The sequence below is a fragment of the Sciurus vulgaris genome, assembly GCF_902686455.1.
Source record: "Sciurus vulgaris genome assembly, chromosome: 4".
In the NCBI taxonomy this organism is placed as follows: Eukaryota; Metazoa; Chordata; class Mammalia; order Rodentia; family Sciuridae; genus Sciurus; species Sciurus vulgaris.
Window position 1 is genome coordinate 185,270,570 of NC_136464.1, and position 284,537 is coordinate 185,555,106.

General features: G+C 50.3%; 2 protein-coding genes and 1 long non-coding RNA gene across 10 annotated transcripts; 2 read left to right on the forward strand and 1 right to left on the reverse strand.

The window, feature by feature from the left end:
* The first annotated feature begins 29,037 nt into the window (after nt 1–29,037).
* On the forward strand, nt 29,038–158,199 carry ARHGEF7 (Rho guanine nucleotide exchange factor 7). 8 transcript variants are annotated; one of them, XM_079138295.1, is made up of 22 exons: nt 29,038–29,318; nt 58,417–58,503; nt 97,820–97,904; nt 100,903–101,033; nt 103,878–104,079; nt 114,781–114,869; nt 121,383–121,477; nt 121,711–121,806; nt 128,151–128,273; nt 133,068–133,206; nt 134,014–134,073; nt 135,154–135,300; nt 135,916–136,002; nt 138,069–138,147; nt 138,324–138,463; nt 140,299–140,523; nt 142,776–142,869; nt 146,260–146,349; nt 149,055–149,231; nt 155,926–156,025; nt 156,266–156,320; nt 157,196–158,199. In XM_079138295.1, exons 1-22 carry the CDS (start codon nt 29,154–29,156, stop codon nt 157,316–157,318), a joined length of 2,589 nt encoding a protein of 862 aa, XP_078994421.1. In that variant the 5' UTR covers nt 29,038–29,153; the 3' UTR covers nt 157,319–158,199. The 8 variants fall into 8 exon arrangements, with proteins under 8 accessions (XP_078994421.1, XP_078994415.1, XP_078994417.1 ...); XM_079138288.1 differs by lacking the exon at nt 149,055–149,231 and having other exon boundaries at nt 29,054–29,318; XM_079138294.1 differs by lacking the exons at nt 29,038–29,318; nt 149,055–149,231 and adding an exon at nt 58,283–58,336.
* LOC306660149 lies at nt 42,652–58,261 on the reverse strand. Its single transcript, XR_013763572.1, has 2 exons — nt 58,026–58,261; nt 42,652–43,796 (listed from the first exon to the last, which is right to left on the reverse strand). It is a non-coding gene; the product is annotated as an uncharacterized lncRNA (long non-coding RNA).
* An 8,793-nt stretch (nt 158,200–166,992) lies between the features above and the next one.
* On the forward strand, nt 166,993–188,253 carry TEX29 (testis expressed 29; the record flags this gene model as incomplete). Its single annotated transcript, XM_079136265.1, has 5 exons — nt 166,993–167,050; nt 172,627–172,764; nt 185,793–185,862; nt 186,622–186,764; nt 187,485–188,253. 5 exons carry the CDS (start codon nt 166,993–166,995, stop codon nt 187,532–187,534), a joined length of 459 nt encoding a protein of 152 aa, XP_078992391.1. The 3' UTR covers nt 187,535–188,253.
* Between the last annotated feature and the right edge of the window lie 96,284 nt (nt 188,254–284,537).

Sequence of the window (284,537 nt, forward strand, 5' to 3'; positions counted from 1 at the left end):
AATTAAGATGTAAGAACTGTAAATTGCAAGAACTAATAATATGTATTTTCCAGTGTTTTTAAAATTCTGGAGACCTATTCTTTATCAATGGATGGTGTATTAGGCACCTTTTGATCCTGTAATGAAAATTCCTGACAAGATAAGCTTAGAGGAAGAAAAGTTTATTTTGGCTTGCGGTTTCAGAGGTTTGTCTGTGGCAGGCCAACTTCATTACTCTGGGCCCAAGTGGAGCAGAACATCATGGCAGAAGGGCAAGGCAGAGGGGCACACTGTTCCACTTATGGCAGTCATGAAGGAGAGAGGTGGAGAGGGAGGAAGAGAGGGAGGGAGAGAGAAAGGTGCCTAGGTGCCTCAGGGAAGATGAACCCTTCAAGGGCACACCTCCCACCCCAGTAAGACATCTCCTTTGGCCATGCCCTACCTGCCTACAGTTCCCACCCAGTCAGTCTATTCAAAGTAGGATGTGCTGATTAGGTTTCAGCTCTCAGAATCCAATCATTTCATCTCTGAATATTCTTGCATTAACAGGAGATTTGGGGGGACACCTCCTATCCAAACAATAACTTCCACCCTTGGTTACCAAAACCTCATGCCCATCTCACAATGCAAAATCCAAGACTCTCCATATTCTAAATAATCCCAGCATTTCCCAAACGTTCAAGCCCAAAGTCTCAATGGAGACTCAATGCAAACTCTTTGTTGGGAGCCCTTGTAAAACTCAAAGTCAAGTTACATATATCTAATATACAATGCTGTAGAATAAACATTCCCATTCCAAAAGGGAAGACTAAGGGGACAGGACAAAAGAATGGGCCCAACACACTCCTAGAACTCAGCCAGGCAAATAGGCCCTATGACAAGAGGCACAGCATCAGAACACATGGTCCTGACATGTTCTCTGCAAAGGGCTTGGGCAGTCCTCTCACTTTGGCCTTGTCAGTTCTAGCAATGTATGTCCTCCTTTTTAGCCTGGTTCTCTCCACAGCTAGCAGTTTTTCTTGGTAGACAGTCCACACTGCTGGCATTTCTTCATCCATGGGGTCTCCATTCCAATTTTGGCTTCACCTTCGCAGCTTCATGCATCACCCTCTCGAGGGCAGCCCACAGGGATTCCAATCCTGCTACACTTTGCCTGGCCTCCCAGGCCTTCCTTTGAAATCTTGGTGAAGACCTCTACGACCTCTTATTGTGAACATTCTGCAATCCTGCAGAACCAGCACCATGTGGATGATGCCAAGTCTGCTGCCGGCTTGCACAGTAGTTGGGCCATCTGGGATCATGGCTGCAGCAATCTCAGTGCCTGGGTACTCTGAGTACCTGAGTCTCTGGGTCCTAAGATGCCCTGTGCAAACAGGGTGCCCGTGGGATTTTGCCTTAAAGTAATTTTCCTTTCTACATCCTTGAGCCTGCAATGGGTATGGTCTTGCAAATTGATGAGGTGCCCTCAGATCATCTTTTCTATTGTCTGTGCAAAGTACTTAGCGTCTCTTTAGTGGCTACAGTCTTTTAAACAAGCACAACTTCCCTGACCCCAATTTTAAATGTGTTTTTCTGTCCAACTGCAAGTTTTTAAAATCCTATTCTTTATTTTCACAGTAAACCTGACCAAAAGCTGCTAGCAAAATCCATGCCACTGCCTGAATGCTGTGCTGCCTGAAAGCTTCCTTCCCCAGATTAACAGTCCCTCACTTTTAAATCTAACCTCACACAAAGTTTCAGAACTAACACTTTTTGGTCAAACTGAATGTTTTTCAAACTTTCTGTTCTACTTTCTGCTCCTGATTATCACAGTAAACTTGGCAAATAGCTGCTAACAATATTCATGCCACCACCTAAATGCTGTGCTGTCTTAAAATTTCCTCTGCCAGATTAATTTGTCCATCACTTTCAAAAGCAGCCTCACACATAGTATCAGGACATGGGAAAATGTAGACAACTCTTGGCCAGAGCGTAAATGATGTCCTCTAGTCTAATTTATCATAGAGTCCTTCCTCTTTTCTAATATGTTTTGGGCCCAATCTTTACTGTTCACACTCTTATTGGGATTCTGGTCTTCTGAGCTCTGACCAGACTCAATCACTAAGCTTAGTTTACAACATTTGAAGGCTTCTCCATCCTGCACCTCCAAACTTTTTCAAACTGCTCCCACAAACCAGTTTCCAATGGATCTGGTCCATGGAACCACATGGTCAGGTTAGTCACAGCAATGACCCCACTCCTAATATCACTTTCTGTGTTAGTCAGATTTTCATTACTGTGCCCAAAATACCTGATGAGAACAACTTAGAGTAGGAATAGTTCATTTTTGGTTCACTGTTTCAGAGGCTTAGCCCATGGTTGGCCAACTCCATTGCTCTGGGCCCAAGGTGAGGCTCAGGTGAAAGGATGTGGTGGAGAAAAGTTACTGCATTAATGACAGCCAGGAATCGAGAGGGAAAGGCGATAGAGAAGATGAACCCTCCAAGGCAAGCCTGCCTCCTCCAGCCACAATCCACTTGCCTACAGTTACTGCCCAGTCTGCATTCAATCAATGTTGTACTGATTAAGTTATAATCCCATCAATTCACCTTTGAATATTCCTGCATTAACACAGGAACTTTTGGGAATGCATATCCAATCCATAACAGAAAGTGTTGTGGATACATTTCCTAATCTTTCTTCTCACACACTTTAAGCCCATGTTCATTTAAAATTGCTGCATGATTAGTATCCAGGTCCTGAGGAGCCATATCAGGGTGACGAGAGTGTAACCTCTTCAGACAGAATCTATCTTCGGCCATCCTAGGAGTCCTCTTCTCACAGCTCGGGAGATATGCCTACGGACCTAACCATCTCACTGTCTTGAAGGAGGCCTGTAAAGTAGCAACGAACATTTTCCAGTGCTGTTTAAAAATGAAATCAGGAAGCAACGAAGATGTGGGAAGGAGAGAGTGCAGAGGCCACCAGCATCTGAGGGACGGATTACATCTTTCTTCCAACCTCCCACCCCAGGTGTGGGCACAGCAGGAAAGCACAGTGACAAGGCCACATGTGCTGCTCAGGTTGCCTCATGACTACTGAAGACTCCCAGAGACTCCTAGCGAGAGCACTCTTCTTCACTGAAAACGAAGGGGGCCTTTTCTGAGCTCCAAGAGCCACATTTTCTTATACCCTCTTTTTTCTGAGAAGTCCAGATGTTCTCAAAGGAGAGGCAGGTACTTCTACCATCTCTTAGCAGGGCTGCTCCTGCCTTCACGTTTACCTCTGCACTACTCTGGAGGGTACAAGATCAGCAGCACGCTGGACACGTGAGTGAGTCCTCGGCCACAGGCTGGGTTATCGGGGATGAATGCTGCTCCTTAGATGTTCTCCTGTCCATCCCAGGTGACGGTGATGCAGTCCAGGTGCAGAGGTGATGGGCAGTTGCATTTTGCAGGGTTCCAGACTCCAGTGTGAGGGTGATTTGTGGCCATGGGACAGAGCTGCGGCCACAGAAAGCTGCCCACGAGGACCAGATTCGACCTAAATGAACTGATTAAGGATGCTTTTTGGAAACAAAATAAGGACTTTTCCTGTTTTAAGAAAGTAAATTGTAAATGAAGAACTCTATTTTGTTGCAGTAAAATATGTATAACACAAAGTTTGCCACTTATCCATTTTAGGTGCACAGTTCGGGGCATTAGGTAGATTCACACTCTTACACACCCTTCACCATTATCCATCTCCAGAGCCTTCTCACTTTCCAAATTTGAAACTCTGTTTCCATTATACACTGCCTATTCCCGTCCCCCAGGCCCTGGCACCCACCTTTCCACATTCTGTCTCTGTGGGCTTGACAGCTCTAGATCCTCCTGGAAGTGGCTTAGGTAGTATTTTTCCCTTTGTGACGAGTTCATCTCACTGAACATGTTCTCAAAGTCCGCCCATGACGCAGTACCTGCCAGCGTTCCCTTCCTTCCTGTATGGCTAAGTGACTCCACTGCGCGGACATGCAGATGCTTGCTGACCCATCCCTCTACTGAAGGATGCTTGTGTTGCTTCCACCTTTTGGCTGTTGTGAACAGTACTGCTATGAACCTGGGAGTAATAGGTTTGAGTCCTTGCTTTCAGTTTTCTTGGGCATAAACCCAGGAATGGCATTGCTGTGTCATATGGCAATTCTATGTCTAATTTTCTTTCCTTCCTTCCTTCCTTCCTTCCTTCCTTCCTTCCTTCCTTCCTTCCTTCCTTCCTTCCTTCCTTCCTTCCTTCCTTCCTTCCTTCCTTCCTTCCTTCCTCTCTTTCTCTCCCTCTTTCTTCCAGGAATTGACCCCAGGGGCACTCAACCACTGAGCAACATCCCAGCCCTTTTTATTTTTTATTTAGAGACACTCTCTGATTAAGTTGCTTAGGGCCTCGTAAGTTGCTGAGGCTGGCTTTGAACTTGTAATCCTCCTGCCTCAGCCTCCTGAGTTGCTGGGGTTACAGGTGTGTGCCCCGCTCTGTGTCTAACTTATTTTGAGGAGTCACCCCACCATTTTTCACCATGGTGAGAATTCCTGGAGTGCTACCTGGGCCTTTTGTTGACTCTGGCTTCTGTGTGTCCTCAAGTGGCTTCCAGAGACATTCAAAATGGAGGGAGGGCCAGTGGCCCGCAGGGCTGACCTCTTGCAGGTTTTCCATCTAGACATATCAGGGGCAGTAAGAGAATGTGCAAGAAGAAAGCTGCTGGCCCCTGTGACAGTCCTGCTTCCCTGTTCCAGGAGGACAGCGACTGAAGAAAGAGTGAGATGAGGTGCTGGGACCGGGACACACGGTAATGAGAGAGCCCTGCAAGGGCCTCAGAGAGTCCGCAGGGCAGGGGCAGCGAGGAACAGTGAGCATGAAGATGGACCAACCCAACTGAACCAAGACAGGAAGCCAGAGGCAGGCTCGGTGGGGACCGCCCGCCAGCCAGCTCAAGCACAGCTGGCAGCCCAGAAGGAGGAGAAAAGGGGGCACGAGAAAAGCGCAAGGGTCCATGTTCACAAGCTGAGGGTCCAGACCACAACCTGGAGACCCCCGAAGGACAAGGCCAGCACCAGTCACCATGACAGCAGTGACGGGTGCTGCTCTGCGTGCCTCCTGCACAGCACTTGCCACACTGTTGGGGAAAGAACAGAAAAAGGACGCTGCAGGGACACAGAGAGGACGACCCACTCCATGTCAGACTGGGCAGGACACGTGAAGAACAGGGACGTTGAAACTACTTAGAACACAACAGTCCCCATGACCCCAGGTTTCTTTAATTAGCAAAAATATATTTAAACATGAGAGGAGAATAAAAGACTTCAGTTTCTGCTGAAGAATAACTAACAAGATACAGATGAGTCATCCCATGAGAAAAGGAGAACAAATCTAATCCCAAAATCTAAGGAAGAGCGTCTTGAAGACACTGGGCCTCGGGTGATGAAGGACAGAGGGTGACGCAGGCAGAACCCTGAGTCTTCAGCCCAACAGCCACCATGGGTGCACGGGAGTTGGCGGCCCAGCAGGGCCAGAGAGAACAGTCCAGGGCCCACACAGGAGCTGTCCTGTCCTGCCTGCCAGAGCAGAAGTCTCACGTCACGTAAGACAGTAAGAAGAAAAGTTTTCAAGAGGAAAACGGTCACTGGAATTAATTAATGTCCCTGTGGTATCGCTTGACAAAGTTTGAGAAAAGCCCCAGAAGGACAGAACTTCTTGCTAAGCAACTTGACTACACAGAACAAAGCACAGAAATGTTGACAGGAATCTAGAAACATCCAGCACCTGAAGGGTAAAGCTCACTATGTCCACGATCCATATGAAGAGGCGGAAAAACTGGAGCCACGAAGAAAAGAAAGATCAGTCAATCAACATTGACTCAGAGGTGGCATAGACAATGATCCAGTAGACAAGGATATTGAGTAGGATGGTGCCTTCTGTTTGCTCAAGGAGCGGAAGGACAGAACAGGTGCGACAAGAGATGTGAGCTATGTAACAGAGACCAAAATCAAAGTTTCAGGAATTAACATTACCGTGATTAATGGCAAATCAGACATTGCGGTAAAACAGACCAGTAAATGGGGTATGAGGTGTCCAAATGAGATACGGGGAGGAAAAGGCTAGAATAGAAGTGAAAAGCTCATTTGTGAGCAGAGCGAGTGTCAGGCGGCTGCACACAGGGCAGCTGGAGTCCTCCTGAACACGCCCAGCTCACAGGTGCCGTTTGGTCGGAATGCGCAGGGACCCAGTGCGAGCCCACACTCCCTACCACTGCCGTGGGAATTTCCAGCACATCTGCCTCGCTGCTGCAGATGAACGGACAAAATACCCAAGGTACAGGAAATCTACATGAAGAACAAAGACGCTTGCTCCAGGTCTACCCTTAGAACTGCATACCCGGCAATTTCTGAATGGGCATCTTTTCCAAGCACATGCAGAACATTTAAAAAATTCTTCTCTAGGCCATAAAGCCAGTCCCCACACATTCCAGAGAGTAATATCACACGGATCATATTCTCACACACATGTCAAGGAAGCTGAACTCTAACATGCTAACACTACAACTAAGAACCTGAGTTAAATAATCACCATGCAAATTTAAAAACATTTGGAACTCCTTCTGTATGCATTCCTAAACAATAGTTTAACTTTGCTAAAGAACATGGTGTAATGTTATATAAATACCATCATGCATAGATCCATCTGTACCCCCCTATTTTGTTGAACATGGTAAAGATTCACTCATCCTGTTCATGTAACACCCTTGCTCAGCACAGACCCCTACCACGACCTCTTGGGGAGGACAGGGGTTGGGGCTGCAGGGGCACGCAGGGTTATTTTGGGCCAACATTCCACAGCTTTGGCAATAAAAGTGTGTTTTGCAGTTCAGTGATCTAAGTACGGCTGCCTGCGTGTATGCTAACCACATTTCATTTGGTAGATCTGTGTTGAAATCTTTGCAGGGACTACCTCCACACTGTAACAGAAAGGCAGACTCAGATAACTTCCTTTGCAACTTTCTGCATGAAGTGACAAATCAGACTGAAACATCACTCAGCTCCTGAACTAGGCAATTTGAAGATCCACAGATTGTCCAGGTTTGCTTTACCTGTTGCCATTTTAGTGGGAGCAACAAACCAAGCACAGGATGTTGGAGCTGTGAGTAGATCTGTTATCCATTCCTCAAGGGATATCCACTCTTGTGTGTGTTCGTTCTCTCTCTTTCTCTCTCCCTCTCTCTTCCTCTCTCTTTCTCTCTCTCTCAAACCTGGGTATTGAAACAATAGAATTCTGTTTCTGAAATACATTGCCATTGCCAGCCCATACCTGTTTTTTTCCCAGACAGGGTCTCACTAAATTGTCCAGATTGGCCTCAAATTTGTGATCTTCCAATCTCAACCTTCTAAGTAGATTGGATTATAGGAATGCACTACCACACCTGGTTTGACTGGCTTCCTTTTTAAACAGCTTTGTTCAGTATGATTGACATACAGAAAACCTGCATATATTCAGTCTTAAAATTTGATGAGGGGTCGGGGGGCAATAACAGAATGAATCAAAAACTGTTACCCTAGGTAAATGTATGATTACACAAATGGTATGCCTCTACTTCATGTACAGAGAAACAAGATGTATCCCATTTGTTTACAATAAAAATGAATTTAAAAAAAAAGAAAAGAAATACCCCCCCCAAAAAAATTTTTTTTGATGAGCTTGGACTGAGTGTGGTGGCACAATGTCTGTAATCCCAGAAGCTCAGGAAGCTGAGGCAGGAGGATAGCGAGTTTGAAGACAGCCTCAGTAATTCAGCGAGGTACTAAAGTAACTCCGCAAGTCCCTGCCTCTAAATAAAATATAAAAAAGGGTTGGGGATGTGGCTCAGTGGTTAAGTACCACTGGGTTCAATCCCTGGTGCCAAAAAACCCAAAAAAACACAAAACAAAACAAAACAAAAAAAACAAGAAAGAAAAGAAAAAATTGGTGAGTTTTTGAGCTTGCACTTGGACACCATGAACTGAAAGCGATCATAGATCTTGGCGGGCAGGAGGGTTCCAGTACACAGTTATATCATTTGTAGATTGAAAATTTTTTTCAGATCTTTATACCTTTCATTACTTTCCATTTCTTCTTTTGTGATTGACTCTTGGTATTGTTGAAGAGAATGGAGGACAGGGAGTATTTCGCTTGCAGGTGTTAGAGGGTGCTTTCCACTTGGCACAGATGGGCTTGATTTTGCTGCTGATAGATCCCTGCTAGGTCTGCACAAGTACTCTCTAAAACCAGGTGTTGGCACTATGATGTATTAGGGGGCGAGGCCGCTAAGGGGTGACTCGGCCTCGAGGGCGCCTCCCTGTGACAGGGCCACGGCCCTTGCTGGAGAGGTCCTTACTGCTCACCCAGGCCCTCACCAGACGCTGGCTGCCGCCCTCTTCTTGGACTTGCAGCCTCCAGAACAATGGTGAGAGAGGGATTTCCCTTCTTCGTAAGCCACCTGCTGTGCTGTCTGCAGCAGCCCTTTCTTATTGTAGGAGAGGCTTCCCACTCGCTCCTCATCTGCGGAGTTGTTTTTGACGAATGTTGACTGTTGACTGTGCTAATACACTACCATGAATTCGAGAAATCAGGCGGGGCGCTGGGGTGCGGCTCATGGCAGAGCGCTTGCCTGGCCGTGTGAGGCCCTGGGTTCGATCCTCAGCACCACATATAAATACAAGGCATGGTGTCCACATGCAACTGAAAAAAAAGAAAGAAAGAAATCAGGCTGGGTTTTAGTGTTTATCATATTTTTTATACATGACTTGATTTCCAAAGATTTTATTTAAAAGTTTTGGACTTGAGCTTGCGAGCGATGCGGCCTGTGGTTTTCCTTCCCACCTGGGTCTAGTCGGGCTCTCGTGCCACAGTGCTGCTCCGTCCGTGATGTGAGCGGTAGCATTCCTGTTTGCCCGTCAGGGAAGGTTGGACTACCCACGCCCGTGCAGAACGTCGCCTTAATTCCCCTTGAGACTCAGGACTGATGACCCTGCTCAGAACAGTGACCCCTTCTCCCCCGTTGGTTCAATGGCAGGAGAGGCCAAAGTGGCCCAGTGGCAGTGTCCCATGCAATCTGTCATCTCTATTCTTGGTACACTAAGGAAGTGTTTGTCCTTTTAGAACCACAAATCCAGCAGAGCTGCAAGTTGCAGGGACAGAAATAAACAACCATGAGTGGACCATAGAGGGTCACACGAGAGAGACCACTCTACCCTGGCCGCTGATCCCCAGACTCACATATTCTGGCTACAGGAGGAGCAACCCAGCCTCCTGCTCCTAAATTGAGTCCAAGTCTCACCACCTCCTCTAGAACTTTGCCCTAGCCCCACAAGGTTGCCATCCCTGCCACTGGGTTTCCAGTGAGCCCTATGTCACTTTAGGTGTCTCCCAAGGACAGGGTATGTGGTCAGACCAATGAGTGTCAGGGCACAGACCCACTTTCCAATGAATGTGCCCAGGAAGGGTCCTTAGTGAGTGTACGGGGTCTGGACATTCTCTTGATGTGTGCCAGTCTGAGGGACGATTCCAGGATGAAGCTGGCTTCGGGTCACATGGCCTGGGAAGTGTTTTCTCCTGTTTGTTTTCTGGAAAAACTTAGAATTGTTGGTATTTACTTCTTCACTTCTTCACTACGTGGTAGAACTCATCACTGAAACTGCCTGGGTCTGGAGTTTTCTTTGAAGGTTTCAATGGTAAATTCAATCTATTTAATATTTTGCTGAGAATGTTCTGTAATGCTGGCTTTCTTTTTGTAAATTCTTTTAGCTTTTGTTTATCATGGAAGGATTTTATTTCATCGTCAAATTTGAAGGTAAGTTTTGCTGGGTATAAGATTCTTGGTTGGCATCCATTTTCTTTCAGGGCTTGAAAAATGTTGTTCCAGGACCATCTAGCTTTTAGGGTCTGGATTGAAAAATCTGCTGATATTCTTATTGGTTTCCCCCTGAATGTAATTTGGTTCTTTTCTCTCACAGCCTTTAAAATTCTGTCTTTATTTTGTATGTTAGGTATTTTCATTATAATGTGCCTTGGTGTGGGTCTGTTGTAATTTTGTGTATTTGGAGTCCTATAAGCCTCTTGAACTTGATTTTCCATTTCATTCTTCAGATTTGGGAAATTTTCTGATATTATTTCATTGAATAAATTGTTCATTCCTTTGGCTTGTTTCTCTAGGCCTTCCTCAATCCCAATAATACTTAAATTTGGCCTTTTCATGATATTCCATAGTTCTTGTAGATTCTGTTCATGATTTCTTACCATCTTCTCTGTTTGTTCAACTTTGTTTTCAAGGTTAAATATTTTGTCTTCAATGTCTGAGGTTCTGTCTTCCAGGTGTTCTATCCTATTGGATATGCTTTCTATGGAGTTCTTAATTTGGTTTATTGTTTCCTTCATGTCAAGGATTTCTGTTTGGTTTTTTTTCAATATCTCTAACTCTTTATTGAAATGATCTTTTGCTTCCTGTATTTGCTCTTTTAACTGTTGATTGGTGCGATCATTCAATGCTTGCATTTGCTCTTTCATCTCATCGTTTGCTTCTCTGATCATTTTAATTATGTACATTCCGAACTCCTTTTCTGTCATTTCTTCTGCCATGCTGTCATTGGGTTTTATTGATGTAACATCTAGATTTGTTTGCATCATTTTCTTTCCTTGTTTTCTCATATTGTTCAGGTATCAGTGGACCGCTGAGATATTGCAGATTTCCTCTGTTGACTTACAATGTCCCTGAAGATTTCTATATATATCCCCTCTTAGCCTTCAGTAGGCTGAAGTCTTGGAGGAAGTTGATAATGCGGTGCTCCACAAGGAAGCTGCCTCTCTAGGAGTGGTGGCCTTCAGGTGGGGTATATTCCCTGCTAGTGGGCAGAGGTGCTTCCACTTGTTGACCAATGGTCATCCAAAGGGGACCTAGGCTGTGGGCTGAGGCAAGGCCTGTTTGGGCCTGAGTCTCTGGTTTTACCGTCCTTGTGGGGAAACCTCACCCGGCAGGGAAGACTCACCTGGTGGGGAGGTCTCGCTGGTCAGTTCCCTCCTAGAGGTTCCCCTCAATTTACAGCTACCGCCTGGGCTGGGCTGCCTTCCTCTGCAAAGTTCCCACGGGCCCGGCCCTACCTCCTGGGCCTGGGAGCCTCACCCTTCGCAGATGAATCTCCTTAGGCTGCCCCTCCTCAGAGAATCTGCCCACAGGCCTGGAACCTTCGCTCCGCCCTAAGCCTGTCTCTGTGCGGCTCTTCCACCCAGAAGCCTCCTAGATCCTGGGATCCTGTTCTGCACCTAATCACCTGGCTATGCGGCCCCTCCTCTGAGCAGCCACCCGGGGCCCCGTACAATCGCTCTGAGTCCCAGAGACCGGCCACACGCCTCTTCCTCCAGACAGCCGTCCAGTATTCCGGTGCGGTCACTAGGAGTCCAAGAAACTCACTGTGTGCCTCCACCTCCCACCAACCTCCCGTAGCCCTGGGCAATCAATCACTCCGAGTCGAAGTGACCCTCCCCGTTCCTCCTCCTTCTCCAGATAACCCCCCGGGTGTTCAGGAGCAGTCGCTCTGAGTGGCTCTGAATCCACGTGACCTGCTGCACGGGTCCTCTGGGCAACCGCCCAGAGCTCTGGTGCAGCCACTCGAGACCAAGCGACCCACCACGCTTCTCCTCCAGGCAGCCCCCCTGTGTTCAGGAGCGGTCGCTTTAAGTCCAAACAACTCACCACTCGCCTTCTCCTCTGAGCAGCCGCCTGGAGCGCTAATGCAGTCACTGCGAGTCCAAACGGCCCGCTGCGCTCCTCCTCCTCCTCCTCCTCCTCCTCCTCCTCCTCCTCTGGGCAGGCCCCGGGGTTCAGAAGTGGTCTGAGTCCAAACAGCTCGCCACACAGGCCCCCCTCTGGCAACCGCCTGTAGCGCTGGTGTAGTCACTCCGAATCCAAGCGGCCGCGCTCCTCTTCCTCCTCCTCGTCCTCAGGGCAGGCCCCGGTGTTCAGAAGCAGTCGTTCTGAGTCCAAACAGCTCGCCGCGGAGCTTCTCCTCTGGCAACCGCCTGTAGCTCTGGTGCAGTCACTCCGAATCCAAGCAGCCACGCTCCTCCTCCTCCTCCTCAGGGCAGGCCCCAGTGTCCTGAGTCCACACAGCTCTCCTCGCCACTCCTCCCCTGGGCAGCCGCCGGAGCCCCAGTGGTTGCTCCGAGTCCCAGCGCTGTGCTGAGTGGCCTCCTTTATGGCGCTCCCAGTTGTCCGCGTTCACTGCTCCAGCGGGGGGAGGGGTGTCTCGCCGGCAGCTCTACTTCACTCTGGCTTTTTAATACCCCCAGAAGTGAGCCCTTTGGGCCTCCGGAGCCTTCAGCACCAGCTGGGTAGCCCTCTTCCAAGGCCTGAGCCCCCAACTGGGTGGCATCCCTGAACTCCAGGGCTGCCAGCAGCCTGACAGTCCCTCCCACAGGACCAGGGCCCCAGGCCTCGAAGTTCTGCCCTTAGCTCAAGTCTGATGGCTGACCTCTCTGCCCCTGTTGGCAGCCCTGTCCTGCGAGTCACCTCTATGTGACCTCACACCCCTTTGCTTTGTGGCCCTCCAACACCCTATATTAATCAGCCAATTCCTTGGGTTAAATTCCACTGTGGCTTCTGTGTTACTGATGAGACCCTAGCTCACACAGGAACCTGAAGTGAGGACACCAGGTAAGAGGAGGTGGTTTCCATGCAACGAGCCGGCAAAAGTTACGAGGGAAATTAGAAGTCAAGAATATGTGGCAAGGGACAATCAGCTCATGGGAAAAACCACTAGGCAAAGGAAGGAGAAAGAGCAGGCAAGGAAGGGAGGAAGAAGCAGAGCTGCCCCTGAGCTGGGGCCAAGAGCCAGGGGCACTAAGAATGGTACACTACCAACTATGGACCCAGGTCAACTCTGATTCAGTGGCACACAGACCAAGAGACGCAAGCTATTTTTAAGAACAGATTATAAAAATTTCCTTCCTCCTCTCCACAGATATAATCATAAGCGTTTTCCTTTACCTTCCACAGACTTTTTCTGCACAGGCTCTGTGGTTTGAACGTCTGTCCCCTTCAAAACACACGTTGAAATCCAGTTGCCAAGGTCGTGGTGTTGGGAAACGGGAGGTTTAGGACCCTTAGGCTGGGAGGCTCCCCCATGCGGGACTAGAGCCCCTTTCCCTCTGCTCCTCACCTTCCTCAAAGCAGAAGGAAAGCCCTTGACCTTGGACTTCTGAGTCCCCAGCAGAGTGCCACCATCCGTTTCTGTTCTTTGTAAGTCATCCAGTCTCGGGGCTTGTTGCAGCAGCACGAACAGACTCGGATAGTATGCCGGTGGATGGCCTCTGTTCTAGTACTTCACTCCCAGGACAAGCTCAGGGATGACTACAGCTCATGCTTCCATCGTCCCTTGAGAAATGTGATGCAGAGGGACTGGCTGTGCTCTGGACACACGGGGTGGGGAGTGGTGCCACAGAAGAGGGGAGGGAGCCAGTGCTACCCTCCATCTGCTTCAAGGGATCCTCTTGCCCGGGGAGCTGGCCATGCTCAGACCTCCCTGAAGGAGCCCAGCGGGAGGTCCCGTGAGGCTGGGCATATTCACAGAGGAAGGTGAAGATCTGTCTCCAGCCCAGAGTTAATGGGAATCAGGAAAATACCTTTGTTAGGTTCATCTTCTCCTGGCTGGATTGTTCATTGAAATGCATGTGGTGTAGACAAAGCCATAGATGGCAGCCCTCTGGAGCTCAGCCCCCTGGACCAGGCTGGTGCTGGCAGAGCATGCCAGAGGGACAATGGCATCCCACCAATATCCATATGTCAGCCAAACCTCACAATTTCAAAGGGCTTTTGTTGTGGCCTCCGGCAGTGGTGGTGGGCTACCCCAGGGAACGTCTGAAGACAAGTGGGTGTCTGGGCAGGCGAGAGCGACTCAAGCTGCACCTTCCTCAAGTGTGAGCTACCTGCCTCAGGCTTATGCCTCTTCCCTTCTGAGTCATACTGAGGCCAGTCATGCCCAGGGACCCCACACCCTAAAATAAGGTAGCTCTGCCAGCCTCACCCCATTGCCCACCTCCAGGCTGAAGGAGGGAGCTGGGGAAAGTGGAGGAGCATCTTTCAGAGGGGCACCGTGACTGCACTTCCTGCCTTCCCTCCATAGCCAGGGGCCTGTGGTGGGCCCCCCGCCCGCCAAGAGCCCCATGCTGATTCCTGGGTCAATGTGGGCGCAGCGACAGGCACCTGGGCTACTTGGGAGCAGCTCACACCCTGAGTAGAGTGGGGCAGGAGTGCCCCTGGGCTGGACAGGACCCCATAGGGGAATCCAGACTGGAACCACCTCTGAAGTGAACATCGGGAGAGGTGTAGGACTTCGAAAGCAGAGTCAGGGCATCTCCAGTGCCTGGGGCTTTGGGAGCTTCAGGGCCACTGGGTAGGAGGTCCCTCAGGGACATCCCACAGCTATAAAAGCACTTGACTTGGAAAAAGATGCCTGCAGGTAAGAACTTTCCATCCTTACCTGTGCTCTTCTTGTCCCCGGCGGAGGAGCCAGAGGCCGCATGTGAGAGCAGATAGTGAAGAGGCCAAACACATCCCAGCCCCCCCAACTCGAGTCCGGGCCAGACAGAGCGAGGGAGAGGAGAGAACGTCAACACTGAATGTGAGGATGAAGGTTTAATATTAGCCTGGCCTGGAATTTTATACATAAAAACTGTGATATCTTGTTAACAACTGACAATGGCCAGGAAGGCCTGGCTCCTGCCCAGCTCTCCAGAGCACTTCTGGGTGCCTACGAAGGAGGACAGAAGCTCTGCTTCAAAGGGCTTTGGTGAGAAAGAATAAGGCTGCTTTCTGTTTTTATCCTCTAGAGGCCAGCTTGTTAATAAACTGGCCACTGTTCTGTAAATAGGACATTCGGATAAAATGTGGAGGTCAGCATACAGCTGGAAAGGGGAGCCCATGGAGCACGACGTCAGCTTAGACTCCAGGCGTGAGAATGCACAGGGACCCCTGCTGCTGTCAGGGCTGTGTGGCCAGCTAGGCTGCCCAGGGCAGTCACATGGATCACCTCCCATGGGGCGCTGGCAGGAAGGCTTCAGGGAGGAGTCGCCCGCCACCTGCTGGCCCAACCCAGTCCACTGGGCCACCTGACTCATACATCAGTCTCTTGCGGGTATGGTTCACTTGAGCCTACCTGTTCCTACACCACCAAGTGCCAGTTTCTAGTCCTGCACAATTTAGATTCAGACTTCAAAACAATGTTTCCACAGTAAGTTACCACTGTCAGTGGGCTAGGGCCACCATGGAGTGGCACAGAGCAAGGGACTTAAACAGTACACCTCAGTTTCAACCTCAGGGCCTCCGCTCCCTGCCAGCTGGAAACTGTCAAACTCCCTGGGGAGTGGAAGCACCTGCCCCTCTTGCTACTGCAAAGCCCAGTGGTCCCCAACCACCCCCAGCCCTCTGGGTCCTTCCACTCCAAGGGCGAGCCTGTGAGGCCTGTGCACTGCTGAGGGCAGCCATCCGTCCCTCACATGGGGGCCGCAGGATGAGAGCCCTGGGATCTTGCCAAGGTGATGGGGGGAAGATACCTGTTCCCACAGGGCAAGGTCTTCAAGCCAGGCCGCCCACACCCTGCCAGGGCTGAGGTCTTCAAGCCAGGCCGCCCACACCCTGCCTGGGCAGATCTTGTTTCCTCGTTCTTGTCATCTGGGGCCAGAGAATGGTCCCCAAACTGCTGTGTGGCCCCGGGACAGGACTGTCCAGCTGCTCTGTCGGTGATGTTTTTCCCTCTGTGAGTGGCAAGCTGGCTCTGAATGTCTACTGGATCCCAGGAGGACCCCCTCAAGGCATGGTAAACACCAGGAGTATCGCTTTAAAAGTTTTTTTATCAGCCTGGTGCGGTGGCTCAGGCCTGTATTCCCAGCAGATCAGGAGCCTGAAGCAGGAGGATCACAAGTTCAAGGCCAGCCTGGGCAACTAAGTGACTTAGTGAGACACTATCTCAAAATAAAAATAAAAAGGTGTGAGGATGTGGCTCAGTGGTTATGAGTGGTTCAGTCTTTGGTACCAAAAAAAGTGTTTTTTTGTTTGTTTGTTTGTTTTTAATCAGCATGATCACCAGGAAACCCAGTGTGCAGAAACAGAGCAAAACAGAGTTGTGAGCCAGAAATGGTAAAATAGACAGGGCACTCCAAGGACCAAAGCCACTCCAGAAGAAATCGTCAGACAGCTCTGTATTTATTAAATAGATTGAGTTTCAAGATGGCGGCCTAGAGGGTGGCTGCATTTCATGTTGCTCCAGGACTCAGGATTCAAAAGAGGAGATATTGAGACACTTGGGACCAACTCAAAGCAGCCGGGTGACTCTCACCCCCTGGGGGGGCATCCCGGATGGGACGGGGGTCCCGGAACGCAGGAAACTTTGTGAAGTAGAACTGCCGGCGAGACGCCCCTCCCCCCGCTGGAGCAGTGAACTCGGACAGCTGGGAGCGCCGTAGAGGAGGCCGCTCGGCACAGCGCTGGGACTCGGAGCAGCCACTGGGGCTCCGGCGGCTGCCCAGGGGAAGAGTGGCGAGGAGAACTGTGTGGACTCAGGACACCGGGGCCTGCCCTGAGGAGGAGGAGAGGAGCAAACGATGAGATGAAAGAGCAAATGCAAGCATTGAATGATCGCACCAATCGACAGTTAAAAGAGCAAATACAGGAAGCAAAAGATCATTTCAATAAAGAGTTAGAGATATTGAAAAAAAACCAAACAGAAATCCTTGACATGAAGGAAACAATAAACCAAATTAAGAACTCCATAGAAAGCATATCCAATAGGATAGAACACCTGGAAGACAGAACCTCAGACATTAAAGACAAAATATTTAACCTTGAAAACAAAGTTGAACAAACAGAGAAGATGGTAAGAAATCATGAACAGAATCTACAAGAACTATGGAATATCATGAAAAGGCCAAATTTAAGTATTATTGGGATTGAGGAAGGCCTAGAGAAACAAGCCAAAGGAATGAACAATTTATTCAATGAAATAATATCAGAAAATTTCCCAAATCTGAAGAATGAAATGGAAAACCAGGTACAAGAGGCTTATAGGACTCCAAATACACAAAATTACAACAGACCCACACCAAGGCACATTATAATGAAAATACCTAACATACAAAATAAAGACAGAATTTTAAAGGCTGTGAGAGAAAAGAACCAAATTACATTCAGGGGGAAACCAATACGGATATCAGCAGATTTTTCAATCCAGACCCTAAAAGCTAGAAGGGCCTGGAACAACATTTACCAAGCCCTGAAAGAAAATGGATGCCAACCAAGAATCTTATACCCAGCAAAACTTACCTTCAAATTTGACGATGAAATAAAATCCTTCCATGATAAACAAAAGCTAAAAGAATTTACATAAAGAAAGCCAGCATTACAGAACATTCTCAGCAAAATATTCCATGAGGAAGAGATGAAAAACAAAGAAGCAAATCAGCAAAGGGAGGAATTATCCTAAAGGAATTGTCAAATAAAGGAGGAAACAAGTTGTGTCAAACAAATAAATAAAAAATGAACCAAATGACCGGGAAACCAAATCATATCTCTATAATAACCCTGAATGTTAATGGCCTGAATTCATCAATCAAAAGACATAGACTGGCAGATTGGATTAAAAAGAAAGATCCAACAATATGTTGCCTGCAAGAGACTCACCTCATAGAAAAAGATACCCATAGACTAAAGGTGAAAGGATGGGGAAAAACATACCATGCACATGGACTCAGCAAAAAAGCTGGAGTATCCATCCTCATTTCAGATAATGTGGACTTCAAGCTAAAGTTAGTCAGAAGGGATAAAGAAGGACATTTCATACTGCTTAAGGGAAGCATAAATCAGCAAGATATAACACTCATAAACATCTATGCCCCAAACAGTGGCTCATCTATGTATGTCAAACAAATCCTTCTCAATTTCAGAAACCAAATAGAACATAACACAATAATACTAGGTGATTTTAACACGCCTCTCTCACCACTGGACAGATCTTCCAGACAAAAATTGAACAAAGAAACCATAGATCTCAATAACACAATCAATAATTTAGACTTAACGGACGTTTATAGAATATACCATCCAACCAAGAGCGAATACACTTTCTTCTCAGCAGCACATGGATCCTTCTCTAAAATAGACCATATATTATGCCACAAAGCTAATGTTAGCAAATACAAGAAGATAGAGACACTAGCATGTATTCTATCAGATCATAATGGATTGAAGTTAGAAATAAATGAAAGAGTAAAACACAGAAACTATTCCAACATCTGGAGATTAAACAATATGCTATTATATGATGAATGGATAACAGAAGATATTAGGAAGGAAATTAAAAAAATTCTTAGAGGTCAATGAGAACAAAGAAACATCATATCAAAATCTCTGGGACACTATGAAAGCAGTACTTAGAGGGAAATTTATTTCATGGAGCGCATTTAATAAAAGAAGTGAAACTCAACAAATAAACGACCTAACACTACAGCTAAAAGCCCTAGAAAAAGAAGAACAGAACAGCACCAAAAGTAGTAGAAGACAGGAAGTAGTTAAACTCAGAGCTGAAATCAATGAAATTGAAACAAAAGAAACAATACAAAAAATTGACAAAATAAATAGTTGGTTCTTCGAAAAAATAAACAAAATTGATAAACCTTTAGCCACACTAACAAAGAGAAGACGAGAGAAAACCCAAATCACTAAAATTCGGAATGAACAAGGAAATATCACAACAGACAGGATTGAAATACAAAACATAATTAGAAGCTATTTTGAAAATCTATACTCCAACAAAATAGAAAATTTCGAAGACATCAACAGGTTTCTAGAGACATATGAATTGCCTAAACTGAACGAGGAGGACATAAACAATTTAAACAGACCAATTTCAAGTACTGAAATAGAAGAAGTCATCAAAAGCCTACCAACAAAGAAAAGTCCAGGACCAGATGGGTTCTCAGCCGAGTTCTACAAAACCTTTAAAGAAGAGCTCATTCCAATACTTCTCAAAGTATTCCATAAAATAGAAGAGGAGGAACCCTCCCAAACTCATTCTATGAAGCCAATATCACACTGATACCTAAACCAGACAGAGACTCATCAAGGAAAGAAAATTTCAGACCAATATCCTTAATGAACATCGACGCAAAAATTCTCAACAAAATTTTAGCAAATCGCATACAAAAACATATTAAAAAGATAGTGCACCATGATCAAGTGGGTTTCATCCCAGGGATGCAAGGTTGGTTCAACATCAGGAAATCAATAAACGTAATTCACCATATTAATAGACTTAAAGTCAAGAATCACATGATTATTTCAATAGATGCAGAAAAAGCATTTGATAAAATACAGCACCCCTTCATGCTCAAAACACTAGAAAAAATAGGGATAGTGGGAACATTCCTTAACATTGTAAAGGCCATTTATGCTAAGCCCATGGCTAATATCATTCTAAATGGTGAAAAACTGAAAGCATTCCCCCTAAAAACTGGAACAAGGCAGGGATGCCCTCTTTCACCACTTCTATTCAACATGGTTCTTGAGACTCTGGCCAGAGCAATTAGACAAACCAAAGAAATTAAAGGGATACGAATTGGAAAAGAAGAACTCAAACTATCCCTGTTCGCTGATGACATGATTATATATTTAGAGGAACCTGGAAATTCCACCAGAAAACTCTTAGAACTCATAAGTGAATTTAGTAAAGTAGCAGGTTACAAGATCAATGCTCACAAATCCAATGCATTTTTATACATAAGTGATGAATCTTCAGAAAGAGTAATTAGGAAAACTACCCCATTCACAATAGCCTCGAAAAAAATAAAATACTTGGGAATCAATCTCACAAAAGAGGTGAAAGACCTCTACAATGAGAACTACAGAACACTAAAGAAAGAAATTAAAGAACACCTTAGAAGATGGAAAGATCTTCCATGTTCTTGGATAGGAAGAATTAATATTGTCAAAATGGCCATACTACCTAAAGTGCTATACAAATTCAATGCAATTCCAATTAAAATCCCAATGACGTACCTTACAGAAATAGAGCAAGCAATTATGAAATTCATCTGGAAGAATAAGAAACCCAGAATAGCTAAAGCAATCCTTAGCAGAAAGAGTGAAACAGGGGGTATTGCAATACCAGATCTTCAACTCTACTACAAAGCAATAGTAACAAAAACGGCATGGTATTGGTACCAAAATAGAAATGTAGATCAATGGTACAGAATAGAAGACACGGACACAAACCCAAATAAATACAATTTTCTCATACTAGACAAAGGTGCCAAAAATATGCAATGGAGAAAAGATAGCCTCTTCAACAAATGGTGCTGGGAGAATTGGAAATCCATATGCAACAGAGTGAAACTAAACCCATATCTCTCACCATGCATGAAACTAAACTCAAAATGGATTAAGGACCTCGGAATCAGACCAGAGACCCTGCAGATTATAGAAGAAAAAGTAGGTCCAAATCTTCACCGTGTTGGTCTAGGATCAGACTTCCTTAACAGGACTCCCATAGCACAAGAAATAAAAGCTAGAATCAACCACTGGGATAGATTCAAACTAAAAAGCTTTCTCTCAGCAAAGGAAACTATCAGCAATGTGAAGAAAGAGCCTACAGAGTGGGAGAATATCTTTGCCAATCATACTTCAGATAGAGCACTAATCTCCAGAATCTATAAAGAACTCAAAAAACTCTACTCCAAGAATTCAAATAATCCAGTCGACAAATGGGCTAAGGAAATGAATAGACACTTCACAGAAGAAGATCCACAAGCAATCAACAAACATATGGAAAAATGTTCAACATCTCTAGTAATAAGAGAAATGCAAATCAAAACCACCCTAAGATTCCATCTCACCCCAATTAGAATGGCGATTATCAAGAATACGAGCAACAACAGGTGTTGGCGAGGATGTGGGGAGAAAGGTACACTCATACATTGCTGGTGGGGCTGCAAATTAGTGCAGCCACTCTGGAAAGCAGTGTGGAGATTCCTTAGAAAACTTGGAATGGACCCTCCATTTGACCCAGCTATCCCACTCCTTGGCCTATACCCAAAGGACTTAAAATCAGCATACTACAGAGATACAGCCACATCAATGTTCATAGCTGTTCAATTCACAATAGCCAGACTGTGGAACCAACCTAGATGCCCTTCAATTGATGAGTGGATAAAGAAACTGTGGTATATATATACAATGGAATATTACTCAGCCATAAAGAATGATAAAATTATGGCATTTGCAGGCAAATGGATGAAATTGGAGAATATCATGCTAAGTGAGATAAGCCAATCTCAAAAAGACAAGGGACGAATGATATCGCTAATAAGTGGAGGATGACACATAATCGGGGGAAGGAAGGGTTAGTGTTAGGGTTAGAGTTAGGGTTAGGGAGGGGGGCAAGTATGGAGGAAGGAAGTACTGTATAGAGGGAAACCAGGGGTGGGAGGGGTGGGGGGAAGGAAAAAAAATAACAGAATGAATCAAACAACATTACTCTATGTAAATTTATGATTACACAAATGGTATGCCTTTATGCCATGTACAAACAGAGAAACAACATGTATCCCATTTGTTTACAATAAAAAATAAATAAATAAATAAATAAAAAAAGCCAGAGCGAGCAGCCCCGACAGGTGGAGAGTTGGCAGGGCCACTGGTGCATGTGGAGGAGCAACTCTCTTCTCCCCTGCTCCAGTCTCTGGCCCCACTTGTGTGCCCACTTTTGGAAGCATGTAACCAGAAGCCAGCCAGGAAGGAGGACCGAGGGCTGCAGGGGCCCCGTCCCAACAGAGTATGGAAGGCGGTGTGGGGAGCCGAGAGCCGATAGCACCAGAAGAGGCGCGAGCCCCTTTGGGGGAGTTTGGTGGTTCATGGCTGAATGTGCATGGTCAAGGCGCCGCCACCACAACTGGAAAGGCCTGGCCGCCTCCAGCACCGTTTCTCCAGGTGGCTGCACAGCAAGAGGCAAAGTTCCCCTTTGCAGCGCCCTGATGTGGCACTTCACTGTGCTGGCCATGGGCCCTTCCCGTCTTCCTGCGTGAATACTTTTGGCCTTGTTTTACACGCTCACTTCACATTCTTCCCATTTCTAATCTTACTGACTTCACAATGACTATAAAGTCACTGCTCGCGTTGGCCACGCTCTCCCCTGTGAACGTTTTCCAGTTTCCCAGGCTGGGAAGTGATGCCAGGCGAGGGCGTCGCTCCGTGGCAGAGCACTTGCCTAGCGTGTTCTCTCCCCGTGCTGCCATTGGTCTGTCGACCAGTCGAATGATGCTGCTATGAAAACACTAGGCATGTTACTTTCCTTCATTCGGAGGGCTCCTCGACCCAGGGCCTTAATTCTGCATCACTGTTAGCCTCCCAGGGCACTTGGCATCCCCAGTGAGGGCTCACTGGGACCACCTCCGCCTCCCGTCCCACGGGAGGCCACCTCTGCTCTCATCTTTCTGTCCTCCCCCTTTTCATTCTTGACCCTTATGACCAATGACTTTCCCAAGGTTACTCTACTCTTTATTTCCTTAGCTCTTCTTTGAACCACAGTCTCACTCTATCGACTTCATCTCTGCCTGGTTTCCCGCTTCCCCACCCCCCCACCAGAAGTGGCTCTGTGGGGAGAAAGATTTTCTCCCGGGTGGACTGTACTAAAATTTAGTACTTGAACAAGCACATGAAGCAGAAAGAGCCCATTTCTGAAGGGTCTCCTGTATTTGCATTAAGTTGTAGTTTCTAAAATTGGACTCCAATTAATCAAACCCATAATTAATTTGATGAGCTTTTTTTTTTTTTTGAATAAGTCAAAAGAACAGAAACTGGCACAATTAAACAAGTTTCCCACTGGAAGTGAAATTTACATTTGAGTGAATTAAGTCATCTACAAAGCAAACACTCATGTAAGGTTGACTTTGCTGTCCAATAGAAAGTACAGCAGCAACTATGTCACCCAAATATTTGTTGTTATTCAATTCTATTTCAAAAGGTACTTTTTGATAATTTTAAGTTTTCATGGAGCACAAGTTAAAAAATAGTATTTTAAAAGAAAACTCAAAGCACCACCTATTTGTAAGGCAATGTTTATCTAGGGCTTGAAAATAGATAGATGAGCCTCTTGCCCTGTCCTCGATTCCTATCTTGGGTATTTTACACCCCAGCAAGGACCCAGCATTTACAGGCACCCCCTAGGTAGAGTCTCGTCAATACAGGACACACACACAAACTGGGGAGCAATGACGTAGCCACCTACCCACCCACCCAGATGACTTATATACATTTGGAGAAAGGTAGTGAGACAAAGGTAAATTATGATGTTAAATTGCCTAAGAATGTGCAGTATGAGCCTAAATAAAGATTCCTGGGAAAGAAGGGATATGCTACAAGAGAAATTCTAACATAGTTTAAAATAACTAAACTCTTGAAAAAAATGTAGGAATTTGGGGTGAAAAAAACAGGGAAGCCAGAGCCCTGGATTGCCCTGGCCAGGCGAGGAGTAGGGACTCGTGGGCAGTAGGACAAGAGAGCCTTCTGAAGTCCGTCTTGCTGGGTGGTCGTGTGCTGCAAGAAGACAGCGTGTGGAGGGAGGTGCGGGCATCACAAGGCTCCCTGTGCAGCGGAGCGACACACAGCTGACCATGAACCAAGAGCAGAAAGATGACCACGTAATCGATGAAAAGTTACGATGTGATTGCCAAGTTTTAACAGAAGGTCAAGAAAATGGGATGAAGAGACGTCTGAACAAATCAAGAAGAACATTGGAAAGTAGAAAACAACAATGTGAAAATAATTACTTAAAATAAGAATGAAATGAAGTGTAGCAGTCAGTACACTAAATGTTAGTGGATGTATTTTGCTCTTAAAAAAAGGCACTGTTAAATGGGCATAAATTTATAGGTATATCACCTAACTTAGGGCAATGAAGAAAGGTTCAATATTAGCAGTTGGGCAAAGAGATATCAGCCAAATGCAAGTAAAAAGAAATAGAAATGAAAAAATATTATTGAATGAGCTGAAGTAAAGATAGAAGAATCAGGACCAAAGAATGCTGTGAATTGATGGAAGGCATAATGTATGAAAAAGATATAGAAGTTTTCAATTAACCTGTGCATTGACTATCATGTATGCATTTCTAAAACTATTTGGAATTTAAGGGAAACTTGATTTTTAATTACGTCCTGCGGATCAACAGACCTAACAGACAAAAACAGTGGGGATGGGAGGACTGGGCAGCTGGGCGGGTGGAGTGCACTCTAAAGCACAGGTATCTCCGGGGGCTCTGAGGTTGTGGAACATCATGAACAGAGGCCTGATTGTCAGGGTGGACGCAAGAATCTATGCCTGGGATAGAATTCACACACCCAGGCAAGGACACCTGGTGAAACCAAAACAGTGTCTTTAGCTTGGTTAGTGTCATTGCACCAACTTCAAAATACTTAATCTGAAGAAGAGCTCTGGATTTGTGGGTCATTGTAACTGAGCAGGGTGGGTGTGCAGCACAAAGAAACTGTACTTTTGAAAACATACTGTGAGTATAAAAGTATTTCAGAACAAAAAGTTTTTAAAAGAAGCACAGAAACTTGCATAGTATAAATACATATTTTCTTGAACAGAGTTATGTGCATTCTTTTAAGTATTCATGGACTATTAAAAATCTTAGCAAATTTTAGAAAGCAGGAATTTATAAGCTCAATTGCCTAATCACAAAGTTTTGATTTCATGGCAAGTAAGACACATCTTCCTATATGTAAAGATATGGTTAAAGAAAACAATCAAAAGAGAAATTATAAATCCCTTTGGAAGCGGTGAAAAAGAAAACAGAACTCTGCATTCTAATGAACCTCAAGGGCATGTTGTGCATCCTGGGAAGTGTGCGAGGCATGCACGCACTGAACAGGCCTGAGATTCTACCCTGCTTGCAAGCTGATCTGCTAGCTACAGCTTGGTGACTTATGCAGGAGACTTGAGACGCCTGGGTCAGAGACAAGGATCTCATTGCTACTGCTGTGCAGGCTGCAGCAGTTTCCCACCAGGGCCCCTGCTCCTGAGTCCCATAGAGGCCATGCAGAGGGGCCAGGTGGAGGCGCACACATGGTGTGTTTGTGCCACAGCTAAGTGACACAGAGCTTAGGAAACGCCAGTCTTTAAAGGGGCTGCAGGCAAGTCTGCTGGTCAGCAAGAAAATTGCCCTCTGTCTGGGAGGGGGACATATCTGTATCTTTCAAGGCTTTTTGCTATAAAATGTGTTGAAAGGATAGCCAAGAATGAAACACGTCAGACCTCTGTGAGATATTCGAAAACGCAAGGGACTCCTGGAGAGAGGTCTCCCAAGCACAAGGAGAGAAATAGGGGGAGGAAATAACAAAAGGCGTTAGATGTGTTCTTCAAACTCCATGAGTTCATAATGATACTTCAAAAAAATCACTGGTCTCCTTTGTAGGCTGCTGGAGCACCAACTCAGTGTGCTGGAAACTGGTGAACAACACAAAACACACAAGCTTTTATTTGCCTCTCCTGTAGGAAATACCTTCCAGCGTTCCCCACTGGGGGCCAAAGAGCAGTGCCTCTTCTAGAATCCAGCTGATGAATAATGGAGGGACTATCCAGACGTTGCGATTTCAAGTGAAATATAGAGAGTCTGGCCGGAACCATGAATGGCTGCTGAGGCAGAGATGGTGACAGCAGGGTCCACAGGGAGGAATCCAAGGACAACACCAGCCCTCAGAGGAGTCTCGAGTCAAGTGAGAGGAAGCTCTGCTTCTCTTCCTCTCTTGAGGCATTTCTGAGGCAGGGACCTGATGGTTCCTCACAGTGTCTGATGGTGTTCCCCAAAAGATATGTTCAAGTCCTGAGTCTCAGCACCCAGATGGGACTTTATTTGGAAGAAGGTCCTTGCAGATATGATCAAGTCTAGAAGAGATCATCCTGGGTTAGTGGGGTGACCCTAACCCAGAAGTTGCTGTCCTTATTAGAAGAGGGAAGACTGGACATGGACACAAAGTGGGAGGACATGTGAAGACAGAGGTGGAGGTTGGAGTGATTCATCTCCAAGCTGAAGGAGGAGCCCCAAGGACTACAGTTACCAGGATCCCCAGCCTCCCGCAGGGACAGCCCTGCAACACTGCAGATTCCTGCTCCTGAACTGTGAGAGAATACATCTCTGTTGCATGGACTCACCCAGTTTGTGTGACTGTCACAGCAGCCCCAGAAAGGAAGGCAGGGTCCAGTGGGATTGCACCCAGGTACCTACACTGTTACCAGCTGATAACTGCAGCTGCACTTTGGCTGCTCCTCTGTGCTTCTGGTGATCATCTCCCAGGTAAGCAGAGGGCACCCAGGCCCTCGCACAGCGGTTGTATCAGAAGCAGACACACAGGGAGGGACTCTGAACTCGCATCTCTTGCCAGCCAGATGGCCTGGCCACAGGATGCAGTATCCATTGCGGTTCTCCAGAGAAACAAGATCAGCAGGCTATCCAATAGGGCAGGGCCTCTCTCAGATGCTGGCCTGTCTCTGCACATCCATATGTGTCTGTATCCATATCTACTAATCCATATGAGATTTAGTATGAGTTGGCTTAGGGGAATAGGGAGGCTGGCAAGTCCTCCAGCTCCAGGCCTGAGATCCACTCTCCTTGTTTTTGGTTTTGGGGAAACCCAAAACGAGGCTTGCCCTGAATGCTGCTGCACACCCCGTTAGGAAGATCAAAGGACGGCCCCAGATGGGCGACAGTTCTCCTTAGACCTTAGTCTCAATTGTCTGTAAGCAACAAACTAGAGACCAGATTCCCTTCCAAAGCCCAGCCCGTGCCCTTTATAGCAGGAACTGGGAAAAAGTTAGGGAAAGTTTAACCAGATGCCATCCTGGACACCAGAACAACTCAGCTAGTATCTGATACATCTAGATGTTTAGACTACTACTTTATAGAATGTCTTCCAAATACATCAAATTTAAAGAAAAAACAACCAGTAACCATAAAGTATTTAAAAGTTCAGGGACCCCAGTCATGAAGCCTGGCTAATAATCCTTGGCCTGAGAGTCTCCTGGCACTTGACTCACAGACTCATCAGTGTCCTGAGGCTACTTCCTAGGACTGGTTCTGTAAGACCATTTGATTCAATCAGTTTGAATATCACTTTTTTACTCCATTGCAACAGAATTTGACACTGTAATGAATGTAATCTGAATTATCTTGAAATTCAGTAGTAATGAGAGTAAGTAAGAATCTCAGGGGCTGGGGTTGTGGATCACTGGTAGAGGGCTTGCCTAGCATGCCTGAGGCCCTAGGTTCTGTCCTCAGCACTACATAAAAATAAAATAAAGGAATTGTGTCCAACTACAACTAAAAATGATAATAAATAAAAAAAAGAATCCCAGTGGACAACTCCCCTGGGGCTGAGAACTTTCCATTGATAAACTCTTTAGATACAAAATTTGATATAGTTACAATTGCACTATGGTTTTCTGGGAAGCTGGATGGAGAACCGTTAGGATGCTGATTCTGGAGGAGGAGCCAAGATCTGCGTTCCAACTTGGCCACTTGGATGTTACCAGTAAAATGGGCACAAGGAACCACTTCATACCGCTATTCTAAGGAGGAGCAGAACCGCAGGCTGAGAGCACGTCTCAGAGACAGCAAGGGCTCCTTTGGCGACGGCAGCTGTTCTCAATGGCAGCTGTTCCCACAGAATAGCCTGCCCTCCTAATTCAGAATTCATACTGCTATTTGAATTTCGTGTTTGTATTTGGAAAGAAAATTTAACCACTTAACTGGGGGAAGCTGGAATTAAATGCAATTAACGAGTGCAATCAAAGTACACTGGGAGAAAGCAGAGGAAGAGGAGTGGGCCTCTTTAATTTTGGAACCTATAGATTTCTGGCCTTTGTCATTACATGGATTCATATAGGTGCCTGGCACGTGGTAAGGTCTCATAAGTGATTACAAATGTTATCTTAAACTACTGAGAAAGTCACTGCAAGCCAAGGGGAAAGCGCGGGGCGGGTGGCTGAAGTAAACGGAAATGCTTGTCTTTTTGAGAGGAGTCTCCATCCTTCTTTACACAAGAGTAAGGTCGCTAGTAGTGGGAAGAAGCTTGCGCGTCACGCGACAGTCGGACGCCCGAGTTCTTGGGGTCTGCGTTGACCGCCTGGCTCCAGCGGAGGACGCCGCCAAGCGCCGGCCGGGCTTCACTGCGCAGCTTTCCTTCCTCCTTCTCCGCACAGACCCACTTCGGGCTGGGCTGTTTTCTTGACCTTGCTCCAGCAGACTTTGAAACGTCACCACCAATTTAACGCGGAGTCACGCAAGGCTTCTGGCCGGTGGCCCCAGCTGGCCGAGCCACCCGCTTCCGCCAGCTGAGGTCACCGCCGCGTCCACCGCCCCCCGGCAGGGGGCCCTCGAGCCGCCCGCCGCGCCGCGCTCGGGCGCCCACGTCCCCAAGGACTCGCTGCGCCTTAGGAAAATCAATTCCTGCCCGAATTAGACCCATCTGGTTACAGATTTAATTAGCATTTGGCTCCGTCATTACTGGCTTGCGAGGTAGCGAGACACAAACGTCTGGCTTTCAGCACCGCCCCCACCCCGAAATAAGGCTGGCAGAAATAAAAAGAGCATTCTGGGAACTGCTTAATAATGCAAACCTCTCGCTCTGGAATATAAACAAAGGGCGCAGAGTCCCTGGCGGGCGCGGCTGCGGGGCGGCGCGGCCGGGCTGCGCAGGTGAGCGCGGGGCGCGCCCAGCCTGCGCCGTGCGCCCGGGCCTGGCGCGGAGCTGCGCGGGGCTGCGCGGGGCGCGCGCGGGCGGGCGGCCGCGTCTTTCTTCTCCCGGCGGTGATGTCATCGGGCGACGGCGGCCGCGGCCGGGGGGCGGCGGCGGGGGCGGCGCCGGGCGCCCGCAGGTTCCTGTGCATCTAATGAAAAGGCACTTGACAGCGGGCCAGGGCGCGCGGAGCGAGCGGAGCCGAGCCGGACCTGCTGGGCCGGCCGAGCCAATCGCCGGCGCCCGGCGCCCCATGGGCGCGGAGGCGGAGGCGGCGGGGGCGGGGGCGGCCGCGGGCCGGGCCGCCGCTCCGAGGTGAACCGCGCGCGGGCCCCCTCCCTGCGCCCTGCCGAGCCGCCGCAGCGATGAATTCCGCCGAGCAGACCGTTACGTGGCTCATCACCCTGGGGGTGCTGGAGTCGCCCAAGAAAACCATCTCCGACCCGGAGGGCTTTTTGCAGGCGTCGCTGAAAGATGGGGTGGTCCTCTGCAGGCTGCTGGAGCGCCTGCTCCCTGGGACCATCGAGAAAGTAAGTGCCCCCGGCCCGGCTGGGCCGGGCCCGGCCCGCGTCCCCGGCCCCGCGCGGCCCGCGACGCGCGCAGGAGCACCTGGCGCGCGCCGGCTCGGGGCCCCGCGCGCCCTCCTTTGTGCGCGGACCGGGCGGCGCGGCTGGCGCGGGGACGGGTGGCGGGAGCTGGGGGGGGCGCCATTGTGTGCGGGACGGGCTGGGGCGGGCGGGGGCGGGGGCCGAGGCCGGGGGAGAGGCCGCCGCCCCCGGGGACGCGCCCGGTCGGGGTCGAGGGAAAGCGAGTGCCTGCGGAGAGGGGTCTGCTCCGCCCTGACGTTGAGTTGCTCCTTGGCCCTGGGAGGCTGGCTCCGCTCGCCGGCGGCGACCGGTCAGAAAAACTGTTCCAGCGCGCAGCTTCCCGCGATGGCTTTGTTCGAACGAGCTTCGTCGGTGGCATTGCAGGGGGCTCTCGCCCTTGGTCGCTTAGCGGGCCCGCCGCCGTGCGCGTTGAAAAGCTGCCGCCAGGTCGCCGAGGGCTGGGCGGGGAGCCCCTCGCTACTTCCCCACGGCGGGATGCCGCCCGCACCAGGCCGGCGCGGCGGCGCGCGGGGTTTAGAAAGCCTGCGTTCTTCCCGGCTGGCGCGGAATCCCAGATTCATTCCCCGTCGTACCGATTCCGAGCAGACGGCCCCGCTGGTGGTTCCCCTGCGGCTGGAGCGTGACCCTTGGCCGGGTCTGCCGGCGATGAAAGTTTGTTTTCGTCTCCCAGACCTCCGAGAGCAGGGCGAGGGGGTGGGACGGCTGCCGAGGACCGCGCTCCCAAGGGTGTCAAATACTGAGGGCTCGCCTCCGATTTTTTTTGGCCAATATACAGTTTAAGAAATAAGAGCAACAATTATTTAAAGGCATTAAAATATAGAATTTTAAGCACACCATAATTAGGAAGGACTATTTAATTTTTGACGGGATGTATTGGCCCCCAGGCAGGATGACAAACAATTTGTTAAAATGTTAAGTGACTTGAAAAAGTAATTTTATTCATAAGTTTGCATGTTATAGTGCTAGATTTAAAATTAGGCCAGAAAACATTTTATTTAACATGAATTTGTGTGCATACTAGTTTTAGGTATTTTTCTTACTTGGAACACATTTATGAAAACAGAATCTGCATTTTAGAATGAATAGCTGTCTTGCATGAAATAGGAATGTTGCTTGTAAATGAAACTGGTCAATAGAATGATGATTTAAGACAGGCGAAGGAGCCCCGTGTAACTTTCAGGGTACCCAGAGCCCTGTTGTCATCTGGATATTGGTACCTCTGATAATAAAAGACAGATGCTGAAAAGCCCTGAAATGCATGCTAACTTTACCAAAATAGACTAAAAAATGTTCCATTTCTAAGAGTGAAGATTTAAGGAACTTCATGTGCTGTGTTAAAAAATGTGGCCATCAAAGCATTATGTCACTTGGCATATTTCATGCCTTAATATATTGATTGGCAGACTTTGATAATCAGTTTCTTTTTTAACTTCCTGAAAGATTTTGTAGCATTCTTTTCGTCTCTAGAACAACAAAGAGAGGAATGAATAAACTGTTTAGCTTGAAGCATCCAGATTGGAACATAGCAATATTCTGAAACTATAGTCGCATGGAAATTTCTTAGGTTGAAGCCATTGTTTTGTTCCCCTGAGCCCTGATTGGTTTGTTTTAAATTGACTCTATCACAGTGAAAGTTTAACGTAAAAGCACCAATTATGGACAGAGTTACTGACGCTCTGGTTCAAAGGTAGGTTCCACGACTAAAATATTAACCATTCTCTACCTCTAAACTCTAGGTTTCAGAGTCTCCATTTCCTAAGAAGTTGCTCTTTTGTGTGCTTACAAATGTCTGCATGCAATAATGTATGCCACAAAGCACACATGCCGAATAGCTCTTACTCGAATGTGGGAATGAGAGTCTGATGCTGTTTTCCCTTAAAAAGGAACAGTTGGCAACTTAATGTCCATGCGGAATTGGAAGGGGTGCCCCAGTTGCTGGGCACACTGTGCCAGTGGTAAGCAGCCTGCAACTTCACTTTTGCAGGCCCACAGCCTGAGGCCAGCCCTAAGCCTGGGGGTAAGCACAGGATGAAGAGGCTTTCCATGTGTCTTTTATTAAGAAAACCTAATGTTTCTTCCATTATGGTCGTTGTGCTTCAGAGCAGGAATGGAGTGGAGAGGAGAGAGGACATTCACTGGGCTCCTGTGTTCTGCTCACTTAGTGTGGTGGGTTCAGGTTCCCCTGGGTGAAGTTCCTCCACTTTTCTTTCAGGGTGGAGTGGAGCCAGAGAGAGGAGGGACTTGTAAACTTGCCCTGAGCACTCTTCCTTACTGCTAGCACATCTTTCCTGTAGGGAGGAGAGTTTCCCCAGTGCTGGCGTATGACCTTGCACTTGGGTTTCTTGGGGCCAGGTTGGGCTCCCTACACTGAGGCCAAGACGTCGCTGAGCCTGGCAGCAGTAGCGTGGTTCTCAGAGGTTCACACCTCACACATCCCTGGATGATCTAACCCAAGGAGGGGAGACCTACAGGGACTTTAGAGGATGGACGTTGCTGGGAGCTTAATAAACATGTCTTGACAGGAGATCCTAATTCTCCCTGTGGGTGCAGCAGTGACCAGTTCAGCACACACAATGCAGGGTTGTGGTTCTTTCTGTGTCCCGGGAGAAGAGAGCATAGCTCCTTGTAACCCATGCAGTGTGCTCCTCAGGAGACCCGGAGCCATCAGGTTTAGAGGATGTAGTGGGAAGTCAGGCCACCCCTTGGATGTCCTGGGTGTGCACATTTGTCTCATGGTTTGGCCCCTGGAGTCTGGGATCAAGGTGTAGGTGGGGCTGTGCTCCCCTGGAGGCAAGGAAAGGTGCTCTCCAGGCCTCACGCAGGCATCTGGGGCCCCTGGCTTGCAGCCTCGCAGTCCCAGTCCTCACCGTGCTATTTCCATATGGTTTCCACACTTATCAGCTCCCCCTCGTAGAAGGACATGGTCCTGTTGGATCAGGCACCACACCACCTAGTTCAACCCTCACTGATCACCTCTGTAGTGACCTCACTTCCCAAAAGGGTTGCTTGCTGAGGTACTGGAGTTAGACTTCAATATGTGAGTGTTGGGGACCAGCCTGACCAACAGGTTGCTGAATATATTTGAGTGCAATCAACCTGCTAAGCACTTACTTGCCTCCCAGGGTGCTGTGGGAGAAAAAAACCTAAGTAACCGGTCTAGTACAGGAGAAAACACAGCTCTAAAGGTGAGAGCACTGTGAGGCAGAAGAAGCCACTTGTTGTGACGTGGTGGATGTAATGGAGGGACTGGGAGTCGAGACCAGCATTTGTGCAGGTCAGACTGGGACTCAGGCCTGGCTTGTGCATTGGAATCGGTGTTTCCCCAGCCAGAGGAGCTCTTCTGTGGGCTTGCAGAAAACCAGCAAATCGGGTGCAGCACTTTCCCAGGGGACTCAAGACTCACTTTCTGTCCAGCTAGCGAGGCTGGGGTGGGAAGAGAAAGGGCAGAAGTTAGAAAGGCCCATGGGAGACTGTGCCTTTTCATGGGCTCCTGGACCCTCGGCAGCACATGGTCAGGGATGCATGGTGACAGTTGAGGGGTCCCACCCAGAACAGGTCAGTGGGAAGGCTGTGTCCACAGGCTATTCATAGAGTTGTGTTCATGGACTGATAAACCACTCATGGCAAAGCTGGAAAGCAGATTATCTCTGGGCCATTTTTAAGATCTTTAAAACCCTGCATTCATGATTCTTGGTTATATCAAGACTCTTCTAATCAGCCTACCCCGACTAAAGCTTCAGGGTCATTCATTTTTCAACAATATAATAATAAATATTTTCTTTTTTTTTTTTTGGTCCCAAGGATTGAATCCAGGGGCACTTTACCACTGAGCCACACTTCCAGCCCTTTTTATTTTGAAACAGGGTCTTGCTAAGTTGCTTAGGGCCTTGCTAAGTTGCTGAGACTGGGTTTGAATTTGTGATCCTCCTGCCTCAGCCTCCTGAGCCACTGGAAGTACAGGCGTGTGCCACTGCACTTGGATGATAAACGTTTGCTTTTGAAGCATGTGACTTTGAAGTCCATCTAGACCCTGAGCCAGTGTTTCTTACTTGGTTTCAGGCCTGGGGAAGAGTGGAGTTGGAACTGTCTTTTGTGGGTCTCTCAAAATGAAGCAAACAAACTCAAATTCAGCTTAAACCAGGGACATCAGAAGAGACTTCCCGAGAACCAGACTGAGAACACAGCGGTGTTCCCGTTGGCATCTCACGTGCACAGGACCACACACGTGGGTGCACACAGGTGTGTGTGCACACTCACAAAGTGCGTGTGCACACACGTCTGGGTTGGTGGGTTGGGGTGCTGCCGGTGCCTGTTGTTTCAGGAGGCGTGTCACGGGAAGCACTCAGCCCTGGGAGCCGAGTCCTGCGTGTGCTGTCCCAGGACCTGGCTCTTATTCTGTGAACAGAGCCAACCCTAGCATCTGCCTGCTTTCCTCCCTTAAGCTCAACTCACCTTTCGTACATCTCTTTTAAAGAAAAGAAAAAAAAGAAAGAAACCAACCAACCAACCAACCAACCCACCAACCCACCCACCCACCCACCCGCATCCGTCCAGAGTCTCAGGCACCTTTACAAATGCCGTTTCACAGAGGCGGGCTTCGGCGGCATGCTTGGCTGCAAGTGGCGCACTGCGCCTGGAGGCAGGAAGGTCAAGCCCAGGTCTGCGACCTATGCCCAGAGGATGGGCCTGCCGCTGCCACCTGTGCTGCTTTCCGGGGAGGCTGGGTAGTGCTCCCTCAGGAGTTGCAGCCCACACTGGAAACGCATGTGGGCACAAGCACATATGGGTGCCTTGGGCCGGCAGACTGGAGGAACGGGCTGCCTGGGAAGCGTGCCCAGCCCCTCCCTGGCAGGGACGCCCCAAAGGCACCTGGCACGGGCTCGTGTTGTTGCAGAGCCGACCTCTGCTTGTCCTGGGCCTCTGGAAACCGCACGTGGCCCGTGTGTGCTGCTGCTGTTGGAGGACGGGACACCCCATGGGGCAGCAGTCCGGCTCTGGCTCCCGGGGCTTCCCTGTTGTGGCGTGGCTCAGCTTCCCGTGTACCGAGAAGCACACACATGTGTGTATGAATGGCAACTAAAGAGCCAAGCAGACGTTCGGTGGGCTCTCCTCAGTGCGCAGAGGCGACGAGTCTTGTAAACATGGCAGACGGAGCTGGAGTGGGGTGGGCCGTTCTTGTCATGGGATGTTTTCAGCTCCTGAGACTGGAATCTCAGGTGAGGGAGATTTGCCCCTGGCATCCATCACTGCAGGCAGAGAGTGGCAAGGGCGTGCCATTCCTTTGATCACACAACTCTGCCTCATGCAGTGCCAGGGACTGGTGGTCTTTAAACCACAGGTCCCTACCTGAAGACCTTGTTTGTCTTGCAGGGTTGGATAGACCTGACTTCGCTGCTGTAGTTATTTGCTGTGTGACTTCAAGTAATCTGCCTGCCTTCTCTGAGTCTGTTTCCTCCTCCTAGGAATGAAATGAATGCTATCTGCTGGTGGGAATGGCCTGTTGGGGCAATAGGGTGTTCCCACGGTCAATGAGAAGACATACTATTCTATTATTTTATCAATTGACACTGAAAACTTTTCCACTGGGTTTGGAAAGTGCTAAGCTGTGTTTTGAGCCATTCAGATCCAGGAATGTCGCTTTATTCTCACAGCAGACTCTCGTAGCTCCCTCCCCACCGGCAGACATCCCTGGTCAGTGCCAGGTCAAGGCACAGCTGCTGGGCTTGTGGAGGCTGGAGGGGCCGGAGGGTGGAGCCTGGGCACTCAGGTTTCATTCGTATAAGGTTTCATGCAGGTCAGAGGCCAGAGTGCCAGATGGGAAGGGAGGCCCAGCCAGCCTCCTCTGCGGGCTGCCCCCAGCAGCTTGCCCCCTCCCTTAGGTGTGCAGGATTAGCTTAGGGAGTTTGCCTCTCAATGCTTGTGTGCTTTCAACTTTCTTTCTGAACTCTTGATGTTTATGAGCCAAACTGGTGCCTCCCAGCCCTCTGCAGGGTGGTGTGTGTCTGGGGTTGTCTGTAGCACAGGAAGGAGGGAATGCTTCAGACACACCTATTTTAATTGAGGGCAGTGTGCGTACCTGTCATCCCAGCTACTCAGGAGGCTTTAGGCAGGAGGATTGTAAGCTGGAGGTCCGCCTGAGCAACTTTGGGAGACCCTGACTCAAAATAAAAATTAAAATGGGCTGGGAGTGTGGCTCAGTGGCAGAGTACCCCTGGGTTCAATCCCCTGTACTGCCGGGGGTGCGCCGTGTGCAGGGAGGTAGCCACACGCCTGCCTGCGAGCTGGAGTGCCTCTCCCGCCATGAGGAAGCAGGGTCTTCAGGGTGAAGTGTGTCAGTGTGAAGGGAGGCAGAGGTCACCCAGCCCGGACTCCTGGTCCGCAGACAGGCTGGCTGAAGCAGTTGTCTGGTTGGGCGAGTCGCCCCGCAGTCTAAGTAGCATTCCCAGGACTGTGAGGGAAGTGGTCCTGGGGTAGAAGACAGCCTCCTGGGACTCAGTGGAGGAGGGAGTGGCCCAGCACGGAAGTTCTCAGCTCGCCCACCTGCCATCCCTTCCATCGCTGCTCCCATCCGAGCCTCTTGGCTTCCTTCTTGGATCCGAGCTGGTCTGACTCCAGCGGCTGAAGCAGCCTGTTCAGGCCTGGAGGCCTCGAGACTTTCCACCGTTTCTCAGACCCTGCCCCACCACGAGGAGGACACAGCACGGGCCGGAAGCTGGGCCGTGGGGCCAGGCCGAGAAGAGCTGGCTCCTGGAGAGGCCGACCTGGCCAGCCGCACCCAGCAGCCTGGACTGGCTGTGTCCCAGTAGTAGAGTGTTCCCCCTCCCAGAAAACCCTGTTTCTCCTACTTTCAAATTTTCACTGATTTCTTTTGTTTTGTCTCTACTTTGACTACTATTTTTAAATTTCTAGGTGTCCTTGTTTCTCCCTCCCTTCCTTTCCTTCTCTCTCTGAATGTTTCTGTCCCTCCCAATTCTTTTTTTAAAAATATTATTTTAGTTGTAGACGGACACAGTACCTTTATTTCATTTATGCATTTTTACGTGGTGCTGAGGGTGGAACCCAGGGCCTCGCACGAGCCAGGTGAGCGCTCTGTCCCTGCGCCAGCCCTGGCCCGTCCCTCCCAGTGCTGACAGACACCTCTTGCCTCTTTCTCTGGCCCTGAATGTGGTCTGTTTTGGAGTTTGGCTTCCAGATTGGAGACTGCTCAGATCCCTGCTGAAGGCTGAAGAGCAGGTCACCTGCCCACCAGCGGGCTGGGTGGGCCTCGTGCCCCTTCAGTCACTCTGAAGCCCCTGGCAAGGGCTGCAGTCCCTCAGGGACACCTGCTGGCCTTGGCGCTCCTCCAAGCCCTAACCCACAAGTCCTAGGCTGCCTCCTTCACTTTTCCCCAGAGACTGCGTCTCAGACTCCTGCCTGGATGGCAGCAGGGTGGCCAGGAGTGCCAGGCGGGTGGCCCAGGCCTCTGTGCTGACCTCATGTGGCAGCTGGGGTGCAGGTGGACTGGCACTGCTGAGATGCTGCCAGTGTTTCCTGGTGTTCTGGAGGGACCCCTAGAGCTTTGCTCTGCTGTGGGATGCGGACAGGGAGGCCCAGGACGAGGGGAGAGGGCATGGAGGAGAGCCAGGGCGAGGTGCGTCTCCCCGAGGCCTGGACAGAGACCATGCGTGTGCCCTGCTTGCCTTCCTCTCCCTGACCCTGCGATCCCGCGATCCTGCCGAGCGAGTCGTCTGTACCTGGCTGGTCCCTGCTGCATGGTGTGCTACTCAGCGCTTCATCAGCACACTCGGGGCAGTTTTCTTTTTAAGGGGCTGATAATATTCCTGTCTTTGCTCTGAAGAATGCTACATCAGACCCTGAAAAAATGTGAGCGATGTGAGCGCAGTGGAGGCTTCCAGTGTATATGAAAGTGCTCAGGCCTCAGGCGGGAGCCACGGTCCCAGGCCGGCTTGGAGCTTGCAGCTCTTGTCACGAAGTCTGGTTCCCACAGGATGTTCTGCTGTCTTGTTTCGTACCATGCCTCTTTAGAAGGGCCCACTTTATTTATTTATTTATTTTTGCGGTGCTGGGGATCAAACCCAGGGCCTTGTGCATGCAAGGCAAGCACTCTACCGATTGAGCTATCTCCCCAGCCCTAGAAGGGCCCACTTTAGAAGATTTGTGAGTGCTGAGGCCTGCGATGGCCTTTCTCTCTCAGTTCCAAGGGTCTCACTACTAAGTGCCTGCACCAGGGACGTTCCACCACTTTCTTGTCCTTGATGGAGTTCAAGTTCGTAAGTGACTTTTAAGTGTCCATTTATAGTTAGCAGAGTTTCAGAAGCCTTTGGTTAGAGACACAGATTTTCTGAAAAAGTCAGTTGCTTTCTGAATACATGCCAAAAGATTTATGACTTTGACACTCAATTTAAGGGAGAATGTTACAGTGATTTTGACAGAAAATTAGGAGTTTCGGAAGGTTTCTGGCTCCAGCTGCCTCTGTCATGGGTGCATCAGGAGGAACAGGAGGCTGCCTGGAGCAGCCGGCCTTCCTCCAGCAGTGATCTCTCTGGTTTTTCTGTGTGCTGAAAGAATTACCTTATTTAAGATCTGTGATTATATAATTAATCCCATGACACACTGGTGCTGGTAACTAATTTCTCCTAGTGGAAACTAATGTTATGGTTACATTTATTGCTATTTTAAATGTATTTTTGTTTATTTTGGAAACAGGCTCTATTAATAGCATTTGGTCAAATTGTTTACAGACTTGTGTCAAAGGTCAGGCTTCTAGAAAGCACCACAGAGGCCACATTTTGAAGTGGCAGGAGAAGAAGATGGAGGATCGAGTATCTTCCAGCTTTATTAATCGGTGGTAAATGGAGGAGGAGGGTTCGTCACTGCACCTCTGATAAGCACATATCTCTGTGACCCTGGGCTTTGAGTCGGGCAGCAGCAAGTGTGGGTTCAGCTCGTGGCCTGTGAGCTGTGGCGCAGTGTTCTGGGAGGGAGACTCTGCTCACCTCAGCCAGGGCCAGTCTTTAGTTGTCTGCGATGGAGCTTCCACCTCAAGAAGTGGGAAGAACAAGGGCAAATTGCACCCAGAGGAAGAAGCAAGCATAATAAGGAAAGGGAAGGAAGTCTGAAAGAACATTCCTAAGAAAAATCGATATAACCAAGAGCTGGATCTTTGGGAAGAGTCAGTAAAATTGACAAGAGTCTTGCTGGACTGATGGGGAAGGAGAGAAGGCAGATGACTGATGCACAGGTGGCTGCAGATGCTGCTGCAGCAGAGGGTAACGAGCGTGTCGTCTGTGTCCCAGTGAGTTCCACAGTGCAAACGACATGGCAAATCCCTTGGAAAACCCATACCGCCAAAGCTCACTCAAGAAGAAGTGGATACCTAGAATAGTCCTGTCTGTTATAGAAATCACATTTGTAGGTAAAAACCTCTCATAAAGAAAATTCCAGGCCAGATAGCTTCCCTGGTGAATTTTGCTGAATGTTAAGGGAAAAATAAAGGCAGTTCAACAGTCTTTTCTAAAATATTGGACCTGGGGGAATATTTCTTAACTCTTTCTATGGAGTTCACCTTATCCTGATTTAGAAAAAACAAACAAACTGGCAAAGACATTGTAAGAAAGATATTATAAACCAATAACTCCATGAACATAGGTGTAAAACTTAATCAAATTGAGCATTATATGAAAAGGGTAATACATCATAACCCAGAGGGATTGATCTCAGGACAGCAAAGTTGGTTTCTCTTTTGAAAATCAGTCAATATAAGTTATGATCTTAACAAATTAAAGGAGAAAAACTACAGGATTATTTCAGTAGATGCAGAAAAAGCACTTGATAAAACCCACCATCCATTTCTGGTGAAGCTGGCAGCACCTAGTGTGGAAGATGGAACCTTCCCCCGAGACAGGCAGCAGAACCAGGATGTTCAGCCTTGCACTGGATAACTGAGGAAAGATAAGAAGAAATCAAAGGTGTCAAGGTTGGAAAGGAAGCCACAACCCGCTCTTAATACTATGCAGAAAATCGGATGGAATCTGCAAAGTAGACACCAGAATTACTAGGTGAGGTTAGCAAGGTTGAAGTACATAAGATTAATATACAAAAATCAATTGTGAAATGTAGAAAGAAAAAAAGCAATTTTTATATATAGCAAAAAGATCAGAAAATGAAATAAAAATACCATTTACAAGAGCAAAAGGAAAAGCAAGAAAAGAGAAATGATTGAGGATAAATCTTACAACAATAAGAAAGATGTGTGCTCTAGAGGTCAAATGCTCAAGGGCGACATGGCAGAAGACCTGAGACGCAGGGAGGCAGCATTGAATCAGAAGTCTTTCTGGTGCTAAGATCCGGACCCACAGTGACCTACAACTCCAAGAGAAGCACCACCAAAACCCCAGTGTTGTGTTTTTTGGCCTTGGCAAATGATTTTCTTTTCTTTCTTTTCTCTCTCTCTTTTTTTCTTTTCTCTTTTTTTTTTTTTTTTTTTTTTAAATCAGGGATTGAACCTAGGGGTTCTTAACCACTGAACCACAACCCCAACCCTTTTTATTTTTAGACAGGGTCTCGCTAAGTTGCTTAGGGTCTAAGTTGCTTAGGGCCTTGCTGAGGCTGGCTTTGAACTTGGGATCCTTTTGCCTCAGCCTCCTGAGCCACTGGGATTACATGAGTGTGTCACTGAACCCTGCTTAACATAATTCTAAACATATATGAAGATGCAAAGGACCTGGGATAGTCACAAGAACTGAGAGAAGGAAGAAGGTTGGAGGATGTGGTTTCCAGTAATTGAGGCACTGGCCTATAAGACAAAGGAATAAATCTAAAGGACAGAATGGAGTCCAAAAGTAGACCCACAAAAGACACCCGACTTTCAGCAAAGGCGCAGAAGCAATGCCCTGTTTAAAGCACACTATCTTCAGTGACAGTACCAGAATAATCAGAAACTGTATCTTAATGAACTCCAGGCTATGTGTGCCCAGCATACAGAAGTTAATTTGAAATGAATCGTAGATCTAGATGTAAAGACTAAACCATAAACTTCCAGAAGAAAACACAGAGCAAACATTTGTAACTTTGGCCAGATAAAAAAAAAAGCTGACGAATTGGACTTAATCAAAAGGAAAAACTTCTGTTCTTTGAAAGATGCTGCTAAGAGAATGAAAAGACGGTGCATAGATTGGGAGAAAATATTTGCCGATTATATAAGTATTTAAGAACTTGTATCAGAATACATAAAGAATTCCTAGACCTCAATATGGAAACAGACAACTCAGTTTAAAAAGGAAATAAATGGTTCACACAGACACTTCACCAAAGAAGATATCAAGATGTCAAATCAGCACACAAGAAGAAGCTCGACTCCATTAGTGGTGAAGCCCCAGTGAGACAGGGCTGCACACTACACACCTGCTACCACGGCTGCTGGGAAAAGCCGTCATGCCAAGTGTGGGCAAAGGCAGGAAGGGGCTGGACTCGCTGCTGGTGGCAATGTAAAATCAGATGGCACTTCAGAATACAGATCATTGCTTTCTTAAAACACTAAACATCCATATAACAAGTTTTAGCTATTCCATTTAGGTACCTGCCCAAGAAAGTGGTGTGTGTCCGTATTGAGTCTTGCACACAAATGTTCACAGCAGTTTTATTTTTAATAGCCACAAAGTAGGAACGAGCAAATGTTTCCAGCTGGCGAATGATAAATTGTGGTATATCCTTACTGTGGACGGGAGAATAGCCCAGAGCATTGGATGAGCCCCAACATTATGCTGGATGACAGAATCTAGAGCAGAGTACACCATGTGTGATTCTGCTGAGGAAGCCTCCAGAAGATGCAAGGTATCTCAGTGATGTGGGCCAGGCCTTGCTTGGGGACCTGGGATGGAGGAGGTGATTGCAAAACCAGGGGCAGCAGATGTGGTCATTGGCCTCGTGAGGGTTTCGTTAGCACATCCATGTGGGTGCTCATCAACTGCACCCTGAAAGACCAGCAGGCCGGCCGTTGTTTGTTGGTGGGGCCTCAGTCAGTCTCTGCCCTGTCATGATTGTTTTTGTTGGTATAATGGTGTTTTAACTTGTCTTACTGGCTGTCTTCTACTTTTGAACTTAATCGTGATTCTAGAAAACATGTATAGTGCACTTAAATTTTATGGGGAAAGGGATTTATTGCCAGAGACTCATCTGTTTATCTATTCATTTATTTTCTCATCAAATCTTGATTGGGTGTTTACTGTATTCCAAGAATCGTGCTTGGCCTTGGAGATTTAATGATTTGCAAAAGTAACCTAATGGTGCATTAAAGAAACGAGATGAATGATTGTGTCCCGAATGATACGTGTCTGAAGGTGAGAAATGGATTTCCAGACGTGCAGCTAAGGGACCTGCTGACCTTGGCAGATGGGGCGGGCGTGGTTTAGGGCAGGTTCATATCAATGCAGTGGCCTCTGAGTCAAGCTCTACTGGATGGGGTCTGTAATGGAGGAGGGGTGTCCATGCACTACACAGGGCTCCTGCCAGGCCTGGCTCGGGCGTTCCTGGTGTATTGGGAGTGCCCTAGAGAGGCCTGGATTGTCTAGGACTGAACAAGGATGCCAGGAGGGATTGCAGGGCAGGCAGCAGAGGGCCTGGTGGCCAGTCGTTCATAAAGCTTTCATGCTTTCCCAGGGTTTTAAGGGGAGAATAATATGGCCAGCTTCTTGTTTAGAAAACAATGCTCCAGGCCCAGTGTAGAAAATCTGATAGGATTGTTGGCAGAAAGCTGTTGGGAGTGGATCAGGTATGTGAAGAGATGAGGATAGAATTGAGAGAGGTTCCAGGAAGGAAGGTCACAGGGCCTTTGGCAGGTTGACCCGGGAAAGGCCTCTGGAGTCACCCCCAAGTCTGGCTGCACTGCAGGAGAGGTGCAGGGTCACTCTGCAGGAACCCTGCATGTGGCCTGGGCTGGTGTGTGGGGTTGTGAATGGCTTCTGTGACTTGGAGGTGTCTTTGTGTGGAGTTGAGAGCCTGCAGGACACCTGGACTAGATCATGCCCGGGGAATCAGAAGCTGGAGGAGTGGCGAGACTCTTCATGGGCAGTTGTGATGCTACCATGTGAGGCCAGACCCAGTTAGGGAAACTTGGAAATGGATAACCTGGCAGTACCCATGGTCCCAGGAGACTTAGGAGGGTGGCCACGGGAGAGGTGCTATGCAGGAGGCAGGGAGGAAGGTGACCGGTGGGCCACTGTGGTGGTGGATGCTTTCAGGGAGGAAGACTAGCACATGTAGGTCAAGTTAACCCTGTATGACACTGCTGGAGAGAACATGCCTCTGATGTTCAGCAGTTCTGTGCACAGAGCTAAGCAGAACTTGAGCAAAGTTAAGGCAACAAAGACAGACATGACATGAAGGCAGATGCTAAACCTCTGCACCCCATTCCAGTCACCTAGGGATGTCACAGGCCCAATGAAGAGCTGGTGTTACCAGCAAAGGCAGCCTTGAGATCCCTTAAGAGTAACCTAGGCAACCATCATCATCATGAGCCAATGTCAGAGGCGTGAGCTATAGCAGAGCCAGCGGGAGACTCGTACAGTACCTCCAAAATTAGTTCTTTTTAAGTTAGTTAAGAGCAAGTGAAGCTTGAGGGCTTATCTAGGTTTTCCTTGGTAACACTTTGAGAGGCTGATGGGAGGGCGTTTCTGGGAGCCACTAAGGGATGTTGAGGGAAAGTGTGGCAGGCACATCTTGTTAGGGAGCCCTTGGGCTGAAAATGTTGGCTGGACTGGCTTTCCTGCTGCTCTGGACAGAGGCAGCATGGCATATTAAAATGTTAGCAAGCCAGGCATGGTAGTGCACACCTGTAATCCCAGTAACGCAGGAGGCTGATACAAGAGGATACCAAGTTTGAGGCCAGCTTGGGCAATTGGTGAGACCCTGTCTCAAAATGAAATTAAAAAACAGAACTGGGGATGTGGCTCAGAGATCGAGTGCTCCTGGGCTGAATGCCCAGTACCATAGCAAACAGAAAAACAAAAGTAAGTGATATTAGTGTACGTGTGTTTCACTTGTCAAGTCGTGGGGCCTTTCCATCTTGTTCACCTGGGGTAGGTGGTCTAGTGACCCTCCAGTTCATCTGCAGATTCAGAGCTGGTCTCCACACTCAGAGCTGCTCGTACAGAAGGCCTAAGCTGTTGGAGAAGCTGTCTCCTTCTGAGGTCTGAGGGACTGCTGATGCTGAAGGTCCAGGGAACCACAACTGAGAACCATAACCCAGCCTGGTGTGAGGCCCCTGGCAGGACTGTGCCCAGGCCCAGCTGTTCCCAGGGGATCTTCTACAGGTGGCTCTCACATCCATGTGTTTTCTGGCCAGGGCCTTCTCCGTTCAGGCAGCACATCACCAAGGTCTGCTTCCCTGTGGGTCTGCAGTATCTAAACATAGAGCAGAAAGACTGGAGAAAAAGTCCCACATCAGTTGGGAGAGGACTTGGAATTTATCTGAAAAGTTGGCATTCCCGTCTGCACAGAAGTTTTATTCTTAAACAGAAGAGCAACATGATCTTTGTTGTGAAACCAAGCTCAGGAGTTTTGGCCAAGGTCTGGTGAAACGAGGCTTAGCTAGAGGTGTCAAGACACCCGTGAAGCACTTGCATCAGGGTTGGGAGCAGCTGTGACTTAACCAGACGCGAATCACTACAAATTCCCTAGGAATAAAGCAGACCCTGAGCTAGGTATAGTTAGTTATCTTCAGGAAAATGTGGATTAACCCTGTGACTGGGCTATGGAGTGAGGGAGCAGCCTCAGGGAGAAACCTCAGAGAATAGCGCCTGGAGAGTAACCTTAGGGAGCAGCCCTCAGAGAGGAGTCCTAAGGAGCAGCCCCAGGGAAGAACCCTGGGGAGGAGTCCCAGGGAGCAGCCTGGGCAGCCAGTTCATACCATGCCAGCTACCATTGCTCCTTAAGGACACATTTCATTTCGTGGTGTTGAGCTGGCTGCCACTCCTGACACTGCCTCTAAGAGATGGGGAGTTTGTCCTTCCACCAGGCTACCATGGTTCCCTGAAGTCTGAAATTGCCATTGGGATCGCTGTCCTTCCATTCAACCCCAAGACTTGCAGTGGAAGTCACTCCAATTGATGCTTTCCATTCAGTTGTCAATTGAGAATCCATGTTTAAATCATATTTGGAGAAAGCATTTGATACTTTTGACAATTTCTTGCCCCAAGTCTGGTCACAGAAGAAAACACTGGATCCGGCATGGGAAGAATGGAGTGGTGGACATGGGAGCTCCAGGTGGAGGTTGTGGAGGCCCTGTGAGCAGCGTTCCCCCAGGGGTGGCGCTGGGGCTGAGCACACAGCGGGCCAAGCAGGCACCATGGGTGGCTTTGAGGGGGATGCTGATGAAAATGTAGACCCTCTCAGCAAAGAAACGACCATAAAGAAGAACCCAGTGGAAGTTACAGAACTGAAGGACAGAGTCACTGAAGTGACACTCACTGGATGGGTCAGAGACAAGAGTGGAGAGGACAGAAGACAGAATCAGCCAACTAAGGAAACAGCATGAATGTGCTCAGCACCGATGGAGAACTTAGGCCCAAGAAACACGAGGAAAGCAGCAAGTTGCTGAGCTGAGCCCTCCCCTGAAGTGACACTGGCAGGACACTTGTCAGCAATGGCATGTGTGCACTGTCAGCAGTTGCCCTTGCTCACCCCTCCCCCTCCTCCTTTTTCTGTGTCTGTTTCTCCCTCTTTCTCTTGCCTATTTCTTTCTTTGTCTGTCTCTCCCTAGCACTGTCTGAGTTTCTCCCTGTTTCTCATCTCTGAAATAGCAGCGTCACATGAGTCCTAGAGCCCCCTTGTGAAACTTAGGAAACAAATATAATGGTGCCTTATAAACAGGCAGATGTTAGGGATGGCTGCATGAAATGTGAATGACAGGAGTTGGACCAGGCTCGAGGGGGCAGGCCAGCTGGTTGAGGAGACCCAGCTGGGAGCCAGAGATTTTCCTTAGTGATAGAGATGAGAGGTAACCAGAGCTCCCCTGGGCAGCACTCGCTGGACTGGTGTTCTGATGCACACACAGAAAGCTGAGCCCTGGTCCTGTATGTGGGCAGTCCTGGGAGAGCTGGGCAGCAGGTGGGCAGCTGGCCTCAAGCAGGGTGGTATGACAGGGTGAATGTATGTCATTCTGGGTCACGGTCTAAAAGTAAATCAAGTCTTTACTTTCTCTGTTGTTTTTCTTCTAGTGATTGTATCTCCAAGTCTCAGGATAGCTGTCTCACATCTTCCGTTCTCAGAGCAGTTTAGTCACATGCTCTGCTTTTTGGTCAACAACAGACTGCACACATGACAGTGGTCCCGTAGGTGATGTCACCCTGCAGCATGGTGGTTGTCTCAGTTGGTGCAGCACTCTGATGTGCAGTGACAGGACCACTGTGTGACACGCCTCTCAGCCATACCCCGTGACTGCACGTCACATTTTGCTTCTTCACTTTCGGTAGGTTTGATCGAATGACTTACAGTACTTAAGAGTGCCTAGGCACATGTCCTGGATTCACTGACCCACTGAACAGACACCTGTCAGGTGCCAGATGTGCCATCAAGAGATGCGTGTTCAGAGCAGTCCTGCCTGGAGCACAGCTCTGGCGTGGGGAGGAATCTGTACACACAGCACTTGTGCATACTGTACAGCATCTTCTCCAGAGGCAAGTGCTGTGGAGGCAAGCACCATGGGTAGGGGCATGTAGCCACTAGGGCGGCATTGCAGCTGTGGGTCAGGTCATTGGGCCGGGGTGCCTGAGATGTGTCATTTAAACAGAGACTTGATGATGATCATAGCAAGGGGAGGAGGGTGCTTCAGCAGAGGGGATCGCTAGTGCAAAGGTCCTGAGATAGGAGTCACTAGCAAGTCCAGGAACAGCAGAACCACTGTGAGTGGCAGTAGCTGGTATAGTCAGGGAGGTGGCAAGGGAGTGGGCCACTGTGAGGGCTTTTGATTATTAATATTAGACTTTTAAAAAGTCCTACTTTTGGTTTCTAGAAGTGTTGAGCAGAAAGAGTTCCATATTCCCTCCCTCTGTCCACCAGCTCTCCTAATGGTTAACATCTGGTGTGAGTGATACACCTGTTAGAACTGGTGAATAAAACTCATTATTAGCATCTAGTTTTCTGCTACAACAGTGCCATGGACTGGTGAGATGACAAACGTTGAAATTTATTTGGCTCAGGGTGGGGGAGGCTTGGAAGTCCAAGATCAAGGGGCCACATTCAGTAAGGGCCTTCATGCTGTACCATAACATGGCAGGACAAATAAGCACTCGAGAGAGAGGACAAATCAGGCCGAAGTGACTGGATCCCAGTCCTGCGATGATGACACGAACCCTTGCTGAAGGCAGAGCATGGCCACACACCTGCCTGACGGTCCTGCCTCAACACTGCAGTGGCAGTGGAGTCTCAGCATGCGTGTCCGAGTGGGCCTTCAGGCGACAGTGATGACCCACAGTCCCTCCTCCTACTGTGGTTCGCTCAGTCTTGTACATTCTTTGGATGCTGACAATACAGTGATACAGGCCACTTTATAGTATTGCATAGCAGCACAGTGTCAGTGCCCTAAATCCTCTTCCCCATCCATCACCCTCCCTCCTTTCAGCCCTGGGCAACTACTGATCTGTCTTTTCCAGCATGTTCTATAGTTGGGATCATACAGCATATCATTTTTTCCCACGAGTTTCTTTCCCTATGCATTTAAACTTCCTCTGTCTTCTCATGGTTTGATGGTACATTTCTTTTTTATCACTGAATAACCTTTGTTTGACATACCATTATTTGTTTATCCATTCGCATTCTGGTGAATTCCAAGTATTAGAGATTATGAATAAGGCTGTAAAGACATCTACTTACAGATTTTTGTGTGGACATAAATTTGTTTTTTCTTTTTAAACTCATTTGGGTAAATACCAAGGTGCATACTTGCAGGCTTGTGTGATAGACTATGTTCAGCTTATACGAAATGACCACATTGCCTTTCAAAGTGAATGTACCATTTTGTATTTATACTTGTGAATTCCTGTCGTTCCACATCCTCACCAGTATCTGGTGTTGTCCGCATTCTAGATTTTGTTCATTTAAATAGGTGCACAGTGATACTTGCTTTAGTTTGCATTTCCCTGATGATGTATAATGTGGAGCATCTTTTCATATGTTTACTTGCGTTGTGGTTTGGTCAAGTGTCCCTCAAAGGCCCATGTGTTGAAGGGTTGGTCCCCAGCCTGTGGTGCTGCTGAGCGGTGGTAGAAGCTTTAAGAGGTGGGGGACCTTAGTAGGAGGAAGTCAAGTCACTGGGGGCATGTCCTTGAAGCGGGTACTGGGACCCTGGCCCCTTCTGCCACATGGTTCTGTCTTGTCACAGGCCCCAAAGTAATAAGAGTCAAATGACCATGAACTGAAACCTCTCAACCATGAACCAAAACGAACCCTTCCTCTTGATAAACTGATTTATTTCTGGCATTTGTTCAGTAGCGAATGCTAACACACTGGCATCTATGAATCCTCTTTGTTGTCTCTTAAGGTCTTTTTTTTTTTTTTTGGTGGTACTGGGGATTGAACCCAGGACTGCTGTACCACAGAACCATAATCCAAATCTTTTCATTTTTTGAGACAGGGTCTTGCTACCTGCTGAGGCTGGCCTTGAACTTATGATCCTCCTGATTCAGCCTCCCAAGTTGCTGGCATTACAAGTGTGCACTGCTATGCCTGGCTTCTTTTGCCTATTAAATTTTTTTCCCTATAGTTCAGTTTAAGAATCCTTTGTATATTTAGGATGCGAGTCTTTGGCTGTGTGTTTTGCAGATGCCCTCTCCCAGTCTGTGTTTCTCTTCTCATTCTCTCAGGCTTGACTTTTTCTCTGCATGCAAATGTGTGGCGCTTTTAAGGGTTTGGGGAGAGGAGTGATGTGACAGGCAAACTGTAAATAAGCAGTGCGATACCTCAGTTGTACTAACACGAACAGATTTCTTCGTGTATACTGGCAGCCTTATCTTCAGCTAACGACTGTCAGTTTGTCTAAGTGGTTTTTAAAACTTGATTTCCCCAAGTATGACTGCTGCACATCTTCTTGACAACCATGCTCTAGTTACTCAGAGCACATTCTGCTGATAGAGTTTTGGGTGGCAATTAAGTTTCCCATCAGCTTTTGGCCACTTCTTGATAATATGAAAGTCCCATTGGCTCTAAATTCTTTCCTGCAGGTTTTTTTTTTAACTGCCTGCAAGTGTCCTAGGCTAGTGCTGCTTCTCACCCTCCTCCTGGCTCCTGGCTCTCCTCACTGTGGCAGGGCTCACCTGCTGTTTATAGAGATGTGCTCAGTCCTGAATGTCCTCTGCTGTCCCTTAGTCAAGTTTCTTCCAGGTGAAGGGCTCCCCCTTTTGCTTCGCTGGCTCCTCTCCTCAATGTGCTGTGCTCTCTGCATTCCTTCAGTGATCTCTCAAACACACACAGACCAAAATGGGACTCTTCCCAGGTGGTCATGTCCAGTCTTCTCTAATATAGCTCTGAGGCTTCTCCTTGCCAGAAGTGCAGCTTCTTGGGCAGTTTAAAAAGCAGAGACAGATTCTTCAGCTGGAAGGGACTGGAACAAAGGCTGTGCACAGCCTGGAATGTCCAGCAACAGCTGGTGTTGCTGTGTGTGGAGGAGTGTTGGGGAGGGTCCTCAGAAGTGAATCTGAGTAGCCGAGGCAAACCAAATAGGAAATGGTGGGGCAGCCATCAGCAGCCTTCAGACATCTGAGAACAAAATGTAAATGTGGATCGCCATCAGGGACTGCTGGAGGAGGGATGTTCCCATGTCCCATGATGTGTCCCAGTCCAAGGTGGGATGCTGGGTTGTTGGTGAGCAGATGGCAGATATGTGAGTTGTGCCTGGTCAGCCTGGGTGCGTGTGTTCATGGTGGGCCTTCCTGCACCTCTCCGGGAGGGTCCTCACACTGTTGCCACCAGCACACACAGCAAGGACCTACTCTTCCATCAGAGGCCATAGGCCATTTCCACAGTATCCTTCAAAAGTGGGTCTTTAGAAGTGCAGCAGATGGGATCAGCAGGAGACAAAAATCAATGTTAAGGGATGAGAAGCAAAGTAGAGTGGAGCATGGGCAGCAAGGAATCCGTGGCTCAGATTCACAAAATGCCCTGCTGTAATGCTTGGGCCGTTTTCAGTAAGTCACAAGCATGAGGATGGATGCAGAAGGGTGATGTGCATAATGAACAGATAAAACTTTGAAGACAAGATTTATTTGAGTTCTTATGAATTTGTACTGTTCTCAGTGTTCCTGAACCAGGATCTTCCACTGAGGGAACACGACCAACTTCTGCCAGGCTTTCCAGCTGTGCTACTGCCCGGTGTCTGCATCACCAAGGGGCTGACCTCCAGCCATGGCAGCACCTCTACCCTTTCCAGGTTGCTTTCACTTGACTGCTAACGTGTAGCTGCCCGAGTTTATCTAGCATTATTGGGAGAACAAAATACAGCATGTGGAGAGATTTATTTGAGGTTATGTGAGGGATGCTTTATCCTTAAACATTTCTTATTCATTTTTGGCACTGGCATGAATTTGGGACAGTTGCCATCAACCCTGAAGGACTTCACATGCTTTTGGAATCTGTGGGAACCAGGCCTCAGGGGACACGTGAGTTAATTTAAGCAAAGCAGCCCTGGTTGTCTCCTCCATGTGTCATGTCTCTGGTGTATCTGAATTTAGGCTGGGAAGTAGAGACTGTACATTTGTATGTTACCCTTCGTAAATTTGACCAGTTTCAAACTAGTGGAAAACTTTGTTTCTCTTTATGTGACTAGCCTTCCATCTAGGAGCTGGGGTTGGGGGTATGTTGAAGAAAGCAAGCAAAAGAAAATATACATTATTAAAAGTTTTAAGTGTCGTTCAGTAAACTACTGGTTTAGTAGGCTATATGCTTTTGAGAAGTAGTTCACTTATCTGATATTTAGCAACCAGATCTTTGAACTTTCTGCTTGTTGCTTCATTTCTTTTCCAATGGATTTGGAGACCATCCAGTGGATGGATGGCCACATGAGCTCCTTTCACCTATGTCCCTTCACGCCACACCATGGCCTGTGGCATAGTGTGCACCGAGCACTGTGAAGAAAAGGAGACTGTGGGAGCCTAACTAGGAGAGAGCAGCGGCTACCCTGTGGTTAAATATTAGACGAGCCATTAAATGCTAAGCAGACTTCTAAAGGTGGATTTAGGATTTAAAGTCCAGCACTGCCTTTTGGCCTAGAGTGGTGCTCTGCCCTGCAGGAGCTCTGGTGCGCTCATGTGGGCCCTTGGAGGACTGTTTTGTACCAAGGCTTTTTGACTGGAGGGAAAGAATGCTAGATGGGGAGTTGTCATTGCCATCTTTCCTCAACACTTGCATGTGGCACGATTCCATCCCTCTGGGGGTCGCCTCTGTTGACAGCGTCTGGCATATGCTTGCAGGTAACAGAACACTACATACGTTCTAAACAAAAGATACTGTGCACACTGGTGCCTGCGTTCCTTTCCCCCACTTAATGTAACCTGGCGATTGTACAGTCATTGGTTCATTTTGTGGAAGTGCTATAGTCCATTTAATCTGCTTTCTAAATTGTTTCCCATCTTTGGAATTACATGCTGCTCTATTTTCAGCTGCCACCAGGAAGCTCTTCAGGTTAGAGTCTCAGGAGAAAACAGATGGCCCACAAACCAGGCTGGAGAGAGTTTAATGAGACCATGTATGAAGTGAGGGCAGGGACAAGCAGAGCCGCTAAGAGAGGTGGTAGCACCCTGGAGGCCACCACGCCCCTAAGCGTACAGGGGTCCTGGTGGGGAAAAGCAGACTAGTGGAGCTAGGGAAAGCTGTAGCCGCAGGAGCAGCTCCCTAGTGGGAGCTGTGATTAGTAGAGACACATGGCTGGCTCTCTGGGGTGGAGGTCCTGATGTGCAGTGTTTGCTGATTTCAAGCTGCAAGGTGATGTTATTGAATGCAGAGTTGGGGTGAGACACAGCCAGCTCTGTGGAGGTACATCAGCAAACCATGGCCAGTGCCACTCAGCAGGAGGTGCCTCACTTCCTAGCCATGGCCTCCTAATGGCTGAACTCTGTGATAAGTGACTTTGGTGATCCATGTTAGTTAGGTTATTTGGTTGAGTATTTAATATGAGATGCCTGTGGGTTGCCACTAGGGAGCAGAGGTCTAATGGGGAGCTAAGCTGTGCACAAATAGGTCTTGCCATGCGATGAGTGCCACAGCCAGGAAGCAGGTGCTCAAAAGCAGTGATCCTCTCCAGCTGGTTGATGAGGCTGTTGATGACAAAGACCTGGGGACCTTTGTTCTGTGGTCAGAAAGTTGTTACTCTCCTAGTGGGAGAAACACTGCTTTCTTACTTTAAGTCTACACGTACCACTAGTTCTCTAAGTCTGGTCTTGGTGTCATTGGCACCTCCCATGAACTTGGTAGAAGTTCAAATTCTTGGGTTCCACCTAGAGCTGTTACTCCAGTTGATTCTGATGTTATTCCACACCAGTGGTTCTTGAATCCCACTGGAGACTGGAAGCAGGCAGGGAATTTCATACATAAGACTGTGCAGTGACAGCCACTGGGAACCAGAGCTGGTGGAGAGTTAGATGGAGCTCTGGCAGTTTCATCCTCTTCATTTTGGTTGCTAAGGCAGCACCGGGTCTGCTTACTCATTTACCTTGCTGATGCTTCCTGTCCTCCTGTCTCAAGCAATTTGTCCTCAAACTCTTTGCCTGGTACTGGTGATTGAGTCCAGGGATGCTTCCCACTGAGCCACATACCTAGCCCTTTTTGAGATACTGTCTTACTAAGTTGCTTAGGGCCTTACTAAGTTGCTGAGACCTTGAACTTGTGGTCCTCCTGTCTTAGCCTCCTGAGATGCTGGGATTAGAGGTATATGCCATTGTGCTTGGCTTTCACTCTTTAAACGCTTTCCAAGTCAGACTGGATGAAGGCAGCTGCCTTAATTGGCACTCAGCAATGGCTGCTGGTGGAGTTGACCATCCCTGGTCTGGTGCAGCTGTTGAATACAGGAGGCAGCTGCGGGAGATTCTAGAATTTGATCCTAGCATTACTTTGAGATTATCTCGTGGCCAATTTTCACATCAGACACACCCTTCCTCAAATATTAAGCAAAACATTGTATTTCTAGGGGAAACTGCAGTTGTTTGGAAACCTGCCTTGGCCTGATTAGTTTTTAATGGAAAAACCTGGAGTTTATTATCATGGAGAATTTGGGACAGAACTTCTGGGAAGCAAATTGGATGGAGTTGATGGTCACTTGAGTCCTAGAGGGTACATGGAGGACAGCCCTCCCTTTCAGTTGTGAAGACTTTGTTGATTGTGTGAATGCTCTTAGGTGGCATTTTGTGGATGCGTTTCCATCATTTTTGAGTAAATAATTGCTGGAACTTAGGGTTTAACTTGGCAAGAAACTGCCAGTTCTTCAGGTATAACATTTATGCTTTCTCTCAAGTTGCTTTTCAGTCTTGCCAACATTTGCTATTGTCTACATTTTCTACATGCCCCATTCTGGTGGGTGTACAGTGTTGGCTGCGATTTTAATTTGCACTTCTGGGATGACTAATTATGTAGAATACTTCCTCATGTGCTCACTGATCTGATTCTTTAGTGAAGGAGAGGTTTTTACCTGTCTTGTTCATAATACTCCACTGTTTTTCAATGTAGTTTCACTCCTGATTTCAGGTGCCCTTGAAAACACCATGGACTTGTCACACGTTTCATTTTTTTTTGGATAGCTATGTTGCCCAGGCTAGTCTTCAACTCATTAGCTCAAGTGATCTAACCTAGCTTCCTCAGTAGCTGAGATCAAGATGCACACCACTGTGCCCAGCTTAAAACTGTCACATTTGAGTATGCAGTTTCACTTGCTTCTTTACCCACCAGGTCTGAGGTCACCTTTTGTGCTGGTTAGGCCTCTGGCCCCACCCGTCAATGGTGTTTCCGTGGTTCCAAGTGTGCATGTATTCTTGCCTTACTGAGTCCAGAGACCTTGTGTCACTGCTTTGCATTCGTAGTGCTTATAACATGATCTGCCGTGGAGTCAATAAACTGCTAAGGCTCAATAAACATTGCTGATCGTTTGGTAATCCATCTGATTTTCCCAACAACTCCATGAGAAAGGCTGTTAGCCTTATTTCTTAAGATGGAAAATAGGTATTATAAAACTCTAGATTATACTTAGATTTCTTTGGGTATTTTTTTAAGAGCATGGACCCAGAGGAGTCAAATGACTCGTCCTGGGTGACATGTTATAGAGCCAGGCACTACTTACTTGCTGTGTTCTGACTCTTTGAGACTAGTTTTCCAGACACATCTCTTCTTTGAAGTAGTAAGTTGTGTGCACCGAGGTTTGCATATAGGAAGACTCCAACAGCTTCTGGGTACTAGTTTCCAGGGAGTCCACTTCCGGACTGCTGGCCTGCATGCGCACACACGCAGCTGGCTGTCCTGCCTCCTCTTCATGACAGCCCTTCCCTCACTCCCCACAGAAAGGCCCACCTTTCACCCACTGACTGTCCTCTTATGGTGTGCTGCTACAAGATGGAGACCTCAAGGTCATGTAACAAAGGGACAGCTAGACATACCCAGGGTTGTGAGGTGTCAGGAACAGTTTTTCAATTCTGGGGTTTACACTAAGTTTTCACAGAAACTGAAGGAGACTAGTGAAGTTATTAACTGATGATTCAAAACATTTATGATAGGTCACATCTGAACTCTGGCTATGCGATTCAGAAAGCTTCAGCTTTATTTTTAGGTGTTGGGGAATGAACTCACATTCTAAGAAGCATGTGCTCTGTGGGGGTGGTGTGCTCGCCAATGAGCTACACCCCAGCTCCTAATTCAGAAAGCTTTAATGAATTAAGTTACATCACAAAACTACTTTCACATCTATGTGCTTATCTTTGTGAACAAAATTTCTCATGTGTATTAAAAAACCCTCAGGAAAGCACTGATGGATCACATCTCATTCTAGCAGAAAATAATTGTCCATAGGCAAATGAGTTCGTTAAAAGAGGAAGCCCCATATTTTTCATTAAGATATACATTTCCAAATTAAGTTTTGCTTTTTTATATTTAATAATTATCAAAAACTATAGTATACTATTATCATTTGTGTACTCACGATAGTTAAGTCAGAAGAAAAATCTTAACAGTGAGGTCCTTATGGCTTAAAAATCTTAAGCGTAGAATAAATTCTTGTTATTTTTGGTAGATCTGTTCCATAAACTATCTCAATTACTGAATTTTCCATGGCTGAGACAGTGTTTCTAGGGGAGATACAGGATTAGGTTCCTGCTAGAGTCTGGTGACAATACTTTGTCAATCAATTAATACATGACCGTGTTTTATATGTTTTGTTTAAAGATGACTAATATATATTACAAATAGCTGAATAGAGAATCTCTTTATAATAAAACACGATTTCAATTATGGCATATATAATATGCTGTGCCATGACTGCACTGGTTGAACTCTTTCACTGAGTCATACATACACACAGTACACATACAGAATACTCATAAAGACAGTAAACGCAGTACTGTGAACACATACTTTATAATATAGGAATGCAAATAAAGTTCTGAAAAAAGCATCAAGCAAAAGTGAGGCATTTGAAATCGTATAAAAATGTTAACACCTTACTGTAGGTGGTACTGCAGGATGTGTGGCTTAACCTGAAGACCTGGACTTGCCTGTGAAGACCAAATGGTAGACTGGTGGAACTTACTCTGAAGAAAGGAAGTGTCGGTGAGGTGGCATGTTGTGGTCCAGTTCTGTCTTTTGCAGCTTTCCCTCAGATTGGCTAGAAAAACTGCTTCAGCTTTGTCTGCCTGGCTTTTCTCCTCAGATCTTTAAGTGTTTCCGAATAAGGGACGAATGCAGTGGAGGTGAGGCGCTTAAACGTGAGGCTGCGTTCAAGCACAGGGTCACACTCTTCCATGTCACTGAAAAGTCTTTCCAGGGCAGAATTCCATTCTGATATTTTGGCTGCTGAAAGAGGAATGATTCTTGGAGTCACAGGATGACTGTCATCACTGTCTTGACTTTCATTGCTGACTCTGATGCCATTTTTTGCCATCTCATCCAGATCTTTGTTGGTGGGTTCTACTGCCTTCTCTGCCAAAATTTCCTCCACATCTTCTTCCCTCATGTCACTGAAACCTTCTCCACTTATTTGTTGTGCAGTATGCATTATGGTTTTGACAGTATTCTTTATATTTTCTGTAACACCTTCGAAGCCTTCAAAAGTTTTCACAGAGTCTGGCCAAACATTTTCCCAGCAGTTATTGATAATAGCCTGTTTGATGTTATCCCAAGCTATGCCAACATAATCAATAACATTGCGGATAGTCACTGATTTCCAGTAATCTATCATGGTAGCTTCTTCATTGGCAGCAAGAGTTTCACAAGCTTTACTGTACAGCTCTCTCATATAGTGCGCCTTGAAAGCTTTTATTATGCCTTGACTGAGGGGCTGGATGAGAGATGTAGTATTTGGGGGCAGGAAAAGAACTTCCACATTGGGGTGAGCATTTTCTAGTTCTTCATGGCAGTGAACTGGGGCATTATCCAAAATTAATAAAACCCTAAAGGCAAGGTTTTTGCTCTGGAGATAGCGTTCAACTTCTGGGACGAAGCAATTGTGGAACCAATCCCAGAATATTTCAGATGCCATCCATGCTTTTCTGTTCCATCTCCAGTGGACTGGCATACAGTTCAAGTTCTTCCCTTTAAGTGCACGTGGGCTTTGGACTTTGTACACCATTAGGGGCTTGCACTTAAAGTCACCCTTAGCATTGGTGCATAGCAGCAAGGTTGCATGATTTCTGAGTATTTTAGAACCAGGACCCTGGGAAGCTGTTTGCATCACATAAGTTCGTTTGCCAACATTCTTGTAAAACAAGCCAGTCTCATCAGCATTGAAAACTTGCTCTTCAACGTAACCCTTTTCATGTATAATACTTGACAGATATTTTTTAAATTCTTCTGCAGCTTCCTGGTGTGCAGAACCACTCTTGACTGCAAGTTTAAAGTTTTTCATGCTGTATCGTCTTTTGAAACGTGCAAGCCAGCCTGCACTAGCTGAGAACGGTTTAACATGTTCTTGACCCTGGGTTACATGACTATAGATTTCTTTGGCTTTCAGCCTCACAACAATGCTGTCCACTATACTTTTTTTGTTGGTCATCATCTCATGAATCCACAAATTTAGTTGCCTTTCCATCTTCTCCATGGCTGCATCACGCACTACAGATGTTACTTTAGCACTTTCTGGTGCAGCCTCACGCACAGACCTGCGAATCTCTTCTTCCTTTTTCTGGATGTACCGTATTGTTGACTCATTAACATTGAACTCCCGGCCAACAGCACTATAACTCAGGCCTGAACGAAGCTTATCTAGCACACGTATTTTTTCTGTAAGACACATCACAACCTTCTTACGCTTAGGAATGCTAGACAGCACTTTAGCACTACGCTTGGAGGCCATTTAAAACAGCAAAATCACCAACTAAAAGTACAAAAATCGAAAAACATCGTTCCTAGATTGTGTAAAGGACATCATTTAAAGTTTGAGAACTAACAAGAAAGTGGATCATGGCCTTCTTCAGGTCCTACTGGGAATGTACACACAAAGTAATTAGTTTCTCACTGCTCTGTACTTGTCAATAAATGTGAATGTGCCATGAGTATTTATTTTGGAGTTACATATGTATGGTCTCTTGCAAAAAAAGATGCTGTGATCAGTAAGGCTTAAGCATAAAAATAGATTAGCATACAATTCTGTGGGATGAATAGATTGGGAATGACTTACAGGAGAAAATAATGTTTGCCTTTTAAAGGAGAGTTTTCTCAGACATTTCTTAAGATGGAGAATGGGAATCATATCTCTATTGTACTTAGATTCCATTGGGTATTTTTGTTTTTTAAAGATGTAACAATTTTAAAATGGCATTGTCAGAGTCAGAAATTACATCCTTTCCAAATATTTAGAATGACAAGAAAATTCAGATATCAATTACATATGTGTATAATCTTGGAAAATGCTTCCAGGGTGGAGAGGGGCACAATGGATGAGGCAGCGGCTTTGGTTTTGCTGTTCTACTCTTCTGAAAAAAATAACTCTGTTCAGCGTGGAGGGAAACACGTTAGCCCTTTCTCCTGAGGACTTTCCAAGCCTCACTTGATCTCTTATGGCATCCTATGAATACCCCGGTCATAACCTGATTTTAAGCGACCCAGACACTCTGCAATGCATCCACAGTACTCCTGAGACCAGCCCGATGGACGCTGAGCCCTCCCCATAGGACGGAAGGCCCAAACGCCTTCAGTGCCCTCGATGATGTGCGAGTGTAAACGGCAAGGCTCGATTCGGACGCGGTTCAGGACGGAAAGGTTCTCATTTACAAATGATCCTTAGTTTAAAAGCGACAGGCTGCTGTGGCGTCTCGGGCTCCCCTGGCCGTTCCTGGTTTGCGGGCTTTCGGCGGGGTCGGCGCCGGCTGCTCGGGCTAATCGTCCGTGAAGCACGCGGCCTGTATTCGGGAAAAGAAAACACTGCACTTTAACCCCACACGCGTCATTTACCTTGCTGGTCATTTCAGATCATGCAGAATAGAAACCGCACTCTCCTGAGCCAGGCGAGGACGCACGGGGTCGGGGACGCTCGGGCCGCCGCGGCCGTCCTCCCGGCCCTCCGCGCGGGCGGCGTCCGCTGGTCGACGCGCCGGGGCCGGCCGGGCGCGGGGCGTGCTGGCCGGGGAGCCGGCGAGGGGCGCGGCGGGGCGAGCGGGGACCCGCGCCGGCCGGGGCGCGGTCTGACGGCGTCACTTCCGGCGCTGCCCACTTCCGGGCGAGGCCGGGACCGAGATTGGTGCCGCCCGCAGGAAGGAAAGAGGGTGAGCGCAGCGGCGGCCGGGAGGCTCGGGGCCGCGCGGCCCGCCGCCGCCGCGCTCAGCGCCCGCGCTGTGTGTTGCAGGTCTACCCGGAGCCGCGGAGCGAGAGCGAGTGCCTGAGCAACATCCGCGAGTTCCTGCGCGCCTGCGCGGCCTCCCTGCGCCTGGAGGTGAGCGCGGCGGGGCGGCGGGGCGGCGGGCGGGGCGCGCCCGGGGAGGCGGGGTCCTGAGGGTCCCGGGGCCGGGGGGGGGGGCGGGGGCGGGGTCCGGGGGCGAGGGGGCTCGAGGGCTGGAGGTGGGGGTCGTGAGGGTCGGGAGTATGGGGGGCCGCGAGGATCGGGATGGCGTCGCGAGGGCCCCAGGTGGGCGCGGGGCGATCGGCGATGGGTCCGTCAGGGTGCGGGTGGGCGCGGGAGGTCGAGGTTGGGTCGCGGGGTCGGGGCCGGGCCTGAGGGGCGGGTGGGGGATCGTGCAGTCGTACACCTGGACGGAAGCCAGAGGTCAGGGTCCGGCGACGGGGTTGGGGGGTCGAGGGTCTGCGATGGGGTCGTGAGGGTAGGGACCCAGGGGTGCGCCCGAGGGCCGCGGGGCGCGGCGCGGGCCGGCGACGGGTGCAGGAGGCTCGGTTCGCCGCCGCCTCTGGCCTGCGGAGCTGGGCGAAGTGGCCCGGGATGCTGCCAGTAGCGGCCAGCTTTGCCCTCCGTCCTGCGGGCGACGCGTTTGTCGCCCTGTTCTGCGTTTAGGGTTCTCTGGACCCACATCCGCGTGTGGCTTGGTCCTCAGCAGGCGACCTGGCAAGACGGGGCTGAAATGAAGTGGGCCAAAAACCCTCCTGGCTCGCTCCTTCTGCCTTTTCTCCCTCAGGCCAGAAATTCAGTGGTTTTACTGGATTCCTGACATTTTATATTTAAATTAGACAACTCTCACAAACCTGAGTTTGGGTTTCAAGACGTGCATGAAGTTCTGTCACTGCATTAAACCTGGTCTTTTCCGTTTTTGAGTAGCAGCTCTCTGGGAATCCTTTCATCTTGGTTTACCATTTGTCTTATTTCTTATTCTGAGGATAGTGCGTAAGATTCAGAAATCTAGCTTTGTTTTCCTGGGAGCATCAGGTTGATACAATTGTTGTCAGTTTTGCTACTTCTCATGCTTAGAACTGAGGCAGGTTAACCCAAGCTCCTAGATATCAGCACATGTACAAAAACATCTGATGACTCAGTAGATGTTTTTCTGTCCTGAAAGTCTCTAATAGTAGGTTTCTTGGGGGAAAATGTAGAAGCCATCACATTTATGAGGGAAGATTATGTGGAAGGCTTATTTGAAATTAGACACATAGGAATTTATGGAGATTAAAGTACTACTGTTTTTATTAATGTTGTAAAAAATGTATTTTACCTTTGATATGGGCGAGGAAATATTACAAATAAGTGAAAGGTCTTAGGGGAGATCTCAAAAATCCCTATGACTCTTTAAAAGGGAGAGAGACTGTTTGAATAGATCTTCCCATTGTATCTTCCTTGTCATTTTATGGTTAAATTTCCTTATTGGGTTATGATAGCATGCTTTGTAAGTAGCAGTTTTTACTTTAGTTTGACCTTTGCTGTAGCGTTTCATTATCCTCTTCAAACTACTATTTTGTGTGTGTTACCATATTTTAAAACTCACGTTGCTTGTTGAGATTAGGATAACTGCAGTGTGAGACTTAAAAGGAAGTTGAATGTTAAACTCACATTTCCAAAGTTTGCTGTTGATATTTTATGTGGCACCTATTTTTTATGTTACAAATGTATATAAAGGGGCTGTAGAAGAGTGTGTTCACTGACATGTCTCAGTCACCTAGGGCAGTGTTTGGCACAGAATATGCTTTTGATAGGTATTTGATATTGATCAAATAAGCTTGAAGTTGATAGCAAGTAGGCTTCTTTTTAAGTGAGAAAATGAATTGATTTGTTTTGTCTCTTTCAATTTAAAATTCAGCAGAGGCAATACTAGCATTATTTCAAACTCAATACATCACACTTAAAACTCCTAATTACCTACAAGATAATAAAAACAAAAATAGTAAAAAGCACATGAAAAATTGTTTAGTCGCTGTGATGTTTAGGAAGTTCCCAAGGAAGGAACTTATGGTCTAGCTCCAACTTGGACTTCCCACCTCTGCGTAGATAGACCTGTGCCTGGGAGGTCCTGCCTCCCAAAAAGAGCGGTACTAGCCAGGAGGGATGGGCTCTGCATCGTGACATGTGTTCTAGCATTTACAAGTTACATTTCCACCAAATTTTGAAAGGTGAGAGACAGAAAACATACACAAAATAAAATATTTTTTTTGTCCTAATTAATCCTAGGTCTTTGTTCAGGAATTGTTTCCATCTGAATTGTATTTGTAATGGACATTTTTTGTATATATATTTTCTAGTTTATTGCAAACTTAAACTCTCCTAGAAATTTCTTGAAAAGAGGAACTGAAAGTGGTGGTTGCCAGATCAGTTTCTTTAATGTGTAGACATCTTAGCTGGAAAATATTAGAGGTCCTCCAAAAAATTGTTCTGCTTATGAAAGGAATTTTATGATTTAATTTCAGAGGAATATTGTGCAGTTTGCATTTATTGTTAAACTTTGAGAAGTAGTGTATATTTTAAGCTGGAAAATTTTTGCATTTGGATTTTTTTTTTTAAATTTTAAAATTGAGCAGTTCTGCGCTGGAAAGCAGTGTGTACAACTTAGTTGACCTCATCATTTTCTTATAACTTTTCCTTTGCTACTTTGCTTGTTTTTTTTTTTGAAACTTTTTTTTTAGTCTTAGGACAGAAAAACTGGGCGTAGCAATGCCAGTTTCATTCCATTTGTATTTAAAAAAACAACCAAAATGAGGATGATGAGTTTAGAGTTTATGAAGTGGCTTAGGCCAGCCAAAACAAATCATAGATCATTTTTTCATGTCCAAAGAAGTGTGGAGTAGAATCAGTTTTCTAAGGTTTTGCTGCATTACTTCCTGGACTCTGACCCGTGTTGCAGCTGTGAGGCCGCGTGAGCACTCAAATGATCGCACATTACTGTTGCCATCCGCAGCAACATTTGTTTTCGAGGGAAAGCAAAGCTGTTCATTCCCAGTCCGCCTCCGAGAATCAGCATGGCGGGTAAACTGAGGAACCTCGCAGGAGTCTCTGGCCAGAGCGGTTTAAGGGCGAGGGATGGTAGGAAGAAGGGTCGGTCAAAGACCCGAATGACTAAGGTCACAAAAGACACGACAGTGAAGGAAACCACTGCACGATCATATGTTCAAACTCTAGCAGAAATAAGCCCAGGGTTCATAGAGGAAAGGCTGCTCAAGGTACCACAATGGGAAAGAGAACAAAGTGAGGAATAATTGAGTGGTAGTGACTTAGAGCCTCTCTGAAAGCGGAGCCTCTCTTCCTCTATAAACTAGCGAACAAGCAAGCAAGCAAAAAAGCAGCCCAGAAAAAGATAATAGAAGTAGTTCATTCCCAGTCCACCTCCGATAAATTCCCGCAGGATTGTTGCTGCCGGCGGCAACACATTACCTGCTACAATTATCTCATTTCATTGTTCCATAGTTAAGCATCTGAAAACTATTGAGGCAGGTGAACTGTCAGAAGCAGAGGCTGCCTTCCCAGGGAAAGCTGAGTTTGGTTAAAACATCTTAAGTGTAGCATGTTTGCCTGCTTTTCATTTCAAGACCCAAAGTTAAGAATATAAGATTCCATTTGATTATATGGTGCATTAAGATATTCCCAAAATAATAGCATAATTTCAGGGACATTATCAGCAAAGTATTATGTAATATAATATAGCTATGAATTTTGGTTGTTGAAGAAAAATGTCTACTTTTCTATTTAGTTATATTCACACATTTAGTGATAGTATGATAGTTTTTTAGTTTTAATTTTCAAAAGTTGAAAGGAAAGATGGATGTTAGCATTGTTTTAAATGTAGGTATTTAATTAAGTTTATTGAATATTCAAGCTGCTCTGAAGTCCAAATTGTAGTTCTAAAGTGAGAGCTGAACTTGACTTGTGCTGTCACCCCACCCCTCCAGTTTTCCTGGCTCTATTCTCTGCCCAGCTGGGATCAGCCATCCTTGAAGGCAAGAGGTGTTTGGTTGACTCAACAAGGGGCCTCTTGGCAGAGAATGCTTTTCTGCTAAAGAACTGATTATGGATTAACATACAATGTTGCCATCATTGCTTTGGAAAGGAAAGTACTCAGGTAAAATTTAGGGTTGTCAAGAAGAAATACAGGGAATCTGTCCAATGCAAGCAAGCAGAACTCTCCTTTTTTGAGGGATTTTTCTGCTAGTTTTAGGATTTTTTTTTTTTTTTAATCTATTTAACTGATCTTACAGAAAACTGGAAGTAATTCAGTCACAGGGGGTTAGAAGAAATCTGTTCTTTTCTCACCCTTACTCTTGGGAAATTTTTGTTTTAGTTTTTTTGATCTCAGATCAGTAGGAAATGTAAACCAGCTGTTCATGTAAAGTTTGCTTCACAATCTAGTTTCTTACTGTTAAAAAATGCAAATACTTTATTTTTTAATGTTGTATATGGTTAAATGTATTTATGAGTATAATGTGGTGTTATACATGAATACATGTGGAATAATTAAATAAAACTAATCATATATTCATTGTCTTATATATCTCTTTGTGGTGAGAAGGTTTAAAGTTTCTTTTAGCAATTCTGACATATAGTAGTACAACTTTATTAACTGTAGTCACCATACTGTGTAGTTGTAGGTCACTAGAACTTATTCCTCCTAACTGAAACTTTGTACCCTTTGACCAGCATCTTCCCTTTCCCTTCCAGCCTCTACCAGCCCTTGGTAACTACCATTCTTCTCCATTCTTCTCCTTTGAGTTCAACTTTTTTGTATATTCCCTTTTTTTTTAAGTTGTTGATGGACCCTTATTTTATTTATTTATATGTGGTGCTAAGAATTGAACCCAGTGCTTTACATATGCTAGGCAAGTGCTCCACCACTGAGCTATAACCCCAGCCCTTAGATTTCACATGCAAGTGAGATCATGCTTTGTCTTTCTGTGCCTGGCTTATTTGCTTAGTATGATGTCCTCTGGGTTTATCTGTGTAGTTGCCAATGCCAGAATTTCCTCCTTTTTGAGACTGGATGGTATTGTATTGTGTATGTGTACCATATTTTCTCCTTCATCCATTGATGCACATTTAGGTTATTTCTCTGTCTTTTGTAAATTGATGTAGCAGCGTACGTGTGAGTGCAGGTGTCTCCTCAACATATTGATTTCATTTCCTTTGAATACATACCCAGTAGTAGGATTGCTGGATCATATGGTGATTTTATTTTTAGGCTTTTGAGGAATTCATGCTGATTTTCGTAATGGTTGTTCTAGTTTGTATTCCCATCAACTGAGCGAAAATATTCCCTTTTTTTCACATCTTCACATCCTCACAGCATTTATCTTTTGTCTTTTTGACAATAGACATTCTAACAAACAGGTAAGAGGTTTTACTTTGCATTTCCCTGATGATCAATGATATTGAACACTTTTTCATATATTTGTTTGCCATTTGTATATATTTTTAGAAACGTCTATTTGGGTGTTTCACTCATTTTTGGTTGGGTTTTCTGGTTATTGAATTGTTTCAATGTTTAGTTACTTACATTTTGGATCTTAGCCCTTTGCAAATACTATTTTCTACCCTCGTGGTTGTCTCTTCACTCTGTTGATTGTTTCCTTTATTGTAGAGAAGCTTTTTTTTAAAAAACCTGCCTCCAGGTTTGTTCTTTTTGCTCAAGATTGCTTTAGCTGTTCGAGTTCTTGTATGGTTTTTATGTATTTTAGGATTTTTTTCTATTTCTGTGAGGAATGCCATTGGGATTTCGATAGGGGTCTCACTGGATCTTGAGGTGCTTTGGGCAGCGTGGACATTTTGATATTTCTCTACCACACGACATAGTGTGTCTGTTCACTTACTTATGTGTTTTCAGTTTTATCACTTTAGTTTTCAGTATACAGACTTCTCACCGTGGTCACGTTTACTGATGATTTTTTTGATGTTATAGTAAATGAGACTGTTAATTTGTTTTTCAGATAGTTTGTTATTACTATGTAGATGTTGATTTTGTATTCTGTGATTTTACTTTATTCTTTTTGGTGGGGTCCTTAGGATTTCCTGTGTGTGAGAGCTTGCCATCAGCAAACAGGTGTTCTTTCTTTCCTACTTCTTGGATGCTTCCCCCCCACCTTGGCTAATTGCTCTTCTGTATGTACTGTATGTACATTGTCCCCAGTATGATGTTGAATAGAAATGGTGTGGGTGGGCATCCTCGTCTTGTTCCTGATTGTAGAGGGAAAACTTCCTCTTTTATTTCCCTAAATAGTATGGAGTTTGATGAGAAATTAGGGTTCCCCCCGCATTTCCAGTGATATAAGGTAATCTCTTATGTGAGGTGGCCCTGTTTAGAATTATGTGTATGTTGATAATTAAAGTTGGTATTTTTTCCTGTAGAGTTAAATTTACTGATACACATAGGCAGGCTCTGTGATTCTGACTGCTCTTCAGCATGTTCTGTTTAGAAGCCCTTGTTTGCCTCCTGTAACGAGGAGAACTCGTCCCAGACTGTTCTGCAGCGTTAGGTGAGTGAGAGATGCCGTGTGGAGCCAGCCCTTTCTTGTAACAGCTAGCTGTCCAGGTTCCCTTTGGGCCATGGTTAGGTTAGCAGTGAACGCCTTTGTGTTTTAACTGTGACACTTCTAAGGCTCTTTCTCACACTCCTCCTGCAGTACTGTGAGCCACCACACCCTGTTCTGTGGGCGAGGAAGCAGAGCTGACACATTGGTCCTGAGTATTAACTGCTCCTGTGAACCACTGCTGGGCTGATGCTGGAACCCCTCTCCCGAGGCGGAGAGCTGTTTGGTAGCACTTGAATTCAGGTTTTTCCCTCTCCTACAGGGGTGGACTCCTTCATGTCGTAGATCTAAATCTTTGCCAACTCTGATGTTTTGCTTATTTTTACCAAGTTTGCATCTTTTAGCTAGAAATCATTACCTCCTTAAACCTCTTCACCTTTGTCACCATCTACAGCATTTGGCAGCTTCTCAGTAATTTTTTGTAGGAAACTAAAATTGGTCGCTTCACAAGAATTGTGAGGCAGGCTCGTGGTGCTGCGGCTCCTGAATGGTAGCTCAGCGCCCTCGAAGCTGGTGTTGGGTCTTCAGCAAACTCCAGGGACTTTCAGGGTCATTGTGTGCCTTTAGTAGTTGCCCATGAATACCAGGGTCAGTCTCGACAGGGGCAGGCAGTGTAGTGCAGTGCCCCTGAGCTCCTTCACAGGTTGCTCCTCTGCCCTGCCACTCACTACCTGTGCCACCTGCGAAATGAGGAAATAATACCTGCCCTTTGTGTTTGCTGTAAGGATAAGTAAACTAATATAAAGCTCCTTGAACAGCGCTTTTCAGGTTTGAGATGCTAAATAGAAATTAGCTATTATTGTAACCACTGTCATTCTTTTTTGTTTGAACCACATTGTGTATTTTGTTTTTAAGTTTTTACCTAGTAATTCATAATATAGAAAGTACAGAAAGTAGAGAAATGTAAGGAAAAAATGAAAAATTATGTAATGCTACCCTCAGGGGATAATCAATATTAAAATTAGTAGTTATTGTTTAGTCTTCTTTCCCATTGCACATATGTAAATGTACTTTTAAAATACTGATGACATCATAGTATACGTAATGTTTTGTAACGTTTTAACCTGATAGTGTGGCTGTTTTGGCATGTTGAATATTTTTCTCTTAATTTTAATGCTGCCTCTTGGTTAATAATCTCTAATTTTGAATGTTGAGGTAGTTTTTTCACTGTTGTGAACAGTGAGGTATGATGGACATTTCTGTACCAAAACCTTTGTCTTTGATTATCTTTTTAGGGTAGATTTCTTGATAGGACACCTCAGGGTCAAAGGTGGAAATTCTTATTGGCTTTGGACACCTGCTACCATAGTGTCTGGAGAAATTTTGTTTCACTTTGCTTTGCCACTAGCAATATATGAGAATGTTCTTTCTGAGGTTGCCATTTGCCTGCCTATCCCTGTCTCTCAGTAGTGGAACCTCTTGCTTTGCTTTGTATGCCCATTTCTGGGTACGTGGTAACCCGAAGTTGTTGTGTTCTCTGCATTGGGTGTAGTGGAGGAGGATGTGAAAGAAAAGCTGTTAGAATAGGAATTAAGAGTTGAAATTTGCAGTGCTTCCTTCCAGCTTGTCACAAGTTCCTGGGTGAGGGACTGGCAGGATGGCTCTGGACTGCCCTGCACAAGTGGAGCCTTGGCTGGAAGTGCAGCTTGGGGCTGTTTGCCCAGTGAGAGGGCTGGTTTTCCTTTGTGCTGGTGATGATTTTTTTCATTTCTGCCTTTATAGCTGAAGAGTTGGGAAGGAGTACAGGTGGCTGACCAGCTGTGTGATGAGCTGGAGGGATTGAGTGAGACTGAGGTTTTGCATAAGGAATGACGCTGCACTGAAACTTAGTCAAAACTTGATGCAGAATTAATTGACATACAGACAGAAGTGAGTCTGCTTTCTCTTCTAGAATTGAGATGCCCCACCCAGGTGTTATCTTCATCCCGGATTCAGTCAAGTGTGTGATTAAGTCATTGACTGCAGCTTTACTTTGAAGGTTGAGGAAGCACCTCCGGTATGTTTGAGGCCACACACCATTCTTTCTTTAAGCTGGGCTCATTCTGTGCTGTTATCTTGGTAGACTTAATTAGGAATGTATTAGCTGATTTATTGAATAAACTCTTAAGTGAGTTTGTTCACGCCCATGCCAGAACTTCAGTTAAGGAAGTTGAGTTAAATTACATGTTGAGTGTCGTCTTGAAGATTTGAGTAGCTGCTCTCTGAACACTTTGTAGGTACTAAAAAGTAAAACCAATTTCTACTTAGATACTATAATCACGTTTTAATTTTACCAGGCAGTAGCGTCCAGGGCTGCTTTCTGTGTTCTCTATTGGTATCTTGCCAAGCTTGTGCAGGGCGAGCATATATTATCAGCTCTGTATCCACTCTCTTTTGTGTAGGTGACTAGACTTTTCCCTTCATTTCAGATCTCTGGGATGTCTAATTGTCTAGATCAGTACTATTCAATAGAAATATGTGGGTCAAACACATGCTTTTATATTTTCTTGTAGCTGTGTTAAAAAGGAACTTGAAGCTGTTTTTAATACTTCATTCTGTTCTAAGCCAGTGTATCCATAAAATTTTTATTTCAGTATGTAATTATGTAAACATGATAATGAGAGATTTTGCTTTCTTTTATTATATCAAGTTGTTAAGATCTGATGTGTGTTTGTTACAGTCACAACACCTCTCCCTTTGAATTAGCCACGTTGCAGGTGCTCAACAGCCCTAGTGGTGAGAGAACCCAGTAGGAGTCTAGGTCATGTGAGAGATGGGCTGCATGAGGAGTAGGGGATGAAGCCAGCATTTGCTGAGAACAAGCTGTGTGCCTGGTCTACCTGAGGTGTCCATGCGCATTGGTTTGATACTCACAGTGCTCTGCAGGGGAGGGGCAGTTCCCCATTCTGCAGATTAGGAGATGGTGGAATTCTGTCTCTGCATCTAACAGCTGTGTTACCCCTGGGTCTTGTTTTCTCCTTTTTAACCAAACAGAAACTTGGTGAGAAATGACCAGTAGCTTCCAGAGCAGTGTTAAGGGTTGGTTGAAGTAGTCTGGATACTCAATAATTGTTGATTGTCCTTAGCTCTTTAAACTGTCTTAATGCCTATATGTGCCAGATGAGGATAGGCACTGTGGGCAGGGGAGGGGGGGTTCGGGGGCTGAGGTCGGCTGGAGTCTCTGGCAAGGTTAAATCTGGTGGAGGAGTTGAACTGCAGGATTCATGCATAGGGAATGAGAAAGCAAGTGCTTCTTGAGGGTAAGACTCAAACGCTGGTGAGCTTTAAACAGGTTGGGTCTGAGTGAGGGCTTCTTGGACATGGTGGTCCTGGAGCTGCATCCTTCAGGAAGGCAGAGGAGGACACTGTAACCACAGTGCACTTGGATGGATGAAAGCAACGGGCTTATGGGAAGGACTGGAGGGTTAGGCCAGTGCCTGTTCTGAGGGTGGTAGAACTCTAGGAATGTAGTGTGGACTGGGGGGAGCTTGCTGGTGTAGGTGCTGTGTGGTCGGATGTCCTGTTTGAAGAGAAAGTTTGAAGGAAGAACTGTGTGGGGCGGAAGGAGCATGGAGCTAGTTCTGTGCCTTCTCTATGTTAAGTGTGCGGGCTGTTGCTACTCTCTCTGGAAGAGCCAGCCACGTGTCGCGAGTGAACATCCAGTTCATTTTCAGGTCAGGCACATGCATGGCATTCATTAAACACCATGGTATTTAGGTCCTCCTTATCGTTAGGCAATCACAAGGAAGCACCGTGGAAAGATGGACTTTGTGATCATGCAGTGAGCTTAGAGGGGGCCAAAGGCACACTGCCATTAGGTCGTGCTTTGTGATGTCATCTATCCAGGAAGACACATACACACCTTGATAGATGAGTTGTATTTACAGCCTCAGGAGGAAGTGTCGTGCTCCTGCCTCTCTCCTGACCCCAAAGGCAGGCTTTCTTGGTGTTTCTCTTGGTCTCTCCATCCCTGTTTCCACATAGTATTCTTCCATTGATATTTCTTAATTTATTAATTTTAGTTATTAGCTGTCTAAATGAGAGTATAGCTCTATCAGTCTCCTTTATCCACCCCCCGTTCTTCCAGTTCAGGAAGATGTTTCAGTTCCTTTTTCCTGGAAGTGTGACATGAAACCCCTTGGTGCCATGTCAGTCAGTGCCTTACTTACAGATGACTCTGTGATGGTGAGCTAGCACAGACGTGAGAGAGACACTTAAAGCCCCACCTCCCGAAGCACTAGTGTGTGCCATTGTGCTCGTAGACGCACCTTTTTTAGAAATTGAGTTGCCCCAGCAGTACTCTTCATGTGTTGCCTTGTAGCAGGACCACACACAGGAGCCAGGATGAATGAAAGGTATTTAAGAGACAGAATGCTGGAACCACCTCATCCTTGGGAAACTTGAGGAAGTAAAAGTGAGGTGGAGCAAGTGTGACTATTCTCTGAAGCATGGATGGAGTTCTGGTTGGGTGACAAGCTGTCAGTTTTGGTAATGTGCCCCCATGGCAGAGTGATCTCTTTCTGACCTGCTGGTCTCTTGCATTGGGTGGAGGAGGGTCTGAGACTGGTCCTAGCTCCCCTGGCTCTTCTTTCCTGCAGGTGATAGGGAAACCTGCAGGGCTGAAGTGGTAGGAGAACCAAGCTGCAAGGTCCACCTTCACCTGGGCCTTCTTCCAGGCTGCTGCCCTTTCTCCTCATTGCTGTGGTGAGTGACAGCTCTTCTAGCTCCAGAACAGTGGGGTTAGGGAGTGAGGTCCCCTCCAGCCCTGCACAGCTGCCTAGTCACCTAGCACTGTTGCCATTCAAGCTCAGAGAATCCCTACATGCCATGGAATTTTTCAAGCAGTTCTTGCTGACTTCAGGATAAACATGACTTTTCTCCTTATCTTTATGTTTCCAGACTTCCAAGAGGGGAGGTGGCGCTAAAATTTCAAGAAGACTTAGACTATTATCAGGGGAGTATAAGAGGTTTCTGTGTAAAGATAGTTAAAATTGGTAAGAATAGTTTTAGGGTCAGTCTTGAAAGGGAACGATTAAAAAGGGGTACCCCTATGGATGATAGTGTTTTGAAGTTTGCGAATAGGATTTCAGTAAGTTCTCTTTTCTGTTCCCTAGTAGCATTATTGTAGCACTCCAAACTTGAGTTGAATCTTTTGAAGATTCAGAGATGAAGTTTGAAATGAAAAAGGAACTATTAAATATCCATACCAGTATAGTCACCAATAGTGGTGCCACGTTATTTGGTAGGTTCATTAATGACAGGCCCTCAATGGAAGCTGGGTGTATTTGATGGCATGGGGCCAATATTTCACATCCACATTGCTCAAGGTAGAGGACATACTTCAACCCCAGCTAGCTTCTGATTCACCTGTCCAATGGGGTCTGAGTGGAATGAAACCCATTGCAGTGCTAAACAGTAAAGTGGTGTGGGCAGGACTGACGCCTCAGCAGGGTGAGCAGGGTCAGGAACCTGCTGGGTCTTGGGGCTTTTGTCTGTATGTGTATGGCATGTGTCTGCAGAATCGGAAGGCCTTCTGAAAGTGTGTGTGTGCAGGGGTTGTGGCATCTACTTAGCATCCTCCGTTGCTGTGGATATTGCACATGTGAGCTTTGACTCTTTTGCTTTGAATTTAATTAGTTTGTGAACTTTTACAAGGTAGGCAGACCTGCCTTTCGTGTGGTGCTGCCTATCATCAACTTCCATAGTTTCTGGTTTATTTCTCCAGATGTTGAGCATTCATTGATGGTGAGATGCTTATTTCTAGTCATAAGAGTTCAGTGGAATAGCTTCCAGGTAATTGATTTAATGATTCGTCTGATTCTTGTTGCATGCTCACTGTGTGCCAGGGGCTCTGCAGACACGGCCCACTCATGTGGGGAATGTGACCACCAAGAGGATTCCTGATGATAATGGGGACTCTGAAGGACAGTGAGAGAAAGAGGGTGGTGAGAGGGTGGTGAGAGAGTGGTCAGGCGCTGTGGAAGACCCCAGGCCTGCAGGATATTTTAGCTCAGAAAGTTCCATGTGAAGCCACACGTCTAGGAAACTGAGGCAGAAGGATTGCATGTTTGAGTCTGGCCTGAACGCACATGAAAGAGAATGCAGAAAGATAAAGAAAATGTAGGCAGACCTCATGGAGCAGCAGTGTTGTATTCAGCATGGGAGGGGGACATCTTTGTGGGGAAAATGACAGCAGGCCACATGAGGGTCTGGGTTATGTAGAGCCTTAGAAGAACCAGGTCATGGGAGGAGTTAGTTACTTTTGGTGGGTCTTTTGATGGGCAGGGCCAGATCATGGGAGAAGTTTTGGTGGTGGGTTAATTTAGGGAAGAGCAGGAGGGCAGGTAGGGGAACTGTAAGGGAAGTTCCCTCCCTGGGGCCAATTGCCCATATCCTTCATGGCCTAGGCAACTTAGTGAGACCCTGTCTCAAAATAAAAAAGACTGAGGATGTAGTCAGTGGTAAAACAGCTTTGGGTTCAATCATCAGTACTGTAAAAACAAAGAAAACAGAAAAACAAGTTAAAAAAAATGAGGGTGGGGAGATCATTCAGGCACAAAAGTGGCTAGTGCAGAGGCTTGGAGGTGGGGCTGAGCACTGTGTGTGATAGGCAGCCATTTGGGAAGGACTGAAGGAGGTGAGCCTGGCTGGCTCCGTGAACTTCTGCTACTGCTGCTGCTGTAAGTGCCTCTACTGGGTGCTCCTCTCTCTAGGACTCCTCAAGTACTTGACCTGATTAGCTCACAAGAGTCCTTGCTTGCAGCCCTGTATGGAGGCATCGTCCTCCCTGTGTGGATGAGGACACTGAGGCACAGAGGCCAAATGCTCACGGACACCATGTGCTGTAGTCTGCTCCCAGAACCTCTTCCCAGGACTCTGCTCCCCTCTGGAGGAAGGAGGATGGAAGAGTGGGTTTTATTCCAATTGTGGGAAGAAACTGCATTGTGGGGGACTTTTGTTTTCTATTTTTCTGTTTCGTGCTGGAGATTGAACTCCAGGACCTTGCACATGCGAAACACTTGCTGTGTTCCTGATGCACACTCCCAGCACCCTGCTAGAGGATGACTGTTGTTGTCAAGCCGAAGAATGAACTGTGCACATCAATGTTTCTGCTGTAACCTTGCCTTTTGTTCCGAGGTCTGAGGGCATTTTTTTGTCTCTGGAGGGTTTGAGTGACGTGGGACCTCTCTGACATGTGGTCACTGGCTTCCTTGACCTGCTCGCACAGCAGGCCCCAGGATTCACGTTCAACTCCTCTCCCCAGTTTGTCCCATGCTGGCTCTCCCTTTCCTTTCTCTTTATGTTGTGCTACCACCTTGTGGGATGGCCCATATGACTGTTGGTCCAGAATCCTGCCAGGCTGCCACCTGTTACCCATGTGCCACTTCGTTGCCTAAGCACAACCCTGGGAGGGTACCATCAGGACAGGGCATGACCAGGAACTGACCATGTGGGTGGCACCCTTGTGGCCTGACCTCTCCTCCTGTTGTCCCACTCCTGCTCTCCTGGATTTTTGGTTCCAGTTGCATCACAGTATTTAAAATGTCCTGAAGTACTCATTGACTGGCTTATTTTTCGATACATGACCTATACTCTGTGCTAGTTGTTGTTGTAGCTTCATGAACATCAGCTCTTAGAATTCATTTAACTGGAGACTGAGCCCTGAGAAGTTGGGAAGTTAACCCTGGTCATCTTGGCTGGTGAGTGTGGGGCCAGGCTATGAGTCTGGCTGCAGTTGATGCCCTTCCTGTCTGTACAAGGAGTAACCTGTTTTCCTCTTGTCCCTCTGCAGAATCCTTGTCTAAACCAGCTCAGACCTCATCTTTCTTCCGCTTCTTGGTTCTTTCTGGATGGATTCTGCTCTCTGCCTCTTTCTGTCTATAGTACTGTAATGGCTGTTTCTCCCTTACCTGGTTTGTGAGCTTCTTGGGGGCATGGTGGTGTCTTTCACTGAATAGGAACTGAGTAGACATTTGTTGAACTGACAAAAACCTAACAATGCCCATCTAGGGGCCCCAGGGTACCCATGAGGTACCATGGAATGCCAACCAGGGGCCATGGGGTGCCCGTCAGGGACCATGGAGATAAATGGTAGAGGCACTGTGTGGCATCCCTTCTATATTCTCTCACAGTTTCACCTTTTCTCTTCATCCCTTCCTACCCCGTTTGCACTTTTTTGCTCTTTCTTAACCCTACTCAGTTTTCATATTTCACTCATTCTTTCTGGTCCTGGTACTGGCTTATATGTGGTGGAACGCAGTGGAAGGAACCTTGGGCCCTGGAGACTTAATACTGTAGAGTTTTAGAGTTTTAGAGGTGACCTTGGGCCTGGTTAGAAATTTGGATTTGGAAAAATTATCTCTGGCATAAGAATAACAGAGAAGATCCCCCAGAGGGCAGCAGCAGGACAGAGTGCAAGTTCTGCGTAATCTCTTGCCCTGCCCATGTGGTTCTGATGCATCAGGAAGTGGTTTGCAGCTGTGTCAGACTTGGATGGGGACAGGGCATTCCCTCAGTCCCCACTGTGGGAGTCCTTGGAGGGTCCTGGGAAGGTGGCTTATGCATAGTGAGGAAGTCCCTGCACTATGCTGTGTCAGTATCCTTTTGTCCTCCACCCTGGAAGGAGCCCACCTGAGCTCAGGTCAGGTGTTCATGGGAGGAGAGAGGCTCTGTCATTGACTGGGAGGGCTTCTGCAGGCAGTTGAGGTCTGTGCTTCAAGAAGAAGGGATGGGTCATACCTTCCGGAAGTCTGGGCTGGGTTCCCCAGAGCCATGCAGGTGATATGAGGTTCACTGTATGCTATGTGGTTGGCACCTTAGATAATGCTGCCATTGCTCTGGTGTCACCTATCTGGATTGGCCCAGCTGACCACATGTGTCTGACCTCTCCTAACTTCAGAGTGTCATTAGCCTGGAGTGGTAGTTCTTTACGTTACCCTGTTTTATCCTGAGCATGTTATTTACATAGCACTTTCCAGTTAGATATTAAGTAAGGCTGTCCATGTTGGCCAAGAGTGGGAAAACACTTTTACCCCCGGTATATATTTTTCCTATACGTCCTTATGGAAAATGAAACCATAGCAATAAATGACAAATGGGTGGGAGCAATGTGAAGCTTGAGTTTGCATGTAGGCATGGTCGCGGGAATCCTGAAACAGTGGGCCTATTGTTCCTGTGTGTGGAAGACCCTGCAGTCATTCAGGACCTGGCCTTTACACCTCCTCATTACATCCTCTTTTCCCCTACCCTGTGCTAGGGATTCCCTAACCCTAACCCTCCTGCACACTAGGTAAGTGCTCTACCACTGAGCCAACCCCCTACTCCTCCCAACCTTTTGCAAGTCCAGTAAACAAGGTGTCTTTGATTATGTTTTAGCTATCACCTTTATATTTTCATTTGAAAACAAATTGAGAAAACCCAGGTCCTGTGGTAGGAAGGGGCTGTCCTTTCCTTTCTCTTGACAGGTACTTGCTCTAAAGCACTTCAACTCTGAGTGCCTCTGTGTCCTGGGAACTGGCTAGGGGACAGGTTCCCAGTGAGCAAGTAAAATAACCCATGTCCTTCTCAGACCATATTTAGATGTGAAATCTGTACCTAGTATGTTTTTAAAAATAACTTTCTTCTCCAGAATGTGTACTTCTGTCCAAATCTGTGTTAGTCTGTATGGGGTGTGTGTCAGTTCAGAGAACCTGATTGACCCTTCAGTTCAGTTGTGATGTAGCATTAATTCCTGTGGCCATTAACATTCTCCCACTTACTCTGAGCAAGTGGCATGCTTACTGTTGTTGTGTAGAGAGGACTTACAGGTTAGAGGGGGTGGAACCCCTTGGAGTTTAGAGTGTGGGAGCTTTGAAAAAATCCTGACTCCAGGGGCCTGGAGACTTGCTGACTTGCTTTGGTGTTTAGAACTGACCAGTTGAGACCTGTAGCTAGGGCTTGCTGCCCAGCTAGGAAGGGAGCCACCTGATTTTCCCAGGTCTGTAGAAGAGATGGAAGGCCTGCAGCTGAGAGCAGGCTGAGAGGAAAATGCACTTTTCTCCAGCCCCTCCACCATATGAGGCCAGCCTTCTAGTGTGGGGTGTTTCAGGGGGATGTATGAGGCACAGCAGGGTCTCTGGGATGGGAAGTCAGCTAGTCGAAGCACTTTCCATGGGTGCTTGCTTCTGAAAGACCTGTGGATGGTCAGTGGATGCTCTTACTTGGTACTTCAAGGAGAGGCTGGAGATGGTGAGTAGACCCTAGAGAGCATCATCGTCTCTTCTTCCCATATATAGAGCTCTATATTCTTTCTCACTCTTTTTCTTTCTCTTACACACATATACGTATGTATTTATATTGAAACCTTTTGCAGAAGAACTGGAAGATCAGCCTAGGAAATACCTGGTGCCTCTCCTCAGTTGACAGTACTGACATTTCACCCTTTGTGTTCTCTCTCTCAGTTCACTCACACTCTTCATTTTGCTAATGATTTAAGCCACACCACAGACCTTGTGATACTCACCTCTGAATACTTCAGTTTGTGTATCTTAAAATAAACACATTTTCTTGTATGACCTTGGTGAGATTACCACCCCTAAGACATTTCACATTGTTTTAATAATATTTTTATATGTAATCCATGTTCCAGTTTCCATAATAGTCTCAAAATGACCTGCATAGCATTTTTTCCTTTTTTAAAAATGTAGGATCTGAGCAAGGATTGTGCATTACATTTGGCTTAACATGTCTCTCTAGTTTCTTTTATTATAGAACAGTTCTTCCATATTTATCATTTTTGATTTTGAATTTTTGAAGAACAGGTGTTATGGTTTGGATGTGATGTGCCCCATAAAAGCTCCTGCGTTAATTCAGGAATATTCAGAGGTGAAATGATTGAATTGTGAGAGTTGTAACATTATCAGTTCATCCTATTTTGGATGAACTGACTGGGTAGAAACTGTAGAGTGTGGGTGGAGGAGGTAGACCCCTGAGAGCATGCTCTGGAAGGGTGCATCTCCCCATGACCCCCTTCTCTCTGTCTCTGCTCCCTCACTGCCATGAACTGAGCAGCTTTCCTCCACCATGTTCTTCTGCCATGATGTGCTGCCTCAGGTTGGGCCCACCATGTTCTAAACCTCTGAAACCATGAGCCAAAATAAACATTTCCTTCTCTAAGCTGTTGTTGGGTATTTTGATTACAGTGATGAAAAGCCATGTAACACGTCAGGCTTGTATCTTGTGGAGTGCCCTACAGTCAGAGCCATGATTTGATTCAGGTTGAGTGTTTTCCGCAAGAATTCACATAGATGATGATCTGTGCTTCCCATTCTGTCATGGCAGAAGGCACTTAATGTCACCGCACTGGTGGTACCCAGGTGGGTCACTAGTGTTTCTGTTGTATGGGTGCCTGTTCTCTTTGTACTGAGTGAATACTCTGTACCTGTCTTGCCCCACAACCGTCAGCTGCTGCTTCTAGCTTCACTGAGGACCCTTGCCTGAGTTACATGCTACTTTGAAGGTTGTCAGTTGTACTTAAGCCTTTCAATGTGATTCTGCCCTTGGGATTCAGACTTCAAGCGTTGGTCAGTAAGGGACATTGGAGGGTGGAATTAGGCATCTGAGCTAGAAGGTGTGTGCACTGTGGGATGTGGGAGAGGAGGAAACATTCCTCTGCTTCCAGAAACTAAACATAATGTGATCATTTGTGAAGATGGCAGTCTACTTCTGAGCTCTCTGTGACTTTTTGCATGCTTTTCATTCTCAAGCAGAAGTCAGTCTCTGACTCAAACTGAAACCATCCACTGAATTTGATCCATGTGGACTTTAGGTGTGATTAGAAAAAGTTAACTGATGAGAATGGAACAAATACAGATAGGGCAATCATTTTACGCATGAGAAGAAGAGTTGGAATTCAGAAGAAGCAGGAAAGTAATAATTTTATTAATAGTACACCAGCAGTGTACTAATGCTGCTGCTGCCTCCTGAGTTGCTCCTCAGGACCAGATCTGCCACAGACCCTGGGAGGAAACGGAGGCATAGAGAGCTTGAGTGCCGAGTCCTGGGTCTCACATGTATGTGAGCTGGTCTCGGAGCCTGGGTTTGTGGGGAAATGAAAGCTTCTAAGTTTGTTTTATAGATGGCTCTCACAGAGAGACATGGCCATACAGTCGGTGGAAGATCAGGAAGGTCATAGACCCTTGGGTATTGATCTTCTCAGGGATCAACCATGTGATCAAGTTATACATTTTGAATTTTTAATAAGTCTATATAGATGACAGAACCAGCCACTACGAAACTGGAAGGAAATTTACTTAAGATTTAGGATGTGTAACTGCCAAAGCATTAGTTTTCAACATACCCTGTCATTTGGGTGTGATGTGTAACTCAGAGCCAGGAATGGTAGGTAATGTGTTTGCAGTCTGCTGTCTTGAACTGTTTGACCAAGCCTGGAGTTTGCAGTGCTTATTCTGAGTTTTAAAGTTAATGCAGTGTTCTTACTGCCTTTGTAGCTCTTAACTGCAGTCACTTTCCTTATTGTTATTTCAAGCAGGTGTGGTGCCTTGACCCGGATCCTGTGGTCATCTGTGTTCAAGTGATAGACATGTAGGGATGCATTCCTAGCACTTGAAGGGGTGTGGAGTCAAGGGACTCCGTGCAGGGCTGAGTGGGATGCCTGTACCACCCAACAGGACTCTGCCATTCCCTGGTGCTTGTGACTTAGTTCTGCTTTTGTCACCTTTGCCACTTTGTCTTTTGGAGGCTTCCTTTCCCTGTCTGTAAGAGGAAATTGTCATGCATTCTGTGAGGTCCAAGCTGTGCAGATGCCAGCCTGGCACATGGTGGTCCTTTCTTCCTCCCCTCTTTCCTGGGGATGCTGCTACTTACTAACTGCTCCTTTGTGAAGGTTGCTCCCTTGCTGATGAAGGGTGGGCGGTCTTGCTTCTCTTTCATTCTCCTGGCTTCCCCCTCTGCTCTGCCACCCCTTTCTGGAAACCACAAAAAATATTTGGTTGTTTCCTTTTTGAGTATGTGTTTGCTGTCCTAATGTTTGAGTGTTGATAACAGAGTGAAATACACAAAATTGAAGATTTGATTCTTATTTTAAGCTGAAATAAACAGGGGGCATGTTGGGTGAAAGTGCTAAAATGGATATAATCCTTCATCAACTATAATTTTATCCCTGGGGATTGGGAGTAGGTGGAATTAAGTCTAAAATTTACATAAACTAAGATTTCAGAAGTTCAGTGCTGAATTTCTGCTTTTCACATATATTCCTAGCAATATGGACCATTTGCATCAACCTTAAATAGCAGCACTTAAGATTCACTTTTACTCATTCTTGTTCCAAAATCACAAATTCCATTTAACAATGTGATAGGACAAAATTACATTTTTAAACGTCGCAAGCCATACTCCAGAACTCTGCCAAAAGTAGTGATTTCTTATGTCAAAAATAGTTTCCCCATAATTTCACTGGAGGAGGTGAGCTGATATGGATTTTAAAATGTTAAAGCTTTGGTGAACTGGGGAAGTCTTGGGCCAGTCTTCGCTTGCGGGGGTCTCCATTTGTGTTGAGATGGTAGAATGTGGGGGAGGGAGAGAGGCTTTTCTTGGGCACCTTTGCTGGTGCTTTTTTTTGGCTATGCCTGGGGGGTGCACTCAACCAGGGCGCTATTTAGGTGGGAACCATTCTGCTGGTGCTAGTGCACCCCAGGGCCTCCTGAATCTTTGCACTGTGCACTGCATGTTGGGTCTAGGCTTCCCACACACTGTGTATGTAATAGTTGGCACTTTGCTCTCCTGGCTCTGTCTCACTGGCCACGGGATCTTCTTGCTGCCTGGTGGAGGGAGCAAAGAGGTGAGGCACAGATTCTTGAGTTGGCTTCAGTAGACCTGGGACTGTTGGGAATCTTGGGGAGACCATGCCAGAAGCTGAAGCCCACACTGTGGGGCAGAGGAGAGAGGAGTGAGACATCCACATCAGGGGAGGCTTGTTCATTATGAGAGCCGGAGTCCTTTTATTTGTAGTTTAGACCAGTTCAAGTTGGAATTTCCTTGTTTGCAGGATCTTCATTGAATGATATTTGTTATTTAACACAGTCTATTTTATGATAGAAAGTTTGCTTTCATGTTTTTATCTCATGGAAGGTATTCCTGATTTTTGGTACTGTTCATGAGTTTGGAAGCCAAGGTGAGGCAAACTCACTAAGACTGGGGTGTAGGTGGGGGAGCCTTTCACATCCCATTAGGACTTTATCGTCCTCTTGCCTTGGGGAACCTCATCCATTTGTCAAGTTGTCTGCACTGCAGGGTGGCTCCTGCAGTGATACCTGCCATGTCCAGTGAGAAGCTATGACAATGCAGTTTGAAGAGGGAAGTGTAGGGCTGGGAGGCAGCGCTGCAGTGGTAGTCCTCAGGTTTTCTGATGCTCCTCCTCGTGCAGGTGGAGCTTTGCCCTCCTCTCAGGGGAGTGTGGGCCTTGCTGGCGACTCCTAGTGAATAGAATACGTGGTGGGGAGCAGTAGGTCTGAGCTGAGCTGTCGGTGCCTCCTGGGCTCAGGCACTTGCTTCCTTCCTGCCTGCACTTGCGTCATTCACTGTGTGTGCTGGAGGTGCCATCCATGCACGGAGGACACAAGGAACTGAGACTTCCTGCCAGCAGCCTTGCCTTGGACCTGCCTCGTTAGCAGATCCCAGCCCAGGGAGACTTTCAGGCTGCCAGATGACTTCAGTTCCCATTACACCTTGGTGTCTTCCCCTCAAGGGACTCTGAGCCACATTCACACAGCTGAACTGTTCAGAACACTGACACAGAAACTGTGGTGATAGGTGTTTGTTATTTAGAGTCACTTGTTTGTAGAAATGCACCACAGTGCAGGTGCCCAGAGGTTAAACAGGTGCATCTGTAGCATGTGGGAGTGGGCGAGCCCTCTGGCTGCCCTCTGTCCCTCCTCTGCCTGCCTGATGCCTCTTCTGCTGCCACACAGGTTGTTTATTGACTGAGAAGACAGTGGAGTCTCTTGTGAAGGAGAGTGTTCCTTCAGGGCCAGCTTAGACGTTCGTGTCTGTCCTTGGAATTTCTGTGAGACAGCAGTCATTAACAGTCAAGTAATTACTGTGTTTAGTATTTGGACAGGAAGGAAAAACCCATTGCACTAGGGAGTGGTAAGCGCCTGTTGAGAGCAGTCTGATTTTGAATAGCAGGCCATTCTGTAGCTGCCTCCGCTAAGAGGCATTAACTTCCACCATCTTCTGTTAAAGCGTGGTGTTCTGAATGACCTAATGCTTCACTTAATGTCTTATGTCTTCAGGTTTTTGGAGATGTGCTCTCCTTCAAGAGTTGTAAAGTTGATGTAGATTTCCTGGCTAGATAACAGTGTTAACCGACAGTTCCACATCCCTGTTCCTGACACAGAGGCTTACTACACCGGTGTGTAGCTGCAGGTGGTGCCACTTTTCTCCAAGTGTCTTCTGTGTTCTAGGATCCAGGCCCAGCAGCTCCATTGGGCTTCATCATTCTCATTTTAATCCCCCCCTGCCCCCGCAGTACTGGGGATTGAACCCAGGGCTTTGTGCTTGCGAGGCTTACTCTCTACCAACTGAGCTATATCCCCAGCCCCCATCATTCTCATTTTAAAGAAAAGGTCAGGGAGGCTGTTTCCTATGCCCACAGCTCGTCACACTTCTGCTTAGAACCGGTGTGTGTGATGGGTGTCATTTCTGTCCAGGTAGGTGTCTGTCCTTTTGCCAGTGCCTGTCGGTGGCTAGGCCTGTGTACCTGTGGCACAGAGACTTCCCCAGGGCATGCAGCTGGTGAAGAGCAGTCATTCAGTGTGTTGTAGTGAGCCAGCATGAGAGGAACGAAGGGGGTTGGAAAATGGTGTCCTGAGTGAGATTGTAGGTTGGATCAGCACAACACCTAGGACTTGTGCTGCTGAGGCCTCCTTATTTACAACAGTGTTCTTTTTTGAGGCATTTTTGGTAAGGCAAAGTCATCTGTCTGGCCGGAGGCTTTTGCATCTGGAAGCACAGGTGACTCTAAGCCCTATCCTGACGGCGTTATACTGCTGGGTTGGGAGTTCGTTTAGGAACTGGACTTGGTATTCAAGTTGGGTGTTACAGGCAATCATTAAATAAGGACATGCCAGAATAGAGTACTTTTATTTCATTTTTTACTTTTCTGTGGACGGTATTGGGGATTGAACCCAGGGACTCTACCAATGAGTTGTTACAGGTCCCAGGCCTTTTATTTTTTGAGACAGGGTCTTGCTTAGTTGCCCAGGCTGGCCTCAAACTTGTGATCCTCCTGCCTCAGCCTCCTGAGTTTCTATAATTATAGTGTATACCACCACACATGGCAAAAATAGGGAAGTTTTAGAGGAACAGCTTCAGGAAGTTAAGGCTGGGGTTTGGCTCTGGGCCAGATTGTAATCTTTGAAGACTGGTGTTAGTATGTCTGGGGATCTGTTGCTGGCAGAATTTTCTGTGAGCACGCAGGTGTCACCTTCTCTATAAAGCCTTTCTTTCTGCTGCCAGCTCATGAGCTTCTTGGGGCCAGTGGCTGAACCTCATTGCCAGTGAGTGCAGTCTGTCAGGGTGCTGAGTGCGCTTGATCTTGGCAGCCCTGGTTTCTTCCTAGGGTCTTGTGGTCTCTGTCTCTGGGGAGGGGTTCCTGAATGCTTGGCCCTGCAGGAACTCTGGTGCTCTGGCCACAGCAGGGCCAGCAGCAGTATTGCCATCAGCCTTGTGATGGGACACACCCTTCTCTGGATCTGAGTGCTGGGGATGGAATCACCATACAGAGCACTGCCCTCACATCCTTTGTTGTTTAGTTTTTAAAAATGTTTTTTCTTTTCTGCTCTGTAGTCAACTTTGACCCCACCCCCCGCCCCAGTTTGTCCACCTGGTTTTCTCTTCTGCCAGCTCTCTTCTTCCTGGCCCTCTCTTGCTTGCCAGTGGTTGTGGTTTTTCAGGCATTGCATCGTGTTGGAGGAATCCTTGGGTTTGGGGCCCAAGTGGTTTTGGAGGTTACATGGTTAGGGGATCCCGGCTTTTCTTTTCCACGAGAGGAGTGTGATGCATGCACCGTGTCCCCAAGTACCAGCTCCGCACTTGGGTGTCTCCCTCCAGGTGCTGTTCTCAGTGTGGTGGTGGATGCAGAGAGCCTTGAGTGATCAAGCCTTGGATGGCCCTGCTTTTCTACTGTCTTCCTTCTATTTTTGACTGTCCCTGACTGACTTGGTAGTCCCATTTCCCTTCAGCAGTGACCTGGGCTAGGAAGACCCTTCCATGGATGTCCTGTGACTGCCCTGTCTAGTGGGGTCTACTAAGCGGTCTTAGGTGCTGTTCTCGTATTCTTTATTTTTCTTTTAAGTTTGTCCTCCAGTGGTTGTCTTGTATAAGACGATACCCTGCACTGACTGAGATGGCCATCAGCCTGAGGCAGGTGGCCTAGAGTCCTCATCATTACCTCATCACTGGTGATAGTCATGGGTGCTCTTTTGTTTATGAAGACAATCTTTGCTCTTTGCCTGGACTAGATAATTCCAGAGGAATAACATTTTATGATGATGAGAGACCTGGAGGAAGTGGCGCCCATGCCTGGTTTGAGAGTCCCCAGCCAGTGCTTCCTTCAGTTTTATGTTCCTGCTGGTACCTTAGGACAAGTGTAGCAGTTGCTGCTCTGATCGATTCTGGAGATGATGTGCTCGTGACTCGAATCTGGAAGTTTCTCCTGATGAGCTTTGGGTGTTGCTGCATCTTCCTTTCACCTAGCATGCTGGTCTCTAGTGCCATTCATTTACCAGCAGATGCCATATTTCCCTTCTTTCTGGCCGAGTAAAATCCTTTGTGTATATGAACACATCTTCACCTGTAAATGTGCCTGCTGAGGACACTTTTTTAATCAGTCTCTTTTTCTTTCTGTTAGTTTCATTTCCTGGTTTTGGGTGAGGGGTTGTGGAGACAGGCACAGTACTTGTTGGTCCATGTGTCGCCTTGTTTTGGAGTTCACACTGGCAGGCACGGGTGCCTCAGGTTTCAGTCTGAGGGAGGTGGGGAGCCTGGTAGGTCAGTGCCTAAGACTGGTGGAGAGCTCATGGGTGGCCTGAGGCTCTGCCCTCCAGAGGCTCCCAAGTCAGAGTGCACCTCAGGCGGTTGCTAGCCGTGTTCCTCTCCCCTGGGCACCCTCCCACTGGAAGCTGCTTGTGCTTGCTTTTCGTAGTGGGTTTTTGATGGGCGCAGCCTTCATTATGCCATATTCATGTACACAGAGAATATCATGCCATCAGTCTCCTTCCCCAATACTTTCCCTTTCCCTCCCACCTCCCTCCCAAGATCCACTTGCTCAGCTGATTTCCCTTCTGTTGTTGTTGTTATTTTAATTAGTGCAGTATCATTAATATATTAGTGGAATTCATTGTGGTATATTTGTACACAGACATAGCATAATTTGGTTGATTTACCTCCTCAGTACTTTCCTATGTCCTCCCGTTGCCCCTACTCTCAGTCTTCTACTCTTTCGATCTCCCTTCTATTTTTAAGAGAGTCTCCTTTTATGTATGTATGTATGAATGAATGAATGATTTGGGGATTGAACTCGGGCACTCAGCCTCTGAGCCACATCCCCAGCCCCCCCACCTTTGTATTTTATTTGGAGACAGGGTCTCACAGAGTTGCTGAGTGCCTCACTGTTGCTGAGGCTGGCTTTGAACTCACGATCCTCCTGCCTCAGCCTCCTGAGCTCCTGGGATCTCAGGCATGCACCACCTTGCTTGGCTCATTCTCCTTTTATTTTATTCCCTTTTCCCCTTTCTCTCTAGCTTCTGCATACGATAAAACATTCAGTCCTTGACTTTCTGAGTCTGGCTTCTTTTACTCAGCATGATGTTTTCCATTTCCATCAAATGACATAATTTCATTATTTTCTCTGAGTACAAACTGCATTGTGTATATGTACCACATTTGCTTTATTCTTTCATCTCTTGATGGGCACCTAGGCTGTTTGCGAAACTTGGCTGCTATGAATTGTGCTGCTGTCAACATGATTATTCCTGTATCACTATAGTATGCTGATTTAGTTCTTTTGGATAACTGGATTGTGTGCTGATTCTGTTCCTAGTCTTTTGAGGACTCTCCACACTGCTTTCCCAAGTGGTTATACTCTTTGCAGACCCACCAACAATATATTAGGGTACCTTTTCCCCCACATCCTTGCCAGAATTTATTGTTGTTTGCATTCCATTTTGGGGGAGGTACTGGGAATTGAACTTGAGGACACTTAACCCCTGAGCCACATCCCCTGTCCCCCTTTAAAAAAATTTTTTTTTTTTTTTTTTTTAAATTCTGAGACACGGTCTTGCTCAGCTGCTCAGGGCCTTGCTGAGTTACTGAGACTGGCTTTGAACTTGCAATCCTTATACCTCTGCTGGGATTAAAGGTGTGCACCACTGCACCCAGCTTGTTATTTATATTCCTGATGATTGTCATTCTAAGTGGAGAGAGATGAAATAATCTTAGTGTAGTTTGGATTTGTGTTTCTCTGATTACTAAGGATGCTGCACATTTTTTTAAAAAAATGTATTTGTTGGCCACTTGTATTTCTTCTTTTGAGAAATATCTGTTGACTTCATTTACCCATATATTGATTATTTGTTTTTTGGTGGTAATTTGAGTTCTGATCTATTCTGGATATAAATCCTCTGTTGAAAGAGTAACTGGCAAAGATTTTCTCCCATTCTGCGGGCTTTCTCCTCATGTTTTTGTTTCCTTCTTATACAGAAGCTTTTTAATTTGAGGCTACCCCACTTATTAATTCTTGTTTTTTATTTCTTGAGCTTTAGGAGTGTCATAAACAAAGTTAGTGTCTGTGCTGGTATTATGGAGTATTTTCTTCCAGCAGTTGCATGGTTTCTGGTCTGATTGCTAGGTTTTTGGTACACTTAGAGTTAACTTTCCTGCAGGGTGAGAGATAGGATCTTAGTGTCATTCATCTACATATGGATATCCATTTTTCACAGCACTGTTTGTTAAAAAGGCTATTTTTTCTTTAGCATATGTTTTTGGTCCTTTGTCAAGGATCAGATGACAGTGTCTCTGTGGGTTGCTGTGTCTTCTATGTCATTGGTCTTCATGGTTGATGCCAATACATGCTGTTTTTATTTAATATAGCTCTGTAGTGTAATTTAAGATTGGGTATTGAGATGCCTCCAGCATGACTTTTCTTGCTCAGTATTACTTTGGTTATTTTGGGTCTTTTATTCTTCCATATGAATTTTAGGACTTTGTAGTTTTTCTAGTTTTGTGAAGAATATCAGTGATATTTTGATGGGAATTATATTGAACCAGATTACTTTTGGTAAAATGGCCATTTTGACCATATTAATTCTGCCTATCTAAGAACAGGTGAGGTCTTTCCATCTTCTAAGATCTTTAGTTTTTTTCTTCAGTGTTCTGTAATTTTCATTTGTAGAGATCTTTCTCCTCTCTAGTTAGGTTTAGTCCCAAGTGTTGTAATTTTGTTTTGGGGGCTATTGGGAATTGTTATCTGATTTCTTTTGCAGCACATTTATTACTGAAGTATAGGAAAGCTGTTGATTTTTGTTTGTTGATATTGTATCCTGCTACTTTGCTGAATTTATCACTTCTAGAAGTTTTCCGGTGGAGTTTCTGCGTCTTCTAGATATAGCTTCATGTCATCAGCAAACAGGTAAATTTAACTACTTTCCTTTTTCTGTCTCTTTAATTTTCTTCTCTTGCCTGATTGCTCTGACCAGAATTTCAAGAACTATATTGAATAGGAGTGGTGAGAGTGGACATCCTTGTTGTGTTCCTAATGTTAGAGGAAAATGTTTTCAGTTTTTCTTTGACCATATGTTACTGACTTTGGATGTGTTGTAAATAGCCATTTTGATTTTGAGGTGTTTCTTTTATCCCCAATTTCTTCAGTGTTTTTTAACACGAAGGAGTGCTGGATTTTGCCAGACTTTTTCTGCATCCATTGAAATGATTATGTAATTTTTTGCTCTTTACTCTATTTGTATGGTGAATTATATTTATCGATTTGAGTATGTTAAACCAGCCTTGCATCTGGAATGAAACCTCTTTGGTCATGGTGTACTGTATTTTTAATGCATATTTGAATGTGGGTTGTTAATATTTTGTTAAGGATTTTTGTGTCTATGTTTGTCAAGGATATTGACCTGTAGTTTTCTTTCCTTGATGTATTTTTGTCTGGTTTTGATATCAGGGTGATACTGACTTTGTAGAATGAAATTTGGAGTGTTGCCCTCCCTTTATATTGCATAGAATAATATGAAAGAGATTGGCATTTGTTCTTTAAAGGTGTTATAGAACTTGACTGAGAATATATCTGGTCTAGAACGTTTCTTTGTTGGAAGGCTTTTTATTACTGCTTAAATCTTGTTACTTGGTATTGGTCTGTTTAGTTTTTTCATATCCTCTCGGCTTAATTCAGGTAGGGCATGCGTACCTAGAAATTATTCAGTATTTCTTACATTTTCCAATTTATTGGAATAAAAGCATTCAAAATAGTCCTAATGAGTCTCTGGATTTCAGAAATGTCTGTGGTGGTACCTCCTTTTTCATTTCTAATTTTGATGATTTGGATTTGTTCTCTCTGTTTGGCTAAGGATTCATGAATCTTGTTTATCTTTTCAAAGAACCAGCTCTTTGTTACATTGATCCTTTATTGTTTTTAAAACTCTTTCATTCATTCTGGCTCTGATCGTAATTAATTCCTTTGGAATTAGTTCTGCTTTTCTAGGACCTTGAGATACAGCATTAGATTATTTATTTGGGATCTTTCTGCTTTTGTAATGTAGGCACTTAATGTTACAAACTTTCCTCTTACAGCCACCTTCATGGTGTCCCAGAGATTTTGGTACATCATATGGCTATTCCTGTTTTGATTCTAGGAATCTATTTCTCTTGTGATCCATTCCTCCTTCAAAAGATATTGTTTAATATACTTGTGTTTATGTAGTTGCCATAATACTTCTTGTCTTTGATTTTTAATTTTTGTGAGCTGATAAGATGTAAGGGATTATGTATATATATATGTGTATATATATATATATGTTTTCATATTTGCTAAAGATCATTAAATGACTGTAATATAGTTTCTGTTTAGGGGAAGGTTCCATGAGCTGCTGAGAAGAAAGGGAATTGAGCTGTCTGTAGGATGAAATATTCTATAGATGTCTCTTAGATCATTTGATTTACAGTAAGAGTGTATTTATTGATTTCATGTGTGGATGACCTGTATATTGAAATCACTCAATATTACCATATGAAGGTCTGTATAAGATCTAATGTTGAGTGTGTGTGTGTGTGTGTGTGTGTGTGTGTGTGTGTGTTTATGTAATTAGCTCCACCGGCATTTAGTGAAAAATATTTACTATTGCTATGTCTTCTTATTGGATTATTCCCTTTACAAGTATATAGTAACCTTCCTTGTCTCTTATGATTAATTTTTGCTTGAAATCTGCTTTGTCAGGTATGAGAATAGCTACTCCTGCTTCATGTTGGACTCTGTTTGCATGGACTTTTTTTCCCATCCTTTTATTTCAGTCTGTGACTGTCTTTGCCTATGAAATGAGTGTCTTGCAAACAGCATGTAGCTGAGTCTTGTTTTTTTACTCCATTGCTTATGTTATTATGGAGAGGTATTTTTCCCTGCCATTTTGACTTATGTCACGTATATAATAATCTCAATTTTCATTTGCTTAACTGCTTGTCTAGTGAACTTCAGTCATTCAGAAGTTCTGGGGTTTGTTTTTGAAGTCTTCTGTGTGTAATATTTTAAGTATTTTCTGTATTACTGGCTTAGTGGTCATGGATTCTTTGTTTATCTTTATCTTAAAAAGTTTGTATTTTTTCCTTTGATTCTGAACTGGATAAAGCAGTCTTAGTTGACAGTTGTTTTCTTTCGGAGCTTGAATTGTCTCATTTCACTCGCTTCTGGATTTTAGTTTTAGCTGAGAAGTCAGAGGCTCTCACCTTATTGGTTTACCTCTAAGTGTGACCTGCCAGTTTTTTGTTGGGCCTTTAATATTTTATCCTTATTCTCAGGTTAGGCATTTTGATTAAGATAATGTATTAGAGAGATTCTTTTTCGATATTGTCTATTCGAGGTTCTACATGCATCCTTTATGTGGATGTCCATCTCATTCCTAAGGTTTAGAAAATTTCCTGCTATTATTTCACTGAAAAGATTCTAATGCCATTAAGAATTAATGCCATTAAGAACGATAGCCTGCATTTCCATGCTGCCTTCAGTGCAGTGTTTCTTAAGCTTGGTCTCACTGTTGTCCCTGAGCTCTTACACTTCCTGTTCTTGGTTGGTTGTTTTCTTCTTCCTGACTGTTCAAGTTCATATGCCCTGTCTTAGAGACCTGGAGTTCTGTTTTCTATATAATCTAATCGGTGATACCTTCAAGTGAATTTTTGATTTGATTTATTATGACTTTCCTTTCCAGGAGTTCTTATTGATTTCTATTCAGAATCAATCTCTATTGGCAGTGTCTGTTGTCACCTGTATTTCTGCTCTTGATTTATTCCTCAGATCTTTTAGCTCACTAATCATTTGAAAAGTCAACATTTTGTAGTTTTTCTTTGGAATTTTTTCCCCTTTAATAACTGTGGGTTCTTTGTTGTGGGATTATAAAATTGGGGAATAGGAGACTTGTTTGTCTGTTTCCTCATGTTTTCGGCGGTCTTAGACATCTATTGAGGTGGATTCCTTTTCCTCTTATGAGGGGGGTGCTTTGGTGAACAGTTGTCTCTTTTGTGGTGAGTCCTGTTCTGTCTATGTAGCTCAGCATCATCACGAGTGATCCATTGTTGTTTCAGCCTTGGAGCCTCTCAGCTTGCTGCTGCAGAGCTGCTGATCTCATGCGTTTTCAGAGAGCTGCCACAGTGCTGCGGCGTCCTGAGCCTCCTGTGAGAGCCTCTTTCTCGTGCTACCTGTAGAAGCGGGGTCCATGAGTGGTACTTGAGCGCCCCCCACCTCCAGCTCCTCCTACTGGGCCCGTTTATCAGTTTTTTCCCTTCCCTGTTCTGTGTGTTAATAGATGTTGAAATTGAGCCGGGTTAGTTTGTTTGTGGAGTTATGTGCGTTGTCTCTGGGTTGGGATGTGGGTGTAGTTCGGCAGCAGAGTCTCTCTGAACTGGTAGTGTTCCAGTGTATTCCCACTACCTCTCAGAAAACGTGGAAACCAACAGCAGCGGTGAACATTTTACAGCATTAAAATAAATACCCGGTGCCTACTATGACATCTATAGCCTGTTGTACCCAAATGTCCTTTGTAGATGGTTTATCCAAATAGAGTCCAGCCCGGGACTGCTTGTGGCATGTGGTATTGTGTTCCTTAGGCCTCTCTCCATCTGTAGCAGTCTCATCTGTGGCTTGTGTGACCAAGACTTTGTGCCTGGCTCTCATCAGTGCAGAGTAGCTGCTTGTTTAGAATATATGAGAAGGAGGATGTGGATAAGCTGCTGGAGCTGTGTTCTTTTGCTTTGGGTCAGGGAAGGGATTTCCATTGTTTTTAAAATTAGTGATGGTTAGAGGTGGATCAGAAAGTGCTACTACTGGTCCCCATTGATGCCACACTCTTTGGGATCCAGAACTCGAACTCCCTGGCAGCCAGTGCCAGCTGATGTTCCTGCCCAGGCTTGTAGCCCTGTCTTTCTACACCTTGACCCGAGGGCTAGATTGTCATTCTGTGACCCTGACTGTTGCAAAAATCTGTCCTCACTGTCCCTAGTAACTTCTCTCTCAGTTCTTTCTTTTACAGCCTGTGGAGTCTTCCTCTTTATGCCAAAATGGCTTCACATATGGCTGTGTATTTCATAAAAGACGAGATGGTTTTCCTAAATGATGCCAGGTACATTTGCATTTCCAAGAAGCAGGTTCTTGAGAACAACCAGAAAACATGGAGTTGGGTGTGCTCTGCTTTTTGACTAAAGGGTTAACAAAGAAGACATAGATCTCAGTGACTGAGTATTTCAAAGAGCCATTTTATGCTTAGCCTTCATTTCCTTTTTTTAACAAAAGGGTTGGATCTGTGTGTAACGGTTGGGTTTTATTTATGTCTCTTCATTGGAACCAATTTTTTTCATTGGTGATTTTTTTTTCATTTTTTTTTTTAAAACAAGTTTCTTGAAATATTAAGTCTACATCAGTACAGTAACTGTGTGTGTAATGATCAGCTATATCTTTCTGCAATGTCTGGGCTTCTGGTCTAGCCAAACTGGCTTATTGAGAAAGCTCCTTTAAGACTGAAGTTCCCTCATATTACTCCATTAATGGATTGACATTTCTAATATCCCATCTAGAGAGGAGTTCTCATATCCGCTTGGTGTGATCGGCAGACCTATTAGATTTTCAGTGCTTCATAAACTTCTTTTTGAGGGTGACTTCTCTTTTTTTTTTTTTTTTTTTTTTTGTCTCATGGTTTCTTGTGGTGTGCCAAGGCTGTACAATTTTGATTCACAACCATAGCCTTGTTGAGAATAGGATGATGTTCCTTTGGAAGTCTGTTGGGCCTGTGAGTTTCACACTACCCTCCGGGAACATGAATGAGGACAATTAGATGCGTTAGCACCCATTTTCTTCAGTCATGTTGGTTCTTTAGTGTATAATCCCAGTGTGGCCTTTATGAACTTTCAACCCTGGATCCAGCAGCCTCTTATCATCCATTTGCATCTGTCACGAATCAACTTGATGCCTAATCCATGCTTCTCTGGGAAATGAAGTTCTCTTAGATCCCTCGGTTGCCCATTCTCATTCCTTGTCATCCTTCCTTAAGTAAGGGACATGTTTCTCCTCAACACTGTAATGCTCTATACGACAGACCCAAGGCCAACATTATTCTGAATGGGAAAAAATGAAAAGCATTTTCTCTAAAAACTGGAGCAAGGATGCCCATTTTCACCACTCTTATTCAGTGTAGTCCTTGAAATGCTTGCCAGAGCAACTAAGTAAGAGAAGAAAATTAAAGGAGTAGGAATAGGAAGAGTTCAAATTATCTGTTTGCTGACTATATGATCATATATTTAGAAGACCAAAAAACTTCATCAGAAGACTACTAGAGCTCATAAATGTATTCAGCAAAGTAGCAGGATACAAGATCAACAGTCATAAATCAATCACATTCCTATATTTTCCAATGATGAATCTACTGAAAAAGAAATTAAGAAAACTATCGTATTTAAAGTGGACTAAAAACAGAACAAAAACAAAACCTTGGTACTTAATCTAACAAGAGAGGTGAAAGATCTCTACAGTGAAAAGTATTGAACACTACAGAAAGAAATTGAAGAAAACCTTAGAAGGTGGAAAGACCTCTCGTGATTTTGGATAGGCAGAATTAATATTGTCAAAATAGCCCTACTACCCAAAGCTCTATACAGATTAAATGCAGTTCCCATCACATTCTAATGATGTTCTTAACACAACTAGAAAAAGCAGTTGTGAAATTCATTTAGAAAAATAAGAGACCCAGAATAGCCAAAGCAATCCTTAGTGAGAAAAGCAAAGCAGGAGGCATTACAATAGAGGATTCCAAATTACACTACAGAGCTTATAGTAACAAAAAGGGCATGTACTGGCACCATAAAAGGATGAAGACCAGTGGATAGAGACACAGAGACAAAGTCACATAAACACAATGATCTGATAGGAGACAAAGGGGCCAAAAACATACATTAATGAGACATGCTGGGAAAACTGGAAACCTGTATGCGGTAGAATGAAAATCAACCCCACCCCCTACCCTGCACAAAACTCAGAGTCCATCGAAGACTAGAAATTTGACTAGAAACCCTGCAACTCATAGAAGAAGATGTAGGCCCAACACTTGAACATGCCTTTTGGCTCAGGAACAGATTTCCTTAACAAGACTCCTAAAGTGTGAGAAGTAAATAAAAAAATAGGATGGGCTCAAATTAAAAACTTTCTTCCTGGGGCTGGGGGTGTAGCTCAGTGGTAGAGCGCTTGCCTAGCATGTGTGAGGCACTGCGTTCAATCCTCAGCACCTCACAAAAATAAATAAATAAATAAACAACAAAATGGGAGAACATTTTTGCCACCTGCTTCTCAGATGGGGCATTAATATCCAGGATATACAAAGAACTCAAAAGATTTAACACCAAAACAAAACAACAAAAAAAAACAACCACCAAATAACCCAATTAATAAATGGGCAAAGGAACTAAATAGACACTTCTCAAAAGAAGAAATACAGAGGTCAACAAATATATTAAAAGAATCCTTAACTTTTATAGCAGTTAAAGAAATGCAAATTAAAACCACACTGAGATTCTATCTCACTCCATTTATCAAGAATACAAATAAAAATGAACGTTGGTGAGAATGTGGGGAAAAAGGTACATTCATACATCATTGGTGGGGACTGTAAATTAGCACAGCAGCCACTCTGGAAAGCAGTGTGGAAATTCCTCAAAAAACTAAAAATGGAACCCCCCCATGACCTAGTTACCCTACTCCTCAGTATTTATCCAAAAAATTTAAAATCTGCATACTACAATGACGCCTCCACATTAATGTTTATAGCAGCACAATTCACAGTAGTCAAGCTATGGAGCCAACCAAGGTGCCCTTCAACAGGTGAATGGATAAAGAAAATGTGATACACACACACACACACACACACACACACACACACACACACACACACACACACAAAGGAGTATTAGTCAGCCATAAAGAAGAATGACTTTGTGGCATTTGCCAATTAATTGATAGAACTGGAGACTAAGTGAAATAAGGCGGTCCCCAAAACTCAAAGGTAGAATATTTCCTCTAACATGTGGAATCTAATTCAAAATAAGGAGAGCAGAGGATAAAAAAAGAATAGAAGAAAGAAGGATGGAGTAGACAAAGGGGAATGAAGGGGACAATGAATCTGACCTTTCTTGTGTATGTATGTAAATATACCATAGTGAATCTCATTATCATGTATATCCACAAGACACTGATTATAAAAAACTATAAATAAATAGGAAAGATCAGTCAAGTAGAAGGAAGGGAAAGTGGGGAGAGAGGAGGAGAGGAGAAGAGGAAGTACTGGGGACTAATTAGAACAAATAATATTCCATTGCTTTTATAATTTTGTCAAAATGAATCCTATTGCCAGCTATAGCTAAAAAGAACAAATAAAAAAGTAATATGTATATAGAATATTTTCTGTGTATTATATAAATGCTTCCAGTGAGATTTGGCATAGCACCCTGTAATCAAATTCATTTGTATAATAAAATATATTAAATATACTTAGACAAAGCTGTGTTAGTTTAGGTTAGGTTTTGCTGCCAAGTCAATTCAGGCCATGTCAAAGTCTTCCATCAAATGAGTCTTCCCATTCTACCCCAAAAATGGATTTTAAAACTTAGGAAAATTCAAATTATAAATCAGAGTGTATGGATCTGCAGTTAGTCATTCAAGATCATGTAAAGGAATAATAGTGTTAAAGCTTCTGCTGACACCGAGACTCGCCTAGAGAATTCAGCATCACCCGTGATGTGGGCCTTCACATGAGCCCGTTAGGTGAAATCCAAGTCAAGGAGAACCAAGAAAGAGGGCCTGGTCTTGGAGCAGAAGTGTGTGGAAGCAAGGGAAAGCAGAGGAAAGTGTGTCTGTCACAGAGACGCAGGAGTGGCTTCTGTGAGCCCTGGCTCTGAGCACTTCAGCACAGGTGCTTCAGCCACAGAGGGGAAGCCGGAGGTGCAGGTCCACTTCTACATCTGGCTCCACAGGAGGCAGCCTACAGTGAGCTTTCTGCATCATGGTCAGGCAATCAAAGTATTGCTTCTTTGGCTATGAAATCTCTTTAGGAAGAGAAAGCACAATTCTGCAGTCATCAGCAAGTCCCTGATGTCACGTTATTAATGGAGATTAAGGCACGAGCTCTTGCTGTCAGCTCCAAGCATTGTACCCTGGAGTACAATGCCTGCAGTCTCCACATGCAGCTCAGCATCACTTTTCTAGAAGCTCCTTAGTCAGTCCCATTGGTGCTGCTGACAAAGGACCCTGGCCAGCTCCATGGGGCTGCAGTGGTCTCCAGAGCTCTGTGCTGGGCATCTTGGACCAGGGATATTGCACCTTTTTCCTCCAAGTTGCGCCCAAGTCTTCTCATATTTTTCAAAGTAATTGTGGCAGAACCTAGTCATTGGTATGTCAGTCTGCTTGGGCTGCCCCTTTTCCCATGTGCGAGGACTTCACAGGTGGGGTGGCCCTCATGCACCTCTCCTTTGCCGCTTATTCCTGTTGGGTGAGCAGCCTGAGCCTGGAGGGGTCAGTGGCTTGTGTTGACTCAGGACACGCAGTTGGCAGAGCTGACCCTCTCGGGGGTCCCACCTCATAGATTGCTCCTCGCAGGACCTTGTCCTCCACCCACAGCCTGCTGCTTTGTGACATGTCCTCTCCTGTCCTCCAGACAAGAGAAGACAGGAACTTTCAGAAAGTTCCTGTCTTGTGTGTTCTACTTGGAGTATTCAGTTCTCTTATGCCCTGGTTTCTGGGTGGTTTGGTATTTGCTGTATTTCATTGTGCGATACTGCTTCTACTCATAATAAATGTTCAAAATAAAATACAAACAATACACTTAATCTTATGAACTTTTTGGTGGAAAATTGGTAGGATAATTTTATTTTGGGAATATTGGATTATTCTATGGCACATTTAATTCACTCAAATCTAAAGTAAGAGTGAGTTTTTATTGTACCCCCAGTGGATAGACTGTAAAAGGTACTAGGTCTTTGGAGTTCACTTTTCTATGTCCCTGTGGCCCCTGTGCTGAAGTGGGAAGAGGTGGTATGCATGTCCTGGCTTTGTGAGCCTGCCACTTGGCAGGACTCCTGATGACATTTCTTGTCTCACCAGGGAGGTGCTTCTCACCCCTGGCCATGCATCAGAGTCACTTAGAGATTGTTAACATTCTGATTTCTGGGTCCCTCCCGTCAGATTCTACTCACATTGTTCTGGGAGGTCACTCGGACATCTTGCTCTTCTGGAGTCCCCTGGGAGATCCTCATGTGCAGCTTGTAGTATGTCCACTTCCCCAGATGTCACCAAAGAAGGCTAGTGACTGTGGAATGGTACTCTTGTTTCCTTCTATGTTTATACCTTGCTTTTTCAAGAGTGAACTCTGTTGCTTTTCAGAGCCCCCAGCAGTTAGGGTGGGAGGGAGGCCTGTAGGGTCAAGACTGCACATCTATTCATCTTGTCTCAGTCTCTGAATGGCCTCAGAACAGTTCACTGTGTTCTGTGTATAGTGATCGGTGATCCTCATGAACATGCATGTTTCTCTAAAAGTTCTAGTGAGACTTTGCTCTTGTTCCCCTCCTACGTGTTTCTCTGTTTTTAGATTTTTCTGTTTCTGCTTTTTGTTGAGCAGATTCCTCTTTCAGGGAATGTTCTGTAGTCTTCTTAGTGGCTTACCAGCTTAGGATGTGCTCTCAGTGGTGCTTGTCTCATCCTATTGTCTTGGCTTCCTGTGAATGTGGAGTGTGTTTATGGAGTGCTGACGTCACACTTAAAGCCCATTGGTGGCTTCAGCCAGTCAGGTGCTTCCTGATGTCCAAGTGGGAAAGATGCATAGTCCTGCAATAACAGGAAGCTTCACATTTCTACATCCTGTTGTTCTGGGTTTGTTTCTTGCCGCCTTGCCATAATGAAGGTTAGTGGACATTTCTATGGTTTCTTCTGTTAGAGTACCACAGCTTAAATTTTCCAGGCTCGAGAATTAAGCTGTGGAGCTGAAGGGATTCACTTTACCTGCTTAGCATTTTACAGCAAGGGAACTGTTTTGTATATAAAGGAAACTGAGGCCTGTTAAGGTTAATACTTAAAAAGGTGCACCTTAACCCATATTTGCCGCTTGAACAGCCTTAGATAGAGCTCTCCCTGGTGTTGGACTGCTTCTTAATCATGGGGATCACAGCACATGGATTGACTCCCGTGTTCAAGATGGCTCGGAAGGGTCTGTTTTCAGGAGGACCCTGGCTTCATGAGACCCATATCAGAGATGGGATACGCAGTTGTGTTTACAGCTGGCTTGTTAGGGTTTGTGGGTCCATTTGATTTTTCTTCTCTTGAGCTTCAGTGCACTGTGCTTTCAGCCTCTTTCTGATTGTCTTAGTGACTTGGCTTGTCTCCCACAGCATTTTTCCATCTTCTCAGTCTTCTTTTATTTGTTTGTGTTTGAATAAACATGCCTCATAACTCTTTTTTATTCATTTCAAAAATTGTGGGCCGAAGACCATTAGCTGGAGGTGATTTTTGTGTAAGACAGCAGTTTGCAATCAGATTTGGAATTGAATTGCACTTCTTAGCATCTCTTGATTTGAACTTCATTCACAGTGACATTGAGCACCCAGTGGCTGGTGGATGGATTGGAGGACCTATCTCACTAGGTGTTAGGAGACGTGCAGTGGCTTCTATAGATTTTACACTCCAGGGTGAACTCTGACTGCAAAACTATTCCTATGACAGATGTTATGGGGGAGCCTGTTGGGGGTTCATCAAGACTGTCCAGGCAGGGCTTCTTCAGGAAGTAAGATGAGTAAGACTTAGCCAGGAAGGAGGTGGGTGGGGAGGCAGGAAGTAGGGGAGGAGAAGGGAGTTCCTGATAGGTCTCTGAGTGTCCTTGAGAGGGAGAGGCTGAACCCAGGGAAGGGCAGAGGTGCCAGGTGGACCAGTTCATTCTGGTCAGTGGGTCAGATGTTAAACATAACATTCAAAGTATGTTAATATGACTTTCATTTTGTTTTGTAAATATACCTTTGTTGTTGGCACCTCTGAAAGACTTTTTTCCCATAATTTTTCTAGGACAGAGTGGTGGATCACTTGACTAATAAAATAGTTTTTATATAAGGTTGCTTAATGATCAGAAATGACAGGTAGTCCTTAGTCAGTATTTGGAAAGAGCTGTGTGTTTTAATACATCTGTGCATGCACACATACACACACTTATTCACACTCACAAACCCCACAGACTGTACCCAGCTCTCTATATCCAGGCCATCTCTATGCTTTCTGTCTCCTAACTCTGGGTGAGTGGTGCATGGGTGCATTTGTGCGCGTGCTGCTCACTCATGTGCATGCCTGCTGTCTCCAACTGCCCCGCCCCCCCCACACACTCTCTGCAGACTCCAGCTGTCTACATGCAGGTGAGCTCATGCACTTTCTCTGGCAACTCCACGTGGGTGGTGTGAAGTGCCTGTCCATAGGATGTGACCATTTCCCTCAGGGCCCCAGGTCTCTAGACAGCTCTGGATTTGAGGAGGTGCCAGACAGTCCTGATTCTGGCCAGGTCTCTGCCTGATGAGTCTCTGCTTTGTCCCTTCTGTGTGATCTGCTCTCTTTCCTTGTACTGTCACATTCTCTGTGCTTGCTCACATCTGCATTTTCCTTTTGCTCCTGTTGGTTTTGGAATCAGCTGTCTCTTGCCATCTTTTCTGTGCTGGGAAGGAACATCTGGAATATACCTTACCCAGCAGCCTCTGTGTACTCCAGGGAGAGAGGGCTGCAAGCCACCAATGAGCCTGCCCTGGGTGGATGAGGGAGCATGGCTGGGTGCTGGTGGGTAGGCAGGCAGCTGGTCCTCATCCAAGGGTTTGGACTGCACCCCATGCAGGAATTCTAGTCCTTTCCCAGAGGCCTGCTCTTGAATGTTGTGCTTCCTCCTGAGATTTTAGGCCAAGAATCCCATGTGTGCTCTCATGTTGCTGGGAGAACTTGTTGATCCTCCATCCAACACAAGACTCAGTACTAATTCTGCTTGTTTAATTTTTCCTTTCAGACATTTGATGCAAATGATTTGTATCAGGGGCAGAATTTTAACAAGGTCCTCAGTTCCTTAGTGACTCTAAATAAAGTAACAGCAGGTAAGACTCTGTTTTATTAAATTTGAGGGGGGTGGGAATACTAAAGGGTGAAGGGCTTTCATTTTCTGTTAGTAAGGCAAAATGAGCATTATTCAACTTAAGAAATGAGTGTCTACTGCTTTGCCTGTGTGTTCCTTTTGCTGCTATAATTCTGCTGTTCTGAGCACTTGGGCTTCAGTTCCTGTACTAGGATTCCTCCTTTGAGGGACTGGCTTCTGAGCCACTTGCCAGCCCATGTTTGCTCTGAGTCCTGTCTGGAAGCCATTCTCTGTCTGAGCCTGGGTCAAAGCAAGGCTCCTGTGTGCAGTAGAGGTGAGGCTGGACTGGCACAGAGCACTGCCCCCAGAGCAGGTTGCCTTCATTGAAATGTGGCTGCATCTTCAGGGTTTTGCCTCTGAGATTGAAAGTCGAGTATCTCTTAGGGATGTTCAGATGGAAATGTCTAGGAAAACAGTCTAGGAACAGGAATCATTAAGATTGTCTCATCATTGAATAACATATTGCAAATGAGTATTTGGCCCTTTTTATTGGTTGATTTAATAGACAATGAAGCAATCCTCTGTCCCTTTGTGGTCAGAATTGTAGCTTTAATGTGAACAAACAATAAGGAAGAAAATTAGTTACATGAAGTTGATTGAGATGTAGCTCACACCAGAATTTAATACAAGAGACCCTGCCCGAGATCTTGGAAAGTGTGGCAGGTTGCTATATCCACCTACCAGCGGCTCAAACACAGTCCCTAGTCAAGTGAGATTGTTTTGGTTGGTGATGGACTGCATGTGCAACAGTGTGTGTACCGTGTGGTCTAAGGGTGCAGGAGACTGTATCCCTCGGTCCATGCCAGCATACTGTGGTGTTTACATAGTGACAGGATCTCCCTCCTGACAGTGCAGTCTTGACAGTGTAGCCCCGTCACTAAGGGACACGCAACTGTGCTTATCTGCCTCAGAGTTGTGAATGTTGATTTTATGATCATTGTAGGTCTCTGTGGCAGACAGGGATAGGGGCTGCTAAATGAAATCTACAGGTAATCATCAGTTGGAGCCCACCGACCATGTTGCCTCGGGCGTTCCGTCCGCGTTTGAGTTGGAGGTGCTGCTCAGTAATATGGAGGTTAGCAGGCAGAGTGTGGAGAGGTGCTGGGGAGCTGCAGTCCATGCTGGGTTGTCTGCTTGTCAGTGGCCCAGGTCTGAGGCATCGAGATCTTCAGAAAAACAATGGAGGTGTAAAAAAGCTGGGACACTTGCCACTGTTTCTTTTACCCCCACCACCTACAAAAGTATTTCCTGTGTATTGATGTCATTGGATCTGCATTGCATATAAAATATGTAGTGCTTTTCCTAATACAGTCATATTTGGACGTTAGGAGATAAACCTGCTGCTTTTTAGCTTTTAGTCAATGTTAGTGACTACTCAGACCACAAGAACTTGTAACTTTTCTGTTTGTTGGTTTCTTGCTCTTGTTTTTTTTGTTTTGATGTCAGTGTGATGGAATTAACTATGTCTTTTTAGTTCTCAATTTTAAACACTTGCCTGAACAGCAGGATGATTGCAGCTGCCACATTTTTGGGAAACTTCTACCATCATTTTCCTTCTGTTTTTGTCACTTAATGAAAATCATGTGTGTCCTCAAGGCATTTAGATGAATTTTTGCCTCTTAGTTGGACAGAAGAATTGGTGATGGGGAGTGAGAGGAGTCAGGATGCCTTGGTCACAGTGAGAATTCTCTTGAAGGCCAGGACAGGTTAGCACTGTGTAGTTAGACCCACAGGCAGGATCTAGGGAAATGTCCTCTGTGACTGGTTTTGTGCTTGTGGGGGGCGGGGATGGTGTTTAGGCCTTTGTCTTCTCAAGTAGAAAGTACTCCATGGAGATCACACCTGGCCCTACAAGTGTAGGGCACCTTTGAGAGGGAACTTCAGTATAGTGTCCCACACTTCTGGCTGTGGAGCCAGCAGCAGCATAAAGGTAGGATCTGGTGGGAGGGCTGACCTGGTTCCTCTGCAGTTCTGGCTGCCCTCAGCCAGCTTGTCCTTGAGAAGATGGTGGACCCTGTGTTGCTGTAACCTGAGTGTGCCAAGAGCAGCTACAGCTCTGGGCTTTTCTGTGACAGTCTTCAGACTTTTGGAAGTCAACAGCTAATTCAGAATTTTTATTAGACAACATGTAAGCCAATCCAAACAAATTTGCCTGAAAAGATGGGCTGGGGGGGATCATCAGTATAGGGTACTTTGTGGAAGGATCCCAGGTGGCTTTAGGACAGGGTGAGGCATATGCATCTTGAAAAGTGTTTTTCCTAGTAAACTTTTTGCACCATCATTTTCCTTGATTTCCAAATCAAATCACTTCTAAGAAGCTGGGCCGCTGACATTGACTTGTTGGTTGGCCTGTTGTGATGGCGATCCAGAGTGGAGAGGAGCCCATTAATTCCTGCTGGCTTTGATCCTCAACAGCCGGGCAAGGCGAGTAGAGTATGTGCAGCTTGCTCTTGAGGAGATGATAATCAGAAGGGTCTCTGGCCAGAAAACGCACAAGGATTTTCTGTTGGTCACAACGAGAAGAGTTCTTTTTGTTGCAGAATAATTCTTGTTGTTCACTGTATGGTACATAATCTTGGACAAGTGGCGGATGTGGTGTGTGTGTTCGAGAGAGAGAACTGGGTTGTTTTCAACTAGGGAGTTGAATTTGAGAAGCTTGTTTTTCAGGTGAAGGGAAAGTATTAAAAACTTGTAAAACATTTCATGAACTTTTAAAAAGTTATACTAGAGAAGAACTGATGAGGAGTCATCTTCAGATGGTTTCTGGAGAGGTAATTGGGGATGAATGCGAGTCATTTATGGGACAAAGAATCTGCTCTTTGTTTACTGTATAAATGGCCTGCTTTATTGTGGTATTCGGTGTGTCCCTCTGCTGGCCCAGTTTTAGAGCCAGCGTGTGGCAAGGGAACATGGTGTCAGGCATTCTCAGCGCTCTCTCCCTGTGTGCATGACCTTTTCAGACATTGGACTAGGGAGCGACTCTGTATGTGCTCGGCCCTCTTCGCATCGGATAAAGTCTTTTGACTCCCTGGGATCCCAGTCTTCACACAGTCGGACTTCAAAATTGTTCCAGGGCCAATACCGAAGTTTGGTAAGTTTGAGAGGTTTTGTTATTTAAATTCCAGTGCATTTGGGAATGTGAGAGTGTATGAATTTGTCTGGAAAGATACTTGTGCTCCTGCTAACAGAGTGTTAAAACAGCTGAGAGGTATTTGACCTTGTCTCCATTGCTTTTGCAGCCTGATTTTGCATTTGTCCTTCCCAGATCCTTCAGATAGTATGCTCAATGAGTGCTTTCAGAAAACTTGTTTACTGGGGTTATATTAAGATTGATAACTCTGCTTGCGTGGAGAGGTGTGTACTTTAACATATTTCCCTCACACAGTGCTTTCTCACCTGCTATGCACAGATGCACAGAAGCATGAGAAGAAGAAATGTGTGTGTGGAAGAACTTAGCTGTTCAAAGGAGAGACGGTTCTAACCCAAGAAGCTGAAGGTGGCCTTTTCCTCTTCCTGAAAGCATGCCTTTAGAACTTTCCATGGCTGCTCAGGACACAGGGAAAGGAACTTAGGTGGAGAGTCGCCTTGGGAAGGGAAGTAGAACTTGTTCATAAATGCTCTGGGCACAGGCTGTAACAGTGTCTGGAGATGTACAGGGGAAGGCAGAGCATGGGACTGGGCGAGTCGGCAGGGAGGGCGCAGGTCCTGCTGCCTCCATCAGGCCCTGCTGTCTGGGGGGCCTCCTGGGGCTGGCAGTTCATGATTTGCTAAAGAGACATAAATTTTTGTTTCTCTTTGGAAGCATAAAGTAATCTTACAATGAGAGTCATGAGAGGCCGCATCCTCAGAGATTTCATGGACCCCACTTCCTTCTGCTAACAGAAAGGAGATTGTGAGGTTTGCTAATGGTGATCCTCAAGAAGTTCATTTGGACAGAGTTGTATTTTGTAGTTGGAAGTAACTTTGAGTGTCACTCAAGGAATAGGGTTAAAAACAAAAAGATACCAGAGAAATGTTGTTTTTACATGTTCCTAAGTGTTTTGAAGTGAAACTTACTCTTGTCCCTATGTTTGCCCTTGGAGAAGGCTGTCCTGGGGTCTGCATCTGCACCTCACTGCCTGGTTTGCCTGTACCAGGCTGCTCTTCCGTTTTCTTCGTGGCCTCTCTTCTGCGGCCCTCCTAGTCCTCATGGGTCTGGGTATTCATAGGATGTGATGCTGGAGGAATTTTGTAGAGTACCCTTGTGAGCATTATGATTCCAAATTAAGGAGAAATATTTAAACTACTTGAAATATTTTAAGTTAGCTTTATAAGATATATGAGGACAATGTAAGAGAAAGCAGCATACTTTCAGTAAAAAAAAAAAAAAAAAAAAAAAAAAATGCTGTGTTACTCTTTCAACCATGGCAATTTTCATTTGGGTTTTTCCTTTTTTTATGGAGCAAAGGAGGACTGGTCAAATGTATGATATTAAGTCAAGTTAGATAAAGGTTGATAATGAATGCTATTGAGATCATAATTAGGATTAACATTCCATTAGCTGGAGAAATCGTTAGTTACACTAGGAGTGAAAGGGGTCTTTCTGTGGCTGCTGGTACACATTCTGATCGGCTGCTGGTGAGCTGGCTTCTCCTGCATCTGACATGGCAGACTTCTCTACATGCTAAGTGAGAGTGACTCTTTCTTTGCTGTCTCCTGGGCACAGTCTATCCTGGTCCTCTGCTTGCTGTCTCCTGGACATGGTCTCAGGTGTGGTCTCTCCTGGCCCTCTGCTTGCTGCCTCCTAGGTGCTGGGGCTCCCTCTCCTGTCTTTGCTGATGTGGCCACAGGACTTTTTGCCCAGTACCTGTTGACACCATGGTGCATATGGAATGGGCTTGCCCCTGGTGGTGGGGCCCAAGAGAACACTGCATGGTTTTCATTGGTGCCTTGAGGAGGTTGCATTCGGTGTCAGGGGCCTGGGAATAGTCTCCAAGGACCCCCTGGGCTGGCCCCTTAAACACTCCTGGGGCAGTGAGATTGGGCGTCTCTAGGAATTTTATTTTTTTCTGTGGATTTTCATTGATGGATTTGGATTGCCAGCCTCTCCAGAGCCTAGTCCAGGATCTATGGAGACAGGAAGAAACTCAGTAGTCTGCTTTCCTTTTCCTGCCTTCCAGAGACCTTGAAAGTATGTAGTGTCTCAGAAAAAAATGCAGTTTTTGTGTGGGGGGGGGGAAGAAATAAATGTATTTGACAATACTCAGTATTGGTGAAAATTTGACAAAAGAACTCTTCAGATATGGTTGGTGGGCATGTTGCTTGGTCTGAATGTGGAGAACCTTTTTGAAGGACAATATAGAAATTTGTATTAACGTTTAACACATATTAGTATGTGTTCTCTTACCAGAATTTATTATATGGGCCAATTTACAGTTATGTTCAGAGATGGACATTCAGGCACTTTTAATGTAGCCTTGTTTTGCAAGACAGAAATACTGTATGTAGTATATAAAAATACTAGAAATAATCTAAAGGCTCATTGTTGGATTAAAAATGGCACAGTCATGTAGTATAGAATTATGCAGTTAGGGTTCTAAGTATTGCTGGAAAAATGACTGCAGAATGCTGACTTCACCTAGGTGTTGGAGTAGTATGCACACTGATTCCTTCTAAACGTGTGTGAATGTGTATCAGTTTGTGCATGTTTAGCAGTGGCAGGATGAGACCTTCAAGCTCTGGAGAGGGTCTACTCTGGGGCTGGGACCAAATGGCGAGCAAGGTGCACTGGGAGAGATGGAATACTTGTTTCTTTAGACATTTTCCTGCTCTTTGAATGTTTTGGGCATTTATAATAGTATTTTGACTGCCTTTATAAAATAGTCTTTTTTATTTTTAATGGAGTGGACTGTATCTCATGTAATTTTCTTCCCACTCCTTCCCTCCTGTTTTTTAGGACATGACTGATAACAGCAACCATCAGCTGATAGTGAGAGCCAAGTTCAATTTCCAGCAGACCAATGAAGACGAGCTGTCCTTCACAAAGGGTGATGTCATCCACGTCACCCGAGTGGAGGAAGGAGGCTGGTGGGAGGGCACACATAACGGCAGGACTGGCTGGTTCCCCAGCAACTATGTGCGTGAGATCAAGCCAAGTGGTAAGTGGCCGAGCCTGAAGTAGTGCTAGCGCTGACTGCTGTTTTTGCGGATGAGAAAGCCGGAGTGAGCGCACTTAGCATCCGGAGTGCTGCTGTCCAGGAGAGCCTGTGAATTTCCTCTGGTTGTGGATGATGTTTTTGTTCAGTGGAATCCCTAGCATCAGGGTTCTGGGACAAAGGGCTCCCTGGTTATAACCTAGCTTTGCATTCCATCCTGACATTTTCCATATACCAAGGGTGTGTGGAAATATCTCAAATGTGTTAGGGTTCTCTCCTCCCTTTCTGCAGGCACTGGGGGTTGAACTCAGGGCATTGTACAGGTAGGTGAGTGCTCCACCCGAGTTACATCCCTAGCCCTTTTTATATTTTACTTTTGGCCAGGCCGGCCTCAAGTTTGAGCTCTTCCTACCTAAGCTAGCTGAGGAGCTGGGGTTACAGGCGTGCACCTCCATGCCCGCTTAGTTTTTTTTTTTTTTTTTTAATCTGAGGTAGCATCTCACTACCTTGCCCAAGCCTGTTCCTGAACTCCCAAGTGATTCTCCTGCCTCAGCCTTCCAGGTACAGCTGGGACTGCAGGTGTGTACCACTGTGCAGTTTCACTTTTGTGTTAGATGTACTCTCTTTTTTAGGGCTGGTGTCAGGGCTTGGAATTTGTGATATGCAGGCTTTTATCTGTGGGTACTTTGCCAGTCATCTACTTATAGATAATTTCTGCTATTTATATCAGTAATAGTATTTTAAAACGTATTGCTTTCCTTGTGTTTTCTGTATCTTTTTGATTTTTTTTTTCCCCCCGACTGTTCAAAACTGACCTCTCAGAGGCTGCTATTGTTTTGAGAGGGAGTGGTGGTCTTTGGCATAGTGTCATCGCTACTTAGCTGTGATTCACAGTGGTGGAGTTGAGTACCGTCTGAGGCTTGTGGTCTGATCCACTCACTAGGGAGTGGCTGTGAACATCGCAGTCGTTTGTGAAGCCAGTGACTGGAGTGCTCACACATCGTGTTCGGGAGGCGTAGTGGTGGTGTTTTCCTGAGACAGATGTTGCTTGGCCACACTTCAGGCCATGGGCCAGTGTGGAGGATTGAGAAGGAGCTCTGTAGAGACTTCTGGGCAGTGCTGGCCTTCAAGGAGCTTGCAGCAAACTGCCTACACATACGTAGATTTTGTTTTGTGTTGAGCTTGGTTATAGGTGCTCTTGTGAGAGGTAAAGGTTTGCAATGAGATTTCAGAAAGAGGGTCAGAAAGGGGCTGAATGTGGGAGGGTAGGGAGAGAGGGGTATGATATTTGTTCAAAGAGTCTCATTTAACGTTGTGCATTATTCCTGCTATTTGGAAAGTAGTGTACTGTGCTGCTTCTCTGATTGCCTGGGGAGAGATGATTTACTGAACTGGCTGGAGAACAGGGAGTGTGGAAGGGGCCTAGTGTGGAGCCCAGGCTGTGTGCTGGGGCGGAGGTGGGTGACTGGGTGGGGCTCAACTGCAGATGTTTCACATGGAAAGGACTAATCTGTGCTTGTCCAGGTCTCTTGGTGGGGCTGCTTTGCTGCAGCATGGGTGGGCACTCGGTGCTTGCATGGAGTGGTCATTGCTGCTATTTTATTTTTCAATGTAACAAGAAAAAATGATTTATATATGTAAAAATGAGAATTTGATATTAAAATATTTTCTCAACATTGACCTCAGAAAACTTAGTGCTTTTGTTACTGGGGCCAAGGCTAGAGGCCTGAATCTGGGATCCCATTTGACTGGATTCGGTTGTCTGTCTACATTAGGAATGAGAGCAAAACAGTATAAAAAGGAAAAGTGAATTTAATCACAGCTTTACCAGACCTGTATCACAGGTTACTGGAGAAAACATTGATGTAGAAGAGAGGCTGAGAAATACACATCTGTCTGGCTGTGGCCTGCAGTGAGCCTGCCTGGCAGTTCTGGTTTTTGTACCCTCTGGTGTCAGGGCCAGGGATTTGGGGGCATTTCCAGCTCCTGTTCTCAGCAGGAGATGGGATGATTGCCTGTGGGAAGCAGGATGGAGAAGACAGCTTGAAGATCAGTTAGCAGGAAATGACTGGGACTGAGGAAAACCTTTTTGAGGCTCATTGAAGATTCCTGATTTTAAGGGTTCCTGTTAACTCCTCAGTAAGGCAATGACCAGCTGTGAGTTGCAAAGTTCTCTGGTTTGGGGTTTACTGTTCATTCGTGTACATGTGTGTTTCTAACATGTATCTCGCCATTCTGTCCATTTCTGTGTAATTCCATAGCATTCGGCACGTTCACGTTTTTGCGTAACCGGCCTCCCCAAGTGTCTTGTCTTCCTGATCTGAGGCTCTGGCCCCAGGGAGCACTGATGCCCTGCTTCCCTCCCCAGCCCTGGCACCAGCCACTCTGCTTTGTGTCTCCAAAACTGAGCAACTCAGATAAGAGAATCATACTGTATCTTTCTTTCTTTTTTCTTTCTTTTTTTTGGTACTGAAGGATTGAATTTAGGGGTGCTTAACCATTGGAACCATATCCCCAGACCTTTTTTTTTTATATTTAATTTAGAGATAGGGTCTAGCTGAGTTGCTAAGTACCTTGCTAAGTTGCTGAATCTGGCTTTGAACTTGGGATTCTCCTGCCTCAGCCTCCCGAGCTGCTGGGATTACAGGCATGCGCGACTGTGCCAAGCTGTTTCTTTCTTTTCTGACTTGTTTCACTGAGTGTAAGGTGCTCAAGGCCATCTGTGTTGTAGCATGTGTCAGAATTCCCTTTTCCTCATGTGCATTTCCTTTGCTTGTTTGCTGATGGGTACTTGGGTACTTTGGGTACCTCTGGGTTGCGGTGGGCAGTGTTGCAGGTGTGTATAACTGGTCATGTCCTTGCTTTCACATATGTTAGGTACAGATGCTCCTTGGCTTTTGATGGGGTTGCATCTTAGGTAAACCATTGTAAGTTACAATATGGTAAGCCACCTAACCTGCTGAACCTCATGGTGTAGCCTAACCCACTTTAGACATGCTTAGGACACTTTCACCAGCCTGCAGGTAGGAGAAGAGAGGGGAGATTATAGCATACATTGTTATCCTGGGGAAAGACTGGAATTCTTGGGCACCTTCCTATTGAAAGTTATTGCTTTCACACCATCATAAAGTCAAATAATGGTATGTTGAACTTTCCTAGGGTCAGAAGCCATCAGGATGTACCAAGAAATGTAACAGCAGTGCAGGTGGAAATTGCTTGCTTCATTTTTGAGACCTGCCACGCACTTTTCCCATTCTTGTACTTTCTCTCGTTCCCAGTAGCAGTGTGTGAGTGCAGCTTCTCCACACCCTTCCAATTACCATTTTCAGTAACAGCCATCCTGTTGGTTGTGAGACGGTATCTTATTGTTGAGATTTTTATAGTAAATAATAAGCCACATTTTTCATTTTTACCATAAAATCAACTTGGCCAAGAGTTTTTGGCTGCTTCTTCTTTGGTTCCTATACAGTGTTTTTTATATGTGTCCTCAGTCCTTATCATAACCCCAGAAGACAAGTATTGTTGGGATAATAAAGTGGTTGGGAACACATAAATGGCAACCTTTAGAAGAGTTGCTGTTCATTGTGTGGAACTAACTGACACAGTAGGCCAAGGTGTTGGACATGTGGTTTGGTCTGTGACTCAGCTGGACATCCAGACCAAGCTGTGAGCCCAGCCAGCCCCAGCCTGTGAGGAGTTCCTTCTCCTGGGCCACTAGTGGGAGGGACACCAGGGTAAGGTACTCATGGAGCTGGTGTGTGGGCAAACCTTTGGGGAGGACCTGGCTCAGTGGGAAGCAGTTGTTCACTCTGTTCTTTCAGCTAGCCATGTGGCTTTCTTCAGTTTTTACATTGACTACTCTTTTTTTTTGGTTTTTTTTTTTTTTGTGGTACTGGGGATCAAACTCAGGGCCTTGTGCTTGCAAGGCAAGCACTCTACCAGCTGAGCTATCTCCCCAGCCCCATGACTACTCTTAAACATTGCTTCTTTATAATTTTGAATCCATAGTAGGCTGCAGATGAAGGAAGTGTCCAGGTATTTCTCCTGTGGCTTTTTCAGTTAATGCAGCATTAAGAAATGACACTGAGGGTGGGTTTGTGGGTCTCAGAGTCCTGGGATGTCTTGTGGGCTTGATTTTCAAATAGATTTGAATGCCCTCACTTTGTGGGTAGCTGTTTGCTCTACAGCATGTGGTAACTCATTCAGGTAGCAGGCGCATGCCCTGCACGTGTTGCTTGCAGGCCCCACCTTGGGAATGGAGCACAAGGCCTCAGGGCTAGTAGTGGCAGAGGAAGCCCTAGGTAGCGGGGACCAGTGTCCCTCGGGGCAGCTGTGACATTCTGCCCTTTCTACATTTTCACGTGAGTATCTTTCTGAGACCGTGAGTATCTTTCTGAGACTGTGTCTGGCCAGTTTAAGTCTGTGTTTGTGATGCATTGTTATTGAGGTTGCATTGTTTGTAGGGAACCACACCAAATCCATAGTTTATGTACCAGATGGAGAGGCGCCTAGGTTTGTTTTGAGATTTTTGTTTTTTAAAATACAAGAAACACTACCAGATTTGTTGTCCTTTGTTTGACAGTGAACCCAGGGGAATGAGCTCCCACCTAGTGTTCTCTAATTATCTGAGTACGTTATTAGAAGAGTCAGGCCAGTCTGATTCTAAATGTTGGCAGCTGAGGCAGAAAGGTGGGAAACCACACCTTTTATTCTCCCACCATAGCAGGAGGATAAAATTCTAGGATTGCAGTTACATTCACTGTTGCAATTTTCTTGATAGTTCATTGCCTTTCTGATGATGGAGTAGGTTTCTGTTTCCAAAGGCATGTTTAATTAAGCATTGTAATTTATAGTGTGATTGGTGCTGAATTTGTTGAAGACGAAATTGTGCTGGATTTGAAGCAGACTCCTCCAACTGCCATTCATGTTAGATCATTTCCTGGTGAAACAAAACTGACTTCCCTTCAGTTGAAGGTTTTTTTCCTGTTACCTTTTGGGTTGGTTTCCAAGTAGTCTTACTCTGTAAGCAAAATCTGAGGCCTGCTTCTAACTGATACTTTTTAGGCTGCTTATCTCTAGATAGTCTCAAGATTGTCTCGCTAATCTCTGCTTTCTGGAGGAGTGTGCATAGCCATAGATTGTGCCCTCTTGTGGTTAGTCTTGGAAATGTTCTTGTTGAGCTTCACTGTTGTGTGTGTGTGCTTTTAACCTGTGGATGGTTTCTTGTTTAAAATAGTTTCACTTTGAAGACAGATACCTTTCATGTCTGTGTAAGAATCTTTATTTGGTGTCCAAGTACTATATATTATGTGGGAGGTGTGTAATTGTTACTTAGCATTTATTTTCTGTGTGTCTTTTTTGGATGTGTAAAATCCATGTGTTTTACCATATAGATATATGTGTTTCACACATACAAGGCTCATAATATGGAATTCCCTAAATCCAGGGGAGAAGGCAAGGCCTATTCTGGGATGAAGAGATGCTAACTGCTGCTGTTACTAAAGTGGAGGTGCTCAGTAGTGTACACACTCCCCAGGTGTCTCTTAGATGGTTATTTCAAACGTGCTGACTCTAATACTTGTGTTTCTGGACAGCCCATCTGTTGTACAGGAAAGACATTTCCTCCAAATGTTAATTGAGGAATTCACACTGTGGCTTCCTGAGTTTGCCACTTTTTAATATTTCTTGATTATTTTTCACAAAGAGTGATAGAACAGGTTGCTGAGCTTCAGGAGCATTCCTCCCCTGACTGTGAAGGGGCAGAGTTTGATATAAACACAGTTTGCTCGGAGAGAGGGACAGGATGACCCAGGACCTTGCCCCTCTGCCATGGGAAAAGCTTGTGCTGTGGCCTCTTCCTTCTCTGTTGAGGGTGGGGTCCAGGTGGGGGCCTATTTGCACATAAGGATAACTTTCCCAGTGCGCCCAGAATATAGAGGAGTCCCCCAGATAAGGATGGTTTTTGGCAAGAACATATATTGGAAGATTTGAGCTTCCGAGGCACATGTGGGGAGCACAGTGCTGGGTACTGGGGTCTGGGATTAGGTGGTTTGTAATCTTTGGAATCCTGGTGCGAAGTATTCATGCAGATTAATACACCAGGGTGCACTTACCCCAGCTTAGTCACAGTGTGTTCTGTGACTCTGGCCATTTCCTGATGACAGTGACCAAGCATCCCCACTTAAAGGGAGCATCCCATAGATCAGATCAGGTATAGCAATTTGGAGTCCGGTCCTTGATCTTCCAGTATTAGAGGTGTTCTCTTTTCCCAAAGTTTTATTCTTATTTATGCTAAATCATATAAACATGTCATACAATAAGTAGGATGGAAGCAGTGTTGCCTATGCCTCTAGCCCCTGCCCAGGGGCAACCTCTGCTCAGGCTCTTCTCCCTGTGTCTGGCCCACAACCCTTCCAGGGATGTGGCGGTTTTGTCTCCTCCTTCACCTTCTCTTTCTGCCTCCAGCCCTGTTCTATAGAGTACTGTTTTGCTCTGCTCTTCCTCTGGTTTGGTGATGGACTTCAGTCCATCTCGTGTCCCATCAGCATTGTGTTCTTTTCTCTTGCTGCTGTTCTGTGACACAGTGTCTTAACATGGCCCTGTGCTCTGCCCTTCTGCTTTCTGCCTTTGGTCAGCTACATTTTCATATTGCATTGTTAAGATTGTTAGCAAGTGCATCTGGTTCTGAGACCACAAGCAACACCCATTCAGCACACATGTTAGGGTTTTGGCTTAAAACTGAAAAGATCACCCTTGCAAGGTGGATGTTAAACTATTGATGGGTAAAATGATGCCATTTCTGGAATTGACTATATTGCTTCCAGAAAAGAAAAAAGGGATAATATGTGATAAATTTGGCTAAATGTTGGTGGCTATGGAAGCTCTACTTTTATATGTAAATGTAAGTTTCTATAGTAAAGTTAGGAGAAAACAGTGACTGCACAATTACAGCACTTTCAGAAACAAATCAGAAGTAGTTGCTGTCAGCAGGTCATCCCTTCAAGAAGGAGAGATTCGTGTGAGAAGAGAGTCAGCACCTGGTGGAGTCAGGACCTGGGAACCTGAGAACCTGGGGCCATGAGAGTGGATGAGGATTGGGGAGTGGGGAGTGAGTTGGAGCCTGACTGTTCCCAGGTCACAGTGGTAAGGAGCCACAGTCTCCGAAGGGCAAAGAGGCAGATGATGACTTACAGGCAAGGGGAAGAGGAGCAGAGGGAAGGACAAGTTCTGACTGCTTCCAGGAAGACTGGGAGAAGAGGCCGGGGGCTGGGCCATGTGCAGTCTGGTGTTGGGCATCCTCTTGGCCAGGCAGAGAGGGCCCATCATGGCCCTGCTGCTGCCCTGGGGCACTTGCTTGCCCGTGGGTGCCCCACCTCAGTCCAGGATGCAGGCTTCTCAGCTCTGCAAAGTGTCTCCTTAAGCTTGCTTCTCCTCTTCCCTTGTTTTCTCTTGGAAATCTGTGAAGGCCTGGTTTTGCCCTCTGTGGCTTTTAATCTGTTTTTCTTTTTACTTCTCTGCTGCCCCTCCCCTCCCCTTTTTTGGTTCGTTTCACTGGACCAAGTTAATTTTGAATATATCCTCAAATTGGGAAATTTTGGTTCATGGATTCCCCACGTACCTGTATTGTTAATGTGTCTATTGAGATGTTCATTCTAGTGATCATATTATTTATTTCTAGAAGTTTTGCTTCATTCTTTTTCAGGCATTCTCAATCTTCGAGGTACCTTTTCCATGCATTTTGGTCCCGCTTTCTTTGTTCTTTTAAGCACACTTCTTTGGTTGTCTTGTTTCTGCCTTTCGGGCACTCGGTTCTCCTATACCTGTTGGAGCCTGGCTTCATTTCTTCTTTGAGGATGGTGGTTGTTCAGCACAGTTCCTTTGTGCCTGCCTGGCAGTGTCCTGCTGTGAGGAGCGACATCTGCTTCCTCAGCCCCCTGGCACTTCCTTGCCTTTGCTGTGGTTGGGTGATGGGGGAGCGTACACTTGGGGCATGGAGCAGGCGGGTGTGGGCTTGGGGCTCCGACTTCTTGCAGGCTGTGCCCTGCTCCTGTGCACCGCTGTGCTGCTTCGCCATGTCTGGGCGGTTGCAGAGGTCCTGTCGTGTTCACCCACGGTCGCCCTGGGTCAGGAGGAGTCTGTTGCTCCCACCACAGGTGGTGCTTGAGTGGGTGAGTGGGCTTTGACCTTTGGGGCTCTCCTCACTTTATTTTCTTTCACACATCTGTGTTTGAATTCTGCATGATTTTTTTGAATTTATTGCAGGAAAGGGAAGACCTGCCACATCAGGCAGCCCTGGGAAAGTGGCACTGAATTCTGTCCTCTTTATTTCTCCACACCTCAATAATAGCACGCTTTAATGATTTTTAGTTGTAAGATGGGCCAAATGTGTTGTTTTTGTAAGGAACTAAGAAGATTGCATGTTTGGGGACCAATTTCCTGGCTATATGCATTTTTTTCAATTGTGAATGTTCATGACTTGACACCTGTATTACATTTTTGACGTCTGCTTTTGGTAGATGCTACCAGAGGCCTCTGAGGTTGCCTGCCCTGTTCTGTTGACATGTGTTCCCTCCTGGATTGACCATTCCTGGATCCCAGACACTGGTGGCATGAGCAACAGATGAGTGCCTCCCGTGTCAGGAGGAAGGGGCGGCCTCTGGCTCTCCTGGAGCAGGTCTGCCTCGCTGTTTGTGGAGTCTGCTTCCTGCAGGGCTGGGGAAGTGTCATGGCTTCTCTGGACACTTACCACATGTCGGGGCTTGTGGCCTTTGGAGCCCTTTATTGAGAACTGACTGCAGGACATGGTGGGGAATGTGGTCAGGAGACCTGCTGCCCCCATGCTGTCCATGTAGCAGCCCCAGAGGGAGCAAAGACAGTTGGTGTGGGATTCCTCTGCTTTGTCTCAGTGTCTTCTTCCCACCTTTCCTATATTTTTATATCAGATGAGTAGCCTGAACCTTTTTCTTTTGAAAACCTTTTTCCTTAAAGTTCTTGTAGGAAATTGAGTCCAATTAGTTATTGTGTTGAGTGTGAGGTGTGTCTTAAGTTGAAGTAAAATATCAAATTCATTGCTTTTAAAATGAAGCAGATTCAAGGCCATGCTTGTGTAGTGAGCCACACAGGCATGTGTGTTGATGTGCGTGCTCTTCTCGTGGGGTTTAGGATCAAGTTGGCTCTGAGTTAGCCTTCAGCCATCTCACCTTCTTTGTCCTTTTGTGTTCTGCCCCCAAATTGCAGACTTCAGGGTGAGAAAACGTTGTTTTTCTTCTCATGTAGAAGTGTCAGTTTTCTCTTCCCCTCTTAACACAGGAGCTGAGTTGTGGAGGAGAGTGTGTGAGAGCAGGTTGTTTTCTTGTGTGTTACTTGCCTTTAGTAAATTGCTTTCCGTCCATGGACCAAGAGAATTCTTCTGACTGGGAAGAACATCTTCAGTGTTGTTCTTGACAGTGAGGTGCTCGAGAAGGTAGCAAGCGTGTCCAGGGTTAAGGGTTGTGAGTTCTCTTGGGCACTGTGGGCTTCTTGTTGTGTCTGGAAGAGATGCTGAGCAAGCAGTTGGCTTTAGGACTCGCAGCCCAGGAGTGTTGAGTTTGGGAAGTGCTGCCTCGATTCCTGTGCCTTTGAGGTTGTGGGCAGAGAAAGTATGCAGAGAGGAGTGAGGGCCACTAGGAGTATGGGCACGTGCCCTCACCTTACACCTGCAGGTTGGGGTATTGCCTGCCCAGTACCAGGATCCACACAGCAGGATTCTTTCAGGGGAGGTGAGGGATGAGGGGACTGTGAAGTAAGTCCCCTAGGAAATACTCAGGAGAATTTCTTGGCAGAGAATGTGGAAGAAACCTCTGTCCCTCTGTGATGCCCTGCCCGGAAGCCCCAGAGGACCAGTGATAGACAGGCTACAGAGCCAGTAAGACTTGTATCACTGCCCCCAGCTTCAGAGCCAGTGCTAGGCAGTGGCCCCCTGATGGGCAGGCCATGGATTGATATGGGTGGGCAGGCCGCAGAGAACCCCTGGTAGACCCCCCCCCCCCTCCGCACACCCACTGCCTGAGGAACCATCCCAGCCACGTGCACACACCTGCTTCTGCGGAGCTGACACTTCCCCACGGCTGCACTGCTCAGGGTCTGGATGCGAGCTGAGCGAGAGCAGCGTCTTCTCAGAGCACTCGTGGCCCGACTGCGTCCGTCACTGAGCTGCAGTGTGATGCTGCTTCCCTGGGTTTGCTCCACCTTTGCTTCTGCTTATCTACCACTGCCTGCTGGGGAGCCTTGTGTGTTGTGCCCACTCTGAGTCCCTAGAATTGGTCTAGAACTGTAGGTCTCAGTGTTCTAACATAGGTCTGTATCTGCCAGCATTTCCTCTTTTGTGTGCTTTGTATTTATGATGCTATGAAGCTGTTCATGTAGCCCAGCTCTTCTGTTTTTGTCTGATGCTGTGGATCATGATTTGTCAGACATTTCCAACCGACAGCTGGAGAACTGGGTGGGGGAAGTATGTGCAGGGACTGAACCACTGGCCCGGGACCTCCAGACACAGCCAGAGGGAGCCTGGTCTGTGTGCCAGATGCTTCCCTCACCTTTCTTCTCCGACTGGGTCTTTGAGCTGAGGCTGCGGGGCAAGCAGCCATGGGTGTGGGAGGGGCTGGGCCAGCACATTTTACCATCTCTGGTGTTGGCCTGTAATACTACTTTGTGTTTCTATTCTAGAGAAGCCTGTGTCTCCCAAATCAGGAGCCTTGAAGAGCCCCCCCAAAGGGTTTGACACAACTGCCATCAACAAGAGCTATTACAATGTGGTGAGTTATGGAGGACATTTTTATAAATAACTTCTCCTTGAGTACCTCTGAAACTCAGGAATGTGGGCTCTGTGGAAGGAAATAGAACTCTTTCACTGTTGGCACATAGCTGGAATCACCAGTGGGGTCGCAGAGTGGTCTCCTAGCCTGTGTGTACTTTTATTGTTGTGGATTGTACCCTGCTCTTGTCACATAACGTAGTAGCATATAGTAGATCTTCACAAAGGAGATTTTAGAAAGTGTAGAATGTGATTTAAAATTGTTATATGCATCAAGTTGCATTCTGTTTGTATTTGGAGTGAAATGTAAGTACTTTGAAGATCAATGTAGTTTCTAGTTTATTTTGTATTTTCTATGTAGTCTTTTTCTAGGGCCACTGTCTGTATCAAATGGTATGGAATTAGAGGTGTATGTCTAGTCTCCATGCATGTTAAAGACAAGTGTTTCGGGATCCTGAAATTTGCTGTATTTTGAAACAATATATCAGTTCGTGAGCTTAAAACATGTCTGTGGTATTCAACTGCATATGCTGTAGGAATAGAGTTTTTATTAGATAAAACTATTAAATTACTGGGATGTTAGCAGCAAAGTAAGCTTTCTAAACATGTATGCATTTTGAATTCTATGGAAAATGCGCATTATTTTGTTACTTTAACCTTCCTCCTCTGCACCCCTATACACACATGAGCTCGTGAGGGCTTTGTATTTTTATGGTATGGTAGCAGCTGGTTAGTGTCTCGGCAACATCCCTTTTATCGTGATTGTTTTCTTCTCTTTGCCTGTATTAGAAAGGGTGAGTGGTCCCATTTGGAATAGAGTGGGTTCTACTGCACTGACTCTGCCCCAGTCCTGTGCTGGGTCCTGCACACTCGGCTCTCTCCTCAGCACTTGTCCTCTGGCTGCTCCTGTATCTTACTACACAGCAAGTTGGCTATGGGAAAATGTACTTGGTGATTATGTGGTGCCCATGCTGCCCAAGCACCGTCAAAGGCATGAGTCCAGGGGTTATTCTAGTGCTGGGCGCACCGTTTCCTTTCCCTGTCTGCCTCTGTCTTTTGGGGCTCTTCCTAATTTTAGTCCATCCCCTCTGCTGGCTAGCAGGCTTCTCTGTGCACCTTGTGCCTTTTCTTATCAGCAGCCTTTGGCTTTTTCCTGTTTGTGGGTTAGGTCTTTCTCTCCCTACAAGCCTCTTCTTTGAGCCTCAGCCTCTGCTTCTCATTTCCTTCTTTCCAGCTGATGGATTTGGATCCTGACTTACATCTGAGTGCTGCCAGTTTTCAGAATGTCAGACTTTACTCAAAATGTTTGTGATCTGACACTGTGTGGGCTTGCCTGCCTTATGCCTTATGGCTCTGCCATGTGCCCTGGTAGTAGGCAGTTCAGCTAAGGCTGGGTGATGTGATACAGGGGAAGGAGTTCAGGTCTTAGGTCAGTTGTCCTTGCCACTTAGCAGTGGAGTGGCCTGGAGGTAGCTTTCCGCTGCCTGGGCAGGTACTGAGTTGTGAAATGAGGTAGCTATGCTGGCCCCAGCTTTGTAGCATGATGAGAATCAGTGATTGGCCTTGAGTACCCAGCAAAGTGCCTGACCCCTAGGGTTTCCACGTGCCAGAAAGAGCACTTAGAAGCACTGGGGACACGCCCTAGCTAAGTTCACTCACCAGTCCGTTTCTGGGAAGGTGTCCCAGTTGTTTCTGAGGATGACTGGAAAACCTGTTGCCAGGGTGCTCTGATCCTGTGGTTGCCTGAGCTTGATGATTCTGGTAGTGAAAGCTCATTGCTGCACCACAGTGTAGTGACCCAAGGATCAGAACGCCACACCCTCGAGAGTGTGACAGGCTATGTCACCTCCTGTGGACCACAAGAATGTCCTTATTGATGAGCAAGTTTCTTATTTAGTCTGCTGACTTGGAAGACAGGTCTGTGGCCTGTGTCCAGTATGTCATGTGTTTTGTTCAGCAGCTGTGCGTGTGGTGTGTCTGGTGTCGTGCCGAGACAGAGTGACTCTTGCCTTTGGAATGCTGCATTTGTGAAGCGTAGGCCATGGCCACTAGTTTTAATCTGCAGGTGCTATCTCTGTCAGAGGCCACTGCTTGCCTCCACTGCTGCTCCTGTGCCCCAGCAGCACGCTCTGCGTGTCTGTTTCTCCTGGGGGCTGGGAGGTTGCCTGCAGTCTCTGGATGACAGTCCAGCAGAAAAATGAGACTAATGACAGGATGTCTGGTTTAACCCATCATCACTAGTCCTGGGTTCTGGTTCAGCTTCATCTTTTACTTTCCACCTGGCTTTTCCTCTCTCTGACCTTTTAAGTTCTACTGAGACTAATTATCAGGGATGTCCAGGAAGGCCTATAGCTTGATTCCCTGTGGCTCTCTGAGAAGCAGCTCCCTCGCGCACCTCACCACATTTTCTGCTGGAACTGGGGTGCTTGCCGGCTTCCCTGACTGACTTGTCTCCCTTAGTTTTCAGGAAACTGCCTTGTTTTTAGTAAACTGAGATGGCGTGGATTGCGGTGTCTGGTGGTGGTGGGGGTGCCTGGCAAAATCAGAGCTGGGTGCTCTTAGTGCATGAAGGAACGCTTGGAGGAGGGAAAGGCTGACTTGTGAAACAGAGACCCCCCAGAGGTTCCTCAGGAGGAGGCTCTGAGCAGGGTGTCCAGCTTGGGTTGGGAGGATTGCTTCCTGCCCTAAGTCAGTGACAGATGCTCTTGGCTAACTGCTCTAGCCCAGTAAATCCCTTTTATGTAGAAGAAATAGACTGACCCGATTCCACTGACCCAGCTGCACACCTCCAGTGTTGGTGTGCATGTGTGTTTGCATGTGTCCCTGCCTCCTTGGTGGTGTGCTTCGTGGTGTTCCTACAAGCTTTGTGGTAGCTGTTGTCTGATAAACCTTTAATATGGGGAAGAAATCCATCCCAAGACCCCGTGAACTCCCAAGCTTACAAACACCTTGTAACGCAGTTCTTCTGAAGGGTACACTGACAAAGCAGAGATGCTCACGTGCTCCCTCCACACCTTTTTGAGACTTGATATTAGTAACAGGTATTAAGAATGAGTTGTTTTTAAGGATAAAGGTCAGCAAACTACATCGGTAATGGGGGGTGTTTTGTGTTTCCTTGGAACCCATAGATTACGGGGCCAATGAGCTTTAGGGATTTTGGTTCAGCACCCTGCCTTCCTCAGAACAGGTGAGGAGTTGGTGCCGTGTCCTGCCTGGTAATTCACTTTTTGAGAATTGAAATAGACTGGAAAGAAAACTGTCGCTTAAGTGACATTTTTCATTCGTTGTGGTGGCTGCAGGCAGGGGCTACTCAGAGCAGAAGAAGGTTTGGAATAGTTGTGTGTTTTTAATTTTTGTGTGTTTATAAATTACGATTATTTTATGGACATTTGGTTTTAATTTATGATAGTGGTAATCTTTTATCTGTATGAAATCTAAATAAAATTGCTCATCTCATATGTAAATCATAGACCTTTTAATAACATGCAGCGCCTGCTGAGATTCGTGATCAGAGTTGTAACTCACTTATGGCTTCCGTGGCATTGCTGATAAAGTGAGTTTCTGTGTGTCTGTGGGGTGCAGGAGCCAGGCTTTTGCACTCCAGTTTGCTTTGAGGTTTGACAGTGTGGGGGTGTCAGTGGGCTGCTGAGGCCACTGCTCTCGTGACTGGACAGTTCTCTGCCTGGCCACTTGAGGCTCATGCTCCTCTAACTCTCTCAACGCATCCAGCTTTGGGGTGGAGGGTCTTTGCAGTGGTTTTGTGCCTTCTCTTGGGCCCTTTTGTCCCTTCGTGCTGTGCTTCAGGTGTTGCAATTGAGGAAGTTTTTTAGTGGATGTTCTTCTCTTCATGTTGTGTAGGAGCATTTTTCTCTTTCTTTTTTCTTTTTAAATTTTTAGTTATAGATAGACACAGCACCTTTATTTTATTTATTTATGTGGCGCTGAGGATTGAACCCAGTGCCTCAGTGAGAAGCAGGCGCTCTACCACTGAGCCAAACCCAGCCCACGAATATTTTTCTGACTGAAGAAAATGTCCGTTTTCCAGCGTGCACAGAGCAGTGTGGCTGAGTGGTCTCCAGTGTTTGTAGCTAGGAGCTGCCTTGCCCTTGTGACCTCTGCTTTCACGCTGGGAAAGGGCTTCTCGTCATGCCCAACAGGTTTTGTTTTCATTTCTGTTCAAGGCCACCGGTACCTGGCTCTCTTCTCTGCAGTCTCTGATCAGGTCTGCTTCTGTGTCTCTGGTGTGGTGGTTGGTACACAGTATGCCCTCTACCAGGCTTTGGTGCTGGTGTTGGGTGTGTCTTTCATAGGAGAAGGATGTTGTCCTCTTAGACCCACAAAAGAGTGTGTTCCCCATGTGGGCCCTCCCCCACCAGCTGTCCCCACAAATAGACCCATTCAGGCACCAGAACAGCGTTCAGTTCAGATGGGCAGTGAAGGAGCCTCGGGCGTTGCCATCTTGGGTGGCTTGATGTGTACATTGTTCACTGAAGTCTGCATTCCTTGTGGGGACTATGCTCTCATCTCAGTCTCAGGAGCAGCAGTAGACAGAAGACATGACAGCAGGTCATGTGTGTTAAGGCTGAGGTTTGAATTTAACTACAATGACTTAAATGTATCAACCTTCATTAGGTTATCAGAAGTCTTGGGAAGAACATCGAGTACTCAATATCTCAGTCACTCCTGTACATTGTCATTTGTGTGATAGATTTCGAATGGTCTATTGGTTTTTAGAGGCACATAGCATAAAGAGAAAATGCATGTGCTTGATTTTCTGGTTAAAACAATACTGACTTTCTAGTCGAGAGGGATAAAAGGATCAGGGAAGGGACTCTGACTCCTACTCTTCCTCTCTCAGGTGCCTAGAATGGCACTGTATTGCAGATAGTGGCAGAAGGATGCAGGGTCACTGTCTGATTCTGCTGCTCACCAGCTATCTGATTTGGGACACGTTAGCCTCTTAGAAGGAAATGTGTGTTTGCAAGGATCAGAGATACCATGTGCAGAGCACCTGCTTGGTGCCAGGCCTGTGCGGAGTGTCAGTGCTTGGAGAGTCCACTCCCTGGAATCCATTAGTGGTAGCCCCTCCCCTGGAGTTTCCCAGGGAGGTGCCTTTGCTGAGGGTGAGGTCTGATAGAAATGATTTGTTCTATTTCAGCTCTTTTGCACTTCAGTTGTCAGTTTTCAGGAATTAACTAGTTTTGGCTAAATTTGCTACACACACACACTTAATTTTAAGGTTAGTTTATCATTATTTAAGGTTAAATGAATTAAGTTTAGTTAAATAGCACAAATCTTTAAAATTATGCTATTTTTTTCCTTCAGTTTTTTTAAAAATTGTAAACAAATGGGATACATGTTTCTCTGTACATGGAGTAAAGGCATACCATTTGTGTAATCATAAATTTACATAGGGTAATGTTTGATTCATTCTGTTATTTTTTCCCTTACCCCCACCCCTACCACCCCTCTTTTTGTGCTGTTGTTTAAGGTTAGTTTATTATGCTATCTTTAAACAAAGTAGTGGCTATTTAAAGATTGTTTACTTGGGTAGACCTTTACTTTTTAGTAGATGTGGTATGTAGGATGATATAAGACTTACTGTATTCTGTAATCAAAGTCTGTAGTTCACAGGAGTTGTTTTCAGTTTTTCACATCCAATCTAAAGAGTAAATGTTACCTATTTAGTTGAAATACATTTTATATCAAGTATCTCTTACCAAAATGCAAAGGCAGGGACTGTTTGAGATTTTAAGTTCTTGTGTTTTAGAATATTTGCATAGGTTTTACTAGCATTCTTAATCTGAAACCCAAATGTTCCAAAAGTCAACACTTTTTAAGATCTGAAACTTTTCAAATATCATCTCAACACTCACAAAGTTTTGGAGTATGGAGCAGTTTGGTTTTTGGATTATGCTTAACCTGTATATTAAAATGCATAGATTTTTAAAGGTATAGTTTAATGAGCTTTAACAAATGTATTTATCTGTGTAATCACTACCCAAATAAAATACAGAGCTATCACCCAGAAACTTATCATGCCCCTTCGCCCTTCCCTACCCCACCTTCTACCCCATTCTGATTTCTGTCACTGTAGGTAAGTTGTACCTGCTTGTGGACTTAGTGTAGGTGGTGATGTATAGGATGGGCCTTACCAGTGGCTTCTCCTGCATAGCTGTGCCTGTGGGTAGACATCTGTGCATTCCTCTGAGGATCATCTTTTTCAGTGGCCCTACTTGTCTGATTATGGAATTTACTTGTGTTCATTCTATGCAGACCTGTGTCAAGTGTGGCTTGCAGAGAGATCAGAGAGATGAAGTTTGATGTGTGACCTTAGTAATAATTTATGACATGGAGATAGAAGTTAATAATCTAAGGGATAGTTATATCTAGCACATTACTGTTACACAGAAGCCACAGTGTAAACGATGGTGATGAACATCCCAAAGCTTACAAATCTTAGTGTCATATAACATTGGAATGTCAAATAATGCTTATTCATCATTTACTGTAGGTGCTACAGAATATTTTAGAAACAGAAAACGAATATTCTAAAGAACTTCAAACTGTGCTTTCAACCTACCTACGGCCCTTGCAGACCAGTGAGAAGTAAGTTGGATAACAATTGCATGCACTGTTGGTCCTCAGCTTAGGCTCTTCTCTTAACACCCTTATTTTTGGGGAGTAGAGGTTGAGATAACGGAGTGGAATTCACGATAGCATCCTGCCTCATACGTAGCAGCGTGTCTACTAGGTTAAGACTAACAGGATACTGGGGTTGGGAAGCAGGGGAATACAAGCCACGATTGACATATTTTTACTGTTATTTTTCTTGGCTCTAGGTTAAGTTCAGCAAATACTTCATATTTAATGGGAAATCTAGAAGAGATATGTTCTTTCCAGCAAATGCTTGTACAGTCTTTAGAAGAATGCACCAAGTAAGTAAGATGCTAAAATTTACAAAATTCAGATTGGTATAATTGGTACCAAAAGGATCAAGTTTGACGTCATTTTAGAATTCACATTTCTGAAGATGCAAACTGCTTATTTTAAATCCTTTGGGTAGATCAACCTTTATAGTTAAAGCCATATTTCAGACGATCAGTTTATATAACAGAGATCTTCATAGAAAGGGGAAGGACTTCCCAAGGCTGATTTTAAAGGTGTTCTGGGGAAGGAGGGTGAGGAGGAAGAGGCTTCAGAGAAGCTGGGATGGTGGCTCAGCTCCCCTCCTTCCGTGTGAGCTGCAGGGGAAGTAAGGAAGTTGGCATTTTCTAGCGTGTTCTTCTAGTGGTGAGTCGTTCCTGGCCTGTAAGAAGCTGTTGGATGTGAAGTACCATATGTGTACAACATGCTGCAGGTTTTTTTTGTAGTTTTATTTCAGTTCTTTAAGCCGTAAATAGCCCCCAAGGTGAACTTTTTGTGTAGGCCTACCATTTATGGACACATGCTTAATGTGTCCCAGGCACTGACTTCACTCTTTCTGTGTTAACTTATGTGACCCTGTAGATAACCCCACGGGGAAGTTTTCTGAAGGTTTGAAGGTCTGTACACCCAGAGGCCGGGTGACTGACCCTGGGCCATGGGATTGGTGGACTCCAGTTTGGAGCCAAGGTGCTCTGAAGGATGGACTGGTTCTGAGAAGCCCCTCCCACTGTGAGTCTTGAAGTGTGGTTTTGGGTCTTTTAGTTAGCAACATTGTTGCCAGTGGGCTCTACCCATGGGCTTCTCACCCCTGCCCTCTACTGACCTGGAGTAGACGCTTTCTTGCCCAGGCTGTCTGCTCACACTGGGAATGGGCCTCAGCTTCACTTGAGTGGTGAGCAGTTTATAGAGAGAGATGAAGCAACATGTGCTCCTGAGGATAGCGTTGGAAATGTGGTTTTCCTTTAAAACATCCTTCAGGTGATGGAGGGTTCTTTATGTGTGCTTTACTGGAGGCACATTAGATAGTGGTTTAAAGAGCTTTTCCCCTGGTACCATGCAGCCATAGTCTGGAGTGTGCACCTGTGGCTTTAAAGTGGCTTCTGGAGGAGGATTGTGGGACTCTGGCAGAGCCTCCAAAGCATGGCTTTCAAAACAAAACCCATTTGTAAGCAGGGGAGTTGCTTGTGTTTTATTGTGAAAAGCAGGGTAAGTGTTGTTGAAGATAGAACCTTAGTGGTCGTTTCCTTTTTGGAGTGTTCTTGTTATCATTCCACACTTTACTTGTGCTTATTTTGGTAATGACTGCATGCTGTTCTGATATTTAAAGCTGTGAAGACATACCAGCCCTCTAGCTCTTTGTTAAGTGTGGGTGCCACCATGTAGGCTGGCAGTCATTGGGGTGCAGGGTTTGCTGGCAGCCCTGCCCTCTCCCTGCCCGTCATTCTCTCATGGTCCACTCTCCTGCCCTCACCCTGCTCTGGTGATCTTCTGGGCCACAGCTGGCCTCATAGCTCCCCTTCTTCTGCTTTGTGTCACAGTGTCATGTGTGGGACACCGTTTCATCATGAGGTTTCAGAGGTTTAGGAATAGTCCTGCCAGGTGAGAGAGAATATACTCTGGCCATCTAGAAACAGTTACATAATCCACTGTCAGTTGTAGATAGTAGGGAGACATAGCCTTCAAAGAAATAGCAAATATGAGGCCATTGTGGTGCTGTCCTGGGGGCCAAGATCAGGGCAAATGGGTCGTCATGTTCTTTTATTTTGGTTTTGGGGCCACGAGATTGCCAAGTCCTGCAGCCATGATGGCCTTGGCACTTGTGGCTCCACCATGATTAAGAACAGGAGACTGAAGTCTTGTCTCTGAAGGTGTCTGTGTGACATGCACAGACTGGGCTGGATTCACTGAGAACAGAGACTGAACTGAGGTCTGCTCAGCTCTGAGTTTCATCTTCATGTTGCTCTCAGCCTCATCTGCAGTGAGCAGTTAGTGAACTGGGATCCTTTACTCAATGTGAGTAGGTGTTGTGGGAGCAGAACTAGAAGTTCTTGGGTTCTTCAGGTGTTTTGCTGGGACCTGGCCATTTTCATTCTTGAAAGGAGAAAGTCTTGTGGACATCTTCTTTAGCCTCCTGCTGATGCTGTGCTGTACAGCATGGGGGTGGACAGTGTGTGTGGCTGTCCTGGTCTTCCAGCTGTGTTGTGGCACCACCACACTTGCTCTGTGATAGCCTATAGCACTGGCTTGACTGGGAGGCTGCAGGTGGGAGCGGCTGACGGAGTCTTGTCTCTGCAGCCACCCTTGATCTGTGCTCCACCTGCATGCTCTCACACCCTGGGAAGCATGAGAGAGACAGAAAAGAGTGTTTCAGTTCTCAAGTCACATTCTTGCTGTGACTTTTGTGAGCTTGTTCGTTGTCCCGTGAGTCCCTTCCCAGATGAGCAAGTCATTATGAAGTTGTCTGACCATCTAGCACTGGTTCTGGATTCTTGAGGGCTAGTTCAGGCCTAACAAGTAATAGAATTCTGGCTCAGATTCAGTGTAGCAGAAGAGAAAAAGCCATTGGTTATTGTTCCTTTATGACTAACACTTAAACCTTGATTTTCATTAGTTGACAAAATATGAGAAATGATATCCATTGATGTAGACTTTGGGCATGGTCTTCTTTGAGTGGATCCAGAGCTGTGGCATTGAACCAGGTGGGAGGTGAAATCCTGACAGCATATGCCTGTACTGTGCAGTGTCTGTGCAGCTGTAGTGATTTAAGCCATGTAAGGTGATGTGTCCTATGGTCATGTTCTTGTTCATATAGCTTTGGTGCCCCATCTCTCCACAGTAGTCGTCAGTCTTTTTGGCTAGGTCTCTTGGGATCCTCTCTCAACCTGGAAGCCACCTTCTTCCTGGTGTTTCACATATCTGAGTATGCATGTCACCTGCCAGGTGGCAGGTCATACTGTTCTCAAAACGCGTGTGTCTTGTGTCTGGATCTTTAGTGGGGGCATAAGGTTTGTCCTTGTGCGTGTGCCTCTGTTGGGTGTGAGCCCCTGGCTCCACCTGCGCATGCACTTTTCCTCTGTAGGTTACACGCGTTCCTCACACACTGTGTCCTGTCCAGTTTACTGGTGCACTTGTTTTGTATTTTCCAGAAAGATGGCTCTCGTTTCTAAGGCAGAGAGGACCCTTACTCTGCTTTGTTCTCCCAGTGCTGGGTAATGGTGCTGAATGAATAGTTGAAGCTACTTTGCTGTCAGTGACTCTATCCTGCAGGCAGAAATTGCTGTGGCAAGTCCTGGTAGGCTGTCAGAACCCCACTGAGTGGCTCATGCTTTGAAGGAGAGACTTTTCTTAACACTGTGACTCAATTCTCCCTGGCTACATGACTTTCTCCAGTGGGTACTTTGCAACCTTGGTTGAAAGTGGTACTCATTAGGGACCAGAAGTTCAGAGTGTGACTGGCATCCACTACTGGGGTGTGGGAATCGGAGGAGACTTTGCCCGGAGACTTGCAGGGGGCAGAGGCTAGTGGGCACTGTTCTGGGTCCTGGCTGCAGGGTGGGCAACACAGTTAGGAAGTGTAGTGTGCTGTGGTCTAGATGTGTCCCCCAGAGTCACATGTTGAGATTTAATTCTCCATCAGATGATCTTAGGAGGTGGCGCCTCATTGATAGGATCATTACCCTCACAGAGGAGGCGTCAGGAACTCTCCCTCTTGGGCTGTGTGAGGATGCAGCCATGAGGCACCACCTTAGAAGTAGACATAGGCCCTTTCAGCCAGACCCCAGATCTGCCAACACCTTGACATTGTGAGAGGGTGAGTCCTTATCTGTAAAATCACCCATTCACAAGGACTTTTGTTAGGCAGCAAGTGTGGACCAATACTGCGCACAGACGTGGCATTCACTGCCCCTGTGGGCTGGGCCTCATCCTGGGGTCCACACCCGTCCTTTATGTTAGCCCCTGCTGTCTTCCTCTGTTTGCCAGCTTCCTAGTTTTGGTGGTGTGCATCATTTTTTTTTTTTTTAATTTATTTTTATTGTAAACGAATGGGATATATGTTTTTTCTGTTTGTACATGGAGTAACAGCATACCATTTGCGTAATCATACATGTACATAGCGTAATGATGTTTGATTCATTGTTATTTTTTTCCTTTCCTCCACCCCTCCCACCCCTCTTTTCCCTCTATACAGTCCCTCCTTCCTCCATTCTTGCCCCCCTCCTACCCCCCATTATGTGTCATCATCCGCTTATCAGTGAGATCATTCGACCTTTGGATTTTTGAGATTGGCTTATCTCACTTAGCATGATATTCTCCAATTTCATCCATTTGCCTGCAAATGCCATAATTTTATTATTCTTTATCGCTGAGTAATATTCCATTGTATATATATATATATATACCACAGTTTCTTTATCCATTCATCAATTGAAGGACATCTAGGTTGGTTCCACAGTCTGGCTATTGTGAATTGAGCAGCTATGAACATTGATGTGGCTGTATCTCTATAGTATGCTGATTTTAAGTCCTTTGGGTATAGGCCAAGGAGTGGGATAGCTGGGTCAAATGGTAGGTCCATTCCAAATTTTCTAAGGAATCTCCATACTGCTTTCCAGAGTGGCTGCACTAATTTGCAGTCCCACCAGCAGTGTATGAGTGTACCTTTTTCCCCACTTCCTCTCTAACACCTATTGTTGCTTGTATTCTTGATAATTGCCATTCTAATTGGGGTGAGATGAAATCTTAGTGTAGTTTTGATTTGCATTGAGGTGGGTGATCAGCCCAGGTTCATGCTTACCGGCTGACATTGGATTGTGGAGACAGGATTGCATCCACTGCTATTGCTGTTGAGACCTGTTTGTCCACTGTGGTGGTGGGAACCTCCAGCCATTCTGACTCTGGTCTTTTTGAGAAACTCATGTTGCTCCCTTGGAGCTTTTAGTAGCTGTGTTTCTAGGGTCCTGATTCTCAGTGTTTGTGTTTGTCTTGGGTCTGTTTTTGCCCACCAGGCAACATTTGGGGCACTTTCTGTCTGGAAACGTGTCTTTTGGGCTTTCTACTATTTTGTGATGATTTCTTTGATTCACTTGTGCTTATCTGTCTTTGTTTTCCATGTCTGGAACTTTTTTCCTGATATAGGAAGGCTTACTCTGGTCTTCTAATTTTCTCTGCCTTTCCTACTAATCAGGAAGATTTTTAGAACTTCATTTTCCAATTTCCTATTGACTTTTTCAATTCTCCTGTCGTTATTTTAGTTGCTAAGAGCTTTTTAATTTTTGTTTTGAATGCTCTTAATAGAATCTTTTCTTTCTTTCATGGTTGCAGCATCTTTTGTTATTTTTATTCAGGATTAATTATAAATCTTTCAAATATTTTTCTGCTCTCTGGAGAATAACTGTCATTTCTTTTTGTTCCCTTCTTTGTTTTTATTATTCTTGTGTTTCCTTTCTCTCTCTTTATTTCTGTTTTTTTGGCAGAAGTCTCTGTGGGTTGTTCATGCCTTCTTACAGTTAAGGTGTGCATGCTAAGTGTCTTCATGTAACTAAGACATGCATGCTAACACATTAAGAACAGGCTGGTGGGGAGGGTGTCTAACAGTGGCCCGGCCTTGCTGATTCTCATGGTGTTGAGGAGTCCTGGCATTGTAACTTTTTGGTTACTTTTTCTGGCTGGAGTCCTCAGAGAACAGGAGATGATCTTTCTGTCACTGTGCTGGTGGGTGGAGACAGTTCAGGGAAGGCATGGGTGTCCTGCTTGCAGAAGCACCCCAAAGTTTGGATAGACAGGTGGGGTTTGGCTTGTTGGGTCTGCGCAGCATCGCACTGCTCACTGCTTCTTGGCTTCTGTAGCACCTTCTGGTTGGCTTCTGTTTCCGTTCTCATGAGTTTCTACCTTTAAAAGCCGAGAGCTGTCATCATGCATGGACTTGGTTAGGAAGGAGGGTCACTAACAGGTGCACCTGTCTCCAGTTTCTGCAGCCTGAAGCGGAAGGTGCCTCTTGGGCTTTTTCATGTGCTCGCCTCTGTGCTGCTTCAGTGGAAGACGTACCAACCAGATAACCACATTTGATAACTTTCCTCATTTTATGCAAAATTCAAGGCTTTGTGACATCAAATTTCCCCACTGCCTAAAGAACTTGGGCTTTGTCTGGTCACCACTGTGTGGCAGCCTGGCAGCCTAGACGTGGTGGGAGGGAGCCTTCGAGTAGAACTTTTTGTGGCAGACCCTCCTGCCTGCTCAGCTGGAGGCAGGAACAGATGGGTCTGGAGTCTGTGATCCAGCCTGAAGACACGGGTCTCCTGTCACTCAGCCCCTTTCCTTGTCTGTAGCACTGACACTGTCTCCCCCGTGTCTCCAGGTCACCTGAGGCCCAGCAGAGAGTTGGTGGCTGCTTTCTGAACCTGATGCCACAGATGAGGACCCTATACCTCGCCTACTGTGCCAACCACCCATCTGCCGTGAGCGTCCTTACGGAGCACAGGTCTGTCTGCTGGGATGCCAGAGTGAAGGGAAGACCAGCCGCTGTGCACCTCCAGATAGGATGTGACATGCAGTGTTAATGCTCACTAAACAAGGATGGTTTAGTTTTAATTGCCTCTCAAAATGAGTGCTCAAGAAGTTTTAAAATGCTGCTCGGTGTTTGTAAAAGAAAAGGGTCCTTTTGAAGTCACCCTTCAGCCTAGCCCCTTTGGTGGTAGATTGGAGGAGCTGGGAAGCACTGGGGCTTTGTCTACTAGCTGACTCCAGCTTCTCCTGGGTCGCAAAGCTGAAGGATGGAACCTGGGTTAGGGAGGCTGCATGAGAAGAGTTCCATTTCAAATGAGGACTTGATTTTGTGGGCAGAGCATTGCGTTAGAGACCCTTACTTTGAGCTTTTCAGCCTGTAACAAAATCAAAAAACGTGTAAAAGAGAACATATAAATTTTCTCAATGGAACAAGGCATGTCTGTCTCCTGTCATTGAGGAGAGGAAGCTGTGTAGTTGTCCCAGTGACTGGTGAGAGCTAGTGATGGCCTTGTGCTGGGTGACCATGTGGGTGGCTAGAGGGCAGAGGTTCAATTTCTGCTTCTCAGAGAAGCACAGTATTTTTATTAATGTTTTAGAGGCAATTTTATGGTTTCTTTCAAAACCAGCAATTCAGAATTTTTTTCAAAACTGTAAATGGCAAGAATATTTAGTAGCATCAAGAGAATGCCATTGTGCTTCTGATTTATGAATTGAACCTGAGCTGCTTCTTAGCTAAACATTTCATCTTAAAAAAAAAAAAAACAAACGACTTTGACATGCTGGCCTTGCTGGCCTGCCCGACCTGCTGCAGAGCCTGGAGTGTCTGGAGTGTTGCAGGAGCCTGCCCGACTGCCTGCAGTCAGGGCCTGGCAGGCCTCCGTGTGCTTCTGGGCTTCAGCGCCCTTTCCTGGAAATTCCTGCTCCCAGGTCTGTAGTAAGCCTTGAGCTGCTCAGTACACATAGACTGGTCAGATTGGAGAGAAGGTGATAAAGGGTCATTGTTTGGTTGTCCATTAGGAGAAGTAAAGTGACCTGGGATGCCATTTCCTCAGTGTGCTCAAAGGTGTGATAAGGGTTAGTTGTTTAGATTCCCACTGGTGGTGTCCTGAAATGAAGTAGCAGCCTTTGGGTGTGAGGAAGGGGTGGAGGGAGTGGAATGCTTAGCAGCGGTGGGAAGGGAGACCGGAGCCCTGTCCTCGCCACGGGTGGGGTCACGTTAGTATGCACTGCCCTTACTGCGCAGAGTGTGTTCAAGTGTGTGCTGTACCATCAGCCTGGGAGTTTACAAACCAAATGAAATTTCCATAAAAGTGAAATGCAAGCATCAGGTCTGTACCTCTGAAAGAACTCGAGAAGTTTATGATGCAGTGATGGAAGAGATACACTAAAAGCAAGTGCAGTGTTACAGAAAATTCTAAGATCTTTCTGTCCCCACACCCCACCTCCCCCTTTTTTGGGGAGAGGCCATCCTGTAGGGAGGGTTGAGGAATGTAGAAAGGGCAGGGTGTGCGCAGTCCTGGTGAGCACTCTTAAATGTTTTTCCTGTGGAGTCACCGAGACTTGGAGAGTCCTGAGGTGTGACCCCTCTCAGGAGCAGAGCTCGCGGGAGTACCCTGTCTACCCTCTCATCTGTTGTTACCTCAGCGGCTGTTGTGTCTGAAAGGCAACCACAGCATTTTCTCAGAATGTGCTCAGAGAAGAGCACAGATTAGGTGGTCAGCAGGTGCTTCCAGGCCTGCCGCCTGTGGCTGACGTGCTGAGCATGGATCAGTAGTCTGGGGTTGTGCTCTGGATGGCAGCCCTGAGCAGGTGGCTCTCAGAGGCTAAGCCAAAGAGGAGAGTCCCTCAGAACCAGCAGGTGTCAGCAACTGCAGCCATGCACAGTGCTGGTGCTCCCTCCTGCATCCCCTGTTCCGAGAAAGTTCCCCCTCTGTCTGCCATAGATTGTGCCTTGCTCCAAAGTGCACGTCTGCGCATTGAGGTAGAAAGTGCTTGCACCTGACAGCTGCTTTCAATGCTCCTGTTGTCACACCCAGGGTCTGAGGGCATCCTCTCCCTGCTCTCCTCCAGCAGGAGTGCCTGTAAGCTGCTGCACCACAGGGTGCACTCTTGTGGTTTTGTAGACTTGAGCCTAGGTTTTGAGGACCCATGTGAGCGTAGTGCACCGAAACTGACAGTCTTACCTGTGTTCAGGTTGCAGCTCAGTGCAGAGGGCTTGCCTAGCATGCCTGGGAGCCTGCTTCCGCCCCCACCCAGGCAGTTGTACTGACAGCTCCCAGTTGGGTGGTTTGGCTCAGACTCTTGAGTGTGGCTCTGGCAAGCACATGCAGTTTCCAGTTCTACACAGCTCTAACTTAGGTGCCTCTCCATTATCACAGAACTGCAGACACCTTCTCTCCATGGTCTTTGAATGAGTTATGGGCTTCATAAATAAGTCTGTGAAAAAAGGCTTTCCCCCAACCATTGGCTACTCTGCTTGGCCACATAGTTCTTTGTACTCATGTTCCTTCCTTGCCATCTTGCAGCCCACGGTGTCATTCCAGTAGGTGCAGAGGAGGTAGGGTGGGCTGCTGCAGTGCAGAAATGGAGCTGCAAGAGCCATGGTTTCCTCCAGTAGCTCTAACCCCCTCCTTTGTTAGCCTACTAAAGAGCCTACAGAAGGAAGCCGTGATCCATGAAGGGTTATACTGTTTTCTTTCCTTTTGGGGATGTGTACCTATTCTGCAGTCATAGACTGTTGTGTGAATATTACAAGAAGCTACTTTTGCTTGTAAAAATTTCACTTCCTTTTAGTTTTAGGGGTATTTTGGGGGAGGTGATGAGCATAACTTGTTCAGTTTTGTTTATTTTCCTGCCATGACTTTAAGAAATTTCACACTCTTTGCATTCTGTCTTGATGGGATAAACCTGGTATAGATTATGTTTAGAAGAATTGAAATATGATTTTAGTATCATAAAAATTGATCTTTAAGGGTTGTGTCTGGGGAATTGTTCATTTTAGAGAAATGTTGGTAAAATAGAAATTTCTCCTACTTTATTCCTGCTTTCGGGACTGACAGAGTAAGTGATTTCAGGATACAAGCGTTTCCAAGTAAGACTTTGGGGGTCGCAAGTGTGAGCAGCTGTGGTTGGGGTCTGGCTCAGCTAGCAGCAGCAGCCGCAGCAGCAGCCTGGGCAGTGAAAGCATGTGCTCTTGTGTGTCTGGGATTCCCTTCCTTGCCCCTGATCCTAAGGGTCTGCTGGCAGCAGTGCCCTCAGTGTGGAAGGTTGATACCCAAGTGGCAGAGGGCCTCTTGAGGGCCACCACATCAGTGTAGCTGTGTACTTAGGGCCTTGCAGGACTGCTCCTCTCTTCTGCCACAGCATGACTCTGGGTGCACAGTGTGGTGCTGTCCAGTGAGGCCTCCACACTTCACTGAGCTTTCAGTTAATCCAGCTCTGCAATTTTCCTGAGAAAATGGTGTTTAGAGATCACAAAACCAGACACAAAGATGTTGAGATGTTGCCTGTGCAAACTTGGGCATGTCACACACTCCTAGAAGTAGTTGAATACTTTCTGTGCTGATTAATTTAAATTGCATCATCATGACAGACTCTTTCTTACAGGAGTAAAATAATTACCAAATCTCTTCTATATATAGAATTGAGAAAATGGGCATTATGCCTGTTAATTTTTTTTATAACTGGGGTTATGAGAAGCTTCCCTTTTTTATAGTTTGCTTTGATTTGGTGATATATGTTTATGTGTAGGAGTTCTGTGCTTCACCCTGGTCTCCCAGGATGTGACATGGTGACTGAGGTGTGAGAGTTACCTTGTCTCCTGGGACTTGGCCTGATGATGGGGAGGGAGTGTATCACCCCGGTCTTCTAGGATGTGGCTCCCTTTACTCTTATCTTCCTTCCCCACCTGCAGCTGCAGGGCTCTTGATGTCTGGATGGTGCACACATAGTGAGGGATAGCCTACTTGAGCCCTAGTAGGTACCTTGCAGGTCACCTCTTCTGTGTCAGCAGTCACAGGTGTCAACTTAGTCTCCTCAGTGCCTGTTCATGTCATTCCTGTTAAACTTGGAGTAGGGGCAGTGGCTGTAGACACAAATGACTTGGGAGAAACTAGTCACAGGAAATGGTAGATGAATGTAGTAAAGGTGACTGTGGCACAGGAATAGGAAGATGTTCAGACTTCCTTTAGGTTTCTTAATTTCTGGGCATGTCCTCAGTTTCTCCATCTCCCTCTATGCTGAGGGTGGAATGCGGTGACAGTGTGATGTGCTTTTTCTGCTCTAGAGCCCAAGGGTCTGGTCTTTTTGTGGTGCTGCTGTGCACACCTGCAGGTGGGAGCTGCGCCCGTGCAGAAGGCAATGCTGTGCAGGAAGTTGGTGCGCAGCCCTGCACCTGGGTGTGCAGGTGGCCCTTGCGTAGCTCACCTGGTTCAGGAGCATCTTTCCCTTGAGCAGCTTGATGGCAGTTCTTGCCAACTTGAAATTCTGAGATACTTGGAATCCATCACAGCTCTAAGCGTGTGGACTTCCCTTTGGTCAGGTCTGCATGCTGTGACATACGGCCGGGACCCTTTTGTGAATGAAATTGCATGTATTCCGTGTGCAAGGAACCTTGTGGAGTTCCCTCTGGTGTTTTGAGATAACCAGCACAGGTTTGTTTTTAAAACAGCAGCCTTCATAAACACTGCCCTCACTGCAGAAGCCTTGCCATGCTCTCTTTTGCCCTAACCCCAAGCGTCTTCTCTTTTCTACCATGCCCTGTTGCCAGCGAGGACCTGGGGGAGTTCATGGAGACAAAAGGTGCCAGCAGCCCTGGGATCCTGGTGCTGACCACTGGCCTCAGCAAACCGTTCATGCGTCTGGACAAGTACCCCACGCTGCTCAAGGAGCTGGAGAGACACATGGAGGTGCTGCCTCCCTTCCAACCCTGAGCCCTTGAGCAAGGAGGGATGGTGTGGGTCAGATTGCTGTCAGGAAAAGTATCATTAGTGATTCATTTTAAAAGCCAGGACCCACAGAGTTTAGAGTTCGTAACTTAGTAGATTTTCAGAATGATTTTGTTTAATGTGAAGTTTTTCTCCTTCCTCTTGTTTGACAAACAAACATTTGCCTTTTTGCCTTCTTGCTCTCTCATCTACCATTGCTGATAGTATCGTTTCCAAAAGCTAGAAACTGATTTTCAAATGGTATTGAGTTGTCACATTGGGAACATTTAGCTATGAGCACTAAGTGCCAAATTGATAGAATAATAATAGTCAAACAGTCATTTAAGGAAGTGTTGTGTTGATCTTAGTTTTGATTAACAAGTTGCAGACCTGATAGAAATTCAGTTCCAAGTATTTTCTAGGCTTGGGCAGGCAAACCTGCCTATAGGCGGATGGGTGGTCAGGCCTCCTTAGGCCTCCCCCACAGTTGCTGAGCACGGCTTGGCCATTCTGCAGGTGAGAATCAGAGATGCCCTGCAGAGGGAGGTGGCTGTGTTCAGCAAAGCTTCATTTATAGCACCGACATTTGCTGACCCCTGCTCTTGGCTGTTCCCCTGAGCCCACTGCTCCATGATGCCCTCAAAGAATAAGAATTGCCATTCTAATGCTGAGAAGAAAAATGCTTGTCAAGGGAGGAAACGATTTGGAAAGGTTTCAGGCAAGGCTACAGAGAGGGCCTTTTTAAGAAAAGCTTTTGTGAAAGCTAATAGCATGTTTCTTTATCTACAGGATTATCATCCCGATAGACAAGACATCCAGAGATCCATGACTGCTTTCAAAACCCTTGCGGTGAGTAGAGTGGAGGAAAGGGACCAGGGAGCAGGAAGGGAATGGAAACTACTAGGGAATGCTGTTGGCCAGATTATATTTCTATGTCATTTGCATGCACGAATATGTAACAGTGAATCTCCTTTATTTACACCTATAATGTACCCACAAAACATACGGGGAATAACCCTTGCAGTAAGCGGGCAAGCACACCATGGTTTCTTCCACAGACGTGATGGCAGGTGAATGTAGAATCAGCAGCTGGAAAGGTCGATGAAAAGACATTACTTGTGAATTGAATTCACTGTTTTTTCAGACACAGTAAGAATAAAATGTGGGATTGGGCTGTAGTTCAGTGGTAGAGCACTTGCCTCGCATGTGTGAGGCACGGTTTCTATCCTCAGTACCACATAAAAATGAATAAATAAAGATTTTGTGTCCATCTACAACTCAAAAAATATTAAAAAAGAAGACGACGAAGAAAATGTATGACAGCATCCCATGGCTAGGAAATTCTCTTGCTTCAGAGAATTCTGTGGACACCAGAAAGATGCAGTCATGATTGCTTCCTTTTGAAGAAGGCATAGCATAATTAATGCTATGGTTACTTTGAAATTATTCAAAGCATTTCCCAACCTCCATGCACAGGCTCTCTGATGGTGTTCTGGGAAGTGCAGTGCTGGGGTTCTGTTTTCTCTGTTGTCAGTTGTTGCCCCAGCTGTGTTTTGGGTTGTCCTTTGTATATGGTGGAAACTATACTTACCCCCTTTTCCTCTTCTCAGCCTTCTGTTTCCAGACACTAATAAAGCCAGAACAGAAATATTTGTCTTGTCCACTGTATATTTCTTCTTCCTAAAAGTGGCAAACTCTGCCATTTTTCTAATAGTGTTTGGTACTCCAGAGCGTTGTGTGCTTTGCTTCCCTTGATTCCGTAGTTTTAAAACTTGTTATTCCAGAGAGTAAAGCAAATTATTCCTTAGGTTATCTTTCTTAAGAAGTAAGACACACAATAATAATTGTTTTAAGAAGAAGTAATGCAGCCAACCCTTAAGATTCTGGAGGCTGCTGTCTGTTTGAACAGTGTTGTTCTGTGTCTTGCAGGCCCAGTGTCAAGATGTACGAAAAAGGAAAGAGCTTGAGTTGCAGATCCTGACAGAAGCCATTCGGAGCTGGGAGGGAGATGACATCAAGACCCTGGGCAATGTCATTTACATGTCCCAGGTCATGATCCAGTGTGCAGGAAGTGAGGTACTGCTGTGCATGGGCACCACTGTGGCCTCCACCCACCTATAAGTTCTCACTATAGAGCACTTTGAAGGGATGTCAAGCCAGGACAGAGTCCACAGGAGTCCTGACCCAGATCATAGTGTGCTCTACTTTCTACCTTGACAGAAACAAAGAGACTTATGGCACAGCAGTAGAGGGCTGTTAACCAGTTTAGGTCTGCAGGACCCCCTTGTCCAGAGCTGTGAACTGGAAGCAGGACTGCAGGATGCAGTGTGTACAGTTGGCTGCCCCAGGGTCTTGTGCACAGGCCTGGCCAGGGGTTTCCCTCTTGGGAATCTGGTTGTGGATGGCTTAGGCCCTTATACTTTCCTCTTGATGTGTTTACTTTCTTTTTGTTTTGAAGAGTGTGGCAATCCAGAGTCTTCATCTGTGTGTTAAACTCTCTCATATGTTAAGACTTAACATAGAATTGGTCATAATTTTGTTTCCATTTAATTTAGCTAATACATTTTGGTTAGGAATATATGAAGAGGAAATACAGTATAATGTTTCATAGGACCTTAAAGCATTGTGTCCACATTTGTAAATAGATGTATTTTTAAAAATTTTTTGGATTTGTTTGTTTTTTTATATTAGGAAAAGAATGAAAGATACCTTCTACTCTTCCCAAACCTTTTGCTAATGTTGTCTGGCAGTCCCAGGATGAGTGGTTTCATCTACCAGGTAAAACACGTTTGGAATTCTGTTTTACTGTTCATGGTGGACCTGAGGATCCTTTCAGGCTGGCTCTGAACTTCAGCATGAAGCATTCTCTGTCTGTCATGCATTCTCTGTGCATCATGCATGTCGTGTGTGCATCCAGCTCCTCCTGTGTTTCAGCGTGACTGCAGATGTAGACCAGGGTTCATTTTGAGCAAAGGAAGAAGCGTGTTGGTGGCGTGTCCTTGAGGCACACTGGTTGCCGTTGTGCCGTCAGTCTGTCTGGGTTTGCTCTCGCTCGGTGGGACACAGGCTGGGCTGAGGCTGGGGTCTGTTGTGAGACGTACAGCGCCCCAGCTGACCAGCACGTGTGCTACCATTTGACCTTTTGTTTTTCAATTGTTCCACTGGTTTTGTTTGAGAAAATGGGAGAGCTGATTTGAGAAGAAATCCTAGGGGCTCTTTTCTGCTGCTGCTCTGATTTACAGTGGGGGTGATAAGTAGCTTCTGTGTGTCTGGGAGATGCTCTTGGCAGTTTTCAGTGATGACTTTCTGTGAGGACGGAGCTAATACCTCCACCTCCGTTTCTGGAGCCTGGCCGGTTTCCACATGTGCCTGTGAGGGAAGCTGCAGCTTTGTTTTCTCTGGGTGGCATTTGTTTGTTGTGTGTGTTTTGTTTTGTCCCAGTAAGGATTGGAGCATCCTAAGCCACAATGAGATGTGGCTTTTATCACTTGGAAAGAGTTGGCTGAAGTCTGGTGCTGCCCCAGCCTGGGGTTGGGCCTCGTCCCGTGATGAGGTGGCCTTGCTGTTGTTGTCTTGGTGTCTCACCAGCAGGGTCCCACCTTCCTGTTTTTGACACAGGTTCCCAGGGACATCCCTCTCCCGGGTGCAGGGAGCCCTGGTCTGTGTCAGCAGTGCTTATGCCCACTCTGGGACACAGGCTTCTGCACACTGCCCCTGAGGTGTGCCAGGTGAAACGGGAATCCACAGCTGCGTTTGCCATAGCACTTCTCACACCTGCCCACAGTCTGCATGCCTGAGGGATCTGGGAAAGGAGCACGGTCTGGCCTGCTGTGCTTCAGAACACAGCTGCTGAGCCTCACATCACTGACACTTTGGGTTGGATGCTTGTTTGCTTGGGAGGTGGGGTGGGAGGGCTGTCCTGGTGCTATTGGGTGTGATGGCCTCTCTGGCCTCTGCCTGCCTGATGTCAGGAGCATCTGCAGGTTGTGTCACCACTGCACGTCTGGTGATGTCCCTCATGTCGTGGGAGTTCTGTGTCTGGGTGCTGGTGCAGTTCAGCCCCTGTGCTGATGGTGGCTCCAAGGCAGCTTGGCTCACCCCCAACCTCTCCTACAGGCTTAGTTCAGTTGTGTGGTCTGTGTGCCCAGGGTAAGCCGTGCATTTGAAATTCCAGGTGATGGGCAAAAGCTGTAGCGTCTGTGCCAGCCAGGGAGGCAACCTGTCTCCCGAGTACAGACATTGCTGTTGTGCTCTGGTGGGTGACGTTTGAGCATTGCTGGGCGAGCTCTGCTTTGTGGATGGGCATCAGCCTGCTGCCCATTGTAACTGAATTTCCTGCTTAGATCCCTGGGTCCCCAGGTGACTGCTTGCCCTGCTGCGCCTTCAGCACAGCCATTCTTTTCTCCTTGGCAGGCTGTGTTGTAGCTGGTAAGGCCGCTCCTGTGCTTGACCTGGTCTGCCACCCTGTTTCTGCCTTCACACTGGGAGCTGACTCCCTAACGAGCAAATGCCTGCCTGCCTTCTCTTAATGGGTTCTCTGAAACAGCTGCGATGCCCTTCAGTCCTGTCCTAATAGGTCACGTTTTTATGTGCTGGTGTTTGTTTAGAGTGATCCAGCAGGTGGAATTTTTCTAGTTTTTATACTCTGCCTTTTTGAACACTCCTGAATCTGCGTGCTGATTCCTTTTCTGAGAGAGCTTTCTTTATGTTATGCATGCACAGCCACAAGCAGCCTGTGACACCCTTGCCAACTCCAAAGTCATTTAATATTTATTTTAATAACAGTACTTCTTTACTAGAAAAGCACTAATTGCATTTTTTTGTGGGGGGGGGGTCTTTTTTAGGGAAAGCTACCAACGACAGGAATGACAATCACAAAGCTTGAGGACAGTGAAAATCATAGGAATGCGTTTGAAATATCAGGTGATAGGCACAAGCCGTGTGTGTGCTGTCTGTCCCCGCCAGGGAGGCAGCCTGTCTCTTGAGTGCAGACTTTGCTGACACGTTTTGGAGGGTGACGTTTAAGCATTGTTGATGGGCGTGTGCATGTGTGAGCTTCCTGCCTGCGTTTCCACGTCAGCCTTTTTCTTCCTTTCCAGGGAGCATGATTGAGCGGATACTAGTGTCGTGCAACAACCAGCAGGACCTGCAGGAATGGGTGGACCATCTACAGAAGCAGACGAAGGTCACCTCTGTGGGCAACCCCACCATCAAGCCCCATTCCGTACCATCTCACACCGTAAGGGCTCCCGCTGTCTCCTCTTCCCAGCTCTGAGCGATGATGGCCTGTGGTGGGCCGGCCACGGGTGCCCTTGTGCTGCAGCCTTCGTCGGGCATGCTCACGAATTGGTTGACAATTGGGGGAATGTGGACTTTGCTCAGACCTGGCAGGGAAGTTGCTATCAAACCCCCAGGAAGCACTGCCCATGGATGATTTTTCTAAGAATTTCAATTGCATTTGTTATGTTCGATTAAAAAACAACAACAACAAAAATCAAACAGTAAATAATGGTAATGATGGGAAGGGCCAGATTTACATTGAAGGCATAAAATACGATTTTGTTCTCACTGTTTTGATTTTAAGAAATTTATTTTTCACTTTAAAAAGCTCAGCAGCTCTTCAGAGAGAACTTTTCAAAGTGAATCAACACCAAAGTTTCAGTATTTAAACCTCTTTCTACTGGTGTTTAATAAGAAGTTGATGTTGAATTAACTTCTGTTTGATCAAATAGTCTATTTGTTCTATCAAACATCTTTATCAAATAGTCTTGAAAAATTGGGTAAACCTTTGAAAGAATGAACTAAGAATGAAAGAATGAATAGCATTTTGAATTTGTGTTTTCTCACATCTTCATTAGGTTGTTAGGATAGTTTTTACTAATAGTTCATTTTTCCTTAGTGGTTCACCACTTTCTTTAGGTATGTTTATGGGGACTCTGACTACCCAGCTTGAGTCTTATACTCATTTTAGCAACAAGCACCCTCTTCTGACTTTCCAAGTAAGAGCAAATAAACCAAACATTACCTGCTATGACATTATTGCCAGGAGGAATGTTTTACATGATGTCATCCACCTGTGCTGTTCAGTATGAGCCTCTAGTTTTGTAGTCCCATGCCCCTTGCAGGGGCCAACCTGGGAGAGTACAGGAGGCCGTGGTTCCCACTTCTGGGCATGGGGCATTGGCATCATGAGGCCTTCTTCAGCCTGTGTTCCCATGTCAACGTCTTGGGAGAGTGGCCCCCAAGTTGCCACTCCTCCTAGTTGCCTGTGCTGCCTTGTTGGCTGACTTGAGGCTGCTGGCTCGTGCTGAGTGCCATTCACTTTATTTAGCGTCTTATTTCACTGTCAGTGTGATGGAATTCGGGGGGGGGGGGGTTCAGGAATATGAACCTTATTAAGAACACACCCTTACAAAAATTGGATTTTGAAAAGCTTTGTTTTCACTAAAGCTAAGTTTTCCAGAAACAGTTGTATTTTGTTTTATCCTAGATATTGGCATTTTATATCAAGGGCCAGATTGCACCTGTTTGGGGCTTTATAGGCCTGTGTTGCAACTTGACTTTGCCCTCTTAACACGAAAGCAGCCATAGACAGAACTGGACCAGCCTGCTGTGTCAGGAGATATTTCCGTCCTTCTTCCCTCTCCCTGAGCACAGCAGCCAGCCAGGTCCTAGTGGACAGGGCAGGTTGTTCCCGCTGAGCAGGCACTGGGCTGGCTGTGCGTGCATTGCCAGGAGTAAATCCTGACTGGGGAGAGTCACCCTCCTGTTGTCACATTCCAGTATAGGCAGTGCCAGTTCTCTTAGGAAATTCTGATGCTCTGGGAAATGATTAGCCTTTTTCCAAATGTGGGAGGCCAGGCCTTTTAGTCCTGGTGCAGAGCTGCTTTTCCCAAGTAGAGCAAGGTGCTCCTGCAGCAGACAGTGCCGGCAGCCCTGTGCCTGGCCCTGAAATGGACCACTAGGCTCGTCCCCAGAGCCTAAGGAGCGGGGTGAGGTGCGTGTGCTCAGTTCTTTACGGTGACTGCCCTGGTCTTATGCTGTCTCCTCTCTTCTCACTTCTGTGTCCGGCAGCTCCCCTCCCATCCCATCACCCCATCCAGCAAGCACGCAGACAACAAGCCTGTGGCGCTAACGCCTGCCTACCACACGCTCCCCCACCCCTCCCACCATGGCACCCCGCACACCACTATCAGCTGGGGGCCCCTGGAGCCTCCAAAGACCCCCAAGCCCTGGAGTCTGAGCTGCCTACGGCCTGCACCCCCTCTCCGGCCCTCAGCTGCACTCTGCTACAAGGAGGTAAGGTCCTTTGGGCGCTCACACCACCCACCATTCTCTTGTATTTCATTCCAGTTTTTGTTTTAGTGAATTTAGAAATGAAAATTCCATGTTTCTGTGACAGAGAAAATGCAGACGAGCTTCATGAGAGCGGGAAGCAGAGTCACCCTGGTTCTCTTACCATTCCCTTCTGCTGTGAAGGGCTTGGGAGTTGGGGGATGGGCATGCACCCCTGCTGGACAGTGCCCCCAGGGCAGGCGCTGGGGAGGGGCAGGCCCCAAGCAGTCTGGACACCAGCCCTTGTGCTGCACCTCTTGACAGATCCTGTCCAGAAACCCTGGAGCAACTTGGGATGAAGAGACTATTTACAAATAAAAATGGGAATAGTCATGTAAACCAGCCCCTCCTGGACTTGTGAGGAGTTTTGGCACAGTCTGCAGCCTTCTTCCTTCTAACTGGGTCTTGTTCCATATGCGAGGTGTACCTCCTGTCAGGTGCCACCTCTAATAAGCCCCTCTTCCCCAGGCCTGCCTGAGGAGGAGGGGCGCATCCCGAGGAGGGCTTTCACCCAAGGAGACTGGTCGTCAGTGTGAGCGTGGGAGGAGCGAGTGAGGTTCTGAACGCAGAACGGGCACACTTGTGTGTGTGAGAATGAGTCGGCAGACGTGAGTGTGAGGAAAAGAACAATTGTGAGTGTGCAGGAACAGGTTTCGAGTAAGCATGTGGAAGGACGAGCGGGCTTATGAGTGTGAGAATGAATGTGGTGTGAGTGCAGTGTGAGTGCAAGTGTGGCATGAATGCGTGAGAACGAGTGTGCAGGTGAGCGTGGTCGTGTGGTGACCACTGCCTCCTGGCCTGGAGCCTGCTGTCCAGGCAGGCGTGTTGCCATGTTGCTGGGCAGAGCCTTCCTGCACGCCTGCCAGCACCAGTGCGGGTGCTGCCTGAGGAATCGCACGCGATCCTTGCATTGTTGTTAGTGAATTTCTGCTTTTATCTTGGCTATCTTGCTGAGAATCATGCCCAGACAGAATTTTTAAATTGCAGGTAGCTGCTTGAAGGATATGGATGTTCTTTGTTGGTGTTTGTAATATAAAGAAAAAGTGAGATAATGCGGGCAAGCACTGATGGAGGTTTAATCGTTGGAGACAGTTATTGGGGTAGAACTGCTGGCCAAAGAGTGGAAGGGCGAGGGAGGGTCATGGAAGCAAGCCGAAGCATGTGGGTTGTGGTAAACCTGGCTGCGAGTGCTTTTAGATGCCACGGGGGAGAAGGGTGTTCGTCCTTTGCTCACAGCTCATCATCCCCAACACCTTCAAACACTAGTGAGAAGTCATCCCCAGGGAGAGTTGAAGAGCAGCCAGAGCCCCTGGAGTGCTGCCCGTCGGGCCAGGTTGTAGGCAGAGGTGCTGGGCCCCGTTCCCTGAGCCCTGGTGCACAGTTGCCTGCTGGGCAGGGCAGGACTGGGCACTGACCTGTCCAGGGGTCTGGGCATCTTCCTTTGAGTAGGGGAAGCACTGGAGCCCACAGTGGACATGTTTGTTCTGGAACTGATTGCTGGGCACTTCTAAGAGCTTTGTAAATGCTCATTTATTCAGAGAAGATTTTGAAGCCTTGCTTCCTCAGTGCTTTGAGTCTGTGTCCAGCAGCACGTCCCCACAAAGGTGTGACTGAACTGATGCAGGCAGCCTTCTTTAGTGTCTCTGTCCAGCACATGCTCGGCAGTTGAACCCTCACCTGCCCCTTGGGCTTCACTTAGTTTTCACCTCAAAATGAGGATGTGCCAAGTGGGCAGGGCAGGTCACCCCTCCCGAGCAGGTGCTGGGCTGGCTGTGTGTGCCCCACAGCTGTCTCTGGACTCAGAACCAGTGGGTTCCTGGCCTCTTGCTTTGCTTTTGTCTTGAGACTTCAGCACTTTCCTGGAAGAACTGACTTGCCTTGGTTTCTTCATCTCTTTCTGGTCAGCTATGCCAGGTGGGTCTGCCCCATAGTTGCCAGCCTCATCTCCTGGCTGCCTGCCCTTTCTCTCCTACCAGTGGGGACACCTCTGCCACTTGCTGTCACAGGACTGGTGAGACCCAGGTAGCACAAGGGTTTCTGCTGGAGTTGAGGAAGATTAGTGGCGAAGGCTGAAGACACTGTTGGTCTTGCGTGATCTCCACGGTGGGCAGAGGCCATGCGAGAGCTACGGGATGCATGTGGTAGTTGGCTCGCCTTACCCAGGAGCGTGGCAGACTCTGGCACCTGTCGGTGTTCTCTGTCCTTTGTGTCCCCAGGACCTCAGCAAGAGTCCCAAGACCATGAAAAAGCTGCTGCCGAAGCGCAAACCTGAACGGAAGCCTTCAGACGAGGAGTTCGCCTTGCGAAAGAGTGAGTCCCTGTGCTGGGTGGTGGGGCTTGGCGAGCGCGATGGAGAAACTTGTGGCCATCTGCAACTGCCCACAGCAGGGCCTGCACCTCGAGGTGGTCCAGTGGGTGGGCAGGAAGCATGGGGTGGGGGCATGGGGCCAGGACCAAGCTGTCCATGGGGCCTCACCTGCTCTTATTCACTTGATCCTGAAGCCTCCTCTCCAGCCAGCAGGGCTGTGACCAGGGTCATAGTCCTTATTGTCTCTTCCAAGGGGACTCAGGCGTGAGCTGGGGAGCTGGAAGCAGCGTTTGTCCTACCCTGGGGTTTCCGTACCATGCTCACAGGCTGTAGCTTCGGGATTCATAGAATACTTGTAGAAGCAGTGGGAAGATCCTCTGCCCTGCCTCTTGCCGGGTGGGATTTGCCCCACAGGACATACAGCAATGTCGAAGACACTCTGTTTGTCACAGCTGGGTGAGGGCTACTGCCCTCAGTGGTAGACCAGGGTGGGTATCACACAGCATCCTCCAGTGTGCACAGACAGCTCGTTGTACCCAGCACATCAGGCCCTTGTGACTGCTGGCAAGGGACACAGCAAGCAGGTGGCCATCTAGAGAACTGTCCAGGGCTGAAGGAAAGTTCCTGGTAGGGACAGGGCATGCTCATTCCACCCTGGTGTCCCTCCCCTCAGGAACAGGAACAGAACCTGATAGCCAGCAAGTACTTGCAGTGCCAATAGGGGTCTTCCACAGGTCTTGCAACTCTCTGCCATTGCTCCTTTTCACTGTGCTCATTGGGACTCTTCAGGGTTTATTTCCAAAAGAAGGCCCGTGGGGGAGATCTTTTACTCAGAATCTGAGAGTAGTTGGCATTGCCAGGAGAGGTGGCCCCTTGGCCCAGCAGCTGTGATTCAGGTGCTGAGCAGCTTTCTCCCTGTCCTCAGTGTGAGGCCCTCTTAATGTGGGGAAGCCAACAAGATGGCACCTTCCTTGGTGGTTCTGACGTGGTCGCCCTCTCCTTTGGTCACTGGCAGACTACCTAGCCCCTTCTTTGTGCTGGTGCAAGGGACACGGCTGTGAAAGAAGGAAACGTCCCTGCCCTGCTAGAGCGCAGGCGTTGTGGGAGACAGGAGAAACAAGCAAACTTTTGGTGCATGGTCCGGGGTATGCTCAGACTGGCAGGCCTGGGGGACCGCTTCTCTGCAAGGGCAGCATCGAGCTCCTGTGCCCTGGCTGCAGGCGTGAGGCAGGAGCTGCCTGGGGAGTGAGGGACTGGTGATGCAGATCCCTCCCGGGTCCTCAGGCAGCAGGCTGCCGCAGCATCCAGAGGCCTGGCCTGCTGCACGAGAGCAAGCAGGCTGAGGTGAAGATGCAGCCAGGCAGTGAAGGTGAGAGGGGATGGTGGTGGGGCCAGGTTGATGGTGACAGAGTGAAAGGGGGGCAGAGGTCACTCAGCAGTGAAGGTGGAGCCATGGTCATCATTCTCAGTGGGGTGGGATTTGCCCCAGGGCACATTAAATAGTATCTGAAAACACTGGTTGTCACATCTGGGTGAGGACTCCTGTTCTCTGGTAGAGACCCCGTGTGGCACAGCATCCTACACTGTGTGCAGACAGACTCCTCCTGCCCAGAAGGTCAGCAGTGTGCTGGGTGGGTGTGCAGGCCTGCAGGGCATGCTGCTGGCTTATACATGAGGCCCGTGGCTTTCAGCAGCGTGGCCTTGGGTGCGCTACAGGAGCCATGATGGGCAGGGCAGGCAAAGGTCTGGGGAGGCTGGAGGATGCGCACAAGGCTCTCGGGAGACGTCCAGGAGCAAGTGTCAGCTGGATGGTGAACACATGCAGGTTTGGGCAGATGGGGTGTCCGAATGCCCCGCCCTGCAGTCCTCGAAGGTGAGGCTCAGGAGGACCTGTGAGGCAGAGGACTGATGGAAATTTTGGATAAGTGATCTCTGATAGTGCCACGCATTGCAGGTGCGGGAAAGCCTCACTGCTTTAAAGGCACTCACCTCCTAATTGTTTGAGCCTTTCTTGCATCCAGAATCTCAGCATTGTTCTAGTCTGGGAAACAGCCCAGGCCACACAGCAGACATGTGGTGTCCTCACCTTGGCTGCTTGCATCTACCCATGGTGGTGAAGGTAGAACAGCATGGCAGTTTATTGGAAGCCAGAGCTGTGTCCAGCTTCCTGCTTCACTCTCGGCCTTTGCTTGATTTGTTTTGTATTCAGCATGTCTCACATGAGCCGTTGGTTATATCAGCTGGACTGACAGGGTCCCTGAAAAGACACACAACCCTCTACCCCTGCAGGGAACAACTGCTTTTGGAAGTTCCCTTGCAGGCGTCCTCTGTGAAGGTGGACTGCTCTCTGAGGGGGTGGATTGTTAGGGGAGCCTCTTGGAAGATTGTGTCCATTTAGTAAAATTTAGGCCTTTTCTAGGGAGCTCTTAAGTTCCTGCATTCTAATTTATTGTCTGGTAATGAGTATTTGGTTTGCCTGGTGTATACTTTACTCTCTTAAAATGACATTGAGGCTTTGTTGTTATATAGCTATTAATGTTCTAGCCTTCTGTTCTTTCCACATTTTCTGTTAGAGTAGGTGAGCCTTTTAAAGTATGTACCCAAGTGATATTTTAGGAAAGAAAGAAACAGAAAAAGAGGAAGATAATAAGCAGCTTGCCCATATGTGTGACACTCCCGTGTGCCCGCTGACGAGAGGGGCTGTGCCCATGCTGCGGCCACTGCGTCGGCCTTTGGCACTCTGTGCTTGGTGCCTGCTCTCAGTGGAGGCAGAGCCGCTGGCCCGGAGCCTGCTTAAGAAAGGCTCTGTGGGGAGGCTGCGAGGAGCACTGACCTGGCTTGTGAATTTTGTAGATTGACTTCTAAGTAGGAATCTGAGTTAGAGGAAAGTTCCTTTGCAGGCCTGCATCAGATGCCTCTCAAGGTCATCCTTCTCCTCCTGGCAGCTGGCGAGGCTTGCCTCCCAAAGCTCTGCCCACCCTGCTGGTCTTGGTGTTCGTCAGGCTGGTTATGAGGATGTGAGACTGGGCTCTTGCTGAGTGAGGTGGAATGGCCTTCCTCACCGCCTCTGATCTTTTGTGAGTTTCTTAGTCTTTAATCCTATTTTAATTTGTCAGGGAGGGGACTCCTTTGTTTAATAGATTAGCAAGCAGCCTTTATGGTTAGGATAGCAATCTTTTGCTAGATACGTTACAGATAAAAATATTTTTAAAAAAAACAAAAAAATCCTTTTGAATATACCTATTCATAGATATTAAGAGGACAGTTACCTGACAAGAAAATAAAAGGAGGGCTCATCTTACCTGCTGATTTTGGCCAAGTCGGTCTGGCCAGCCGTGGAGTGTGACTCTGGGATGCATGTTCGGTGGTGATGCATCTGCATCTCTCTGCAGGCACGGCGGCTCTGGAAGAAGATGCTCAGATTCTGAAGGTCATCGAGGCTTACTGCACAAGCGCCAAGACACGGCAGACCCTCAACTCAAGTGAGTTTTGCAGGAATGCACTGAGATGTGTGTTCTTGTCACAATCTGAGGAAGTCTGTCCCTGGGCCTGAGCTGCTGTGAGGGAGGGCGGTCTCAGGGACGTAGCAGGCAACACACACAGGGCGCCCAAGATCCTGGATCTTTTGAGCAGGATCTGAGCTGTGGACAGGGTAGTGGTTCAGTTTTCTAGCTAGTGTTCTGCCATAGGGCTCCGTCAGCATTTGTAAAGCTTCACCTAGATGTGTTTAGAAGATAGCGGAAGGCTGGCTATTTCAGCCCGTTAAACTACTGGTGTGGTATAGGGATGTGGGGGTGGGGTAGCTCTTTAGAATTGTTGGTTGTTATCCAAAATGTAAACCTGGAGCAAGGCTCCTGTAGCTTCCTTTCCTTTTTCTTATAAATATTTGGAAGTAAGCACAAACTAACTTCTTTGGTAGATTTCAGCAGCACAGAATTTACCCATGTCTTACGTGTCATGTTTAAGTGAAAACATTTCAGTCTGTAGTACGGACAAGAAGGAGGTGGCTTTTTAAATCTCCCTGGCAGGTGTGAGGGCAGTGCAGTGCGGCGGCAGCTGGGCAGCAGTGCATGGCCCTGTGGGCCTCTCCACCTCAGCGGGCCTCTTGGCCTGCTGCTCCTTAGCTCTTGGGCTTTTCTTGGCCTTGGAGCCCTGGTGGCTCAGGTGGGACTTGGGCATTAAAAGTTGGCTTCCCCTGGGGCATTGGGTCCCTGCTGCTGTGGCTTTTGGCAGAGTGTGTCCCTCCCCCTCCATTCTCAGGCCTGCCTGCAGTTGTGCTGGTGCAGCTGAGTGTGTGTCCTGCTTAGACTAAGGCTGAGGAACAGAAAAGCAGAAGGACTTCCTGGCTGTGAACATAAGCCAGGCACAGGGCCAGGTAGAATTGTGTGTGCTCTGGGCCTTTTCTGCCATTTCCTGTGTTGTGACCAGCACTGCCCCATAATGTGCTTATGGCATTTGGACTCTCTGCCAGTAGTCAGCACAGTCCCTGTTCTGTCCTTCCCCTCTGGTGAAGGCGCCTGTGGTAGTGACTGGTCAGAGGGATGGGAAAGAAGTGGGAAGGCCTGGGTACTCCAGGAGACTGGAGCACCTGCACGTGCAGCTGGGCAGTGATTCCTAAGTGCAGACTATCGTGATTACAGGTATTACATTTTCATGGTTTGTTAGGCATAGTACTTTAAGTATAATAGGCTATAAAATGTTGTAATAGGTTTTTATGAATGTTGAATTTGAGATTTTTAAAAATTAGTCCTCTGAATTTCAGATACTTCAATAAAATTTAACCTAGTAGTCTCAGATGAAGGTCTGAGTCTCTCAGGGGCCTGTGAGCTTCAGGGGCCCCACAGCGCCACCCCATTCCTCTGGATCAGTGGCACCACCTGTGATGAGTGTATAGCTCTGCTGCTGCCAGCCGTGCAGCTTCCACAGAACCTTTCTTAGTGCCCTGTCCATGTCAGCATGTCCATTGTCCCACACAAGAAAGCATTGGTTGTTACTCTGATGTTTTGCTTTTGGTTGACACTGTGGGCAAAAGTACCTGGGACAGAGAGGATAATCAGCCCAGGCATCAGCCTGACCCTCCCAGCATCGGTAGTGATGAGGAGGGCACGCTTCCTTTCCACAGGGAAATGGCTCACTGGCACGTTAATGCGCAGTAGCAACGGCTTTTAGAAAGGGTTTACTTTACCAGAGTGCAGCTCATTCATTTTGGGCCAAGAGGCCCAAGCATTTAGAGTGTTGATTTCTTGCTCAAGGAAAAAGTGGCCTGCCCAGACTGAGGAAGCTAGTTCATGTGCTGTCTGCAGAGAGGCTGCTTCCTGCTGTGGCTTCTAGTCCCCATCACAGCCCTGTCTCCCCAAGGGAGGCCCCCTCAGCTCTGCATGCTCTTATGCCCAGCTGCCTGCCAGGTTCACTGCTTTCCATTGCCAGCTGTTCCCTGCCCACTGCCATTCTCCTCTTAGCATAGTAGTGTTGCCAGTTCACGCCTGTCATCCTGATGGCGAAGGGCGTGCATAGGGTTGATGACATTGTGAACAGACTCAGCCTCTACTCTGGCGAGCCCTGTAAGCAGTAGGGGAAGGTCCAGGCGCCCTCTTAAATCCCTTTCTCCACTCTGAACCTATTGCACTGGTTGTGGGTTCATAAGGTAAGTTTAGACCCCTGCTGGTGATGAACAGTTTGGCAGAGGTCCCTGAAGAAGTAAGTCAAAAATCATTTTGATGTTATTTTTGCATTTAATGCATCCATTCACTGAATAGGAAGTAGTTTCACCTCCATAAATGGTACCTTTTACATATAATGTCCTAATACCATTTGTTAAGAGAAGTAGTTAATTGTCAAGCATTTATGGAATTAATCATTTGGACATGGGCGAATCTGTAGAAAATTTTTTAGGTGAGTGCTTTATCTTAAAAAGGAGCAATTTAGAAATAATATTGGGTATAGGTTTATTAAAATAACTGATCTAGTTTGTTCTGAGGGTTGTGCTAATAATTAAGTTCATTATGTAAAACCCAGCCATAAATGAGGAGAAATAAGCATTTGTTGCCATTTTTTAACAATATTTTCTCTTTTCCTTCTCTTCCCATCACCTTTTGCTTTTGTTTCATGTTTTGGTTGTGGCTCTTCCTGTCCGTCCCTCCTCATCCCACCTCTGCCTGTCGCACCTGTCACTCCATCCCCGTCTTAGCATGGCAAGGCACTGACCTGATGCATAATCACGTCTTGGCTGATGACGACCAATCAAGTCTAGACTCCTTGGGTCGTCGCAGTAGCCTTTCTCGTTTGGAGCCCTCAGACCTCTCGGAAGACTCTGAGTATGACAGTATATGGACAGCCCATAGTTACAGAATGGGTTCTGCATCTCGTAAGAGCTGTTGCTCATATATCTCTCACCAGAACTAATGCACTTCTGAGCTTTTCTTAACCAATGCTTGTTGTATCGCAGCCTGCTTTTCTTAGATGTTTCTTGCTGTTCCTTGTCTCTTTTATGTGATATTTTAACAACTTTTGAGAGTGTTCCTGGTATTTTCCGTTGTGCCTCCTGGAGGCTTGATTGCCAGTCGAGTATGCATTCAAGCTGCTGTCTGTTGAGGAAGACGGTGGGTTCACATGAGCCTGTGCCAAGGTGCTTTTCCCAGTGGAGCATTGTTCTTTACAGACTCAAAAATGCTTTGGGTCCCCACCCCCCGCCCCAGTGTAGCAGCTGTTTCGTTTCTTTTTGGATACAGCTGTATGGACATTTTTGTATTTTCTACCAGAACCACACAGGTTTGCGATCTTAAGTGCCAGCAATGTGGAGGAGACTCTGGCCTTATGTAGGGACCTAGGTTTTTTACATGTAACAATTGACCAAGTAGCTGTGGTGAGGCACTGAGAGGAGCATGTGTAATGAGGCTCCAGGTGTGAATGATGTGCATCACGGCCTGGCAGTTGCACAGAAGGGTGGGTGTTGCATTTTTCAGAGCTGACTTGACCCCCGAGCTCTGTGCTCTCCTGCATCCTGCCTGTGGGGTGTGGGGAGCTTGCCTTTCCAAAGGTATGCAGTCACTGCTCATCACAGCACATTCCCTGCCCTGCCGGTGACTGTGGCTACGGCGCTGAAGGTCTGAACTGCGCCATACAGAGCCCCCCTGCACTACCACTTTAAGTCGGAAGCATCTGGCCCCTGCAGTGTAGGCTCGGCCTTGCGCAGAGAGCGCAGGGTTGTGTGCTTGGCTTCCATCATGGCCGGCTGCCCCTGACATCCATGCTGCGCTGTCTGTGAGAGCTGAATACACCATTGCTTCCAGCAGCCAGCTGCGGTGAAACTCTGTTTACAGCTCCATCTGATGAGCCGACCCCTTACCCTGTGGGCGGGGAAGGTGTGCTAGGCTGCCTTGCCCCTTGGAGGAAACCTCCCCTGCCTTCCTGGGACTGGCTGTAAGGAGTTTTCACTGGCCTCACTTGGGCTGATCTCGCTTGAGAAAGACTGAATGTGGTGTGTTGCATTCAGTTGCAGCAGCACGCCCACGCCTGATCATGGCTTTGGGGACAGAACTGTCTTCTCCCCATCCCGCTGTTTGGTGTTAAAATGGAACCTCCTGGTTGTATTTTACGTGTCCATTGGAACCACCTGCAGAAACAGGAAGCCATGGTGAATCGGGAATAACACTGTTTCCTTTTTAGGGCGCTGGAGTTCCAGGTGGCAATGGTGTCTTCCCCACCACCCCTCGCCAGGCCAGCGTGCTCAGTGTTGTACAGAGCGTGCTGACACAGTGCTAAGCCTGGGACTAGGCCCTGCTGCTTGCCTGCCAGCGGTGCTAGTGAACTCCTGGCGGGGACGTGCTGCTCAGAGAGCTGGGCGCTGTGTCTGCCTGAGCATGGCGAGGCACAGGGCCCACGGGCACCATTGACCCCGATGCCAGTGTGTTCCCACAGCCACAGAGCTGCTCGCACCAACTAGAGATTTCATATTTTTATATCAGTTAGTAAAATAAGAAAGTTTAGGAGCAGTCTTCTGAAGTTAGCACCCAGTATTAATCTCTAGAGGTTTGCATATGTTCAGCCAAATAGCAAGTGGAGATTTTTGACAAATCTAATACAAAGTTTACATACTAACCCAGTATCATATAATGGATAGAGAGGCTTTTTTTTTTGTTTTTAATATTACACAGAGTAGTGCTCTTTTCTGGAATTCACTGAACACCTGCTTTGGGACTGAGATAGCTGGCTCAGCAGTGTCGCTGCCGTGGCTTGCCCTCAGTTGGTGTGGGTGCCTGTTAGTGCTGCGAGCACCACGGTGAGGTGCAGCCCGGCACTTGGACTCTTTCAGCCCATGTCTCATTGGTTGCTATCAGTTCCTGTGCCCCAGAGTTCTGATGCTTCGCCGTCTTTTCTTTTTGTACCAGTCAAAGCCATGTTGATGATTTTTGTTGACGATGAGATCACGACAGACTAATAGCCTGGCTTTTTCTTTATTTGAATTCATTTCAAAGTCTGACGCCATTGGCTGTGGTGACCTGGTTAGAAGTGTAGTGACAGGCCTGGAAGATGGTCTTCGTGCGGCAGGTGACCGACGTCCAGAGGCCAGCACACGTGCTTCTGTGGAGCGGCAGCCACGCTCACACCCGCCCCTCGGGCTCTGTGAGCCTGCCTTCTGTGTGTGCTCGGTGTCACGACGGAAGGGCGAAGGCTGAGCCAGGAGGCAGGGCTAGGCCAGCAGCAGACCCTCTGCAGATGTTCCCATTGAACTAACACGCGCCAGAAGTATTTAATACGCTATATAATTATGTGTTTTGCCTAAAATTGCCAAAACACAGTAATGTGTATATAGTAGTATAAGATCTTGAAAAAAATCTATATATTGTGCTCTTTATCTGTGAATGGGAAAAGCCATTTTTAGTACATGACTGCCATTTGAAAACTCACTTGGATGTAAATCTGAATGTTGCATTGTATTGTACAGTATGCATATTATTGTTTGTGGTTGCATATGGCAATGAAGTGTTTGTTTTATAAAAAAAGACATGTTATGTACAGTTGAAATAAATTTTGCATTTGCTAGCCTGTGGCTTTTAATATTTGTTCCATGGGGGAGGGGAATAGTACAGTTGGCCAATGGACACAGCAGGGCTCTCCTCCCCACCGCAGCATCTCCAGGCAGCCAGGCCATGGGCCCCGAACGTCTGCCTCCATGGAGGAGCTGGGCTTTCTTAGGTCAGCTGTGTGCTAGCCAGTACAAGGTTACTCCTGACTCATTCTTTGTTTTATAATCCTTTCTTTTTTTAAAACAAATTCTTAATCCCTGGAAGTTCTGTCTTCAAAAGGAAGCATTGTTGATTTGGGGGCATAAATGGAAAAAAGTGCAACTTTTAAATTTTTAAAATTTTAACTAACATCAGTGTTTTCCTTTTGTTTCACAAAGTGCATGCTCATGACTCAGAAGAAGAAAGCAAAGCAGAGTAAAAGGAAGTTAGTTAGTTCCTGGTGCAGTGCAGGGCTAGACTGTTGTGTGGATGGAGAGCTCAAAGGGAAGAGGCCCACCTTCTTTCCCTAGGAAGGAAAAGCGGGCTCAAACCGTAGAGCCAAGGAACAGCATGGCCTGCGTGAACTTGGAGAGTCTACCAAGTATGTTTTTAAGTGGAATGCTTGGTTCCCTCCCGGAAGTCATCTCAGTAGTTGATGCAGACAGGCTTAAGAGGGAAGGCCCCAAAAGGACGGACCACAGGCCGTCCACTCTGGCTTCTGGTGCAGGCAGACCCACGCATACATGCACACACCTCACACCTGCCGTGGATTTGACAGGGCTCTGTGGTTTCTGATTCAGCAGGCGGTTGTGTGTCATCAGCATGTCCTCCTCCCACCTCCAGTGGTGTTCCAGCAGCCAGGATGGCAGCAGAAACAGGTGGTGGAGCCCCAGGTGATCCCTGCTTTGCTACAGCCCGGGCACATCACCTCATCCGTAAGATGGAATTGCTAGACTAGATCCATGCTTTTCAAACTAAGGTTCCAGTCTCTGGGGATCTGTGACTACTGGGGAAGATTCTGAGATGTGGCTAATGATGTGTTTTCCCCATTGGATCACACCCAGTTTGGAATGGATGCTGCCATGGGAACCCAGAGCTACTCGTGTCTATAGCCACATGGCACTAGTGCCCCTGAAGTGACTGTGGAAATTGTCACTCAGTTGTCCCAGCAGGCCTTGAGAAGTGGACACTGTACCTACAGGCACGTTCTGAGAGTCCACCAGTTTGAGAAGTGCAGGATTGGTGCTCAGTGCAGATTAGTGTTCTCTTGTGTTACATTTTTCTTATTCCCACCTCAAGATAGGAAGAGTGACAAGTGAGCAGTTCTGCCTGTGCATGTGTCTGAGGCCCATTTGTGGGGTTTAGGTGAAGTGCTAGACCATTCTTTGCTTTTTGTGCTATTAAGTGCTTTTCCTAGCCGAGTTAATTCAGGAAAATTGTGCCACAGTGCCTCTAAAAATTCTTTAATAATATCTGAGATATCTTGTTAGATCCGTGTACTTGGGATTAAAAGAAGTAGCCCATTTATTTATAAACCTGGTTAGAAAACATTCCTGAATTTTTTTGTTGACTTTTCATTTTTTTGTCATTTTAGGAAAATATGCTGAAATGAGTAGATGAATTGCACAAATCCCCATGCAAACTTCTGACCTTCACTCACAAGCCTCCCCACTCACCGTCAGGTCTCACAGGAGCAGAGCAGTTAGTACATTCTGTCTCTGATACAGACTCTCAAACTTCCACTTACTGTGGCCATGGAGCTCTTGTGTGCCTTTAACGTATTTGCAAAAGTGAGAACAGTGTCGTGCATGTGCAGCTATTTACCAGTCCTTGTGGGTTGTAGTTGCTCAGATTAATTCTGTTCCTTAATAAAATTTGAGGCATTTATCCATGAATTTGTTTGGTGAGAGATCATGGCAGAGCAGCATTGAGTCCTCAGAACAGCACTGTAGCGATGGCAGCGAGCTGAGACTAACCATCACCTGGGGCAAAGGCCCTGGCATCTCACAGAACCTCCTTTCTCGCAGAGTGAGGTCCTGTGTGACTTTATCTCGCTTGTTTGTCAACAGCGTGCACATGGAGTTGAAGCTGCCTGCGTGCATTCACATAAGGCCTCTACCTCCTCAGCCGTTCTTGCTGACCCTTGTGAAGATGTGTGTGCGAGTTGAACGGGGCACACGCCCCTTCTGACTCAGGTGGTTGCAGCGGTCTGGACCCACAGCAGGGCTCTCAGGGAGTTGGTGACTACGGGAAACTCAGTCTCCCGAATTGTGTACTGTGCCCCGCTTACTTGTCTTCACAGGGAGATTAAGTGGAGCTGTTTGTTGTCTACACTGAGGTATAAATATCTTCTATGTTTTTCTGGGGCAGATATCACATGAATTAACTTTTCCTTTAAAGACAGGTAACCTCTGTGTTTGGATGGGAGGCACGGGGAATTTCTGGCTGCTTTCCTGCAGTTCTCTCTTGTGGGGACTGTGGCCCAGCAGCATGCCCCACCAATAGGAAAGGCCTCGAATGAGGTAGCCTGCAGCCCCTGTCCCCACTGTGAACAGGGCAGCTTGAATGGGAAGACTGTCTCCGAAATAGTCTAGACATTTACTGGTGGATATTCGGTATGCCTGCTCAGGGGGCTTTGACAAAATTCTAAGCACTGTGCTTGATCACAAGACCAAATTCCTCTCAGTACTCAGAAGCCTCTGCTTTCACGGGCATCGAAGGTGACTCTGGAGTGTGTGCTGTGGACCAGACTTGTGCTTGACTGCTTACCCAGAGTGCTCTTCTGCACCTCAGCTTGCTGAGGGTGGACCTAGCATCCTAGTTTTACCCAGCCTCTGCCTTCTGCAGGGGCGTGTTCCTGGTACCCCCTGATAGTGGGTCTTGCAGATGCACAGAGGGCAGCCCAGGGAAACTTACCTGAGGCTACACGGGCTCTGTACTGTCTTTGGGGAATGGCAGACCCTGCTTCCCTGACAGGGATGCTGGTCCCTCTTGACAGCAGCTGTCCCCCTCGCTCCCCACAGGGAGTACTGGGGAAGCTCTCTTTGTAATTCTGCCTTAAAACATTTGTACTGCCCTTCGGTTTCCATGGTGACTGGGCTACTCAATAGGTATGCTTCTTACAGCCTGACAGACTTTCAGGAAGACAGAAACCCTGCAGCAGGCAGGCTTACTGCCCCTCCACGGTCAGCTCATGCAGGTGTGCTTTTCCAAGGAGAACGCCCCTTCCCCCAGAAGCGTCGTAGGCGCTTGTGTCCCTGGTAGATTACCTTCCTCCCATGTGTATTGGTGTGATTTTTCAAGAATATGAATGGTGCATGCTGCCACACAGTGAGATCTTTGAATCGTCACTTCTCACATCACTGGAAGTGGTTCTCCTCCCTCACCTTTGAAGCCTGTTCTTGGGTCTCAGAGTTGATGTCTGAAGTGCCTCCCTCACCTCGTTCACCTGGGGCTGTCTCTCGCAGGCTCCTGTGCTCGTGTTTGTCGAATGGCATACACATTCCTCTGACATTGTGAACAGTTTACTTTCTTTTATTTTGAACAGTTCCAGGGAATGGAGAATGAAGTTTTTATAAAATAACCAGATAATGAATTTTACTTTTTCTAAAATTATGCACTGTCATATCATAATTTTTAGAAGTTGCTATGGTGTTTTTAAAAAATTGCTAGTTTTAAAATTTAGAAACAATGTTTATGCTGTACGTGATCCTGTATGTCTTTAAATTTCTGGAATGACTTAATGACAAAATTTGGTTGACTATCTAGGGCAGTGTGGTCAGAATCTTCTAACTTACTTGCTATTGAAAATTTTTATGTTCAAAGATTGTAATCTAGATTCAGAAACAAAGTTGAATACATTGCAGAAAGGCTGGTGTTTCCCTCTGCAATGCCATGGGCATGAAGAGCCTGCGCCTGTGGACAGGTGGAGGGGAGTGGGGGCGCCGTCCTGGGCCGGGCATTCTCTGGGGCGTGTGGAGGGGTGTGTCGTTGAGCCCTCTCTTGGGTCTGCCATGGCATTCACCTGAGGTTCTTTTCCTTAAACAATCCTAGGTTCACGCAAAGGATCTGCTCCACAAGTCTTGCTTCCAGAAGAAGAGAAAATTATAGTTGAAGAAACTAAAAGTAATGGTCAGACAGTGATGGAAGAAAAGTAAGAGTCTCCAGTGTGGGAATGGGTAGTAGAGTGGGAACTCCCCTGGGGCTGGGGCTCAGAGCCTCACTGGCAGACTTTCCTCATGGACTGGGCTCAACCTTGGCAGGGACGAACCTCCCGAGCACAGAAGTGGGTTGTTAAAGTTGTGAGTTTGGAGGCCACGAGCTGGGAGAGTGTCCTGTGGCTCTGTTGGCACCTAGTGCTGCCTCTGTTGACGTGCACATTCTTCTGTTCCAGGAGCCTGGTGGACACAGTGTATGCGCTAAAAGATGAAGTCCAGGAGCTAAGACAGGTGAGACGGTCATTTCTTAAAATCTTTTTTTAAGAGAGAGAAAAGGAAGGCAAATATCAAAAATCGTGATTGTCCATAAGCAAAAGAAAGAAAGAAAACTAAAAGGAGATCATGTACTTTAGAATTCCAGCACAAAAGCCATTGTCTTCTGTCAGTGTGATGGACCAGGAAGTGTGCTTTGAAATGACTCCTGTAAGCCCCTCATAAACTATACTGTTTTTGATATCATAAACCATCTCAAACTTTGCTGGAATGGTAATATAGTCTAAAATGCGGTCTAGTTGAAGATTCTGCTCCCCGGGTGACTCTTCTTTCACAGGTAGTTGTGTGCTTCAGAAGCCAGGAGGTAGTCAGCGATGCTTGGTGCCAGCGGGCGGGCTTGTGTGTACAGTCCACGGCAGGTTTGCAGAGAGGTGGGCAGACGCTGGAGGCAGGCACGGTGCCCTGGTGTGTGGAGTGGCTGGCGCTTGCTGGCAGGAGGTGCCCTCAGGCTCCTGAGTGCCCCAGGGCTCCCCGCCCTGTGTGGTGGGCTTCCCAGTCTGTGCTTTGCATACCCTCGTGTTCACTCCTTCACTCTGTGGCTCACTGAGTCACTGTTGCTTCCATTCCTTTGATTTTGTGAGAAAGGCAGGGATGGAGCTGCTCCTCGACTGCTTTCAGCCATTTTCTGTGGTGCACTTCTCCAAGGCTCGGTCACGTATGGACTTAAAGAAGGGCCCCTGGGAGTGTCCGCAGCTGTGAACCGTCGGGGCTCCCAGGAGCACCACCGTGCCTAGCGCGAGCGTGCGCGCGCACACACACAGATGTGACTTAGGGGAAGAGGCTGTTCTGAGCGCCAAGGACAGTGAACATGCTGTGGTCTGCTTAACTTGCAGGATAACAAAAAGATGAAGAAGTCTTTAGAAGAGGAGCAGAGGGCCCGCAAGGACCTGGAAAAGCTGGTGAGGAAGGTTTTGAAGAACATGAACGATCCTGCCTGGGATGAGACCAATCTATAAGGATGACCGTATTTCTTGTTGAAGACCAGTTACTAGGCCAACCTGGGTCCCTGGCCCCAGCTTGGGTGACATCCAGGACTGAGGACATTGTCTTCATCATGCAAATAGAAATGATCAGACTCACTGAAGAATCCACACATGAGGCATAGACACTGAGGGCCCGAGCTGCGTTAACCTCTGCCAACCTCTCAGTTACCTCATTTGCAATAAGTGCGGTGACAGACTGAAGCCCTGGCTCTTCAGACTCGTAGCTGAATATATCAGTGGTATGTCTGTGTAATTGTTGTAAATACTCCACATCAAATGCACATCCGTGACTGTGTGCTGGGATCACCCTCCTGCCAGGACTTGCTTCCCTCTGACCTTCTGGTCATGGGGTTAGAGGTCACATCATGCACCCTTGACAGCAGAGCTGTAGGGAGATGCCTCTGGCAGGTGTTGGATTATCCTGCACCAGCCTGGTCCCCATGCGCTGTGAGCAGATGTCCCACCTCAGCGCGCTGGACAGATTAACCTTTCTTGTGTCTGCAAGGGGACTCTGCACCAGTCGGAAGTCTTCCCTCAAGCAGGATTCCAACTGTGACTGGCAGCCATGTGGAGGGCAGCACTCCGCAAAACTAGAACAGCCCCAGCCTGGGGACCTCCACGTCCCGTCCTTGTGTGGGTGTTTGCTTGCCATTCCTCCAGATTCTGGGATCATGGGAGTGTGCTCTGGCTTTTGGGAGGCAGCTCAGATTTTTCTTAGGCTTGTTTGGAAATGTGACAAGGGTGCCCCATTCCATCCTCCCCTGAGAGAGAACTGGAACCTGCACGTGAGTGTGCTCTAGATTGCCTATCGCGGCAGCCGGTGGACACGGGTGGGGCCTGCCGGGAGCACACAAGCGTGCTTCCTACAGGCCAGCCTCAACCCTGTGGTGCACTTCACCATCGCGTCTGCCTGTGTGTGCAGCGCTGGCTAGCAGTGCCTGTGCTGTTGTCCACAAGAGCCCAGCAGGATACCTGCAGTGCAGCTGAGCAGTGAGACCTGAGTCCACCTGCAGGGAGACCAGGGATGAGGCCTGTCCTCACCCAGCAAACATGGGAGACAATGACCACAGGAACTGAGCTGTCTTTCTGCCTCCTCTGGGTCAGTTTTGAAGTGAGAGGAACTCCAACGTAGACAGTGTCCTCTCATTTAGTTTGTGTGTGTGGTGCTGGGGTTAACCCCAGAGCCTCCTGCATGCTAGACAAGCGCTCTGCCGCTGAGCTCTATCACCCCAGCCCTTTTGTGTTGAGACAGGGTCTTGCTAAGTCACCCAGGCTGGCCTGGAACTTGTGGCCCTGCTGCCTCGACCTCCTTTGTTGCTGGGACCACAGGCATGCGCCCCACGCCCACACTGGTTGTAGTACCACACGTTCCACGCCCCATACCAGCCTGTTTGCCTTGCACATGATTGGTTCTACTCTGGTGGCCAGGCTGCCCTGTAGCTGCAGCAGATCCCCAGCCTTTGGATGCTTGGTGCCAGGCGCCCTTTGAGCTGGCGGGCTTCCTGGTACCCCACTGCCCCTGCTGGTACCCTGCACAGACCTGGACAACGAACTTTGCAGGGACCACTCAGTATGAGCTGCTGGCTAAAATTGCCAATTTTCAGGACTTGGCATTTTATTCATTTATGCTGAGAAAGAAAAGATCAGGTTTTGTTTTTCATGAGCCCTGTTTTTACAAGTGTTTTTGGTGAGTGCATTTGCTGTCGCAGCAGATTTTAACTCAGGAACAACTCCCCACCATCTCTCTGCCATGGCAACCAGAGATGTTGCGATGCCGCTCTGCTGAGAGTTAACCGAAGACCATCCTCTTGTGGCTGCTCGTGGGCTGCCCGTGTTCCAGGATGCTCTTACAGACCTGCCTTAACGCTCAGCTTCAAGTATTTTGTGAGAATACTTGTGTTTTTCACACCCCCGCCCTAGGCTGGGTGCCACTGAGGCGGGTTCTCCACACGGCTTCCTTCCTGTGGACCCAGCATCTTCCTGGGCTTTCTAGGGAGCCGAGAACATGGGTCTGAGAGCAGTTTTCCCCAGACCTACCCTGTCGTGCTTCACTGTACCGTTCATGTGTGACGGGGTGGGTGGTGATGTGGTAAGTGATAAAGACGCACCGCTCTCCAGGGCTGCTGACTCCTTCGCACTAGTCTGCGAGGGGCGAGGAGACAAAGCCATGTTCTGTCCTGTAGATGAGAAGCACTTTGAGCTCAGATGACCTTGGGATGTAGCATCCGAGAGTCCACGTGCTTGGCCACGTCTCTGCACAGGCACCGGCACTGGTATCTCGAACACCTGCCTGCCCGTGCACACCACCGTCGCGCCAGCTGCCCAGGGCACACTGACAACACAGGACCCTCAGCACCACAGACAGTGCCCTGCTGTGGACCGCTGCGATGTTTGTGCTGCACCACTGTAATATTAAACGGATTATTTTTCTTACTTCACAAAATGTGTCACTTTATCTTATTTGATGTATTTACTGTGGGCATATGTCTTTTGGCTTTATAGATTTAAAAAATCTGGTGTGTTTTTATTCTGGAAAACCTCACATTTGCCTTTAAAAATCAAGTCACAATTAGCCAAAGATAATAGGGTTAGGTTGAGAGTTTTAAGGAAAGGAGGCTGGAGTGACACTCACTGAGGGGCAAGGACTCCAGTCCACCTGCCGTACCAGAAGAATGACCTCTAGGCTGGAAGGTGCTCACTAGGCCCTTCCATGGCGTCAGATGAATGGGAGTGTGTGTAAAGGCATCTCTGGGGTTCCCTAGGAATCGCCATAAGACAAAGGAACTTGCTACGTGCTTGTCTGTTACGGCTCTACCTGCCGTATCCTTGAGGTTGCCTGGTGCTCCCTGGGACAGGTGTGCTCCCCCAGTGAAGAGCGGGAGAAAAGCATGGGACGCCATGGCAAAACGGTGGCGGGGTGGGTCTCTTGGTGACCCCCGTCAGTCCGCCCTGACCGTAACAGCGAACTTGAGTACTCAGGAGGAGGAGGGTTGTTCTGGTTCACGGTTTCAGGATGACAAGAGGTGTGACAGTCTCTGGCTGTCGCCGCACCTTCCCCTGCCTGGTCCTTTACGTGGCCACCGTGCTGCGGCACCTGGCTCCCTGGTCATCCTGGAAGGCAGGCCTGCAGGATGGAGATGTGTGACTTACTCTCACAGACACAGGCTGCGAGGCCACTCCAAGTGGCGGGAGCCCAGGCTGGGAAGACTGAGGCCCCTGTCTCAGCTCCAGCGCGTGCAGCACTGTGGTCGAAGCTGCAGGCCAGGGCATGCTTGTCTGGACGGGACAGTGTTGAGGGTGTCAGTCTGGAAGGGCACTTGTATCCAGCCGTGTGGGGCCTGGCTCAGTGGGCAGCCACCGTAGCTTGGCATCTCGGCTGCCCATTTCTGAAGCAGCCACCTTGGATGTGCAGCCACCCATATGACTGCAAGACCACAAGTGCGCCAGGGGCTAGAACTTCAGGGGTTTTAGTTATTTCAGGGTAAAATGAGTAGGCATTCAGAGAACCCCTGCTGTTGGTTCTCATTGTGGTAAGTGGGTGCATTAGACATCTCCAATCCGAATCATTCATATTGAGGGGTTTGTACGTTTTTGTATTTTTTAATCATAAAGATTAATATCTGCTTATGAGGAAAACAAGCCACACACAGGAACAGAAAGCACACGCCTGCCCTCAACCTCAGTGCACAGGTCAGGCCGGCACAGTGTCCTCAGCTGAGCGAAGGCCAGTAGGTGGCATCCACATGTGTGACTTTTCCTTCAACAGAGCCCGCCTTTGTTGGCCTTTTGGGGTCCTTTCTGTGGGAGCAGGCACAGCCCAGACCCTTGTGCTTGATGAGACGCACTGGCTGGCCACACTGCAGCTTTCTTCAGTCACCTCTGCGTAGATCCTTGGCAGTGGCAGGTGCCACTGTATGTGTGCTGGGAACATCTTGGCACAGCGTGCAGCCGAGTGGAGCCCTGACCAGCATGTTCTGGGCCTGTGTAATTTGGGTGGCACTTGCCTTGTTCCGAGAGGGTGTTTGGTGATACCCTGGGAGAAGGCGTGTGAGATGACCATGGGGAGAGGGTGTCCAGAGACGATGCCCCTGGCAGTTGTGCAGCTTCTCCAGACTAGCCTCGTCACAGGAGCCTTCGGAAGTGTGTTGTCCGTCCCCAGCTCGCCTCAGTGGGGCCTGTGCTTTCTGAGTGCAGGAGAGGACGGGACCTGTGACTCTGGATCAGTCCTGTCCCCAGGTCTCCACAGTGGCTTTTAAATTCTTCAACATGACCTTCTTTCCATCCCCATTCCCAGTGTGCTTCCATGGTCACTAAGAAGATGGGTGCCCAGGAAAGGAACCGCGCCCGTCCTGGCGCCCAGGCCGCCTGCACCTGCAGTACGGCGGCCCTCGCTTCTCTCCTGAGTAGGCGCCGCAGCCCGCCCTTCCCTGGCTGTCACTCTTGTCCTCTCCTTTTTAGCTTTATTATACGGTGTCAAGCTCATGTAAAATGCAGAGGAGAGAGTGAGGGCTGCCCTGCCACATCCTGCATCTCACCATCGTGGCCCTGGGCTGTCCCAGGAGGGCCCGTGAAGACAGCAGCACAGTCACATGTGGCCACGAGTCTGAGGGCCCTGGTGCAGGGGTCGGGAGCCAAGGCCAGCATCCGCAGCCTCGTGGCCCCAGGTGCCGGCTCTGGGCGTCCTCCCTGTGAACCTGGAGGACGGCACTCCTGGTTTCTGAAGGCGCCTGCACGTGGGCACTTGCATTCCAGCTTCCCTGCCCCAGCCTCTTCCTCTTCCCCACACAGGTCAAGCTCTGGCAGCTTCGGCTCCTTGCCCGTTTCCTCCCCTCCACCGCCCTACAGCCACAGCCCCTGTCCCTGAAGGAATGCTGGTGGGGCTCTGCTGCCGAGAGGTTGGCCCTTGCCAAAGCTGCTCCGCCACTGCCCAGCCTTAATGTGGGTGTCAGATCTTTACCCCACACACTGAGCTGACCTGGTCAGTGGGCAGAACAGTGACCCTGAAGATGTCCATCCCTATCCTCAGAACCGCAAGTCACTTTGCAGGGCAGAGGGGTCTTGCCAATGTGATGGGCAAGGACCTTGACATGAGGCCGGTGGCCCTGGGCTACAAAAGCATCAGGGTTGGGTCAGAGTCACGGGTGGGGATGTGGTGATGGGGACAGGTCGGTTGACATGAGGAAGGAACCCCGAGACAGGAAACTTAGGTGGTCTGTGCCAGCCGGAGGGGTGAGGAGGTGGTCCGCTTTGGGACGCAGGGAGTGGTGCTTTGAACACTGGAGTTGGAGGCGATGTGTTAGGGCAGCCTTAGGAAGCTGACCACGCCAACGCACAGGACCAGCTGGGTTCTGTATGTTAGCAGTGAATAACTGGATGTTGACATCTTGAATTTAGCATTTAAATAGCATCAAGACGTGATTGGATTCGGGATGAACTTGATGAGATTAAAGGCTTAAGTACTGAATGCTGGAACATCACTGAGCTGAGGAAGCACTTGGTGCAGACGCATGCCATGGATCCCAGCACTACTGAGTCTGTGAACACCCCCGTCCTCCCCCGTCAGTACATGCACAAAACAGAAGTCACTGGGCGGATCAGAAGGAACTAGCAGGTTACATGCCTGTCAGCGTCCTCCCCTGGACGTTACACAAAATGGCCATCCACAGATGCCCACCTGGAGGCCAGTTCATGACAGACTTACTCCCCAGAGGAAGAACCCAGGAGGAGCCCAGTGGCCAACTGGAGTGAGCAGGTGGCACTGGAGCAGCTGTGTGGTGACACCATTCCCAGCCAGGTGGCACTTGTCACCTGCAGCTCCGGGCACCTCCAGGCCTGGGCCAGGTCACAGGAGGCAGATGAATGTGGGGTCCCTTCAGCCCCCTTCCTAGGAGGCCCTGCAGGAAGACCTCTGTGGGAGCGGAGGGTAGGTGAGTGGTCAGCATGCACCAGACTGGGTGAGGTGGCTTCACGCAAATGAAATGTGACAAATTGCTAGCAAGACAGGCGAGGAAGGCAGGCCACACCTAGTCCTAGTCAGAAAGAGAAGCTAACGTCCGCCACACGTGCTTCAGACGCCGAAAACACGGCGCAAGGTGGAATGGGCAGTCCTGGAAACCTGTCTGAATACTCCCGTGAGGAGCCAAGCAGAAGACGGCGGACACACTCGAAGGAGATCGATCCCTGGCCATGGCCTGGCGCAAACCTGACTCCAGAGCATGGAGATGAGTCAACACTGCAAATTCATGGAATTCATGTTATGATACCAACATGACCACAACAGAACAGGGACAACTTGGGGATAATCACATGAATAGTAGATGCAAATATGCTAAATGAAGCGTCACATTGACTCTTTCAGCATATGAAAAAGATAAAGTGGATCGATCGCAAGGACCCAGATTTGACTCAAGAATGAAAAAGGCTGTGATAATGCTGGGCTGCAGCGCAGTGGCAAAGTGCTTGCCTGGCACAGGTGAGCTCTGGGTTTGCTCCCTCGCACCACATACAAATAAAAAAGACCCTTGGCCCATCTACGACCACAAGCAAAAAAGGCTGTGATCATGTGGTTAGATTCAGAAAGTGCATTTGGTAAAATTGTGTCCATTTGTGGGGGTGAAGTGACAGCTAACTGGGAATAAAGGACGTGCAAAGCCGTCATGGTAAAGGCAGGACGCCTGTGTGGCTGAGGAGTGAGGAAGGTCCCTCACCCTGCCTGGGCACTGCCCTGGTGAGGAGGAAGAAGGGCATGCCGGTCAAAGAGGAAACGAAAGTAGTTTTCAGGTGCGCCATGGTGTGTGTGGAAAATGCAAAGAAGCATCTATGCTGAGCAGAATCAGTGGTGTTCCATTACCAGAGCTACATGGAGATCGACTTTACATAAACTAGAAACAAGTGGAAAACAAAATGTCTTTCGATAACAAAATATCTCAGATAGGAATGAACAGAATGAAGCCTAAACGTCACTCAAAGAATGGGACGTCCCACGAGTGGACGCTTTAGGTGGCACTGGGATCCAACCCAGAGCCCCCGTGCCAGCAGGCGGATCCGTGCATTGAGACCCAACGTGGGGAGGGGTCCGCTTCTCCTGGTTGGTGGATTCCATGACGTGCCAATAAAACCCTCTGCTTTTTCCTTCCCCTTTTCTAGATCTTGAAAATAATTTCTGCAGTTCACATAAAAATGAAACGTCTAGAGTGCAAGAGGCTCATGAAGATGAGAAAGCAGAAAGCTTTCCCTGGCTATCTGCTGCGGGGCTGCCACAGGCTGCAGTCTGCAGGGGCCTGCCACCTCAAGGGTGCCCCGCAGACAAGGGGAGGACAGTGCTGTGCTTCCCTCCCTGCCATGGCTCCAGGGGGCGGGAGCACAGGCCTCGCCTCCCCACCTAGGCCTGGCCTGCCTGGCAGGGCGGGAGGTGGGCTGGGCTGACAGGTGCATGGTCCGCGGCCTATCGTCTTCTCAGGTACCTCCCGGCTGACCCAGCTGCTCCTGTAGCTCCACGCTGAGCTCTGACCTCCCTGGCAGGGCCTTTGTGTTCTGCCAGGAGGGAAGCTCTCCCCAGCAGGGGGCTGGGCAGCCAGGGCTCCCTGTGCCCTCAGGGGCCTCAGACTCATGCTTTCCAGGCAGCACCATAGATTGGGTGGCTCCACAGCAATCGGTTGCTTCAGTTCCTGAAGTCAGAGTCCAGGGGCTGGGCATGTGCAGGGAGGGTTCCTTCCGCAGCCGCCAGCAGATGTGTGAGGGAGGACGCTGTTTGCTGCTGTCTTCAGGTTCCTGGCTGAGGGTCTCTCCTCTGTCCCTGTATGTGGCTAGGTTGAAACGTCCCTCTTTCAGAAAGACACTGGCCGTTGGATTCAGGCCCACCCTACTCTAGTATGACATTGAATTTTACACCTGTAGTGACCCTATTTCCAAATAAGGTCACGTTCTGAGGTACTGGGAATTAGGACTGGAAGAGACCCTCTTGGGGACACAACCATGACGTCTCCATCCAGTTCCATCCCCTCTCCACCAGGAAGGGCGTCCTGGCACTCATGGCTCCATCACACAGAAGAGGAAGTCCGTCCTCAATAAATACTCATCGAGCGGCTAAGGAAATCGGGGTGACGCAGTGGGCTGAAGGCACAGAGCATGCCCCTGGTCCACGTGGTGGCCCAGCCCCAGGGCTGCATTTGTCCTGGCAGCTACCTTAGGAATGGTCCTGGCTGTTGGCTCCAGGGGCTCAGGCTGGCCGTTGCCAGATGCATCCTCTGAAGGAGCCGGGACTGGATGGCTTCCTGATCCTCTCCAGGTCGGAGAGTGCCAGATTGCTCCAGTGTAGTGAACGTGCTGCTGGACGTGGTCCCCGTGGAGCTGTGGGGCAGGAGATCTGGAACTCCGCAGGGACACCTTTCCCACGGCCCCTGCTGGATGCCCACCACCCAGGCTCTGCACTGCTGGAACGGATGCTGCTTTAATTTCTCACTAACTCAGATGCGATATTTAATTAACGTGGCTTTATTTGTAAACAAAAGTGGTTGACATTTAATAATGGAGAGTGGGTATGTAAGTGGCAACTCTTCTGAATGTGGTAACATCACAAAATTAAAAGCCGGAGGCTGCTCAACGTGAGGGAGATGAATTATTCAGGGGAGCTCCGCTCCATGACAGCAGTGTGCGAGAACCTGCCAGGAGGTTGGGGCTGCGCTGCCATTCCACGCAGCTGCAAGTGCAGCCAGGCGCAGGGCCCCGTGGGCTCCCAGGGGGAAGGCAGGGGAATGGGCACCTCTGCCTCTGCTGCAGGGCTTTGTCTGGCAGCCTTGGAGGCTGGCTCAGCAGGGCGCCTGCTTGCCTGCTCCTGGTGCTCCCTGCTTGCTGTCTCTCACAGTGGTGGACCTGACAAGGCTTGTCCTGGCTGCTTTCTTGAAGGGAAAGGAACTTTTTTGTTCACGTCTGCATTCCAGCAGTGCCTAGGGAAAGTGGCTGCTCCGAGGAGACCACAGCCTGAAGGAAGGACATGGCCAATCCAAATGCCTGGTTCCACACCAGGCTGGGTGGGCCATGGGATGGGGCCCTGCAGGGGCAGTGGGACTCGGGGCCCAGGGTCCAGTAGTGCCTCACACTGAGAGCCTTCTGCAGGCTGCTGATCAGCACGGTCTGCACTGCCCCGCACAGCAGCTCAGGGTGGACATCTCAGCCCTCAGTGATGAAGTCCCGTCTGTGGCCATACCACCCGAACCCGTCGGATCTCGTCTGAATAAAGTCCTATGTGACATCACGTGACCTCATGGTTCTATGTGAAGGCAGAGCAGGCAGGGACGGGCCTGCCTCTGGTTCACACTCCACTGGTGTGAGCAGCAGACGGAAGGAGGTGGTTGATTCCTTCTTTTATCAAAAAGTTGTTCCCCACTTGGAGTATAACTGAGAGAGACAGGGCGGCCTGGAGGACTCGGCCCCAGGACATGATAGACAGGTGGGTCCCAGTGCCATCTTGCCGAGGGGCAGCTGGAGCCCTCAAGGCTTGACCCATTCATTCCCTGGCACCGCACGCACGACTCCAGCAGAGGCCACAGTGCCCGCTGAGCTGACCATCTTGTCTTACACGTGTGGACACTGGGGCCCACCTGTCTCCTAGGCACGCTTGACCCCTGCGTCCCTTGTCAACAGTGACAATGAGATATGCGCCAGAAGTCAAGAAATCCCCACCACACCTCCTGAAGAAATTTGCAGGTAACATAGAAGAGACCATTCGGGGGTCTGTTTTTACCCTGAGGTATGGACAGACCCAGTTGCCAGGCTTAGCTGGGCAAGGGAGGTGAGGACACTTAAGGTTTTAGAATGACCTGGGAAAACACTGTGAAGGATCTGTTTCTTAAGTTTTCATTACAAAATCAGACATACCTGAGCCTTCGCATGCGGCGTTGAGAGAGAGAATGCGAAGGCTCCCCAGGAAGTTGCAGGCTGGAAGGCAGTTTCTCCTGGCAGGTGCCAAACATGCGTAACTGCGTGACGGTGATTTCAGGAGTGACTTCTTTAAGGAAAGCGTTCCTCAGCGATGACGCTTGCCTTCCTCCCCAGCAGGGACCCGGGCTGGAGTCAGACACTGGCCCCTGGGTGCTAGAAGCACACTGGGTGTGTATGTGGTATGATTGCATTTAAAATCAGGCTGGGGAACCTTCTAGAAGTGGCAAGGAGAAGACATGCCACCTTCCATTGCTCAGATTTGGGTGTTATTGAACTTCTTCCTCAACTGGGCTTGTATTCACACATTACCATTAAAATAAATAAAAGGAAGTGGAAGGAGAAGAAAAGAAATCTGGCTTTCTTGTGTTTGACTTGCTTAGAAGGCAGGTAAGGGAGTGTTTCCAGGCCAGCCAGGCAGGAAGCAACCTCTTACTCAGGCCCCTGCAACCCTGGTAGGCCTCCAAGGCCAGGCAGCTGGAGGCTCCATCACTCCAGGGAGGCAGGCATTTCCTTGGACAGATGCCCAAGGGGCTGTTTATGATTTCTGATCCAGGCCACACAAGACAGGCAAAGTGTGTCCCTGTACCTGGGAGGGCCACAGAGAGCAGCAGGGAAGGCCAGAAGCCAACACTGTAAATGGCCGACTGAGAGTAGCCCTCCGGTATTTTAGTGGAACAGCCGGTAGCCAGGGCAAGTGGAGAACTGGTTCCCAAGACCCTGTGGGCAGCTCTTCTTGGTCTCCACTCAGGACTATGACAACCAGGGACTGGTGTGGGCACAGGCAGGAGACCCGGCCTTGCTGTCTGCAGATGGGATGGAGGCCAGTGTCCATGTAGCTCTGAGGGGAGCCTGGGGCTGCTGGGGCTGGCTCCCTACACCCTTTCAGGAGTGTGAGGCCAGGTGGGTGGCCACCTCAGGTGTACAGGGAAGCAGTCTGAGCTGTCTGAGCTGCTTCCTGGGGGCAGGAGGTCATTTTCACTTTGACACTGACCTGCTTCCAGGTGCTTCTGGGAGATGACCTGTTTGTCTCCTGGTTGCTGCTGTTGGGGCTCCTGTGTTGGTTCTAGGCTTGTTGAACTGTGCGGCGACTAAGCTTTGGCAGCACTGCCGGCCTGTGTCAGGCTAGCTCAGGTGTGTGCAGCCGGGAGCCTTGGCAGGCAGCTGGAATGTACAGAGGCTGCCACGGTGTCCCCAGGGCAGGGCAGAGCCCAGCCAGCCTGCAGTGGCCCTGTCCCTCAAGCAGCAGCCTCAGAGGGATCAGGCTGCCCTTCTCCCTCAGCTCTGTGGCTGCTGAAGGGCCGCCCAGCTGGGCACAGAGAGCCAGCAGGCTCCCGTGCCTTCCTCACCTCTGTGGCCTGCGTACCTTCAGACCTTCGCTTCTAGCATGAGGCTGGCCCCTGGCCCAGTGCTGAAGCCTGCAGCCCCTTGACAGCCATGCGGGGCACCATGAGCCCTGTGGTGCCCACCTCCCTCCCCAGACCCAGCATGCTGCTGACAGGCCCTGTCCTGCCCCAGGTGGTGCAGCAGGTGCTCTGTGTGAATGTCCAAATGAGGAAGAAAGCCTCCCGGGAACAGGGCCAGCTGTGGAGGCGACCTCAGCCTCCATTCACTGGGGCGTCCAGCCCTGGCCAGAGGCAAGGCCGAGGGGCAAGGACTCGCCTCTCCCCATTCAGCTTCCTGTGGTTTATCACATCTGCCTGCTCCCTGTCTGTCTGAATGTGTCAATTCCTTTGTAATCTTGCTGTGAGAAGCAACTGAAATCGTCTCTCAGAGTGCTCTGTAGACACGTTCTGCACATGTCCTCTGCTCTCCTTGGAGGCTCCTGAGCAAAGTGCAGGTCTGGAGACGCTCGGCTGCCTGCTCGCTCGCCTGCTCTGGGTGGAAGTGCTGTTAGGAGGTCCTTGTCTGAATTCTGTGTCCCGGGGTCCCGTGGACTTCGGCCCTGCACTTTGCACATCCTGACTTCTAGGTTGGGATGGACTCCAGGTTTGGCCTGGCTGGCTGGCATAGGCCCCTGTGCACAGCTTGGGTCTTGGCCTCAACCTTCCTGGCGGGATGGCCCAGGTGTCCCCTGCTCCCAGCTTCTCTGATTTCCTGAGCTCCAGAGAACTGGTGTCCTTGTTCCAGGAAAACTAATGTGGGAAGTTTAGAACTCAGTGTCAGGAAAGTGGGTCTAGTTTTGGAGATCTTTTACATCATTTTCAACACTTCTGACTGAGTTCCATGATGATGGTACCACAGGCGGGCACAGGGCGCCCAGTAGTGTTTTGGGGCACAGGCTTTGCCCTGAGCCCTTGGCAGTGTGGCCCTCCATGGTCTGCCGGAACTGGCCTGGTTTCACCGTGGATGGGGCGGGAAAGATCTGACTCTCAGAGATGTTTCCTTATGGCACTTTTCTCCTCCTCAAAGCAAGGGGCTTTGCTTGCCGGGGGAACCCCCACCCTGCCCGTGTCCTGTGCCGTGTCCCTGCAGAGATTCTGCGACCAGCCTTGCGTCTGTGGCAATGCTGGCATGGAACTGTGGGCAGGACACAGGAGATGCCGGGGACATGTTCCACTGGGCCAGCCTCTGGTGGACAGTCCCTGACGGAGGGGGGGAGTGCAGGAAGTCTGGCATTTGTGTGGAACTGAGGGAATGGCCGTCTCTTGCTCCTCTGCAGGGAGGAGGTCTGTGTCTGTCTCCTTTGGCTCAATTCCTTGTCAAACCACTCTTAATTCCAGAGGGGAGACATCTAGGGGAGAGTCAGAGGGGAACACCCCCCACCTGGCATGGGGCATATGAGGTGCCACATCATGAAAAGTCCCTGGCCTCCCCTTCCCTCCGAGTAGAGAGAACAACTTGATAGAGGAAAGGATAGGGAGGTGGCAGAAAGGGGCATGTGTGGGGACACCACATCCTCCTGGACAGCATGCTCAGTCACAGTGACACATCCCCAAGGGGACTGGAAAGCAGACCATTCCATGCCCCCTCTAGTACCTGTGACCCCTGCCCTTTCCTCTCCTGTGAGGGGTCTCCATGGTGTTGAGAGAAGCAGCAGAGATTTGCCATTTTGTTCCCATAGGTGCGTGACAACTCTCAGGGGACATGGGACAACACTACCCACTGTCCTCGAGTGCCTCCTGGGGAGCTCGCAAGCTTCTCTCGGTGGTGTGCACGAGCCTCTGGGCCTGTTTCTCCGGAGCGGGTGGAAGCCCTGCAGCCATCTTGAGGCTCACCCCCCTTCTTCTCCACAGCCAGGTGGTCTGCCTTCCCTGGCTCCCTGGCTCTGGCGAGGTGGGAGCTCAGGTGGAGCCCACCACCTGGGGCGGCACTGGCCTGAGGCGGATGTGGTGGCCCTGATGCCATCACTGTCAGAGCTGTGTGTGACCTCCAAGGCTCCCTTAGCAAGCTGCCAGGCAGGGATGTGACATGGCGGTCGTGGGGACTGAGTGTCTCCAGCAAACCAACCCAAGGCTGGTCCCATCCCTGCAGTGGCCTTGTGCCCAGGACATTCAACTTATCCAACCCAATGTCTTCCTGGACCTTGGAGCAGGGTAGAGGGGGAGAGCTGAATGGAAATGTTCCATAGACTGCGGGGTCCAGGGAACTTAAGGAAATGTGTCGACACATGGAAGGTGCCAGAAAACCCAGTAGTTCCAGAAAAGGAAAATGAGGGAGCGAGAGGCCTGGGATGCCACTGGAGAGGACAAAATGAGAGATCGTGTGGGTGTTTTGCACCCTGTGCTGGGGGGAGGAGAAGGAATCAGCCCCACGTGAACATTGTGCTCCCCCACGAACCTTTCCTGCCCATGTTGTCTGCTGGAACCGAGAGCCTGGAGTGAGCATTGGCCACCCTGGTTCTCTGGGCTTGGCGGAGGAGGTGCCTGCTGAGGGTGAGGGCCTTCTCCCATGCACTGAGTGGGGCAGGGGAGGCACTTTGTGGTGTGGAGAGAGTAGAACTCAAGCAGGAAGCCAGTGCATGCCAATGTGGCCCATGGGGTCTTGGTGTCATCTGTCTGCAGAGGAGCTAGTGTTTGCAAATCTACCATTATTGCCACAGGCACCATCTGAAGGGAAGTCCTGGTGAGAGCCACATATGAACACGGTGTTTGGAAGCTCCTGGCACTGCCTGGCCTGGAACAGGGCTCCATTACAGAGGTGTCGTTGCTCCCTGAGGCGGGTTCCTGGGTGCCTGGACATCCTGGAAGTAGGGTCAGTGCAGTCACCTCCCCAAACACACCTTCCTGGAGGAAATGAGCACAGGATGCAGTGTCCACCCACAGTACAACTGCCCCTCTGTTCCTGGTCTTCTGGGAGTCTGGCTTTGCTAGGAACAGGACCGGAGGACAAGTCCCCAGTGTAGCAGCTCAGTCCAGTCCACTCTGAGTCCAGGGTGGTGTCAGCCATGCAGCCTGCAGGGAGGCTGCGTGTAGCCCCACTGGCTGGCCAGTGTCTCCAGGGCCAGCTGCTGTGGGGGATGCGGCCTCCTCCCCAGAGGAGTGGGTTTCTGGTCAAGGTCAACGCTGTGGCAACAGTATTTGCGACCCTGGAGTGGAGTGTCTTGGGAAAGGGAGGAGAGGGCGTTAGGAGTGGCAGGCTGCTGGGAACCCTTTGGCTGAAGGACTGTCATCCTGAGGGAAAGCACGCTTATCCGAGGTCAGCAAGGTGGGCGGGCTACCTGTCCCCTCCTGGCAGTCTTCAGGGAGACGGCAGAGGCCCTGTGGCTGGGTGAGAGCCTGTCTGGGGACACACGCCTGGCCTCGTGGGAGCAGGGCTCCCCAGCAGGGCCTCTCTTCGTCCCTCCAGCCTCGGGCTTGCGGAGGCCCCTTGCCCCTGCCAGTCGGGTCCCTCGGCTGCCTTCTGTCAGCTAAGGGTTCATGCTGCTCGCAGCTGAAGATGATGGCCTGCCAGTTGCTGGAGGGTTGCTGCTTCAATCTACGCTGCGCTGCGTGTTCATTGTCTTTCTTTGGGGTGTTCTGAACAGGATTTTAAATTTCTGTCCTTTGGATCTGACTTTTAAACTCTGAAGTGATCCTTGGCCCATGTTGGTGGTTTCAACTCCCTCTGTGCTGAGGGGGGGGGTCATTCTACGTGGCAGCCGGACCCCCTGTGGCCGGTGGATTGGCCCTGGGCTCCCGAGGTCTGCCGAGCCTGGGCCCCACCACGCTGTGCCGAGATGCGCGTCTTCCCCACCACCGAGGTCCCTGCCTTGTGCTGGGATCGACTGGTGTTATTTTGTTCAGAAGTTCGATTCATTCCAGATCCCAGTTTCAAAGCGGGATTTGTGTGAAGCGTAATTTAAAGAGCAAGAGAAGCGTCCCCGTGAGCCCCAGCAGCTCTCCCCTCGCTGCCTGTGGCCTGAGTCCTCTGTGCCGTGTCTGCCTCTGCAGTGTGCGACATTCCTCTGTATGACATCTGTGACTACAACGTCTCCAGGGACCGCTGCAAGGACCTCGGGTGCTGCTTCTACAAGGGCGTCTGCTATGAGAAGGCGGTTCCGAGTGAGTGGGGGTGGCGACGTCGCTCCTCCTGGAGCTCCGACTGCTGGGTCCCCCTTGTAACACTCTCAGGTCATGGCACTCTGCTCAGCGCATTAGTGAGGACAGTGGGCTTCAAGGGGGTGCTGACCTGGAGCGCCGGAAATCCCACTCCCAGGCCAGAGGGCCTGCTGCGGGAGGGAGCTGCTCATGGCCTCCCTGGAGTCCAGCCATCCAGGGTTTGCAGAGGTCGGCTCTGAGGACAGCCCCACAAAGACAGCTGGGGGTGGGGCAGGCAGCTGCTGGCACGGTCAGGGGAGAGTCTGGATGCAGGGTTGGCATCCAGTCATTGCCCGTGAGGACAGTTGAGGGACCTGGCCCAACTGTGACTCTCCAGAGTGGCTTCAGCATCAAACGGGAAACAGACCCCATCCTGAGGTCCAGCCTGGGATGCCAAGGGCCTTTAGCGTGGCAGGGGTGCCTTGCCTAGCCTGGCGAGGGAGCTGCAAGGAAGCCTGCCCTCCACCTGCCACGAGGCTCCTGAAGGAGGTACGTGCCTAGAGAGCCACCTCAGGTGCACCAGGCGTGGGGGGAGCACAGGTGTGCGGAGCCATGTGAGCCAGGTGCTCCCTGGTGGGAATGTGTCTGGGCTACGTCCGGGACATACTCTCATGTCCAAGTTCTGGCCTTCAGAGCTTTGGAGATTTTCTCAATTAGTGTTCCCAAACCCTCACAAATCCACATAAAGCTGTCTGTTTCCCACCCTGCTTCAGAATCGGTGGGGGAAGCGGCTCTCAGAGCTGCTGGGGACACAGCCTGCCCTCTAGCCCCTCAGAGAGGAGGGACATGGGCTGCAGGCCAGGAAGGCCAGCCCGCCTGCAGCGCTGCTTGCCTGCTCCAGGAGACCCTTCAGGACCCTCCCGTCCTGGCCGCCTCTGCCCCACCCTCACCCTGGCCATCAGGGAAGGCTGGGGGAATGGAGGATTCCAGACCTGTGCTCTCCTCCCTCCTCCTGCACCCACAGGCAAGGCCCTGTGTCTCCTCCCCCTGGGCTCCCCGTGGCCCAGGAAGTCAGTGGCATAGGCGCCTGCTGGGCTGCCCATGCCACCTCCTCAGGGTGAGGCTCTCCGGGAGGCGTCCACCTGCTTCACCAGCAAGAGCTGGTGCTCAGGTGAACGAGGTGCAATCTGGCTCCTCAGAAAAAGGAGAAAAGAGGCCACAGGGACACCCTCAGTTGTGAGAGGGTCTTCTATTGCCAGCATCTCCTCAGAAGACTTGGACCCCTCCTCATTCCAGGAGGGGTGAGCCCAGCCCTCCTGGCATCCCTCTGCCTATGGCCAGAAGCGACTGGACCTCCCTTTTATGAAGTTTTTATTGAGATGAGACTGTGGTACTGTAACATTCGCCCTTCTCAAGAACACGCCCCAGTAGCTTTTAGTGAATCCACAAACTTGGGCAACCATCTGCCCTTCATCACATCGATGGGACCCCATGCCCATCAGGGATCACTCCTTGCCCACCCGCAGCAGCGTCCTGCTCTGTGTTGCCCGTCGGGACTTGGAACCTCAGAGCACGGTCCTCTCCTCCAAGCTTCTCAAGTCCGCTCCGCAGCACCTGTTGGCCTCTCCTTCTGTGGATGCAGAACTCTGCTGGTTGATAGGCCACAGCCTTTTCCATGTATTGGTTGGTGAACGCTTGGCTTTTCCTCCTTGGCTTTTAGGAACGAGCTGCTTTGACACTTGGGGCCAAGTTTCTGTGCAAACAAACAGCTTCTCAGTTCTCTTGGGAGTGTGTCTAGGCATGGAATTGGAGGATCCTGTATTGATTTAAATGTTTCAGGAACTTCCCATCTGCCCTCCCAGGGCCACACCACTTTCCAGCCTCACGTCAGTGGTCCAGGGCTCCTGAGACCAGCTTGCTCTTCTGTTGGTGGCCACTGGAATGGTGCCCCTCTGTCTCATATGCTTGGGGTTTGCACTTCCCTAGTGATAGCAGATCTTTACGTGTGCTGCTGCCATCGGTCTGTCTCCTCTGGAGAAATGCCCAGGCAAATCCTTGCTTGGTTTAATCGTCTTCTCACTGTGGAGCTGGAGGTTCTTTCTAGAGTCTGGATACTTGGCCCCTATCAGACATGGGAGTCGTTGCTATTCTTGGCCTTCTGGTGGTGGTCTTCCCACCTTCTGGTGCTGTCCTTCCAGGCACATCATCTTAAGTGTGATGATGTCCCTCTATCTGGTTTACTTTGGCTGCTTACACTTTGGCTTCACATCTAGTAGTAGCTGCTTAATCTGAGGTCATGAAGGTCTCTAGCTATGTATCTTCAAAGAGTTGTCAGCTGCATCTCTTATGTTTAGGACTGTGGCCAACTTGGAGTTAATTTTGGTATATGGTGCCAGGAAGACTTCTAACTTTTTTCTCTTGCCTGTGGGTATCCAGTTGTCCAGCCCCATTTCTCCATTAAGCAGAACTGGTTGTTGACTCATTCTTCTCCGCTGAGTTGGCATTTTTGCTGGAAACCAACTGCCTTTGAAAATGAGTGTAATCTCTGGACTCCAGTTCATTCCATTGATATGCATTTCTATCCTTGGTTAGCCCTGCACAATTTGATTGCTGTAGCTTTGTAGTCTGATTCAAAATCAGACAGTGTGAAACTTCCAACTTTTTCTTTTTAGAAATAATTTTGGCTATCATGGGTCCCTTGCATTTCTGTGTTGATTTTAAGATCAGCCTATTAACTTCTGCAAAAAGCAAAACCAAAAAAACACCCCAAAGCCAAACAACATTTTGATAGAGATTATATTGAATCTATAGCTAATTTTGGAGTATTACCATCTTAACAATATTGGTTCTTCTAACCCATGATAAGGGATGTCCTTCCATTTATTTAGGCCTTCAATTTCTTTGAATAATATTTATAGTTTTCATCGTACCTGACAAGGCCATAACCATTTCTCCCCTGATTCTGCCCCCCCTCCACAAACTATTTTTCAATCTAGATTGTTAACTTCCTCGTTAGTCATTGATCCAATTAGCCTGTGGGCTTCCACTACTTAAGGGTAGTTCCCCTGCTATTAGATTTCTTTCTTTCTCTTTCTCTCACCCTTAAGGGCAGACACTGTTCGTCTGCTTATTAAAAATCTCTTGTGTGAGTTCCTGCATCTGGAGTGGTTTCTGGGTGCTTTCATTGATGCTGTGACTCAGATGGGCTCTTCTACCACCACTTAGGTGAGTGTAATCCAATCTGTTGCCCCAGACCCCAGATGCTGGTCTCACCTTCCATCCACCCAGACACTTGGTTCTACACCCACCACCAGCCTCCGGATTGGTGAGTCTTCCCCTAGGTTGACTTAAACACTCCTCTGCTGCCCTGAGACACGACTTAATCATCTGGTGCCCTCGAGGTGGTTGAGTGGGGGGTCCCCCAGCCACGACTTTTACAGTTACGGCTGGCCCCCGTAGTTGACCTTATCTGACAGGTGGGTCCCCGATATTTTTGGTGGAGATTCTCTCTCTGGGTTGAGGCTCCTCTTCACTTTTGCTCTTGAAGATCCTGGGCCCAGGTCCTCAACCCTCTTGTTTTTGCCCTGCACACACTGACGGGGCGACAACTCCCACCATCGTGCTGCCTCCTCGTCTCCAGCCAGCTAGTCTGTGACCTTGGGACACCTTGGACACTGACTTGGCTGTATCAGTCTCCACCATGGGATCTTGACTTCCATTCGGCCTTGGGATGTCTACTAGAAAATCTTAAATCCCTTCATCTGCTTCCTGACCTAGAGCCACCAACACTTACTTGCTCGTGTAATGATATTTGGATACAGTATCCTCTGGATAATCAATCTAGGTGACCGGTTAGTGGCACTTTGGATACTGATGTTTTACGGGACTTATACAACTTCTGTGAGTAAGCAGGCAAGTGGAAAGAAATTATTCATCTTTAAGTTTTCTCTCTCTGTGTACTAAACCTGATCTTTGCTCTTCCTGAAAACCCAAACACCTCCTTTTGGCTTCTTCTCCGCCTCCTAATGCCTCCTCCTTCTCTGACTTCGACCTGGCTAATGAACCAGCCCCATACTCTTCCCCTGTGGCAGAGGCCTTTCCAGCCCCTGCTTCTCCATCTGTTTGGCCCTGTTCTATTTCTGCTTCCACCCCCTGACCCCCCACTCAGCCTACCTAGTCCTTCCATCACGTGGTCCTGTGCATATGTTCTAGCCCCCTTACAGGAGGTGGCTGCTGTGGAGGGAGTGATCAGAGTCCTGATCCTTTCCTTTCTCACTTTTTGATCTTTCCCAGATAGAGAAGCAGCTTGGCTCCTTTATTTCCAACTCTGTGAACTTTATCAAAGAATTTCAGTATCTCACTCAGTCTTATGACCTTACCTGGTCTGATATCTATATGATCAAGTCCAATACATTGACCCCTGAGGAACACAGGAGAGCCTGGGAACAGGTGTGCAATTATGCAGATGAGGCTTACTAATTGACCCCAACCCACTCCATTGGGGCTAAAGCAATACCAGATGGGGACCCCCAATGGGACCATAACATGGGAACCAGGTGTCTGGGGTGGGATGAGTTCCAAACCTGCATCCTTGCAGGTCTCCAAAAGGCCACCATTAAACCCCTTAATTATGATGAACTTCAGGAAGTAATATAGGACAAAACTGAAAACCCATCTGCTTTTCTGAGTCGCCATGCTCAAATATACTAATCAGGACCTTGAAATATCGGAGGGACGAGAGCTACTCATGACTTATTATTTTTCCCAAAGCTACCTAGACATAAAGGCTAAATTGAGGCAGTTAGACAGGGGGCCCCTTACCCCATAGCCAGAGGTTCCAGTGGTGGCATTCAGGGTGTATAACAGAAGGGAAGGAAAAAAACCAAAAACTAAAATATCTAAGGCTAGCCAAAGCCTTTCAGTCAGCTAGACCTGCCCAGCTGGCCACTATCTGGGACACCCTAGCTCCCAGAAGACCTCCAGGCCCAGGCTTCAAGTGTGGAAAAGAGGGCCACGGGCATGAGCCTGCCCCAAACTCCGGCAGCCCCCATGTCCTTGTCCAAAGTGCCACCAACCAGGACACTGGGCAGTGGATTGCCCTGGTGCTCAGAAAAGTGCCAGGTCACTCTCGTCCCCTTCCCCCAGTGACTTACTGGGATTGGCAATGGATGATTGAAGGGACCCAGGACTTCTACACCCAATGACCATCACCACTCAGGAACCCTGGGTGACCCTTATGGTGGCGGGCAGGCAGCTCCCTTTCCTTATAAATATTGCAGCCACCTTTTCAGTGCTGCAGGAGTTTTGGAGACCCACATCCCCTGCCCGATCCTCTATTGTCAGAGTAGAGGGAAAACCATACCACTCCCTACAAACACCTCCAATAAGTTGCCATATTGGACAAATTTGCTTCACTCATTCTTTTTTGATCATTCCTGTGTGTCCCATTTCCCTCTTGGGAAGGGACATACTAGCCAAATTAGGTGCCTCTCTCCTCACCTGCCATGTGCCTCCACCGAGACTCCTCTGCTATTCTTCTCCTCATGACCCTGTAGGAACATACAACTCAGCCTGAGTCTTCATATCCCCTTTCTCCCACACTTGTTGACCCCAAGGTCTGGGACACCCACACACTGTCTGTAGCCAGATGTTCACCTGTACTCACTTGCTTGAATGATCCAACATCTTACCCAGCCCAGGCCCAATATCACCTTCCCCAAAGGAGCCTCTTAGGGCTTCAACCAGTCATCCAGGATTTAAGGCAGAAAGGCTTCCTGCGCCCCACCAACTCACCTTATAACACCCCAATCCTGGCTATTAAAAAGCCTAATGGATCTTACCACTGGTGCAAGATCCCCACATCATCAACTTGGCATTTGTCCCCATCTTCCCTACTGTGCCCCATCCCTACACCTTGCTTTCCTCCATCCCCTCCTCCATCGCATACTTCTCTATGTTGGATTTGAAGGATACCTTTTTCCCTGTCCCTCTTCATCCTGACTTGAAGGATCTCTTTGCCTTCACCTGAACTGACCCTCTCACTCAAGTTTCTTCTTAGCTGACCTGGTCAGTTCTCCCGCAGGGATTTTAAGACAACCCTTAGCTTTTTGGTCAAACACTGTCTCATGCTCTCCCCTCTCTTACTTTCATTTCCTCCTCTCTCTTACAGTATGTTGATGATCTTCTATGTAGTCCCTCTCTCGAGGACTCCCAAGGAGACACTATTAAGCTTCTAAATTTTCTGGCTGACAGAGGTTATAGGGTCTCTCTGGCAAAGGTACAGCTTTCCCAGCATCAGATTATTTACTTAGGAGTTAGCCTCTCACCTGGATTTAAGGCCATCACTGTAGAGAGAAAAGCATTGATGCAGAACATACCCACTCCATCCAAGGAATAAATTTTTTCCTTTCTGGTGTTAGCAGGATATTTATGACCCTGGGTCCCCAATTTTTCCATCCTGGCGGCCCCCTTGTATGAGGCTTCAAAGGGCCCACAGAACCTCTTTTTCAACCCGGTGGAAGCCCCTTCCAGACCCTAAGGAAAGCCCCTCGTCAAGCCCCAGCCCTACACCTCCCTGACATCACCAGATCATTCTACCCGTTTGTCTCTGAGAAAAGTGGGTTCATTCTGGGGGTCTTAGGACATATGTTTGGTCCCATCTTTGGTGCAGTGGCATACCTATCAAAAAGGCTAGACCCCACCATAAGAGGCTGGGCACCATGTCTTAGGGTATTGGCTGCAGTATTTGTCTTAACCAAGGAATCAAAAAAACTTCCCTTTGGGGCTCCCACTGAAGTGCTCTCACCTCATCATCTGTTCAAGCTTCTTACTTCTAATGGTCTGCAAACTCTACTGCCCTGTTGGGTATTAGATTTGCCAAGTGCTCTTATTGAGAACTCTTTCATTTCCTTTAAGACATGCCCTCCTTTAAATCCAGCCACCCTCTTACCCCCACCTTCCAACCTATATGCTTCAGCAACCACAGCTGCCTTGAGATTCTGGAAGAGTTACTCCCTTGCCCCTCCCATGTTCAGGAGGGGGCCTTACACAACCCTACTTTCATATGGTTCACCAGTGGGAGCTCTTTTCTCCATGAAGGGATCTGATGGGCTGGGTATGCCATTGTCTCCTTGGAAAAGGTTGTAGAGTCAGGACCACTACCTAACAACACCAACCAACAGGCAGAACTAATCACCCTCACTGACTCATTCACCCTCACAAAGGGAGAATCCCTCACAATCTACACTGATTCTAAATTTGGTTTTTACATTATCCTTCCCCATGCTGCTATTTGGAAAGAAAAGGACCTTCATACCACAAAAGGGAACTCCATCACCAACTCTAGCTACATCCTAAACTTCCTTGAGGCTCTTTGCCTCCCAGCAACCATAGGCCTTGTACATTGCCAGGCTCATCAGACAGACCAATCATTCATTCCTTTAGACAACAACATGAGTGGAGGAGGCTAGAAGAGTGGCCCTATCATCCATGCCAGCCCCATCATGACTTTCCATGATCCCTTACCACCACCATCTATTCCACCCCAAACTTTCTTTGCTCTTACAATTTGCTTAGACCCATTTGCAACTATCCTCCTCTGACTTCTCATTTCTGAAGGAACTCTTCTCGACATGTGAAGTTTGCCTATGAACCAATCCTACAGCTGTCAGACCCCCCATTTTTCTGTCTCACCAGGCTTGTGGTACCATTCCAGAGGTAGACTGGCAACTTGATTTCACTCATATTCCCACAGTAAGAAAATCTAAATACCTTTTGGTTATGGTAGGTACCTTCTCAGGATGGGTTGAAGCCATCCCTACTTCCAACAAAAGGGCACCAACTGTCTGTACCTTCATCTGTCATGAAATCATTTCTCGCTTTGGAGTGCCTAACCTCCTTCCAGTCAGATAATGGGCCTGAATTAATGTCCCAAGTTTCTCGACAACTGCCAATGCTCTTGGAGTCTCTTGGCATTTCCATATTCCCTTTCACCCAAAGTCATTGGGTAAAGTAGAACAAATAAACCAAACTCTTAAAAATGTCTTAACCAAACTTTCTTTAGAACTTCACCTTGACTGGGTTAAACTCCTGCCTCTTGCTCTTTTGCGTCTTTGTTTGCTTCCAAAGAAACCTGCCGATATCTCCCCTTTGAGGGATATACAGTTATCCCATCCTTCCCCCAGGGCTATTGCCCTTTCCCTCCCTTCTTCCTTCTCATATATTCATTCCTCTCCTAAGTTGGGGACCCCATATGGTGATCCTGGCTACTCCAATGGCTGTCAAGTTGCAAGGCTACACATGTCGCGGGTTAAGCTCTACTCTCAATCCACAAATTCCTCTCCAGCTTCTAAACCTCAAGCTTCTTCCAAACAACACTTGGCCACCCCAGTGGGACCTCTCCATCTCAGGTTGAAGGGCATCAAGCCCTCCACTCTTCTTCCCATTCCAGAGGCTGAGGACCAGAAAACAGAGGCACCAGACAACTGCACCCAGCCATGAGGACTGGACAGCCAGCTGCATTCTTGACTCCCCTGCCATTTGATTGTTTTTCCCCAATAGATCTGTCCAGTTTGCATTACATGACTGTCAGGACCTTATAAAGGATGAATCAGAGCCTGGCTACAAGTGCACTCCCTGGGGAACTGTTCAGTCCCCAATCCCCACCTACTGCAATGACATCTCCCTCCCCTGAATCAGTTCTATGCTCACGTTCAGCAGGAAGCAATCACTGAAGATGGATCTTTGCCCGTATCTTCTTAGAGAAACAAAAATGGGGGAATGAAGAGAACAAGGCTGCAGACATTTCTCCCCTAATTCTGCCCCCACCAACATACCATTTTACAATCTAGAGTGTTAATTTCCCCGTCAGCCCATGGGCTTCCACTACTTAAGGGTAGTTTCCCTTACATTTGATCTCTTTTTCTTTCTTTTGCCCTTAAGGGCAGACATTCTGTTTGTCTGCTTTTTAATATCTCTGGTATGAGTTCCCTTGTTCGGAGTGGTTTTCTGGTTGCTTTCAGTACCGATCTTGAACTTCTTTTGTTGAATTTACTTCTAAGTATTTTGTCCTTCTTGACATTATAATAAACAGAATTGTTTTAATTTCACAGTTGGATTTTCCGTTGCCAGTATATAGAAATACAATTGATTTTTGTATATTGATCTTGTATCTGGAAACTTGTTGAATTTGCTGATTATTTCTGCCTGTTTCTTTAGGTGATTCCTCAGGATTTTCTATACCAGGTCAATGTCATCTGCAAAAAGAGCTAGTTGAACTTCTTCCTTTCCAGTCTGGTTTTTCTCTCTGGACCCTCCAGTACAATGGTGACCAGGAGGTAAGAACCGACCACTCCTCTGTCGAGCTCGGCTTGTCCTCAACCACAGGGGCAGGGTCCCACGTTCACTCCTGTTGGTAACTCGGCTTGCCATTCATCAGGTTAGAAATATTGCTTCTCTTCCTAGTTTGCTGAGTGCTTGGATCATGAAAGCTGTTGGATTTTGTCATATTATTTTTCTGTGTCTGTGAGCCCTTTATGGACTCTGTTACTTCATGTGGGTTTGAGTTACTGCTCCTCTCCTCCTTTTCTTTCACTCCAGCCTGCAGACCTCCCTTTATACCTTTATATCTGACCCCCTTCCCCATTGCCGCCTCATTTTGCTCGAACTTTCACATATGAGAGAAAATATTCCGCCCTTGACTTTCCGAGTCTGGCTGATTTCACTAGCACGGTGTTCTCCAGCTGCAGCCAGTGGGGAGACCTTTCCAAGTCCTGGCCTCTCAGCGTGGTCTGGCCATGTGCTGCATCCCAGTGTGTGTTCTCCGGGGCACGTGGCAGGCTCTCCCGAGGCTGTTTATGGCTTCAGTGGGGATCTGGCCATAATCTGCTGCACTTTGCACTTGTCATCTTTGGTTATTTGGGCTTTGGTGACCTTGTGCTCACATCTCAACAGGTGAGAAGCAGCAGACGGTAGAGTTCAGCAGCTCCCTTCCACTCTGAAGCTGTGCTTCTGGAGGATATGAGTCCTAGATACTCATGCAGCTTAGGTTTCCTGAGGTTCATCACTCAGAGCTCTCAAAGCAGAAAACGAGAACATTCTAGAGGTGTCAGGGTCCATCCTTTCAACCCCAACCCTTCTCTGTATAAAGACGAGGAAGATGTTCAGTTCCCAGGCCGAGCCAGAGCTGCTCATACGGTGGACAGCATGTGATCTCATCCCCTTATATCCTGAGGAAGCGCAGATCCCATGGCGTGGTGAAATGGCCCCTCGAGGCAGATTCCCACCAGCAGGGAAACACAACCTGAGCTGCTGTTGCTCTTTAATCTGTTCCATCCTGTTTTTTACCAGTGTTTCAGGCAGATGCTGGTCATTTTATGAATGTTGTGTGTCTGTCCCACATCACTTAAATCAGAAAAATCACCTTGTGCGGGACGCTCAGTAGCTGTCTTCTGCTGCACCTTAGTTGCTGGCATCCTCATGGAATCAGGAAGGAGCCTTGGCTCTCCGGGCTTGCGCTGAAGATGGCTCCCTCTTGCAAGGTGAGTACATCACTCTTGCAGGAGCCAGTCCGAGGCTCTTTCCGTCCTTCCCCTTTCAATCAAGGGTTGTGTGGGCTAGGTTTCTTCTCAGCTCCTGACGTCTTTCAAGCTGAGGGTTCAGCCATCTGTGGGAAGAGTCTGGGCCGCCACCCTGCATTTGGGTTCTCACTGTGCCCTCAAATTATTTTTCATTTCTTTGACATCTTTCTACTAAAGATGGCAAGTGAACCTTTGTGCTGGGTAAGTTGTAGTATTCAGTGACAGGGTATTATGAGTTCTTTGTGCACGTAATTCCATGTTATGAAAACCTTTCACCAACTTCTTAAATTGGCTGGTTTGAAGTGCACATTGTGCTACGGCATAATCTGTATTATTAAAAATAAGAACTTGGGGAATTAGCATTAGATCTCTCAGAAAGAACTTGGAATTCAAAGAGAAAGACTTCCTTCATTCTTCAGTCTTGATGTGGGGCTTGTTATTTAATGTGATGTTTCTCCTAAGTGTTTGACTGTCAGGTCCTCGACTGCAAGTGTTGGACTTGCTGAGATGATTTCAAAACTCTTGTTTAACTGTATTTGGGGAAAGTTCCCACAGTAGTCCTTCAAGAGAATGATCCTTCATTCCATTGCTGTTACTTCTGAAAGTTCAGTCGCAGCACATGGTGTCTGGGAAACCACTCCTGTGGTTCATGGCAAGATTGCCTCTGGATGTCCCCAGGGCCATGTGCCTTGCAGCTTGATGGGCTGGAGGGCTGTTTCCAGGAAGATTGGCTCTAATGCCGGTGGTCCAGGTGTCAGAGGGACCCTCTTCTCCTGGGTTGCTTGAATGTGCTCCTAACCCGCCACTACCTTTCCCTGGAGCTATAAGGAGGCAGGTGGATGCTGCAGGGCCTCCTTGATGAGTCGCCAAAGCTGAACTCTGCAGTGTCTCCTTGGGTCAGGGGTCAGCCCTGGTCATGCGAGAGCATTTCTCTGGGGTGTGAAGACTGGGAGGTGAGAGTTCTGGAGGCTGGAAGCTGATGAGTGCCGGAGATCACATGTGAATTCCCGAGATAGGCCGTTATTTGAAGGAGTATGCCACCTGAGGGGCTGCATTGGCAACGAGCACTTCTTGACTGTCTGCTACCAAGTGCTGGCACTGGGTAGCTGGCAACCACACAGCCCCAGGTCTTGTCCTCCCCGCTCCCTGACGGCCCCTCAGCCATTGAGCCCCTGCTTTATACTTACCCACTGCACACAGAGGTCACACCCACGTGAGAAGACTCAAGGCTCTGCGTTGCCACCCCAGCTGGTTGGCTTCATCCCCCTTTCCATTTTCTGACTTCAGTCCCCACATAGAGGATCCCTGGGGCCTCATCCATTTCTGCGAAGCTGATGAGGGGTTTTAGAGCCGCTGGAATTTTGCTCACCTGCTGTTGAGGCAGCTTTGTCTGCAACTGTGGCTCATCTCTGTGGACTGTGTCCACACAAAACCTACATTGAGAGCCAAATTTCTGGAATCTGTGAATGACCTAATTTGGAAAGAGGATCTTTGTAGATGTGACTAGTTGAGATGAGGTCACCCTGGAGCGGGGCAAGCCCCTAATCCAAAATGTCTAGTGTCCTAGGAAGAGAGAGCTAGGTGTGGTGCAGCTACACACTAAGGGATGTCAGAGACGACAGCAACCTCAGGATCCTGAAGATGCAAGGACAGGCGCCCCTGGGCCCTTGAGAGCAGGGGCCATGCTGCGTCTGTGCCTCAGGGCTGTACGCAATGCACTCCTGCTGTTTTAAGACCTGTTTGTGTTACTGTGAGGGCAGCCTCGGAGAATAATGCACCTTCCAAGGAAGTCACATCTGCTGGCCTCATTTACTCCTGTCAGGGACACTCAGAACCAGCTCAGAGAAGCTGGTGAGGGGTGGGAGCAAATCCATCACTTGAGTTAAGCATTTGTGAGTGAGCCAGTTTCTTTCCCTTGAGAAAGTAAAAAAGCAATTAGAGAATGAATAGTAGTGAGAATAATAATAATGAGAATAATAACAATAAAAATTACTATGCAATACTGCCTGCCACCCACCCTGCTAAGAACTTCATCTGCATTAATCTTTCAAGAATCCTCACTTCACCCTGAGGAAGAGAAGGTGTCAGGTGGGAACCGTGGGGAAGTCTTACCTGACTGTGGGACCTGACCGCAGTGGCAATCCTGTAGGAGCCCGGCGGGTAAAACCCTTCCATCTGCCCCAGGCCTGAGCCCTTGAGCAGATGGCTGATGGGAACACACGATCCTGGGGCTGTGTCCACCCTGGGCAGGGTGGGCCACCTTTCCTCTTTTCTCTTTAACCTGTGTTGGCATGCTCTGCCAGAGCTCATTTCCAACTCCCTGGGTCCAGATGCTACATCATGGACTGGTTTTTAACTAACTCGGGTCTGAACATACTCCCCAGGACTGGCTGTTAACCAGCTGGGTCTGGATGCTCTGCCCTGGATTGGATGTTAACTAGCCAGGGCCCCAGGCTCACCCGTGCTTGTTTATAGCGTATGTGCAGGTGTTCTCCGTCTTGATCGTGATCATCGCTGTCGCCTTCATCATGGCTGTTATTTACAGGTGGGTCCTATGTTTGTTTCACGGGGATGGGCAGATGTCTGGGTGCCTCTCAGGCTGGCCCCCGCACCCACCCGGTCCCTTGGTGTCCTCTAGAGCTCCGTTGATGCAGGTGGCATCCAGCATCTAGAGGGCACCTGGAATTCTAGGTGCCCAACCCCTTGCGTGCCCTCCCAGCCTTTGCAGCCAGGATTGCCCCCTGCTGGAACCGTCACCCTGCCCCACCAGGGAGGTCCTATGACTTGTGCCGGGGATCAGTGGGGCAGTTTGGCTCCACGTTGTCCCCAGGGCCTGGTGCCATGTGCTGAACCCCTCTGGACCACAGGTGTGCCCCACGGCGTGCGCCCCACGGCGTGCCTCCTGTCAGTGGGACGTGAGTTCTTCTCTGGAGGAAGTCAGGGCTGCTGGGCTTTGTGGGCAGGGCAGAGCTGGCGTGCAGCACTCTCTGGGCTGTGCGCCTGCTGCTGCAGCCCTCCCTGTGACCCTCACACCCGCGCTGAGAGGGCTGAGTTGCCTTGTCCGGCAGCGGCACAGAGCCTCTCCCTCGTGAGTGGAGCCGCCTGGCGCTACACGTGCCGGTGACGCTCAGCCCGATGTCTGCCTCCTCCCTCCCGGGTGGTCTTTGAGGTTCTGGGGGCCTCGCTCGCATCTCCTGCTTGGAGCACACGTCTGTCCGTCGCGGTGCCAGGCTCGCTCCCTGCGCCCGTGTGAGGCCGGGCGGCTCCCCTGTCTCCTCCGCCTCTGATGAACTCTCCCCACCAGGGTTGTTCAAGAGATTCGGAGAGTGAAGGAGGGCGGCGCAGAAGGTACGGGCACCGCCGGCGGCGACGATGAGGCCCAAGGTGGAGAGACGTCCTCGAGGGCTGCCAGCGAGACCTCCAAGAAGAGCGGGGAGAACGAAGAAGGTAGGCGGGCACGGGGCCCCGCGGGCCGCCCGAGGCTTCGGCCGCCACCACGGTTACTGTTTTCACTGGGAACTGAGTCAGCCACCGAGGCGACCCCGGGCGCAGGGGCCTCTGCGGCAGCCTGGGGCCTTGCTGGCTCTGTCCTCCTCTGCGCCCTGGCTCCTGGGTGGGTAGCGCTGCCGGTGGCTGTGGCAGCGTGGCACTGGGGAGGACCTGGCTTGCCTGCCGGCGCCCAGGGTGCCTGGGGCACTGCAGAGCCACTCGCGGCCCTTGGTGCAGATGGCAGCTCAAGAGCCTGTGGCCCACCTCCTGCCCAGGTCTCCAGGAGGCCTGTGCGGCCTGCGTGTTGCTCTTCCCAGCCTGGCCACTGGGCAGTTTAGAGAAAGGGACATCCCAACCATGGCCTCCTGTTGAGTGAGGTGCGCAGGGTCTTCTCCCACCACGGACCGGCTGGCCTGGAGAGGAGGGCAGGGAGGAGTGCCCGCACTTTCTGGAGGCCTCCTGTGCCCCACCCGGCCCTGCCGGTGCCTGTGGCTGCTCTGCAGGACACAAGCTCACCTTGCCCAGGGGTGAAAACCCTTCCACGCCCCAGGAAGAGGCTCTGCCCATTGGGCAGCACAGCCCGCTGCCAGCAGGCATTTGCCAGACTTGCCAAACACCCCTGGGAGCCTTCAGAGGCCAGACCTCTGAGGCGCACAACTGTGTCTTTCTTCCACCCAGGAACAATGACACTCTCAGAAGCTGAAGAAGCCGAAGCAGTCGAAGAGTGACGTGCACAGAGGGAAGGAAAGTGGCAGAGTGTGGCACCCGGGAGGCGCAGCGGGTGACCTCCTCTGGGGTGTGTGTGGCGCAACCTCCCAGGAGAGAAGAATAAAGGTATTTTTGGAAGCTGTTTCTCATTTTGTGTGGCCTTAGGCACTGCTGCGTTTTTATCTCGGGAGGGTGGAGAACACAGACAGGCTCACTCTGGAGTCCCCTGCTTGTCACTGATGCAGCGACCGGTGGTGTGGATAAGGTCAGCGGTGTGGAGCCCCTTTTCCGAGGACACTGAGCCTCCAGGGTGGCTGCCTCCCAGACTCATAGTCCCTGTGTCCAGTGCTGCACCGTGCTGTGGCCCAGGGGAGGATTCAGCAGGGCCAGCCGTCAGCTGCAGCCTGATACCTGGCGGGGGCGAGGCAGAGCCTCCTTGGGCAGCGTCTGAACTGGTACACTAGGGTGGCTCTTAAACCTGCACGCTGTGGCTTCAATAAGACGTGTAACCAGCAGTGCCACCCCTCCTGTGTGAGGATCTGGGCACAGAGCCCCATGCAGTCCCTCCTTCCTGGCTGGACTCCTGTCAGGATCCGTCCTGGTCTGCAGGCTGTTGGCTTCCTGCAGGAGGGGACCAAGGAGTGCTCTCTGTCACCCCTTCCTCCTCGTGGGCATCTTGCTGGTCTTACTTTTTCACAGCCTCCTGGGATGAGCGTGATGCTGGGGAAGGTATGGAGCTCTATGAGGTGCCACAGGGACAAACCCAGGGACACCTTGCAGAGCAGGGAAGCACAAGATTTCACAGTCGGAGAACATTCGACTATGAAAATGGATGGACTCCTCGAGCTAACTGTTGTCTTCCACTTTCCTTTGTGGCTATTCTGGTGTGAGTCCCTTGAGAAACAGGTCTGCTTTGGGGCCCCCTGCTATTCCCAAGGAATCAGAAGACATGGTAGGAGGAGCCAGCGGTGACTCCTAGGTCTGAGGGGCATTTTATCATGTAGGCATGGTCACCTGCTATCTTGGGCTCAGGAGACGTCTGAGAAGGATCCTGGGATGCTGCGGGCAGCACGGAGGGAGAGCTGCATCAGCGAGGAGCTCTCTGCAGTGCCGGCTGCCTAGCTGGGGGAGCCAGAGCTGCAGATGGCCTGCTGCCTGCCCACTTCCAGGAAGGGAACCGTCTGTATTCCCAGCGCCAATGAGCCACTCACTGTGGGCCACCGGGGCAAGGCGAACGTGACTTCAGAGACCCTTCTGGGCCAGGTGGCTCCCAATCCCCAAGGGCAGACCTCTGGGAAGGTGGCAGGCGGGGAGGCAGGCACACCCAACCTGTCAAGGGGACTTCTGGGAGGGGCAGCAACAGCTTCTGCTCCCCAGGGCATGCCAGCATGGCCTGCCCATGGGGCCAGGTTCCTCGCTGATTCCATATTGTGCACCCCCTTCTGTGCAAGTCTTGCAGAGGCAGACTGAGTTGCCCACTCTCCAGGGCCTTTTGCCACCATGCTAGGAACTGCAGTGGACCCATGTGGTGGCCTTGGAGTCTGAAGACGATTGTGACCCTTCGTGTAGAAGATGGCAGAAGAGGCAGCCTGGCTTCAGAGGAGGTGGTTTACCATCCCCCCATCTCTGAGTGAGGTGGCACAAAGCAGTGGGCATACGGGTAGGGTGGGCCCAGGAGGACTCTAGGCCTGCTGCCTGCTGGTTTCCTCTTTCCCTACTGATGCTTTGGAAAAAGCATTTCCCAAAAGGACGGCTGCACACAGTGGTCTAGCAGCTGATCTGTGCTAGTGAAGTCAGTGCGGGGATCCTACTGCTGTGTCACCACCCGCCCATTCCTGTTTGACTTCTTTGGCTCAGTGTCAGCACTTGGAAATCACCCACCGACGTGTTTATCAATGGTTGGCTCCTCTGGACTGTGGTGTTCCTGAACGTGGACACACCACAGTTTGTTCATTCATCACCAGGTGATTGACGTGGTTGTTTCCAACGTTTGGTCATCAGAAACAGCTGTTGTGAACATCTGTGGTCATCGTTGTGTGTGGATATACACTTCCATTTCTTTTGGGTAAATTCCTAGGAGAGGGTTAGCTGGGCCATGTGCTGGGTGTATATTTAACTTTTTAAGAACCTGAAAACCCGTTTCCCATTTGCCGTGCTCATCAGCGGTGCTTGGGAGTCAGGTGCTCCATATTCTCACCAAGAGCTGGCACCACAAATCTGTTTAGTGTCAGCCAGGTGTGTGCCACATCCCCGTCATCTACTGTGGATTAACCCGCGGTTCCCTAATTACTAAGGTTGAATATACTGTTGCCTAAAGTTTGTTTATCTTTGTCACGAAGTGTCTATTAGAATACTTTGTCCATTGTTTTCTTGGGTTGTTTTTTTTGAGTTTTGAGAATTCTGTATATATTCCAGCACAAGTCAACTTTTTGGAGATGTGATTTGCAAATACTTTCTCCCAGTATGTATGGGGTTTTTCTTTTGAATAGTATCTTACAAAGAGAAGTTCATAATTTGTATGAAATCTAATACATCGATTTTTGATTTTCTGGATCACACTTCTCTCCCTCTCACCATCTTTCTTTGCTAATCCAAGGTCACAAAGATGCTCCTAGTTAGTTATAGTTTGGTGCTCGGTTGGGTCTGTGCCCCCATCACCAGGTGCAGGTATCCAGGTGCTCTGTGGAGAGGTTAACCCTTCTTCCTGCAGTCCCGATGCACCTGTGTTGAAACTCAGGCGACATACACAGCAGGTCTCTTCTGCACACTTTTCTGCCTCATTTTTCCGTTTTTATTATCTTGATGCAGTCCCTCACTTATATGGTGGCTTTATGATAATCTCAAAGTCAGGTTGTGTCTTCGTGGCTATTTTTCAAAGTGCTTTCAGTTACTCAAGTTTTTTGTGTTTTCACGTGAAGTTTAGAATCAGCTCATCAATTCTGTTAAAAAGTCCTGCTGAGATTTCTTGGTTGAGTTTGCACTGAATCAATTGCACTATGCATCAATTTGGAGAGAGTGAACATCTCAACCATGCCAGTCTTCCGACCTGTGACCAGGCCTTAGCCTCCGTGCATTCATGTTCTCTTTAATTTTTGTGAGCAGTGTTTTATGGCCTTCCTTGTACTTATCTTCAATGCGTGTTTAACCATGAGTAGTTTATATCTTTAGTACTATTGTAAACTGTATTTTTAAAAAATTTTCTCACTTTTTTATTGCTAATAGAAATGCAACTGATAGTGTTAATGTTCTTGAACTTGCAAACTTGCTAACTTCACTTATTCATTCTAGCAGCTACTGTGTGCGTGTGCATGTGTAGATGCCTACTGGCTTTTCTTTTTCTTTGAGAAAGGTCTTGCTATGTTGCCCAGGCTGGCCCTACACCCGGGATCTGCCTCGGTCTGCCAGTTGCTGTGATTGCTGATGCCGGCACTGCACCCAGCTGCCCGTGAACACAGAAGTTGTGCCTTCTGAGTGGGCTGTTCTTACTTCCTCTTCATGCCTCAGCACTGCTGGGACCCTCAGGTCAGCGTGGGGCGGAGCGGCAAGAGGGCACATTTCTGCTTTTGTCTAAGTGGAGACCAGTCTTTGTCCACAAAGTACAACCTGAGTTGTGAGTTTTCTGATGTTCTTTTCCAGGGTGAGAATGTTCCCTCCTGTTCTAGGTTATCAGATGTTCATATCGGAAATAAAGCTGGATTCTATCTCTGCGTCGGTGGAGGTAAGCAGACGGTTTCCTTGTTCATTTGCCAACAGGGTGAGTCTCCTTGGTTTTCAGGTGTTCAGTCAACCCTGCCTTCCTGGGGCTCAGCCCATTGGTCTTACTGGACTGTTCTTTTTTTTTTTTAAATTAAAGTAAGCTCATTTATGAACATTACTTCCCCAAATTATATTGTCTGGCTAGCTTTATTTATATCTTAATTTATTTTTAGTTGTAGATGGATTTATTTATTTTATGTGGTGCTGAAGATCGAACCCTGTGCTTCATATATGCTAGGTGGGCACATTACCACTGAGCCGCTACCCCAGCCCTTTTTATACAATGTTGGAACCTGATATGGTTTGAGCGCACCCCCTAGAAATCCATGTGTTGGAAACTCAGTCCCCAAGGCCATGGTGAGGGGAGGTGGGTTGTGTGGGAGGTGTCAGTCCCAGGACTCTGCCTGATGGATCAGCACGATTGTGGAGCTGGCTTAGTAGAGTGAGCTTGCCTTCTCACCTGTCTCCCTTCCACATGGGAGGCCCTGGCACTTGACCCATCCAGAGACCCTTGCCAGACGCTGGCTCTTGGACCGTGGACTTCAGTCCCTGAAACTGTGAGCAAACAATTCCTTCTCCTCCTGAGTCATCCAGTCTGTGGGCTGCTGCTATGGCTGTATGTGGACCAGAGTCTACATCAAGTGGCCATGTGATAATTTAGACAGGAGCTCTTGCAGCCATGTTTGTGGAGGGCTTTGGCTAGTGGTTTTCATTTCCTGTGACGTCCCTGTCTGTCTTGGTGTCAGAGTGACTTGGATCTCACAGCGTCAAAAGGCATCCCCTGCAGGCACCTCCCTGAAGTAGCTCGCGGTGAACAGTAGAGTTTCTTCCTCCAGGGTCTGGCGGGACCCGCCCCGAAGCTGCCTGAGCTGGGACTTCGCTCACAGGAAGACTTTGAGCCACAGGTGTGATTATGGAAGTCAGGTGCGAGCGTCCAGGTCGACTACTTTGGGGGTGTAGGGGACACTGTCCTGCAAGGAACTGGAACATCTAGGCGGCAGATCGCCTGGCACACGACCGCTCAGCCATGTCCCCTGGCTCTTCTGCGCACAGGGCTGGTGGTGATGCCAACTCTTGCCTGCAGGAGTTCATGCCTTTTATTTTTTTGCTGGATCAGCCTGGATAAAGATTTATTAATTTTATTGATCTTCTCAAAGAATCAGTGCTCAGTTACACTTTTTCTACTGTTTTTCCAATTTCATGCATTTCCATTCTGACCTTTAGCTTTGCTTTTGCTTTTAGTGGGGTTTTACTTTGTTTTTCTTACTCTTTTTTTTTTTTTTTTTTAAATAGCATTTATTTTTTAAATGTTAATGTGTGCATTACAGGAAAAACAAAAACACAAGCAAAGAACAAAGTCATCCAGTCACAAGCAGCTTAGTTGGACGTGTCCCTCCAGGTCGTGCATATACATACACAATATCCCATTTTGTGATTGAGATTGTAGTGTGTATTATGCTTTTCCACACATCATGAATATTCACCAATTCAAAATCCCAAAGCTACATGAGTATTTTTGATAACCAAGAATACACTATACCAACTCAATCTGTTATCCTTTCTTGGGGACAAAAATTTCACTTAAGACAGAAATGGCAACAGGCCTCTAGGATAGACATATTTGCAGAGTTACAACTAAAATAATGCATTCCCTTAATGCATTTAAAATGAGACAAAGCAACAGGATACACCAAGCTTGTTTCGTTACCAGATTTCTACTAAAGTATTAGCAAGAATGCATGTTCCCAGTGAATTAAAGTATTCCTATAGTACAGCCAGAAGATGCACACCAGTGGCTCACATGGAAATGTCAATCCTTGAGCACTTGCTCCTGTCTTTCCCTGTGTGCGCCCCTGTGCCCCTTTGCTGCCAGCCTAACGAGCAAGTCCTGATACACATAGCCCAGAGACAAAGCAATTCCATGTCCCAGATGCATCTTTTCTATCAATTATAAGTTATTTACAAATTGGCTAATTGACTAGCTCTACTTTTTATGATTCACTGTTACCCTCAGGACATCTAGAAAGCTTAGATGTTGTGAAATAAAGTATGAACTTTGTGCACAATAAACACAAGGACTTTACCAAAATGCATATAGATCTATGGTTATAATCTAAACCTGCCTTCCAGATATGGAGCTACTAGCAAAGAGCACGTCCCCTCACCCTTCCTCTTCTCCCTCAGCACCATTTCAGTGACTAAATTCAGGACTACCCCTAGCTCCAAGAGGTGGATTAACAAGGGTCATTTCCAGAAGACAGTTCTTCCTACAAACTAACAAGGATATTTATATAGGGATTATTTTGCTACTTCTAACAAACTTTGGGCATTAGGACTTATCCTTTAATACCCAGCAATACTAACTAAAATGCACATATAACAATGGCTAGACAATCGGAACTAATCTAAGGGCACAGAGTGCTTCTCTATGCATACTTTCTCATTCCCCCACCCACCACCCAGTGAATCTTCCACGTATTCTCCAAGACATCAAATTCAACAATTCCATTCTCCTACATGGCAACCATTCCTATATAGTAACAAAAAATACTTAAAAGGCATTACTTTAGTCCTCAACTTTCACCATGTGTTGTGCACTTTTAAACATCTAGAAACACTAGATGTTTCCAACAAGGACCTAAGTTTTAAACTATTCATACAGTAGCACTGAATAAACTGCAACTTACTGAACAAAGGCTACACTCTGAAGCAAAACTCCTCTTTTTAAAGGCTAGAATTTGAAAGTGTCTTCCAAACAAGAACATTCTGGCCTAGAACCCTTCCCCTTCTAGTCTCTTATCAACACAGGGGTCAGATATATGCATCTGTCATGCTGAGAGATGACTAACAATTTCACTTCCTAAGTGGTTTTAAGAACAGTCTTTCCTATGAATTTAACATGAAGTGTACTCAATGTGTTAGTTTACTAACTCTACTTGTCATACACTGGCAATCTCTTTAACATCTAGATAGACTAGATGTAAATTAGGACTTGTGTCCTTTATATACACTATTTACATAGTAAAACAAAACTCAGATACAAGAGACAATGGTCAATCTTGCTTCACAGAAAATACGTTGGTATAAAGCCCTTTGCATTTTCTTTTCCTTCTTCTTTCCTGAACAGCACAAATACAATGTGTACTGCTCAGAGAACTGTTTTGATCATTCCATTTCTAAAAGACAGTTTATTTCATTATGGATTTTAACAAAAAGATACCTACAAAATGTTTTATTCACTACTTCTACTTTTAACATACTTTGTGCACTTCTAAACATCTAGAAAGACTAGATGTTTCAAATAAGGACTTAAGTTTGTCCACTATGTACATAGTAGTGTTAAATAAACTACACACATGTAACAATGGTTATATCTGAAAGTGTCTTCTAAGTAGGGTCACTCTGGCCTAGAATCCTTCATTTCTTCCACTTCTTTCTCCTGTGTCACATGTGCCACATGAGTGTCACATGATATGTTATAATTTCACTTCCAAAAGTCCTTTTCAGAAGACTGCCTTTCTATGAATTTTAACACAAAGTGTACAAAATGTGTTAGTTTACTAACTCTACTTTTGTCATACATTGGCAACCTCTTTAATATCTAGAGACTTAGATATTATGAAATTAGGACTCCTTTGTCCAGTATATATACAATATATACAGCACGGCAAAGTTAAATGAAATGCACATCACAGGGCAATGGGTAAGCTGAAGTTTTCTAGCACACTCTTACCAAAACACCCTTGCAACTTCTTCCCTCCCACCTCCCTCAACCCAGTGAACAAGTACAGACAGTATTCTGTTCAGAGGTGGCTTAACAATCCCAAACAGTATTTCCCATCACTTTTTAAAAGCTATTTACAAAGTTTTAATTCTACCACTTCTACTTTAAAATATATCAAGCACTTCTAAATAAATAGAAGGACTAGATATTCCACATAATAACCTGTCCACTATGCACACAGCACTGGTAAATAAAATTGCACACGTAGCAATGGTTAGAATCTGAGGTATTTTCTAATATGACCATTTTGTCCTTGAACCTTTCTATCCTCACATCCCTCTATCTTTCAGTCCAGTGGACAATTACAGGCATATGTAACGCTTAGAGATGGCTGAACAAATTCATATTCAAAAGTCATTTACAGAGGACAAGCTTCCCTATGAATTTCAACACAAAGTGTACAAAATGTGCTAATTTTACTAACTACTTGGTCATACACTGGCAACCTCTTTAACATCTAGAGACTAGATGTTGCAAAACTGGGACTCATTTGCCCATTATATACACTATATACACAGCAAAACGAAATGCACGAAACAAAGAAAATTGATGTCTGAAAATGTCCCAAGTATGAACACACTAACATATTACCTTTTGCAATTGCTTCCCTCCCACCTCCTCCACATCACCGAACAGGTGCAGACAGTACTATACTGCTCACAGAGATGGTTTAACAGTTCCCTTCCCCAAAAGACTATTTCATATGAATTTTAGCAAAAAGATATTTACAAAGTGATATTTTACTATCTCTACATTTAACATACATCGGGCACTTCTAAACATCTAGCCAGGCTAGATGTTTCAAGTAAGGACTCAGTTTGTCCACTATGTACAGGACAGTCTTGAATAAACTGCACACATGTAACAATAGTTCTAATTTTAAAATGTCTTCAAAATATGAGCATTCTGGCCTGTCACTGACCCAGTGGGCTATAATGCTCAAAATTTTCAGAAGACAATCCTTCCTAGGAATTTTAACACAAAACATACAAAATTTGTTTACTAATTCTACTTTTGTCATACACTGGCAACCTCTTTAACATCTAGACAGACTAGATGCAGATTAGGATTCATTTGTCCTTTATATACACTATATACACAGCAAAGTAAAACAAAACCCATAGACATAAGGTACAAGTCTTAGCTCACCGTAGGCACACCCAAGGACCAGCACACAACTCTGTATGACTCAAAAGGGGGTTTGGCTACTGCCCCCCCAAAAAAAATTTCATAAGAATTTTAACAAAAAGAAATGTACAAAACGTGTTGTATGTTACCACTTCTACTTTTACCATATATCAGGCACTTTAGAACATCTAGAAAGCCTAGGTATTTCCAAAAAAGTACTCATCATTTTCAACTATCTACACAGTAATGAGGAATAAAATGCACACACAAAACAATGGTTACAAGAGGAAAATGTCTTTTACATAAAACCAGTCTGCACAGGACCTCCTCCGCCTCAGGTCAGTCTTCTCCAGGTCCTCGAACCCCCTTAACAAGCGTGGACGCGCAGCTCCAGAGATGGGCTAAGGAATCCATTCCAAAGCCACTTGCAGGAGACATTTCCGGTTTTTAAAAACAAAAGGCCATTTGCAAGAAGTTACTTTCTAACCATCAGACCTCGGCAACCTCCTCACATGGAGATGTCCAGACGCAGCACACGTTGTCACAGGATGGGGCAAGTTGAGAGCAGCTTTTTCATATTATATACACAGGCCTTCTACAGGGCCAGGACATCTCCCCAGGGTGGCGGCCACGCGCCGACGACCGCTTCTCTCGGGAGAAGCACACCCACCGCCGAGCCGCTCACCGTTCCGCCCGTCGTGGTCTTCGGGGCTTCGCTCACCTTCGGGGCGGTTAAGGCCTTTGTTCGCCTGTCCCGACCAGGCGCGGTCTCGAGGAGCCGCCCCGCGCGGTCGCGGACGGCCCTGGTCTGCGCGGCTCCTCTGTCCAACGCGTGGCCGAGCTTTCGGGCGTCCACTCTCCTCCGAGGGCCCTCGAAGCCCCGGGCGGCCGCCATTCTTCTCGCCCCGCCACGCCCGCCGCCACCCAAAGGCGCCACGAGCTCTGCGGCGGCTCCGGCTGGGACGAACAGGGCTGGGCCCCGAGACCCGACCGCCCGCGGGGTCCGGGATCCGACAGGTCGCCGCCGCGATCGGGTCATCCAGCCAGGGGAAGAGGCTCGCAGGTCCTTCACAGGCAGGGCCAGCCAGTGGGCAGTCGCAGCGGGAGCTCCGAAGTCTGCAGGAAAGAGGCCGCGGCCTGTCCCCGGCCCCCCAGCTCACCCGCCGGCCTAAGGCCGGAGGGCCCCAGAGGGCCCGGAGAGCAGGCCGCACTCCGTTTCTCACCCTTTTTCTTATTCTTAATGTGAAAATTGGAGTCGGTCATTTGAAATCTTTCTTCTTTGCTAACATGAGGATTAGTGCCATGAAATTCCCTGTGAGCATGTCCGTCGGCCGGAGGGACACAGTTTTACTTCCTTCCACCTAAACACTTTTTAGTTCCCCTCTCAAGTTCCTTCTAGGCCTTTGGATTGTTTAGAAGTGTGCTGTTGAGTCTTGAAGTACTTGATGATTTTTCAGTGTGCGTTGGGTATCACTTTCTAACTCAACCCATTGTGGTTACACAATATGCTCTGTGTGGTTTGACTCCTTTCATTTACATGTAGGATGACTCAGAATATGTAAGAATATTCCAAGTAATATTAATTTTTATTCTAATATAATTAAATGCGTGACATTCTGGTGCGTGATCTGCACGTACTTCAGATGAATGTCAGCCCTCTGTCACTGCAGAGACGTTCTCTATAGTGTTGGTCGGATTCAGAAGGCTGCGGCCCTCACTCAAGCCTTCCACGCTCTTACTCATTTCCTGTCCCCTTGATCCACTGCTAGGCCAGCTCTGCTCCAAGCCCTCACATGACTGCAGAGCCCTGCCCTGCAGGCCCTCCTGGTCGGACCTCGCTCCGCCTGCTCCCTGCCTTGCTGTGGCCTCCTGGCTGTTCCCCGGACGTCCAGGAGGGTTTCAGCCTCAGGCCTCGCACCTGCCCTGCCCCCAGTTGTTCTTCCCCAAGTGCCTACGTGGCTGCCCCAGCCCCCGTGGGTCCTGCAGGGCCACGCCTGCTCCCTGTCCTCTGGCTGGTCTACTTTCCTTCCTCCTCAGCACTTACCCACTTCCCTGAAAGCCACGGCCTCCCAGTGCCTAACACTGACCCAGGTGTTGCTGGAAGGTATTCTGCAGTGTGAATTAGCTTACCGGAAGTAGGGGGTGGGTTTTGCCTGGAGAGTCCCATGGTCCTGTAAGGCAGTCCCCCACGATCGTCCCTCTCTTGCTGGAAGATGGCAGCAGTGTTTTCATGTCTGTGAGATACTGTTGACATCTTCAGCTACAGCCATGAATCTAGACGCACTCACTTCCAGTCTGGCTTCAGGTGTTTTACACTGCCAGTGGTGCATGCCAGCTAGTCTGCTGCAGAGAGAAGCCGTGGTAGCAGCAGGTGTGTGATTAAACTGATCAGTGCACACTGCACGTGATATTGAATGTCTCGTGGAGCCTTCATGTGTACCATCGGTACATGTGAAAGCTTCTTTAAGAAGACACTGCATCTGGAGGATCGAGAGTTCAAAGTTAGCCTCAGCAATTTAGTGAGACCCTAGGCAGTTTAGCAAACCCTGCCTCAAAATAAAAAATCATAAGTGCTGGGGATGTGGCTCGGTAGTAAAGAGGCCCTAGGTTCAGTCCCTGGTACCAAGAAAAAAAAAAAAGAAGCCCCCTGTCCCAGTGTGCAGCTCTGTGGCATCAGTGCCTGGTCACAGTTGCAAGAGCAACCCACATCATTCTCTGTGGCCCACCTGGCTCGTTGCTCTCCGGGAGGCAAGGTGACGGGAGACTCATTGCCGTGTGTTTTCTAGCTCTGGTGGAGGGAGGCAGGCCTGGCTCGGGGACCCGCTGGCTCTGGCACTCCTGGTTTACTGCCTTGGAGTTGGGATGGGCCTTTCCTACTCTAGGCATTTTCACACCACGAGTTGGGGACCGACTATGGGTGTTCTGCCAGAGGATGCTTCTGTGATCTTAGTGGACCTCGTGTGACATAGACTCAAGCCAGGACTCCGGCTGGATCTGTGCGTGTCCCCGCTGTCGCCAGGGCACTGCGGCGATTGTTGTTTCTGGGACTTGGCAAACCTGAGCGCTCAGCTCCCAGGTCCCTTGTTCTCCCTTCCTTGGTGCACAGCCCCTCTGGCAGGGGTGGTGTCAGCCTTTGAGAACCATTAGATTCGTGGCTCTTAGGGAAGGTGCCTGATGGGTGTCGTGGGCCTGGAGCAGGGGCCTGTTTTCCTGGCCCACAAGAGCCCGGTTGTTGTTGTTTTGATCAACAATGGAATCTTGAGGACAATACTGGCTCCATCCAGTTCGAGGTTCCTTCATTATTCTGCATCTTTGTGTTTTCTTTTCAGTACAGTCTGATTTTGAGAAAAAGAAAGGCTTTCTACATCTATGACTATTGTACCAATTATATTCAGGCTATCTTTTCACATCGATGCGACTGATAAAAATGGAGAATTTGAAACAGTTCCGTATCAAAGGCTGGAGACCTCCTGTGCAGAGGGTCCTGGTCCTGGGCCCTTCCCGCCCCGGTACCCATCTTCACTCTCAAGGACAGGAGAACTACGTGTGCCCGTCCCCCGCGCTCTTGACTTCCTTCCTTATCACCTCTGGCCCTACCTTGACTCAGCTGGTGCTGTGTCGTGATTGGATATCAACCTCTGCGGGGTGCTCGGAATATTCCTTTCTTCGTCCTTGGATGGTGAACTCCATCCTGACCCTGGGCAGGCTGAGCCCCCTCCTTCCCACATGCTGCCTCTAGACCCCCGTGTCCATTGCCTAGTTTCCAAATTATTCCCAAGTAATTGAGAGTAAGTGCACTTTTCTGGTAAATCCTTCATGACGACATTGCTTTGGGAATTTTACTGATGAAGCGTGAATGTTGCAAACTAGTACCTGCAAAGGTGTGGTGAACACTTACTTGCGTGTAGAGAGCAGCCGCCCTAGAGCCGTCGCCGCGTAGGCCACTGTCCAGAACAGTGGAGGCAGGGATTCTGCAAAGTGCTGCAACAGGAAGTTTGCGATGTAGAATTATGTAACGAGGATGAGAGAATTATGAGCAAGGAAACCCACCCTTCCCTGTGGGAACTGGAGAGTCAGGGGACAGAGAGGACACAGCCGTGTGGACTCACTCCAAGGCTTCTGGGAATGGAGGGTGCGGGCTGGAGTGCCTTGTCCTCAAGGACAGCTGACGGCGGCCGTGTCCAGCGGGAAATGTGCTCGGTGACTGGGTGTTGGGGGAGCGAGACTCTCTGAGGCAGGGGCAGTGCCTGCTGTTGGCCTCAGCAGTGACCTGCTTTGAAGCTTCACTTCTCAAACGTCAGGTCATTGGTCTTGGCCAATGCGGGAGCCCTGAGGGCCATACTCGTTCTCCACTAGGACTGGGACCCACCGTGGTTCCTCTGGAAGGCTGGAAGTGTCCTGAGCTGTGACCCCGTCACTTTGCCTGGAGCGTGCTGAGCCCACTGAGGCTCCAGGCTGTGTAAGGAGGTGACGCTGGTGGAGAACAGTAGCCTGTGCTCGTCTTTCTTGGGTGTGAAGAGGGGAAACAGGCTGTGGCATGTGATGAGGGCTCTACGGGTCACCTCCAAGTCCTCCATATGCCTTTTCCAATGTGGGCACCAGCAATCCAAGAGGGGTCAAGGTTGGATTGCATGGTGGGCCCTGTGGGACCCTGGACTGTAGAGCAATATCACACAGGCTAGAGAGAATGGCAAACGAGGAGTGGCCAGGATACGCTCAGGGGGACAGATGCTCCCCGGTGTAGGAAGGAAGTGACGTCTTTTGATCTGGAATATCCAGATCATGGAATATCCCTGATTTAGAAGTGTATTTCATGTTGTAATGAGGGTTAGATTATTTCTAAGCCTTTATAAATCAGAGCGGTTCCTATTCCAGGGGGCAGGAGGAGGTGGAGTGGCTGGCAGCACAGGGATGGACAGGGTAAGGTTAAAGTACCGTCCACTCTGAGCTCACGAGCCACGGAGGAGGACGGAGACACGAGGGGTGAGCTCCCATGGTGATCTCACTGTGACAGAGGGGCAGTGGGGCCCAGGGTGGGGAAGGAGGCGCTGTTCACTCCAGGCTGCCTGCTGGCAGTGTGAGAGCTTGCTTTCCAGCAGAGCCTCCCAGGCTGTCTGTCGGCTCCTGCCCAAGTACCCTGGCATGGCACGTGGTGAGCTCGCCCTCGGCTCTCACCCAGAGGGTGTGCTAACACGTGCCGGTCCAGTGGACTTGAGCGTGGGATGCCTGGCTAGATTTGGGAGTGGCCCAGGCAATGGTGTTTTCTGCCTCTTAAAGAGGGCCCTCAGGTCACATGAGCCTGGGCCCCAAGGCATGGGACCCTCCTTGCCCAGCCCAGTCTGCCCCGCAGCCCCTCTGCAGAGCAGCAAGCTGGCTTCCAGCCGTTTCTCCTTTGCTTCTTGGTAAACCAGAGGTGTTCTCTGGGTGCTGGGAAGCCTGTGTGTGCTGTGTGCCGCATTGTGTGTGTGGGGCAGCGTGGGGCAGCGTGGGGCGCTGGGAGGGCTTAGCCCAGCCCTCTTTCTTGCTCAGGGCACTGATTGCCAGGCTCAGCAGGTCCCTAGGCCCGGCCTGAAGGCAGCCAGGCAGGCAGGACATGCTGCTGTGAGGTCCCAGGGCTGCTCCCACAGGCCTGCTCTCAGGCTTCTGGTCAGAGCTGACCAGATGCCGCTTGGGCCCATCTGCAGGGGCTGAACTTGGGCAAGGAGGCAGAGGTGCTGTGCAGAGGAAGGGCCCCCCCGGCCCCTCAGCTGCAGGCAGCACAGGGTGGAGAGGTCGCAGGAGCCATACCACAGAGGGAAACCAGGGTGATAGCACGTCCGCTAAACCCGGCCAATCCAGAACAGCCTCACGGCGCGCAGTCAATACCAAGCAGGGCTAACGAGACGCGCTGTTCCGCTGTGTCTTAGGTCAGACGGCGCGTTTGAGTGCTCTGCTGGGCAGGCGGCACGCACAGCATCCCTGGGCTGGGCTGGCCTTCTCTGGGGACACGTTCTTATCCTATTTCTGCTCCCGTTTGAAGAAGGACAAGTTGCACTGACCTTTGCTGGGAAGGAGCACCAGCCAGTCAGGACTGAGCAGAGGACCCTCAGTTGATGGGGCTGCACGGCTTCTTAGGTGTTCACCTCCTAAAAAAAGCCACTACAGAACATCTGAAAAACTCTAGAAAAGAATAAGGTAAAAATAAGTCCTCTGTGTCCCACAGTTACCTTCGGGTACTGACCTATCCATTTTCTGCTGCTGTGGCAGGTACCACAGATGGGACAGTTCATGGGGAATTCATTTCAAGAAGCCTGGAGGTTGGTATGCCCACCCAAGTCAGGCGCCTGCTTGCTGCGTCCCGACATGGTGGGGGCATTGATGGTGAGGAGCTGGGGGAGACAGGACACTTCCGTGACAGCATTGTGCCTGAGGCCTGGTGCTGAGCCCTTCATGGGGGTCTCCCTGTGCCCTAAGCACCCCCTGAAGGTCCCACCTCTTGTGTCGGTGAAATTTCATGTGTGTTTTGTAGGCACGGCCAATGATGCAGTCACAGCTGGGAATTCCTTCTCGTTCTTTCCCTAGCCACACAGTATTCTGAGTCCTGTGGGACAACAGATGCTTGTGCTTTGTCCTCTGTGTAACAGAGAATTTGGCCTTAGCTACAGAGAGGTCTGGTCTCAGTCTTGGTTCCTGGGAGGTGACCTCTAAGCCTTTGGAACTTTCCCAGTGATAGTGTCTTGGTGGCCCTTGGATAGTTGTGCTCAAAAGTGACTTGGGTTGGGAGCAACCACCCAGAAAAATCAAATTAGAGAACTGGAGACTGAAGTTTGTGATACCAATTGTGTTAGCTTTCCATTGCTCTGACAAAATACCTGAGAAAAACAACTTTGAGGAGGAAAGATCTTGGCTCATTGTTTCAGAAGGTTCAGTCCATGGTTGCTGGTTCTATTGCTCTAGGCCTGAGGTGAGCAGGGCATTATGAAGCTGGAAGGGTGTGGTGCAGGAGGCTGCTCAGCTCATGGCATCTGGAAGCAGAGGAAGGATTGGGACAAGGTATACTCTGGCAGGGCATACCCCAGTGACCCAATCCTCCAAAGAGGCCCCTGTCCTGGTTCCCTGCATGGCCCAAACAGTCCACTTAAATTATGCCCCTGTCTGAGGAGGTCAGAGCCCTTAGGATCGTCACTTCTCGAAGCCCACTTCTGGACACTTCAACACAGAGCCTTCTACACAGATCCAGACCGTGGCTGCTCACGCCCTGGCCAGCTGGAGATGCAGCCACGTGGCTGAGGCAGTGAAGCCCCACTAGAAGCTCTGGACACGGAGGCTCGCCCGGCACACAGTACACAAGGTACGAGAGAGTCGTGTCCTGAGGACACAGAAGCTCCCATGCGTCCTCTTTGGCTGGCTCCGATTGGTGTTATACTGTTATACTGCAGCTGGAGGTGGGGTCCTCTCTGGTTCTCTGAGTCACATTCTGGCCTGGGGATCCCAGTCTTGAGGCTGGGCTCTGAAGCCATGTGGTGCGGTCTCTGTGTGGCCTGCACCGCCTGTTTCCCTCGCGTGGCAGAGGCCTCGTGCCTGGCCCTGCAGCTGGCTGTTGGGGAGGTGGAGCCCCAGGCTCTTGCGAGACCTGTTCTGCTGCCCGCATGTGTGGCCCAGGAGCCCCTGCCCACCCTCCCTGAGCTGTGATGGAGACAGGTCAGTCGGCTCCAGTGTGTGAGTACAGAGGAGAATTGGGTGACTTGGCCAAGGCCATGTGGAAGGCCAGGAGGCCCAGTTCTGATCATGGGTGCCAGGGCTGCTCCACTTCTGAAGGAACCCATGGTTCTGGCAGAGCTGCGTACGAAATCCACACCTGCACAGTGTGTGTGTTTGGGCTGCCGAGTTCTCACTTCCGGGGTCTGCTGGGCCTTTGTCATGGGGGGTGGGCTTCCAGGTGACTCAGGGCGAGGGAGCCACACCTCAGGATGGGCCATGCAGGACCTGATATCTCGTAGCGACTTGGTTGTCCTCACTCGTCTGAGGGTGAACACAGAGTGAGAGACGTAAGCGGTAGTCTGTCTTCTGATGAAGCAAAGGAAAGCTGGTTTAGCTTTAGGTGATAAACTTGCTGATGAGTCTTACCTTCTGGTGGTTTGGTAAGTTCCTGGTATACATAGATATGTCGCCCCTCGGGACTCCTGCATGCTCCACATCTGATCTGCAAAGATCTGCCATGGATTCTTCACAAAGGAGACAAGTTCTGAGTGTGCCCTTGGTCAGATGCTCCTTCCCTCCTGTGGCAGTTTCCAGGATGTCTGCCCTTGTTTCTAGGTTGCCCACAGATGGATGGTAGATAGTGAACCTCTAAAACAAGGTGAACCCTCTCCTTGGGACAGTCTCACCAGGACACAGGCAGAGGTGATCTTGGATCTGTGCCCAGAATGCGTGCCCAGAGTGCTCACCAAAACCCTACTCACTGTAGAAAAATTTAGGCTAGATCTCCAGCAGCAACCGCATTGAAAATCAGCATTTGCCACAGCCAATGGGATGCTGGCAGTCATTATAAACCACGTTTTCAAGGAATCGTATGGGAAACAGCTTTCAATGTCCTGTCTAGTAAAAGGAGGCAGGTACAGTGGTACAAAAATGTGTCAGCCTGATTGTATTCACATAAAATAAACCCAGGAACTGAAAACCCAGGGAGATAACACAAATTTTGGTCCGTGTTTATCCTGGGGTAGAGGCATGGAGGGTAATTTTAATTTTCTTATTTATCTAACTTCCAAACTTCTTACGAGAGTTTTTGTCTGTTATCACATACAACTTCGATCTGTATATTTGGCAATATGAACAAAACTTAAAGTCATAAAATTGGTGTCGGCAACCTGAGCCATGGGCCCACAGCCTGGGTGTGCCAGGGAAGTGAGGCGCGTTGCCAAGAGAGTGGAGGAGACACTTGGCCGAGATGCAGGCTGGGCGGGTTTATGGAGGCTTGCTTCGGGGAAGGTCCAGCGGTAGCTGGCTGGCCAGGCAGCACCTCTGTCTGCCTCTTGGGGTGCGTCTCCAGCCCGTCCAGTGGTGGTGGGTGGATGAGCGGCACCTAGAACTCTGCAGAGCTCTGCTCCTCCCCAGTCAGGGCCAGGGGGCTTGTGGGTTAGTGACACACAGTGACATCACTGCTGGCCCTGTTCCACTGTATGACCAGACCCTGAGGAGCAGCGGTCTTGGCCTAGGTGCACAAAGGCAGCTTCCACTGCTAGCCTCGCTGTGCCCGTTTCCAGTGCCTATGTGGCGAGGCCGCTCATCGGAGGCGAGGTCCAGGCCGACTCTCAGCCCCCTGGGCAGGGGTGGGGTCTGGGGAGGGAGGGGTGTTCAGGACCTGGTGTCTTACTGTCCTCCTGTCTTTGAGGATGACACACCAAGAATGACAAAGATGGGCGAGCATGGCATCATCAGGACCCGCCCGTCTGTGGTGGGGCGGGATAAGCAGAGTGGCCCGGAACATCAGAGGACAGTGACCTGGGGTGGGCGTGGGGTGGCAGTTGGTGCTCACTTTCTAAAGTGGCATCAGGCACCTTCGCCTTGAAAGACGCATGTTCCCGTGGCTTGCTTTCGAGTGCATTTGTCCTGGGGATTCTTACCCAGGAGGCATCGGTTGAGACAAAGCTTTATGCTCCCGCTCCGGCAGGGCAGCCAGCCATGCTGTCCTGTGGATGTGGCTGGGCTCCACAGGGGGCTGGGAGGCGTCCGAGGCTCACGGTGTGTTTTCACGGTGCCAAGATCTGGATGGACGCTGAGAGGAGGGGCTCAACGTCTGGTCAGGGAGCCTGGGGAAATACTGTGAACTCGGGTTAGGAGGGCTGTCGCCTCGGCTGTCCTTGAGGCTGTCCTTGAGGTCGGCTTGGTTTTGTGCAGTGACGCATTTGGGTGCACACGTGGCCTTTAGGGGGCGCCGGGTCACATGGGTTCTGTGACACCGTAGGAGGGTGTGTGAGGGGTGAGCACCTGTGACGTGCTAAGGAAGCTGCGGCAGGTGCCGCGGCCCATTTCCGGAGCCGTGAATGGCCATGAGGGCCCTTCACCCTGCCCCTGCCGGTGGCCAGCGGCGCTCGCCTGTCTCCACACGGCTGCTCGCCGTCTGGACGGAGGCGGCTGTGTGCTGTCTGGCCTGGAACTCTGCAGCGAGATGGACGTCAGCTGTGGCCAGTGGCGCTCAGCCCAGCGTGGGAGCCCCGTGCCTCGGCCGTCAGTCCCCCAGGCCCCTTGTCTTGTGGGCCCACAGCTGTGTCCTTGCCCGTGGTGGTAGCATGGCCACTGCAGCTGGCAGAGGGACCTGCTGGGAAAGCTCTGCCCTCTTCCGCCGCCCGGCGGACGCTGGTCTCACAGATGTGTGCTCCTTCCCACATCCGTTTTTGAAACGCTCTCCGGCTCACAGAAAAATGGCAGGTTATTTCTCCCCACTGGGCCATTTAAGAAGAAGCTGCTCCATGTGTCTTCCTCCCAAGGATGACACTGTGTGTCCCCACTCCCGGGGGCGCCCTTCCATAGCCACAGCCGCGAGCTGGCCTCCACCTTGGCAGCTTCTCCTTCTGGACGGCAGCGTTCACCCTGGAAATCCAGACTTCCCCAGGTCTCCTGATAATGCCCTTCATGCCCAAAGAGCCCAGGTTGGAAACACCTACACCCACACATGGCTCCGGTGCTGCCTCCCCCTGAGCCGAGGCTCTGCTGACCCCCCCGACTGCCTTCAGAGAGTCCCTGTTCCCAGGAGGCACTGATGCTTCCACTCGGGTAGATCTGGGCTGCACACCTGTGTGCCAGAAATCACCCAAGAGGTGCCACATCCCACCGCTGCCTCTCAGGAGCCCACCGAAGCTGCCTTACCGTGGCGACAGCACTTTGATCACGTAACTCAGGCGACATCTGCCAGGCTTACCCCTTAAATAAGTGTATGATTCTTGAATGTACAAGCATGTTCCTGTCTTGTGGCTTGAGGACCCTTTCCACTCTCAACACTGTCCTGTTGTCAGCGTCCCTGAGATTTCATGCCTCAAAGCACACAGAACAACATGTGGGACAGGGACTCAGCCCTGCTGGCACTGCCAGCGTCAGTTGAAAGGCGGGTACTGAGCGTCCGTTTTTGATGGGTGTGTTAAGGGGACGGAGCAATCCTGGGCAGCATGGCTGCTGTCTCCTCCTCATTACTCTTTGGTGGCGGCCCTACGCACCCCCCTCCACCTTCCAGTGTCCTCACCCCGATCTGGGCCCTGGTCCACCTTCCTGCTCTCCCAGGGCGACAGAATCGCTACCATCAGGATCCCTTGGTCTCACCCTCTGGGTTGCAAGGGGAGGCGGGGGCTGCTCTCTCCCTGGCAGGGGCCTCCTTCCTGGGACGTTCCTTCCTGGCGTGGTGCAGCAGGCCAGCCCTGCACCTTCCCTGCCCGCCCGGGTCCCCTAGTGCGGGAGCCTTGGCGCAGCCTGCCGAGCCCCCTCCTTCCAGGTGTGAGGCGCTCCCTCCTCATGGCCCGGGAGGCAGCAGCACCATTGCCACTCTCTGGGCACCTGTGTCTCCAGCTCTTCTGGGGAGCTGGCCCAGGCCTGGGCACCGACAGGCTGGCCTCTGCGACAGCACCCCACCCCGTTACCAGGGCCCTGCTCTGCAGTCTGCCGCTCTCTTTCCTCCTTCTTTAGTTGGCTTTTGAAACCTGCTTATCTATTCTGCTTCAAATTAATCCGGACGCGGCTTTATCAACCCATTTGCTGTGCGGTGCTGATTGCAGATGTACATCTCTTCTCTCCACCTTCTTAAAGGGCCAGTCACTATGGTAACCATGTTGCAGAGAACTGCTGTCTCCTTAAAATGCCCTTCAGAGGAAGGTCCTTCCGTGCTCACATCTCCGCTCACAGGCAGTGCGAGAGCGCCGAGCCCCCGGCGCCACATGCTGCTCTGCATGTGAGTTTAGCTACCTGATTTCAGGGACTCGAGCAGGGTGAGACACGGACTGCGCAGTGGAGGGCCATGCCCGTGCAGGTGCTGGGGAGGCATCCTCTTGTGGTAACGAGTGCCGGCTCTGGTCCTGTTGGGTGGCTGCCCTACCCTGTGTGGGTCAAGGTGGGGACCTGCTCTCAGGGGCCCAGGGTCTGCTCTCAGGGCCAGGTGGCTCCAGAGGCCCCGACCTGCATGGCGCCGCATGCATGCCAGGACAGAGGGGCCAAGGGGAGCCATGCCCTGCAGCACAGGGGTTGGACGGGACGGTTCTGCCATCGCTTCCGTTAAACTGCAGGCTCTGGTGCGAAGTCTCAGTGGCTGTGTGGTTCGGTGGTTTCTTTTCAGACAGAAGCCGCTTGGCCACTCTGCTGCTCACCGCTCTCTTTCCCTGGGAAGCGCAGTGGTCCGGATCTGCAGTGGCGGTAGGCCTCCCCTCCTGGCGGAGCCCTCTGCCGCAAGGCTTGCTCTGCCTCCCTCTTCCCTCCCCTCTCTTCCAGTGGGTTCAAGCACCAGCTAAGCCCAAGTATCCTGGAGGGCCTGGAGGGCCTGGAGGGCGTGGAGGGTGTGGAGGGTGGCCTTCCCCACCCGGTCTCCAGAGGTGCACCCAGGAGTCCCCACTTCCCCACTGAGACTTCACCTTCCCTCTGTTTCCAAACCTCCTTAAATGGCCTCTGGACTCCTTAGGTGGCTTTCCTCCCGCTCGCACCCTGTGCTGGCACTCATCTCACAGGCCTTTGCTTTGTTTGGGAGGGGGTCTCTCTCTGGTCTTGGTCCCGAGCTGGGACGGCAGGTGTGCACCAGATGCCCAGTGCGTCCCCACAGCGGGAGGTATGACTGCACTCCTGTGAGGACGGGAGGCACAGGGAAGCCAGAGTCGGCTCTGATCCTGGCTCCAGCGAGCGCCATTCGCCAGTGTCACAGCATTCAGGCCTCCCTGTGCCGCCACCGGGAGCTGCTGGCGTGCGTCTCCTGGGCTCTCTGGTCTCCTTCCCTTACGGGCATTTCTATTTTTCTATTTATTCTTGACCTGAGATGTGTTGCATGAACTTTCTATCACGTTCTTGCCTGTTTTTTGATTTGTTTATGGTGTTTTCAGAAGTCAGAAAAACATTTCTGCTGTCAAAGTAATCAAACATGGTTTTATCACATATGAATTTTAAATTAAAAATCGTTTTCTTCATGCCCTTCCCATCTAGATTTAAAATGTCCACCATGTTTCCTTCTAGAACACCTTCCATTTAGATCCCTGGTTTTGTGTGTATTCTGGAATCTGGGGTGAGGTGTGGCCGACCTGCTCTCCAGCATCCCCCTCACCAGGACAGGCGGTTCCGTGGAAGCTGCCTTTCCCTGGCTGAGGTGCCACCGTGACCAGCTCTGCACTGCCAGCCCTCTCGAGCTTGTCCTGGGTTCCTTTGGCACAGTGGCCCTGATCCTTCAGGCTTTCTCCCGTCCCAATGTCTGGTGGCTCTGCTGCCATGCCCTTCTTTAGTTTCCCTAGCTGTCATTGGGTCCCAACATTCACTTAAACTCCAAAGGCAACTTACTTAGGAGCAGAATGAAAACTTGTTGGAAACTCCATTAAACCATGTTTCATCTCCAGGAAGACGATGTTCTGGTGGGAGCTGCCCTGCGAGACCGAGGGAGGCGCGGTGCGCTCGCTCTTCTGGGCTTCTGGGTCTGGGTTGGAGTCGCGTTCACGTGCAGTCTGCATGTCAACCTGCTGGTTGCTTTTCTCACAGTGAGTTTCCCCTCCTTGGTGTTTTTAATCTCTGTGTTTGTGCCCATGACACTGGTTTTTGTGTATTTGTTTTATGATATGCTGATTTTTGAATTGTCTTATTGTTTTTATTATTTTCAGTATTGAATCTCTCTGGTTTTCCAGGCAGATTATTATAACATCTGCAAATAAAGTTCCAAAATCGTATTCACTTAATGGTCCTTTCTTATCTCCTTGTATTCACCGTGTTTCCAACACAACCAAGTAGTAACGCAGGTGTAGGTGTTGGTGGCTGGTTCTGACCTCAATGAGAAATGCCTGTTTTTCCCTGTTATGAACTGGGGGACTTAGGGATTGATTTCACACAGGTGTACATCACTATATGCACACACAGATGTATGTGGAGATGTGTATGTGTGTATCTTTATAACACAGGTGGTCTATGCATATGTATGGTGGTCTATGCATATGTGTGTGGTATATGTATGCATATGTATCTTTTTAGTATAATGGAGAACATTACACAAATCTTTCCTTAAACCTATTACTGATATGGCAAATTATATTGATTTTCTAATGTGTACTCAGCCTCTCATTCCTAGAGTGGTTTACTTGGACATGATAATTCTGTTTGCTGACATTATACTTTATTTTTTTGCACTGATATTTAATAGAAATGTGAATCTGTAGTTTTCCTTTTGAGGCTTTTGTTGGCTTGGAGATGGATGTTGCTCCTGCTTCAAGACGGCATGTGGGGCTGGGCTGTGGCTCAGTGATTGAGTGCTTGCTTAGTCCATGTGAGTGCACGAGGTTTGATCCTCAGCACCACATGAAAATGAATGAGATTATTTTTAAAAGAGTCTGCATGTGGAGCCCCTCCTTCCACACTCTTGGGCGACTCTGTGACCCTGACTATCCTGCACTTTCTTAGTGGGTTCCTGTGCTGCCCTCGAGGGCCACCTTCTGAGATGGCAGTCCACTAATGTCGTTTGGTCTGCAGAAGTAGGTCTGTTTAAGCTTTCTATCTTTATTTGGGTCAGTTCTGTGAATTATGTTTTCTTAGGAGATTATTCCTTTCCTCTAGGTTTTTGAGTTATTTGCAGAATTGTGGACCTCAAGCCCTGGGTTCTTGTGAGGTTTCTGCCTGGTGCTGTGGCAGAGCCCGGGCCTCGTGTGTCTGGCGGGTGCTCTTGTCCCTGGGCTCTGTGTGCTCCTCTTCATGGCGCTTCCTCCCTGAGCATGAGCCGGCGCAATGGTGTTGGCCCACGGCAAGGCCGTGCAGGGTGCCGGTCCACAGCGAGGCGTGTGTGCCACTGATAGCGAGTCGGTCGCGTGGGGACATCTGGACTGTCTCTCGGGGAGGAGAGGGGTGGTGTGGAAGACCTGGAGACTCATTTAATTGGAAATCCAACTGAGCGCTGTGGCCGGTGGAGGATCCGCCATCTCCCTGCACAATGGCCTGGTTGAAGGCTGTGTGTAAGGTGGCCTTATTAAAGTGACAAGGTAATTTAATTCCTTTGTGCTCGATGATTCTACTTCATTGATTTACAATGGGAAGGATATAATTTTGCTAGTGTTGGCAAAAAGCTCAAATGTCAGCCTTTTCAAATTGCCACACTTGCCTTGTTCAGGATGAATAATGAATAAGTCACTTTTTGTCTACAGTTAAATATTCTTGAATAAATACAAAGAGCATAAAAGACATAAATGATTGCCTGATTTATATTTAAAATAAAGATCAACATTGTGCTGAACGGTCGAAAGCGCTGTGTGTGCAGCAATATGCCTCTCCTGGTAATTACGCGATCAACTAGGGAGCACCGGGGAGCGGTGTCGGGGTGCGCCCTGCCCCGGGCTCCTGGGCAGCGGGCTTGACCCCAGGGCAGCTGCAGACTCTCCTGCTGGCCCAGGGCACCCCATGGGGCAGGCCTGTGCCAGTTTATACTTCGGAAGGGAGTTTGTAAGAAACACAGTAGGGCCGGACAGCTGGCCCATCTGAACGTGGCTGTCCCATGGGCAACTCTGGCCGCCCTGGAGCTGAATCTGTGGTGCCTCTGAAGGGGAGGCAGGGGAGGGAGGGGAGGGAGACTGGGGAGGGAGCCAGGGAACCACAGTCAGAGCACAGGAGAGTCTCTGAGTGGAGTCACTGTGCCTCACTGTGAGCGGGGGTCTGAGTTTTATTAAGCCTCACTGTGAGCGGGGGTCTGAGTTTTATTAAGAACGCGTGTACCGTGTGTGGGGTTCTCCAGAGACGGATCCAACAGTATCTCGTGTGCATGTGTGTGCGAGAGAGAGAATGGTTCATCTTCAGGAACTTGCTCCCATGATCCATCTGCAGGGTGGGCACAGGCTGGAGAGACCAGGGAAAGTCGATGTTGCACTTTTGAGACCAGAGGGGTCTGGAGGCAGACCCCTCCGTCCTCAGGGGATCAGTCTTAAGGGCCTCAAGCGTTTGGATGGGCCCACCCACATTGTGGAGGTTCATGTGCTTTACTAGAAGTCTGCTGACTTCAAAGCTGGTCTGACCTAAACAATACTTCATGGTGGCATCCAGACTGGTGTTGGCCAAACGTCTGGGCATGGTGTCAGCCACGAGGACTAAACTAACTGAACATTGTCCATCCAGCAGTGGCTCTCCTTCCACAGGGCACAGGCTCTGAGACCCACGGTGGATCCTGAAACTGGCGTGGCCAGACCCCATGTGCACGGCGACTTTCCGGAACATACACGCCTATGATGATGCTTAATTTATAAGGTAAAGAGAACCCAACATGGTAATAAAATAGAACATTCATAGCAACAAGCCATACCGAGTTACCTGGACGCAGTGTCTCTGAAGGACCTTACTGTCTGAACTTTATTTTTAGACCATGAGTGACCACGGGTGGCAGAGGCCACGAAGCTGAGTCCTGGCTGGGGATGACCGCTGTGAGGTGCTGGCTCACTGGGCTGCTTTTCAGTGACCTTCTTTGCTGTGTGTTTGCGCTTTCTTTGCTAATGCTTTTGCAATGAGCGTGCCTTAGTTTTGCAATGTGAAATAATGGTACAGTACACAGTGGCCTCACTTGGTGGGCTCTGTGCTCACAGGTTTGACCTGCCAGGGGTGGAAATGCTGGGAACATGGCATTCAGATGACCTGGTACAGGTGTCTTCTCGCTGCTTCCCCTGAATCCGCAGGAGAAGTGCTCACACCGCATCAGGGCTGTGGATCACCTGGAGTGCCGTAGGGCAGAAGGGGTTGTGGGGGCTGTTTGCAAATCCCAGGCCTCTTTATATAAAGGACTTGCGTGTCCACGGACGCGGGTGTCTGAGGGGTCTGAGGCGCTGCTGCAGTTTAAAAGCATCGAACCCCAGGTCCACCGTGTGAATCCTCGCAGGCCAGGCCCTTTCCAGCTGCGGCAGCGGAGGAGGATTTGAGCCCCCGACATTCCTTTCACTGTGAAGGTGCCCTCCCTCCCAGGGTGCAGGGGTCACAGGTGGTCCTGGAGGGGAGGCGGATGGGGGTTTTGGCCTCAGCGAGGCCATGGAGAAGATGGTGTCCTGGGAAAGTCACTCCCTTCTCTGGGGCATGTCCTTGCTTGGGCCCCGTCATGGTTTGAATATGCAGTGTCCCTGAAGGCTCCTGTTGAGGACTGTGTCCCTGGGCAGCCACTCAGAGGTGAGTGTCCGGGAAGTGGCTGGGCGGGGTCTCCGCCCTCCTCAGTGGGTGGGTTCCCCCATCCATGATGTTAATGGGAGCCGGTGGAAACTGTCGGCACCAGGGCCCAGCTGGAGGAAGCAGGTCACCAGCTGCCCTTGGGGACGGCGTCTGTCCTGGGCCCCTCTCTGCTGGCTGCCTTGGGGACAGGTGACCACGGACCGGCACCTCTGACACCCTGAGCCAGGACGAATCTCCTCCTCGCAGTCGCTGCTGGAGGCCTGCTGGCCACCTGATGACCTGGGTGGGCCCGGGACACAGCAGCTCTTCCCAGAGGCGCTCCAGTCAGGGGCTTGTGTGAACATGCGTGTGCGGCGTAGTTGCGTGTCCCCCGTGACGGCACACGTGTGTGTGAGGGAGCACCAGGTGAGACCCAGGGGTCACGGCCACCGGTGCCTCCCTCCCCTGCAGTGCCCCAGGGCCTCTGCACCCCCGCTGTTCTGCACACATAGGGGATTTTGCCTGTTTCATTGCTAAAGTGACTTGAGAAAATAAAGTGCTTTTTAAAGCTGTTAAGTCTCGGGGGCTGTGTTCCCTCACTTTCCTTAGAAGACGCGCCTGCACAGCGACAGCCTCGGGCAGAGATGTCCCGCTCTCTGGGCTCACTGCTCCTCCTCGGATGGCCTGGGAGCCCAAGTCCTTGTGGTCTCTGCCCAGCAGTCCTGCCAGGGTGGCACTGGACGCCAGCAGACGGGTGGACAGAGAGCTCTTAGTTATTCAGTCCCGCCTGGCCCTGTGGCCCCGGGGGGCTTGCCAGTGTGTATCCCTGACGTGTTCTGGGGCACGCGAGCTCCGCAGGGGCCTTCAGCGTGCTGTCCAGCCTCCGCCCTCCTGGCTCAGCTGCCATGGTCTTGTCCTCGTGGGATGAGCGCCCACGGCCTTTGGAACACCGCTGGTGGTCCTGTTACCTGTCTCCTGTGAACCACTGGCTGGCCTGCCTGGACACACCCTGGCAGCCGTCCTTTCTCTACTGGTGCTGTCTCCGCTCACCCATCAGGACGAGGAGGTCCTTGCCTCAGCTCACACCCTCCTTGGTCTGCCTCCTAATGGCATCCTCTCCTGTGAGAGCCCCGAGTCGCCAGGCTCCTGTTCGGGGGACCAGGAGGGAGCACGAGGGAGCACACTGTCAAGGCGCCTCTCTCCTGCTCTGGCACTTTGAGTCAGCAGGGCAGAGTGGCACTCTCTCAATGCTGCATGAGCGGGAGGTCTATCCGTGACACACGGATAGTGCTGGGAGGCTCCTGGCCCTGTGCTCTGTACGCCCTGGCTGGGGAGCTGTGACTCACGGTCTGTGCTGCTCTGTCAGCTTCCCATCACTACAACAAACACCTGCGATAACCAGTTGATGAGGAGCAAAGGTTTATTCTGGCTCACAGTCTTGGAGATTCCAGTCCAAGCCCAGGAAGACCTGTTGCTCTGGGCCTCTGACTAACAGAAGTGCCGTCTGGCACTCAGGGGAGCACGAGCAGAGCAGATGGTTCCCTCGACCAGGAGGCCGAGCAGGAAGAGACCAGGTCCTGTGACCCTCAGGGCACATGAAGACCTCCCTGGGCCCCACCCCTTAAAGGTTCTGCCGCCTCTCGATAGCTCCCAAGCCAGAGCTCCTGCTCAGATTTAAGCACACATCTAGAAATATTGATTTTCAATGGTTGCAGAGGACTTAATTGCTGAAATAGTGTAAACATTGGCATTTTATGATAAGGCATCACTTTTAAATATGTCCAGGGTTATGTAAATACCATAGCAATTTACTAGTCACCATTCCCTTAAAAAGCCCCATACACAAGCTCTTCCTTGACAAGTTGACCCTGTTCCCTTTGCCATTCCATTTTGCCCTCAGTTTTATCTTCATGGAATATTTAATTTAGACTTTAAAATATTTCTTGACCCCTCAATTATATTTTCCTACATTTAAAATACCTGTGTGTGTGTGTGTGTGTGTGTGTGTGTATACTAATTTTACTAAAGGTGCCATGAGTTAGTATTATAATTTAATTGTATGTAATTGGCCCAAATAATCACTAGGCAGAGGAAGTACGATGTCCTCAGATGCACTGGGGATCAATGCATTGGATATTGCTGTTTGCGGGGACTTCATTGAAAATGCTTCCTGGCACCAGTGTTTTGACCCACGTCCTGGAGTTTCCTGTGTCTGGGCAGAAACTATGGCGAGGGAGGAGCAGGACTTTCTTTCAAAGGGTGAGGGAGGAGATTGAACTGAGAAGACCAGAGAGGAGAGTGGAGAGATTGTGTGCTACCCTGACCACAGGATCACCTTCAGGCAGGCCAGGTTTTGGAAAAAATACACAAACAACCTGATTTTCTTAAAAGTACCTGTGCCCGTATGTGCCTAGGGAAGTCAATGCTTCCAGAGGAGAGCAAAGGCTTTCTCCAGGGCCACCAAGCAGAATCTGCTTCTTGAGCATCACCCGGTCTGAGAATCAGAGCTGCCAAGCTGGACTGCACATCACAGTCACAGAGAAGCTTCTGCAACCCGAGGACTGTGCTGTGTGTGGCTCCGTGTGCCTGAGCGTCCCACTGTAAAGCACCCAGTTGGCATCTGTGAGCCTGGTGCTGCAGGGAGAAAGGGCGAGGAGGGAGGGACGTCTGCGCCGGTCCTCCCGGGCAGTGGCTGCCTCAGGAGCCGTGGAACGGCAGCGCGGAGACTGGCTGGCCAGAGCCCCCGGCCAAGCTGCCCCACCTGAGCTTATTTAAAAGCCAGAGCACACGGTCCAGGTGGAGCAGAGCCAAACAGGACAGGGGAAGCCCCAGGAGCCCGCGCTCTCCTGGGTCCTGCGCAGCCAGCTGAGGACTCACCGCGCTACCCCCACGCTCACAGCAGCTGTGTGCCCGAGCTCGGGAGCACCTGATGCCCTTCCGCAGGAGAGGGGTGAAGCAGCGGGGGGCCACACACGGAGCGCAGGGGTGAAGGCCTGGGAGGGGCCCGGGACCTGAGGGCGTGTCGCTAGCCACTCTGAAAGGTCCGCGACATGACCTCTGAAGACAGCCAGTGGTTGGGCGTGGGCGGTCCCCAGGACTGGGCAGGGCATGGGGGTCTCCCAGCAGGGAATTGTCTGTGTTGGAAGGCGATGGTGAACATCGGCCCTGCCCAGAGCTGTTCAGGGCACAGCAAGCTCCAGCCCGGCCCAGCGAGCCCGGCCCTGGGTGGTGGTGGCATGCCAGCACTGTGCATCCATGGTGACAAGTGCACCTCTCTGGGCTGTGAGCCCTGAGACACCGTGCGTGGGGACGTGGATGAGGGAGGGCTGGGGCTTCGCAGGCTCTGTCGCGGGAAGTGACAGGTCTGTTAGGGCAGCACTGGGAGTCCAGTGCAGGCCCCGTTCTGCACTGAGACCCGTCTTCCAGGAGCACCCGAGCTATTTTGTGGAGCCTGACCAGACCATAGCTCCAGGGCAGTGTCACCGACTCCGCCCACCACAGGGAGGGAGTCCCCTGGCCTCCATGACTGGGCGTGAGGATGTGGCCCATGCCGGCATGAGGCAGCCTGGGACATTTTGTGGACCTGCTGGACAGCGGGCACCTCTCCCCTCAGGCTCCTGTCACAGTAGCATTGTGGCGTGGCTCAGGATGGTAAGACCAGTGTGGTCAGACCAGGGTGGAGGCGTCTGCATGTTTCAGGGAACTTCTGGAGGGCACCGGCCTGGAGCCAGCACCTCCTGGGGTCTTGAGGTGCAGGTCCCTAAAACCCAGCCCCACTCCCTGCAGAATTCACACCTTTCAAAGTTTGTGTGTGTGTGTGTGTGTGTGTGTGTGTGTGTTTATTTTTGCAAGAGACATTTGATGAGACTTCAGACCCTTGCGAGGGAGCTTAATCCCGTGGCCTCATCCCACGGTGACAGTCATGAAACTCTGGACGATGGAGTTTCTGTGCCCTGGAAACGGTGAGCGGCAGGACTGGGCCTAGTAACAGACAGTGTGCGGGGTAGACTAGAGTTTTGCAAACTGTGCTCCCAGGAACCCGGAGGTTCTTGGACCTGCCTCTGGAGATGGCGAGTCAGAGGGACCTCTGGCCATGGTGGAGCCGGGGCCACCCCGCCCCAGCAGAGTGCACCCCCTCTGCTCAGCTGCTTGTACCCTGAGTGATGCTGCATGTGAAAAATGGCGCCCAGAAGCGGATTTCAGACTCCTTGTCTCTCGGGCAGTTGGAGTCAGGAACTGTGGCGCGGTCTCCTTTCCGTGCTAAGTGGAAAAACACAAAAGGCCAGATCTCAGATTTGCAGGTAAGGAAGCAGAGCCAGAGGTCACCTAAAGCCAGAGATCCAGGCTAAAAACTCCCAAATCCCCAGATTCAAGGCCTCAGTGAGTGAAGGACCGAGGAAGCTGCACAGAAGGGCCTGAGTCCCTGCGGAGCCCCCAGACTGCCCCAGCATGGCCTGGAGTGGCCCCTCTGGTGCTTGGGAGGACCTGCTTCTCAGACAGCCTCTCCGCAGCCTGGACTTCTGTCCCTGGTGTCCTTCCTTCCGCTTTCTCTCTGGTCCTGTGTGGCCACCCACAGGCACTGGTCTGTGTTAACAGTCTGAGCCAGGGTGTTGCAGGCAGGACCTGTCCCTGCCACCAGAGCCCCTGCCCCCTGCTCCCTGGAGAGAGACATCCCTGTGGTCTCACTTGGGGCCTGGTTTTTACCCCCGGTTAGATTCGACCTGCAAAGGAGACCCTCTGGCTGCGGGAGGGAAGGTGAGGGCAGGGAGCAGTGATCTGGTCAGCCGTGAAGCAGAGGGACAGGGAGTTTGGGAAGGGTTCTTCCCAGTCTCAGAACTCTCAGATGGCAGAACTCAGGTCTGGCCAGCCCAGCTCTGGGCGCCCGGGCCTCACCCTGGGCGTCCCACCTCTTCTGCATCCGCCTAGAAGCTGCAGGGTGGCGCCCCGAGCTCGCGCAGGAGACTGGCCATGGACATCCAGGCGTTCCAGCGGCTGGCTCTGGAGAGGGCACAGGGCTGGCTCCAAGCGAGCCCACATTGTGTGATGTGTGCAGAAGACACGGAGCACCCCAGCCGCATCCCAGCATCATCCGCATCTTCTCAGACAAGGTTGGGCCCAGTGGCAGGTTCGAGGAGAGAAGCGAGGATCAGGTGAGGTGGAGCCGCAGTAGAAGGCCACCTTTCACCTGTTCTGCAGGCTGATCTGTCCTGTTTAAACACAAAAAGCCCAAACCTGAGCACATAGGAGCAAAGCTCCCTGCTCTGGGCGTCCTTCCCCGTGTCAGCTGTGTGGCTGACCATCTCCCTGACCCCTCTCTGGAGGACAGGCACTTGGCAGGAAGCACGTCTCTTTCACGGGTTGAAGATTTGGGGCACAAAGAAGTGAGGATGAGTTGTGTCCATCTCTGTGGCCCCTTTGACTTTGGAAGCCGGCTGCTGGAAGCTGGGAGGACAGAATGGCCAGCAGCACTCCTCTGTGGAGTCACTGGATAGGCCAGGTGGGCACTGAGCAGAGCGAGGGGAGCTCAGGGAGAGGAGGGAAGAGGAGGCGCCTCCTCGCTGGGAGGAAGCCCAGGGCTGGCGGTGACCTGAAGAGCACCAGCAGCGCAGGCATGTCCTCGTGACCAGCCTGGGCTGGTACTGCCGCCAGGCCCACATCCTGTGAGAACGTCAAGGAACAGGGAAGTTCCAGAACACCCCGAGGTCACACAGCTCAGGTTTCTCTGAGATCTGCCCTCTGGAGGGCTGCTCCAGACTTCTGGGTCTTCCTACAACCACACCTCCTGGGGTGCAAAGCTATATCTGAGTCCCTTCCTGGGCAAGCAGGACCTGGTGATGTGCCATCTGAGAGGACTGGCTGCAGAGGGTCAGCCCAGGACAGCTGGGCCCTGTGGGTCTAAGTGGAACCTCAGCAACAGCACAACCCATGGGCCAGGCCTGGCCGATGGCAGATCCTCAGCTCAAAGATGCTGCTCTCCGTGTGGGCAACTGTCCTGGGGGAAAAGAAACATGGAAGCCTGGGCCAGGGCGCTCCCCTACTCCAGGCCTGGGAGGGCTCATGGCAGATGCCAGGCTCTGCTCTCAGCTCACCCCTAGTGAGAGGCCCTGCTGAACCGGGTGTCTCCATGGGCCCTTGGCTCTGGGTCTAGGACCAGGAGGTGTCTGGGATGGGAGTGGAAGGTCCTTGGCAGGAAATCCCAGCGCAAAGCACGGGGAGGCTGCTGGCCTGTTCCTCTTCTCACTGCCAAGGCATGAGGCCAGGTGATCAAGCCACCCCTCCAGCCCCGCTGGTGACAGGTGGTGCTCAGTAGCTCAGGAACTTGGATCTGCCAAATCCTAGAGCTTCTGGGAGCGCTCATTGTGAGGTGCTGGGCAAAGGCCGGGGCAGGCTCCCTGCAACCAGCAACCTCCATTCTGTGACACAAAGCTCTATGTTAGCACAGCCAGCCACAGAATCTGTATGGCCATTGCCTCATGGAACAAAGCTGGAAGGAAAAGCAGGCGTTGCTCGGGAGCACTGTGCCTAGGTGGCCACCAGGGTCCTGGACTGCGACCCTGGAGTGACCTGGCAAGTGGGCTGCGAGCAGAGGCGTGCGGCAGAGCCGTCCACCTGCGCGATGCCCACAGGCAGGTCTCCTGGGGCTCTCAGCAGTCCTCTAGCTTCCTGCATTCTGCTCTGGAACTTGGCGGGCTTCGTCTCTGATGGAGGTCATCGACACATGAAGAGAAGACCCTCTCTGGCATGCCGACAGGGTCCCAGCTGCCCCCTCTTTTCCTGCATGAAATGGTGGCTCTCTCGCCATTCTAAGTGCATATAAAATCTGATTATTTGGATTAAGTGCAAAGTAAAAAAAAAAAAAAATAGAAGGATTTTATCTAAGGAAAAAGAGAGATCTCCCCACTGTTGGAATTTCTGGCTTCACGAGGTTGGATTCAGAAAGCAGTAAAAGAGCTTCATTTTGCTGTGAGAGGCCTGATGAGCTTGAGGACCCAGTGGACCCGAGCCTCCTCTGCAGGTCGCCCAGCTTTTCCGCAGTGCCTGTTTGATCTTTTACACCGCCGCCCTTCTTTTCTATGAAATAGCCGCATCTCCCAAATGCCCATAAGTTGTGACTGTGTACAATCTACACAGGACCTCCCTCGGTTGTCTGCAGAGCTGGGCTCAGTGGCGAGCGGGGCAAACGCCAGGCCAAGCGCAGCCTTTCAAAGCCGTCGTGGAAAGCAGGAAGGAAGGTTGTACTGACTCAGTTCATCCATAAGCAGGCAACAGATCACAGACCAAAGGTCTGCTCCACTAGCCTAAGCCTTCGTTCTTGGTTTTCAGACAACAATTTCTGGAACAGCCACCCCTTTCCAGCCCCTCCAGTGCCTTAAATGCAAAGTTAGACGGGTCCCGAGAGAAGCCTGCCTGCCCCTCTCCCTGGCCTGTGTGGTCAGTGGCTGCTGGGCCCTTGTTTTATAGCAGTTTTGGGGGATGGCAAGAGTGGCCGCAGTGCTCTCCCGCCAGAGTGGCTCCCTGTCTCCAGTCCTTGGGTCCCCACAGCTAAAGAACTCAGTGGAATTGTTACTGTCCCAGCTCTGAGCCCAGTCCAAAAGGGACCTTCCTCACCAGCTGACACCGAAGCTGCTGCCCACCGGCCACCTCTCAGCCTTCTAGGTCCTGTCCCCGGACCCGTGTCCCACAGAGTCCACTGAGAGCAGACACATGACCTGGCGGGGCCATTCGCACGCGGTGGCACTCAGACGTGTATGCTCAATTGGCCATGGAGTCTTCCTGTGGTTTCTTAGGCAGCAATTTGTCGTCTCTGTACTTTCCTGCCTCACTCCAGGGCCACGCTCAAGGTGCCGCTGAACTGTCAGGCGGGCTAGGGAAAGCTCTCCTGCCTGCCTCGGTCACCAGAGCCCTCCCCACGCTGCCAAGCCCCACTCCACGGCCACAATTCCTGGGACCCCTGATCAGCAGCCGGAGGGCAGCACCCCGCGTGCCTGGACCCTCAGCACGCCTTGTGGCACGACGTCCCTTTCCGTCTGGGTGATCGTTGCCCTGCTCTGTGACTTCGGCCAGGAGGTCTGCAGGGGAGCTGGGCAAGGTCACGCTGGGGTCACAGGCACGGTGGGTGCACCCCCAGCTCCTCTGCGCCTTGCCCACCTCAGGCCACGCTCACCCAGGAAACCCAGTGAAGATGCACTGAGCACCCAGACGCCAGTGGGGCAGAGCCTGTCCTGTGGGGCTGAAGCGCCGGCTGAGGTGGGGTCCACACACCCCAGTTGGCTGGGCTGTTTGGTTCAGGCCTGCTGCCCTGGTGGATTATTAGGAGCCCCTCTACCTTCTCCAACGTGCCCCAGCCTGGACATGAAGGCCATGGTCCAGAGGAGCCATAACTCCAGAGGAGCCCCCTCACATTTGTTGGGGCCAGAGGGGGCTTGTGTGGGGCCTGGAGCTTGGAGGCGAGACTGAGTCGTGCCACTGAAATGCAGGCGGGGGCCTGGGTTCCTCATTTCTCCCCACAATGGGAACAGAGCCTTGGGGTCGGGTGGGGCTTGCCAGCACCGCTCCTTCGCTCCCGCCCACTGAGTGGGTGGTCTTCATGTTCCCTCGAAGGGGATGCTCCAGGGCAGCAGTCACCAGGGGCTGCCTCCTCCAGCTTAGGCTGGGACGGCTGCGTGGCCATGGTTTTGCCCGGGCTAGCTCTGTGGCGAGGCTCAGTGGGTCGCGCAGGACGCAGACCTCTACTCAGGCACCCTCTGCACCTCCACGGTGCGCCTGGCAGGGCCTCTGCTGAGCAGAGTTCCTCCTTCACCTTCTTTTTCCTCCTCTCTTCCATCTTCAGACTCTTCCTCCCCCGACAGTCGCTCTCTTACACTGTGAACAAATTCGTGCTTCTGCCGTTTAAAACGGACAGTGTCACCTTCCTACTGAAATTCCTCACAAGAGTTATTTCCTTGCTTTGATTTGGATGCACAGAAGTCATCCTGGCACTTTCTAAGCACTGTGTGTGTGTGTGTGTGCACAAGTGTGTGCACATGTGTGTGTGCGTGTGTGTGCATGTGCCGTGAAAATGAATTTGGCGTTCACGACCGTCCAGTTATTCCTGCACCTGTGGACGGTTAACTCGTGGGTTTTCCTGTGTGAGCCCAGGGAGGCCTTGACCTCTGGAGCGGCATTTTATTTCAGGGAGAGTTGTGGAGTGCTGTGTCCCCCTGCTGTGCACAGATTTGTGTGCCACACACTAGAAGATGGGCCCAAGGCACCCCTTACTCTCCACCACCCCTTGGGCCTAACACATTCCCCTCTCCTCCCCACCCACAGTCTTAGGTCTTAACTTTCCTATGCTCCTGTTTGCAGATCCTAACCTGTCACATTTCCCTGTGTGTGTGTGTGTGTGTGTGTGTGTGTGTGTGTGTTGTCTTCAGATTCCTTTTCTAGATTTTCTGTTCTTATTTTTTTCTTTGTCCAGAACTTGATGTATTAGTGGTCACTTTCAGACTGATCTGTCTGACATAAGGAGATTCTAAGGCTTGGATGTGACACCAAGGGCCAGGTGTGCAGGCCTGCCCTGTTCGTTTCTGGAGGTCGGCAGAACACCCCAAGAGTGGGAGGCTTCGGGACGCATGGAGCGAGCAAGTGCTGCACTGGAAACAGCTGAAAAGCAGGACGTCTGAGATGGCAGGTGGGACTCCTTCCCCAGGAGTATGCGCTGGCCTGTGGGAGACACAACTTTATCCTCGAGAGTGCCCAGCTTGGTCGATATCGCAACGCTGTGCTCAGGACGAGCTCCAGTCTGACCCAGCTCTTCACCGTTCGCCCTGCTAGGGAAAGACTGGCCACCTGGCCAGGGTGGGGAAGCCGTTGAAGTGGGGATGCTGCTCTGGAGCACAGGCAGAGGCCGCAGGTCAAGGGCCCATTAGAACATGTGGCTGGAGTCTGGAATGGCGGCGTGCTGTGGTGACGTGGGGCAGAAGAGGCTGGACACCTGAGGAATTTTCAGGAAGCAGGTTTATTGACTGCAGGGTTCAGAGGTGGCTCTCTCCTAAGAGTGCTTCCCTTGAATGAAGATTTTGGAAATTCTTTGAACTTTATCTCCAGTGTGTTGGTGGGGGGTGGGCGGGGGAGCTTGGAGGTTCCCATGACAAGTGCCCTCTGTTCCACCCCCTAGACCACACTCAGGTCTCACGAGCTTTCTTTTTAACCAAGAAAACCAGACGCTATCCTTTCCTACAGCATGCTTGCAGACGCTATTGCACATTTCCACTTGGCATTCACAATGAAGAGGAAACGACTGACCAAATGACTGCTGCAGACGCCCTGCTGATCTGACAGGAGGAGAAGCTTCGTTATGACAAGGGTCTTGGGTGGGAGTACCTGGTCTGCTCCAGTGGGTGGGTCCCTTGACCTGGGGATCTGCACTCTCGCCTACTGGTCTGTGTCTGACCAGGACGGCAGGTACAGCTGGACTTGGTCGTCCATCAGCAGCACAGGACGGCCTGAGCAGACTTAGTGGCTCTGCCTGCCCATCACTGGACCAGTTGCTTGACCAAGATCGGAAGCTTCTTGCTAGAAGGACTTTAGGTAGGAGTCTCCTGGGCGAGGTGTCTATGCCATGCGAGGAAGGGAACCGGCTCCCTTTCTTCCTGTCCTGTTAAGGCACTGGAGGCAGCAGAGCTCCTGCCTCCGGATCCTCACTGGGGACGGGGAGCTCCTGCTGGGGTGGGAGCCGCACAGCTGCGGAGGTCGGGCCAGGCCCTCCAGCTGCGGCAGTCGAGGAGGCAGGAACACACGGCCGGGCCTGGGGATCCTAATTGTCTGCACTGTGGCCGGAAACACAGCATGGACTAGGATGAGGGGACCACAAAACCCCGAGGGGTGCTCTTCCAGGCAGTGCCTGGGGACAGGTGAGATGGCGCGTCACCTGTGTCTTCGAGGTCTAGAGAAGCATGCCTACACACCAGGGGCTCGGAGGAGATTCCGCAGGCGGCATTGTCTGAGGAAGGGTGTTCGCTGTGGGCCCTGTGCTGGGAATGGCAGGAGAGCACGCCACCCAGGACTGCACTGTGGGCTCTCGTGAGGACGAGGTTCCTGCACCTCCTCGGCACCTCCTCGGCACCTCGGTTGCCACCTGTGCAAAGCCCGGGTTTCAGAGGACTTGGCTCCTCCTGCACTTTGAAGTATGAGTCCAGAGCGGCAAGGGATTCTGGAACCCGGATGATCAGACCGACTATCCAGAACTCAAGTTACGTCATTCTTGATCTGGAGGGTGGCCGAGGCCCCCACGGGTGAGGACTTGTTGCGCAGGGCCTCTGTGGCTTTCTTCCACTCTCAGGAGGTGGACCACCATCTTCAGTGAAGGGTATGGTAGGGGTGTCGATGGAAGAAGCAAGTTGCGTGAGAATGTGAGTGCGTCTCGTGACTGCGTCTCGTGACTGCATCTCGTGACTTTAAGGATCCGATCCCTTCTGTGTGTTTTGTTTCCTGTTAGGTAAACACACCCATGCAATGCACGAACCCACCATCTCTCATGACTATGCTGACTGGGCCCTCGGCCTCCGTCCAACTTGATCCAACACTCAGTTTCATCTGTGCCAGGTCTCTAACTGGCCCACGAAGTCTCAGGTTATCTCGTTCTAATACATATATTTTTGATTTTAGTTGTAGTTGGACACAAGACCTTTACTTATTTGTTTCTATGTAGTGCTGAGGATGGAATCCAAACCTGGAGAAAATGCTTCTTATGCTTCATGCTTTCGAGGTTCCTTTTGTATTTCTCTTCAGCATGAAGTAATCGCAGGGCAGCGAATTTCCTATTTTGTGTCTTCTTTTGTCCCTCCAAGTTCTGATCTTTAAAGGCTGAGGATACTTTTAGGAGTCCCTGGGGTGATTTAGAAAAGCAGATTCGCAGCCCCACAGGTCCAGCCCTGCCGAGTAGACAGGTCCGGGCCCTTGTTCCCATGCATGCTCTGGGACTGCGAACTCGGGTCCAAGAGCACGCCTTGGGCATGGCCCCCGGGGGACCCCTGGCCCACTTCCCAGCTGGCAGCTGTGACTCCTCAGCTGCCTGTTCTGGCCAGTCCTTGTTCCCCAGCCTGGGGAGTGACTTTCTCTTCCCAAGGGTCTGCCGGCCCTTTGTGCAGCTGAGCGCCTCACTGAGCGTCCCGGCCCTTGGGAAGCAGGCTCCAGTGCGGTGCTGCAGCCATGGCACCCACAGACAAGCCGGAGTGCTGGCCAGTGTGGCTGCCCTGGGCCTCCTCTTGCCCCGCCTGGTGCACAGGGCTCTGGGACGGTGCCTCACCCTGATGGGCGTGGCAGGGAACGTCCATCTTCTCCTAGCTCTGGGGGTTAGGAGTCCATGGTCACTGTGCTAGCTGATGGGGCTCCTGGCCGGCCTCTTCCTGGCCTGAAGACGGTCACCTTCTCACTGTGTGTATGGCTGATGGATGCTCTTCCTTCTCCGTACAGCCACAGACCCATGGGGTCTGGACCCACCCATGACCTCTGACCCTACCCACCTCCCAGAGCTGTCACACTGGACTTACAGCTTCAGCATGCAACTTCTGGGGATGTGATTCTGTCCACTACAACTTCCTGGACATGACAGTATTCATGGGCTGTATTTGTGAATTCGCCTACTTGCCAAAACTCATTCGTAACCCCACGTTTAATCCCACGGAGCCCCTGTGTCCATTTTCAGACATGCTCGGGGTGAAGACAGGAGCTGCTGGCCGTTGTGTTTCCAGCTGAAGTCACTCAGGACGCTGCAGCCTTCAGCTGGACACCAGTGACCCTTTCAGTCTCCCGAGTGCCACATTTCTTCTTTCAATTTTTCGTGCCTTTTGCTGATTTCCCATCTTAGATGGCTCCAACCACAGTGCTGAGCACACTCCCGGGTCCTGAGTGCGAGGCCAGGTGTGCCTTGAGGAGGTCTATTCGGGACGAGTTTGTTGAGTGGTGGGTTTTGGTGCTCCAGGCTGTGAGCTCGGCATCCATGAATCACATTAAACAGGCCTTGAAGTAAGGATCAAGGCTCCGTCAGCCAGTCGGCATGCGTGCCGGCAAGGAGCAACCCCTGGACCAAAGGCTGCTGTGTGCTCGCTGGGTTCTGTCGGTGACGTTAGGCCAGCGGTGCCTTGAGTACTGCCCTCTGTGCCCCAAGTGAACGGGCTGCGTGTGGGGAGTCTGGCGAGGCACACGCAGGCCCCTTGGCTTGGGTGCTCTTCCCGGCGCTGAGCTCTGGAATGGCCAGAGCGTTCGGATACCTGATGGACATTCCCTCTTAAAAAGCATTAGTGGTGACATCATTGAGACCTGGAGCTCCTGGTTATGAAACTGGCTGCTCCAGAGCTGTGGCATGGGGGCCACCAGTGTTGGTGCGTTGCAGCTGGGACCGATTTGTCTTCAGGGCCCAAGCCGTCAATCTAGAGCAAGGAGCACACCTGCTCACTGAGCGCGCCTGAGCTGCACCAGGCCATCGGAGACCCCAGGGAGACTCGGGTGCTGGATCCTTGCGCGGCTGTCGGGCTGAGGTGGGCAGAGGGTGGGCTGGGCCAGCCTGTCCTGAGAGGGAAGTGCAGCTGCTCCAGGCCAGGCCTGGAAAGCAACACTCACCTCCCGCTGCGAGGCTCGCTTGCAGCCGAGGGCCGGGTGGAAGGAGAGCGGCGCTGGGGGCAGTCTGAGTCCGACCCCGAGTGCGAGGGCAGCTGCTCCTTCCAGCTTTGCTCTGCTGAGTTTGTTTTTAAACATAAGCGTCACCATGGAACACCCAGGACCACAGATTCTCCACTTATAAGTCCCAACCGTGCCACATGAATGAGTCAGGGGAGGGACTGCTGCCACTGCATGGGTTGAGGTTCCCAGCCCAGCCGGCTGACGGTCCCCTCCGGCCTGAGGCTTATGGGGAGAGGCCAGGCTGCCTGAGCACTGTGTCCTTATGCCGTAGACCCTATTCACACAATGCCAAGTGCAGGTTTCTCTGGCAACCCACGAGCTTAGCCATTATTGCTCAAGATGGTAATGAAAGAGGAGTGGCCTGCCTGTGGGAGAGCGTTTTAACCACAGCTACCTGAGCCACTTGAACACTGCCCGCGCCGTCCAGGGGCACTGAGCCCCTCGGGGAAGGCAAACACACCTGGGGTGGCCAGCCGGCCATTGTTCACAGGGCAGGCTTTCCCACTTCAAAGCTGGGATGACCCAGCCCGTTCCGTGCACGGAGGGAGTCTTGCCCGCGTGAGCCCGGTGCTCCGTGTGATGGTGAGGCCAGGCAGCGGCCACCCAGACCCAGCTCTGCCGCGTGCGGAGTGCAGCGGTAATTCCTGCGTGAACTTTGTCCCCGGGTGTGTGTTTTGGAGCGTGCAGGGTGACATTCAGCCTCCACATTCATTTTTATGATAATTCCGAGCAAATTGTGGAGCAATAAACTCTTCAAGCCTGTCTTCCTTGTGAAAGCCACGAATCAATCAGCTGTGGGCTTTTTTGGGGGCTTTTCAATGTATGGTGATCATTTAGATTTGACGTGCATTGTGAGACCTTAGCTTGCCTCCTCTCTCTGCTCTGTCATTAATTCCAGCCTTTGCCATCCTGAAGTACAGTGAAGGATGACTGAGAAATCATTGCCCCTCTTCAGCTCTGTTATTGCACAAAATAGCAGCGCAATAATTTTTTGTCAATGTTTTACTCTAAAAGCTTTCTACGTCAGTTTTGAAAAGGAAGCAATAAAGCCCATTCAATGGTATGAATAAAAATCCTTTGAGGGTTAGGAGCAGAGCTTCTTTTCTTCAGCTGGTAATCAAATTGGAGCTAAAATGAAATTGAGTTTTCTTATGAAAATAGCCTTTGTTGCTGGGAAGGCTGGTAATTCATAAACAATAACCTGCTCTTTTGTGTGGATAATAATATATTCATGTTCTTTCAATAGGGTAAAAGCCAGACCTAGTGCATTATGGTACAGTAGAAACAGCAGAGGGGCTGGCTGGAAGGATCTCGAGGACGTGCAGCGATCGGGCGCTCTCCCCCAGCACCCTCTGAAAGGCACTTGGCTTTCTCCGTGTGCGGTTTTCCTTGTTGATGTGGCTGCCACACGATATCCGGTTAATTGTGGATGGTCTCGAGCTGTGCTCCTCGCTGGGAGGGCCGCAGCGGCTGCCGCCACCCAGCTGCTGCCACAGGCTGCACCGCGTTCGCAGGAGCCGTGGAGCGTGGACAGGACGGGAGGTCCGGTGGTGCAGGGCGGCACCTGGACACAGAGACTGCAGGTAGGCTGGCGGCTCCCAGGAGCCTCGGAAGTGTCCTTGGGCTCGGCCAGGGCAGTGCCAAGTGCTGCGGGGACACTTGTGGTGAATTTTCTGCTCAGTCCTGGGGGGTGGTGGGGGAGGGAGAGAGCCAGACCTGGGGCATTGAGGGAGAGCCGTGTCCAGCTGTGGGCTGCAGGGACTTGGACCTGGACTGCAAGCAGATTGAGCATAGGTGCCAAGCTGCACAGCAGGACCTCTGGAGAGGACCTTGTGCTGCTGGCCCCTGGGGTGCGTTTGCCCTTGCAGCTGGGCTCTGGCGTCCTGGAGGAGCTGGGCACCTGCTGGTTCGAGGCACAGATGGTTTTTCTTGGTGAATCTGTGTTTGCTGAACTTGGCTTGGAAGTTCTCTGTGCAGGGTAACGTGCCGTGGGGATTCAGCGGGTGGACGTGACCCCACAGATGTTTCACTGACTGCTGCTTGGGGAAGAGCAACTTGGATTCTCTGTCAAGTTGGCTCAAAGTTACATCCTGGGGTTTGCAAAATGTGTGCCACCCTACCTTGGTTCGGACTGTGGAAACAGCCTTGTCGTGCCTGCACCCCAAGCCCCATGCCCCATGCCGGGGCCAGTCTGTAAAGGGGGCTTCCTCACGGTCATCTTGTGCTCCCAGGCAGCTCGTGCTGTGAGCCTGGTTACCCACAGGCTCGCTGTGGACACGGAGAGCGGGGAAAGCGGTTGCCTTCTGCTGAGTGTTCTGCTGGTCCCGGCAGCAAGCCTCATTGCCTTTGAAGTTCTGTTTTCTGGCTCTGAGTTTAGTTCAATGGGCAAACAAAAAAGAAAGAATGAACAGAGAACTCGCCATGGGTGCTGGGGTGTGGGCTGCTCTGCTCCAGTGTCGCTCACTCCCGCGGGCGTGCTGTGGGGGGCGGATGGCGCTCCTCAGCTGCTGCGGGCTTCAGAGTTACTTCTTGCTGAGGTCCCTGGAAGGATGGTATTTCCCCAGCTTAGCACACTCCACACGTGGTTCAGAACAGAGGGATAGAGAAATTGATGTGAAAAGCGTGAGGAGCCATTTTAAGCTGGGAAACTTTGACAGCTTCTGGAGGGGTGGGCAGAAGGGGAGAGCCTGCCTGGTGGAAATGGGCAAGAAAATGGAAGTGAGACAGCAGGCTGTGTCTACCCACAGATGCGCTGGGGTGTGTGCGGTGTAATGCTGGTTATTAGGGAATTTGGGTTGTTTTGGTGTTTTCACAATGAAATTACATGCTTGGCAAAAGGAACCTCAGGGGCTCAGGGGAGGCCCACAGCTGTGGCAAGGCTTGTCATTACCCAATTAGTTTACCTGAGCCTTGCACTTCCAGGCTCTGCTTAACCCACCTCTGGTTCCCAGCTCTACCAACATGAACGGCATTGAAATCTCTCAAAATGAGGATTTTTTTTTCTTTTTTTACTTTTTGCGGTGCTGGGGGTTAGAACCCAGGGCCTTAGTGCTTACAAGACAAGCACTTTACCAACTGAGCTATCTCTCTGACCCTCAAAATGAGGATTCTAATTGTATATATTTTACTCTGCTGCAGTTATTATTCTGTGCTTTTCAATATCATGAGCACCTTAATAAATTCTGATTTCATAGCTATCTCAAGTTCATCTTGGGGGTAAAACCCAGGATTCATTTGACTTTAATTATGCACTTTGTCAAAACCCCCCACAAGTTCCCTCTCCCGCTAACAGAGCTGCGTGCATGGCAGCTTTATTCTCAGGATGAGAAAGAAAAGATTGCTAATTGTCAAAGAATTACCTTTCAACTTCACGTAATGGAAACTGCAAAGTTCATAGAGCATTTTTGCTTTGGGAGAAGTGATGAAAAGCAGATTTTATTCAACATGGAAATTGTTGATCAGGTAGCTCAGCACAGCTTCCACCTAAAAATTAGTTTTCTTTGTCTTAACTCTTTGGGGGCCTTGGAGATGAGAACACCCCTCAACCACAGGCTGCTTGAGACCCCAGCTTGCTCCCCTCGGGGTGTGAGGGAGTCTTGACACCAGTGCTCACCACAGAGGTCAGGCGTCTGAGCACATCAGGGTCCCAGGAAGCAGGACCATGCTCAGAAGGACCCTGGCCTTGTGCCAGCTCCTTGCTCCCGTCCCTGAGAAGAGAGAACCCCAGCCATGCTCACCACCCCATTCTGGAGGACCGAGTGTGCCTGCTCACCCTGGTGACAGAGCCTGCTCACCTGGTCAGGACATGCCCTCCTCCCCACAGACTGGGTGTTTGGGTGGGGGGTTGCTGACCCTGTCACACATAGGTGAGCTTGTGTCAAACAAATGGGTACAATGTTGCTGCCGATAGAATGTTCTGGTGCTGGCTGCAGCCTGGGACCTCATGCTTGTTGGCTCACCATGGGTCACACCCCAGCCCTGTGACATTAGAGGAAAGACTGAACCGGTCTCTTCCCATACTCTCTGCTGGCCACTGAGGACTTGTCCCATCCCACACCCTGGCCCTCACCTGGTGAGGAAATTCCTCTCCTGACATGAGTCCCAGGCAGCTGGGTTTGTCAGGTGCACCATCTCTGCAGGGAGATGGAGCTGCCCTTTCCTTCCTAAGAGGCTCTTCTACCTCCCCACAGCTTGGGGACATGGGGGACTTGGGCCAGGGGATACAAGGAAATATGTGGTTTGGGGTCATACTGACATGGAGACAAGGAGATGCAATATGGCTTGGGGACACAGAGCACACTGATGGGTTGGAGGACTCAAGTGGACATGCCATGGCTTAGGGACATGATGTGGCTTGGGGACATGGAAGACACATTAGCAGGCAGAGGTTGGGACACAAGGTCACATGACATGGCTTGGGGGTCAGGGGACACACCAACAGGGTGGGGAACAAGGGAATGTGAGGCTTGGGGTCATGGAGCATGCTGACAGATAGTGCTGTCTGGGGGGCTGCAGGGTGTTCTAGAACTTCCCCAGGTGCTGGAGGGGCTTCTGCCCCAGACTCTGCTGCCTACAAGCCTTGCTCCACAGCATCACGTTCACCTCTGGTTCAAGGCTTCTCTATCTGGAGGCCAATCAGGTCCAACGCTTGTTGCCTCCTCTGGGCTCCTGCCTGCTGTGGGGACCACAGGCACGGGTTGGGAGCTTTTGGGCTCTGTGAAGAAAGCTGCTCAGTTCCCCACCCGAGAATTTGCCCATGGAGTCATGACCACCTGTGGCCCCTGACCACTCAGCAGGGGTGGCCTTGGGTCAGACGAGAGGACATCTGGGGCAAGGTCAAGGGCTTCCTGGTCTGGTGCCGCTTCTGACAGAAGGAGGGCCCGACTTTGTGTTTGCAGTGGACTGTAGCATGGGCACCATGGTGAGGGGAGTTGGAAGAGGGGGTGGGAGTTCCTCAGATAAGCCCACTAGCAGGTCCCCATGGGCCTGCCCAGCTTGCTGAGGAGTGCCGGCAGTGCTCATGAGCTGAGGGCTCATCTTCCTGTGGGGGACAGGTAGGCCCAGCCGTGGTGAGTGCATCCACAGCCCCTCTGCAGGCCATGTGCATCACCCTGCTGAGCTGATCTCCTCCATCACAGGGGTGTACATCAGAGTGGAAATACCTGCATATGGATGTGTGTTCTGTTAGGGAATCAGAATGCAGATGGAAACCAGTGACTTCCCACCATGAGAAAATGCAGAACATAGAAGGAAGTTTGGAACCAACTTGGCAGTTGTATTTTTACACTAATAACCAGTGTCAACAATTGCTGAGGACATTACTCAGGTAATTGTCTGTCAAAATTACATCAGCATTTCTTTTCTTCTGCTCTGATCCTGCAATCCTTGACCTCCTTCTTTCTGAAAATTTGGGGCTGAGGTTAAATGCTTCTCAACTGCTTTGTGCAAATTGCATCTCCAAAGTTCAAAGATTGGGCATAAAGTCTGAACTGTTTATGGATGATTGCTTCTTGTGCATGGCTAGCACATGAGACCTGCAATCTCACCTTGCATTGTGTCCTCATCCTAACCCCGTGTTTCACAAACTGATGTCTGAAGCTTCCTCCAGTTGTTCCTGAAAAACACAGGTTTCTGAGAGACACCCCTGAAAAAGTCCTGAGTGATATTTCACCCGTTTTGATTTCACCTTATGTAGTTTATTAAGAATGTCCTATACCAGGGATTTATCTCAAAAGTGAAAAAGAATGACTTCTGTGTTCTTTGGAAGGTATTGGATCAATTCTTAAAATTACACTTCTTTTCTTTTTGAGAAGTTAAAATAATGTGTTAGAATATAATTGTTACATCAGAATTCCTGGGTCCTGGGGGAAAGTATTCAATGCAAAGCATTTTAGTCCTTCTAGAAATACTGGGTGTGTATTTTTAACATGGAGAATGTAATTATTTCCTGTGTTGTGGTTTTGATGTCTTTTGTAATTGCTGTTTAAGGACTTATGATTGTATTTTTTTATGGAGGCCATTGCTGGAACTATTATTAGAGTTAACTTTCATTTTTTTGCCAAATAACCTTAAACTATAGCTGTCCTTAATTTTAAAGTACAGTCATTAGGTAGTTTGTTATCCTTGGGGAATTGGTTCCATGAACCCCAGAAGGTACCAAAACCCACAATGCTCAAGTCCCTATGTTACCTGTCATAGGATTGCACAGAAGCCTGCACACATGCTCTTGGGTGCTTTAAGTCCCCCCAGAGGACTTGTGACATTCAACACAATGTAAATGCTGTGCAAATGGCCATCACACTGGGCCTCTAGGAAATGACAATAAGGTCTGCACACGTTCAGTACTGAAGGAATTTTGTGGAGATACTTGTGTTGCATGGCAGTCTGCATCCAGGGATGAGGGTGGAGGATGACTGGAGATGGTAAAGGCCTGTTTTATCATATGGATCATCTGTCCAGTTGGTTTTACTTAAATAATATAATTGAGTTCACTCTAGACATCTTTGCTATTAACGTTAGGTTTACAGCAAAGATTTTGAAATTCCATAGTTAAAGGAAGAAGGGTTAACTAAGGAGGACCTCATGGTACCCCCTTTGTAACAGTGAGCACTGAGCCAAAGTTTAATCATCACCCCAGTTTCTACCAGTGTGATGATCTCTTCACCTGGGTCATATCAGTTTTTCAAAAGTGGCTTATTAGCTTTGCATAACGGAAGGATTACCCTGCTTTTGGATGTTTTTCTTGTTTCAGACCTCCTTTCTTTTCTGTTCCTGGCATTAGCTCTTTCTCTGGGCCAATGTCCATCCCCTGAAAATAAGGAAGGTATCTGTGCTCATCCCTGGGCCCGTTTAAATTCTCACACTCTTATTTTCATGATGCTATTGTACACAGGGGCAGAAAGCTAGTGCCAATCTCCACAACACACAGAATTGGTTCTCATCCCTGGGGTTTGTGGGGCCCAGAGTGAAAGCATCAGCAGAGGCCCTTTGGTTGTAAACATGCGAACACCCACAGGCTCCGCCTTCCACCTTGACAACCCGCTTTCACCATAACCTAAGGCCTGTGGAAGTTGGAATCCTTACCTTCTAGACTCCCCACAGGGCCTTATGGGTTCAGGCAGCTGGCTCCAGAGTCCTGCCCCAGGCATCTCTCCAGACAGCTGCCTCCAGCCCCACTTTGGAAGATGAGCCTGGGAAACAGTCTATGCCAGTCTAGGAAAGGGCCAGCCACCATGCAGAGTTCTGAGTGCCTGGTTCCTCTAGTGTGCTAAGGACATTCCCTTCTGAGTCGGCTCTCCCCTCCATCAGCTACTGGGACGAGGGGTGTCCAGGGAGGGCCAGAGCACAGAGCTCTGAGGTGTGGGCTCAGGGCAGGTGTCCCTTTGCCCTGGCCTACGGATGGAGCAGCCCTGCCTCCTGGATAGTGCAACCCTGAAAGAAATAGCTGTGGGTAGCGCCTCTGCTGGGCAGCACCTCTGTTGAAAAGCACTGTCTTGACTTCATGGCTTATTTGCTCAGCTCTTGTGACCACTGCTCTATAAGGCCATTAGTCTCACAGGGCAGTTGTCTCAGTTTTCAAATAACTGGATATGGTTGAAACTTAACTGCCAGCACTGAAGTGTGCCTCACCACTAGAGAGTGGGAGTCCCTTCAGTGGTGGCAGCAATGAATGATTGGAGAGGGATGATGGGTATGTGGTCCTGAAGGTCCTGGCTCTCCCACCTGAGCAAGCCCCTCATCCCTCTGACAATTTCCTTCCAACATATGAAATGAGATTTTCAGCACCAGCAGGGAGCAGGCTTAGTGTTGGGTGCCTGCCCAACTGCAGCTCGCCTGTTGTTCTGAGCAAAGTGAAGGTGGGCCAGCTGTGCTGGGGTGTCTGTAGGCCAGGGATATGGCTCATCCCTGTGAGAATAAGGGCTGTAGGTCCCCTGGACAGGAAATAAATAAACTACCGTTCACAGGGAGCTGTGTGAAGGATGCCATCCAGAGCTGTGGTCAGGAGGTCGCACCGGCTCAACTCCCCAGAGCTGGGGGCTAGTCACAGACTGATTACACATATGCATGCACACCCACACACACACCCACACACACACATGTATACATATCTGCTTTGATGGGTAATGTGGGAATTGCTTTGATAATACACCATGTGAGTTCCTCAGGCCGGGTTCTGGCAGGAAGAGGTAGGAAGGAGTTTAGGGAGTGGAACTGTCGTGGGTGAGCCACCCATTAACAAACCAAATGTGCTGTGGTGTCAGAACCTCCTCAGTGACAGTGAATTCACAGGCACAGCACTTCATCAGTGCAGTTCAGAGCAATCAGAGGCTCCTTTATCTCAATCTTAATTTCTGATACCTGTAACAAAACATAAATCACACTTCAGACAAATACATATGTATATTACATATGTGTATATGTTTCACAGAATTATAGGGGAAACGTGTATAATGTACATACGTGTGCATGTGTGTGTGTATTAGAGAAAAGCTGGGGAGGGTTAAGGTGGTCACAGCCTCAGGAGGCTCAACCGAGAGCAGATGGGATGCAGTCACGGTAGGCGGTGGGAGAAGATGAGGAACCAGCAGAGGAACTTGTTCAGGTGCAAAGCTCTCAAAGTGCAGGAAGGAACTCTAGGTGAAGGCATGAAGGGACTGCAGTTTGAGATGACAACTTGAGAGGTCAACTTGTTGTGGGCCATGCATGGTCATCCTGGGCATGAGAAACCTGCCCAAAACTCTGCCAAAGCCCCAAGACAGAGACTCAGAGGTTTGTTGCTGTGGCAATTTTCCTGGGCAAGGCTCTTGACCAGATGACAACAGCTTCCCTGACCGCAGGGGATGGGAAGGATGGTGGTATGGAAGGACAGACCAGCCTGGGGGCACTTAGGAGAAATAGCTCTTCAAAGAGGTGTTTAGAAAGATGAAATAAAACCAATTCAACAGGACAGACTTGGGCTCTCTTGAGCTGTGCCCGGTGTTATCCTAGGAAGAGGGCATGTCTTTGCACCTCGGGGTTCTGGAGAGGTCAGGCAGTGTGGGGAGAGGGCTGCCTGGAGACTGGGGCCCGACCCAGGATCTCAGGGCCTCCAGGTCTCAAACGCGCACTGACTAGCTCAGTACTTTTTGTAGCATGGGGCACCTGCTTTTGTGATTGCTTTGCTCAGGCAGCGTCAGCAACATGGCTAGGGGAACACTGAGAGCTGGCACCTGAGGGGCAAAGAGAAGTTGGGATAGTTCAGCTGGTATCATCTTTTCTTATGGTTTCCAGATATTTGGAAATTACCATTAAAATCTTTTATTGCCCATATAAAGTACACCCTGTAATCACTTAATTTCAATAGTTTTTCTTCATTAAAGTAATATAATCTCATTGTAATAAATAAAAATTAAGTAGAAAAATAATTAAAATCACGCATGGCTAGGGTGTAGCTCAGTGGCAGAGTGCTTGCCTACTGTTGGGTTCTGTGTCAAGAAGCATGCATGCGTACACACACACACACACACACACATTCAACCAAAGACAGCTAAACTCAAGGTCTGGTTTTTCTCTGTGTATATATTTTATTCGCATCTAAAGGAGAATTTGGGCCCTGAGTTCATTTGCTTTCCCATGAGACACATAAGAAAACTCCCAAAAGTATCACAGTGCTAGTGAGTAGATGTTCACTTGGATCATCCTCGGCTGGGATTTCCTAAACATTTGTGGGCGTATGATTAGAGCTGTCTCTGACATCAACTTGTCTCTGATGTGGACATGTTCCTACAAGCTAGAGAACACCTCACCTATGTGACCAGGTGCAAGGATGGCCAGGGAAAAGTGCCCTCACCCTCTTGACACGTCAAGATGCCTCACTTAGAACCCGACTCTGCAGGCATGGCACCGGCTTGCTTCTTGGTCTGTGTCGTGCCTGGGCACTGGTGCGCTGTGGACATGAGTGGCCAGGCAGCTTCTGCTTGAGCTGTTGACTTGCTCTGCAATTGATGGACATGATTCTCAGATGGCAGGTCCCTCGGCTCTGAAGTGTCCTGAGGAGGGATGTACGGGAAGTCCTGCCAGAGTAGCTACCTTTCCCCAGGGGACTCGTAGCCTGGGGCCCGCAGTCACCCTGATGTGTGAGTGGTGCTGGTGGACAGCCTGACCTCAGCCCAGGTGTGGTCCCTTACCTCCTGTGTCCTCTGGGCTTAAGGGCAGAAGGACATGTCCATTAGCATCAGCTGTGACTCCAGCTCTACTAGGAACATCGTGCTTTGCTCAAGGCTCACATGCTCCCAAGTGAGCACTCTGGCAGGTTCAAAATGCACAATTCATGTCTGCCACTCAGCACCCACAGCTGGAGCTCGGCAGCCTTTCCCATGTCACCTGGCTGTGTCAGGGGAGGCTGGGGGTCAGGGTGGCAGCAGTGGGCCACACACGTGCTCAGGGATGTGACAAGGCTTCCTCCTTGAGATGGGTGGAAGAAACGCCCCTTGGATCTTTGGTTGCCACTCGCTCTTGTATGTTTTCCCTCAAGGAAATGGGAGCTTTCCACAAAGCCATTAAGAACATGCTCTGGCCAGTGAACTCTGCATCTGTGGCTCCATCTCAAAGCAATGGGAAGAATCAGAACCAGTGTTTTGATTGCATTCCAGTCAGGCCTCTTTCTGTTTTAAGACAGTAATGTGGCCCTCGCCTTAGTTACTATGACCAGGATACTGTGGTCAGTCACAGAGGGCATCTATGGGGCAGGACTTGGAAAAGCTGGAGGTGATGTATGGGTCTGGACAGAGCAAGGGGATGCATGGTCCTGTGCCAGCAGCAGAGGGAGTGGAGGCACAGCCTGGGAGTGGCTGGGGGCCGAGGGGACCTGAGGTGGGTCAGGCCTCACAGGCCCTTTGGGCACCACACACAGAGAGAGGCTGCACTGGGAGCCGTGCCTGTCCAGAGCATGAGTGATGCTGGGTACAGGAGAGTGGGGTGTCTGTGGCCCCTCTGTCTCTGAGGCAAAGGCACTGTGCTGATAGCTTCTGTGTCCTGGGCTCTGTGTGCAGGAAGGGCTCCTTGCAGCTTGCTCTGCCAGCCACTCCAAGGACGGCACACCACACACCAGTGTGTTCAGGAGCTTTGCAAAGCACATTTCAGAGGTGCTCAAAGTCAGGATGGGTCTCTGTTCCCTGATCCAGAGACAGCTGTCCTAGTCCACTCTGTGCCCCAGACTCCTGCCTATGGGCTCCCAGTCCTATGGAAGGAAGGCCAGCTGCTCCTAGGCCTAGTTTCCATGTCCCATGTCAGGGGCACATGGCTTATTTCAGGAAAGGGTGTGAACAGAGTGCACAGGCATGGGGCTGGACAGCTCTACCAAAGGACTCAGGAGTTGATGGACTTGGTCTGCACGGCGCAGACCGGAAGATCCAGAAGAAGCAAGATCCCCAGCCCCCTGATGTACCCTCAGCCTGTGCCTGCAGTGTGAGGTAGGTGCCCCTCAGCCTGGCCTCCGCCAGGCTCCTCGACTTTCACCAGCTGCAGCGGGGTTTCTGCTATCTCTTAAGCAATGGAAACCACCTGAAAGTGGGTTGAGCAAGACATTTAGTGCTTTCCTATGGCAATCAAAGTGGCTAGACCCTGTTACAGATGTGATGCAGCAATGAAAAGTGAACCAGGCAGCCTCCTCTGCTAGGAAAGGACGGAGCGGAGCAGGGCCAGGGGAGGAAGGTCACCTGCTTCCTTCCTCTGTCGAGTGTTCTCCCTGGAGAATGCGCCGTCTCAGGTTGATTGACAGCCACAGAGGTGAAAAGGAAGGAACTTAAAGGTGTTCATAATTCACAGCCGACGCCCATGGAGGGCTTCCAGGTGCACTTCCAACTCGGTCCCTTGCTGCTGCAGACGCTGGTCTCATGAGGCCTGAGATACATGTGGGTGGATGGGGCATCTGGCGTTGTCCCTCCTTCCTGGAGGAGCCTCTCCTGCGAGCACAGGCTGTGTGGAGAGGTGCTTTCTGGGGAGCGAGGAGCCCAGGACCATGGAGTTGCTGGGCCCAAGGGTGGCCACCCACATGATCCTGAGCCTGACTGCCGGCCTCGGGAGCCACTGTCCCCCTGCCAGTCCCCAGAGGGCAGGGGTGCCCTTGTCCTGCCTCCTTTTCATCTTAGTTGTTGTGCAGGGGATACATGCAGCAGGACACTGGGCAGCAGGGACGGATGAGCCAGTCCTGTGACTTGGGATGCCCCACTCTCTCCCACGTGGACCCTGACAGCCGCAGAGGGGCCACCTGACCTCGCTGGCTCCAGATCCCTCCTGTCTTCCTTCCTGAAATTTCTCATAAGACAGTGTCGGCAGTGGTAACTGGAAGAGTCCCCTGCCTGCAGCGCACGCTCAGGGTGCTTTCCTGAGTCCCTCCCCGCGTCTCTCTCAGGTCAGCCCTTGGAGGGCAAACTGAGGTTGCCCTGCTGGGTGAGACGGGGCGTGGCAGGTGCTCTGGCCTTGCTGGGTGGGTGGCAGCTCACCAGCAGGCTCCAGGGAGATTGGGGTCAAGCCAGGTGCCACCTGCCGAATTCTGCAGTTCAGCTGCTTTGTGACGGGGACGGGGATCTCTTGTCAGGAATTTTGGTCCCCAGTTAAAAGCTGAAGGGCGCCTGCTCTGCGTGCCTCGCGGTTTGTGTGGCGACTCCTTGAACAGAGATTTGGAGCGTGAGGCCCCACAGGCAGGTGCTGAGGGGGACGGCCTGGGCTGGGTGCTGCAGACCGGGCTTGGCGCGGCTCCTTCCAGGGGCCTGTTTTAGGAGCACTAAGCGGTGTTGGACGCTGAGTATCGATCCCTATTCTCTGTGCAGTCTGTATTTGCAAATTCACCTGTGCCCTAAAATTGACTTTTAACCCCTAAATCAGCACTGGCAGAGGCTTGAAGATGCCCAGAGAGCAGCGGAGAACTGGAGTCCCAGCTGAGGGGACGAGACCACCTGGCCTTCGCGCTTCGGCTCTTGCAGCCACACTCGTGTCCTCTCCACGATCTGCTTGGTGCCACGTTTCCCACACCCTGCTTTTCACTGGCCCGTGCACCCTGGTGACGTGCTGTCTGGCAGCCCAGGTTCCAGAAGCCCTCGTGCTGCCAAGAGCAGGTCAGATGAGCTCCCTCCAGGCTGAGCTGCTGGGCTGTGGGCCACGGGTTCAGTGTCAAGAATGGTCTATGCTGTGGTCCCTCGGTGTCCATGGGGGCAGCTCCAGGACCCGTGTGGCCACAGACTGCCCGAGGCTCAGGTCCCTCCAGAGCCCATGGCCTGCATTTGTACACAACTGGGCACGTCGTCCTGCGAGCCTCTGTCTTCCCTGGGTAAGGGTTGTGTGTGCTGGTAGGGGACAGTGACAAGGAAACGGTCCTACCTCTCTAGTATGGGCACAACATTTCCCCGAGTGTTTTCAACCCTGAGTTGGATGAATTTGCAGATGCAGAACCCAAAGGTAAGGAGGGCTACCCACGTGAAACAAGAAGTCTTTGGAGAGAGACACAGAACAAGGCTACACACTGGTCACCAATGGGACGTGACCAGAAGCTCGTAGGACTGCAAACTCCTGAAGGACAAGGTCAGCTCTGTGCGTACCTCTGACCTGGGAGACTCTCAGAGGATGAATTTAAATTTGTCATCATAAATACGTTCTATTATTCCATTTATTGTATTTCTGACTGTACAGAAATAAACTTCCCTTAAAAGTCTATTTACGCTCTGGAGCGTTGGGAGAGGACCAGGAGGAAGCCCTGAGCAGGCCCTTCTGCCTTCAGCTGCACCCTAGTCTCTGGCTGGTAGCTCACGTGTGATTCAGGCTCCTCAGTGGGAGCCTGGTGGGGTAGGAGCATCCTTCCTGTGTGTTGTCCACTGCAGTGGCCCCCAACTTTAGTGACCCCTGAGGCTCCTGGGTTGAGAATGAACTGACGTAAGCACATCTGCCACACGGGCCAGCGGCCACCACACTCAGTCCAGGTCCCTGAGGTCTGGAGTGGCATGTCTATGGACGTCGCAGGAGCATCTCAGTCTCCCAGGAGTGCACACATGATCCGAGGAATGAGCAAGGGGCTCGGAATGAGTTGGGGACAGGAGCATTGGCCACAAAGGCCAGCTGGGGTGGGGCTGTCTCTGTGATTCATCCGCTTCTCCCATCAGGGCAAGGGCTTCCTCTGTGTCCCAAAGAGCCAGGGAATGTCTGCAGGCCCCGCTGGCGGGCATTTGTGGGCCTCTCTCAAGTTCCACAGCCCTGGTGTGGGGCCTGTGCTCTGGGAACTGACCTGCTCCGCACACTGTGGGATGACCACTGAGGCCCAGAGGCCTGGTCCTCCCTGTCCCTCTGCCCCCTGCAGAGCTGACACAGGCTGCTGACTGCTCTTTCATCCCCAGTGAGACTGTGACTATTCAGGTTCCAGGCTTCTTGGTCCAGGAGGTAGAGGATCAACTGGAGGCGTGTGTCAGGTGGATAGGCCTCCATTTGCCGTAGTGTGCCTCACCTGCCTGGCTGGGGACGTTAGAGACATGGGGCCACATTTGTGTTTAGGAAAGTGCCCGTAGCTAACATGCATGGAGCTGCTGGCTGCACACCTGATGTTTGGTCAGCTCCTCAGGCTGCATGGCTGACGGGTGGAGCTGACGGGTAGAGCAGGTGTGTGGTCACCTCCATTTGGCAACTGGGGGAGATCCTGTCCCTTGCCCAGTCCCACTGTGGCAGGAAGGGGATCTGGATCCCAGGGGGTTTCTGCAGGGGGCTCCGTGTGCCCAACCGTGGCTCTGAAATCACTCTTCCTAAAGCCACATCCCCTCATCCCCTGGCATCCTAGGGCTTTGTACTGTGTGACACCTCGCAGAACCATGGGAAGCTCCTCTCAGCATGTGGCAGGGAGCACAGGGCTCCAGGGCCTGGAGGTGCCAGATGCGTGTGGCTGCGGAGCTGCGGAGGTCTGGACAAGGTTGGGCACCTCCAGTCCTCACACTCCCCGGGGACAGTACCCAGGAGTATGGAATCCCCCTAGTGCCCTCCTGTGATGTTAACCGCATCCGAGAGAGAGGTGGTGGCTTGACTCCCCAGGCAAGGCTGGCCATGGTCAGTCATCACCCCATGGCCTGCAATTTCCATCAGTTTGATACAGGGTGCTGTTCTTGCTCCCAGTCTCTCTGCACTTCAATCAGGGTCTGTCCCAGCCTCCTTGGTGGCTTGTGTTATCAGAGCAGAGAGAAATCAGTGAAATTCACCCGGCACTGGGGACTGGGTAGATTTTTATATAAACAGGGCAGGCTTTCTCTATGTTTACTGCCAACAAAATGTCAGGGCAGGTAGGTAATCAGTGAGCCACAGAACTGCACCTTGGAGGGGGATGAAGTGGAAGTCTCTCATGACTAAGATCTCACACCCAGCTGTTCACGAGGCCTTGAGCCAGGGCCTGGAGAGGCCATGCCCAAGCAGAGCAGCCTCTGAAAAGTAACTCATACACCCTTGATTTAATAGTTCCAAGATCTTCTGAATTGTGATCTCAGGCAGCAAACACTTGATTTGTAAACCTGTTTTTCTTAAAATGATAGTTGTGGAAAATAGAGTTAATTTAAATGTAAAATCATGACCGTCACCAGGGGTGGGTTTTGCTGATTGACTGTAGGACAGTGAACTCTGTAATGGTCTCCTCTGAGCCCCATTCTGTCCTCCTCTGCTTGGTTCTCCTCATGTGAGCAGGGTCAGGACTCTGACTGGTCTGTCCTCAAGGACCTATTTGTAAACACCTGGTTCTACAGATTTGGTTTAAAAAACAAACAAGTGCAAGCGTCTCCCTGGCTGTCCGTGGCTTCTAGCCATGCCTCGTGGCCTCCTATCCCTTGCTGCTCTCTTGTCCTCTCTAGTTGCAGTGACTCCGCTGGCTGCCCACACGGTCTCCTGCATGGTGTGCCTGCTCCAGACAGCCTCAGCTCCTCTGTCGGGGACCTTGGCCAAACGCCCATCCACTTGTGTTCTTCATGGGCTGAGCCCCCTCCAGGCCTCCCACATGGCGGTTGTGTGACTAGACAAGACCAGCTCCCATTGGCCTTTCCAGCCTCTACTCTGCTAGCCCCAGGGGCGCCCATGGTCTGTCCACCTTGAGCTGCTGGCTGCTGCCAACATGTTGGCCTCCTGCCTCCTCCTGGGGTGAGCCTGAGCCTCCTCTGCCCTCGGGTGCCTGCTGAGAGCCTGTAGCCCACCCAGCTGCCTGCAGGCAGCACCACCCCCTCCAAGCCAGGCTTGGTGGCTTCCCCTGTGCAGGTGCTGTTGTGTACCTGCCTCTATGACGTCCTATGCCCCAGACTTTATTTTGTGCTTAAACCCAGCAGGTGGTCGGCAGCTAGAGAGGTTCTTGTCTTGGAATCCCCTTTGCCTAGGCTGGCATCAGGCACGTGGGGGACGCTCAGCAGGGTAGCGTGAGGGGGGCCCTCGCTGAGAGGAGGTTACGTGTGGGATTGAACCTGGAAAGGTGCCGGCCGCTGACTGCCGTTGGAGAGCCGAGGACTTCAGGAGAAGGAAAGACCTGGTCACCTCCATTTGGAGGGCCTCCTGTGCAGCATCTTGGGAGGGGCAGGGCCCTGCTAGGGGCCATTGTCCTGAGATGAGTCCCCCTCCCCCTCCAGGATGCACATGTTTAAATACTTCACAACCACCCGTCACTACGCCTTGGTTCTCATGGATGGGCTGCTGCACTGGACCTGCTTCCCTGAGTCCTTTGCCATCTCTTTCTGGCATCGAGTTGGCAACGGGGCACTGGACCCCGTGGAAAATCCAGTGTGGATGGGGTCAGGTTTCCAGTGAAGCAGCAGACCTGGCCTCATTAGTGACCGGCATGAACCGGGGCGTGCCCAGTTTGAAGGGAGTCTCGGGCAGAGCCGTGAGGTCAGCAGTGGAAATGCATTCTCCAGATGCCACAGTGGCACGCGCCAGTAGAGAAGAGAAGGCAGTTGGCAGGAGGAAGAGCCCAGCGCCTCAGCGGCGGCGGCCTCAGCCAGGGTCTTGAGGGCCGTTCCCCTGCACGCTCTGCAGGTGGGCGCACCCACTCTGCACCACACGCGGGGCCTCAGGGTCTGTCCTGGAGATCCTGGAGATGGGGCAGGGCTCTGGCCCGGGGCCTCTTTGCTGTGTCCGCTGTGTGGTGCTTAGCAACAGCCATGTCCTGGTGAGAGCGTCGGTGGACACGTGAGCAACCCCCTCACCCTGCTCTTCCCTCCCTCCGAGTGGCTGCTCACCATCTGCGCGGGATGTGGGGAAGGGTACTGCAGGACCCTGGTTGGCGTGGGGCTCAGGGCCAGGGGCCAGCTCTGCAGAGCCGTGTGGGACAGGGCAGGCCTGCGCGGGCAGTCACGGGCTCGCGGGGACACCTGCGTGCTCGACCACTTGAACCGGCGTGGATGTGCCGGCTGTGGGAGGCGCCTCGGCCTTTCCTGCTCACAGGCAGACCTTGGCTTCTTCCTCACTGCCTGACCGGGAGAGGCCTGCGGGGCCTGGTCACCCAGCTCACTCCCACGGTGTCTCCCAGCATGCTGGCACCAGAGTGGGACTCTGTGCTCCTGGGTCTTCACTGTCTGAAGGTTACACTCAGGATAGTCTCGGAGTGTGTTGGCTGGAGGCAAAGAGCAGCTGATCCCTCCCTGCGCCTTGTCCCTGAAGGGCCCATGGGGAGGAGCCCGGGGGCTGTGCGATGTGTCCCCTTGGCAGCTCCTCTCTGGGGAGGTGCCATGCAAACCCAACGGAAGTCCTTGAAGGCAGTCTGACCTCCTCTCAGGTTAGCACAGGAGCCTGTATTAATCCTAAGTTGTCATCACACCGTGTGTCTGTTCACGTTTCTCTGAATTATCCTGCAGATGGTGAGCTGTTCTTGGGGAAAGAGTTCTCTCTGCAGAAATTTCATCTTCCTCTTTCCTCCCATGTCCCCTGCTTCCCTCTGGGCACAGACGTTGCTGGACTCTGGTTCTCCTGAACTTAGGGGTTCTGCACTTCTGAGGTGTTGACATGTAGCAACGGCTCCCCGGGAGAGACGCTCCCCTTAGCCTGGGTGCTTCATGAAGGAGGGGTCTTCTGGGTGGATGTGCCTGCTGGGGTGGCTGGCTTGCATGTGTGGTGGGTTCTCTGGCTCCTCGACCTCCTGCTGCCCCTGGCATGGAGGGTCCGGCTGCTCCCTCCACAGCACAGTGCAGAGAAAGTGCTGCTTGGAGCCGGTGGCTGTGCCTGCTGGTCTCCCGGCCCTGTCCAGATGGAGGGCTGTTGGGCATCTGGAGCTTCCCCGGGCTCCGTGGGCCTAGCAGTGCAGCCTGTAATGGGGAGGTCCCAGGTGATGGGCGGTCTTTCCCCTCTCCTTCCTCTGCCATCCCCAGTGTGCAGAAGGCAGGTTGGTGAGCTCCCTCTGGGGCCCTAGGGGGCTCTCCCAAGTGCAGGAGGAGGGTAGGGGGACAGGATCAGGAGGGGCCAGTCCTCAGCCCCATCCTGGTACCCAGGCTGATTCTGCAGACGGCCAGGCCATGGGGGACAAGCCCTCCGCAGGTGGAGAAGAGCAGGCAGTGTGCAGTGGTTGACCTGTCAGCCGTCCTCGGGCCCTTGGGTCCCCCTCACTGTGTGACCATGACCAGGGAGGCTGCCGTGAATGCAGGCAAGGTGTCTGCTGGAGTCCGCACTGTGGTCCTTGTGACGTGCTGCAGGGAGTAGGTTTGCTGGGTAACACTCTAGTTTTTTGTCTTTTTAGGTTTGAGGAGCTGCCACGCCCGTGCCCGCAGGGGCTACACGATGCAGTGCCCGCCACGCTCGCGCTGCTTCTGCCCCTCCTCCCCGGAGCTCCCCAGTGTGGCTGTTTCCCTTTGTGTTTTCTAGAAATGGCCATCCTGACAGGGTGAAGTGGCATGGTGCTGGTTTTGTTTGGCGTTTCCGTAATGCTCAGCCATGTTAAGCATCACTTCATGTGTGCCACGCTTTTAAGGGACTGTAGCTCTCCCTTCTTTCAGCAGGTCGGGGAGTGTGACTTTGTTAGTGTGCACAAAGTAGCTGCGAGACGCATGGCCGTCTCGGGTGACCTGCTGGAGGAAATGTGGGCTTCTCTTCATTTCCTCCCTCCTTGCCCCTCCCCTTTGCTTACTGGGGGAGAGTGAGACCCAGACACCTAGCGCTGCCCACTGAACTTCTGGCCTTGTGCCTCTCGGCCCAGGCCTCAGCCCAGGAGGATGTGGCCTTCGTGGCCTCCCCCAGCTGTGTGCGCTGCATCTTACTGCTGCCAGCCCAGGCTGGGTGGGCAGTGGTTGTGCAGGGAGAGGGCAGGGCATGTCCAGTGTGCTCACATGAGGGTGAAGACAGAACCAGAGAGGGCTGTGCAAGCTGCCCGGGAAGCTCAAGAAAGTAGGGACGGAAGCAGCCGGGCAGGGCAAAGACGAGTTGGCTGGACAGTTGGTCCCTAGTGGACGCCATGAGGGTGGGGGTGGAGGGAGATGTGCTGAGGGCCACAGACATGGCGCCTGAGAATGCGGCCCAATCCAGCCCACTCACCATCAAGGTGGCTTTCTGAAAAGCATCACCAAACTCCAGTGCTCGGATCCACAACCAGAGACGGGGAGATCATGCTCTGTGGAGGCCTCGGGGTAACCGGGACCTGTAGTCAAGTGACCGCTGAGCCCTGTTGCTTCGGGCTCCATCACCAGCCGGGGCCTCTGGCCACCATCCCAGCGTCACTCAGCTGGAGAGGAGGCTGAACGGAGGTGCCCTGTGAGCATGTGAGAGCAGGCAACAAACACAGCAAGCAGTGGCTCGGTGGCTCACACCGCGTGTCCATTCGGAGTCCAGGCTCTGTTGCTGGTTACCTACCACCGGTTGGTTTGTTGGTTTGAGATGGGTCTCACTACATTGCCCAGGCTGGTCTCCAACTCCTGGCCATCCGTCTCAGCCTCTGGAGTAGCTGGAGCCATGGGGCACCACGAGCTCGGCTTCCTCGTTAGTTAAAGGGGCATTTTCTTGGGTATTCTAAGTGTGCAGTCATAACCTGCACACTAAATAGTGCGACACCCAACAAGGTCCTCTCCCTTCTGAGGAGCACACTCAGGGCGGATGCAGGTGTGCTGCTCTGGGCACGTCAACTTGCAGGCACGGTGGCCAGTGGGGCCTGTGAGGAGGCATCCTCCTGTAGGAACATTCCGCTGTGCTCTGCTGCTCCAGGGCGGGCCAGTTGGGAGACCCTGACTCCTACTGGACAGTCCTTTGCTTTGTGCTTTCTTACGTTTCTGGGCCTGTTTCCTGTTGACGCCACTCTCTTGGTTTAGTGTGAGTTTTCTTAAGCCTGCTTTGGCCAGGCTGTGTTTTCTGTCTAAAGCATGAACATCGCACAGCCCACGACCTCCCCCTCCCCTCATCTCGCCCTGAGCCTGGCCTTGATGGCAGCATCTCCCTGTCCATTGCGACCCTCTCAGAACTGGAGCAAGGGTCCGTCTCAGGGAAGCTGTGAGGTCAAGACTCCACTGAAGAAGCCTCAGTGTGCAGATGGCCTGTTCCTGGCCTGCGCGGCTCAGGTGCCATCCTGGGCTGCGTGGATGACAGCTGGGCCCCTTGCTCTGCAGCTGCCCTCCCTCTCCATCGGCTCCCCTGTTTCTCTTTTAAATCACTTGGAAACTTACTTTTCCATCCCCAAGCTCACCGCTCTTCTGTGTCATCCTGATTTAGACTCATAAAGGCCCTCCCGAAGACAAAAAGCAAAGCAAGAACAAAACCCAATTAGTTCTGCAGAACAGCCCTGGGTCAGGGAGGCCGGAGAGCGAAGGCTGGTGGGCACAGCCTGAGGGCTCCTTGGTTTTCTGGACCACATTCCCAGGTTCCTTCTTGTTTGGGGCGATGGCACTCTGGGTGGAGTTCCTTTGCACTTCCACATTGGAAATTGTCTTTAAGCCTTCATGCGTGATTATAGCTTAGCTAGACACACACATCTTGTTTGAAAAAGACTTCTGTGGTCAGAGACAACTCTTGGCCTTTAGCGCCAGCGGCCCAGAGGAGGAGCTGGCACCAGAAGGCAAGGCCGTCGCTGCCCCTGGCAGTTTGGGGCCTTCCCTCCTCTCTGCTGAACTTGGGGGCAGCCTTCTCTGGTTCCGAGGCATGTGCTGTGCTGTCCTTGGGTGGACCCTCCAGTCTCTCCTTGGGGGTCCATTTAAATGAACCCTTCCTGCCCACCCTGCCCTTGACCGGGGTGGGGGGCGCCCTCTCTCTCCTGCCTGCTGGGTAGTGGGTTCATTCCCTTGGTTTGCTCTGTGGGTGTTGCCCTTCCCACAGTGGAGTGGCAAGTCCCTGATGGGGATCCTCCATGGGCAGTTCTGGATGTCACACTGGAAGGGCAGACGCCAGACGACCTGTCCTGCCGTCAGCTGGGTGCATGTCAGCAACGCGGAGGCTGGGGACCCGCCAGGCGACTGAGGCGAGTGGAGGGTCCTGGAGGGTCATATTTAGTCTGGCCTTGGTCTCTGGTAGAGAAGTAAAGGACACTGCGCTTGGTGGGGGGTCCAGCTCAGGAGGTTAGGGGACCTGAGGAGCCATGACGAAGAGCGAGGCCTCGCCACGCAGCTGGGGTGATGCGGGGATCCCAAGCCCCAGAGTCTCTTTCGACCTCTAGTTTGGAGTCCAGTGCATGGAATGGGTTCACGTTGGCCATCTGCACTCAGCAGGGGACACGACCTGCTGTCTCGGGAGAGCCCTATAGCAGACGCTTCCTGCCTCCTGAAGCAACTGGCACCTGCTTTGACACTCATCAAGATGACGGCACATGCCCATGGGGCTTTCTATGAACTCCTCATGGTGGAAGCCCAGGTCTGCCTCAGCCCCTCTGAGCTCCTGATTCCAGGAGGCCAGACCTGCCCTGTTGATCTCTCCTGCTGCACGCTCCTGCACACAGCGGCTGTTCCGTGGCCAGTTGCACTGTATGGACTGTTATGAGAGTAGATAAGGCTGCTCAGGGTCTCCTCTGGGCTGGGGTTGCTGCAGATGCTGAACTGGGCCTTGGTCAATGAGCCTAGAGAGCATTCTCACTCCAAGGTCTGCTTCAAGACTTGTGCTTGCCTTTGGTGTCTGGCCCTTTAAGAAGGGATGTTTTGGATAACCTGAAAGTATCTGAGGAACTTTGACGGATCCAGGCCTGGAAAAAACCTGGATAATGACGGAATACTTGCATCATTCTGGACAATGAGCTGTAGATGTCTCTGTGAACTGGTCTGGAGTATGATGGCTGGCTCTCTCTGCTTTCATCTCTTTGTGTCCACTACCAGCCTTGGCGACAAGGGGCCGTCTGTCTGTCTGAGCAGAAGTCTAAGGCTGGCTGCACCCTGCCCATCTCAGAGCCGCCAGCCCACGTGCAAACCTGTGTTCTCCCACGATTGCTGCCATCACCAAAGGCATTCTCCAGTGACCCCCCCAGCAGCCCGTCCAGGCAGCTCAGCCTTAGTGCTTCCTGTATAAAACCACCTCACATGCTCAAGCTTGACTCTGGGCTTCACTTTCAGAATGTTCTGTGCCTTAGCAATAATCTGCACGCAGCAGCTGCTGAGCCTCCATCAACCTGCTGCTCCACTGTGGCTCTTTAGAAAGTGCAGCAGTTTTGAGAGATTCAAAACAGGTAGCCTGCAGACCGACCGCAGACCGCCAGCGGATCACCTGCTGCCTGCTGTTGCCTGGGGTTCACTGTCACAGTACCCGCAGGTTTGGTTACACGTGGCTGTCACCATTTTAAGACAACAGCCAGGACCTGCAGGACCTCCTGCCCAATCGACCACACCCCACCTCCAGGACCCCCAGCTGACCACGCCCATACCCCCGAGCTGCAGCTCCCCATTTGCCAACACGTTTGGAAGCCAGTGTGGCTGTCTTGGATTATCCTGGAAGCAGAAGCTCCCATCTTTAGGAAGTGTGGCAGTTTTTCCAGTGGTCAGCATTTGGCCTTCCTTGCCTGGTGTGACAGCCCAGAGCTCTAGGGCTCTGACCTGGGAGGATCTTGGACTGGCCTTCCCAGGAGGTGCTCAGGATGCATCTGGGAGAAGCAGCCAACTGACTCCAGCCCCTCCTCCGAGAGCGTCATCTGGGTTCCACAGATGCACTTAGCCCAGCTCCTTGGGCTGCCCTGGGTGGGCTTCTCTGGGTCTAGGACCTCTGAGTCTGCAGGGGAACATGTGAAGCTGAGTTGAGTGAGCGATGCCCCAGCAGCTGCCCACTCTCCCCGCCTCTGTCCTCTTCTTTGGGCACTGTCACCAGCTCTGACCTTGCTGGCTCTTGGACTGCTGATGTTGGCCTCTCAGCATGAAGACGTGGTCAGATTTCACAGGCCTCTCTGGCTACCCCACAGCTGGTTGCCGGACCGGCTTCAGCAGTGTCAGGGCGACCTGACACCAGTACTTTGCTGGCGGCAGAGACCCGCTTTAGACGGGGGTTAGGACGGGCAGCTCCCGAGTCCGGTGCCAAGGACGTGGTCATTCCACCAAGCCACAGAAAGAGAGCAGCAACGTGATGTGCTGGGTGCCCTTCCCAGGCTTGGCTAGCGCCCAGAGAATGTGCTGCTGTCGCGTGGTTAGTCTGCACAGACTGCCGCTGGTTCCGCAACCCACCAGCCCTTTCCTTTCGTTGTCTTGGAGCCCTTACTGCCAAATTCACCTTCCTAGTTATAAACCCGGGGAGAGAGCCATCTTGTCTTAGCAGGCTCCCCCAGTGTGCCGGCAGAGGTGGGGCAGTCCTCGCACGCTGCCTCCTGCTCAGGAGCCAGCAGGCGGCTGGGGAGGCACTTCCTGCACACACTGCAGTGCCTGGGACTCCCGAGGGGGGAAGGTTCTGCCCCTCAGACACACGGGGAGCTCGGGTGGAGCCCTTCACTAAAATTCCTCCCATGGGGACTGGCAGGACCAGGGGGAGGTGCAGGCGCGTGCCCAGCCTTGACCTTGTGCACACACTGGCACCTGCCAGGGAGTGAGGGCGAGCATCCACACACAGCAGAAGTGTCCCAGTTGCAGGACACGGCACTCGCCGCTCTTGACCCTGAGGTGCTGTTCTGCCACTGCCTAGGTTTGATTTCCCATCTCCTAGGAGCTTATGGCAAAGAGAACTACGCGAGGCTAGCCACACGGTGCCGGAACTCGGAAAGGTCCGTAGGATTTGGAACAAGGCTTGACCATCAGACAGACATGGAGCCACGTTTCTCTGAAGGGTTTCCAGAGTTCTTGGGTGTGGTTGTTCTACTGGAACTCGGACAGGGCAGGAGCGCATCCAGGAGGCACTGCTGGCGCCTGGGTAGGAAGCAGCCCATGTCAGTGTTGGAGGGATCAGCTGCCCGTCCCCTGGTGGCTCTCCCTGCTGGGCCCAGCTGTCTGAGGGCTGGCGTCCTCCGTCACTCCCCTTGGCTGTTCTGGGTGGGGCCCTTCCTGCAGAGCCTCCCCACCACAGGGCTGCAGAGGCATGGGGAGGTGGCCCATCCCTACCCTGTACCAAGATCTACGTCTCCTGAGCAGGGTCAGGGCCCAGCACAGAGCGGGGTGCAGTGGGGGTGCAGCTGGGCTTAGGCCTCCCCTAGATTGCTGCCGGACCTGGGTGAGGCCACCTGTGCAGACCTCCAGCCTGTGAGACTCCTGCCCAGTGGTTCCTGAGCTGCTGTGAGTGAGGTTCCTGGGGAGCAACCCAAGCCAGAATCCGGTGTCGACTTACATGGCACCCGTGGTTTGGGCTATGGGCTCTCGTCCTCCCTTGTCCCATCAGTGTAGGGGAGCTACAGCGGTCAGTGGCGTGTGACCTACAAATCCGCAGTGGACCTCCCCAGATAGCCACAGGACATTGGACTCCAGGGCAGGAATGGAAAGCCCGCAGCTAAGCCTGGTGGTCTCCTGCTGTCCACCGCCTATGGTGCGATTCCGTGGGAGGACGGACAGCTGCCTCTGTCTCCCAGGAACTGTGTGGCTGCTGACTCAGTGCCAGGGGCTCGCCCTCGACCACAGGCGGGCGCCGTAAGTCAAGGTGGGCTTTTGGGAGGATCCCAGCTGAGTGTGGAGTGGACCCCACAGCCCGGGAGCCCCAGGGATCTCTCGGCCCCATGGAGAGCATGGGCGGGGAGTCATGCTCCATGTCCCACGAGTTGGGCTCCTCACCGTTCTCCTTGGAGTGTCAGGCACTGCTGCTGAGAAGGCTGCAGGACTCTTGGTACGTATTGAAGGAGCGGTTTAACTCTGAGCAGAGTCACCAGGACCCTCCCTGGGGGCTCTGGTTTTATTTGACTGTTCTTTCTCAGCTGGGTTAATGGCTACTAGAGAGTGCCTTCACTTACCACTCTTCCTGGTCACTGGCACCCTGCAGGGCTGAGGGGTGGGTCCTGCTCTTGGCAGGAGTCCGTGGCTGCTGTGGCCACGGCCTGCTGGCTCTGGGTGCTCGCAGATGTGCCTGTGAGCCTGAGTTCACAGGGATGTTCCGTTTCTCTTCCCTGGAATGCTCTGGGCAGTTCTCAGCTGAGGCCTGGCACCTGCCCAGTTTCTTGGTGGTCTGTGGCTCAGACTATGGGGCTCTGTCAGGAAGTGGGTCCTGCCACTCAGAAGAGAGCAATGGGCTGCGGGTCGTCTGGTGCAGGTGGGGCGCAGGGAAGGCCTCCTGGTGGGCGAGCAAGGGGATGGTTGAACTGAGGAGGGAGGCAGACCCTCTCCTCCCACCATACCCAGCTGCCCCCTGCCGTGGGTCCATGGCTGGGGCCCAGCTCATGTTTTGTGGCTAGCTGGTGGTTCATGGGCTGCATCCCTAATGCAGTGGGTGGTGCCACCTGCCACTTCTTTGGAGCGCCTTCCAACCCACAATGGCGTAGGCTGCGTTGCCCGTCTGTCTTCCACCTGTAAGTAGCCTCTGTTGTGGTGTCTGCTGAACAGGGTGGAAGCCCCTCTGAGAAATGCAGAGGCCAGCAAGCAAGTGAGCAGGAGCCTGTGTCTCAGGATGGCCGAGGAGGTGACACTGGTCAGGCCAGGCCGTTGCTTGCTGGCACCTAAGTGGAGCGTGGGCTTCCCGCAGCCTGGCCTAAGGAAGTGACTGGCTAAGTGTTGTCCCAGGTGGCTGCTGAGCGTCTGGTCTATCCAGGGATGTCACCTGAAGGAAGGCTCCTTCTTCAGGATGTGGCCCAGAGATGTCACATTCCTGGTCATCAGATGTGGTGGCTCCAATCTAAGCCAGTTTCTGTAAGTACAAATCCAGTGAAAGAGCCAGTCTATTTATGTAAATGATCACCAACGGGCGGGCCCAAATGATTTTTAGAAGTATATTTTTATAAAATTAAGGAGTGGATTTAAAAATATTTAACTACTTTGGTCAAAATTGGATCTTGCTTTGGTTCAAAGCTTCATTTTTGTAGAAAGTTCCTCTTGTGAGAAGGACGAATGGACAGAAGGTCCACAGCAGAATGTGGGTGCAAAGCTGGGAGGGCCCCAGGCATCTGCCAGCACCCAGGCAATCACACTTGGGGGGACTGGGAGGCGGATGGTGTCTTGGCTTCTGTGGGTGCCCTGTAGTGGACAGTCCATCTACTGGCAGCCACTGAGGAGCAACCTGACAGGTGCTAGAGGACACAGGCAGGTTCCAGTCATTGTGCCTTTGCTGCTGTGGGCCCACGTGGCTGCAGGCCACGCACACAGGAGCAGTGGTCGCCTTCTAGGACACGGTTACTGCTTCAAGTTGTGACCTGTAATGATCATGTGTGCTCCACAGTCACAGGTACTTGTCTTGGACACGGACAAAGGAAGAACCAAGATTTTCAACTTCTGAATTCTATTGAAAAAAGTGCTTCAGCTCACATCAAGAAGTGGTTGACAGAGTTGTAGGGAAACAGCACAAAGAAAACACCTCAGGCCTCCGTTTCCTGGCATTCTTCAGCGGAACACCCACAAGCGCTTTACAGAGACGGAGGAGATGGAGAGGGGCGCGCGTGTGCACACTCGGGGAGAAGAGGCTGAGAGGCGAGGAGGCTGGCTGGCACTGGCAGGGGTTGCCGCTGCTTGCCACATGGAACATGCTCAGTGAGGGGAGGAGCTCTACTCTGGGGGTGGAGGGCGAGTCTGTGAAGCCAGCTGGCAGTGGACGAGGAACAGGAGAAAACGCATCTCGACGACGTGTGTGCGTCCCGCATGGTCTTGAAGAAGGGCCGGAGGGCTGAGGCTTTTGCTGACCCCCAGCCACTGAAAGGAAGGGTGTGTGGCTGCTGGGGGTGAAACGGCACAGGTGGCCCGTTCTGCAGGGGTTGTCCCTCAGGCAACAAGAGCTGTCTGAGACGGCCAGGACACGGCGTATCAGAGACCCAGCTTCCTGGTTGCAGTTTGGTCCAGGGCCCTGGGTGCTTCACCCCTCCTCTGGCCTCACACTGGGGAGGCGGGTGTGTGCTGGCCAAGCAGGCTTGTTCCTTAGCCTGCCGAGGATGCTGTTTGAGTCATACTCCTTGTGTAGGAGTCTACACCATGGTGGGGAGGGGGCTCTGTATTTAGCCTTGCCCCGAATCCAGCCTCACGCCCGGGCCTAGGCCACCAGAAGGTGTGCTGGTCAGGGTTTCTCCTTGAAGAGCCTGCTGCAGACAATGGCGGTTTCTGGAGTCGGGCCCACTGATCAGGAAAGCGTGGTGCGTCGCCACCTAGTGACAGGAAGCAGGAACATTGCTGCTGGTGCCCATAGTGGCCTGGTGCCCATGGTGGTCCTCCAGGGACAGTATTTGCCTCCCTAGCTGAGCGAAAGGGCCAGGCCCATGCTGCACAGACCTCACGTCCTCCACACAGCAGGGTCTCGCAGGCTGGGGCTTGGGGAGTAGGATCCTCTGCCACCCTCACGCTCCTGCCAGGGCCATGATCTTGACCTTGACGAATGACCTGGAGGGGAAGGAGGAAGCACAGAGTAGGACGTTTCCTGTCCTGTTGGCAGACGCGGTGACCTCAGCAGGAAAGCTGGGGGAGGGTCAATGTCAGAAAGGCCTGCGACCCTGCCTCTGGGCCAATGGGGTTATTGGAAGGGTTCCCACCCTGAGCCACAGGAGTGTCCTGGGCAGTGAGGCAGGGGTGCCCCGTGGGACCTCTAAGGGGTCAGGGCATGGTTGGGGGGGACCGAGGGTGGACGTGCTCCTTGTCCCTCCCCTGGCCCTGCAAAACTTCCTGGTAGCAGAGGACGAGCGGCTGGGAGAGTCCCAGCCTGGTGATCGGTCCTGGAGACCCTCGCACGGCCGGGTGCACGCGGGAGCAGGCTGAGCTGCACGGGGGCTGCTCAGATGGCAGGCCCCACGTGTGCGTGTGGAACACTGCGTTTCTAAGCCCGTCAGTGAAGGGGAGGCTGCTGGCCTGGTTGCTGCAGCTGCTCTGATGCTGGGGCAGTCCCCTCCTGCTGCTTCTCGCCTCTGCCCTGGGCTCCCGAGGCCTGTGGCCTGGACGCAGGAAGGGGGCCTGTGAGGGGCCGTGTGCGCACCCTGGCTCTCATCTGAGGGGCGTCCTCTAGCTCGATCCTTGAGAGGTCTGCTTCTCTGTGGAGCACGGACCCTGGGGTCTAGAATGATCTAATTTAAAACGTTCCAGTGGAGCCTGTCTGCACATCTACCTGTTGAGTCAAACTCCTGAAAGCCATCAGCCCAAACTCAACCACAAAGGCTCTTCAGTTGTGGAGAAACAAAGCAATGGCCGATTCCATGGTCTTGCCTGAGCAGCATGAGTAGCACCCGTTAGGGCTCCGCTGTCCCCGGGAGCAGCAGTGTACAGATGGTCCCTCAGGAGCCTGTGCCAGCCTCAGAGCTCTGAAGCAGGCAAGGCCACTGAGCTCCATCCGGGCCCTGACGTGCAGTCTATTTACTCTTGATAATTTTTGAGAGTGCAGGATAAACGATTACAGTCCAGCTTTGGCCTTCATTATGTGTGCACACTGAGCCAATGAGCACGGAGTCCCCAAGCGTTTTCTTTGCTTCCCAGCATACCAAGTGACAGGCTCAGACCTTGGTCAACCAGCTAAGCAGGGGTTGATGTGGTGGGGTGAGCCCTGCACTTGGGCGTGGCGGATGAGCGGGACGGGGATGTGCAGACCGGGGGTCCACCCTCCTGGGGGAAAAGCTCCATGGACGAGCTTGTCATGGGGTCTCTTCCTAGTCTGCACCATTTATGCCCCTGCCCTTTGTGTGTCCTGTGGAGGGTCTACACCTCACGGCAACACTCCAGATTTCTGAACTACTCCCCCAATGCCCATCTGATTATCCCTGCGTTCTCCTTGTTTCTATTCTGCACCCAGAGGGTTTCACCCCACACATCTCTTTATTCATTTTCTGACTTGAAGTACCCTTGAATTATTTATAAAGGTAAATTTGTTTACTTACATGCTTATCATAGACTCATTTAAATTTGTAAATTATCCTGTAAAATTGTCTAGGGACAGGGCAAGGCTGGTGGCTTGCTCACCTCATTTCCAAGGGCACAGGTGGACCCCTGGGAAATGGATGCCACCTGTTCGAGGGTGAGCTGAGCCTAAGTCTCTCCTCCAACTTGACACGAGCCACCGACCTCTAGGAAGTGTCTGTGTTCCATGTCACACTTAGCAAAACTGCTCTATCGTGTCATGCTTGAGAGAAGAGGAATCGCCAACATTGCAGGAGCTGGGGCCCTTGCTTTTTTATCTCCCAGTCTTTCACTTATTGCTGCTTAACACGTCGTGAGGAGTGGGATGTCGCTCCATGGAACAGTGCCGGCCTGCGTGCATGCGCCCTGGGCCCTATATTCTCCCTCACCCAGCAAGCAAACAAAACCTTTGTAGAGACCTTACCAGTAAAGTCATCGTGGAAGATTAGATTTCAAATACCATCTTTTCAGAGGGAAGAAACTTGGGAATCTTTCCAAGCAGCCCCACCACTGTCTGAAGGGCTGCCCGTCTCTGGGGGAGGATTTAGCTGCTGGTGGCTGGCAGCACATTCAACCGCTCTGTCAGTGTGGAAAACTGGTTTTAATTACTCTTAGGAAACTTACCAGTTGTTTTTTTCTGTCCCAGACTTGTCCTATTATTTAAGGTGCAATATCAGTGTGGGGTATTTTAACGGTGTGCATATTTTAATCAGCTTTTTGTATGTGAATATATAGCCTTAAGGGAATTTTGATCTCATTTGTTACTTTGAAATCACATTTTAAGGTGCAGAATTCCTACATGTGCTAAAACCTGAGAACTGCTCTTCCCCACAATCTGACCTTTCACCTCAGTCCTGTCCCCAGAGCCACCCAACCCGGACCCCCTCGAGTGCCTCTGAAGGTCTGGGTGAAGATGGGGCACAGACGCAGGAGCACCAGTGCACACAGGCACACGGGTGCACACAGGTGCATTCATGCTTTTCCTTCTCACACAAGTCACACCGCGGAGCAGAGACCAGCTCAGGCTGGACCAGAGGTGGTCAGGGCCAGCGCTGCGACCCTCCTGAAGCCCGTCCTTCCCTGCTCCACCATTCACTGGGCTCTAAAGGCGTCCTGCCTCCTCCCAGGTGGCCGTATGTGGGGTGAACAGGTGTCGGCTCTGGGGACCTACATTCAGGGGGAGAGGACAGTAATGTGTGGGGAGCCGGAGCAGTAGCTGTCCCGACCGGCGATCTGTTACCGGCCAGAGAAGGCAGGCAAGCCCAGCTGGTGGAGAGAAGAGGAAGCCAGCAGTTGGTCAGGGAATGGTGGGAGCAGGGCTGGGTGGGTGGGCAGCGCGTTCTATGCAAGGAAAAAGTCATGGCCAGGCCTCAGGCGGGCGACGCAGACTGGAGGGTCTGGTGTGGGCTGCAACCCTCGGCAGGTGGCATGCGCGTGTGTGCCGGCGTGTGAGGTGACTGTGTGGGGCTGCTGTGTGCCTGATGAGTGGGGGTAGGACCTTGGGGACAGGAATGAGCACAGGGAGCCAGCATGAGGTCATGGTGGTCTGGTGGTCCTGGCCACCTGGACAGGGTGGGGGCGGGTGGACAGAAGAGGGGTTTAGAGAAGTTGGCTTGTAGGAGGGAGTTAGGCCTCCGCGTCTGGAGCAACGGGGTGGCAGAGGCCACACTTGCTGCACAGGGGGCCTGGGGGCAAGCAGGGTGCGGAGGGGAGCTGATTCAGTGCTGGGCATGTCGGCTAAGGTTCCTGGGAGGAGCTGCGCTGTCATTAACGAGGGATGAGTCCTGGCCGGGGAGAGAGGTCTGCCTAGGAAGCCGATGCTTTGGGGTCCTGGTCCATGAGTGGAGCCCGGAGACGGCGAGCAGCCTTCACCTGGAAGCTCGCCGGGCGCGAGGGTCTGGACGGTCAGCGGCAGGCAGAATGCTAGCTGGAGGGGCAGGGGCCCCTGAAGAGCGGGCCTGCGGAGCAGGACCTGTTCCAGACACGAGGAGGAGCCAGCGAGGCGAGGGTGTAGCCCTTGGAAACTCGGGGCATGAGCGGGGGTGTGGGGCTGAGGGCAGAGAAGCAGGTGCGTGGCTGGGACACGGGCAGTGGGCTGAGGCTGTGCTGCGAGGCTTGCCGGGAGGCGGTGGGTGTGTGAGGGGGTCTTCACCGCCCTGGAGGAGGCGGGTGGTGGGAGCCCTGTGGCTCTGGTTCCCAGCCTCTGGCCTTTGGTCCGAGCCGAGGCAGTGGCTCTGTCTCTGGGTGGACTCCAGCCCCTCTGGGGATGCTGGGGAATCGGGGGCGTGGCCAGAAGCAGCCGCTGGAGCCACCTGTGTGCCTGGCGGCCAGGCTCAGGGGCCCCAGCACCATGCCAGTCCTGCCCTGGCCAGGCCGCCCAGGCCTCTGACCAGCCCTGGGCACTGGTGCTCCTTCCTGCTGCAGGAGACTTCCCCGTGGACCCTGGTGTCGGACGGACTGGCGTGCAGCTCCCACCTTCTCTAGGTGGCTGGTGTCGGCAGTGAGCAGGCCCGGTGGTGTCCCCCTCAGGGGCTATAACATTTAATTAAGCAGCATGATGCTGATCCTCCACGTGGCTCTGTGTGGTTCAGACAGAGCCCCCGGGTCCTCATGAAATGTGTGACCACTCTCCAACTGGCTTACGGGGTGCCACGGTCTTTCTGCCGATTTGCAATGTCCGCGAGGGGCTTGGCTATCTGCTCCTGTGGCCCCTGGGGGACACTCGTGTACCCTCAGCATTGGCTGTTGGGCATGGGGGAGGCTTCTAACAGGAGGGAGGAGATGGCCCTTCGTTTATGCCACCATTCGCCCTCTTCCCACGTCCCCAGCCGTGGTGTCCGGGGTGCACGGGGAACACCAGGCAAGGCTGCCATTGGGCCCCAGGTCTGCAGTCTGGAGACCCAGGGCTCTGCCTTTCTGAGTGGAGGTGCAGCTGTAGAGCCCCTCCCTCCCGGCCCCCCACTGCCTCCCGTGGGGGTTTCTGCCACGTCCCATGTGGATGAGAAAAGGGTTAACTGCCGGAGGACGATGTTGCTATAAATCAATCACCCCTAAACTTATCTAATCAATAAACACACAAGAGCCAACACTCCTTTTAAATGAGAGGGGTGTGAGGGTCAGGCCGCACCGGCTCTGGCCTCTGACAACGTGGATAGGCCAGCTCTCCTTTATTCACAGCCACACAGGTGAAGGGGCAAGACCGCAGGGGCTGCTGCTGTGAGGAGCAGGATGGGGGCAGTTAGGCAGCCGTCTGCTGGGGAAACCGCCACAGAGCCAGACAGGGACCCCTCCCACACAGTGCCACCCCAGCCCTCAGGGACCATCCTCGTGGCTGCCAGTTCCTGGAAATCAGCCTGTGTCCGGGGCTCAGCCTGCGCTGATTCTGCTGGGTAAGGATGGCTCCCCACTTCAGAGGAAGGGGTCTGGAATGTGCTACGGTATCTAAGGACCCCAAGCTGTTATCCATGATGAGAAAACTGAGGCTTGGAGGGAGAGGGATTTCCACATCACAACCAGTCAGGGGCAGAAGTGGGTCCAGTGCCCAGCTGCTTTTGGACTCTCATCTCTTGGGGGCGCCAGTCCTGGGCCTGAACCCTCCTGGTCATGCAGGCTAGAACTGGTTCCTCATCCTCATCCTGGTTTTTCTGTTAACCTCCCCAACCTCGGTTTCTGTCTTAGGTGGGGATGGCCGTGGGCGAGTGGTCTGGGCTGGAGTGGGCCTGGTGCCTTGGGTATGATCCAGTGCTCATTCTCCTGGACGTGGTCCCCCTCCCGAGTGACGGGGAGCTGCGTGCAACACTGAGGGCTGTGCCTGAGACCACGGCTCTGGGGAAGTGGTCTCTTCCCTGCAGCCTGGATACTTCCTGTCCACAGCAGAACCTGGGGCAGCGTTGAGAGCGCTGATCATCTGAGGTGGCTCGGGGACAGGGCACAGGCCACACCTCCCTCGGTGCCCCTAATACCCAGCAGTGGAGCAGTGGCCCTGTGTCCGCAGTCATGGAAGCGGGAGCTCTGGGATTGAACAACTGCCCAAAGGCAGGAGCCTGTCGCTGACATGGCTCAGTGGCCGCAGCAGCCGTCAAATGTCCAACTCCAGTGAGGACCACTTCACTCAGGTTTTCTCAGCTTCCTTCCCATAGTTTAGGAGGAGCTCAATCCCAGGTCTTTGGAGAGAAAATCGCTCTTCACTTGCCCACACCCACTTCTCTCTGTCCAAAGCACATTCTCATGTCCCTTACACTGGAGATCACATGTGAAATAACGAACTGGAAGTATGTCACCTGAAGTAGCTGGAAAATGAGGGCTGGGTTTTTGTGGCTTGAATGGAAAATGTGAGTACCCCAGAACCGAAGGACTGGATCTACGTGTTGGATGTGCTCATACCTAAGAGACCCACGGAAACCCTGGCTCATGGCTCTGCTCTCAGGTTGGAGCAAGTGGGGTTCGTCCCTTCTCTAGAACGTCCTCATGGCACCCCAACTGCTGTTCTCGTCATGGTCCTCCGAGAAGCTTGGGTGCGAACTCAAGCATCTTGGTCCGCTTCCCCTGAGCCTCTCCTGTAGACCAGTCCCTGCCATGCCAAGGGGATGGGAAAGTGAACACTTCAGTCAGTTTTGGGGTCCTGTGGGGCAGACACTGCGATGGGTCCAGTTGACAGAGGATGCCACTGCACCCGCTTCCCAGCCTGCGTGTAACCCGAGTCTCCCTAAGAAGGCCGGTGCGGACGCTGGTCAGGAAGAGACGTGTGGCCCATAGAGCAGGGGTAGGCCTCCCAGGTCCGGGATGACCGACTGTGGGAGCTGTCTGCCTCTAGTGCAGCAGCCGGGTCTGTTTCCTGTGGGGTACAGGTGTGCGGGGGTCATTGCTGAGTAAGCAAGGGCCGGATCCTCGGTCTGTGTGTGGTTGTACCTGCAGACGGCCAGAGCCACGTTTGTTCCCAAAGATGAGCACATAGACCATGGCCTGGGCCATCTGCGTGTCTGCATGCAAACCTGGACCCGATCCTGGTCCTTCTGGCTGCACAGCGTCCCTGTGGGGCTGAGCACCTTTGGCAGCAGGGTAGCCATCTCCAGGGTTAGCGGCTGTGTCCATTGCCCGAGTCCTCTGCCCCATGCCCTGGGTACGTCCTTCCTCTGACCAGTGGTACTTGACCTCAGCTGCAGGGCTGGCATTGGAAAGAGTCCAGAGCTCCCTCAGGGCCTCGCGAGTGGCTGCAGCTCTGCTGCTGAGTGCAGGGCCCGAGCTCCCTCATCACACTGGACCCCAGGCAGCTTCCAAAGCAGAGGCCGCGCAGAGTACACTTTCAACCGAGGTAGTTCGATCCTACTGCAGAGGCCTTATCTGAAACTTGTGCTCTAAATCAGTTGATTTCCAAAAACCAAAGTATTGATGGAGAAAGAATTTGGAGAAGTTCTGTGACTTGACTGTACCTACCAGAGACCAGAGCTGGAAGAACCCAGGACAGACTGGGACTCCGAGGTTGATAGAGATCACCGCTGGCCCTGCAGGGAGGAAGAGCGCGGGCAGAGCTGGCTAGAGCTCAGGGCAGTGGGTCCCCGAAGGCCCTGGGGTGAGCTCTCAGACTGCAGAGGGGATGAGCCTCTGGCGGGAGCAGTGTGGACCCCGCTGCCCTGGGTTTGTGAGGCAGAGTTGCCGGGTCCTGTGGAGACGGGCAGCTGTGGCTCCCCGCTGCCCTGCGGGGGCTGCCCCTGGGCTGTATGCAGTCCACCCAGGGCGCCTGTCCAGCAGGCCCCCCTCACAGCACTGGCGTGGGAGCTGGTATTTGCCATGTGGATGGCTCCAGGGGAAGCTGTCTGCCCATCCCCTACTGCCCTCCCCACCTAGACCCTCCGTACCCCTCGCCTCCCGGTCTGTCCTGATGCTGGGCCTGCCCTGGCCAGGCCTTGCCCATCCCCCACTTTCTCCCGAGGACGCCATGCTGCCCTCGGGGAGCTGGCTGTCTGCTGCGTAGTTCACTGGAAAATGACCTCTCACTGCGGGGTCTCCTGGAGGAGCCACAGGCTGGCTGTTCATCTTGGCGTCCCCAGCCTGACGACAGAGGGAAACGGCAGGAAGGGGCTCTGTGCCAGGCTCCCTGCCCTTTCCAACAGGGAGTTGGGTGAGGAGCAGGGGTCTTTGCTCTGATTCTGGGCGGAGCGCCGAGGCCCAGGGCAGGCACACCCGTAGCAGGGCAGGGACGCGGCCTCTCTTTCCTCCCTCCCGGACAGGGGCGACCTCTGCCAGCCACGCGTGCAGAGACCTGTGAAGAAGCCGCAGCAGAGACCTGTGAAGAAGCCGCTGGAGCGCCGCCTCCTGGGGGGCTCTCCAGGGCTCCGGGGTCCTTCCCGCCGTCTGAAGCCGGTCCTGAGTGGGACTGCGTCTCCTGCGGCCCCAGCTGGGGTGAGTTCCCAGCCCCGGGGCAGCCCTGCTAGCCTCGCCCACGCCTGCCTCAACCGCACCACGCCTTGCTCCTCGGCCTGTCTCTGGACTCCTGCCGGTTGTGACCCACCACCCCCAGGGCTCCAGAACTCCAGGCACCAAGACAAGCCTGGCAGGCTGCCCTTCGCTCTGGCTCCTCTCCTCCCCTGGGTTAAGCCAGAGCAGCCTGTCCAAGGGCTGCCAGGGACGACAGGTTGAGCCCCCTGTGCTGTAGAAGACGGGGGCAGCTGCTCCTGAGAGGGGGCATCCAGAGCCCCGCTCAGGTCCCCTTCCCTTCCCTCCTTGGTGCAGGTAGAATAAACCCGGACCCAGGTTTTCCAACGAGGGAAGTTTCTCATACTGCCACCAGATGTCAGCAAAACCCCTCTTAAGATAAACGTGGCACTGGGAGGTGCCCTGCAGAAACCTCAGAGCTGGCATCTGGCTCCAGGGAGGCAGGAGCAAGGAGGTCGGTTCCGGGGCTCTGCATCCTGCTGGGAGCTCCCCAGGCCCTGGGGAGGGCCTACCATTTGAGAAGACCCTAACTTCTGACACGCCTCACTAGGGGTGCCTGTGTGGGAAGTGAGGCCGGCCTCCGGGGAGGCCACTTTGCCACAGAACGGTGTCTGGCTCTGGGTCATTGTTCGCTCCTCATGGGACATTCCTGTGCAGCTACTTCTGCCTGCTCTACCAGAAGCATGTGGCCACTCACGTTTTGTGATCTTGCTCGTGGGGCCAAAACTGATTCCAGAAGCTCTGGCCTGGGCTGGGGTAGGGACGGCAGCATGGTGGTGAATTCACAGGCTTTGCAGTGCCCAGAGTGGGCACACATCCTGGTGCCACTCACTAATGATCATTTCCACAGCTCTGATGTGGGCTTGGTGGTGCCTCTGCCACAAGAGTACTTTGGAATTTAAACTGGAAAATGTGGTTGCATGAGAAAGAAGTCCTAGGGCTTAGGTGGACATGTGAGGTGCAAGAGCACTTGTGTACCTGAAGTGAGAGTCCAAGGGAGGACAGCCAGGGCCACCGGCCCGGACCCAGCCCCCACCATCTTGGCTGCAGCCGCACAGCACTGAGCCACCCGCCTGCCTGCCTGTGGATGCTTGGGGCTCTGGAACGCTGGCTCGGTCTTGGTGGACAGGTGAATCTGCAGGCGGAGGTGAGTTGCCCGAGGCGGCTTTCGTGAATGAAGAACATACTCGCCAAGAAGTGGGATGACCCTGGATCCCAGCCTCGAGGTGGGGGTGTAGCAGTGCTGTGCTTGGCCTCACTGTACCTGCTGCAGGTCTTGCAGTTCCGTGTGGACAGCCCCAGGCCCAGGCTGGCCTGCAGCGCCACCTTCGAGTGAACGGAGACGGGCCTGTGGCTGCTCGGGGACAGCAGCTGGCACGGCTGGGACCTGCTCCCAGGCGGGCCTCGGCCTTGGGTGCTGCTGCCCCGGTCTGTGTGCGGCATCCCACGAGCTGAAGCAGCGGAGGCTCGGCTGGGAGAAGCCCTGCCCCATCTCCCCAAACTCATGAAATTAGAACCCTAATTTGAATGCAAATCAGAACCCAAAATAGCACCTGAACTGGAGAGAGAGTATTTTAGGAACAATATAACCACACGAAAAACCCATGCCTCCTTCTCTTGCCTCTCGCTTTACCACTTCACATCTGCAGTGTTTGTGCTGTGGTGACTTCTTTTTGTTCTGGCAAGGAGGAGCTGTGAGCCTCTCTGCTTTTCCTGATGTTACATGAGAAGCCCCACTTGTTTGCTCCCTTGGGTGCCTTCCTTGTTTGCTTTCTGCGGCCTTCCTCCAGGTAAGGCTAGCTCACTCCAGCTTCCTGGGAGGTGGCAATTCTTGCCTCTGGGTGTGTGGCTTGCCTCCTACGGGGCACAAGGGTTGCCCTTGGACCTTTTCATTAGGAGCAAATGTCTTTTCCCTAAAAAGTAAATGGAAGTAGATTAGGAACACAGAATAAAATAGCCGTTCTTCAAATGCTTAGTTACCCCACAACACGGTCTTTCCAGATGCGCAGGAGAAATGAAAGCACATCCACACCAGCCCAGGCATCGCAGCAGCGCAATGCACAATCGCCCGAGTTCCCATTGACCTTGGTGGTATGCACAGGGCGGGGTGCTATTTGGCATTTAAAGGAACGGAGTGTGAGCACAAGGCACCACCAGGAATCTCACAAAACGTGGTTAGCAAGAGGAGCCAGCCATAGAGGCCGCACAGCACCTGATTCTACTGACAGGACATTTGCAGAGGAGGGACGTCTTTGGAGATGGGAAGCAGGTCAGTGGTCGCTCTAGCTGGGTGTGAGGGGCGATAGACAAAATACAGAGTTTGTCTTTGTAGTGACCCAGTGTTCCAAGATTGACAGTGGCGATGGGGGCACATGTCTGTGAAGACGTCGGAAGTGTTAAATTGTGGCTTTAAATGAAGGAATTCATGATATGCAAACTGTAGTTCAATAAAGTTGTTAAAAGAAAAATGCAAAGAACTATAGACTAGAGATCCGAAAGGCTCTTAGAAATCAGAGTTGAGAACCTGAATCTACATGTAAGATGTTAGAGAACCAGGGAGCTCCTTCCTTACAAAACACCTGGACCTGGTGCTAAGATAAGCAAATGTTTTAAGTGAAGAGTTAAATTCATTAAAAGTGAGAGAAAATATCTCAGGGCTCAGAAACAAGAAACTGAAAAACCACAGTAGTCTATGATTTAATTTTGGCAACTCTGGGTGGCAGTAGCTTTGCTGGTCTTAAGGTCTTATTAACCTCCAGATCTGTAGTTTTTATACCTCCCAAATAGAATATATATAGAATATTGAATATGATGCTATTCTTCCCACACCCCTCATGTCAGGATCCATTGCTAAAGCTCCATTAGGTAGGATAAAAGCGTATTCCAGAAATAATCTCCCCGCTGGTACTGGGTGGTGAAGAAGCCAGACCAGTGGTTGAGGGAGCGTTCTGGTGAGCGTTCTGGTCCCCTCTGCTCCTGCACAAGCTGCCAGCACAGTGGGGACCCTGGTTGAGAAGTCCGCAGTCGTCCTGTGAGGACACCTGGCTCTGAGCGCTGTAGAGGCAGGCCCTAGCCTTGTCCAGAGGGTTGCCCCTCGTAGATTTCCTGCAGAGAGAATCCTGCTGAAGATGAGCATGCAATCCCAAATTACAAAACCTAAGAGGAACTGTTGTCCCAAGGACAGGGACCTCAGTGAGCCACATGGGAGGAAGACACAGGGCTTCACAGGATAGGACGGGAGAGACGAAAAGGCTGTGCAGCACTGAGCAGGAGGAAGCCAGGGTGCAGTGAGCGAAAGACACCATGAGGAAAGAACAGTAGGACTCGGGGAGGAGCCAAGCAGGACTTCCAGAATGAAAAGCAGCCTTTGAAGGAGAAAAGCAACTGAACGGGCTAAAGAGCTGGCTGGACGTGATCGGGAGAGCCTGCGCTAGCCTCAGAGGGAAGTGTCTCAGTGACGAGGCGCCGGGCAGAAGGAGCCACCGAGCGGTGCTGGTGGGCAGAAGGCTGGGCGGGGAGAGCTCATAGCATGCTGGCCTCTCCAGGGCTCGGGTCAGGCGGTTCCCCGGGACTGGGAGAGCACCACGGCGCCTGACCCCGGGCTCTGGGCTCCTGCTGCAGGACTCTCGCAGAGCACAGTCGAAGGTCACGGTGCTCGTTCTCCTGCCTGTGAGTGGTGTGAGGCCGCGCTCATCAGGGCCAATGCTGTGCCATTCAGGGGTGGTTCTTGTCACCAGCCCGCAAGCACCAGTCCACACCTTCACCGGTGGGCAGAGCACGCACCCTGGAGATGCTTTCTACAAGAAACTTGCCGCTAGAAATGAGGGTATTTACTTGTTTTTGGGAAAAAATAGATTTTCTTTTGACTGTTTATACAAGTGGAGACGGCGTTAACGTCAACAGTGAAGAAAATCTGAGGACCCTCTGCCCCACACTGGTCCTGGGCATTGAACCCAGGGGTGCTCTACCACTGACGGGCACCCCAGCCCTTTTTACTTCCTATTTTGAAAGACAGGGTCTCTCTGAGTTGCCCAGGTTGGCCTCAAATTTGCCATCCTCCTGCCTCAGCCTCCCAAGGGCTGGGTGACAGACATGAGCCACTGTGCCTGGGCCCTGCATTTTCTTTTTGACCAGGATCTCCCCTTCTGTCCGTGGGTGCTTTAGTAGTGTTCTGTCCCCACTTTCCTGGTTCCACACTCCCTGCCCTGGCCTGTGCGGTGTTATTTTTAAGACTCACAATGAAGGAGAAGAATCTTCTGAAGTCAGCTTTGGATTGGAATGGAACTATTGGGGAGGCAAACCGTGTGTCTCCTTTTTGACTTGGACAACAGAACGGGGAGATGTGGGGAGGGCTTATGGAGGCTTCTCTGGGCTTGGGGCATACGGGGACTGTACGAGCACCACTTGCAGACCACTACCTCCCACACTCAGCTGCCGGGAAGACGTGTGTCATGGTGATGCACACGGCCCCATAGATGGGACTGAGTGATAGGCTGGTAGACAGTCACAGGAGACAGGCAGGTTGGGCTCTGTGAGCAGGAGCAGGATCCCTCTGCTGCTGGGCAAATACCCCCTGGGGCATTGCTGGCACTGAAACCCCAGCAGGAACCAGGGTGTAAACAGGGTAGCTATTTAAATGAGTTCACACAGCAATCTAGGATCACTCTCAGAGTCTGGACCCAAGAAGGCGATTGCTCCAGGGATGTCCAGTGAAAGCCCTGGCTGCCCCGGTCTCGGGCACAGACCTGAGGACGGGTCAGAATTCGTGGTGGTGGGAACAGGCACAGCAAACTCTATTTTGTTGGTGGTTTCCAGGTGACTGTTTTGTACCAACCCAAGGTAACAGGCTAAAGAGAGACCTGGCAAGTGACCCCGCCTGGGCTGCCAGTTCAGGTCGGGACTTGGTCTGCTCGTTTCAGGCCTCAGCTCGCCAAGCTCAGGTTGGCATGGTGCACAGACCATGTGATCAAGTGGTCTATGTTTTTCCTTGGATTTAGATGTTGGACTTTTAAATGCTGGACATTGTAAAAGCCAAAGCAAACCTAAACTTCTTTCTAAAAGCTTGGCACACCCCTCTAAAACCTCAAGCAGTCTACCTTTACCACATTGTCAGGTCAAAAATTATGGAAGGTTAGGATATCTTCAAGGGTCGCGGATCTCGAGTGTTGTGTGGGCTTGGGACCAGGGCCTGCGACGTGCGCTGTGCTGGGAGCTCTTGCCTGTGCTTTCTCTGCCGTGAGCCCTTATTGGGTGCAGATGGTCCCTGTGGGAGACCAGTGCTGGGAGCTGCTGTCCATTGGGGTTCCCTGGGCAGTGTCCCTGGGGCCTGGGGAGAGCATCACCACTACCTCTGGGCCAGCCCAGTCAGCTTTCATGACTTGCCACACTCATCCTCCTCCCCAGTAAACAGAACCCCGCTCCCCACTGCTGAGTGGCCACAAGAGAGGATCCTGAGTGTGCGGTGAGTGCTGGCGGTGACGGCCACTCGGCCTCAGGCCAGGCAGCTGAGGGTCGGCTGGGCTCCCGGTCACCACTGGCCAGCATAAGTAACGGCAGCCTCAGGCTTGGGAGCCCATGCCCGCACGTCCTCCTTGAGAAAAGCCCAGGGCTGCTGGTGACCAGAGAGGGAAGGAAGGGTGGTGACGTGTTGGGACAAGGGTGCAGCCAGCGCCTGCGACTTCGACTTCCCACTGGCAGACACACTGGCCACTGTGGGGAAGCAACCTGGGGCTCTCCTTAGCCCTGTGGGAGGGACGGGCAAGGGCCGCATGCTGGAGCCGGAGGGGAGCCACCCAGCGGGGCCTGGGGCAGTGCCTTGGGGCTGTGGTAGCAGCCTCAGCTTCGTTTTTGGAGGAAGCTGCAGGAAGGAAGCCCCGTGGATGGAGGGAGGGTTTACAGAAAAAGGCCGTCCTTGGTCATCTGGACCAGAGTGGGACCTGAGCAAGCCCACCTTGTACTTGGGAATATGCCTTATTTGGAAATAGGGTCTTTGAAGATGTGATCACTGAGGCCAACCCTAATCCAATATGATGGGTGTCCTTATGGGAAGGGAAACTTGGACCAAAACCCACAGAAGGAAGCTGAGGGATGCTGAGGCCACTGGGAGCCAGGGCACAGGGGTGGACTGGATTCTCTCTCAGGGTCCCAGAGCACCAGCCAGCTGTGACCTTGGAGTTCTGACCCAGACCTGTGAAGGGATGCTTTTCTGTTGTTTGTGGCCACCCACATTTTGAACGTTTGTCAGCGGTCCCAGGAGGCCGTAGCCCCAAGGCAAGTCAGCGTGTGACCTCCTCCAGACCCCAGGACTCGGCTCCAGCAGGAGGGGCGCAGGGTGCCCGGCATGATCTCTGGGAGAAGTTTCCAGAGGCCGAGGGGCTTGAGCAGCAGGGCCTCCCGTGTCAGGCAGAGCCGAGCCCAGGGGGGCTCCGCACCTCAGGACGGGCCACTTGAGGGCAACACGCCATCGAGGGGAAATCCCAGGGAGACGGAGAGACGGCTTGTGTTCTCCCCGTCCATGCTGCCTTTGAACCCGGCGTGTTATTCACACATCAGAACGTCGCCCGGGCCAGGCCACTCTGCTGGGCTCCACTGCCAGTTGGAGGTGCCCATCTCCTTGGGCAGCGCAGCTCTAGAGTTCAGGTCCTGCCTGAGCTCAGGTCCTCCCCTGTCTGGAGAAGCTCCCGAGGGTTGGAGTCAGCCCTCACAGCTGCGTCTGGTGACTTGCCTTCGACACCTGCAGCAGTGCTCTGTGGGAGATGCTGAGGAGGCAGGAGGCAGAGTGAGGGGCCATGACCCAGCCTCGGCCCGGGGAGGGGCGACCCAGAAGGCCATGCGGCCACAGAGTGCCCCAAGAGCTATGAGGGTCTGAAGGAGGGGACTCAACGCCCCAGCATAGGACGGTCCCCTGGGATGCTTCTGCCCCCTGCGGACCTTGGCTGGGTGGTGAGTGCAGGCCGGTCAGTCCTATGGTCCCCAGGGGCACACGGCACCCTGACGCTGCGGAGACTGGGAGTGTGAGATGCACTTTCTACCTATAAGTAAGACGTGCCCAGCAAGCTCTCACTGACCCCAAGAGCTGCCCGGCTCCTGTGTCGGGAAGCCCTTGGCCACTCTTGCTGGTGGCCCTTCTTCTCGTGCCTCCCAGGTGCTGTGTGCACCTCCTTCCCCATGGCCTGTCTGTATTGCTGCCACTGCTGTTGTCCTCTTCAGACTCCGCTTCACCTTGACCTTGGCTCAGAGCTCTTTACCGGCCTGTGTGGAGCCTTTGTCTCAGGGGAGTGGACTCACCCCAACCCGTGCACACACGCTGCTGAGCCGAGAGCCATCTGCAGCCTGCAGTGTAGACTGGGCTGTTTGCCATGAGGAATCTCACTGGGCTAATGGGGTATTTTCCCCTGGGCTATTACCAAGCAGGTCGCCACCTGCCTTCTACCCTGCAGGCTACCCATGTGGTCAGTTGATAAGTGACAGGTAAGCTTGTTAATTGAGTTCTTGGGGGAAAATGACTTTTTGAAGATCCCAACTGTGGAGGGATGGGCCACTTGCCTTGCCACCACGAATTTCTGTTTTGGTTTTTGAACCCAGAGGGAAAGGAGGTGGTGGTGCGCTCATGGGCTTGAACTTCCGAACGTGAATCCCACGTCAAAGCACAGGCCAAGCCTCTGGCAGGAGCAGTTCCTGGCGGCCTGAGCGTCAGGTGGGTGGCGGTGGCTCAGGGCAAGTAGGCAAACCCGCTCAGGTGAGGTGTGGCGGACTCCCTCCTTACCCTAGTGTTTCTGAAGTGTTCATTCAACACTTTTGAGGACCTACTGTGTGCTTGGGCAGACACATCTGCTTTGTGAGTGTGTTCATTTCCCTTTGCAATCAAGTCAAATTTAAACAAACATTAGGAAGTTACTGTTCACCAGAGGAACCAGACTGACTCTTTCTGTGCGCACACGTGGTCGCCTCCTCACGTGATTTCAGATTCTGGTGTTTAGCAGGTTGCATATTCATTTCAGCACCACCTCCTCCGGTTGCCCCATGGACGTGTGTGATTCTCAGAATCCAAACATAAACATACAATAAAGCCGTGTGTTTAGGAATGAGCGAACAATGGGAGCGCAGCGGAGCAGGCTGTCACACGACCAGGAGCCTCCACATCGCAGGTTATTTGAAATGATGGCTTAATAGGCAGTGCCTGAGCTGTGGGGGCCGATGCATGCGAAGGCTCCTCTTCTGCATTTCCTGGCTCCTTTGTGTTGAAATTAGTAAGTGTACTATCGTAGAAAAATGGCGTTTTGAATTTAATTTGCATGCTTCCTATGCCCCTGTGCCCAAAAGAGAAGTGGGGAAGAGAGCAGCTCAGGAGTCCAGTTTCACAGTAGACAGGGTGGGCTTCGGAGCAGAAGCCGTCCTGCTGCCTGAGCTGCTGGCCAGGGCAGGAGGCAGGAGTGCACAGGCTCAGCAGCCAGGCCTCGCCAGGCCTGCCACGCACGACCGCAGACTCCGAGTGGGAGCTTGCAATCTACCCGAGGTGGACACTCAAAGGAATGGTCTGGGGCTGGCCATGGAGCCTGTGCAGGGGCCGGGACCTCGCGGGAGCAGAGCGGGAGAGAAGGTGTCCCACCTCGAGAAGCATCCTCTGGGGTGGCCCCCTGCAAGGCTGGGCTGAGGCAGCAAGGACGCCCAGCTCCACGTCAGAGACTCAAGGTTTACAGTCTTGTTAGCACAAGACAGCGGCCACGGCATATTCGACCTGCCAAATTTTATTCATTAGAGCAATCTGTCCTGGCCCGCCAGCCCCCATCCAAGCCCTCACTGTGCTGTTTTGGGAATTCTGGTGGCCTCCCTGCTTCTGTCTGTCCTTCTCATTGTGGTCATTGTGAACACTGTCGCCTCTTGCCAACCTGGCTCAGGTCCCCGCGGGGCTGGCCTTATCTCTGAAACCAACCCAGATTCATGGCCCAGCACAGGGGTGCTGGCCAGCCTCAGCTTCCAGAGTGGACTGTCACACCCCTGGCTCACCTGGTCATAGACTATGGCTGGCCTGGCCTTTCCTGGCTGCTGGGCTGGTGGTGCCCATCGGCCTCCCTTGACCTCACAGCCTGTCTCCACCAGCCTGTTTTGTCTGCTGCGCCTCAGCTCAGGGCTCCAGGGGCGAGGGACCCTCTGCCTGCTGACTAGTCCTGAGTCGGGGGCTCAGGCAGAGCTGCCATTGAGTCTGCCTCTGTGGCTTCTTGGAGGCTGTCTTGGACTTACCACGTAACCCAGTCAAACTCGATGTCTTCAGCAGTGTGACGGGATTGACAGCTCTCGGGGACTCTGCAGGAACTCGGTGCGCTCTCTCCTTGAGTGGTTAGAATTTCTGGAGTGCCTACAGGGGCCAGGCGCTCCTCTTGGCTCTGGGTGTGCGGGAATGGGCCAGTTCAGTCCACCAGGAGAGGAGGACTGTGTGACACGCCCGCTCCCTGGGTCACACTTCCGCAGGGCTCCTTTCCCACACGTGGCTGGCTCGTCACTAGCCTGACCCTTGGGCAGCAGGTCCCCCAGACTGTCTGGGCAGCTAGACCAGCTGTGAAGCCCAGGGGTGTCTTGCACTTGTTGGAGACGCCTCAGGGAACTGTCCCCTCCACCGCCCTGCTTCTCACAGAGCCTGTTGAATGAGGGGTGTGGGGCGAGAGACGGAGGGCGTGGCCACCACTGCGGCTGCTTCTGCGGGATGCAGGTGGCCTGTCCATGCGGGGCTTTGTGGGTGAGAGCGTGGGCCAGTCCTCAACTGGCCCACATTTTGGACGCAGTGTGATGCTAAATAAAAGGTGCCGTTACGATATGATGTAAGAGCCGAGCTCTTGACACGCAGAATAAAGGTTAAGAGCATAAATCAGGAGACCAGCGACAACAGCTTCTGACTGTGTATTTGCCTACTTACACATTTTGTAGCGTAGCTGATTTTTAATCCTTTTGTACAAAAAATTTTCAAAGGAAGGGCCATACGGTTCTTTCTTTTCCTCCCTCCCTCTGTCCTTAATGAATGCTCACTACAGGAGGAAATCTAACTTTTAAAAAAGTTCTTGAATTCTACACGCCTAACTCTTCAGCCTTTGCATTAATATACATTTTTCTTTATATTTGACTTCAGTGACAGCTAAATTACATGCCCTTAATTGAATTAACACAAATTAGACCTGAAAGGCGTTGGGAATGGAGACTTGGGATGCTTCTCGAGAGCTTTCTTACCTCAGGCTCGAGAAGTCTGTCTCTCTCCTTGGGGGCCTGTCCTCTCTCGATGGGTGGGGGCGGGCCATCTCTGCTTCCGTCCTTGTTATTGCAAAGCCAGGTGTCAAACAGGTGGCACCAGGGTTGGTCCTGAGGATGAGCCTGGGTCTGGGACGAGGAGCTTCCAGTTGGTGGCCCAGGCTCCTGGCAGGCTGAGGTCCACCCTTCGCGAGGTTAACCTATCAACTCACCTTAGGAGACAGTGTGGGATGTGGAGGGCAGAGATGCGTTTAGAAAAGCTGGCATCTGAGGGACGCAGGGCCCAGATCTGCCCCTCTGTCCGCCGCCCTGCCACAAGATTCCATGCTGCCCGCAAGGACTGACCTCCACCACGGCACCCTCCTGCCCCCGGGGGAACCCAGGCCACCCTTCAGTGACCACATCTGTGAGCAGCTGGGTCCTTCAGTGAAGCAGGGTCCCCCTCCTTGGAGCCGCACCCTGGTCTTGCCCCACCCCAGAAATGCTGAGTCTGCTTCCACACTAGCACGCCGTCCGGTTCGAGGCAGCCCCCGGGAACTCGGCTGAAGCTCCAGGTTCTCCGGGGTCCCTCCAGTGCTGTGGTTGTCTTCTGTCAGTATGGTGCATCTGCTCGGCTGGGGACACTGTTGGCTTCTTGAAGTCCGAAAAGTGGGATCCACTGGGACTGCTGAGAAACGCACACTGTCCAGTTCCCCCGAGACCTAGGACCAGGTCAGCGGTGTTCTAACAGGATTCCAGATGATGCTGAGACCTGGCTCTCGTTCCCCAGTGGGCCCGTGTGAAGGCATCATGGAGGGCTCTGTGGCCCCTCCTCCCTGGCAGCAGACCCCTTTGCTCTTATGCAGAGTGGTCCTTATCCGTCATGCAGGGTGTGCTGAGCCTGTGGGGACAGCCTCAAGTGGGCTTCTCCTGACGGCTTCTGGTGCTGGGGTGGCCCCAGGTGTCTGGGCTGTTCTTGCCCATGGTGCCGAGGTGGGACCCCACCCCTGCTGGTCCTCGGCTGCCTCTGGAGCACGTGCCCTTGACCCCCAGCAGCCACCCCAGAAGGACACTTCCCAGGAACCATCCTGCCTTGGTGTCAAGGACAGAGGCGCCTTGGGTTTTCTCCTGCTGGTTGTGAAGAGAGAAGTCGCAGCTGTGCCTCTGTCCCTTCGCTTTCCTGGGGGCTGGGAGGGAGGGTGTGTCGCTGCCTGGCTGCTGTTCTTTCTGGCATTTCTGAGCGGTCAGGGCCGTTAAGAAGTGACTGCCTTGCAAGTGTGCGCAGCGTGGGTCGTGGCGCAGCCGGGGACCCCGGTCCTCATTCCCCAGGCCAGTGGAAGAACAGGAGGTGGCTCAGGGTGGTGGGCAGCAGGCTCTGTCCTCCTGCCTCAGCCTGGAGGCCACGCCTCACCTGGAAACAGGCCAAGCATAGCCGTCAGACCCACGCGACAGGAGCGCCCCATGAATCCCTGAAAATGGAAGCCCAGTGAGACGGCCCCTGGGGAGACTCGTCTTCTGTGCAGAGGCCCATTTTTGCTATTAATCTCAGAAAGAATGCTCCACGAGGTTCACTCCCGGCTACAAAGGGCCACCTGTGGATAGGTATCGGCGACGTCTTCTGAGGTTGAAATTAGCGCTCGGCTCCATTGGAAAACTCAATTTTCTTTTTTAATTTTTCCTTTGAGAGGCCTAAGATTGAATGGAATCAGTCATGGTGGGGCCCAAGCAGAGCTGCTGCATGGGGCGGTCACCAGGAGGGGAGCCTGCGGCCTGGGCGAGTCGTTCGCCAGGAGGCCAGAGCCTCGGTGAGACTCCAGTGCCCCGCCCGGTAGCTGCGCAGAGCTGATAGACACGTTAATCATGCACGTCCCGTCAGCACGCATGCTGTATATGTGGCTCTTATATGTCAATGACACCTCAATAAAGCTATCTTAGGAAGGGTAGTCTGGGAGGGCAGGGATGGGGAAGTGCTTTATTCAGAGAGGAGGCGACTAAACCAGGTCTGGGGCTTGTGCCCAGGGAGCCAGTGAGCTGAGCCAGAGGCAGATCCAGGAGTTTGCGGAGTCCTGACCGGGGTGGCAGGAGCTGCCGGAGGTCTGCAGGCTGCCCTCATCAAGCTGCACGTGTGCCAGGCGCAGTGTGCACACTCTCTCCCAGCTGGGCGGCACAGGGAGACCCCACTTCAGAAGCAACAACAAAACCCAAACCCCTCCATGTACATGAGGGATCCAGGGGATCCAGGTCTGTGCAAAGAGAACACGAGATGTCCCTGCTCCCAGTCAGCATCGAGGGGACTCGTTTGGAACATGGTCTTCTGACATTGGCTCAGCACGTGGCTGCTTTCCACTGGCTCCTGACTTCAGGTGTGCACGACCGCTGGGTGGTTCTGTCCACGGTGTGGAGAGAAGACACACGTGCGTGTCCCCACTGGGCTGACAGGGGGGCAGGCTGTTCAGCAGGGCCCTGCCCACCTGCCACCATCTCGCAGAGGCTGCCGCCCCTGACCTGGGAGCTGCCCCGCGGCTGTTGACTCAGTGAAGCCGGCGCCACTCCCTGGGGCTGGTGCAGCGGGGCTCCTGGAGAATTGGTTCTTCCAGCCTCGGTCTGCTGCCCTGCCCACCCCTTGGCAGATGCCAGGTGGCATGCCTCTGGCCTGTCTTCCGCCTTCCGTGTCTCACCTGGGGACCTGCCTCTCCTCAACCTCTCTCGGGGTTCTCCGGGAAGGTCTTCCTGGTGCTCTTCTCCCTCCTGCTCCCTGTGTGGCTGCCGTCTCTCTGACCCTGAGAATGTGCTAGGGTGTGGATCACGCGGAGGGACCATGCTGTCCAGCTTCCGTGGCACAGTGAGTGGGCAGCAGAAGCCCTGGCTCAGTCCAGTGGTGGCATGTGATGCCTGTGGCTTCCTGGCTGTGAGGCAGTAGACCTGGTGAAGGGCTGACTCGGGGACTCCGGGGCTCCTCTCCCATGTTGTGACTGAAGGACGTTGTTGCTCACAGAGGAAGCATGGCCACCCCTGCTTCCTCCAGCACAGGCAACAGTAACTCCGGGCTTCAGGAACCCCTGCTGCTCACAGTGGCATGTGAGGGTGCATCCAGGTGCCAGCGCTGACGCACCAAAGGACAAGCACAGACGCCCCGCGGCAGCTGGAAGGGATGCGTTCTGTTCCTGTAAGAACTGGGGTCCTCAGAGTCTCAGTGCCGTGGGTGAGAACCCCACCCTGCACGGCCAAGCCGCCTGCTCCACGTTTGCACTCGGTAGGTACCTAGTTATGAATTGGCACGTGGCCAGCACGCTTTCTTCTGGTTTGGGAAGGTAGATTATGGCGATCTCCTCGGGGCACAGAAATGCATACCTGAATCGGAGGGAAAACACATTTCCAGGCTAGAACGTGGTTTAGGGGCAATTTGGCATGTGTGTCCTGTGGAGGGAGGTGGATCTGCAAACTGGCTGTCTTCTCAAGATGAACAGCCTGGAGTGAGCCTGCAGACTGGACGGGCAGTTTCCCCAAGGACCTGAAGGACTGCGGGATCGTCAGCGGCACTGCGGGAGCTGGAGGCACAGGGCCCCCAGCCCTGTGTGTGCTTCTTGCCAGGAAGCTGCCGGGTGTCGTCACGCCTGTGGCAGAGGGACCTGCGAGCTCACACAGTCGGTGGAGGCTCTGCATACTCCCCAGTGGACATACTGGACACAGGGACCCTCCTGGGCTTCGTCTGGCCAGAGTTCAGGACAGCGAGAGCTCCCCCGAGGAGGGCAGCTCCGGGTTTGAGACTTCGGCACACACGACACAAAGTCCTCATCAGAAGGCTGTGCACACCGTTTCTCTCTCAAGAGGTCGGCAAGGTCCCTGTGTGGGGACGGCATAAATCTCCACGTGCGCGACGGGCGGACAATGGTCACTCCTTCTCCATCAGGATGGCCCGTGTCTGAACTATTTATTAACTAGAATGTGAATGGGCAAATGAAGGGCCAATTTATATGTTGCCTGGGGAGATGGATCACGATTGCCAGGAGCATCGATTTCCTCCCTTCCTTTCTTCTCGGTTGGGACATCCTGCAGGGAAGTGCAGTCGCACGGGGCGCCCTTATCAGATCTTAGATACCACCCCAGACTGTCCGCAGCCATTAACCTTGCATATTATCTGACTTTAGTGATTAGTACCGGGCACATAAAACCATATTGATGGCCAGTCTTGGGGCAGAATGGGGAGCTGAGTTGCTGCAGGCTGGATTTTGCTGACTTGGTGATACAAATGATAGTATTATGCTGGTGCCGTGAAATTGCTAATTTGTCATTTCTTTCATGGTGCCGTCAGTGACGTGGTTCTAATGAGCGAAGCGTCCGCTCGCGTGGGGCTGCTTTCCGGGCTGCATGGCGAGGCAAGGGCATCGGGATGTCCTTTGTCCACCAGTTCACCCCATCCACGCTGCGCAGGCCGTCTCGAGGGCAGTTGCTTGCGTACCTCGACGCCTGGTGCTCTCAGTCTCTTACTCGGCCTTTCTGTCTGGTTTCTGTCTCCACCAGGAGAGCTGGTGCAGCTGCGTGGTGTCATCTACTCCCGGGTTGAGAGTCCCTTCCTGCCCTGGGCTGCGGCTTGCCAGTTGGCTTGGTGTGTGGGCTTCCGTAGCCGTGAGCAGCCCTGGGTCCTCCTGCAGCTTGTTCCTAGGAGCCAGCCCCAAACAGCGCGTTGCTGGAAAGACAAGCACTCCAGGTCCTCGAGGCGTGGCCGCTGCCTCTGTGCCGTCAGCCCCAGCGCGACGCCTGCTTGTGACATCAAGGACCAGGCGAACGGGGAGTCATTGGGTTTGACGTCATCATGGTCTGCCCAGCTAGGACTTGGGGTTAGGAAAGATCAGAGGAAAAGGATGGTGGGTATTGGTCCGACCGGGACCATGCCAGGTCTTCAGGGTTCCAGCCCAGAGCTGCGTCCACACACGGCTCCACCTGTGGAAGCTGAGGCAGGGCACCGACCATGGCGAGCCTGGTTCAAAGACTGAGTTTCTCAGGCCTTGCCGGGTCGGGGTTGGTCGGCTCCTCCCTGGTATGTGCCCCCGACGTGACAGGTGCCACCCGCAGGGACACCAGAGGACAGGCTCGACTGTGTGAAGCCCTAGGTTGGATCCCTGAGCAGTGAAGGAAAGCAAAGCACAACACTTTCTTCTAAGGAATTCCAGTCGTGATGAATTGATGCCTCTTATAAGGTACTGATAAACTCTAAAGGATGAACTATAGAAATACAGGAGTCGCGTGCAGTGGCTCAGGCCCACCACGGTGTTTCTGGAGAAAGGAACGTGGGCGATAGTCAGCCGCTTTAAGTCCGGGCTGAGCACCTCTGCGGCTGGAGCCTCCTGTGGGCAGTTGCTGTGCTCTGGGCACCTCTGCGGGGCTGCTGTGCGTCTGGCCTCATCTGCACGGAGCCCAGGAGCCTGGTTTCCTCCTCCTGCCTTGCTCACGGGGCACCTGCCCTGGGCTGGGCTCTGCGGCGAGGGTTGAGCATGCCCAACACAGCGCTTGCTTCCAGGAAGCCTCCTGGCCTCTAGGGAAGGGTGGTGAAGGGCCCAGGGGAGGCCCTCTCAGGACACTTTGCTGGATGGCCTGTCCCTCAAGGTCTTTTCCAGGCCGTCTTACTAGCAGCAGCAAAAGAACGTCCCGTGGGTCGGATCTAGAGCCATCGCTGTGGTTCTGAGACCTGCACATCCACCCTGCTCGAGGGTAGACGGGGGTTCTCCTAGGACACCCATCCAGGGTGGGCTGTGGAAAAGATCCTGGAGTGTTTGACAGAGGCCAGCCCAGTCTTGCCTCTGTAAACACCTGTTCCCGGCAGGACAGGACCCTGGTGTGATTCAAGCTGGACTTAGCACAACGGTTCTATTATAATCCCTTCTAATTTAAAAAACTTTCTTACAGAAAATTTCAAACGTACATAAAATAGGACGGCAGTGTAATGGACCTGGCTCACACACCTGAAAAGTTAGAGATTGTGGTCACTTTTGTTTCATTCATTTCCTTATGACTCACTTGGAAACAAGTCCGCGTGGTCATGTGATCTCAGCTGTAAACATTCCAGTGCGGCCCTCTAAGGACGAGGGCTATTTCAATACAGTAACATCATAACTTCACACCCAAACCTACACATTTTCTCTTACAATCATCAGATTTCCAGTAGTCTCAGGTTTTCATTTTCGACAGTTTTTGTCTAAATCAAGATCCAAATAAGCCCTGTAGATCGCGATCAGTCGGCGCATCTCTTGATCTCTTAGTCCGTGGCTTTCCCGCCATTGTCTTTCATCACCCTTGTGATTCCGATGTTGTTACATAGCTTCCCACAGTTTGGACTTCGATGGCGTCTCTGTGGGGCATTTAACTTGTTCTTCTGTCCCCTGATGACCTCCAGGGGGCAGTGGGTATGAAGGCCCCGCACGGGGAGTGTCACTGTGCCTGGGACCCTGGGGCCTTGTATGGTAACAGTGTCGGTTGTCACCGCAGAAAGAGGTGCTAAGGCCAGGGAGGCTGCTCAAACCCTCCAGCTCACCTCCCAGAGCTGCGCCACCCACCTGCCAGGAGGGCCAGCTCGAGAACCTGAGAGTTTGGGCAGAGTGCAGTGAGGTGACAGCATGGCCTTCCACATCGGGTGAGTGGGGCGGGGCTGTCCTTGTGTTGGTGACGTCGTACTCCTTGCTTCCATTAGGGTTACAGAAGGGTGACGGTCAGCCCGTCCTGTCTCATCTACCGACTGGAAGGCTTCTGTAAAGGAAAGCCTCCTGACACTCCTCTGCCATGCAGTCCTTATCTCCAAGGCTGGTTCTTACACCAAGAGGGGGTGGAAGAGTCCCTTGTCGGTCATCTGCTTCTCAAGTTGGCTGAGAACTAGGGTCCGCCCTGCTGTGGGATAGAAGTCACTCTTTCTCCTTGCCCGCCAGGTGATTTCTAACAGAAACAGGTGATGTCTACAGAGTCAGTGCAACAGTTAAATCGTTAACAACACAAGATAGCAAAGCACTTGGCTGACAGCGTGGGGTCACCACTGTGTGGCTGATGGTGGAACTAGCAGCCGGTGGGGAGATTCGGCCTGCTGCTCTGAGACCTGCTGGGGAGGGACAGAGAGGGCAGCCTGGGGCCTGGGTGCAGAACTTGCACTGGTCTGGGGTGGAGACCAGGGCAGTTGAGAGCACTGATTCAGCAATAGACTGGGCTGCCCGGGATCTGTCTCTCCAGGCAACCCTCCTTCACCCCTGGCCATGTTTCCTCATTTAGGAAACGGGGGTAATGCTCATGTCCTCCCCCGAGGGATTTGTGCAGAATCTGTGACCTGGGTGAGGCTCTGCCCAGTGCCCTGCCCTTGGTATGAGCCTCAGTGACCTGGGAGGAGGGTCAGCAATGGGAGGCATCCTGATTTCCCCATTGGTTCTGGCCTTCCATGATCCTGACCCAACGGAAGATGCAGAACTCGAGGTGGCCCTCAGGGCTGCCAGGACTCCTGGTGGCAAGGAGCTGAGGAGGGGCACAAGAGGCCAGAGTAGGAGAGTAGGACCCTCAGAGGGCTGCTGCATGGAGGCTGTTTAGATGGATCTTCCCTGGTAGACACAGATCCGTGTGGGTTAGTGAGCTTGACCTTGCGAACCCCACCTGATTCCCCATGTGCTGTGAGGTCTTTGTCCTCATGATTAGAGGAGAAAGCATCCACCCAGGACAGCTGGTTGCAGCCTCCCTGGGAGACAGCAGGGTCAGAGCCTCCACTCAGGTGTCCTCAGTCATCCCCAGAACCCCGTTTTGTTCCTCACTTCCTCCCCAGACATGCTGTTGCCACCTGTGTCTCTGTGGCCTTGTAGTTAGGAAAGCAGTCTTCTGTGAGCTCTCTGTGGCTGCTGGCCTCCTTCCTGGCTGCACCGGGGAGCCTTAGAACCAGGCCAGCCTGAGGGTGAGGCCCGGGGTAAGCCTCTGAGCTCCCTGCCCACCCTCTGTGAGTCCCTGGATTCCTGTGTGGCCCACGGGAGCTATGCTCCCCTCCCCAGCTCCTTCACAGCAAGGCAGGTTTCTTCAACTTGCTCTCCAATGCATCCACAGAAGTTCAAGATTCTTGGAAGTGCAGGAGCTGTGTAGTTTCATAGAATATGCTAAGCTCACAGTTATCATTCACTAATTGCTTTTTGATGGTAGGCATGCTTGCATCGATGAGGTGCTATTTTAGTCAGGTTTGTTGGCTGTGGACAATGCTCCCAACAAGAACAATTAGCGGAGGAAGTTTATTTTGGCTCACAGTTTCAGAGGGCCCAGTCCATAGATGGTTGACTCCGTTGCTCTGGGCCTGAAGTGAGGCAGAAATCATGGCAGGAGGGCCTGCTGGAGGAAAGAAGCTCTGGGAGCAAAGAGAGAGAGAGCGTGCGACTCATCAGGGACAAAACATAAACCCTGACCTACTTCCTCCAACCGCACACTGCCGGCCTGCCGTTACCACCCAGTCAGTCCACAGCAGAGCATCGATGCGCTGAGGAGGTCACAGGCCATAAGCCACCTCTGAACCCTCTTGCCTTGTCTCACACATGAGCTCTTGGGGATGCCTCACATCTACACCATAACAGGTGCATGACACAGGGAATGACAGCGGGGCCTGTGTCCCTCCTGGAAGACCAGCTCCGTGGGGACTCTTAGCTGGTGTCCTGCATAGGAACTTGCAAAGGCCCAGCTGCCCTGGTGGGCCCCCAATACCAGACACGTGCATGGATCCAGCGCCCCTGGCCTTGGTACCCTCGAGGGCGTCCTCTGTTGCTGAGGACACTGTGTGGAGCCCAGAACCACCATGTCACTGCATTGTTGGATCATCCTCCTGAACTGCCTCCAAACTCTAGAGAACTGGGTCTCCATCTGTAGGACCCCAAGGGTCAGTGTGTGGCCTATTCGCCTCCCTGGCTCCCTGTCATGATTGTGAACGAAATGCTTAAGAAGGTGTACGTGTTTCCGGAGCTTATGAGGACGAAAGTCTGTTTGGTGGCAGAACTGGATTTGGACTACAGGTTGAATCACGCACGCCTGTTACCACGCATTGGGTCATTCACGCGGCGGGTTGCTGACACTGGGCCGTATTGCCAACTTGGTGGACTAGTGCACAGGTCGAGCGTCACCGTCTTTCCTCCTCTCCTCTTGAAGTTGTTTCCTACACGTCTCCCCAAGAGGCTGTCAAGCTGGAGCTGCAGCAGTGGGACACACCCTGTTTGGATGGCAAGCTCCTGGACCTCTTGGTTCCTTTGTCAGTCCAGGCGCCAGGCTGCCTGCCCGCGGTACCCCACCCCCTGTCCTGCAGCTGGCGTGCTGGCCGTGGAGGGCCTTCCCAGGCTGTGCATGTGATGCAAACCCATCTCCACCTCCTCCTGGCTGGGGGACAGTTTTTGCCCTCAGGTGCCTGGAACTGCTTTTGCTGGCCTGTAAGAAGGGCCAGTAGCATGCCAGGCCTCAGAAGGCCGCAGTGAGCAGAAACTGGTGGGGGTGGAAAGCGCCTCTGTCAGGGGTCCTTCCTTTTAAGGCCAAATAACATCCCACTGTCACCAGACTACGTCAACACGCGTCCATGGTCGGGCGCCGGGCTCCTTCCTGCCCTTGGCCCCTGTGGTGCTGCTGAGGGTCCCCTCCAGTCCCTGCCTGGGGCCTGGCTCTGCCCGCCTCTCCGCCACGCCTTCTCGTATGCCACGCCTGGCCTCCCCCAGCTGGCTCACTCCACTTACTCTTCCCAGTGGGGGCAAGGTCCCCATAGGGCCTCCCAGATCCCACGCTGAGGGCAAGACCCTCAAGTTCCACGCCCCCCACCTGGGCCCCACCTCACGGCGACTTCACAGAGGAAACCCATGTTACCTGCTCAGCTTTGCTGCTCAGCCGCAGAGACTGAATGGCAAGGATGAACCTTTTGTGACCCCAACAGACAAATGTGTGTGGGATCAATGACGAGAGGGCCGGGTGCGTGGAGGGCTGATGAAGACCGGCTCCAGGCCTGCTCTGACCTCCCCTCTGCACCGTCCTCCACCCTCAGCTGCCGTCCCCTCCCTCCTTCCCCCTTTGTTCTGGGGGCTTTACCGGGGTCTGCGTGTCCCTGACCACAGCTCCCACTTGTCGATGGCCCGGGGTCAGGGAGGGAGCTCAGAGTCCAGGCTCAAACAGATCCTGGCCATGGAATGATGACCTTCATTTGAAGAAATTCTGGGCTTTTCAAACAATAAAGCCCGAAACTACCTGCAACGGAGGAAATATGGCAAAACGAACAACAGAGACCACTTTCCATCGACTCCTAGGTGGCTCGACCTGACCCCAGGCCTCCGCGCTCAGCCCTTAGGCTGGCCAACTGCTGATGGCACTGGAGATTAGCTTCGAGGTGACAGGCTGATTTCCTTATTTGTCAATTTCCCTAGTTTTATGTTCTGAGATTTCCCTGAACCCACAACAAATCTGGGCCCAGCAGGAGAAGAGCCCCTGTTTGTCATTGAGTAGGCAGACGCCAGGAGGGAGCAGCCACGGAGCAGCATCCTAGGCCACAGCCCAACACCCACCCCAGCAGAGGGGCCATGCCTGCAGGTCCCCAATCCCATGCAAGCAGCATCTGCCACGCCGGAGCTGGAGGCTTGACTAAAGGTGCAGAGAAATGCACCTCTGGTGGGTGGTGACCTCCACCCTCCGCCCCCCTCCCCATTTTAAACCCCTGGAAGAAAATGGAGTGAAGGACACTTTCCTTAGTGTGACTGTGGGGAGGCTGGGGTCACAGAACCGATGACCTCCTCTGCACTGGCTCCATAATGAACCATTTAGCGGCTGGAAGGTCTGTGTGTTTGTGCCGGGTAGTTACTTGTTTGACTGAGATTGGAGAACTCTGAACTTTCAGTGTGTGCTGTTTATTGTATTGAGCTGTGTTTAAAGGAAAATCTACTGCTTTCCTCTGATGGGTGTTTCTGGCTAACAGCACTTTAAAGAAGTGGAAAATGCTCAGTTATCGCCCAGTGTGAGCGGGGATCAATAGTAGTTCCGCCGTGCCTGGTAATTGGAGTAGCTGTTATACACAAGAGCTCGGGTCTCCTCGAGTGACTCTTATCAATCTAGTGTCCATCATCATCTGATAATCAGACCGAAAATATGGTGGGGAATTTTCCCTTTTAAAATCAAGCTTGTGAAAAACATTTGAAATAATGATGAAAAAAAATCTCATTGTTCAACCCAGCGGGAGGAAAACCCGGGAGCTGGGAGGCTCTGTGCTAGAGACGGAGTCAGACAGGTGCACGGGCCAGGCCGGGAAGACAGTCTTCCATCCCACTGTAGAGCGTGGAGGAGCCCGGGGCTTGGCCCCCAGGGTAGCTGCGTCTGGGCTGGTGGAGGTGTCTCCACCCCCTCCCCACACCTGGGCTGGGGCACATGCATGGCCCGTGGTCACTTGAGCTT

What these genes read in the sequence shown, in the direction of transcription:
- ARHGEF7 (XM_079138295.1), top strand. Translation starts at nt 29,154, where the DNA reads ATGAATTCCGCCGAGCAGACCGTTACGTGGCTCATCACCCTGGGGGTG. An exon ending in TCTTTAGAAGAATGCACCAA is followed by an intron (nt 121,807 to 128,150) that starts GTAAGTAAGATG and finishes CCGTGTCTCCAG; the next exon opens with GTCACCTGAGGCCCAGCAGA. An exon ending in CTGCACTCTGCTACAAGGAG is followed by an intron (nt 140,524 to 142,775) that starts GTAAGGTCCTTT and finishes TTGTGTCCCCAG; the next exon opens with GACCTCAGCAAGAGTCCCAA.